The sequence below is a fragment of the Sitophilus oryzae genome, unplaced genomic scaffold, assembly GCF_002938485.1.
Source record: "Sitophilus oryzae breed Bouriz unplaced genomic scaffold, Soryzae_2.0 scaffold_484_pilon_pilon, whole genome shotgun sequence".
NCBI lineage: Eukaryota > Metazoa > Arthropoda > Insecta > Coleoptera > Curculionidae > Sitophilus > Sitophilus oryzae.
Window position 1 is genome coordinate 31,901 of NW_022147067.1, and position 284,171 is coordinate 316,071.

The window sequence follows — 284,171 nt, forward strand, 5'->3', positions numbered from 1 at the left end:
GTATGTTTCGTATGTTAATTGCATTAGCTTTAAGTATCTATTCAGTTAGCAATGTCCTTTTAAAGACCTATTACAGTTTTGATACTTTTCCTGTCTGCTTATCAAGTCTTCAATACATCCTGCAATATTTTTGGTAATGGATTATAATATGGTTAGAAATGGATAAAACATGCATTCAAGGAGTAACAGCAGAAGAAAATACTAATTCACCACAATACACCCAAACACTTTTTACTTTTGTACTCGACACGCATTTTGCTAACCATGATAGCATGGTTAGCGAAACGCGCGTCCAGTGTAAAAGTAAAAAGTGTTTTGGTGTACTGCGGTAAATTAGTGTTTTATTTTCCTGTTATAAACACCAAATGTTTCAACCCCCAACTGTAATATTCCAGAAGTTTTCGATTATAGAAAAGAAACGATTTTGTAACAGACAAATTTCCATTGAGTAATAATGAATAATTGTTTTAATACAATTTAATGATGGTTTTGCGAAAGCAATTTCTGCCGCAGTGAGACAGGTTGTCAGGCACTCGACCGGCTAATTGAAAAATTACACAGGTCCAAATCGGGCAGGTCGGACGTACGGGCGGTATCACTATTGCTAGTACTACTGCGGTGGGTTTTCGTAAACGATTATCAGGTAATTGGGCACCGGCTGCGACTGCTCATTTCGTTTGGATTTGATTAGGAACGTGACAATATTCGTGTCATTCTGGTCTAATTGATGGGTTGTTTTGATTTCTATTGAAGTTATATAAAGAGGTCAGAAGAAATAGTAGGTACCATACCTCGTTTCAAATTGAATACAATTATTAATATTATAATGTTTTGATTTCCTTTTCCAATTCTATTCTTGTTCTATATTTGTAACTGTAAAAATACGAAAGCTTTGGTTTCCTACACAGCTTTGTAAACTGGTAGTACGGTCTCTTTGACGGTGAATATTATTGCAAAGAAACATTAAATACGGTGCGTTAATGTCAGTTCATATCAAATCGTCACCCGTCAAAAACGTGCTTGCAATATCCCGCCGTACAGAGGAGCCGCTTTAGAAAAAAAAGGGTGCCGTTTTTTCGGGCAGAATGCCCTTGGATTGGGGCAAAAATTTGGGGCCCCTTTTGTGGGAAACAAGCTTTTTAGTTCGCCGTCAAATTATGGCCGCTCTTTAGACTTAGGCGTGGACCATTTTCGACGTTTTTACGTAAGAAAGGTCTCTTGGTAAAAATCGCCACGAGTAATGGTTTTCGAGATATTTAGAATTGAAATTATCAATACCTGTCGTCATTGACATAAATTAAATATGTTGACTAAATAGTTATTAGACTGAAATCATTTTGAAATGTTTTTTGTGCAAAGAGTTCAGCAGAAACTGTTGTTTATCATTTTATCATCGCAGAAAAATTTATGATTAATTTAAAAAACAATTTCCCAAATTTATTATATCAGTCAACTAACTATCTGCTCCAGGTGTTTATTTTTTGTCAATAATGACATGTATTGATACATGTATTACCATTCTAAATATCTTGAGTAAACGTCGTGAATATATATTTTTACACAATAATTTCATACAGGTACGGACGTAAAAGTTATTACTCTTCAAACCAATTAAAAAATATGTTGGTGGCGCCCCTCTACAAGTAGGGAGTCATATTGATATGAAAATCAAATTTCTCGTGTCAAAAAAAACCAGAGACACGGGGTTTTGCTCTATCTAGTCAGGATAGGTTTTCTGTTAAAACAGACCAATTTCGACCCCCTGTACAGTTAATCAATTTTTAAGTAAATATAATAAATAAAAAGAAGTTAAATCAATTTGTCTGTTGATAACTATTAAATTATTAATTTAAAAAAATTATACTTAAATCATTAAATTCCACGTAAAAAGGCGCTTTGGAAACGTTTTCATAGAAATACAAAATTTTCCATAGTAAAAATGTTACAACGATTTGTTAAAATGCACATTTTTGAAAACACCCCTGTAACTCCAGAAACGGTAACAGATATTGATGTGTGGTTTTCACCATCGTGTTTTTGATGAAAATTGAGCTCCACACACCGGTATTAGTTTTCGTCTATCTCCTATAGAAAAGGGTGTTTCTATTTAAAAGCGTCGAATTTGACCCACCCTGTACATATAAAAGATACATCTAAATAATATTAAAGAAAAACAAGTTGTTGCATATTCTTTATTATATATTCCGTTCAAAAAATAATTACCTTTCTGTCTGTTTTATCTCTCAATCCGCAATCCTAGCTGGGGAGGTTTTGCTGTTCAAATTGTTCGTTTTGGTCGGCGAGACTAGACTCTCTTTATAAAAGCAATTTCAGGCCTAATTGAAGGCAGAATTGCATTTATTCCACTCTAGGCCGACCCATTAGACCTAGGAGAACATCGTCGTTCATTGTCAAGAAACGAGATGGTAGATTAGAAGTTATTAATTACTGGGCTTTGTCGCGGGTTTTCTATACTTGTATAAGGAGTTCGCAAAAGTCGAGAACGGATAAATAAATTCATGGGATGCCAGATTTACAGTTATTTCACTACTTAAGAAAATGATGTATTATCTTAGCAATTAATTTTAAACTGTACTTTATTTTATCTTACACTGAATTGAAAATCTTCTTTTGTACAGATATTTTTATTGGTCTTTAAAAATTCCGCGCAGAAACGGACAGCTTAAAAGTTTAATGTATTTTAGAGTGAGATATATTTTGTTTTAATGGGTTGATTTAGGTAATTTTTGAAGCGATTTGTAGCTAAATTATTAGAAGTTAGAAGTCTGAGCCACTTTTAAATTAAAAATTAATGTTTTCATGACTATTATACGAGAGAAAACAAAATGTTATTTTGGCGAATGTTTGAAACACCCGAGGAAATCGTTAGGCTTTTTGGTACTTGTGGTATTCTTTAAAATCGGTACTATTCTAATTTGATAGAAAATGACACTCTGAATAGAATGACATAATATCATATGTCAACTTTTGACATTTTCGCATATGGTTTATTTGAAATTGTAACATGCAGTTTATTACGACAATTTGTCTCGAAATACTAAGTATGTGGTACCAAATTATTCGTAAAAAACGCCTTTTTCAAATATGATAATGAGCCACTATTTTTCCATTTGAAAAAAAATGTAATATGAATAAAAATACGATTTGGGCATCTTTTAACCGGCCAGAACAATACACGAAAAATATTACACGGCCAAATCTATTTTTCCGCTCCTTGATTAAAAATTAGTATTTTTAACACGGCCATGGCAAACTACATTGAAATTTAAAATACGATTTTTCTTTAAACGCAAATGTCAAACGTTGACATATGATATGTCATTTTATTCAGATAGAAATGACACATCATATGTCACTTTATTCGAAAGAAAATGTCATTCTATCGAATAAAGTAGAAATATACCGAGGGTGCCATTTAAAAATTAAAAGTTGTAGACATTTCCGGTGAAACAGGAAGCGACCAAAAACAATTACTGAATACGTCAATCGATGAAAATATATGATGAAAAATATTCCTAGCGCATTTTCTACGAATTTTTCAAATTCACGCAGCCTCAATCCTAAAAGAAAGTTTCAGCCTGAGAGTAAATTTACATTTATCGGTTTTTCATTTTTTTTCTCTCGTATATCGACGCAGTTACACGTTACTATGCAAATAAACTCTCTGTGTCAAGGTTGGCGCACGGATAAAACTGCACAAGTATAATTTACCGTGTCGTATCATTAATTAACTTTTAAATGACCATAATATAGAGAGAAGAGAAAATTTGTTCTTTTTAATGACTTTTTTAATTGAACGCATTTTTAAAATGCAAAATGCCAGTAATGTTTTTGCGTAACGATTAAGTACACCGGGACCGTTTAAGCGCAGCTTATTAAATTAAATACAAGATGGTCATCTTGCTTGATTTTGTATGATCTTTTTTTATTAGGAGTAGCAAGTAATTTGAAAACTGCATCTTTGTATCCTCTACTCATAAACGAGAAACCCTGTGAAACACTGCACATGGAATAAATTATTGGTTTCTAATATTTATTCATTGATAAGTATATATCTATAAGTCAGGGTTGGCAAAAAATCATGATTTAAAAACATCATATTTTTATTTAAATCAGATTTTTAGGGTTCCGTACCCAAAGGGTAAAACAGGAACCTTATTACTAAGACTTCGCTCTCCATCCAAATCTGTCACAAAGGTCTATCTTATGAACCGTTATAGCTAGACAGTTGAAATTTTCACAGATAATGTATCTATGTTGCCGCTATGAGAACAAATACTAAAAACATAATTAAATAAATGTTTATAAATAAAAAAGTACTTTCACTAAACATTATCTTTTAAGTAAGAATTTTACATAGAATCTTTCAGGTCCTCGGTGGCCGCGTGGTTAAAGCGTTAGGACTTTACGCTGTTATGACGTTGGAGCCGTATTAAGGAAGGTTCGAATCCTAGTCATATGACTTTTTTTAATCGTTTTTTTTAATTGTTACATATTTTTACATATTTATTTTTACTTTTTACATTTATTATTGAATAATACAAATTTTAGTAATGTGTTTCTTCATTTTTTTAAAATTACTTATACGCGCATTCAAAATTTCAGCTAAATCGGAAAAAAGTTTATAATAATATAGTGTCTAATGTTATATAGATAATGCATGGTACGGAACCCTTCGTGTCCGAGTCCGACTCGCACTTAACCAATTTTTTTTTTTTTGATTTTTATAGAAACCACTATTTAAATCGCATTTCCAAATAATTAGGACTTATTCCCAATTAAAGTACTCTCCTAAATCACAGCCACAATGTGCCCTCGCGGCCGCAGTGGAGGGTCCCACGTGGGACCCACTCTTTGTCAAATACAATATAATACTATCCTAAATGGCTATATAATCATCGTAACTTCGCCCGATACCGGTAACATTAACAATTATTACGGCACACGTCATTTTTCCACATCGGTCACCAATACCGGGTGCGTCTCAAAAGTGGCTCACCCCTATAACTTTTTTATTTTTTCATATAGGTTTGGTGTGTTAGTATATGACATAAATTAGGATTGATATTAATTTCTTTTCGGTCGCTTCCTGTTTAACCGGAAATGACTACAACTTTTGATTTTTAAATGACACCCTCGGTATTTTTTACTTTATTTGATAGAAAATTACACTCTGCATAGAATGACGTATCATATTATATATATTATAACTTTAGACATTTTCGCATATGATTTTTAAAGCGAAAATGTCAAAAGTTGACATATGATATGTTATTATATTCAGAGTGTCATTTTCTATCGAATAAAGTAAAAAAAAGCCGAGGGTGCCAAAAGTCAAAGGTTGTAGTCATTTCCGGTGAAATAGTAAGTGACAAAAAACAATTGAATACATCAATCAGTTCTAATTTATTTCATATACTAGCCTAACCAAACCTCGTTTTTTATATGAAAAAATAAACAAATTATAGGGGTGAGCCACTTTTGAGACGCACTCGGTATTGGTGAACTATAACATTTACAATTATTTTTCGATTTATTAAACGTATAGGTATGTAAGTGTTATATTTTATTTGATGAGTAGATATAGGGTATATCTGTTATAAAAAAATCATAATTTGCTAGGACACATTTTTATAAATTTTGCAGTTATTTTTCGATTTATTATAAAGTTGATATTTTTTATTTAAATCACATGAACATTGGCGTAACTACAGGGGTGCCGCCCCCCCAGGTACTGCTGGGCACCCCCTAGAGAAATTCTGAATTATGACTATTGGTTACGTATTAATTTTTATTTGCTTGTGATGCAGTAAAAATTACGTTTTCTAGTTTTATTTAGTTAATATTATTTTGTTGTATTCAAGAAATGTGTTAATTTTTATTTTTTTAGAAAATTTGTAGGTATTTAAGTAATCTACGGGAACACGGTTTGAAACCAAGTCTATGAAATTTATTGAAAGAGAAATTCATGTAAACGTTTTATTCAAAAAATGTGTTTTTTAAAATTATTTTTCATTTTTAAAAAAACAAAAGCCTTAGGCCCCCCTAAGCCCAACCCCAGCCCCCCTCAGGGCCACCCAAAGATGAATTGCTAGTTACGCTAATGCACATGAATCAATGAACCTGCACTCGAAATTATTAATTCCCGGTTCTTTCGGGACTCGGTAACAATAATTAAAAAATATTTTTTGTTATCATGCGAAAGTCCATTCCTTTCTAGCGGTCGAAATCAAACTCTTCTCAATAAGTATTAAATGATACTATCTCTTATTGTTCTTAATTCTGAAGTTCTTCTGAAGTTCCTGTAATATTTTTTAGCATTTATTATTAGCTTAATAGCTATATTTTATGGTATGTTTTTTATAAGCATTTGCAGCACATTGACTGCCAAGCACGAGTTAACTATATCGTATAGCAATAGACTGGTAAAATACACCGGTAGTGTTTTTTGGGAAAATAAAAACATGTTATATGGAATATTAAAAATCCTGATTTTTAATACATTTTGGCTAATTAGAATTTTTACACCATGGCGTCCTGGAAGATGCAACAAATAAACATAGGTAAACAAACGTAGATAAAAAAAAATCCGGTTCCGGATTAATGCCAACCCTGCTATAAATATAATCTATTAATTTAGTTGCTTTAAATCATTTATTCTGGGTTTAATTAAATATTTTTACAAAAAAATGGAATCTTAGGATTAAGGTAATTGATACTGTTAGGAATATTTTCACAGGTTTAAATTTGCAGATGACTAGCATAAAATTAATAGAACCGTAAAAAACGAGCATATATATTCATTAGACATTTATTTAATATTCATATTATTTAAAAGTACAGTACTTTCTTAGATATATTCCCAAAATAAAAAGAAAATGTTTTAAAAGGAAAAAAGCTTGCACCGCCTTCAATTCCAGTCTTAAATCTCCAATTAGGCATCTGAACTGATTGAAAATCGATGTTGCCGTCGAAAGAAAGAAACTCGATAAGCTAGCTTACAGAGTATTTTCATTAACTTTCTATGCATGCGCGTCGTGTTTCTTTTTACTTAAGTAATAACCTGTTTGGAAATAATTTAAAGATTATAGTTAAGATTTTTGCTATTTACATAATATATTAGGCATATCCCGATTGATTTGCTAGATTAGAGGGAAATAGTGTAAATACTTTTATCTAGAATGTATTTCTTTTTAGAAAGCACAAGGACTAAATCTGGGACATACACCTTTCCATCATAAGTGATTTTATTTATTAATTAGTTATTCATTCATATTTTTTTTGTAGTTGGGAGTTTTGCAGATTAGCTGGCCATCAGCCTAATTTCGAATTAATGACCGAAGTTTGCTTGGGATTTGAATGAATATATGTGAATATCAGCAACTATAGGTTTGTACCTACTGGAAGCGAGAAGTGGGGCGCAAATCCATCTTCTGTCTTAAAAACAACTGCACGGGCTCTATGTTTTTCGACGGGAGAATATGCCTTCCTGTATGGTATAGGTCGAGCCACGCGAAACAAGTTGACGTTGCTTTAAATGAAACGTGCCGAATAACAACAGGGTATAACAAGCTTATCTCAACTTTACAGAGCCTCCGAATTTGCAGCTCCCTCACAGCGTGCAGCGCCGCAAAGCGGCTGAACACACTGAAAAATTTAAACAGACGTTCGACGAGCGCCATCCGCTTTTTGGCGAGTTCTAAGGATCAAGCAGACTCCGATCTCGGAAAAACTTTTTAAAAACTGTTCAAGAAGATACACCGCTTGATTATCCTCTTAAAAAAGAATATTCTGCAGGCCAATATCTTGACTGGGTCACGTGGAAGTCCCTAATTCGCATCAGCACAGAAATAGGCCTGTTAAAACCAACAAAGCGAAATGGGGACTTATCGCTAACGAGGACACAAAATGTGAATGTGGCGAAATCCAAAATATGGAGCACCTGCTGTCATGCATAAGATGCCCTCATACATGTACCTTTGAAAATTTATGGAACGCCGATGAAAATGCTCTAGACGAATTTTAAATTATAATTGTACATTATGTACCTATATGGTCCGGATACCAAAATGTAAAAGTAAGCAACAATAGGGTGGCCAGTGGAAAGATAAGACATTCTAATAAATAATACATCACAGGAAATAGTAGAAGAATATATATATATATATATATATATATATATATATATATATATATATATATATATATATATATATATATATATATATATATATATATATATATATATATATATATATATATATATATATATATATATATATATATATATATATATATATATATATATATATATATATATATATATATATATATATATATATATATATATATATATATATATATATATAATAATATTTTCTTGCCTTTAGCTGTGTATTTTTCTAATTTCGAAAAATCGAAAGTAGAGAAAAATTAAAAAAAAATAAAAAAGTAAAAAGAAAATTGTTTTGCTTGTCGTCAAAGGGGAACCAAGCTCCACTCCCACAACCGGTTTCTGGGCCTACCCTTCATCAGGTGGGCTGTCCAGGGGCTGGTTCTCACCGATACGGCAAGCAAAACTTCTTCTATCTTATATATATATATATATATATATATATATATATATATATATATATATATATATATATATATATTATTTATTAATATACACTAAAGCTGTAAGAATTTTGTTCATTTCATATATTTGAGCAGGGCCGAAAAACGCTCTTTACCATCTTTTGACGAGAGATGCACTAATATCTCACCGACACTTTACGACATCGTCTGCAGATATAGAAGAAGTTTTGCTTGCCGTATCGGTGAGGAACCAGCCCCTGGACAGCCCACCTGATGAAGGGTAGGCCCAGAAACCGGTTGTGGGGTGGAGCTTGGTTCCCCCTTTACGACAAGCAAAACAATTTTCTTTTTTACTTTTTTTTTTTTTTAATTTTCTCTACTTTCGATTTTTCGAAATTAGAAAAAATACACAGCTAAAGGCAAGAAAATATTATTTATTAATATACACTAAAGCTGTAAGAATTTTGTTCATTTCATATATTTGAGCGGGCCGAAAAACGCTCTTTACCATCTTTTGACGAGAGATGCACTAATATCTCACCGACACTTTACGACATCGTCTGCAGATATAGAAGAAGTTTTGCTTGCCGTATCGGTGAGAACCAGCCCCTGGACAGCCCACCTGATGAAGGGTAGGCCCAGAAACCGGTTGTGGGAGTGGAGCTTGGTTCCCCCTTTACGACAAGCAAAACAATTTTCTTTTACTTTATTTTTTTTAATTTTTTCTCTACTTTCGATTTTTCGAAATTAGAAAAAAAATACACAGCTAAAGGCAAGAAAATATTATTTATTAATATACACTAAAGCTGTAAGAATTTTGTTCATTTCATATATTTGAGCGGGCCGAAAAACGCTCTTACCATCTTTTGACGAGAGATGCACTAATATCTCACCGACACTTTACGACATCGTCTGCAGATAGAAGAAGTTTTGCTTGCCGTATCGGTGAGAACCAGCCCCTGGCACAGCCCACCTGATGAAGGGTAGGCCCAGAAACCGGTTGTGGGAGTGGAGCTTGGTTCCCCCCTTTACGACAAGCAAAACAATTTTCTTTACTTTTTATTTTTTTTTAATTTTTCTCTACTTTCGATTTTTTCGAAATTAGAAAAAATACACAGCTAAAGGCAAGAAAATATTATTTATTAATATACACTAAAGCTGTAAGAATTTTGTTCATTTCATATATATATATATATATATATATATATATATATATATATATATATATATATATATATATATATATATATATATATATATTTGGGACAACTAATATACCCAGCTCGGGATCTCTAATTCCAGAAATCAACAGAATAATTAAGTTAGCATGGAGTACTTATGGAAGAAACTCAATCATATTAAAAAAAAATTGGTGCCGGGAGGCACATATACAGGGTTGTTCACCACATACGACACGGAATTTTGTAGCTAAACGATTAGATTTTTACAAATTGTAATTTTTGGGTTCGTTGAAGGACTATTAGAGCTACAATTTAAATATATTTTTACAAGATACAGAGTGTCCCAAATAAATAAAAAATATCAAAGTTGTATTTTTTTAAATGGAACACCCTGTATATTATTACATTTTTAGTTTCTACGATTAAAATAAAGGTAAATTTAATTAAGGTTTATTGCACTTAAAACTTACCGTTTTTGAAATATTTGCAATTTTGTGAAATTGCAGTATAAATTTTAAGGCTTCATTTCTCCGAGGGTATCAAAGTTTTTAATACTAAATATTTACTGAAGTTTATTTATTGATCAGTTATTGTGTTGCAATAATAAAAATTTTACTACCTTATACAGAGTGTCTAAATACTTATTTTAAATAATTATTAGCTATAAACGGCAATAACCTGTTTAATTTAAATGGAACACCCTGTATATTTTATAAGAATCAGATGCACAATTTAATTGACTATCAAATTGTGTTATACCATTTTTACCTGTCTCTTCAAGTTTCCGTAGAAAATGCATTTTATTGTAATTTAGAACTCATTTATCAATATACCCATGGAATACTGACATTTTAAATTATTTTTAAAGATGTACCAAATTTTTAAAGAGTACAGATACTGATATTGTCGATATAGTTCGTTTATTTCATTAAAAAATAAAAAAACTGTTTAAATATTTGTTAAAGAGGACCAATTAATATCTTTCCAGTATTCAAACTACATTAATTGACTGTTTGCGTTGATTAATAATAGTTGCTTCAAATATTAAAAACTGAATTGTATGTGTATTAGATAGTGTAGTAAAAAAAACTAACACCTTAAAAATGTTATTTCACTTTTTGACAAATGCTTATTTATAACAACAGAGACGTTCATTTTCATAACATTATTATATTGATTTCTGATTCAAATCCACATTTATTTAGAATAATTTATTAACGAACACAATTAAGTATGTAATTAATTAGTATTTGGGCAGAAATACTGGTGCTATATTTAATTAAATGTATACACTTTTATAAAGTTTAAACAGTTTTCTTTTTGCATACAAATGGGCTAGTAATATTATCGTTTTACTAAAAACGATAATATGACTAGCCTGTACATTTTGTAGATTTGTTGTTTTAAAAACAATCTAAAATGTCAATATTCCATGGGTATATTGATAAATGAGGTCTAAATTATAAGAAAATGCATTTTCTATGAAAATTTGAAGGGATAGGTAAAAAACGGTATAATGCAATTTGATAGACAATTAAATTGTGCATCTGATTCTCATAAAATATACAGGGTGTTCCATTTAGATTAAACAAGTTATTGCCGTTTAAAGCTAGTCATTATTTAAAATAAATTTTTAGACACTCTGTATAAGGTAGTATAATTTTTATTAATGCAACACAATAACTGATCAATAAATAAACTTCAGTAAATATTTAGTATGAAAAATTTTGATACCCTCGGGGAAATGAAGCCTTAAAATTTATACTGCAATTTCACAAAATTGAAAATATTTCAAAAACGGTAAGGTTTAAATGTAATAAACCTTAATCAAATTTACCTTTATTTTAATCGTAGAAACTAAAAATGCAATAATATACAGGGTGTTCCATTTAAAAAAATACAACTTTGATATTTTTTATTTATTTGGGACACTCTGTATCTTGTAAAAATATTTTTAAATTGTAGCTCTAATAGTCCTTCGACGAACTCAAAACTTACAATTTGTAAAAATCTAATCGTTTAGCTACAATACTCCGTGTCGTATGTGGTGAACAACCCTGTATAAAAAAATATGTTAATAAAAAGTTGGTAGGCAGTTCTTTTAGTTTCAAAGTAAAGGAATTTTTCCAATTTTTTTTTATCTCAAAAACTGCAACTTTGACTGATTTTGATGTTATTACAAATTTTGTTGCAAATATTATTCCTAATCCTAAATTGAAAACCGCGTTTCGCTAGCTACTGTAATTTTGGAGTTACGATTTTTTAAAATTTTTAACCCTCTCCCATACCCCCTTACCAACCCCCCACCCCCACCAAAAACTAATGGCCAGATTCTCGGGTGCCACAGTATTTTTGTGCCAAATTTGGTTAAAATCGGTTTAGCTGTTTTTGAGTTATCGTGTTACAGACGGACAGACAGACAGACGCCATGAAAACATTTTGTATTTAGGTCATTTATGACCCAAATAACTCATTTTGAGTGAAATTAAAAAAAAAAATTTTTGCCGATCTTGATAGCCTACCATACCTATTGGTATGGTCGGCTAAAAATTATATAAATAAACTCAATCTAGAATGCCACTTTATCTAAAGAAGAAAATATTTGACCAATGTGTACTACCAGTCATGACCTATCCATGCGAAACTTGGACACTTAAAGGTCGATTCTCACTATACCTTCCGTTTCCATTCCATATCCATTCCATATCCGTTCCATATTTTTTATTGTATTGACGCTATCCGTAAGCTTCCGTTCCGTATCAGTTCCATACTTTTATTGTACAATTTACATCATTACGAAAGTTTTATTTTAAAAATTTGTATCTTTTGAAAAAGATAGGGGAAAGTGGGGATCATCCGGCATATTTACTTAAATTTCACTAACTTTTGAAAACCTCTAAAAAAAAGAATTATAAGTGTCTCGATGAATTTGTGGTAGTATTGTGTATTGATAAGGCGCACAGGCAGATTTCTGCTTAACCAAGTTCCAAGTATTTTTTCAGTTTTTACTTTTAATGTAAATAGCCGAATCTTGCCCACCGGTGGTGATCATTCATCTAGGACTCTGGGATGTTTCGGCTACTTTCAAGCTTAAACTCAAAACTAACTCAAATAAGTTACAAACATCAGTAAAATAAGTGTTTAATGCATAGTAACAAATGAACAAAACTAATTCAAAATATTTTGAACAAAAACAGGACATAGGTACTACGAGTATAGGTAATACATCTATTAGAACTTAGACACTAATTTTAACGTACATTCAAAGAGTAAAAATTTACGTTAAACTTATAGGCACTAGATGTTCTTGATGTTCCTTGGACGGTAGAATGTGGTAAAACTGCCATAATATCATTAAAAGATATTAGTGTAAAATCGTCTACATCAGGAAAGAGGAAGCAGTTGGATTTTCCTTTTCTTCTTAAAAATTTCACTTCGAATTCTTCGTTATCCATATAGTCTGTCCAACGAGAAGATCCTTGACAGTGATAGATGTGTCTGTCATTTTAATTTCAAAGTAGTTTATTTTATTTTACAAAGAAATAAGTTGGTACAACTGGAACGCATAGCAGGAAATTAATATATTTAAACTGACTTTTGATATTTGACCATTTGACTGACAAGTGATTACTTCAATATATTGTGAAAAAAAAACTGTATAAAACTGAAAAAATGTAATCGAGTTATTTTATTTAATAAAAAATGGTATGTGTTAATACAAAACAAACAGGAACAAGATACCACATACCAAAATATATAAAAAAAATATTTCTTACTTTCAAGCTTTATGAAACTTCCCGCATTTACGATTATATTATTTATCAATATAACTTATGTACAAATACAAATTTGTAATATTCCACAGGAATAAATAAAACAACATAAATAAAACAAACTATTTTATTAATAATAACACTTACCACATGTTATACCTTAAAGGTTGATTAATTAATTTTAATTTTAATTTTTTTAAATCAGTACCTTTTTGACATTATTTTTCTGCAGTACTAAAATCCATTATTTACCTATCGTGTGATGTCGATATTTTACAGCTACTCCAGTTTTTAGTATGTCTTTAGTATGGTCCTTTTACCATATTCGAGATGCACTTATCTACGACGAGATGGTATACGAACTTTATTGATGGTAACTTTATTGGTGTATAAGACTTTCTGTCTGGGCAGCGAGTATTAACCATAAACTGTGCTCTGGGTGTACAATTAATTTTCACTCGATTTTTCCTCTACTTGACTTCAAAAGACACAAAACACGTAATAACACGAATCAAAATGCATCATCTTCAAAACGCAGGGTATTTAACAAAAGTTGACACAAAATTATAACCTATAATTTGACAAGACTTTGACAAGTGTCAAAAATCTAAAAAATCTAAAGGCGAGTTCATACGCATCGGCGTCCGTTTGTCGTTCATCGTTCCGTCAAACCAATAAAATTGAAATACGATCTGTCATTTTTGAAATAAACCAATAAAACTGGTTAAAAACAACAATAGACGACGCATGACGGATTTATATTTAAACCCATCCATAGTTAACTTAAAAATAATTAGAAACTTTTTTTAGTAAAATAAATAGATTGGTATGGGATGTCATCTGCTTTTCTTCTGTCATCGTCTGTCGAAATCTTACCTGAGAAAAAAAACAGAGTATAGAAATGATTTGACCAACATAATGAATTTCGGTTTTATTGGTAATAAATTTGACCAAAACAAAATTCCAAGAACAACCTTGTCTTCTTTGTTACGAGCAATTAAATTCTCCCAAAAATCTTCTTCGCCTGATGAGTCTCCAGATGACATACAAACACTAGACTCACTAGAGCTTGAATCATTGCGCTTTTTATTAGTTTTCACTAAACTTCTTTTTGCCGACTTTAATGAGGATTTGTTTTCTTTTAGTGACCGTTTCCTTTTGCGTTCTTCTTCTATTCGTTGTCTATTTTCATACTCTGGTGTGTCAGTATAAACTGATGACTTAGATTTCTTTCTACCTTTCTTGACTTCCTGCACTACTGGTGCTTTTGGATAAGGTCTGATTTCACATAGAGAAGCTCCAGAGGATGTAGTAGCTAATAATGGAGGAGTTGTGTTACCCTGTGATGTAAGATTATCACTTGTTATCTGCTTAACTTCATTTTCATTACTGCTACTAACTGTGACATTTTGCTCACCTTTTGATATGGAAGGTATCGGAGATAGTGAAACTGTGACCTGCTGTGAGGGAATATTATCGTGAATACTTTCTAGCGACGGATAATTTTCCTTTAGTGGTTTATCAGTCACCTCGCTAGCTATAAAATCAGCATCACCAAATATTAGACGATTCAATGGATAATGGCCCGTGTGTTTAAAGGCGCTCACAATATTTTTGATTGTAAATGCATTCTCATAAGCTTTTTTAGAGTTTTATAAGCCAGAGTCCTGATTTGTTTGTAATTTAAACCATAGTTTAAATCAGAACACCTCTTGATATAAGTGACAAGCTCTGCCTCTTGACTAGTAGTGAATACTTGCTGGGATGTGTATTTACTAGAAAATACAAAATCTTCCTCGCTTTCATGGCCAATGGAGTCCTTCAATTCTTGTAATAGTTGTTCTTTTGATTTATTTTCCGTAAGTTTTTTAATTCGAGATTGAATCGTTTGACGCTTTATTTGATACTCTTCTGCTGCTTTATATTGGCTTAAGCGCTTAGACAAAACCGCTTTAATGGCCAATTTTAATCTTGTTTTGCTTACATTACAACGGTTTGTCTTTTTTACGAACTTCTTTGGCATCTATAACAAAATTTGAACAAAAATTAACACCAAAGGGAACATTCGGCCGCCAGCCGAAACATCACTAGATTTGCCAGCCGAATATGTTACCCACCAAGAAATAAAATATCTTTATTGCGACCAGCAAAACGCACACAATATTTGAGGTTATGTTGATTCACTTGTAATAAAGACACGTAATATACGACTTAAAAACCATAATTAAACTTTTTTAAGTTAATAACCAACGTCGCCTAATTTACTATTTTCAAGATGTAAAAACTTACCTTAAAAACGCTATAATATTTGATGATGTCCAAAATGAAAACAGATAAAACAATTAACACAATATACACCTGCCACAACTTCAAAGTAATACTTTTGACAGCTGACGACAAAATCCGCGCCAAATTTAAACATATTCGTGATTTATTGAGGGTAGCCGAATGTTCCCTATAGCCGAATGTATACCACTTTCCCCTAATAGATTTAATGAAGAGGTGAAAGAGGTGAACAGAGCTGGCACAAATTTAAGAACTTGACAACACTGTTTCCGATACGTTTCAGTTCTTCCGCCAAAAAAGTGTATGGAAGGAAAGGATATGGAACGGAAGGGAAACGGAACGGATATTGTGCATTGCCCTATTCATTTACATGATATAATATTTTATGTAAGCGGAAGGGAAATGGAAGGGAGCTGATGCGGAAGGTATAGTGAGAATCAACCTTAAAACGGACAACGTAATGAAACTGCAGGTCGCACAATGCCCAATGGCACAAAATATGCTGGTACTAACCAAGAGAGACCGTAAAAGAATAGAGTGGATACGACAAAAGGCCCATGTAATAGATGTCATCCACAGAAACAAATCCCTCAAGTAGTAATGGGCAGGACACCTGGTAAGAAGAACGGACAACAGATGGACCACAAAAATTCCAGCATGCTACCCACAAGGAATTAAGAGACCTAGGGGAAGACCGAATCTGAGATGGGACCATGATATTAGAAAATTAGCAGGGATAACTTGAGCCCGCATAGCCAAAAATAGACAAAAATGAGCCAACTAGAAAGAGAATATGTAAAATATGTGAGGGAGGCTATACCATAATTGGAAATGGTTGAATAAGCTGAGAATGGCGATGATGATGATGATGACTTAAAAGTAGATATCCAGAAACCAAACTTTAAGTAACTCAATTTAATTTAAAGTTCACCGTTTTTTCTTCCACTTTCAATCAACCATTAATCGCTCTTATTTTTTCTTATTTGTTATTCTCAACACCTAAAGGAAATCACTTGCTCGAACCCAGTTTACGTCATCCTCCAATAAATCTCCTCCGTTTTCACCTGCGCTACTTACACCCGTGGCTCGTCGATCAGCCCCCAGATAGCCATCTACATGTCGCTAAGTCGGCCAATGTTCGGTGGTGGTGCTGCCGCAGCAATCGAAAGCATTTTTCCGCATAGTCGCCGACGACGACGTCGCTCCACCTGTCGCGGCAGGCCTGGCAGGTAACAACAAAAGAGCATCGACGAGAAAGAGCGGAAGAAAGGTAGATACGGCTCGTGTGCCTAAGAACAAACGAACATCACCTGGTGAACAGTACGTGGCTGACTTGGCGGATGACGGTCGCGCTTACTATCGTAGTAAGCCAACGGAATCGCGGCGGGCAGTGAATTTTTGTTTGGCGCGAACATTTGAAAGCTCGCGTATATTTTTTTTTCTTTTGTTGTTTCGTGATTACTGAAAAAAATGAACGAGATTTTTATACGAGGGTTTGTGGAAGGTGTTTGATGACTTTTGAAGATGAAGTTTGGATTTTTGAGGTTTGAATAGTGTGACATTTTGGATTTTCTCGTGCGAAAAGTTATATTTCGATTTGTTAGTCAAGATGTGTAGTAAAGAACAGATTAGTGACTTGATGGATAAAATACACTCGGTAGGTTATATGTTATTTTTAAAGTTAATTGATTGCATTTTTTTATTTTATTAAATATATTAATAATAGGTAATCTATTTCCAGTTCCATGGTTTCTCAAAAAAAATCAATAATATAAATTATAGAAAGGTTGTTCTATAATTTATTTATATATTCTAACTAGCTGACCCGGCATACGTTGTTTTGCTATATAAATATTTTTTTTTTGGGACAACAGTAATTTTTATTCACGAGGTTTAAAATTTTTGAATTACTAATATCGCTATTAATAAATAGGGGTTAGTGGTAGAAGGGTGAAAATTTAGAGTTGTATGTATTTTTAAATAAAAATAAATAATTTTGTCCAAAAAATAAAAAAAATCGGGTAGACCACCCTTTGCACTTAGGGGAATAAAAAATATATAACAATCTCTTCTTAGACCTCCAAATATGCATATAAAGTTATTTTTGAAAATTGCTTAGATTTTGAAAACCACTGGATCTTTTCTGGATTTTCTTTTTGGTAAATTTAATGTACTACCAATGTTGCCATATTATCACGAAATTATGGTTTTTTAACTAAAAACAATGGAAATTTTGAAAAAAAATGTCGCGAAAAAAAACTCATAATCATCGTGTTTCTGGGGTCGATATATACTATCCCTAAAAATATTTGCACTTCAATTAGCGTAGAAGTTTGTTCCTTTAATTTCAATGTAAGCATTCAGAACGTCAAAATTAGTGGTAGACATTTTCAATTAATAGAAAAAACAAACCAAATTTTTTCTCTAATGATCGAGAAATGTCATTTTGGCCTTTGATTATCTTCCGTTAAGAAAAAATGTTAGTAATCAAAAGTTGATTGTTTTATAAGCTAAATATTAGGCTTTCTCTATGGATGCAACTGTCTAATGCAAGCTGTTGCTAGGATATTCTATTAATTTTAATTGTGTTTTCTAAACATTGTGAATGATCGTAAACTAAAAAGTATAAAGTGTAATTGAAACTAGTAATTTATTTCACTAATTGCGAGGTTCCGAATGAAGCTTTATGCAATCGGTGCAAATTTTGAACTGTCCAAATATTGGCTCCCCTGTTGATTTTACAGCGAAGTCATTGAAGGTTTTTTAAAGGTCCCCGTATGTTGAATACACATGACAAATTTGATCAATTTTGAATAAGCCTTTTTTATCTAAATTATGAAGAACTGCATCGATTTTTAAATTAACATTGAATAAGGTAAAAATACAAAACCAGACAAATATCAACATAGTCCTCAACATATGATTTTGTCAGTTTGTTGTGGTGTTTACGCTACTACGTTTAACTGCAGTTAGTGTGCCTGAAATGCATTTTTGTAATTTAAAACTTGTTACAAACATGCAAGAGCCTAACGTTTAAGAAATACTATTTGACATTTACAAAATCATAGGTTGACAACTTAAGGTATGTTGGCATTTGCCCGGGTTTTCATTGTTACCTGTTCAGTTTTAATTTAAAAATATTCTCAGTTGTTTTTAGGTTACTTAAAATCGGCTTTTCCAAAAATTTTGAAAGCTGGCAAGTGTATTCATCAGCATACGCAGACCTTTAAAAAACCTATTCACGACTCCGCTATAAAATTAATAGGAGTGTCAATATCTGGACAGTTCAAAAGTTGCATGGGATTTCCTGTGCATGGGATCTGTCTCATTTTCATTAATAAAAATATAAAAGCATATATTTTGAAAATGTTGATAATTATTAATAAAAGGAATAATTATTTAGGACTGTACAAATAATATTAAATGAACACTCAGATTGTTTGATAATTTATGTTAAAGAATGGCATATTTGTTGACATGCATTTATTTATAGCTATGTTAATTACAAAGGGTGTGAAATATAATATTGCTTCGTGAAAGTTGCTTATAGAAACCTTTTGATATGTTTTCATATTCACTACATATATTTTATATTTTTTATACTATATATTTTTTCATATTTATATGGTAATTTATTTTCTAATCTTAACTAAATTATTTTTTATGGAAATACATAATAAAAAAATATTTTTTTATGTTTCATTTCCAAATTTATGGATGCATAACATTAAAAACGTTTATGGTTTTTTTATATTTCTTATACAAAAATGAAAGTAACTTATTACATAAATTATAATCTATATTAGATTACTGTTAATCCTGCTTCAAATACCGGTTAGTGCCATTTTCCTTGCTATTAAAATCTGATTTTTGAGCAAGCGAGTATATCTATCATATCAACTATCAGTAATATGATAACGTATAGTAGTTTGTTGTTTGAGTATTATGGATTGTTTGCTATATAGATTGTGTATATTGGCTATACCAAAAGATATTAAAGTGTGTTTAATATCTTTGACTATTCCGTATTCAGAAAGGTCGATTAAGATTTTATAGATTTATATATGCTTTAATGGTAGATGTTTATAATGGATTTTTGAAAAAGATTGACTTAAAAAAAATAATTTAAAACAAAGAAGGTCAAAAACACAATAAGTAATAACACCCAAAAATATTATGCAAATACAAAAGCGACATAAAAACTTTAATAGATTTTTATTTGATGATGATAGTGATGATGATATAAGAAGAATTAATACCTTAAATAAGAGATGTATTTGGAATATATTTATTTTATATCTTTTTAATCTAACATATTGATTATGCATTAGGTATATAAAAAATTATATGTACTTATAATCAGACTTTAAGACCAAGACAAAAAGACAAGGTTGAATTTTTAATGTTTTGAAAATAATGTTAAGAACTAAGTGGGTAATTATTTAGAAAATTAGTTAAGAACATTATTGACAAATAAATTTATTATTTTTAATGAAATGATTAACATAATATATTACAAAGCTTATTTCGATAATCCTTTTGATAATGTTTTATTAAAATTGAGTATTAAAGACAGCTAATAAAAACAATAAATATTTCTCTATATTTAAATAATCCTTATTACCACAAAATCATCAAGGATTTTTTGATATGGAAAAAATAAAATTTATGAGGATTTTTTTCTGAAAATTATAGTGTACATTATTAGAGCAAAATAAAACACTATTTCACCACAATACACCGACAGATGACAAACTCAAAGTTTTAATCATAACAGTATATTATCAGTGATGGCGAACCTATAATACGCGTGGCAGTGCTGACACACGAGCTCATTTTTGGTGACACGTATCTTCAAAGATAAAAAATATCATAATTCACATATTCAGTCTCTCATAAGGGCCAGAGAAGTTATTAATAATAATACTAGCTTTTTCCCGCGACTACGTTCGCGTTACATCTCGAATCGTTCATGCATTGATTTAATGCCAACTATACTGCTAGTTACAGTAATGCATTTTCGTACAGCTAAACTTTCATTCCCTATTCTAGTCCCTAAGGGTATACATTTCATAAAATATAGCTTTATCCAAATAATTAACTCATGTCTTTTAAATGATTCTTTATGCCAATTTTTATGTGTATAATCCAAAGGTCACCAAGTTTTATATAAACTTTTACTAACTTTACCCATTTGGTTGATGAATTTCAAAAATCTCTTCTAATTCTTTTTGTAGGATTTCATTCTTCTAGACCTTCTAGATGGATATGGACTATTGTTTACATTAATAAAATAATTAATAATTTAATTCTGAAACCAGACGTACCGATACATTTTTAGTCTTTACTTTTGAGATTGTCTGACACGTCTCGAAAATTAAGTTTTGACACACTGAGCTCAAAAGTTCAAAAGGTTCGCCATCACTGGTATAGAGTAACAACAAAAGTTCTAGCGCTCAACTCACCCAACTTTAGTCTCAATTATTAATTACAAAGTTGGGTATGCATAAAAATAAAAATTCAGTAGGTACTATCTAATTACAGCCTTGAGTAAGTAAAACAAATTCAATTTCATAAAATTGTTGGATTGCTGTATCACTTCTATAAAATTTCGCAAAATTAAGACGATTTCACTTTTTTTTCTTCTATCGAAATGCACGTATCAAATAGAACGAAACCTATCGATGATGATTTTAATACGAAATGTGGGCAAATCTCGTAAAGTGATTAGTTGCAGATTAAAAAAGAAGCCCTATTGAGACAGAATAGAGAATAGAGGTGTTTGAACGAACCTTAAAACCGCACGAGGTAGATTTATCATAAATTGATTCGTATCAAATTTCTTTCTACCTTAGAGGGATTCATTTTCCATGACGAGTATTAATTTCACAAGAAAAATGATTAGCAAGATGCATTTATATATTATTTTAGGTTTCATAAGGTTACGGTTTTTATCTAGATTTTATTTTTTATAAAGAGCTAAAAAATAACGAAATTTTTATTTACTTACTCCACACGCCTATAATTTATTAAATTAAAAATAATTAACAATAAAAAATAATAAATAAAAAATTTATTTCTCCGAAACTATTGCCAGCTAATATGTGATTTATGGTTAGGGTTGTTCTATCTAAGATATTGTAAACTATTGAGAAAAATAAACAGATGTTTATGAATAATACTATACCTACCACAAGTTAAATTAACTAATTAAGAACTTTAAAAGTGTACCAAGGAAGTTAGCTGAAAAAAAGTTAGGTTAGAACCTTGAAAGTAACGATTTATTTTAAAATTAATTGTTGAAAATACATAAAATTTTAATGGCGCATAATTTTTTAGGGCCTATCATATTTACATCTCACAGAAAAATTTTCTCCGCAGACATAATTATCTTGCGAATCCAGTAATCCACTTCTTACCAATAACTTATTTACATTTACTAGGAAGTGCATATATGTAGGTATTTCATCCATATTGGATTAATGTTCAAACGGCCATGCCATCAGTTATTACTACACTTGTTGGTTTTCCTGGTTCATTATTGGGAAATTCATTTACATACACATATTAAAAAGAAAAATACTTTGCCTTATTCTTTCTCTTTCTTTCCCACGTTAAAATGTAGGTAGTATAAATTAGGACTATTTTTAGTAAAATTTACCTCTATTTTACCATGTTATGACCTCAGGTCGGTTATTTTTGACTTCATATCCCATATTTCATACAAGACATTATAACCTGTTAACCTGTTTTTAACTTCCAAATTACTTTAGTTTTATTCCCCACTTTGGGAATTTTAACGTCAATTCTTGGAAATTTCGACCAATTTCCAGTTGGTCAATAATAGTCCAGGTGGTTAATTTAACGTAATTTTAACTTCAAATGTTTGTTGGGATCTGTCTGACCAAAACCGTTTAGCTTCCAAAAAATCCTCTCTCAGCACTTCTAGGGAATATAAATTCAAATATTGGCCTTCTCCAAAACTGTATGCATTACAGAAGTAGATGTTTGTAGACAGTAGTTTGGTAAACACCGAGTCTTCAGCTAGAATTTTGAAAACCCGGGTTAAACAATTGTCACAACAAAAATGTCACCTCTGCTATTGGTGATAATGCGGCTCCTCGTGGTTCACCACTCTCATTAAAAATAATTTGCTACCACTCAATACTTTCGCCAGCAAATCATATGGATTTCCGAAATCACCATCTCTGTAATCTTTGTGTACGCTGTATATTTTTCTGTTGTACAAATTCATATATTCAGCCATAACAGAAAAGCTCAAACAATTAGTAATAAAAATAAAACAGAGTCCAATGACTCAAGTAAATGATGTACCTACTATCATTAGCAATTGCTGAAGGCAAAAAACAATTACTAAAGATTTTTAGTGAGTCAGTTTCAAGCAAATGTTAGCAATTTTGAAAAAAAGCAATTACTAAAGATTTTAGTGAGTTAGTTTCAAGCAATTACTTGGATTTTGAAAAAAAAAACAATTTTTATTCATTAGGGTCCATGTCTTGCATTTGCCCATCACTACCATTCACCACACATAGAAATTCATTTTTATCCTTCAAACTTTGAGAGAGTTTATGGACAAAAAATTGGAGATAATAATAATAACTGTAGTTTTTTCTTGTGGAGAGTGCGCACGCTCTCTTCCAGAACTCACAGGTCGCCACTGCTTATCTTTTAAAATATATGTTGAAGACAGATGCCGAATTCGGTCTATGTCCGAAATAATTAGACACTTGCCAGATGCGTGCAACTTCGTGGTTATAAATAGTCTTTATATAACTTCTTTGCGGAGTGGGTTAATCTTTTTTTTGGTATAATATATCAACAAAAGATTAACACCCTCCGCATAGAAGTTGAAACCAATGCAATCAAAACTCTTCCACGTAACTTTGTGGATAGAGGATATAGGTAGGTATATTTAATTATAATCGCCATATGTCTAATTATTTCGGACATAGGCCGAAATTCGGCATCTGCCCTCCAACATATATAATATAATCATATACACCCTCTGCGTTCTTCAAATTTATTAAAATATATTCTAAATTATGAATATGTTAACTAAAGTATTTTAAATACATTACAACAGAATGCTATTTTATATTAATGCATACAAAATTTATATTTATTTTTATGTTTTTGGTATAAATTCTAAATTTTTTGCGTAAATTCATATCTGTATTTAAATATCTCCCTTATCAGCTAAACTCCAGTCAGTTTTAGTTCGTATGCGATCACGTCCATTTTAGAAAACAGTATCGGTACCTATGTACATAATATCGTTGAATTTTTTATATAAAATGTCAGGTTTTATTAATTTTATTGTACGAATTTATATATAAACGAAATAGTGCAGTGCTGAGACTACTGAGTGATAAATATATTATGTATAATGGTATTTTACTAGACCGAGACCCTAGATTTATAGCGAATTAACGGTTGGTTTTAAAGTGTACTTATTTGCGGAAAAGTTTCAAAGTGAATACATTTATTAATCATGAAATATTGCGACTGGGTAAGTGAATAGCATACTAAACATAGACCTTATCATGCTGTAAATAATCACGATGTGAGATTAATATTCGAGAAAAAATGATAACCTCCAGGCAGTAAGTCATTTTTTCATATATAGCTATTTGACATTTTTATCAATCATTTTTCTATTGTCTGTAAGTCCTGACACAAAAACAGAGAAATGGTGACTTTATAACAAGACATCAAAAGTCAAAATACCCGTTCTTAATACCTAAAATATATTTACTTCACATAAACAGGTTTATAAAAAAGGACTTAACAGTGGACTTGGAAAAAAGTCGACTTCTGTGTTCGATAGTTTATTTTGAGGTTTGGTTGTTCTATTTTAGTGTTGACGAAAAAAACGGAAAAATGGGTAAAGGTGGCCTGAAAGTATTCTTTTACATTTGTTTAGATTTATATCAACAGCATGTTTCAACAGACTCATAATTTTATGGAATAGCGAACTCGGGTGCTATTGAAATAAAGATGCTCAAAAAAACGCTTTAGCCATCATCGTAACAGAAATGGAGAAAGCAGAAGAATTTTTCTTCAAACACTCTCAAATAATTTTTGTAGGCATCCATGTTCCGTAAAGTCTGTTTCTTGAGCAGGGTTCCTAAAACACCTAGTTTATTTCTTCGCTGTATTAATTTTCTGATCCAACACCAACATTTTCTAGAAATTCTGCGAGATTTTGACAATATCTCTCTGATTTCTCCGTTAAATAATTCGCAAATAGCTGCAATGTCTGATTGAATAACTTCACTGGTAGCCATTTTAAAAACCACTACCGAATAAATTTTTGTTTATATGTGTGGTTGATCAACAATATTTTTTAAAAAAAAATTCAACTCATAATCCACAAAAGCATCTACCTAACTCAGTTAGAAATAATAAAAACAACATATATTCTATATGTATTATTCTATGTTACAACTCGGAGAAGTACCATAATAAGTTCTCGAAAGGCCCCCACAGACACCAAGATTTATCGTTCAGTCCGCCTGTGCGAACCTGGTTTGTGCTAGTGATGGGTTGTTATTTAACTATCTGTTATTTTATAACAATTATTTATAAATAACATAACGCAACCGTTACTACTTCTAAAAAATAACAGATATAAAATAACGACACGTAGAGATCGGCCGCTCGTGAAACGAAAAACGAAGTCGGCGCTCTGCATCACCACGAAATCTATGCTGCTCGAAGCAATTCCAAAAACAACTAGTATGGATGGAAACATGTTATTTCGTCAACCATCGATACAGGCGGCGAGACAACGGACAACGGAGTGGGGAAAGCGCTACGGCGAACGTAGCTGCTTCGGTCGATACCGTCGATAGTCGTATTTACAACAGCTTAAAAATAATAGGATATAAAAGAAGCAGGTTTTTTGAAACAGTTGCGGGCATAACGCCTGGGCGGTGGAGATAACAGGTGTGGGAAAGGAACGCTGCTGCATCGGTCGATTGTCGATGGAGGCTCGCAACGGGTTGGAGAAGCAGTCATTTTAGATATGTTGTTTTTCAACCTGTTACGAGCATAACAGGGCGGTGGTCGAGATAATCGGTGTGGGAAATGAACGCTGCTGCATCGGTCGATTGTCGATGGAGGTTCGAAACAGGTTGGGGAATAACGCCATCAGTTGTTTTAGATACATTCTGTTTCAACCTGTTACGAGCATAACGGACGGAGGTCGAGATATTATGGCGCTGTATGTTTCAGTACTTACTTATTAAGTTTCAATATTTAGGTATTTATTTATTCTGAAAAATTTTCGGAATATTTTAAGATTTTTTAAAAATGTATAGAGGGTGTTTTGAAAAATCTGGTCATTGATTAATCACGATCCTGCTTAAAGCCCTTGACGTAAAAAGCTGATTTTTGGAAAACGGATTGACTTTAGTGTGTAGAGGTTCGATAAGAAGGATTTTTTTCGAAACTCGAATTCTAAGGGGGGTGAAACTACTCTGAAATATTAGAATACTTTTTATTTAAAAACCGGTGAGTTTTTCGGAAAACTCTTAAAACACGTATATTTTATTATGTTGTTTTACATATTTTAAGATTTTTTAAAAATATATACAGGGTGTTTCATAAAATATGACCATTGAGTAATATTCTGCTTAAACTGCTGGGCGTTTAAAGCTGATTTTTTGCAAACGAATTGACTGTGGGGTTGAGGTTCGATATGGAGGGGTTTCTCGAATCTCAAATTCCAACAGGGTGAAAACGCCCCTCAAATATTACAATATTTGTTATTTAAAAAACGGTTAGTCTTTTCGGGAAAACGCCTGACACGCATAATTTATTTTGTTTTTTTTTACATATTTTGAATTTTTTAAAAATCATACAGGGTGTTCCAAAAGTTGAGTAATTGATTAACCACGATTCTGCTTAAAACTGCTCGGACGTTAGAAAGCTTATTTTGGCAAATGTGAGAAAATTTTATCCAGTTTGTATGTTAATGGAAATTCTTGTTTTGCTTTTATCATCACCATTTGAAATTATTAATTCGACGCGAACAAAGTCGCGGGTACACGCTAGTTTAAGTGTAAAATTAATTCGAACTGTGTGTAGTTGGTTTACTTATGAAGAATATACTCACACATTTTCTTATATTGCTATTTTTACCGCAAATGGTAAAATCATAACTAAGAGCTTCTCGCCCGTCGAGTGATATGCACCCTGTACACTGCTACGCAATTCAGGATCTACGCGGATCGAGGGGCAGGGCGTAGGTAGATCGCAATGTTTAGGTATAGACGTGTGGCGGAATTTTGGCTTTTTTTATATCGCAATTTGTAAACAGCGCTTATTTGTAAACAACGAACGTTTTTAGAGAGGTATTTTAGATAACAATCGATATTTAGAAATGTTTTGACACCCTGGAAATACTACCACCGAGCACGTCATTGTTGCAACTTGCAACTGCCTTAATACGCCTGGCGGTGACCGTCTCATACTCTTTCAGATATTTAGCAGTAAAATAAAGAAACCTGTTATTTTTAAGCTGTTATTTTAAGCTGTTTTTTATAAATAACTATAACAGTTTCAACTGTTATCTAAAAATAACAGTTTTGCCCATCACTAGTAGTTGGTTTACTTATGAAGAATATACTACACATTTTCTTATATTGCTATTTTTTTACCGCAAATGGTAAAATCATAACTAAGAGCTTGTCGCCCGTCGAGTGATATGCACCCTGTACACTGCTACGCAATTCAGGATCTACGCGGATCGAGGCAGGGCGTAGGTAGATCGCAATGTTTAGGTATAGACGTGTGGCGGAATTTTGGCTTTTTTTATATCGCAATTTGTAAACAGCGCTTATTTGTAAACAACGAACGTTTTTAGAGAGGTATTTTAGATAACAATCGATATTTAGAAATGTTTTGACACCTGGAAATACTACCACCGAGCACGTCATTGTTGCAACTTGCAACTGCCTTAATACGCCTGGCGGTGACCGTCTCATACTCTTTCAGATATTTAGCAGTAAAATAAAGAAACCTGTTATTTTTAAGCTGTTATTTTAAGCTGTTTTTTATAAATAACTATAACAGTTTCAACTGTTATCTAAAAATAACAGTTTTGCCCATCACTACATTTTTTTAATTTTCTCTAAAACGGTATGGAAATTTATCAGTGGTGTGATGTCATACAATTGCTTACCAACTAATGTAAAACGTTCCGCTAATGTAAAAGAATTTAAATATAATATAAGACTTTACCTTAAGAATCACATAATATTGTAATAATTATAAGTTATAAGTTTTTTGTAATAGCTTTTAGCTAAATAAAGATTTATTTATTTATTTATTTATTTATTTTTGTTGAAGTCCTAAAAATCAAAACGCGTTTTTATGGTAATGTAACTTCGTTTTCATTCTTTGGTAGATTGTTATTTGTAGAATTTTAATTAACGTCATATTTTTTGTTGTTTTAAAATGTTAAAGAAGCACAAAATATATTTAGTTCAATGCTGTGGAAAGGGTGATTCGGAAAATGTGATACTTTAACAACAGCCAAGAATATGACGTTAATCAAAATTAATAATAACCATCTATCAAAGAATGAAATCGGATTTTTATAAAGAAACGCCTTTTGATTTTTAGGACTTCAAAAATTCAACTTCAACAATATTTACATTTTTTTAATTTTCTCTAAAACGGTATGGAAATTTGGAAAAGTATAAACGTGATAACAATTTTAGAACAAGCAAAAATGCATTTTTCTCAAAATGTAAATAATAAAAAAGTTTTTCCTCTTGTAAGGCAATCCAGGGACATACTCATACTCTATGTATTGTTTATTAACAGTTAATTATCAAGATAAGTAGGACTATTTTAAGTAATGTCATTAATTATTCTGTTATCGAATGCGTGTAAGACAAAATGCAATCTGAATATTGCAACTTTGAATTTAATTTCTTTCTGTTGTCCAAGTAGGTACGTTAAAAGTATGCTAAAGAAATTAACTTCTCGTTAATTTATAGAAACGCTTTAAATATGCCCCTAAAACAAAAATACAAAAAAAGTTAAATAAACCACAATCTTAATTCCTTCAACAAAAGAAAATATGAACAAAAATTCTAGATAGCTCAATAACTAATAATAATAGACACATTAAATGCATAGGAATATTTAACCTTCTGCTACATTAACTAATTTTCCCAGCTTAGATTACTTACTTGTTTCAGCATATTACTTTTAAATATATATGTATTATTTATCAACATTTATTTATCAAAATAAGTAAAACCAGTTCAAGTACACATTAATCTCATTAATTATTATCTTATCGAATGCATATAAGACGAAATGCATTATTTCTGTTTTTTGCAACTTTGAATTTAAATTCTCTCTGTTGGCCAAGTACGTTAAAAGTGTGCTAAAGAAATTAATTTCTCGATAATTTATAGAACCGAATTTAAATATGCCCCTGAAATAAAAATACAAAAAGTAAAGTAAAACACAATCTTGATTCCTTCAACAAAAGAAAATATGAACAAAAATTCTAGAGAGCTGAATAACTAATAATAATAGACATATTAAATGCATAGAAATATTTAACCTTCGGCTATATTCACTAATTTTCCCAGCTTGAATTACCTACTTGTCTCAGAATATTATTTTTTAATATATGTATTGTTTATCAACACTTATTTATCAAAATAAGTAGGTAAAACTAGTTCAAGTACACACTAATGTCATTAATTATTATCTTATCGAATGCATATGAGATGAAATGCATTATTTCTGTTTTTGCTACTTTGAATGTAAATTCATTTTGTTGTTCAAGTACATACGCTAAAAATGTGCTAAAGAAATTAACTTCGCGATAATTTATAGAAACGCTTTTAATATAAAAAAATGTTAAGTAAAACACAATCTTAATTCCTTCAACAAAAGAAAATATGAACAAAATTCTAAAGAGCTGAATAACTAATAATAATAGACACATTAAATGCATAGAAATATTTAACCTTCTGCTATATTAACTAATTTTTCCAGCTTAAATTACCTACTTGTTTTAGCATATTACTTTTAAATATGTATTGTTTATCAACACTCAATTATCAAAATAAGTAAAACTAGTTCAAGTACACACTAATGTCATTAATTATTATCTTATCGAATGCATATGAGATGAAATGCATTATTTCTGTTTTTGCAACTTTGAATTTAAATTCATTTTGTTGTTCAAGTACATACGCTAAAAATGTGCTAAAGAAATTAACTTCGCGATAATTTATAGAAACGCTTTTAATATAAAAAAATGTTAAGTAAAACACAATCTTAATTCCTTCAACAAAAGAAAATATGAACAAAATTCTAAAGAGCTGAATAACTAATAATACTAGACACATTAAATGCATAGAAATATTTCACCTTCTGCTATATTAACTAATTTTTCCAGCTTAAATTACCTACTTGTTTTAGCATATTACTTTTAAATATGTATTGTTTATCAACACTCAATTATCAAAATAAGTAAAACTAGTTCAAGTACACACTAATGTCATTAATTATTATCTTATCGAATGCATATGAGATGAAATGAATTATTTCTCTTTTTGCAACTTTGAATTTAAATTCATTTTGTTGTTCAAGTGCATACGTTAAAAGTGTGCTAAAGAAATTAACTTCGCGATAATTTATAGAAACGCTTTTAATATAAAAAAATGTTAAGTAAAATACAATCTTAATTCCTTGAACAAAAGAAAATATGAACAAAAATTCTAGAGAGCTTAATAACTAATAATAATAGACACATAAATGCATAGAAATGTTTAACCTTCTGCTATATTAACTAATTTTTCCAGCTTAAATTACCTACTTGTTTCAGCATATTAGTTTTAAATATATGTATTGTTTATCAACACTTAATTATCAAAATAAGTAAAACTAGTTCAAGTACACACTAATGTCATTAATTATTATCTTATCGAATGCATATGAGATGAAATGCATTATTTCTGTTTTTGCAACTTTGAATTTAAATTCATTTTGTTGTTCAAGTACGTTAAAAGTGTGCTAAAGAAATTAACTTCTCGATAATTTATAGAAACGCTTTAAATATGCCCCTGAGCTGTGTAAATCGTGAAAGTGTTGAAAAACTATGCTTGATACTGTAATTGCTATAGGAGGAGCGTAGAATTTATTAAAGTGTTATTTTGTTTTTTATAGTTACAGGTTGTTTAATCTTATATTATATAAATTTTGTTAAAGGAAAGTAACTAACAACAAAAATAAATGCTAGATATTCTATTTGTTTTTTACAGTGTGGTACAAACTTTATTAGTATAACTTTAATATCGACAATATACTATATACTGCCATTACTCGCTGACGAGTATTCGACATACATCAGAAGATGGTCACGCAAGGCGTTTTCTTTCATGAGCTTTTCTGTGACTGAAAAGCCCAATACGTGATGTTATCTGCCTACCGCACTCAGGACATTCAAAAATCTCATTGCTTTGTTGCCTCTTTACTTTTTGGTTGACGCTGTTAACTGAGTTTACAATTCTTCTCCATTGAGTTCTATTCTGAGCTGCTTCTTCCCCCTCATTCTGCATGTTAATCCCCTTTAAGTTTTCGTGGAAAATGTCCTTGTACCTTTTCAGTTGTCCACCCGGCCTCCTCTTACAGTCTACAAGCTCACTGTAAAGCAGATATTTTGGTATGCGGTTTTCTTGCATTCTGCATACGTGACCAGCCCATCTTAAGCGGGATTTTGTAACCATGACTCCAATATACCCTCGCAGTTAGCTTTTTCAACGACCGATACGTTTGAGACATTATGGAACCACCGGATTCTTAAGAGTTGTCTAAGGTGTCTCTGTTGCAACTTGTTTAATACGTTCATGTGTCGGCGGTACGGCACCCAGATTTCGCTCCCATATAACATTGTGGGGATTATATCTCCTCGGTACACTGCAAGTTTGGTTTTTGTACTCAAGTCATGATTGTAGAAAACCCTGTATTTTAATTTCCAGAATGCTCTTGAGGCTCTGCTAATTGTGTGCTGAATTTCAGAGTCAATATTGGCCTTTTCCGAAATCAAACTGCCGAGGTAATTGAATTACGCTACATATTCAAATAGTTCTTCTCCGATTTTTATAGCATTGTTGCGATCTTCCGGGGGAGTGCACATGATTTTAGTTTTGTCGATGTTTATGTATTGAAGTTGTGTGATGAATTGTGTACGTGCTTTTGCCCTGAGTCTTTTTATGTTGAACAGACCGCCGTCGTATCTGTATCTAATGCCCAATCCTCTCTCCTGCAGTTTTCTGTCCACTATAATGGAGAGCGCTGCCATGAATATGTTGAATAGGAGAGGCGCTAAGATCATCCCTGCCTAACTCATGTATTTGTTAGAAATGGATCGCTGAGTGATCCATGATGCACTGAATAAAAGGATCTCTCAGTCGAAATGAATATGACTTTGACCCAAAAGATTGGCGCTTTTCAATAGGGCCAAGAACGACGTTTCTTTGCCCAAAGCATTAACTATCTTTTCATAAGCTTTAAAAAATTACTTTAGAGAATAGAAGAATCTATCAGTCCAAAGTATTTCACTCTTGACCCAAAATGAATATGCAAAGAAGTTCTTGCTATAAGAACAATAGTCTCTTTGATTCATGCAAAAATTCTTGATTGAAAAGGGACCATTTCTTGATTAAAGAGACACTTTTCTTAAACCAATAGCGAATACTATTGACTCAACTAAAATTTATTTTGATCTAAGAGAAGTCTATACAGGCATATACAGGCATATTATGAGGTATATTATTTTCTGATAAATTTAGGTTTTCCTGGTCTGTAGTAAGTAAAGTGATATTATTTTCCTCGATATATATCATTTCTGCTTCTTCACTCCTTGGTATTTTTTGGGGTGGTTCATCACTCTACAAATTACAAAAAAATGTCACATCACGATTAATCAAAGCTTTGGTCACATTTTGATTTTTTTAATACGACGGCTTGAAATTCTAAAATTTTTGTAATTATTTGCATAAAAAAAATCGATACCTATATTCTAATTCTATCTATAGTCATGCATGCATTATCTAAACAGGTGCATAGGTAAATGTCTCTTACCAAATATAGCAAATAAATGCTCTAATTTCCATTTTTTCAGAAACTCCTTTAAAGAATCCATATCCTAAAATTTGTCCATAAAAAATGACAAATGCATGTTAATAACGATCACTAATTTGTTATACGATATGCGTTTAAAAAGCAAATTGTGCAAAATTCCAAATGGAAAATTCCAAGCAACAAAACACATGCGTACTATGATGTGCGACCTATGAAATGCGACGTACGACTGATCGAACTGCCGACTGATTGTATATACCGTCCTTCGTCATCGTCTTTGCGTCTCGTTATTATTTTTCATCAAAAGAGTGTTTAGCTATTGGAAAAATGGCCATGTTTCTTGAATGAAGTACTTCCTAGAGTATTTTTCTTATTATCTTAAAACAAAATAACTTGCACTTGGTTGAATGAAAATAGATTCAAGAGAAATTTTCGAATTTTTCAAGAGAACCAGTTTTCTTGATTTAAGAGAGTTTTTCTTCGGGTAAAATATTTTCTTTTTGGCTAAAATAAATTCTCTTGCCACTATTTTTTTTTCAAGAACGATGACGACTTTAGTTCAAGTCTATCTTTTTTATCAGTGTGGTGACACTCTTGACTTGTTGTTGTTATGGAGGCTTTTACAAACTGTAAGAAGTAATGTTGATAATATCATTTGAAAAACCGACATAAAAGATGTTAAAACTAAATTTGGCATACAAAAAAAAATATTTTAAGTCCTCCCCTTTTGGCTGCTAAGTTCCCTACTAAATCATACTTGACAAATTATTATTATTATTTTACAAATTATTATTATATAAATTGAAAGAGCCTGTCGACATAAATTAGTAACTCAAACATATATGATGAAGCAGCTGTGATGGTTGAAGAACATAACGGTGTGCAGCCTAAACCTCAAGAGCATTGTTAATCCGCTCTATTTATTCACTGATATGCCCATAAGTTTACCTTAGGAACCAACGGACATTGTGCAACACCACTGCACATTGTCGTCGATAGTTATGCCAATAATACGACAATTATTAGAATGGTCACTGACGGAAACAGTACTGGGAGAATTTTCAGGTCAGGGACTTGGAACACCCTCAAAAAGAAAATTCCACTTCTCCAACACCCAATGGGATGACATACCAAAAATTTACAACTTTCGGAAACATCTTACTCTAGTATTGAGTATAAAAAAAGGATTGGAAGGGGAAAACGTTTGCTCAGCATGTAAGAGACCATACCATAACGTGGTATACTGATGCTTCCAAAACCAAAGTAAATACTCCGAATGAATGGACGCCAGCATCTTTCAGGCATAAATCTACGCTATCGAATGATACGAACAATTTATCTTAGATAGAGATTATCGAAAACAGGAAATTAACCATCTTATCCTATAGTCAATCAGCACTTAACGCGATCAACTCAGTAACCATCGAGGTAACCATCAATTCGAAGTTGGTCAAAGAATACCTAGAGAAGCTGAACAAATTAGGCAAAGAAAATAGAGTTCTCCTACTCTGGGTGCCCGCTCATTGAGGGAGGAAGCGGAACTGAAGAACCTGGAAGTCTTCATCCATAACCTGGAATGGGAGTCCTCCAACGGTCTCCAACGGACACTCGAAAAAGTTCCTCAGAACTTACGACCAAGAAAAATAAAAGATTTTCCTTGATTTTTTTTTAAACAATCTTCGGATTGTCACGGGATTTCTAACAGGACATTGTCTCTTCAACGAACACTTCACTAGGCTAAAGCTGAGAAAGTACGGCGAATGCAGATTCTGTGGGGAAAATAGGGAAACACCAGAACCCCTTATCACCGAGTACCAAACTATCTTAAACACCAGGCACCGATTTAGCGAAATATAAGTTAAAGTTTCTAAATCTTCTTGCCTCGGCATAGTTTACTACTTTCAAAAAAGTGTTTCCCCAAGAGTTATTTTCGAGAGGTTTTTAAGACGTGATAAAAGTTTTCGCAAATATGCATACGAGAACAATTGATCTTTATTTCAAAATTTAAAATCTAACATATACGTTCACAGCTTTGTTTTTTTTACCTTAATTTAGTCCTTTTTTAAATCGATTTGAATATTTTTTTAACCTGTTACATTTTGTGTATATTTAATTTTTATAACTTCAAAATTAAAGACTAATAAGACTATTAATTATATATTAATTAAAGAACCATCAAGAGAAATATGCCCATTAGATATCAGTTCACTATGTTAATTACTTAGTTATGCAAATATTTTATGTTTTGTTAGATTATTTTTTTGTCAAGCTTTTATATTGAAACTAAATATATAATTATATCCACTTTCAATTTAATTTCTGAAATATTTCCTACCTACTTTCTTTGCTTTAATGAAAGTTTAACAACAGTGGAACAATAGATAAATAATTCGACTAAAACACTGTTTACTTGCTAAGAAAATACTAAAACAATATAGTTGTATTTCCTACATTACGGGGAACATCATAAAATACTTAAATATAACATGAAGTAAGAGTTTCTGTTCCATATGTTAATAGTATGATTGCGATATAGGAGGCGTTTCAACATTTCACTAAAGCGCATTATGTTGTAGAAAAATCTAGCTAATTTAGTGGAAATTTAATGGAATTTTCGCAAGGCATGAGTGATAAAAAGAGTTTCTTTGCAAATCTATTAGCACAATTCAAAAATAAAGAAATAAAAACAAAATTATTAGAAATTTTGAGAATAAAAACATTATTAAATGGTAAATTACACCAACTATAAACATGAAAATAATTAGAAGAATCTGTATCTGAGAGCTGGGCAAGCTTAATAGTATTTTGAATATTGGAATAACATACTATAATAATATTTAAAAAAAAAAAATAACTTGTTTTTAAAAAATATAATAATTGTGAACCAAAATGAAATCTTAAAAATATTTCATCCAAGAATATCTAAATAAGATTGTTAAGATATTATTGATTTGATTGTTAAGATTATTACCTTGATTAGATCATTTGTGATGATGTTGTCATGATATCATTTTTCACGAGTAATGGTTCTCGAAATATTTGGAATCGAAATTATCAATACCTGTCATCATTGACATAAATTAAACATGTTGACTAAATAGTTATTAGACTGAAATCATAAATTTGAAATCTTTTTGTATCAAAAGTTCAAAAGAAACTATTTAATCATAATTTTACGCAGAAAAACTTATGATTAATTTAAAAAAATAAAAATTTATTATTTCAGTCAAATAACTATATCAACGTGTGCTATCTTTTGTCAATAATGACATGTATTGACTATTTCCATTCTAAATATCTTGAGAACGGTTGCTCGTAGCGATTTTTACCAAGAGACATTTTTTACATAAAAAGTCATGGAAATGTATATTTTTTGTGTTTTTTTTTAATGTGGTTTTATACAGGTACGGTGTCGAAAAGTTATTACTCTTCAAAACAGTTAAAACACATGTAGGCGCCCCCTACAAATAGTAGTAATTTTGACATCAAAATCAAATTTTTCGTGTCATAAAACTCCCAGATACCAATTTTCATCCAAATATTGACGTTACTTCAGAAATTAATTGGAAAAAATCGAAATAAAAATGAAACTTCTACACCCTGTATTTCTGTAACTAAGTATTTTAGGACATACATTTATACGAACTTTTTTACTTATTTTGATCTGTAGAATATGCTGCCGGAGTTTCCGGAATACAGTTCGGACCACCCTGTATAATGGTCTACGTTTTCAATAATAAAGCAAGTAATATCCATAACATTACCGTAGACCATTATATTAATATATATAATAGTCTACGGTAATGTTATTAATATTGTTGCTCATTATCTTGCTCTTCTTCATGTTCATTTTAAGGCCAATTTTCTGGGATTGGTCATTTAGCTCCTTTAGCATGGTGTTCAGTTCTTGAATGTCGGTGGTCAGCAAGACAATATCGTCTGAGAATTTAAGATGGCTAAGGTGTACCCCATCGATATTTAGACCTCTATTTTCCCATTCTAATTTCTTGAAGACATTTTCCAGTGCCAGTGTAAATAACTTGGGAGAGATGGTATCTCCTTGTCTCACGCCCTTGTCGAGTGGTATTTTTTCTATTTTGAGGTCATCATCTAGTTTAACTTGGAAGGTTGCACTATCATAGATATTTTTAATAATGAAATAATATCTGGAATCAATTCTCGCGTCCTCCATTGCAGCTAGAAATGACCAGGTTTCGATGGTGTCAAAGGCTTTTTGGTAGTCTACAAAGGCCAAATATAGCGGTATATTGTATTCAGTTGTTTTTTGAATGACTGTTTTAATTGTTTGTAGATGATCGATGGTACTAAAACCTTTTCGAAAGCCCGCCTGTTCTATTGGCTGATAGGAATCTAGTTTCGTTCGACCTTTTAATTTACCAAATATACCGGAACTCAATTTTCATCTTTTCCATAAGTTATAAGATAACCAAGCTAGGAAGAGTTAAAATGTAACACAACATTTTAAAATTCGCCCTGCATTTAAAAAACCAAGAGTGCCGTTACAAATCTGTCAAATCTGTGTGTAGCAATTTGTTAAAATAGAACTGAATTAAATATCGTTCTGTTTAATGTATCAAATTTAATATTATTGATTTGCGTTAAAGAAAATCCGATCTAAAATTATTTTAGATGCATTCCAATATAAATACCTAAACATAATATATTATTTTTTACACAATACCTCAAACAAGCAGAGAACAACCCTGTAATGCTATTGCTGATATGATTTATAAACTTCTACACTTACTGATAGTTCCTAACATAAATGTAATAACTGGAAGGTAAAAATAAATCACAAAGAAATTAAAAAGTCGTCTATACATTGGGTTCGCTGCGCATTTTACCATTGAAGATAATATTTAAAATACGGCTTACTTGTTCTACCTCTAGCTATAACCATAAGTTATCTGGTGCGTTCATGCTCGAGTAATTCTCAAGATTCAAAAAGATTTCCTAACAAGAATAGGCTCTTACAAAAATGTATCGCTTCTTGTAGATATAATTAGGGTAATATTGCGACGTAAAAATTGCAGCAAGCTTTGAAAATTAAAAATATATGTTGTATAATTCTTTATTCAAAATCATCATCATCATCATCATCGTCATTTAACTTATTCCGTTCACTGCTGAACCAAAGCCTCCCTCAACTCTAACCATTTCTTTCTGTTTTGTGCCAGTTGAATCCAGTTTCCAGCCACTCTCTTAATATCATCTGTTCATCGACTAGGAGGTCTTTCTCTGCTTCATATGCCTCGTGTTAGTGTTCAGACATTAGCGGTAAAATCTGCCTCTTTGCGGACGATACTAGTTTCACTTGGAGCGGCACAGAGGTTGCGGCACTATAATATGATACTATATCCAGTGACTTATACGCACCATTAAGTCTTGGTGCGATTCTAATCTCCTATGCCTCAACCTATCAAAAACTAAAGTTTTGTCATATAAAAGTACTATACAACCTTTTGTACTTAATAACACCACTATTGACGTCGTGGACTCTGTGAAATTCTTAGGACTTATTGTAGACAACTCGTTAAAATGGGACTTTCACATCGAAGCTCTATCAAAGAAACTAAGCGCTGCCTGTTTTGCGCTAAGATCAGTTTCTAAGGAACTTAACTTCTCAACCTCTAGAATAGCCTATTATGCCCTTTTTGAGTCACATCTTCGTTATGCCTTTCCATTCTGGGGTACTTGCTGCGCAACAAAATTTGATCGTGTTTTCAGGCTTCAAAAGAGAGCAGTTCGATATTTATTGGGACTGAACAGTAGAACTCACTGCCAGAATTTCTTTAAAAAATTGAAAATACTGACTCTTCCTTCTTTATTCATTTTTGAATCCGTTTGCTTAATCCGCAAGCACATATCTGCTATTCCCGAAATGCTATCTCATAACTATCCACTTAGGAATGCAGAGCACGATCTTTATCTGCCAACTCCGAGCTCAGAACTAGTTAAGGGTTCAATACAGTACAATGCCAAAAAAATGTACAATCATCTGCCTTTGAATATCAAGTCGCTTTCATTTTTTCCCGCATTTCGCAAAGCTCTAAAATCATACTTACTGGAGAGTTTAATTATGAACACACACACAATTGTGAATTTTAAAATTTTGATCATCTCACACACTGGTCAAAGGTCAAATATTTAATATTTTATAACTCTAAAATTATATCTATTTACTGCGTACTGTTCTAAAATTGTCTATGTATATTCTTTTTCTAATTTTAAAGACTTAAATTTTTTTGAATTGTATTATTTGTATTGTGTATTTTTTGTTGTTGTATTTTTGTTGGATTTTGTTGTTTGTGAGTGCTTTGTCGATGAAGCTGTTTTGGCTTTTTGTACAATAAAGCGTTGTTTGTTGTTGTTGTTGTTTGTGTCTTGGTCTCCAATCCGCTAGTATATTTGTCCACCGTCCATCTGTCATCCGAGCCACATGTCCTGCCCAATTCCATTTAAGATGTAAAACATATTACTGCATCCCTTACTCTTGTTCGATTTCGTATTGTATTATTGGGTATTTTATCCTATTAAGGGTAATTCCTAACATGGACCTTTCCATTTTCCGTTGCATGACCTGTATTCTAAATATGTATGTTATTTTTTGTCAAAGTAAGTGTTTCAGCTCCAGACAGCTCCAGATCATATACTAAATGTGGTTAGAATTTCTTGTAGAATGCAAAAATCAAAAAGATACCATATGTTTTCTCTGTCTGTGGTTTTACAAGAGGAAAAGGTTTTTATTTTTATTATTTTGAGAAGAATTCATTCTTTTTTGCTTTAAAATGGCTCAAAAAATCGTTTGGTTTTCATTTATGATAGGTGGTTATTATTAATTTTCCGCAATTTTGAAGTAGGTATAATAAAATTAGTGGCTAAAGTTAAAAGTTTGTTGACTTTTTGTACTAACTGAAAAAATGTGTCTTTTCCCCAAATATTAATGAAAATATTTTTTCTCTTGTAAAGACGATCTGGTATACAGGGTACATGGTGATTCACGGCGATGGCGCGTTAGACGTCTATGGGGAATCGGTGATAAAATGTTTTTGAAAATTTGGATTTTTACATAAAGGCACCTGCTCCATCTTTCTAAAATGTTCTTAGCATATTATTGTTGCCGCATCTTTGAAAAGTGGTAGCATCTTTCTTATTTTAAATGGAACACTCAGAATATTAATACATTTTTGGAAACTACTTTCATATCTCATAATTTTTATGTTATAACCTGTACCTACCTCTAAGAGTTTTTGAGATAAAAAAATAAAACTTATGTAAAATTGATAAAAACATGATCGTGACTAAAGCATTGGTAAAATCATGAATTAAACATTTTTTAAGTTGAAATTTAGGTTTTATTATAAGTTAACGAAAATCGATATATTCGATCTGTCTAAATAAACCCCCCCATATTGGATATTACCTAAGAATATTACAGAGGGAGAGCAAAAATATTATTTATTTTCGTTTTTATACAAAATTGTCATAACGATATCTCATGTTTCTATACCTAAACCTTCCGGATTCTTAAGTAGAGCTACTTTTTTTAAAGAAATAATTAAATTTTATATTAAATATAATAATATAATTATTAAAAAATTTAATAATACTATTATTATAGTTTCCTTTCAATAATTTTGTTACCATGAAATTTAGCACTTAAACTCTAATTGATACTTATAAAGTTTGAATATTTGTCATTAGTAACGATTTTCTTTAAACGGGACAATTATAATAGAATTATTATCTTCTAAATGGCTTTACTGAAGAAACCATAAGGTTTAGGTATAAGAACATGATATATGGTTGAAATACAATTTTATTTGCGTTTGTATTTTTTAAATAATATACATAGGCTTGAATTTAAAATAACAATAATTTGAACAATTTTATAACAAACGGAAATTACTATTTTTTCTGACCTCCCTGTTTGATATCCATTTAGTTGATTTAGAGAGATGGGATATGTTGACTTTCTTTAACCTATATAATAATAATAGCTCTCGTATATAGCGTTTAACGCCTTGGGAGTAGCAAGGTACAGCTTGCCATACTAGAGCCGTTCGGTATACAAGGAAGGTAATGTGGCTAGCACTACGCTTCAACCGCCTATTTATTACCTCAGGATTGTGAATCCCAAGTACTCATTTAAGGCTGAGTCGACCTAGGTACCAAAACTATTTTTATTTTAATAAAAATAGTCGGCTGATGCAATGCCGGGTGTGGGAATCGAACCCACTACTTGAGATTGGTAGACGAGAGCCTGTACCTCTACGCCACCGGGCCTTTCTTTAACCTACAAACCAAATTTCAGCTGCAATATGCCGAATTTATGATTTAACCATCATGTTTTTGTCAATTTTACACAAGTTATATTTTAATCTCAAAAACTATTAGAGATAGGTATAGGCTAGTATAACAGAAAAATTATGTCAGAATATACCCGGATTTCCATTTAAAATAACAAAGATGCTACCACATTTAAGCCGGGACCCCATTAAGCCACACGCCACGCTATTCCACGTAAGCCCAGGTGGGCCCACGTGTTGCGACGTGGGAAAGAGTGTACACATGAGATCTGGGACAGACGATACACGTGTGATAGCGTGGGGTGGCGTGTTGCCTAGTGTGTACGCAATACGTGTAATTAAATGGAAAAACATAGGCACATATTCTTCATGACGTGGGATGGCATGGCGTAGCGTGGCGTGGCGTCACGTGTTGCATTGGCTAATGGGGTCCTGGCATTAGGATGAAGAGGCAACACTGTAGTGCTGAAAATAATTGAGACAGATTGAGCAGATACCTTTATAAAAAAATCCAAATTTTTACAAACATCCTATAACTGACTCTCCATAAACGTTTATCGTATCATGGTCTTGAATAACACTGTATACTATGCAGTGCAGTTTTTCTCAGACTTTATAAAGTTAAAAGCCGGAAATAGGCGGTAAATATCTTTACCTGGCAGTTTTTCTGCAAGAGATAAACTCATACTATTGGTTCGGGGTCAATCTAATTCAGCCAGATAACCTCGCGAAGTTAGCTGGCGTACTTAAATTACACGGGATATGAAATAATATCCAGGGAGAACGCCAGATCTAGAGAAGTAATAACGTAAAATAATAGCTAATATCGGCACAGTTAAGCCGTTTCGGTTAAGGATAGTAATTTGAGAAAGAGGAAACTTTAGAAGTAGACAGCGTTAATTTACTGCAGAACAATAAAAACCATTTCTAAGGTAATCTTCTCGTATAAAGTGAGTCTTGAATAAATGCAAATATTTTCAGGGCTGGTAAAATTAGTTTTTAAACAGTAATTTTTTATATAAACCATCTAATGATTTTTTTCTGATATTTTATGGTCGAAAGAGCCATGCATATGTCATAAAAATGTGAATATTTGCGAAACCGCTAAAAATTTTAAAATATGTTAAATACAAAAAATGTTCAATTTAATTTTACATCTAACAAAGGTATAATATACAGGGTGTAAAAAAAATCAAAAAAAAAATATTTTCTATTTTAAAAAAATTTGGCATAGAATTTTGAACACTTGTATGGTTTAAGATTACGATATTTGTAGTAAAGTAAGTACAGACTAACTACAGTAAATTCCTAGTATAGTTTTGATTTCAGGACAGTTTTTGTATTTTTTTTTATTTATTTATTAATATTTCTGAAAGTATCAAAACATATTAAATTCTATTACAGTTTTGGGTTGGAACCTTTGTTACACAGCAAAATCAAACACTAAATCACCACAATACACCAAAACAATTTTACTTAACGAAAGCGAAACGCGCGTCCAGTGTAAAAGTAAAAGTGTTTTGGTGTATTGTGGTTATTTAGTGTTTGATTTTGCTATTTAATACTATCTGAGGATTATTTAAAGTAATCAGAGCCTAATGTTTTTCGAGTCTTGTCCTGGCTGATTAAAAGATGTCCAAATCGTATCTTTAGTCTAAATTTTTCAAATGGAACAAAGGTGGCTCATTAGCATATTAAGAAATCGCATTTTTTTACGAAAAATTTGACACCACACACTTGGTATTTCGAGTCAAATTGTCACAAATGTTACAATTTCAAATAAACCATATGCGAAAACATTTAAAGTTGACATATTATGATAATATGACATTCTATTCAGAGTATCATTTTCTATCGAATAAAATAAAAAAATACCGAAGGTATGATTTAAAAATCCGAAGTTCTATTAATTTCCCGTTAAACAGGAATTGACCAAAAACAATTGAATACGTCAAACAATCCTAATTTATGTCCTACGTCTTTTATACTAACATACGAAATCTCGTTTTTTTATCTGAAAAAAAATGGAAAACTTATAGGGGTGAGCCACATTTGCGACGCATGCGGTATAGAGATATAAATTGCTTAAAAAATCACTAAAATCGGCCTACTGGAATAAAAAAATAATTAAACTTAAATATTATCACCTAATAATATTGCACTGTAAATGCATAATACTAATAATAATAATAGCTCCCGTATATATCGTTTAACGCCTTGGGAGTAGCAAGGTACAGCTTGCCATGCTAGAGCCGTTCGGTATACAAGGATTACAAACCGCCTATTATTACCTCAGGATTGTGAATTCCAAGTACTCCTTTAAGGCTGAGTCGACCTAGGTACCCAAACTATTTTTATTTTAATAAAAATAGTCGGCTTATGAAATGCCGGTTATAGCCCATATAGCACGTTCAAATGAAATTACGTTTCTACAAGGAAGACACATGAGAAACAACATATGTTAAAGTGCACCTAAGTGTTCATCTAGTTCTAACATATACATATGAGATACACGCAGGTTTATTTTGATAGAATTGTGTGATACAGTGTTTACTAGTTGTATACCGTATGCACTCATGATTCTAAAGAGTTTTTTGTAACGTAACAAATAATTATTAAAATGATGAAATCTGACGTCGGTATATGAGACATACAATGTATAAGTCATATGTATGTGTGATACTTCGTATCATAGTTGTGCCTATAGTACACACCTTGTAAAAATGTGACGTATACACATAACATAAATATCTATATAGACACTTTGTAATAGTGTACTGTTGTGTCTACATTCTAGCATGAAATGAAGGTGTGCGCATGCGCGGATAGCCTCAGCGTAGATACACGGACCAAGTGTATCTTATGTGTCCCTCTCCTTTCTCCTTTCTAGGAGTGGTATGTGTTAGCAGCCATTATAGTTTTATCATTCGGAAGCTCTATATAAATGTTCTGCTTGTGTGTAGTTTAAAAGAGACTTTAAGGTAAGTACAAGTTTTTAATTAGCTTGTTATACCTTCCTAACAGTATTATTAATATTATAGCAGCGACTCTTCCCTTACTCGATACCCAATTTACCAAATTTTGACTCTAATGAATGAAAACTCCAAATATTCTCGTATAATGATAAAGAGGTTAGCTGAGTTAGCTCTGCAATATAATTTTTTATAATTTGGAAATTATAAAAATCTAAATGGACCAGAGAAAGAAAGATTTAAACACTTCAAAGAACTTCTTACACTGATATTCGGTAAGTTATTGATGGATCGATATACAGATATGTTTAATATTCAATAATCAGTTTCATATAAAATTTAAGGGTGAGATTGTTAATCTGGAAATAAAATACAACAAAGTCCAACAGAGTGCTCGATGAATGAGTATGCTAATAAACCAACTGTTTGGAGGGAAAAGAGGAGAAAAAATGACTAAACGAGGTCCACCAAATCGTGGCGATATACCAGTGTTTACCATTTTAGTATGTTGTTATTCTAGGTACTTATATTTTTTTAATACATTTTGATGCAAATTCTGTTGTTTTAAAGTGTTTTCTTACTTCTGGTTTCTGCAGTGTAAATAATTATTATTATTGTGTTATTTGCGCTATTGCGTTCCACGATATAAAGAAATATAAGAATTTTATTTTTTAACCACTTAATCCATTTTATGAAAGAAAAATGGTATATTTATTACAAAACAAAAATGGAACAATTTTAAGGCTACTTCTCTTGAACTTACGATCGAGATACTTTTGGAAAATACAAAGTTTTGCATTCCTAATTTTCGTTCTATAAAGATATAATTGGTATCATTGAATAAATATTTCTTAAAAAGAACGAAAAGTTAGGCATCAAAACTTGTATTATTTCCTAAATTCGTTCATAAGAAGTAGTTTTATCTAGCACAAGATGTACAGGGTCCGGCAATAGTACGTCGGGCATCTGTAGCTCCGAGAATAAAAAACTAGAGAATGTTGTTTAAGTGCAGACCTAAAGTATGTATCAGGATGTATTTCAGGAAAATATTTTAACAATTGGAACACCCTGTATATTATTGCATTTTTGGATTCCTTTCAGATCACTTTACATAACCCTAAGATATGAATAAATATATTTCGATAGTTTCAGAGATATTAAAAAATAAATCAAAAATATATATTTTTCAGCTCTTCTTAAAAAAAATTATTAACAATACAAGAACTGTTCTGAAATCAAAACTATATTAGATATTTACTTTAGATGGTCTGTACTTACTTTGCTATAAATATGGTAATCGTAAATCATACAGGATGTTCAATATTCTACGGCAAACTTTCTAAAATATAAATATTTTTTCTTTTTTTTATTAGATGGAGATTAAAAACTGAACATTTTTTGTATTTAGAGTATTTCAAATTTTTTAACGGTTTCGCAGATATACGCAATATTAATTCATATGGCGCTTTCAATGGTAAAATACGAGAAAAAATCATTAGGTGGCTTTGATAAAAATTTACTGTGGAAAATGCCATATGAAATATAAAACCGCAAATATCTGCGAAAGCGTTAAAATTTTTGAAATACTCTAAATACAAAAAAAGTTAATTTTCTAATTTTTCATCTATTGAAAAAATAATATACAGGGTGTTCCATTTAAAAAAACAAAGAAAAATTATTTTATATCTTAGAAAGTTTTGCGTAGAATTTTGTACATCCTGTATGATTTACGATTTTCATATTTATAGCAAAGTAAGTACAGACCATCTAAAGTAAATATCTAATATAGTTTTGATTTCAGAACAGTTCTTGTATTTTTAACAATTTTTTTTTAAGAACGGCTGAAAAATATATATTTTTGATTTATTTTTTAATATCTCTGAAACTATGGAAATATATTTATTCATATCTTAGGGTTATGTAAAGTGATCTGAAAGGAATCCAAAATGCAATAATATACATGGTGTTCCATTTAAAAAAATCATCCAGGTCCACTCACACTTTTTGAGCCACCCTATAGAAGTTAAAAATATTTTCCTGAAATACATCCTGGTACATACTTTAGGTTTGCACTTAAACAAAATTCTTAAGTTTTTTATTCTTGGCGCTACAGATGCCCGACGCACTATTGCCGGACCCTGTATATACGAAGCAAAATACATACGTATACACGCGGTAGTCACAACTGCAATGTGTAAACATAGTTTAAACGTAATACACAAGCACTGTGTATCCTACGACACACTGTGTATCCCTTACTTTGTGTATACGTAAATGCTATACTGTGGCTACATTGTGATGCGGACGTTTAACCTTTGTGCATACGTGTTTAACTACAATGTGTAAATGTAGCATATTTACATCGGGGTAATTGTGTCACCCTGTGTCTACATCTAATAATGTAAACACATCGTAAATGTGATTTGATGTGCTGTATGGGAGGATTCAAACCCACAACTTTTAGATTGGTAGACGAGAGCTGTATCTCTACGCCCGCGCCATCGGGCACTGTAAATACTGTAAATACATGAAATTTTTAATTTAATTTTAAGGTATAAGAGACATTTTTTTAAGACACAGTTGCAAATATAATATAAAATCAAAAAATCATTGTAGAATTCGTCATTCAATAGAGCTGTATCCTTGTCAGGTCCAGGTGGTGACAGTTTTCGTTAAATATTGTTTTCTAACCTGCACGTCTCGTTCGAGAGCAAGCATCTATATGAAACGAAAACGTGCCCGTTGGAAACGTCTTCGCCGTTTTAAATATCTTTTAGTGGCGTAGATAAATGCCAGACGAGCAGTAATTAATAATGGTAGAAAGATCTTCGACTTACCTTGAGCTATGAATTTCATATCGTAAACAGTTAACATTTAATTGCGATGCCATTGCCTTAAAACGCTTGTTCAATCTCTAATAGTAGTACCACAGGTAGTACATTAAAGCGGGAAATCTATTTTATAAAGGATGGTTTTAGAAATTGAAAAGTTTTACTTCCTGAAATTATTTATAGCAAGTTATTTAATAGAATAACTTTTATTTATGCTATTAAACATAAGTATATGATAGCTGACCCGGCAATTTCGTATCGCTTAACAGTGAAGTGAAGTGAGTGTTTTTTTATGAAACTTGTGGCACAAATAACTGATTGGTCAAATGCTCTGAAATTATTTAAACCAGTAGTCCAGTAGAGCTACCAAAATCCGTGTGTTTTTAGAAGGGGACCTATTTAAAATGATTCTAAATAATTTTTAAGGTGTTAACGTTGAAATTAAGCGCGGAATCACTTCGACCAGTGAGATACATATCTACGGATAGAACTAGTGGAGCTCTATATTCGCTCTATATAATTTTGATTGTCGATTTTCTTCGACAATAATCGATTTTTTTTATTTATTGATTTTTTCAACTTTTCTCACCTCGTACGGTTGGAAGACGTTAATATAAAAATTCTAAATACATTTTGATCCCCTTTTAGGTTATGTTGTATTTAAAAAAATACCGAAAGTGAAAAAAATCGGTCTTATTTTTTTCTCATCGTGTATGTACAGGGTGGGTAAAATTGGATGCTTTTAAAGGAAAACGCCCTTTCCTATAGGAGATAGACGAAAACTAATATCGGTGTCTGGAGCTCAATTTTTATCAAAAACATGATGGTGAAATCCGCATATCGATATCTGTTACCATTTCGGAATTACTATATTTGGAGTAAAAAATATGCATTTTTAATAAATCGCTGTAACTTTTTTGCTATGGAAAATTTTGTATTTTTATAAAAACATTTCCAAAGCATCTTTTTACGTAGAATTTAATGGTTTAAGTATATTTTTTTTTTTAAATTAATAATTTAAGAATTATCAACAGAGAATTTGATTTTTTATATGGGACACCCTGCATAATTTTAATTTATTGAAAATAATATAAAATTATCTTTCCAAAAATATGTATAGCATACTTGATCCAATTTTTATAAACTCTATAACTCGAAGAGGAATCAAGAAAAATATCAAGTGTGCTATATTTTTGGAAAGGTAACTTTAAATTCTTTTCAATAAATTAAATTTATACAGGGTGTCCCATATAAAAATCAAATTTTCTGTTGATAATTCTTAAATTATTAATTTTAAAAAAATTATACTTAAACCATTAAATTCTACGTAAAAAGGTGCTTTGGAAATGTTTTTATAAAAATACAAAATTTTACATAGCAAAAAAGTTACAGCGATTTGTTAAAAAAGGATATTTTTGAAAAACATCTGGTAACTCCGAAACGGTAACAGATCTACCCCGCTGGCAAGCGAACCTTTGGGTCGGCGATTACATGTATAGGAGTGAGTCGTTAATCTAGTAAGTCGGAGTGAGCAAAAAAATACGAAGTATTTAATACATAACTACTTATTCTGACGCTAGATTTCATGCACTTGGGAAAATACTCGCCTTCTGTACTCTTCGTACACATGAAATCCGGCACCCAAGACCAGGAATACCGACTCTTAGTATATGCGGTTTTAACCATCATGTTTTTGACAAAAATTGAGCTTCAGACAGCGATATTAGTTTTCATCTATCTCGTATAGAAAAGGGCCTTTAAAAGGGTCCAATTTGACCCAACCTGTACTTTTTTGACAAACTGTGCCTACTAAAAAATTTAATTAATCCTACATCGATTCACGCCCAAAAATCTTTCAAGTCGGAATAAGTGAAAAAAGCTCGATTTTGGGCGGAACATTTTTAGGAAATTTTCGAAACACAGTTTAAATGGAGCGTTAAATTCCTTATTAAAATCTAAGAAACGAAAAATGGGCTATGGGAGAGCGCCATCAGTCGTCTATCCGACTGTTAAGTGTTAAATGGTTTCTTAGTATTGAAGGGTTTGGTAGATATTCTAAAAAATGTAAGTAATTCCCAAGCCGCCTTTGACGCCCTTTTTTTCGATCATACGATATTTTAAATTGATAAAACCTAGAAGTAAAACTAAAATACATCATGCGTATTTAAAATAGCCGCCGTACACATACGGGAATATTCATATCTAAGCAGAATACTTGTGCTCTTTGACATCCACTATTTATTTTGCATATACGTATGGCGGTATTTATAGGCAATCATCTTGCGACTTTACACCAGCTCTGGATTTCAATAATTTATTTAGCGAAACGCAGGAAAATACCCATACATACCCATTTGTGTTCGTAGGACGAGGAAAAACATGCCTGAATTTTATCTTTCACTTCCCCAAGCTATAATGTTTCGCAATCGCTAATGTTAAATGTCTAAGAAGCAGCGTCGCACCATAAGAAAAAAATAAGAGATAGATTGAACAATAAAGAGAAGTGATATGGGGAAGTAATCACTAATTTTTGTAAATTATTATTTATTTATTATTATTTTTATATTAATTTTAGTTTTGTTAGCATATTTCTTAAGAAAGGTAGAAAAAAAAACGTAAAACTGCACAGTTAAGTCGATAAGTTTTGTCGATTTTCTGATGCGATACGGACGTGTTTTTTGATCGCTCTTTAATATCGTGTAGTATAAAAAGCGTTATAATTATTAATAAGTATGCAAGTAGAGAGTGGTGGTGATAAGTGTAAAACTGCAAAAGATAAAAATAAAAACGAAGAAAGAATAATTAGGAAAACAAGAAGCCATTCGGCAAGTATACTACCAGCAAAATTGAAAACATTTACAGCCGACATAAAAACGAACCAAGAGGAATGCAGTACAGCTGATAAAAACAAAGCGGCAAAAAGTACTCTTGATAAACTTGAACGGGAGATACAAGGTGATACAATTATAAACAGCGATATTGAAATGGATGAAGTTTTTAAACCCCGACATTCTGTATGCAGAAGTCCTATAAAGGATATTTCCGAAAAAGAACAACCGATTACAAAAATACAGAGATCTGAATCCAGTCCCGACATACAAATAAACAAGAAGAGACAATTTGGCGAATCTATAGTGTATTCCACTGATTCCTGTAATATCTATAATGAAAATTTTTTGATGCAAATTTTTGTGGAAATGGACAAAATATATGATGCCGTTAAAAAGCCTCCGTCCAACTTAGAATCGGTGGAAAACTGTTACTCCTCCATTAAAGAGGCTCACAATAATTTACACAAATACATAACTCTCCTCGCCGTTAGGTATGGAACACTGGAAAACAAGAATATTTTAAATCAACAAGAAATTAAAAACTTAAAAACTGCATACACAGGAAATACAACAAAGGTCGATCGAGAAATTAACTTAAATGGAGGGAACTATGTCAATAAAAAGAAAAATAAGGATACATATGCTAGCATTTTGAATACAAATCAAGAATCAAATCAATCAAAGTCAACCAGTAATGAAATCCAAGATATCCCATGGAAAACCCCAGAAACTAAAAAAAGACACGAAATTGTTATCCAAATAGATGACATAAAAGACTCCAAAGAAGCCATAAAGATTTTAAAGTCAGAGTTAAAACCGGATGACTTAAATGAGGGTTTTAAAAGAGTACAGAAAACTAAAAGTGGAGCTGTGATAGTTGAAAGCTTTAATGAAAACCAGCAAGAACAATTAAAACTGGCAATACGGGAAAATAAAAAAATTAAATATAGGGATACACAAACAACTGATCCCATGTTTGTAATAACCGGTATAGAGAAGGGCATTCAGAATGAAGAATTTATTGAAGAACTACAGAAATACAACAGTGAACTTTCAATCACAGATGTAGCACAAGAAATAAAAATTGTAGCTAAAAGAACCTGCAGAAATCCAGTAAAAGAAAATTGGATAATCCAAGCATCACCACACATTGCAAAGTGGTTTCTGAAAAAAGGGAAAATTAATTTTGACTTGACTACTGTGTATATACAAGAGCATTTCTACCTCGCTATGTGCTTTAGCTGTTGTGGCTTTGGCCACGTGGCAAAATATTGCAGTCAAAAGGAATGTTGCCATAAATGTGGGGGTTGTCATTCATTTAAAAACTGTAATGTAGTCGAATACAATTGTGGAAATTGTGAGAAATTTAATTTGAGTGACTTCAATCATTCAGCACGAGACAAGAACTGCCCTGTGTACCAACGAAGGCTAACAAGATTTAAAGAGAGTATTAATTACCAAGATTTTTTATAAAGCAAAACTAACAAATATAGAAAAGTACACAACGAACACAAACGAGACTACGATTCCCCAATCTCTTGAAACAGAGAAATCTTACGAAATCTTTGAAGAAGCAGAATTTGACGTGAAATGTAAATTAAGGGTGATGAATTTGAACATAGCTGGTATGCAGGGAAAAAAAGTGCGCTAAATATAACACTCAATCAAGAGGACCCAGATATTGTGTCACTCGTAGAACACTGGTGTAAAGATAGTGAACTTGACTTTGTATGTCCAGAGAGGTATAAAATTGTATCTGCTTTCTGTCGGCAAAATAATCGCGGTGGTGTTTGTTTAATTGTTAAATCAAATATTCAAGCTCATAAAATAGTGTACACAAAATCTATTGAAAAAGAATTTGAGGCATGTGCTTTGGTACTAAAAAATGAAATATTGAAATCCAATTTGTATGTACTGTCTGTCTACAGAACCCCTGACAGTCCTGTGGCTGAATTTTTAAAAAAATTAAATGACCTTTTAGGATCCATTTATAATAGTAATGATCAGTATATAATGTGTGGTGATGTAAACATCAATTTATTTGGGGAGTCAGGTAATAAAAAGATTTATTAAATTTATTATTAGAATATGATATATCATCCCATATTAATGAAGCTACTAGAGTACAGGGCTCGAGCTCAACTTGTTTTTTGTTGACAATATATTTTCTAATGTGCTGGACTGTGAAGTGTTAGCTGTATCGTCAGTTTTTTATTCAGATCATAGATATCAGTTATGTAAATTTAATTTTAAATATCAAACATTAAGGACAGATTCATATATTTATTGTAGAAAATTAAATAAGACAAATATGAATATTTTTTATAATGTTATTGAAAATGAGCAATGGGCAGATACATATATCGCTGAAACTTTTCAGGGTGGGTTTGCTGCATTTTATAATACTTTGCTCTTTCATTATAATTGTACTTTTCCAATAATGAGAAATAACATAAAAAGAAAGAGAAAGAACTGGTTATCCCCTGAAATTAAGGAGTTACATAGCATGTTATGTGAAATGAAAGAACTTGAAAAAAACTTAAACAATGAATTCTATACATTGAAATATAAACAATTATTACAAATTTATAAAAATAAAGTACAATACGCTAAATCCCAAAATAATAATTTGAGGATACAAAATGCAGCAAATTTACCTAAGGAGTGCTGGAAAATTATAAATGAATCTAGATGTAAGAATGGTTTTACTAGGCATCCCTTAATATTAATTAATGATGATCATGGTAATTTAATTACCAATGATAATATTCATACATGTAACAGTTTTAACACTCATTTTTTGGAAGTCGTAAAAAATTGTCCTGATCCAAATTTTAAAGATATATTTTTTGAATTTGTGGGCCCATCTAGTTTGTTTATTAAGGACATAGACGTACAAGAAACAAGAGAAATCTTAATAAAAACGACAAAAAAATGTTCAGCAGGGATCGACGAAATTCATGGGAAAGCTCTCAGATATGTCACCGACATAATATGTTGGCCTCTTTCGTATTTGATAAATGAATCATTTAAATGTGGGGAATTTCCACAACTCATAAAAGAATCTAAATGTATACCACTTTATAAAGGCAAGGGTGATAATAGAGATAGAAACAATTATCGTTCGATTTGTTTCAGAGTCAAATATCAAAAGTTTTTGAAGAAGCATATTCTAGAAGACTTGTAAATTTTTTAAATAAATATAAGATATTAAATGAAAACCAACATGGCTTCAGGCAGAATAGATCGACACAAACTGCAATTTATGATTGTCTGGAATATATTTACAAATCACTGAATAATCGTGAACATACTGTTGGTTTGTTTTACGACCTAAGCCGAGCTTTCGATAGTATTGATCATAAGCTTTTGCTAGAGAAGTTATATTCTGTGGGAGTACGGGGTATACCATTGAACTGGGCTGCCTCATATTTATCAAATAGAACACAGACCGTTACAGTTAATGGCGCTAAATCTAGTAGAGCAAATATTAACAAGGGCGTTCCTCAAGGCTCTATATTGGGACCTTTGTTTTTTATTATATTTACAAATGATGTACATAAGTGTTTTAATGGTACAGGATATTCTCTTTTATATGCGGATGACACAAATACACTAGTAAGTGATATAGATTTATATAAAATGATTGATAAATGTAATAAGATTTCTAATAATTTTAATAAATATTGCACTAATAACGGCCTTATATTAAATTCTCAAAAGACAGCTCTTATACGATTTCTTCCAAAAAATGTTAGTGTGGACTACAGCCTATATGTAGCAGTTGAAGGACAGTCAATAAGAAATGATAACGTAGTGAAATTTCTGGGTCTTAATTTGGACCAAAAACTAACATGGTCTATTCACATAGATATTTTATGTACAAAACTTAGCAGTGTTTGCTTCTTAATTAGAACGCTACGTACAAATGTTAGTATGGATATACTGAGACTTGTTTACTTTGGCCTAGTACAGTCGATCCTACAGTATGGTCTGATATCCTGGGGATCCTCCTCTCACTTTCAAAAAACTTTCAACATGCAAAAAAAGGTTTTAAGGTATATGCTTAATGTATCACCTGACACAACTTGCAGACCACTATTTAGAATGCATAACATAATGTCACTTCCCAACATGTACATTTATCAATTAATTTTGAATATATATACTAACAGCAATAAGTTTCAATTAAACAGTGATTATCATTCTCATGAGACTAGATTTGCCAGTGATCTACATCTACCATACTCAAGGCTGACTGTGAGTCGGAATGCACCGTCATACTTAGGCATAAAATGTTTTAATAAGATTTCTAAAATTGTGCCCAATTTGGATCAGGATAATTACAAAAACAAACTGCGGAGTTTCTTATTGAATAATGTATTCTATTCGGTAAAGGAATTTTTAGATTTTTAGGTGTAATTTAAGTACTTTTTCTCTTTTTTTTTTCTACTTTTTCTCTGACTTGTCTTATGAGTTGCAGAAGTATATATTTATATTTATATCTGTTTGTATACTCCAACGATGAATAAAGATTTATTTTATTTATTTAAATACAAGTTAGAGTAAAAATTGATTATATTTTATTCCAGATGAGTTATCGTAAAAATTGCGAATACGTCCCGAGATATTAGACTTAGCTATACCCAGAACTTATAATTCTAGTTAATTTTTTTTGGCAAAATGGCAGCAACACAAAAATTACATTCCTTGTTTTTCACACCCTGTATATCATAGAAAACTAAATCTCATACAAAATTTAGAAAAATCGGATCAATCTACGGAAAACGGTCTTTAATATTCTAACAAAATCAACAAAATCGGTCCATTTTTTTCAAAGTTAAAACTCGTTGAAAATGAGTAAAAAAATCGCTGTGGTATTTAATTTGACGGGCAGTTTAGTTGGTTAGCGCGACACTGCGTTATAGTTTTCATGTGGTTTTCATTATCTATTCAGTAACTAAACTTTTACGATACCACTTACTACCATTTACTTGCGTTGGTTGCTCAGGTTGCCGGTACACGTGAGAAAAGAAAACCAACACAGTTAATAAAGAGGAACCGTTATCACGTGCTTTTGACGTTTATTATGCGTGTTTTTTGCCGGAATTCGCCTACAGGCAAGGAAAACGTATATCAGACTTTAATTTAATTTCGCTCTAAATGCATTAAATAGCCCAGAGCGTGCTATTCTGTAATGTAATATTTTAACTTTTTTTTTCATATTATAACTTGGAATTTATTAATTAAAAAGGGAAATGGAAACAAAAGAAAGGTAAGAGTAATGTCGGTGAACGTTGTCATATACAGCTATGCTACTTTATTTTCATGTTATTTAAACATGAAAATAACAGGACAGGCCATAATGTTAGTGTGGCCTGTGAGGCCGGGTTCATAACATATAGCCGAACTGCAAAATATAAATTGGGAATATTGTTGTTATGGGTCGATTTCAAAAAAATATGGAGGCTGCGAGATATATTGCTGCAAATTTTGAAGGGCACGTGTGCAGATACGCATAATACATAAACATTTAGCATAATAAGACTGAAGTACCTGAGAGGATATGAATGTAGAATGTTTAGGAGGAGAGTTAATCACCGCGACTTACACATCTATTGTGTGTTCCCCTTTCTTGAGTTATAACGAGTTATAACTCATTATACAGTCTCAGGGCTAAAAAAAAAACAATATCTGAGACGGCTCCACAGAGGCCAGCTCTCCATCCTTGACATCAGCCGTACCAAAGTGCATGTCACGAATGGTCGTCGTCTCGACACACTCAGTGATAAAGTGTTCTGGTGTTTCCCCATTTTCCCAACAGAATCTGCATTCGCCATTGTTTCTTGGCTTCAGCCTACTGAGGTGTTCGTTGAGGAGACAGTGTCCTGTTAGAAACCCCGTGATAATCCGAAGATTGTTTTTACTTAAATCAAGGAAAACCTTTGATTTTTCTCGGCCGTAAGTTCTGAGGAACTTTTTCGAGTGTCTTAGACCTTAGTGTTGGAGGACACCCATTCCAAGTTACGGATGGAGTCTTCCAGATTCTTCAGATCCGCTTTCAGTTGGTTCCAGTTTGGAAAACAGAACGGTTCTGATCAAATTAGTGGAGTGTTCTCTCCTTTCCTAGCTAGATCATTTGCTTTTTCATTGCCTTCTATCCCTTGGTGAGCAGACACCCAGAGTAGGAGGACTTTATTTTCTTTGCCTAATTTGTTGAGCTTCTCTCGGAATTCTTTGACCATCTTCGAATTGATGGTTACTGAGTTGATCGCGTTTAGTGCTGCTTTTAAACTGAGTGGATATAAAAACTGTACTCTGTTCTGCGATATAAATAAAAAAATTTAATTGTTTTCAAATGCATTTTTTTTATTTTAAATTTGTAGTATGAAGTCGTTATTAGGTTATTAAGTTATTAAATTCCCGTTGCTTTTTTCTCTTCTTAAATATTTTAGAAGTTCCAGTTTATCAATATTTTTAATTTTTATTTTTAAAATAAATAAGCAGAAATAACTCTTCTACGCCAAAATTAATTTTAACCTATGACCATTACAACAAATTATATAAAAATGTACCATTCTAGCATAAGGAAACACAAAAATTAATAATTTTTCACTTAAGTGACATTTCTAATATGTGTTATAATCACAAATATCTCTAGAATTCATTACGAATTTTCTCCACCATAACTACATAAATAGAAGACGATTTTATTTAGAGATACTCGCTTCCGCATTTCGTAATTCGCTTCTATATGAACTTATAATAAATAGGTTTAGATACAGTATCGTGATAATAACATTGATAATATATTTAAAAAATTAAAACCCTATTAATAGTGTTGTTCATAAAGCCAGTATTCCAGAGGAATGTAACTACCTTTTATTATTTCTTCTTTAAATTATTAATATTTATATACATATACAGGGTGCTACAAATTCGAGGTATGAGCATTGGTATCTCGGTAACCGTAATAGATACGAAGATGATTAAATTGGGACAAAGTTGCGCTGTGGTATGTCCATCTTGATGCCATCAAAAAAGTTTAAAAAATTTCAAGGATTGCTGATTTGTTTGCAAAAAACGGATCTTTTTGAAAACCAATTTTATTTTGTCCTGTCGTTACCATTTAGAAAATCAAAAAAAACTAATTGCACATTCTCATAGCCACTTTATTAGGGTTATCTAATAGTATTTTTAAATTTTCAAATTAGCTGATAATTTGTGAGATACAGAGGCCAACTTACTTTTTTTAAATACGGACCTGCATTTTTTATTTCAGGTTTTGAAAGAACCCGGTCTCCAGAGTACAATGATATGCCACACTTAATATTTTTTTTTGTATTGGGCATTTTAACACGATTTATTTAAACTAATTTCAAGTTCGGCTCTGATTTTTTAAATATTTATCCTATTCATCGTTAGAATATTGATTAGCTTTCAAACTTAACAACGATGTGGGGTGAAACTAATATAAGATATATTTATATTATTTATTTTGTATAAAATAAATAATATAAATATAATATAATATAAACAATAAAATAATTTCCCCGGAAGATTAATGGGAAATGGTAGAGCAGTATAATGGCCAGCGAGGTTCCTGGACCTGTCGCCAAGGGACAGGAGGCATTTATTTGGCGTTATTTGTAAAAGTGAAATCGATACATCTCAACATTTACACACAGTGAATTATACAAAATGCAGGAAGTATAAGAAGAAGATCTGTTCAAAGAGCTATAAATAAAATTGAACGAAATATAAATTTGTGCAATAGGGAGGGTGGTAACCTTTTCGAACATGTAGAGCATTAGAAACTAATTTGGGGAAGTTGATTTATTTATATTAACTATATTAACTGCGATTAATATGATGCATATTATTAGATCGTATACTGATATTTCAAAATGACAATAAAAAAATTAAAGGTAATATTTTTAAATTGCTGACCTGGATATTATTTATTTGAATCTTTCAATTGGCTATTTTCCTTATTCGATGTTAATTAGCGCTGATCAAAATATTGTTGCGATGAATATAATCAGATTAAACCATTTTAAAAACCAGGGTCTCGGACTCGAAATTACACACACCGGAAAAGTCTAGGGATATTAAAATTTTATCCAGCCATCGTCAGTAATTTTATTATTTGCATTTCTGATATAATAAAATTAAAATAAACAAATAGTTTACAGGACGTATTGGAAATCAAAATGGGAAATTTACCGAATTTTTCAAATTTACCTTGATTTTTATTGAACTCAAAAAAATACACACATTTTTTTTTATTCTAAACTATGAATTAAAAAAAAAGATAAAACCATTTTTACTTAATAAAGGGCATGGCCTCCTCTACTGTTCATTACAGCCCTACATCGTCTCCATGCTCCTCATCAGGTTGTCGATCTCTTCTTAAGGTACAGCCTGACACGCTGCATTCACGGCCCGAACCAGATCCCTACGAGTTTCACGAGGCATACCCATTCTCAAAATTCTTCTTTGGACCGCGTCCCATACGAGCTCGATGGGGTTGAGGTCAGGAGATTGTGCCGGCCAGGGTAAGATGTTTAATTGATGGGCATTGATAAACTCACTTACCACTCTGGCTGTATGAGGCCGTGCATTGTCATGCATGAGAATGAAGTTTCTCCCAAAATCACTGGCATATGGTAACACGACAGGCTCAAGAATGAAATCACGATATGTGATTCCTGTTAGAAACCTTTCAAGAAAAACGAGATCGGTTTTTCGGCCTAACTGGACTCCTCCCCAGACCATAACTGTTCCACCTTGATAAGGGTGCACTTCCTGAACATGATCCAACCGAATAAGATTTAGCGGTTCTCTCCATACCCTAAGCCTTCTCGAATCCGGATGAATTCCAAAGCGTGACTCATCTGTGAAGAGAACATTGACCCATTGTTTATTCGACCACTTAACATGATCTTGAGCCCACAAATATCGTACCTCTCGATTTCCTCTCGTTAAGGGTTGAGCTCTCCAGGGGCGTCTGCTTCTTAAGTTGACCTCTCTTAATCTATTGCGAACAGTGTCAAGACTAACGGTTACATTATGTGTTTCCTGGAGAATTAAACTAAGCTCTGGTGCTGTAAGAGTCGGTCGGCGTCGAGCATTTAATTGTAAAAAATGATCTTGCTGAGGGGTAGTAATGCAATGTCGCCCTGTGTGCCTTTCAGCAACATCACCACTTTCACGGTAGCGTGCACTTAATCGCGATATTACACTTTGCGTTCTATTTAATGCTCTAGCTACATCGATTTGGCGCATTCCAGCTTCGAGCATACCCATGGCCCTTAGCATTTCGTCTCTGTTAAGATGTCTACGCTCCATAATGTCGTTTAATACTAAACAGAGTTATTTGAATGAATTCTGGCCAGTTATCATAGAAACAAAACCTGAAATAAAAAATGCTGGTCCAATAAAATGAAGTTGGCCTCTGCAGCTGGTCTCTGGTAAAAAAATGAAGTTGGCCTCTGCAACTCTCAAAGTATCAGCTAATCAAGTTAGCTAAATCTAAAAGTATTATCAGATAGCCCTAATAAAGTGGTTATGAGTAATAGCCCTAATATGAGTATGAATGGGCAATTAGTTTTTTGATTTTCTAAAAAGTAACTACAGGAAAAAATAAAATTGATTTAAACAAAATCCGTTTTTTCCAAAAAATTCAGCAATCCTTGAAATTTTTAAAACTTTCTTGATGGCATCTTGGTGAACATCCGAAGGCGCAACTTTCACCAATTTAACCATCTTCGTATCTATTACGGTTTCCGAGATACCAGTGGTCGTACCTCGTTTTTGTAGCACCCTGTATATAAATTATTATTTTTGTATATAAATTATTATTACTAATAATTAATCTAAATGAATACAACAAAGTCGGGTTAGTTAGACCATTTATAACTGAAGAAGATCTGCATCGATTTTAATAGTCATTAATTTGTTCGATTTGTCTCATCCTCGAATAGCAGAATATCTATTAAAGTATGGGTAAAATAATTATACAGAAGGTTAATTTTTAAATAAATTAGGTTTGTTACAAGATTGACAACTACAGTTTGTATATTCTTGTAAATCTCTATAAGTTCTATCAAGATGAAATCATGTAAACTTTATTCCTTTTTCATTTGACTTTGAAGTCTATAATTTTCCTCCCTCGCTTACCTAATCGTGACTCTTTAACTAAATCAGTCAGTTTTCCTATGAAATTGAGATTTTCATAGTACGAAAGTAATAATAGACACGGTTATCCGTCTTATAGGCCGTTTTTTCTGCATTAAAATGGCAAGGTGGCATCAGTATCGCCTTGCAGCGGGGAACTTTAACAAGTTAATAACAATCACGTCACACTAACGTCTAACACTACACGTGACTTTACGTTCTATGATTATTTATCGTGCTGGAATTTCACAGGTTTGGAAAATATCAAATATATCGCGGATCGTTGATTACGCAAACAATAATTTCTAACAGTATGTTAATAATTAATAATAATATTAATTATAATATCAGTACAATTGGTTAAATTAATTCCAGACGATGACAGGTGAGTTGAATTTTTAGAAAGTAAATTTATTTCCTGAGTGCTTGAACTTGTTGAAGACCCATCATTGCCAGAAATGTTACCCAAAATATTACATGACACTTTTTTTATTTTCTTTGGAATTTTCTATATAGCTCTCTGCCACTGTGATATAGCGCCAACCACCATGTCTTTTAACAGTTAATAAATCCACTCCTGAAACTGCAAGCAACGACGCAGACGATCTACGGAAACAATGTCCAGTGTATTGTTGTGGATTTGGAAGACTTAGGAACAATGTTATTTTATACGGCATTTTTCCTAAAGTATTAATTCCAACGGGTTGATTAATACAGTTTCCATTTCTGTACCCCACAAAAAATCGAGTATGCTCTGTGTTGCTTGGCCGCATAGCTATATATCTTCGAACCATTTCCACCATATTTATTCCTTCAACATTCCCTTTCGTTATAAACAAATCTCGTGCTATCTTTGTTTTCGTAAATGAAATAATGACATGAATGCATTATGTTAACGAGTTATGTCTTCTTTACTTAAAATTCTCGATTTTTTTACCGAAATCCTTCCGATTTTCTTTTTAGAAATACAATTAAATGGACGTACTTACTAATATCTGTATTTTTCTTCACTGATAGAACTGAACGTAGCATGGAATAATATACCCAAAGTGATGAAGCCTTCCTATGTTTTGAAAGATGTTCAAAATATGCTAGGAGAACCTTTTCGTTACTACTATTCTTGATTTCTTTCCCTTTACACCAATCTTCAAGTTTTACATAGGCTTGCTCGTACGTTTGTCTCGACTTTTTTGCTAAACTGAACGTTTGCTTTTTGCTAAACTGCTTTTTGCTAAACTGAACGTTTAACATATATAATTAACATCAATAATTGAGTTGTCAAAGTCAAAATGGAAACAATCAACAAGCACGATTACCACGGCTTCGACTAATATGGGCACCTGATAATTTTGAATTTTAATTTTTATGAGGGTATCTCTGATATTTTAAATTAAATCAAATCTCTTTGGATCGTCCCTCTCGTGTCGCGCCATAGATTAAATTTTGAATGATACACGTTCGATACGAACTTTTTAATCAAACTTGTGTAACTACGCGTTTCATTATGATGTTCGTATCGAACTTGTATCATTAATAACTATTAAACCTGCAGGATACTTAAATATAATTTAGTTAATCTGTGTTGCGCCACTAATTCAATTTTTTTATTCTACTTTCGCACGGAACCTTAAACTAAAACCTAATTGGTTTTTCATGTATTCGTTAAAAGGAAATACACAATCCTTGTTAAGATAATTTCCCGGATTTTCTCTATTTTTTTCCCGGAGAAGTAAACAGCGGTGTGTAATTTAACTTGAAAACATGTGTTTGATAAGTTTAATGTTAGATAATATTTCTCAGGCATTTCCACTTGTCTCTCTTCAGCCCATTTGCTTTCTGGTTCAACGATTCTTTCTTCTATTTACTGCATGCTTCCTGTTTGGATGACTTTGAATTACTTTATTTTATACACTCTAAATACCATTAAAAATTAACTTTTATGGTGCAAGTTTGATTTTAAAAAGTAATATTTTTAACCCTATGAAAAACTTTGAGGAGAACTTATTTTATATTTAATATTTATTCTAAGATTGATTTTGATCTGAGGTAATTTAGAAGGCTATTGTGTTAGAACTTAAATAAATAGTGGCATTATTATGAAATCCAGAAAATGTCTTTCTGAAGCCACCACAAAGTTAATATAGTTAGTTGTGTATAGTGAGGCAGATCTCGAGGTAAAATCTAAAGAAATAAGTCAAATAAGGGAATAAGTTTTCACTGGTAAGTTGCTATAAAATTTACATAAAGTGTGGAAAACCATTCAATTAAGAAATTTACACTTAGAATTATTATTTACACTTAATCAAATAAACTTTTAGACGTGTGATGAAGCTTGACTGGCACAGCGTTGTCCACTTTTACATATTTTCTTTTATTCTAAATATTTTAGGAAATAGAAATAAATAAATTTTAAATATATAAACAGTTATTATTTACATAAACAAAACTCACCTTCTTAACAGGAACATTTAAGGGACATAAAGTGTCATTACTACCGCTTTCCCGTTCAAAATATTCTAATAAAGTTGCGATGACTTTTTACGTCTATTAAGATATCTTGAACAGGGTGGGTCAAATTCGACGCTTTTAAATGGAGACACCCTTTTCTATAGCAGATAGACGAAAACTAATATCGGTGTCTGGAGCTCAATTTTCATCAAAAACATGATGGTGAAAACCATCTTAGGAGTTACGGGGTGTTATTCAAAAATGTGCATTTTTAACAAATCGCTGTAACTTTTTTGCTACGGAAAATTTTTCATTTCTATGAAAACATTTCCAAAGCACCTTTTTACGTAAAATTTAATGGCATAAGTATATTTTTTTTAAAATTAATAATTCAAGAGTTATCAACAGAAAAATTAATTTTTTATTTGCGACCTATATATTTTTAATTAACCGAAAAGAATTTAAAATTACCTTTCCAAAAATATAGCACACTTGATATTTTGTTATATTCCCCTTCGAAATACAGAATTTTTAAAAGTTCGCCACTTTTAACTAGTAGGCTTTGGACCCCTTATTGATGATATGCCCTTAATGGAACTCGAAAACATATTTTTCCAGCCTCAGAACGCTGAAGTTATCAGCAAATTTTTGCAGCCAATTTCAAGAATAATTGAATAGCTAATCAAGATCCCGGCCATTGGCCGTCGAGGCCACCTGACTTAGTACCTATGGATCTAATCCTATGGATATATTTGCGGAAGAATAAAGGTTTCTTATTCTTCCGTATAATCTAGACAAGAATTAGAAATACTTAGCAGTTATGAGAGGGTATCTTTCACCCCTACTGAGTTAATTTATTCCGCGAGAAATGTTCAGAAACGGCCTCGTCTGTCCATAACAGAAGATGGTCGATATAACAGAAGACGGTCGAACACCTGCAGCAAAATCTCATGTCTTGGATTGCTATTTATTTTTATTGTTATCAGATATAGTTTAAATGTGTTGATTTTGGTTAAATATATTTTATATTGTTATAAAATTATGCATCTCTCATAGCAAATATTATTTTCGTTTTAATTGATGCTCACAGTTAGAATTTTTTTGCATTACAGCGGGTGCCATTCAAGCCTACTTATTTAAAGCGGGCTTTTTTTTGTATACTCTATATCTCGAAGAGGAATCCAGAAAAATATCAAGTGTGTTATATTTTTGGAAAGGTAATTTTAAATTCCTTTCAATAAATTAAAGATATACAGGGTGTTTCATATAAAAAATCAAATTTTCTGTTGATAGTTCTTAAATTATTAATTTTAAAAAAAAATATACTTAAACCATTAAATTCTACGTAAAAAGGTGCTTTGGAAATGTTTTCCTAAAAATACAAAATTTTCCATAGCAAAAAATTTTCAGCGATTTGTTAAAAATGCATATTTTTGAAAAACACCCCGTAACTCCGAAACGGTAACAGATATCGATATGCGGTTTTCACCATCATATTTTTGACAAAAATTGAGCTCCAGATACCGATATTAGTTTTTATCTATCTCCTATAGAAAAGGGTGTTTCCATTTAAAAGCGTCGAATTTGACCCACCCTGTACACTTCGCATTAAAAGAGGTTCTAAAAAGAACAACGTTCGACTGCAATGTCTGCTAGTAAAAAAAATAAACTTTAAATAACACAACACAATTCATTTAAACCAAAAACTCGTAATACAAAACTAAAGTGTCAAAACGTTCGACAATGTCAGGAAATAAATAAATAAATGTAGCAACTTGACATTTTTTACGGCAATGCTACCACCTGAATCACCAGCGGGAAATTTAAATTCCAGTTAGTCAACCCGGCACCCAATATGTCCATGATTGGCAACAATGAAGTTAAAAATCGCCCCCTCGATTACGTAAGTGTAAATTTAATTGGCATCGAATATATATTTTTTCTTGTATCTTTGCTCCCTATTTACTACTTTTCAAAAATTAATTTGTCATTAAATAATTACTATAACTTTTCTATTTTTATTAGAAATATAATTTTAAAGAATGTTAAAAACTAATAAATATCGACAACGTTCAACAAAACCAAAAGATTAGAGTCTACCCTACATTAAGTTTTTATAGGTTCTAAATAAAATTAGAACTACACTGAGAAGAGGAATCAACCATATTAATCCTCTGTTACGTTCTATCTAAGTTGTTTGATATGCTGCTTCCAGTTGGGAGTTGGAAACTTTGGTTTTTACAACAGTAAAATAAAATACTAATTGACCACAATACACCAAACCACTTTACTTAGAGACAATAGTTTTAATCATTTGCTGATAATGCTAACATGGTTAGCGAATCGCGCGTCCAGTGCAAAAGTAAGGTGTTTTGGTGTATTGTGATTGGTATTTTATACAGGGTGTTTCAAAAAACATGTGCCATCTCTCGTGGGGAGATTCCTCACGTAAAAATAAGATTTATTTTTCATATCAACCTAGGTCCAATTTTGCTTTGTTTCGTAACTACACTGTGTTAAAGTCTTAATATTTTTTTGGATTTATTATAATTTTCTTCCAAGTACTTTTAGCAATTCTAATGAAATTTTTGAGGTAAAAGTTACTATAAATGCGACATATTTTAAAGCTAAAAAAGTGTCGACACTTTAACCAGCATATGGGTTATCACTGGAATATTTTTCTAAAAAAAGCATTTTTTTCTTCTGTTAGCAAAATATTCTAAGCAGTTTAATTCCCATTAAATGTTGTCTCTTGATATTTTGTCGATTTCGGCCTCCTTGATGAGATAAACGCAATTTTATTAAATTGCCTTGATCCAAATAGCAACCTTTAAAAAAATTTAATATCATTAACTTGCGAAAGTTTCAAATAAGTGCTCATTGATTCATCATTACAAAATATGAAAAAAAGTTCCTAAAACATGGGTATGGAAATGCATAGTTTTAGAGTTGTTTTGTTTGATAAAATTTTTCTTTAAATTTCGTTAACAAGTATGATAGGGGTAGTTTATTTCAACCCCTTCCACTCGTTTTAAAAAAGTGAGAAAATTACCAGAAAGTGTGTTTTCATAACAGTAATGCTTCCATAAAATTTCATTAGTCTATCTCTTTTCGTTTTCAAGATAAAAAATAAAAACATTATTTTTCCGCCATCTTGTATCGCGATATCTCCCTAATGGTTGACTTTTGACCCAACGTTTATGAAGCAAACTACCCTTTATTTTGAACAAGGAATCACCCCCTGAAGTTTTTCGCATTTGTTTTGAAACACCCTGTATATAGTCAAGGTATGCGCGAAATAATATTTCTTTGAAACGGACGTCTATTGGAGAACCTGTAGATATTGTGGGTCTTTAGTGGGTTTCTATGGTAGTTTACGTCCCCAGGCAGTGAGAACTAATGAGATGCATTGCAGCCGATGTGGTACTCGTATTTGATATTTAAGACCTTAAGGTGTCGATAGTACAAGAGCAGGTGGATAATATTTCAGGCTCTAAATTTAAAAAAAAATTCTAACATTTTTGTCGGTAAACTATGTACTGATTGTAGATTGTAAGGAAGGGGGGAAGTTAATCTCCTCGGCTTTATAGATCTATTCTGTCCCCATTTGTTGAGTTATAACTCATACAGTCTCAGGGCTTTGACAAATACCAGTATCTGAGACGGTTTTACAGAGGTTATTTCTCCGATATAAGTCGTACCAAAGTTCCTGGCCCTGGCACGAATGGTTCTCGTCTCGGCACACGGTTTCCTCATTTTCCTCACAGAATCTGCACTCGAAGGGCTTTGCTTTTCTTAGCTTCAATCTAGAGGTGTTTATTGAAAGGACAGTCCAACCCTGTTAAAAATCCCGTGAAAATCCGAAGATTGTTCTTGTATCAAAGAAATTATTTCTTGGATTTTTCTCCATCGTCAGTCACGAAAAATGTTTTCGAGTGTCCGTTGGAAGCCCATTTTAGGTTACAGATAGGGTCTTCCAGGTCTTCAGTTCCGTTTTAAGTTGGTTTCCCCTTCTCGTCCAGTTTGGCATGGAAAGTGTCCATAAGGAAAAAAATATATAGGGATAACATAAATAAAATTCTTCTCTCCCTATTTACAGCTAGGGGTATAGGATCCTACCCCTAGGATCCGCTAGTTTTAAAGATTTCGGACCGGTTAGAACCAAATATGTTTTATTCAATTATTGGACAATCTTCTTTATTTTTATAAAACTTTCTCCTTTATAAGAATATGTATAAAATATCTAAAATAAAATGTAAAAAAAGTAAAGCTAGGTTACAGTTAACAACTCACGTTCCCCAGGCTTATAATATTAATTTAACATTGGAAAATATATGGATAGTTATTTGGAACCCGATATTTTTATGCTACCTTGGCTTTTCCAGCTTTTTACTCAGAATTTTTCAAACTTTTTAGTATTACCAATTTTTCAGAATTAGGTATCACGGGTTTAGAATTTTTTAGAATTTAGAATGAGTGGGAGGGGGGTTAATCACTTCGACCTTACAGATCCATTGTGTCCCCCTTTCTTGAATCATAACTCATCATACAGTCCCAGGGCTTTGACAAAAGCCAGTTTCTGGGACGGTTTTATAGAGGGTAGTTCTCCATCTCCAATATCAGTCGTACCAAAATTCATGGCACGAATGGTTGTCGTCTCGGCGCACTCAGTGATGAGGTGTACTGGTGTTTCCCCATCTTCCCCACAGAGTCTGCATTCGCCGTTTCTTCTTAGTTTCAATCTACTGAGGTGTTCATTGAGGAGACAGTGTCCTGTTAAAAACCCCGTGACAATCCGAAGATTGTTCTTACTCAGACCCAGGAAGATCTGTGATTTTTCTTGATCATAAGCCCTCAGAAACTTCTTCGAGTGTCTTAGACCATTGCAAGATTTCCATTCCAGGTTGCGGATGGAATCTTCCAAGTTCTTGAGTTCCGCCTTGAGTTGGTTACCACTTGGAAAGCAGAACGGTTCTGGTCCAGTTAGTGGAGTGTTCGCTCCTTTCCTAGCTAGATTATTTGCTTTTTCATTGCCTTCTATCCCTTGGTGAGCAGGCACCCAGTGTAGGAGGACTTTGTTTTCTTTGCCTAATTTATTCAGCTTCTCTATGCATTCTTTGACGGGTCTATCACGGGTTTGTCTAACTAAAATTTGAATTAAACTCACAAGATAGCACTAATTATTTTGAAAAAGAACACTTTTTTGAACTATATATATATATATATATATATATATATATATATATATATATATATATATATATATATATATATATATATATATATATATATATATATATAGAGGACTATTTTAAAATTTGGGAATTTCCTTAATTTTTGAAAATTATGACTTTGACAAGGGGAAAATGCTGTCTTTCCTTGTTTACGATTGTTCTTAGCAACTTAGCAGTGCCCTAGACTGTCATCAATGAACTCGTCAAATCTGTCAATCTTATAACATATTTTTATGTTATGTTGACAAATAACTTGTATTTTAATTTGACAATTTTACCATTTTATTAATCATAAAATTTTAAGGAAATAATATAGTATTTCTTGAAGAATACAGAAAGTGTCATTATGAACAGAATAATTACTCAGGTAAAATTATTATCCTTCCAATATTTAGATTCGGACCTAACAATAACGTGTATTTAAGACCTTTTTTGTTTACTTCATAATATCTTATCAATATTATTACATATAGAGTGAATGTAGAATGTTTAGAAGGGGAGTTAACCACCGCGACCTTACAGATCTATTGTGTGTTCCCCTTTCTTGAGTTATAACGAGTTATAACTCATCATACAGTCTCAGGGCCTTAACAAAAGCCAGTATCTGAGAGGGCTCTACAGAAGTCAGCTCTACATCCTCGACATCAACAGTACCAAAGTTCATGGCACGAACGGTCGTCGTCTCTGTTATAAAGTGTTCTGGTGTTTCTCAATTTTCCCAACAGAATCTGCATTCGCCGTTGTTCCTCAGCTTCAGCCTACTGAGGTGTTCGTTGAGGAGACAGTGTCCTGTTAGATACCCCGTGACAATCGGAAGATTGTTTTTGCTTAAATCAAGAAAAACATTCGATTTTTATGGGTGGTAACTTCTGAGGAACTTTTTGGAGTGTCTTAGACCGTTGGAGCACACTCATTCCAGGGTACGGATGGAGTCTTCCAGATTCTTGAGTTCCGCTTTTAATTGGTTCCCGCTTGGAAAACAAAACGGTTCTGGTCCAGTTAGTGAAGCGTTCGCCCCTTTTCTTGCTAGATCATTTGCTTTTTCATTGCCTTCTCTCCCTGGATGAGCAGGCACCCAGAGTAGGAGGACTTGATTTTTCTTTGACTCTTTGACCAGCTTCGAATTGATGGTTACTAAATCGATTGCGTTTATCGCGATGATTTCATAATAATCCATATACACTTAAAAATTAAAAACGTTTGCACCTGTACTACAATCGCAATCTCTAGATTTACCAACTTAAATAGGACTGACCTTTGCAGTGAAACAACAATAATTTAACCGTTTTTAAAACAAAAAGGTACATTTTCATTGACAGTCACCCGCATAGTTAATCGGATACTTTTTCTTTATGGTGGGCAAATTGAGCAGAAAATGTAAATATTTTTCTAGAAAATTGCAATTTTCATTGTAAACTTATAAACGGTATTCCAATAAGACGTTTCGGATGTTGATAACGAATAAAATAAAAGTTTCCTAACATACCTAAAAGTTATTTATGCCAGTGTGTAGCTGGATAGTGTACAATTATATGTGGAACACAATATCTACAAAATGGCTACAAGAACTTCTCGGGCAACACACAATTATTTTGTTGAAATTTTCCATTACTGCTGAACACATTTCTGGAGTTATGTCACAAATTATTCGCCTAATTTTTTCTTTCGACTGTTGAATGGTTTGCGGATTGTTTCCGCAACCTTTGCTTTTCATATAGCTCCACAAAAAACAATCTAGCGACGTCAAGTCATCAAGAAGATGAAAACGAACAAGCTGTTGCAGTAAACGGTGTAATCTAACCAAACCAAACTATATCGAACTATGATTGGTGTTTTTTATAGGATCAAATAATGGACATGGATATACCGGGTGTTGCATAGTCGAGCGGGATATAGGAAATCCCATGTAAATTTTAATGGGGTCAATTATTTACTTCCCTAATTATTTTAGAGAATAATTCTGTTTATGTTTATTGAAGAGCACTAAAACCCACATTAAAAAGAATAACTTTAGATATTTTTGATAAGCCCGTTTACGAGTTATCGCCGATTTCTTTTTAAATATTTCTCCTTTCTTATAGCCCTGTATTTACTTATGAACACCAGTCAAGGTAAAAGATAACTGTCAAATGAAGTTGTCATTTCAGAAATTTATCTATTTAGTGCTTTATTATTATTATCAAAAACTCATACCTACATCGAAAATATTAGCCATGAATTACCGAAGAAAAAGTATTGATGATTAAATGGTATTATCAAGGAAATAGTTATCAAAAGGTGTCGGACATGTTTGCTGCTCTGTATCCGAATAGACCGATACCTAGAAAATCTACAATCGCAATTAATATCCAGAGATTTGAAATTAAAGGTACCCTAATAAATAACTGCAGATGTGAAGCAAGGCAGGAACAAAGAGAAGATGTAAGAAATGATACCGACTTGAAAGTTTTATTGTGCGTGGAAGAGAACGATGGAAAGATCAGCACAAGGAAACTTGAGGATAGATCACACTACAGCGTTTCGAATTTTGAAACGACATAAATACTATTCCTTCAAATATGAAAAGCACGAAGAGCTACGAGATGGGGACGAAATACGGCGGCAGGCGTTTTGTTTTGGTATGATGGAAAGAACAAACACGGATAGGGAATTTTAAAAAAAAACATATGTTTCACTGACGAATGCACGTTTACCTTAAATAATGAACCCAATGTTCAAAATTATCGATATTGGAACAAAGAAAACCAATACGGGTTTGTCGAAACAAGGACGCAATATCCACAGAAAGTAAATGTTTGGGCAGGGATATTCGGACACAATATTATCGGGCCATTATTTCTTACGCGAAATTTAAATGCAGAATATTATTTGGAACTACTCGAAAATCATATTTTACCTGCTTTACATGATGCCGCTAGGGAAAATCAGGAAGTTTGGTACCAAATGGATGGCTGCTCGGCACATAGTGCCCTGGCTGTTCGGGAATATTTAGACAATAGTTTTAACGGAAACGTTATTGGCCTAAATCATACAGGAAATTGGCCAGCAAGGTCTTCTGATATTTCGCCAAATGATTTCTTTCTCTGGGCCATTTAAAAACAGGATATACAAGGATAAAAAATACCCAAATCTAGACGAGTTAAAAAATGCTATTTCTGCCGAATGCAATAGAATTTCAGTTTACCAACTATAGCGAATGTAAGAAGAGAATTTTATGATCGTCTGTACGTTTTATGTAATAGTACCTAAATTAATAAGTTATTGAATATTGTAATAATACTATAATTAACCTTTTAATTGATTACTTTATTTTACTTTAATTCATATTAATTTGTATTTATAAATATATCTTTAAGATTTCCGATGTAGGAATGAGTTTTCAATAATAATAAAGCACTAAATAGGTAAATTTCTGAAATGACAACTTCATTTGACAGTTATCTTTTACCTTGAGTGATGCTCATAAGTAAATACAGGGCCATAAGAAAGGAGAAATATTTAAAAAGAAATCGTAGACGAGCTAATCAAAAATATCTAAAGTTATTCTTTTGAATGTGGGTTTTAGTGCTCTTCAATAAACCTAAATAGAATTATTCTCTAAAATAATTAGGGAAGTCAATAATTGACCCCATTAAAATTTACATGGGATTTCCTATGTCCCGTCCGACGATGCAACACCCGGTAGAGAATATTATGTTGTTCCAACTAGATGGTGCAACATGTCATAGAGCAGGTGAAACATTGAATTTATTGAGTGCACAGTTTGGAGGGAGGCTTTATCTCCAGGAATGGAGACGTAAATTTGCCACCAAGGTCATGCGACTTGATGCTGCTAGATTATTTTTTGTGGGGCTATGTGAAAAGCAAAATTTACGAAAACAATCCGCAAACCATTTCACCAGTAATGGAACATTGCAACAAAAAATGGTCTGCTGCCAGAGAAACCACGACTTCTCTGGCTGGAAGAATATGGTGTTTCATTCTGCCCAGCTTAGTACTGCCATAAATAACTTGTAGGTATATTATGAAACTTTAATTTTATTTGTTATCAAGATTCGAAACATCTTATTGGAATATTCTTTAGATATATTTAATGAGATCGCTCTTGGTGTATTATATTGGCTTCTTTCCTGATCTTTAGAATACATTCACCAGCTCCAGTTCTATCATTTTCAAAAAGTTTAATTACTACTGGGGAGACCGAATCTGGCATATGGCTTTTTGCCAATGAATTATGATGGTTTAATTCTGATGATAAAGAATGTACTTTGTTGAATGCCTTCTTCTTATTGGCAGAATTTTTTCGTGGCTTTGTCTCTTAATCCAATTGACTTAAAATGTCTATTGAACTTGAAAAAATACTGTGCTCGATACTGTGTTAGTAGACCACTAAAATTTTGATAGTCTTTCGGTCTTTGCTCTTCAGGTCTATCGCAAATTTTGGCGAGTGTTCTATTATGAACTGTTATATACTAAGCCTGATTTTGTCATGGTGAATTTTAGATTTCTTGTTTATTCATTCTTTGCATAGCCACTCTTGTTTCAGTGGTATAGAATATAATGACACTGTAGTATTTGTGGAATAAAAGTCACAAGAGGTGCGAATCTCTTAGATTAATAATATATTATATGTTAATTACCATTGAAAAAAGTATTTCTTTTAGCACTTACGTCATCATTAACAATATTTTAATCAAGTAATAATATAATACATACTAATTTAATTGAAACCTTGGCTTTACTAGTCAATTAAGCGTTGTACCTAAATTATCTATACAATTAGACGATAGAGGTGTTACCCGAATAGTGACATTCGATAACAATATTTTGGTTAATTACTGATTAAATTAGATAATTACACAGGCCGACAAAAAAAAATTTTTTCGATGTAACACAAAGCTCAATAGGATATTGTGGTAGAATGAACCTATCTAATCACGAAAGTGGCAAAAAAAAAGTCGTAACACGTAAGGTTTTTTGTTACATTAATAAAACATCATTCAATATTACAATATTCAATATATTAAGATAGCTATTCAAAACATGATTTAAGAACTTCTTAAGCCTATATACCGATTATATTTTATAGTTTACACTCCTCAAACATTACTTATACCTAAAAAGTACAAAAACAATCGAAACGAGATCAAAACATAAACAAAAACTTTTACTTTTTCCTTTTATGAGGGACCGCGTCTTCTCTCTTCAAAAACCAACAGTAATCACCCATCATGGCTGGATCCCATCGTCCTTGATAACGAATTTCCATTGTCCTTATGTCTTGATGGAATCTCTCACCTTGCTCATCACTGACAGCACCCATATTTTCAGGGAAAAATGACAAATGAGAATGGAGAAAGTGAATTTTTAAAGACATTCGGGCACCAAGCGATTTATAAGCATCTAAAAGCTCATTAACCAATTGTTCGTAGTTCGCATCCTTATTGTTTCCCAAAATCCCCTCACTACACTAACAAATGAGGTCCATGCTCTGAGTTCCTGCCTGGTAAGCGTGTCTGTGAAATTTGTGTCGTCCAACAATTTCCTGATTTGTGGTCCAATAAAAATACCCTCTTTCAATTTGGCATCACTCAACTGGGGAAAGACTTGCCTTAGGTATTTAAATCCATCACCTTCTTTATTCATAGCTTTCACGAAGTTTTTCATGAGGCCAAGTTTGATATGAAGAGGAGGCAGGAGGACGTCTTTGGGGTCTACAAGAGGGATATACTTGACATTTTGGGAACCCGGTTGAAATTCACTTCTTTCTGGCCAAATTTTCTGTACATAATGATGATTTACTGCACGACTGTCCCACAAACAAAGAAAACAGCAATATTTTGTAAATCCTCCCTGAAGTCCCACTAAAATTCCTATAACTTTCAAGTCCCCACATATCTGCCATTTATACCTGTTGTAGTTGATTCTATCTAAAAGCATGCGCATATTTTCATAAGTTTCCTTCATTGTCACTGAATGGGCAACTGGTATAGAGGGTTTTAAATTTCCGTTATGCAATAACACAGCTTTTAGGCTATATTTCGACGAATCTATGAATAAGCGCCACTCACAGGGGAGAATGTTCTATAGAAAGTTCCTGCATTAAGCCATCGATATCAGTACATGCACACAACGAATCCTCCATACTGTAGAATGCAGAGAACGGAGCATTTCTTTTTCTAAAAGTGGTGATTTTTGTTTCATTGGCTAACAGATTCCATTCCTTAAGCCGGGATCCAAGAAGTTCTGACTGCTGCTTTGATAACCCCAAGTCACGCACTAAGTCATTCAACTCGCTTTGAACAATCAAATGTGGCTTGTCGGAACCGCCCTCTGGGGTAAAGGTAGGATCAGTACACTGGTCTCCAGAGCTGTTTGATTCAATATCTTCCTTATCTTCCAAAACAATACCTTGCCAGTCTAAGGGCGCGATCGGCACTGGGAGATCTGCACCATGAAGAACAGGTCGTATGGCAGACGGCAAATTGGGATACTCGATCTTGTGCTTTTTGTTTTTTGAAAAACCTTCCAGTTTTCGTCAGGCAAAAATAGCAATCGTCAAAATGGTTAGTTGGTTCTCGCCATACCATTGGAACCGCAAATGGCATTTTTTCCTCTTCCTTTCATCCACTGCACAAGCGACACGCTACAAGTAACGCAGCACACATGAGGAGCCAACTGCTTGTCTTGATCTCCAACCAAAACTCCAAAATACTTGAAGTAGGCTTTCTTCACATTTTTAGAAAATGGTCTGGCTTGTGATTGCACCATAAATTCTCCACAAATGTAACAAAATCGATCAGGAGACACTTTACAACTGCGGCGCGTTTGACTTGACATTTTCGTACTATTTATCTACACGCATAGAACAACTCACGTCGAAAATCAACTGAAAACTGAACTCTCTTATGTTTTCACAATATATTATAGTGCACAAAATGCGTCCCTTTCAATCATCCCATCATAAAATTTACCTGTATGTAAACGAATCTACCTAGACTTAATACCTGACATCTATAAAATTGACTACCTGCAAAAAAGAGGCGTAATTAGGCAACTGAAAAGTGGTACGTGTAGGAGCTTCAGGAGTATTTTTTCTGTTATTAGAAGCATATTTTTATGAAGAAATTCTGCAACTGACTCGTGTTACAAAAATCATGTCGGCCTGTGTTAGTTATGGTGATGTGGGACCAGAGTATAGGCCAAGGGTATTCAAATTAATTTAGTAATAGTAATAGATTTTCTTTAATATATATTTGTTTTATTAAAAATGTTTTTTTTTAAGTTAAGGTTTAAAATATGTTTTGAAAGTATTAAATAATAATTATATTCTCTCTCATTTAATCATTGAACTCTTTTGTTTGAGTTGAGATTGTATAATAATATTAAATCCAAGGATTTAATTACATAATAATCCTTTGTAAATGAATAAAACAGGTTACATAGGTATACAGCAACATAGATATTTTTGCGAAAAAAAAATTTTTGAAAATTTTCAATTTTTTGAAAAAAAAAACATAATATCTTCATAATATGGCAATATAGATATTAGATTAAATTTACAAAAAAGAAAACTCCGAAAGGATTCAGTGGTTCTCAAAATTTAACTGAAAAATGTATTTTTTTTTAATTTTCAGAGTAAAATATCTCAGTTCTTTTGAACTTATTTAAAAAACGGTAAAGAGATGATATGTTTCCTTTATCGATATCTACCAGCCTTGAAAATATTTGGAGTCATTTAAGACTCACCCTGTATACAAAAGCCAGAAAATTGTGGGAACTATTAAAATATTTATAATAGTATTTTTGCTTATATAGTTTTTATTAAGTTTCGTTTATATTTCAAGTTCATTATTTTAAACTGATAACTTTGTATGTATATCTGAAGTACCGTATGATCGAAAAAAAACGGTGTCAGCAATGGCTATGAAATGAAGATCGCTGTCATTTTATATGTAAAATTAGATGGGGATGTCATTGGTGTTCATTTTTAAGCCAACTGGACGCCGTTTTTTTTTTTCGATTATTACTACAGTATTACAATTAATTATTCTATTTTTTATTTTCAACAATCAGAAACCTCTACTAATATACAACTATCCGACAACAAACACAATATTTTGGTGAAATTATATGTTTATATACATAGAAACTTAATCAATATAAACTAATCAGACAGAACATGTCAATATACATACTACTAGGGTTCAGAACCGGGAAATCCTGGTACCGAAAGAACCGGAAATTCCCGGTTCTTTCGGTACTTTCGGGACTCGGTAAAAATAATTAAAAACATATTTTTTGTTACGTGCGAAAGACTTTTGTTACTTTCTAGCGGTTGAAATCAAACTCTTCTAAATAAGTGGTGATCTCTTACTGTTCTTACTTCAGAAGTTATTTTGAAGTTTCTATGTTTATTACTTTATTAGCAATTACTGAAGTTTAAATATGTTATTTTATTATTTAGTATAATATTGCTGAATGTATTAGTTACATTTTTTTGTGTTATGTTTTATAGACATTTGCATCTTTAATTGAAAATGTTAAGTTTTTTTTCAAATTTAGTTAAGTTTGTTGATATAATTTAAGCTATGTATTTTCTTTTTTTTTATCGCTTGTGTTCATTATTTGTGTTTATGTTTACTTTCTTATGATTTAATAATTTGATATTATTTTCATTTGAAGCTCAATTTTTATCGGTTTTTCTTTTGAGAATCATCCCTTGCTTGCTAATTAACGACCTCCACAATCATTGAACGAAAATATTTTAGTACGGTTCCAGAATCTCTAATTAATACTACCAATCAGGGTTCAGATCTTTTTGGCCATTACAGCAGAACCAGGCCTCGGTAACAATAATTAAAAAATTATTTTTTTTATACGTTAGAAAGTTCTTTGATACTTTCTAGCGTACCTTCTTACCTATACTTTTTTCTTTACTTGTGTTAGTGTTTGTGTTCATGTTAATTTTTTCATGACTGATTGCTTAATAATTTGATATTATTTTAATTAAAAATCTCAATTTTTTAACCATTTTACTTTGAAAAGCCATCCCCTACTTTCTGATTGATGAACTGCACCACCATTGAACAAAAATTAGTCAGTACCGAAAAAAACGAGAAATCGCGGTTTCAAAAAACAGATCCGGTTCCGGAAACCCTAATACATACCTATAATACCTATGCATTTGATTTATTCTGGCCACTTTTACAAATATTTGGTACAAGCAACCCAAGTAGCATCTATCTGACTTCGAACTAAATCTGACCTGAAGCGACGTCAGACTTGTGCAAATTTAGGTCGGGTGCTGGTGATACGACCTGTGACGTCGCTTTCCTATTAAAAGCGACGTCGTTGGATCCGAGTCGGTAAATCCAACGATCTGTCGACGTACAAAATAACAACGTACCATTTTTATTAATTTCTCAACGTCGTTCCCACGTTGGCTTGCACGACATACATATACTTGAACTAGCCCGACGTCTACCCGTTGTCCGAATAGGATACGTCTCACTGATAATCCCTAAAGTAACGTCCAATTATATTTTGTTGTATTTTATGTTCATATTTATAACCTAATTTACGTATCTCTATTTACGTCCGTAAATACAACCCATTAAGTAGCATTTGCGACCTAATAGACATCATGAACATAACCTAATAAAAAGTTTTTGTAAACAAACTTATGCCTAAAAAAACACTAAAAAGGCATTTAGAGATTCATCTACATTTTTCAGAAAGAGGTCGAGGCTTTTGCAAAATAATAGTAGTAGTAGTGATGTCTTGCCTCCACTCATAAATGATTTTTATCCGGAAGAGATGCTGCATTACACTGGTGCATCTTAATTTCATTTTTTAGCTTAGGAAACCAGCAGACCCCATCCTCCTCCCACATGTGAGGTTAGGCTTAAAAAAGTGGCTGCCCATTTTTTTAAGGAGAAAACAAAAACTAAAATATACTTGCACAAATCCACAAATCACTGATACGCAAAGTGAGGTTACGTGGCGTACGTTGGAATTATATACGTCATAATACGATTGCGGGTCGTCCGGTTTGATGACTTCGGTCGTGTGAGACGACTAATGTTGGAGACCCGGTCGGAATTGGTATATTGGTAGTTCATATTAAGTCGGACACAGAAATCCGCCATTCTTAACACGTATCCGATTGTCAGCCATTTTAAAATGGTTTTTTGTTTTTAAAATGTATATTCACATTCCGATTTCTAGTAGAATAATATTGATAAGGTTGAATTTGGGGGGAACCACAGTACAGTTTTATGATTAAACCAGCTAGAAAATTAAAAAAAATATTTTGCGAGTAACTTTTTTATAGATATTTTTATTTCATAATTCTTTCATTTCATTTCTACCTAATTTTGAAGGCGCTCGTTGTTTTCCGGAGTATTTTAATCAGATATATCAAAAAAGTGACTTCCGTTGAAAAAACTGAAGTCTGGATTAATGATTCAGAATTATTATAATATGAAATTAAATAGGCACTTATAGTTATATTCGAGGAGTGATTATGAATCCATTTGTAATTAGGTAGTTTGGTTATGTTTTTATGTATTCTTTGTAGCGAATATGAAACCAAACGTAACGTAAGTGCTTAGCCACGAATTTTAAGTAACTAAAATCCAACGTAATATGACGTTGGTAATTGGTAGAATTACATTCCCTATTAGGTCAGATACCGACGTCGAGGCGACCCGAATCTGTATTCCCCATTTAGGTGCAAATAAGGGTCGTCAGACGGGCGAACCGACGTTGGTACCCGACGTCGGGTTTATTGAACGCGACGTATACCCGACGTTAGATAACATCCAAATGCTACTTAGGAAATTTTTCGAATTCTGATCTAATGAAACTGATGCGTTTTAAGAAATATTTAATTGCTTTTATTTTTATGTCCTATTTGTTCTATTTGTATCTATATTAAGTTCTATTTGTTCTTTCCAGGGTCTGCCGAAGTGTACGATCAAGCTTCCTGCCTGGAACGACATAACCTCCGCGCTGCCTCGGCTCCATATTCCAGCCATGCCGGCCGTGCACTCCAAGCGCGGCTGGTGCGGCTGTTTACAGGTAAATCCACAATAATTCATACTATTCCACCTACGCATAAGCCCAAAAATTATTGCTATCGATAAATATAGCATCTTTGTATTTTTAGAATTAAATATTCGGTATTAAGGTATGGTTCACATGTTTTTTGCAAAAACTTTGACAAAATAAAAAGTAAGATAAGAAATATTTATTTATATTTGATAATAACGATTGTATGGGGGTTAAACCAAATTAAAATTTGACTCGAAAAGTTATACAGAGTGAGACAAAATTAATATGGAACATTGGTCACTTGTAAAAGCAAGTTACTCCTTTATTTTAAATGGAACACCCAGTATATTATTCCGGTGTTCAATGGGGAATTCAGATATCTTCAAAATATTATTAAGGTTGCCTACCTCTCAGACAAAGATTCTCATAGATATTTTAATAGTTATGATTTTGCGTCAGTAGATCTTTATTACTTGAAAAAATCTAGTGCGGCTGTAATAATATACCTTTTGTTAATTTGACAAAATTTAAAGGATCTAGAGTAAAATACTCAACAGTAATAAAAAATACACGTTTAAAAAAATATTTTAATTATTATAGAATTAAAACTAGATATAAACCTATAATTATGTGACAAAAATTAGCTACGTGAAATCAAATGCTCAAAATGCTTCCTTTCCTGGTAACTGCATAAAATGATTCTCTTTTTAAAAGATCCTTTTATTTTAAAAGGCATATGTGGAGTGTGGAGTTCTACTTCGAAAAGCAGCTACAATTATTTCTCTCATGTTGTCGACAATAATTAATCAAGTTTTGTAAACACTGTCTTTAACATATCCCGATAAAAAACCCAGACTAAATAAAATCAGGAGCATTAAGTAGTCTATTAATTGGTGAATGCACACTGCATTCACCAACTAATAGAATCATATGAATTCTCTCTGATGTAGGATAAGTTTCCATATTCGGCAAATTTCTGAGATTTTTTTCTTTTATAACTGACACAAAATGATATCTAGTTGTAAAAGTTAAAGACTAATTAGACAGCTATGTTGAAGGAACGTCAGACATATCACAGCCACCTAGATTTTATCAAATAGTAAAGATCTACTGACACTAAATCGTAAAAATGAAAATATCTAGGAAAACCTTTATTTGAGGGGTGACAACCTTAATAGTATTTTGAAGAGACATTAATTCCCCATTGAATATCGAAATAATATACTCATAAAATAAAAGAGTAACTTGCTTTTAGAGGTGACCAATGTTCAATATTAATTTTGTCTCACCCTGTATCAGTTTTAAATAATGTTAAAATGTGTGACATACTCAGCTAATCTCGAAGAATTTTAAAAACCATCAGAAACAAATTAGTCTAATGCTCTATTTATATTCAAATAATCCTTTTACAGAAGTCAAGCGTCTGTAAAATTAAATATTAATAATATGGTCGGCCAAGGTAGTAATTACATCGTTAATTCTAATCAAACAAGATCCCCGAGGCGGATTCAAGTATCCACAGACAAATTCCATCGAGATTTTTTCACGCCCATATTTCAGTGACTGAAGTATTTTTATTAGAATGCAAAGTGTTATTGCCAAACCTTAATATTTGTCAGTGGCGGCTGATTATAGGGGGATAAAATTTCGTTTAGCTGAAATCAGTTTAAAAAAATTTGTTTTATGTATTTTCATTTGGAAGCGTTTCTAAACACAAATTTGCACAATTTTTTCTGCAGAAATGTGCGCCATGTTCATTTCCTCGACTTTAGAATAACCGCCATTTTGTTTAAATATATAATAAAAGTTACATGAAAACTTCTTTAAAACATTACAGTTGGAGGTTTGGAACCTTTCATCTTTCAACAGCAAAATAAAGTAGGTATGAAAAATATGCAAGTGCGCTTAATGATACTAAAACTACAAAGAAAAAAAAATTTCACTATTTACATTTTCATTTCAGTTAAATAAAGCATTGAAATTGTGATTTAGGTGATTGTGAATTAATCTATTTCTATTTTCACTATCTATTATTTTTTGTGCCAACAATAAAAAAATTACGTTCTGCCGTCACTGGTTTCTGGTTGTCGAAACAAGAACATTAAAAGAAAAAGAAACGAGAACAATAAAATCGAACAAATTAGCTTTTAATATAGAATTAAAGACAATATATTTTTCTGCATTCTTTTTCGATGACTAATTGGAGAAATTTCATCGGTACGTACTATAAATGTGTACGTGCCCTAAAGGTGTTCTTATTCGTTCTTTTGTGGCCAATTTTATTGATGTTTTTCTTGTGCGGTTTCTTTACAGTGTGGTTCATAAGTTTGCTTGAACAGGATGATTTCTCATTTATTTAATTGGTTTAATTATGTTCCATATCAAGACTGATAACTAGCAATCTAATAAGTAGTTTTGGCTTTTGCAGCAAGACCAAGAATGAAAATAGTCAATACATGTCATTATTGACAAAAATAGATAAGTTAAGTAGATAGTTATTTAACTGTAATGATAAATTGGGGAACTTTTTTTTTAATTAATCATAAAGCTGGGACCCCATTAGCCAACACCCGACGCGATGCCACGCTATCCCACGTGTTGCGAAGTGGGAATGGGTGTACCCATTAGGTAACACGTGTTAACACGCCTGAAATTTTTATTAGAGTTAAAAAAGTTATCGGTAGGGTTACGAAAATACTAGAAGTATCAATACCCATACCGATATTAGATTATAATCATAGACTTAAAATAAAATATAGACTGAGCATCTCATTCATAAATAGCTGGAACATGCGGTCAGACACTGTCTTGTTATTGTTGTGTTATTGTTTTAGGTTATAACGAGTGCGACACGAGCGATAGATAGGTTGTCTCTGTCGTAACGGTCGTTCCCTGACGACTCTGCCGAGAAACACAACACTGTCTTTCGTTTCTCAAGTACACCTGAACTCTCCGTATCATAGCCGGGTAATTTTTTATTTTAATGAAGCTATAATTAAATTAAAAATATATCGTATTTAAACTTTTTATATTTTATTAAGATTTAAGACAGGTTTTTAAATAAAAGTTTAGAAAAAGCAATTTAAAGTCCAAAAAGGATAAAAATAATAAAATACACGTTATAGAAGAAATTTTATAATCGAAATTAGGTAATTTTGAAATTAATAATAAATTATAATTTTAGTCAAACATTTACAACCCCTAATATTAATCAAAACAGGATCTATTCCACAGATATAATAGAATCGGCGACAGGGAGAGAAAAAAAAATATGATTTTTGTAATTTTTTTTTTTTGGTTAAGTGACGTCTTATTATGTAAATTAGAGAAAACATAAATCTGTTCCATTAAAGCAAGGAAGGTGATAGGAAGTGGATAAAATGAAAACTACATTTATTTAACTCGGTACTGTCTTTATTATACCAGGTGCGTCTCAAAAGTGGCTCATCCCATAATTTTTTATATTTTCAAATAAAAAAACAAGATTTAGTATGTTAGTATATGAAATAAATTAGGATTGATTGACACATTCAATTGTTTTTGGTCACTTCCTGTTTCACCGGAAATGACTATAACTTTTAATTTTTAAACGGCACCCTCGGTATATTTCTACTTTATTCGATAGAAAATGACACTCTGAATAGAATGACATATCATATGTCAACTTTTGACATTTTCGCATATGGTTTAATTGTAATTGTAACACGCGGTTCATAACGACAATTTGACTCGAAATACCAAGTGTGTGGTATCAATATATTCATAAAAAAATGCTTTTTCCAAATATGCTAATGAGTCACCCTTGTTCCATTTGAAAAAAATTGACATATGTATGATTAAAAATACGATTTGTACATCTTTTAACCGGCCTAGACAAGACACGAAACCTATTAGACGATCAAAACTATTTTTCCAAGGCTCCTTGATTAAAACTTAGTGGATTGAAAAAAACTTGATTGAAATTTAAAATAGGATATGTTTTTAAGCGACAATGTCAAAAGTTGACATATGATATGTCATTCTATTCAGAGTGTCATTTTTTATCGAATAAAGTAGCAATATACCGAGGGTGCCTTTAAAAATCAAAAGATGTAATCATTTCTGGTGAAACAGGAAGTGACTGAAAACAATTGAATACGTCAATCAATCCTAATTTATGTCATATACCTACTAACATACAAATCTGTTTTTTATCTGAAAAAATAAAAAGTTTTAGGTTTGAGCCACTTTTGAGACGACCCGGTATATTAAAAATATTGTTTCATAATGTAATATCATTTTAAAATTCTTGTATGTTATTTTAGATTCTGAAGATAATTTTAGAATAAACCGGAATATATTTTTATAAAAAACATTATTAATTATTAACAGGGTTATAATTATGATTTTGTTACAATGTAAGTAAGTAAATAATGTAATGTAAAAGAAAAAATTCAGATTTTACATTTTACTAAAATATTATCTAAATAAGCGCCTTTCTACAACAACGCCACTGACTGCCAATGGGTAAATTGAGAGTTGCCTACCGGTCAAAAGTCGTTTCAAGACTTAAATGGATTATTTAAGTCAAATATCTTGCAAATTTGGCACTGGCGAACCATATTTTATAGTTTTTGAACAGAAAAAGTCAATAAAATAAACACTTAAGGACTACAAGCTAAGAAAATGCGTTAATACAGCCGGGGAGATAGCGGCAACAATAAATGAATGAATAGGCTCCCTCGCCTCTAATCGGTGTTGTCATATTGTAAAGAACTTATCCTTATTAAACAGTATCCGACTTATAATTTAGTAGTATAAGGACTATTTAATACATCTATGGAATATTAAAACCTACTTTATTAAACTGTAGTATTAATATCTCAATATATATGTATAACAAGAAAAAAAATATTGATAATATTAAAGACGTGACAACATAGGCTGGATGAGGAAGGCTCGGTCGACTGTACCCAGAAGTAAACATGTGTACAAAAAAGGTTGTTTGTCCGCGTTGAGATGTAAATAGTGTAGTCTATATTTTATTTTAAGTCTATGATTATAATCATAATACCAGTACACCAATATATTCAGAATCGAATATCGATATTATTAAACCAATCTTTTGGGGATAAATCTTTTGTTGCCGATTTTTTCTGGATCTATCTTGTTATACCGATGTTGAATCGATTCAAAATATCGATTTATTTTATTTTTGGGGCATCCCTACATAAACTACAAAAGTAGATAGCTGCGGGACTAGAGAGGCAAGCGGGGAACAACACGCCGTAACACACGTCGCGTCGGTGAGATCTGGGACCGAGGAATCAACCATCACACGTGTCATAGCGTGTTATAGCGTCGGATGGCGTCGCGTGTTGCCTAGTGTGCTCGCAATACATGTAATTAAATGGAAAAACATACGCACTGATGCTCGTAGCGATTTTTACCAAGAGAACTTTTTTACGTAATAACCATCGTAAATGTATATTTTTTAGTCAGTAGTTTTATACAGGGTGGTCCAAACTGTATTCCGGAAAATTCGGCAGCATATTCTGCAGTTAAAAATAAGAAAAAAAGTTCGTATAAATGTGTGTTCTAAAATTTTTAGTTTCGTAGATACAAGGTGTAGAAGTTTCATTTTTATTTCGATTTTTTCCAGATAATTTCTGAAGTAACGTCAATATTTGGATGAAAATTGGTGTCTAGGAGTATTTTGACATGAGAAATTTGACTTTAATGTCAATATGACTCCTATCTGTCGGGGGCGCCACTTACATATGTTTTAACTGTTTTGAAGAGTTTTAATTTATGTCAATGATGACAAGTTTTGATAATTTTGTCTCGTGTTTCAAATGTCTCGAGAACCGTGACTCGTAACGATTTTTACTAAGAGACCTTTTTTACGTAAAAAACGTCGTAAATGTATATTTTTTACTCAGTAGTTTACGTAAGTTTTAAGTTAAGCAGTTTAAGTACAGACGTTTAAGCAGTTTTAAGTACAGACTTTGCAAACCAGTTAAAAACTATGTAGGTGGCGCCCTCTACAAGTAGGAGTCATATTGGCATCAAAATCAAATTGCTCATGTCAAAAAAGATACAAATTTTCACCTAAATATCGTTCTTAGTATCCAAGGGTGGTTCATTAGCATATTTGGAAAAAGCATTTTTTACGAATAATTTGGTACCACATCCGTGGTATTTCGAATCAAATTGTCTTTATGAACCGCATGTTACAATTTCAAATAAACCTTAGCGAAAATTTTAAAAGTTGACATATGATATTATGTCATTCTATTCATAGTGTCATTTTCTATCGAATAAGGTAAAACTATAGCGAGGGTGCCATTTAAAAAAAACAAAAATTGTAGTCATTTCCGGTGAAACAGGAAGTGGCCAAAAACAATAATTGAACATTTCAATCAATCCTAATTTATGTCATATACTAACATATCAAATCTCGTTTTTTCATCTGAAAAAATAAAAAAGTTATAGGGGTCAGCCACTTTCGAGACGCACCCGGTATATGTATGTGTGTTATTATAACATCACGTCGAATCAAGTGAATTACTTTTTATAGGCCCGCTTTTAATTATAGTAAAAGTGAAAATAGCTTGGCGGTTGTTAAACTTGTTCGGAGGGAAAAATTGGCATTTCTTTTTATGTCCTATTCCGTTACGGTTACTTGCTTCACATCTTATTACACACTAACCGAGCAATTCATTGTTTTATGTTTATCGCTGCTTTTTAACCTTAACATTCACTGTGTAGATTTCGTCTCAGTTAGATTTATTATGTATCAATTAAATTCCGTATTAATTTATTATTGAAAATGGTATTGAAAAGTAATTTAATGAAGTATTCTAATTTAAATTTCTCATTTTTATACCATACTATGTACCTAGTATGATTTTGTACCATATGTACCAATACAGAGTGTCTAACCAAGGGGGTCATTCGAAATTCAGATTAATTAACTACTATAGGTACTCATTATACTCTTGCTTTGGTGAGATATCCACTCTAAATATATACAGTTCATACGAAATAAACTTTTAGTCGCGTGATTAAGCTTGGCCGACGCAGCGTTTCCCACTTTTATGTATTTTCTTTTAATCAAAATGTTTTAGGAAACAATAATAATTTAATTATAAATATATAAACATTTATTATTTACATCAACAAAACTCACCTTCTTAACAGCACGTAAAGGAACATAAAAGGCCTAGTAATTGCCTCTTTACCGTTAAAATATTCTATTAAAGTTGAGATGAGTTTTTTACGGCTATTAAGTTATCTTGTTCATTTCGCAACTAAAAGAGGTGCTAAAATGAACAATATTCGACTGTACGGCCTGCTGGTAAACATTGTCAGGAAATAAATGCGGCAACTTGGCATTTTTTACAGCAGAGCTAACCACCTGAATCTCCAGCGGGAAATTTAAATTCTCGTTAGTCAGCCCGGCGCCGGCGCGCGGCGCGGCGCGAAATATGTCCATGGTTAGCAACAATGAATTCAAAGATTGCGCCCTAGATTATGTAACTTTATTTTTAAATTTAACCGTATAAACTTACGACAGAGAAAAATCACAGATTTTTCTTGATTTAAGTAAGAACATTCTTCGGATTGTCACGGGGTTACCAAGAGGACACTGTCTCCTCAACGAACACCTCAGTAGATTAAATCTAAGAAACAACGACGAATGCAGATTCTATGGGGAAAATGGGGAAACACTAGAACTGAGTGCGCCGAGACGACAACCGTTCGTGTTATTAACTTTGGTACGGCTGATGTCGAAGATGAAGAGCTGGGCTTTGTGGAGCCGTCTCAGATCCTGGGTTTTATCAAAGCCCTGAGACTGTATGATGAGTTATAACTCATTGTAACTCAATAAAGGAGAACAAACAATAGATCTCTGAGGTTGTGGTGATCCCCCCCCCTACTAAACTTACTACATTCTAAGCATAAATTACGAGCCCTAACAACTAAATGTTCGGACAAACAAAAATTTATTAAAAACTTTTATTTTCAATAACTGAATTATTTACATTTAAGAAATACATTAAAAATATATTAAAATAGTTTAGTTTCTACAAACATTAAAATAAATTGTAGGCCAATAAATAAACAAAAAGATTGCACAGTATCGCGACAACTTAATATTCGGACATTTAAAAAATAACTATTCTAATATGGCGTTACATCGGCATGAACTTTTGCAACTGCAAGCCTGTTTTGCATTGTTTTTATTAATGATTGACATACGCCAGAATAAACATTTTGCCATAATTCACTTAATATCATCGTCAAATGGGCAACGGTTTCTTGGGATCGTAGCACAAATTTTGTTTTGTTTTATGCCACATGTCTCGATAACATTAAGGTCCGGACTATGCGAAGGCCATGAGGGAACTTTGATGTACATGTCCCTAAACCATTTTTAGTAGTTTTAGCTGTATGGTATGCCCCGCCATCCTGTTGAAATATAAAATTATTGTCCTGGTCTTTACCAGAACAATTGGTTACAAGGACCTTTGTCCTTCCCACTTAACACAAGAATCAATTATGCCTTCTACCACCTCTTACTTTTCTGGGCCCCTATTTTGGACATAAACTTTCAAATCATAATGCCTTTAGGAAATTTCACAGTCCTTTTGAGGCAATCTTTATCAAATAGACACTCTAGCGGTGTTCGATTATATTATTATATCGATATTAAGGTGTGGCTCATGTGCACATGTAATCCGTGCACTTGTCATTTGCGATTGGATTTATTAGCGTTGGATTGGAAAATAATTAAATTTTTTACCTTAATGTCATTTTTATAGTTTGTGACATCAGAAGTTCCAATCCGACGCTGATAATTCTAATCGCAAACTGCAGGTTCAAGGATTACATCTGCACGCATGCATGATCTTTATGAAAGATGGACAGTGGAATTTCCTAAAGATATTATGCTTTTAGAGTTTATGTCCGCAATGGGTCTAGGAAGGTATGAGGTGGTAAAAAGGCACAACTAATGTGTCAAAATAACAAGAAATTTTGAAAAACAGTTTTGTGCCAAGTGCGAGAGACCTTTACAAGGATATGAATTTTATATTTCAACAGGATGACGGGGCATGGCATACGGCTTAAACTACTAAAAAATGGTTTAGGGACATGCACATCAAGGTCCCCTCATGGTCTTCGTACAGTCCGGACCTTAATGTTATCGAGATATGTAGCATAAAACAAAACAAAAATTGGTGCCACGATCCCCAAGAAACCGTTGCCCATTTGACGATAATATTACGTAAATTATGGCAAAATTTTTACTCTGGCGTATGTCAATCATTAATAAAAACAATGCCAAAGAGGCTTGCAGTGGTTGAAAAAGTACATGCCGATGTAACGCCATATTAGAACAGTTTTTTTTTAAAGTGTCCGAACATTTAGTTGTCACGATATTGTGCAATATTTTTGTTTATTTATTGGCCTACAGTTTATTTTAATGTTTATAGAAACTAAACTATTTAAATACTCATTAGAAATGTTAGATTTTAATATATTTTTAATGTATTTCTTAAATGTAAATAATTCAGCTAATAAAAATAAAAGTATTTAATAAATTTTTGTTTGTCCGAACATTTAGTTGTTAGGGCTCGTATATAGTTCTTTTCCAAAAAGTATTCTGTTCGATGGTCGTTGAAAATTACTGCTCACAATAATATTTCTATGTCTATGTCTAACTGCCATGTTATTTCTATTTGGTGATATTATAACAACAACAACAAACAACGCTTTATTGTGCAAAAAGCCAAAACAGCTTCATCGACAAAGCACTAAAAAAACAAACAAAAGCACAAAATAAATATACAAACAACAAAACAAAAAAAATTAAGTCACTAAAATTACAAATAGAACATACATGGACAATTGCAGAACAGTTAAGAGATATAAAATACTAAATACTTGACCTTTGACCAGTATGTCAGATGATCAAAATTTTAAAATTCAAAATTGTTCATAATTAAACTTCAACAAAAAGTCGTTTACCGCATATAGGGCTCTCTCCAGTAAGTATGATTTCAGAGCTTTGCGAAATGCGGGAAAAAATGAAAGCGACTTCATATTCAAAGGCAGATGATTGTACATTTTTTTGGCATTGTACACTATTAACTAATTTAATTAACTAATTTAATTAACCAAACCAAACCTTTACCTAGTTCTGAGCGCGGGGTTGGCAAATAAAGATCGTGCTCCGCATTCCTAAGTGGATAGTTATGAGATGGCCTTTCGGGAATAGCAGATATGTGCTGGCGGATTAAGCAAACGGATTCAAAAATGAATAAAGAAGGAAGAGTCAGTGTTTTGAAATTTTCAAAGAAATTCTGACAGTGAGTTCTACTGTTCAGTCCCAATAAATATCGAACTGCTCTATTTTGAAGTCTGAAAATACGATTATAGCAACAATGCATATAAAACTTACATTAACGGTTATAACCGAAGCTACTGCATAATACACATTATTATTCAAACAATTCATTGGTTATCGATCGTTCCATCGTTGTTCTGATTTTTCTCTAAATCCCAGAATAAGCGATCTAATTTAGATAGATCGATGGCAGCTTGTCAGACTATAGTGCTAGTGTTGTAAATATAAGGATTATCTCAAAATCCTATATTGTCTGAATTTAATTAAAATGATATCCGTATTAATATCCGAATATCATGATTAACTTTACGTATCCTTAATGAGATTGTTATACTTTACTAGCAATATTGGCTATGTAGGCTTATCGAGTTTGCCAGGTTTAATATGGAAAATAACATCAGCGTAAATCATGACTTTAGCCCATATAGAATTTTATTATTCTGGGCAAAATAAAACATTAATTCACGACAATACAATAATAGTTATTTACAGTACAAGTGTGTTTATGAACATGATTACAACAACGAGTGTGAACGATTAGATTCTAATTGTGAACGATTAGGTTCTAATCACAAGAGTGTGTTGCAATCATGTTTAAACGCACGTGTCATGTACAACGTTTTATCTACAACCGAAAAATAAGAAAGTGCTGTTTTAATTTTGTTTATTAGTCGCCCAACTTTAACAATATTATAATCAAAAAAAATGTGACAAATGTCATACAACTATGACATTTGTCACATTTTTTTTATTATAATTGTGGGGAATTGTTACCTACTTCAGATTATAGTTACAAACGTTGTTTATCAAGTAGAGAGTTTTTTTTCCTGAAAAGACAGTTTGCCCTGTCAAGTAAACGCGAGCACTTATTGCATAGAAAAATCATTTTAAAAATTACGATGAGCGATTCCGAAAGTAGTGAAACTTCTTACTTTAAATTGAAGGATTTGAAGGACACGTTTGAAAAAGTGTAGTTTGAAATGTTGAAAAAGCAATAAATTAAAATTAATAAATAATTTGATTCACTTTCCAAAAATTTGTATTAAAATGACCGTCTATCCACCTGTCTGTCCGTCAGTCTGAGGACTATATTTGGGTACCTCTATCCACGTGCCGAGTTGGTTCCAATCTACCCATAATCAAGAAAAGTCCTGATAATTTCATCCATTTAGAGGCAACGGTTTGAAACGTCCAGGGCGTCATCCTGTAACCGTCTCTAACTATGCCGAAATCGACCCACATTTTTCTTTAATATCAAATCCTTCCTTAGTCCCATCTTGATGAAGATGTAAATGAAACGTCGTATCCAACTTTGCAGGATGGGAGCGTATGCATCTTCGCCCACACAACCTACCCACCTAATTTGGTCGTGATCGGACGACATCAAATTTTGACTTTGACTTTTGACTTTCCGATTTTTTGTGTCAAATTTGTGACAGTGACACGTATGTAAATATCTTTCTTTTTTAGATACAGGGTGGTAAAATTTTGTAAAAAAAACTTTTTTTTATAATAACTCCGATGTTATTAAAGATATCATCAAAGCGGAAAAAGAGCGTCACATCTCAAAAATGTGCATTTTTGAGATTTATTTCTGTACCAACTAAAAATAATTCAAATTTTATTCTGGAAAAGTGTTATAAACGTAGTGCCCATAGAGATCACTAGAGTATGCTGTGATAAAATGTCACTTCTTAGTTTAATGCATACTTTAGTTGGTACTCTAGAGTTGTATCCTGGACGCCTGCGCGTTGTGAGAAAGAGTATCACATTTTAAAATAAACCACAGGTGAATTATATTAAAGACGGTTTAGTGTATGTGGACTGAGAAAGAGTGTCACATCTGAAAATAAAACTGGTTTTTATAGTTTAAAAGAACATTATTACGGAATTAAGCTATTTTTATAATAGTTCGTTTTATTGTTGCATCGCAAAAAAAAAATTAGCAAATGAACAATACAGCCATATCTCAAATGGGGGGACAAAAAAATATATATAGGGGGAATAGATGGGAATTTTTTTTTTATGTTAGCAGCAAGGCAGAATAAAAAGGTACCTCTTAGTTTAGTTTGGTGGCATGGCAAAAATGCTAAGTGATAATATTATGACAATTATCATTTCAGTCAATGTTAAATTGGCTCTCCTGAAAATTGTGGGTTTTGAGATGTGACGATCTGCTTTCGCTTTGACGATATGTTTATCAAATTTGATACCCGTCTTCTTTGCATAAAAATGAACTATTTCATGCACAAAAAGACTTTTTGTTTTCCATCCAGCCGATGCAGAAACGATAGATTTCCACACAATAGTTACCGCATCAGATTTTTAGCGATTTGACCTGGAAGTGACGTACCATTTTTTTCTTCAAAATATTCGATATAAAACCCGTATGGACAGATTTGGATGAAACTAACAAACTAATTTATACATCTAAAAGGGCATTTTAATGCATAGACTAAGTGTATCAAGTTTCATAAATATATTATAACAGCAGAGTTATTACAAAAAAAAAGTTTTTTTTTTAAATTTTACCCACTCTGTATTACCAAAAGTTAAGATGTTTAGGACATACATTTATATGATTTTTTTCTTCGTAGAATATGTCCAAAAATCACTTCCTTAAATATTAGCATGTCATTAAGGAACACCCTGTATATTATCGGTAAGGTATTATTTGCCTAAATAGTTTATCATTATATCCTTGGAAGTTCAGATATTTATTTCAGCTATTCTCTACAAATTTAAAATATTTATTGATGGTTAATTATAAATTAACTCTTTATATATGCTACTTAAAGCATAGAGATTATCAGTTGCTAGAAAAACAAAGTAAAAGTGGCAATTATATCGAGAGAAAGTGCCACAGCACTATCAGATAAAGTATTTAACGATATACCTTTAGATAAGAGTTTTTAAAAAACGAAGTAGGTAAATGAATTAATTATTATTACCTATGCATGCGAAACCTGGACACTGGACAAAACGGACATCAAAAGGAAACTACAGGTCCCACAACGCTCAATGGAACGAAATATGCTTGGAACAACCAAAAAGACCGTAAAAGAATACAGTGGATATGAAAAAAGCACCCGGGTAATAGATGTTATCCGCAGAGTCAATTTCCTCAAATGGCATTGGGCAGGACACCTGGCAAGAAGAATGGATAACAGATGGACCACAAAAATTACAGCATGGTAGCTACTCACGTGGAATTAGGAGACCTAGAAGAAGACCGAACTTGAGATGGGACCATGATATTAGGAAATTAGCAGGGATAACTTGGACTCTTAAGCATAGCCAATAATAGACAACAATCGACCCAACTACAAAGAGACTATTTAAATATGTGAGGGAAGCTACACCATAATTGGAAATTGTTGAATAAGCGGCAAATGATGATGATGATGAGACGTATTTAAAAAAAAATTAGTTTCATTTTGTATTTATGATATAATGATTATTTTCGATTATTTTCCAATATTATTGTCATTGTATAAATCTACAATAATAGTTGAGGTTAGAAGATGAGCGATATTTTTTACAAAGATAAGTTGAGCTCAGGTTGTACGGATATAAACAATCTGACGAAAAATTTATAAAATATGGAAGAGATATTTTCATGTATTAGATGTAGATATTTATATGTATTCTTTATATTTCTTCTGTCTAAATAAAAAAGTATTACAATATTTCCGTTTACATTTTCCTAATAGTAGAAAATACTTATTTACATTGCTAAATACCTAAAAGCTGTATACAAATTTAGCCCAATAAAATATTAACGACTTTGTATTTTCATATTTTCAGCGAAAGTATCTAAAATGCAAATTGCTCTTAGTTATTGGGTGTTTTGACAAAGTATGCGGTCTTTTAATATTTATACAGCCATCACAGGAGGTGCAGATGTCTGAAAAAGTGGAAAAACTTAAAATATATATAGTTCCGAAATAGCCACAAAATTTATGACCATGATAATAGTGGCTATTTTCTAATAATAAATATTTACATGTATTAAGAAACTATTTCAAATGAGATGTTAATAAATGTAGTTTAGTTTGTATTTGATTTGGGTAATATTACAAGCCCCAACAACAGTTATAATTTTGAGTTAAACTAGTAATGCCTGTGGTTGGTCAGTTTTTGTAGGTCGAGTATGTTATTAGCGATAAAAGACCGTATATCGTCAGCGTAACCGGATATTGTTAATACACACTCCATTAACCTTGATTCGCATTTCCATGCCCTCCTGAGCCTATTGGAAAATGCTTGGAAAAGCTTCGGAAAAGAAATTGAATGGGTGTGGAGACAGCACGCATCCCTGTCGCACACCAAATACTCTATTATTATTTTTTGAATACATTGTTGATAGTTTTCCTGTCTTGTCAGGTTTTTGTAAATTTTGGCGAGTGTTCTATGGACTGGCCTATTGAATTTTTCTACCATTCTACTGATTGGTTGGTCACCAACTGTTTTGTGGCCTTTTGTAAAGAGTTCTGATTGTCCATTTTATCTATCTTAGTTGTTATATCTTATGATTCTCCTTCCAGGGGACCACAGCAGCAGCTAACGGAACATTTTTAGTGGACATTATAAAGAATTCATATTATTTTATTTTATTTTTTTAGTAAAATACTTCTGTTATTTTGGCCTTATTTGAAAAATGATAAAGAGAAAATATGAGATTTTATCGAGATCTACCACCCCTTAATATACTTGCATTTCTTTCTGAGACACCCTGTATAGGAATTTTTTGGAGAGATGAATCCACCACATAGGTATAGACATTTTTTATAAATAATATATTTTTTTATTTTAGTTACCGTGAAAATATCGTTCACAATGATAAAATCTATCTGGTAAAGTTTGGGCTATTAAGAGTCTATTACATTGTACTGTTCGGGTCGCCCTCAGAGACGGATAAAGGATGATTCATGGTACACCGGGCCGTACCCGAGCCGGGCACGTTCCGTAAAGTAGACACCGAGCCACGTCCGGGCCTTCAATATATGCTACACCGAGTGGACAACTAGTGGTCGAGAACTATCGATAGCCTATCGAAAACTATCAATATTATATTTGTGACCATCGATAGTTTTCGATAATTATGTCTTTATTACTATTTACCAGTTTCAATAAAGTAAAGACATTCAGGTTTAATTTTTTTTATCACAACCAATCGGTTCTTTAACATAGGCTGAAAATAAATAAGAATCTTCTTTTAAACGAGTTTTCGGAGCAGTTAGTCAATCCAAAATATGTCATTATTGTCAAAATTATCAAATGTCGTGTCAACACTGTCAACGTTAACTGTCAACAGTGTCAACTTTAACGTCAAATGTCAACTTCAAGCTTACGGCCAACTGATTTTTGGATCTAATCTGGCATTTTTGCTTTACATTTTGCAATTTAATTTATGTGATAAACAATAATAAACATAAATCAAAATATAAAAAAAACGTATGTGATTTGTGATGTGTTCATTCCATTGGCAGGCGGTGATTTAATATAAAAATGTTATTTAAAGAGTCTGGGTTAGTTTTTTACGTCAATGATCTCTCACAAAACATAATTTATTTAAAAAATAACCTAAAAACTGGTAAACTCACTAATTATTATGACTATCGAACACTATCGATAATAATCATGGTCAAAGGACCGACTATCGATAATTATCGATGGTGGGGACTATCGATAGTTCTCGACCACTATGGACAACGGAGATCATGTCCGTTCCGATTATATTCTAGAAAACAGTGTTGCCGCAGTGGTACATTTGTACCAAATTTGATACTTTTAATTCTATTTGGTACAGTGGTACTACATTTTCAAATTCAGGATGATTTGGTACAATAATGATTTCCCACGCGCACCGAAAATGAATAGATATTTAATAATTATTGTCGTTGATATTGCATTAAACGCGCTTACCGATACCATTCGGAGACAATCCGCATTAATTAACGACGTATTATAAACGTTGTAATGTCTATAGCGTTGCCTATATTAAATAACCCGAAGAAAAAACTTGAAAATTTACTGTTTCTAACATGCTTCTATATTTGCGTTTTTTTTAATAAAATTTAAGTTTTCCAAGTATTGTGTGTAGTATTAGAATTACTTAGATTTCTTCAACCTATACATACTTATAATTGGGTTTTCTGAATTTCTATTTCATGTTTTTCGTCTCGATTTGTGTCTTTCTCCAGGAAGTTTTTTTATGTAGAAATTTATGAAGAAATTCACAACGACCAAACCGGTTAAAGTCATTTGCAGATGTATTTTGTTGTGCTTTAAAAAATTGTACCAAAGTGGTACATTTTTAGTTTATAATGTGGTACGCGCTAAAAGTTGGGTGCGGCAACACTGCTAGAAAACAGTCGCTATAGGCCCGTAGCCGAACGAAGTATTTAGCCGCGGCGGCTCATTTATGTTTGCCGCAACGGGGCCGGACCGTAGTGGATTTGAGGAAAAATGTACACCGACATTTCTTGGACGGGGCACGGACGGGTTCCGGCGAAGCTCGGACCGTGCTCGGCTTAGCATTAATGTATAAGTATAAATAACATTTGACAATGTTTGGCCGTGCCTTCACCGCCGCACGGCCCCGGCCCGTCACGGTGTACCGTGAATCATCCTTAAAGCGGGTGTGTGGCCGAAGGAAATATATTTCAGAAATCTGCCTAAGGCTTAGCCCGATCCTGTCGTGTTAAGCCACACCCGAAATTCTAAACACACGTGCTTTGATTAAGGCTTAATTAAGGTTTGCAGAGCTTCAGAATTTGCCATAAAATAGCGAGCAATTTGTTACAAAACCATATAAATTATATTATCACTGTAATGACAAAACTTCAATATATTTCCGCATTGGAACGGAATTTCAAATTTTTTCTTTATTTTCGAGAAAATTTAGTCCAAACATTAGAAATATTTTGTTGATGTTTGACCATCATAATCTTAAAAATAATCTTTTTTTATAAAAATATGTTACAATACGGATATAGTATGATTCTTTATCTTTAATTTTCTTCTTCACTTGTGTAAAAATATCTAGCCAGTTTTACATAAAACGTTAAATGCCGAACGCTTATTTTACTACTTTTTCCCATTAGTGAAATTGACTCTTAATATTTACCTATTAAGTGGTGTCTCATCGTAATTTTTTGTTTCCCATTTTAATAATACGGTGATTTTTTTGTAATTTTATTGCTTTCTAAAAAATCAGCGTATTGTTGTAAACATCAAAACACATTCTTGTAGGAAATTAAACGATCTTTAAAAAAGGTCTGATATGATTTTTCATTTAATCGACGAAAATTATTGAAGGTGTAGCAGATTTAGTTAATAAAAATATTTATTATTTAAAAAGTTATGTTGTCCCTTGCGTACGGCATATTTTCATCAATAGAGCAGTCACAACCAAATTACCTTAAAACTAAAAGTATAAAGGTACGCCCACACCGACCAGAGCCGCACGCGCCTCATCGACCGAAGAAAAATATTGTTTGTGCTTTTTCTATGAAGGTGCGCACACTTGCCAGAGCCACACGAATCGCATCGACGAAAATGCGGCCAGCATTGCTGGGCCAGAATGATTTTCGGTAAATGCGGCTAGTGCTGCTGACGTCACGCGCAATTCCTTCCACTCTACATAGCGTAGGTAGCCGAAGAGGAGATTATAAATTCAATATGCTAAGAAAGCTCGCAAATTTTTCATGGCTCATATTGAAATTGGCAAATACGGCTGTAGTAGGGGCAAAAAGAAACAAAATAGCGAATAATGCGGCGCGTGCGGGGCGTTCGGTATGGATCAGTGTGCGCGACAAGAAAAAAAAGTGCGATTCGTGCGGCGAGTGCGGCTCTGGTCAATGTGCGCGTACCTTTAGGCGCCAGGCAAGATACAAAAAAATACTACGTGAAAATATCGTGAACGATATTTTCACGATGATATTTCCAGTCCTAATCATCATATAGTACTTTCAAAATCAACCGAGCGTGATTTCGAATGTCTGTCAAAATCTGTGACTTAATAAGGTTAATGTGCGGCCTTAATCCGATCGATTAAGCTGTTGCGTTCAACTTAGAACTAAATTTGTTAGCTTGTAACCGTCTAGTAAAGATTATGTTAAACATTTATTTGGAAACGGTTTTCGAGAGCATCTTTAGGAAACCTGTTATTTTTTTCTTTCGAATGGGCAATTAGCATAATGTATTTAAATGATTCTTAAAATAGTTTCGTGTTAATGGGTTAATTTACACGCGTGCTTAAAAGGTATGGCTATGTTTAAAAATAACATTTGCACCAAATATTTTTGTAAATATTTTTATTCTCAATTTAGTTTGTTATGATTTTTATTTATTTTTATTATTATTTGTACCAAAAATTGATTTAAGGTATTTACTGCTTTAGGTTATATGTTTTAGTTTCTATACTTCTTTATTGATATTATACGAGGGTTGACTAATTTCAATCAACGATACGAGTCTAAAAGAGGTGGCACAGTAGTTTTTGAAATGACAGTCATTGGTAATTTCTGTGATAATCTCTCTATTACTAATCATTAATATACCGGGTGCATCATAAGCGTGGTTCACCCGTATAACTTTTTTATTTTTTCAGATAAAAAAAACAAGATTTGGTATGTTGGTTAGTATATGACAAATTAGAATTGATTGACGTGTTCAATTATTTTTGGTTACTTCCTGTTTCACCCGAAATGACTACAACTTTTGATTTTTAAATGGCACCCTCACCCTCGGTATATATTTTGTTACTTTATTCGATAGAAAAGGACACTCTGAATACAATGACAAATCATATGTCAACCTTTGACATTTTCGAATATGGTTTATTTATCCTAACCGACTCGAAATACCATGACTGTGGTACAAAATTATTCGTAAAAAATGATTTTTCGAAATATGCTAATGAACCACCATCGTCCCGTTTGAAAAATGAGATATGATTAAAAATACGATTTGGACATCTTTTAACTGGTCAGGACAAGGCACTAAAAACATTAGACAATCAAATATATTTTTCCAAGGCTCCTTGATTAAAAATTAGTGTTTTTAACACAGCCTTGGCACCCTAGAATGAAACTTAAAATACAATTTTGTTTTAAGCAAAAATGTCAAAAGTTAAAATATGATATGTCATTCTATTCAAGTGTTATTTTTTATCGAATAAAGTAAAAAATACCGAAGGTGCCAACAGAAAGTGACCAAAAACAATTGCTAATATAGCAAATATCGTTTTTGCATCTGTAAAAATAAAGTTATAGGGATGAGCCACTTTTGAGACGCACACGGTATGCGTACAAACTTGCACGCTTAATTTGTTACCACAGAGTTCAGAATGTAAAGACGAGACAGTCAGACAAAGCAAGTAAATTAGACAAAGACAGAAAAAAACACCGAGTTAAAGGGATACGATTTAATGTCATTTTAAGAAGATTACAAGATTGCCCACGTTTATTCTGATGATATTGTTCTGATATTAAAACACCAAATATTTTGTAAAACAAATTTGTATCATCTGCTTAAAATGTACACTGTGATTTTACTACACTTAGGTAAATTATATCTAGTAAATAATCCTTTTTAGACATATATACATATGTAGATTTGTTTCTCGAAGCGTTTTAATTTTTTTGTATTATATCTTTTAAGAAATTAGTATGTCAATTATTCATAAATAATATGTAGTCTAAAAGATGACATTATGAATGGTCATTTCAAAGGGCGCTGCTATGCTGTTTTTTTTTAATCATACTAGGTATATTTTTTATTCCTATATACCAGTATAATAAAATAACAATAATTTAAAGTAGGTCTTTACTAATACATTCAGTTTTGAGGGAAAAAATATAGCATTAAATTGGTACCTAGTATTTATAAAATGTTATCACTAATAAACTTAGAATAGAATGTCCCTGTTAAAAAATAATATTATGCACATCAAAGAACCAGGTGTTTAATATACGGGAAATACCATGATGCAGGTATGCCAGTAACAGATAATTTGAAACAGTTTCTCTTATTTTTCTGAATAATGATTGGATACCGTTTTAGTATTATAGCGGCTTGTATTATATTTTATGAATAAATACACTAACTGATCTATAGTTCCTTCACTAAGATGCTAACGAAATGAACTCTAGAAGATATATTAGTTTCAATCTATGAGGATAAAACAAGTATAAACATAGAAAAATATAAACACAAGTAGAAAAAAGTTTGTATTGCCCCTAAAACTCAGTTTTGGAGATATTTTACTAATAATAATATGACTAAATAATTTCTGAATGATATTGGAGAGATTTAAGTAGCCTTAAATAATAATAAAAGACTTAAGAAGGTATTTTTTTACTTTATTCGATAGAAAATGGCACTCTGAATAGAACGACATCTCATATGTCAACTTTCGACATTTTCGCATATTGTTTATTTGGAATTGTAAAATAAATTGTGTGTGGTACCAAATTATTCGTAAAAATACTTCTTCCAAATATACCAATGAGCCACTCTCTGTTCCATTTGAAAAAATTGAGAAATTATTAAAAATATGATTTGGGCATCATTTAACCGGCCAGGACAAGACACGAAAAACATTAGACAATCAAATCTATTTTTCCAAGGCTCCTTGACTAAAAATTAGTGTTTTTAACACAGCCATTGCACTCTAGATTGGTTTTAACCAATCTTTAACAGGAAGTGACCGAAAACAATTGAATACGTCAATCAATCCCTAATTTATGTTCTATACTACATACCAAATCTCGTTTTTTTACCTGAAAAAAATTAGACGCACCCGGTATATAAGCACTTGTTTATCTAACAATTAACATAAAATTTGGTCATTAGATAAAGTAAAATTTGTCAATACCTAATATTTGTGTTTTGGTGGCTGTTACCTAATTAACTAAAAAATAAATAATAAAGGATTAAGTATAGTGAAGACATAGTAAGAGATTACTAAAGTGCTTCTAATGACAGATTATCATAGCACGTGGAGGTGATGGCAGAATATATAATTTACCTGTGAATTAAATTGGCAGACACAACTATCACTATCATGGATCCCCTTGTTGTCCAGACCTCAGCCAAAAACACTTAAATTGGTATTTAAAGTAGATTTTAAAATACTTTCAGCCATTTAAAAATGCTTGGGTATTATATATAAAAAAATATTTAGAGTCTTAAATATCTCTTTTCCATTTAAATCTCTGGTAAAACGTGTCCTTGAGATAAACTTAAAATGTTACATCGAGATCTTAGTATTAGCGAAATGCGGCACAATGGTTTCATGAACTAAATATTTCACGAAGCGCTCAAGGTCTCTTTCCTTCGTTTTTGCTATTGTTTAAGACATCCTGTATTACTTCTTTCTTATCGTTTTTGTTTTCCGCTGAATATTTTTCTTCTATATTAAACTAGCTGACCTAACAATGTTATTCTTTCCAAATTTCCTTTTTGTAATTATTTTGTGAATTTTGAAAAATGCCTTTTGGAGATTTATTATCTACGCAAACATCAAATAAAAACGTATCTCTGTGTAGAATTCCAAAACCAGCTTTTCAGTGGAGTTTTTACTTTAATTTTAGTTTTTGATACTCACTTCTATGCCGGAGACACTGTCACCTGTAGGGACTATAATAGTCTCCTATATTTGTATCTCGTTCCAGTTTGCATAGGTTCATGTCAGGATGGGAGGATAGTTCCTCCAATTCTAGTCATGCTTTCCCAAACAGAAAGGATAGCTTTCGATCCAGGGTCTCGCAGATTATATGTTCTGCTGTTTCAGATGGTACACGATCACCATTTGTCTTGTCGAGATACTTGTCGGTAATCCACACTTTATTCGTTATGAGCATTAGCAGTTCCTTTTTTAGTTTTAGCAGTTTTAGAATTAGGTCCTTGGATAAAAGTCTTATACTACGGTATCCAGTTTAATGTAATTAACTCTTACATTTGAGTATTCTCAGTACTGGTTCTGAACTACGATAGGGTTTTGATGACCTTTACCTTGATAGTTCCAGAATAATTTATTTACTTCAGTGGCAGATTCATTATTCAAACATTATTAACGTTTCAGGAGGTAAGTATATATTCTTATTATATTTTGAGACAAAAACTTCTTTTGACAAAGAAAACCGTTTTAATTTTCACTTCTGAGATGCCCGGTGGCGTAAAGGTACACCTCTCGTCTACCAATCTGTAGGTTGTGGGTTCGAATCCTACAGCTGACATTTCATTGGCTGGTTCGAATCCTACATCAGCTGACTATTTTTATTAAAATAAAAATAGTTTGGGTACCTAGGTCGACTCAGCCTGGGGATTCACAATCCTGAGGTAATAATAGGCGGTTGAAGCGTAGTGCTAGCCACATTACCTTCCTTGTATACTGAACGGCTCTAGCATGGCCAGCTGTACCTTGCTACTCCCAAGGCGTAAATTATTATAATTTATATTTCTACAAAAACCGCATACAAGACAATGATTCCTCTTAATGGGCACGTTTTTTATGTTCGTTTCGTTTTGCGGATTTTGCTACAGCAAGATATTTGCATCCTAACTTGAAATTATTATTACAGTTGAGGGTTGGAACCTTTGGTGTTACACAGCAAAATAAAAACACTAAATCACCACAATACATCAAAACACTTTTACTTTTACACTGGACGCGCGTTTCGCTAACCATGTTAGCATCATCAGCAGATGATTATATCACATTAAACTCAAACAACAGTTTATAATCATCTGGTGATGATGCTAACATGGTTAGCGAAACGCGCGTCCAGTGTAAAAGTAAAAGTGTTTTGGTGTATTGTGGTGAGATGGTGTTTTTATTTTGTTGAAATTATTAGGTGTGCTATTTTATTAAAATTGGGTAAGGATTTGACATGGATAAGACGTCAGTTGTAATACTACTGTGTACTACTTTTTACACTACTTGTGTAAAAAGCCTATGAAAAAATGCGGGAGTTGCAACCATAATGACAATAAAAAGCAAGTATAAATGGATAAGACGGATTTTGCTGCAGTAACGTAATTTGTAGTGAATTTTATATAGGAATAGGCGACTTTTGCTGCAATTTGGGAGACTATGTTTATGTAGATTTTAGGGTCCACCATTAATGTATATCATTAGGTCATTTTTTTAAAAAAATAGTTAAGCCGGGTTTTGCAACTTGTCGCCTCGTATCATAGTTGAGGTATAACTCAAGAAAGAGGGAGGCAATAGATGTATAAGATCGCGGTGATTAACTTCTCCCCTCCCATACTATTTACAATTTTAAAATTGACTATGATTTACGTTATGATATTTTTTAGAAAAGGTAAAGAAGCAATAACCATCATGCATAACTATCAATTTCAGATGCCTCACCAATACATTATTAACTATTATGAAAACTTTCTTTTGAGATAATTTGAAAGAGTAAATGAAAGGAAATATTTATCAACATGAACTAAAAAATTAAATCATCCAATTTATATCGAAACACTACCGTCCCTAATAATAGAACCGGCTTATTAATTCACGCTTGATTTTCCTCTCTTGATTAGGCAAATCCTCTTAACCATAATCTTAAAGTGCCTGTCAAAACTACAATACAAATGAAGACATTTATCCAAATATAATCTTCGCAATTTTTTTGCCATCAGCCTAAAAATGTGTTGACAACTTCAATTTCAAACCATTCATAAATTATTTAGCAGATTTTCTATGGTATGCTTTCTCTTGTTAGCTTCGTCTTCGATAGACAGAAAACAGTATCTGAGAGAAGATTGGTCGATAAGTCAGCAAATTGCATATTTAAAATCGCCAGATCTATTAGAATAAATACAGTATGGTATTTTCTTTACACTATGGCTTGTTTAAATTTACCGTATACCATTTGTTTCGTTTTCTAGGTGCTTTACAATTATTTAAACAAATTTGTTGTAGATATTGTAGAAAGTACGGTAATTTTATGGTATTCTTATATGATTACAATTTATTTTCATAATTATACCGGGTCCGTTCCAAAAGTGGCTCACCCCTATAACTTTTTTATTTTTTTCAGAAAAAAAAAACATATTTGTATCTTAGTATATGACATAAATTAGGATTGATAGACGTATTCAGTAGTTTTGGTCACTTCCTGTTTCACTGGAAATTGCTATCTACAAATTTTGATTTTTAAAAGGCACCCTCGGTAGATATCTACTTCATTCGACAGAAAATGACACTCAAAATAGAATGACATATCATAAGTCAACTTTTGACATTTTCGCATATGGTTTATTTGAAGTTGTAACATACGTTAGGACCATAGATAAAAGAAACTAATCTTCTATTAAGATAGATATGAAACTTAATAGTAAAATTTTGGGTCAAAGCGCCCCTCCGTGTTCTTAGTAGAGACTACGTTTAACCCAGCGCCTTCGCCTTTTCTGCTGTAAATATTTTTTATGTTTATATTTGATTTCAGAGGATTTAGTTTTAAAGTTACACTGATATATTAGTATATCAGAGTAACTTTAATAAAACATAAGAATATATACATTTTACAGTTTATTAAATATAAATTTTGACTACAAGGTAGAAAGTAAATCACAATATTTGACAAAACTTATAAGTATACCATTTTTACAGTTAATAAATAATAAAACTATTTCTGACTATGATATTTAAAATTTAGATAGATAGAATATTAAAAAACATACCGGTATTTGCAGACGAAAATCGGGCTTTTTTCACAGAAAAGGTATTTTTAGATGTATCAACAATAATTGTCAAGTTGACAATATACAGGGCTTTTTCTAATTAGTCTAAAAAACTGTGGTGTGATTCCTCATGTCTTCTTAAAACAATTTTTATATAACCATTGGGTCTAAAGTACTTCCTTTCTGATCTACAGGGTGTTAAAAATTAAAAAAAAATCGATATTTTGCTTAACATAAATGGTACACTACTGCTTTTTTAAAGAAAATATATTTTTTCTTGACTGGCCATCCTTTTTCAACAAAATTGATCTTTTGAGTTTTTCTTGTTCATCAAACGGTTGCCGAGAAAAAAATAAATATACTTATTAAGAGCCCGCCTTAAGCCGTTTTCTAACGATTTTTTATTTTTTAGATTAATTAGGAAACACCATATATATGCATATCACAGACAACCAAATAAACTAGTAACCTCTAAAAATGATTTTTCCTACCACTGGCGACGTACCGTGTTTTTAGTGAGTACTAAATTATTTTATCAAAATTTCACCATATAAGTTTCCAGGCAATGGTTAGGACAATATGAATCGAAATACCTACTAAGGTATTAAGGTACCTACTACAATCAATGTATGTGATTGTGTACAAAATTAATACTCTGCCCAAGCAGCATTTGGATGTAGGAACAACGTTGTGTCACGCGACCAAACGTCGGGGCGCAACGTCGGCACAACCTCGTGCCAACCCTAGTCTACACTGGTTTGGAGAATAATTTTTGGGTCGAAACGACGTTGGATACCGACGTTGGCTAGAAGCCTAATTTAGTACAAACTGCAACTTGTTTAAAATCCTAATTCACAGAAATACAAAACTAATATGGCGTCTAAGTCGCGTTTTATCCTAAATTGGGATAATTATAGTAAAAATATTATTTTTATAATTTAGTTAGAGACATATGTCAGATGGCAGTGAAGGAAAACAAAACAAAAGTATTTAAGTGTGGAGGATGTTTGAAGATCATAATTATTGAAACACTTTAACCGACTCTGTAACTCGTTACCCAAGGTAAAAAAGTTAAACGCAAACAACTTTATTGATAAATGTATTGTTTCTACTTTGAAAAATACTAATGGGCCTTAAAATTAAAGAAGTTTTAAAAATTTTCTTGAATTTTTTTTTTATTTTTAGTAAAATGAGAATAATTTATTCGCAGTCGAAAAAATTGCTTCCGCGTGTTTTTTAGGGTCAAATATTTCAAGTTAATGTATTCAAAAAGCAGGAATTGCTATTTTAGGAACGAAACATTTTCTTATTTAACAACATGGCGGCTTTCACTTTGTTGTTTTGGAGATTAAGATGGAGTAGTTCGAGTAGTCGCATACTGGACTAATAAAGTCGCAGTTCGGCCTTAACAGGTAGTATACTAGTCGCAAGATTGCCTAATTTAGTCATCCTAGAGTCTAGCTTGTGCCGCCGTCTATAATCTAAATAAACGAGGGAGTGGATAAACTATCGGTAATATATGTCGATGTATATTTAAATTTAGTTTTATATGTACCTTTCTTATGTCCCATTTTAATTAAGTTTTTGTTTATAAAAACAAACACAGTACTGCCTGACTGAACAGAACAATGAAGTGAAAATTTAAGATTTAAGGTTATGGTTCAATACAGTTGCAAAAAGGTAGTGACTCGACGTCCTACCAACGTAAGAATAAGGAAATCTAAACAACGTTGGAATTAGTAAAACAGACGACGTTTGCATAACGTTGGAATAGGTCCTGAAACTGACGTCGGAAAACTCTATATTGTCCAACGTTGTAACTACGTTGTCCGAATTACCTAAAGATCACTTAAGTAAAAAAGGTTACAAGACAACGTTTATTCGACGCCGCAGAAGCTTCTACTTTGCTGTAGCACTAGTCCAACGTCGGCACAACGTTATAAAAACGTTTAAATTTATTTTAATACCATGGTAGGGAGCTAACTATTTTTTGTAACTAATCCAACGTTGTGTTTAGTAAACATGTGGTCGCAAGTCGTGAAAATGCTACTTGGGTGTTTAGGTATCCGATGATGATACTAATATGGTTCAATTTTCTTTCAGGATGACGAACCACCCGAAATAACATACTGTGTAGTAGAAAATACTGGAACGTTAACACTTCAAGCCATTACCCCCACTCAACCGATGCCATGCCAAGAAGAATTAGATGCCAAATTTGCAGAATTGGTGGTAAGTTTCTTTTAACTAAAGTAATAGGGGAGCTCAAGATGGCTAAAAAGGGGTCCCATTGTATTTGAAAATTTGGAATGTACTCATCCCAAAATCCCCCCCTTGAGCTCCGCTACTAAATATGTAATATGAAATACTAAAAACAGGAGTATGTATCTATACAGTTTTTTAACATTTTAAAACAAATATTTTATTCGGACTAAAACAAGTTTTTATATTTGAACAACTAGAAATAGAAACCAAATATCTATACCTATGTACAGAGATTTTTTTTTAAATTAAAGCAAATTGATATAAGGAAAATGAAATCTGAGAGATATTCTTATATATCCATATAATTTCAAGCTATTCTTGAGCAATAAAATCTACATTATTTTTTCCCACGAATATTGCTCAGAGTAAAATCTATGTAAAAAATAATACTTTCTTTAATCAACGTAGAAAAAACAATAAAGTCGTGTGATTTATGCATTGTATTTCTTGTCATTAAACTATTCGATGATGAATAATGTTTATATGCCAATGTGAAAGTATTAGAAACTGGAACCTTTGTTATTGACTATTATATTTTATAGATTGGTATTTTTCGTTACCCCGTCATCTTCTCCAAACGCGAATGTCTCCAATAAAAAGATAAATTAAAAATAAACTATCTAGAAAATATGCACTTGATGATAAAATGTTTTTTTTTAAATCGTCACTTTGATGAACCATACCACAGAGTCTTCAAAATTCTACACCAAGCTTTCTAAAATAGAAAATAAGTTTATTATAAAAATATTACTTTTTTCTACAAACGTCAAAAAATGACAAGGTTGGCGAATTGATAGCAATGTGCGAAGTGACACTTTTTTTCATTATTATGTTGGATTTATAATTAATTATATTGGATTTTGGAATTTTGATTTTTGGAAGAATAAACAAATAACAAATATCAAACTTAGCACTATAATGCATATTCTAGTTATTATTTACAATATTAACATTAATAGAACAACCATAGTACAAACAAACAAACAAACAAACAACGCTTTATTGTGCAAAAAGCCAAAACAGCTTCATCGACAAAGCACTCACAAACAACAAAATCACAAAAAAATACAAACAACAAAAAATACACAATACAAATAGTACAATTCAAAAAAAATTAAGTCTTTAAAATTACAAAAAGAATATACATGGACAATTTTAGAACAGTACGCAGTAAATAGATATAATTTTAAAGTTATAAAATATTAAATACTTGACCTTTGACCAGTGTGTGAGATGATCAAAATTTTAAAATTCAAAATTGTTCATAATTAAACATCAACAAAAAAGTCGTTTACCGCATATAGGGCTCTCTCAGTAGGTATGATTTTAGAGCTTGCGAAATGCGGGAAAGAATGAAAGCGACTTGATATTCAAAGGCAGATGATTGTACATTTTTTGGCATTGTACAGTATTGAACCTTTAACTAGTTCTGAGCTCGGGGTTGGCAGATAAAGATCGTGCTCTGCATTCCTAAGTGGATAGTTATGAGATGGCCTTTCGGGAATAGCAGATATGTGCTTGTAGATTAAGCAAACGGATTCAAGAATGAATAAAGAAGGAAGAGTCAGTATTTTCAATATTTTAAAGAAATTCTGGCAGTGAGTTCTACTGTTCAGTTCCAATAAATATCGAACTGCTCTCTTTTGAAGTCTGAAAACACGATCAAATTTTGTTGCGCAGCAAGTACCCCAGAATGGAAGGGCATAACGAAGATGTGACTCCAAAAAGGGCATAATAGGCTATTCTAGAGGTTGAGAAGTTAAGTTCCTTAGAAACTGATCTTAGCGCAAAACAGGCAGCGCTTAGTTTCTTTGATAGAGCTTCAACGCGAAAGTCCCATTTTAACGAGTTGTCTACAACAAGTCCTACGAATTTCACAGAGTCCACGACGTCAATAGTGGTATTATTAAGTACAAAATGTTGTATAGTACTTTTATATGAAAAAAGTTTAGTTTTTGATGGGTTGAGGCATAGGAGATTAGAATCGCACCAAGACTTAATGGTGCGTAAGTCACTGGATATAGTATCATATAGTGCCGCAACATCTGGGCCGCTCCAAGTGAAACTAGTATCGTCCGCAAAGAGGCAGATTTTACCGCTAATGTCTAGATTTGCAATGTCGTTGATAAACACCAGAAACAAAATAGGGCCAAGTACTGAACCCTGAGGGACTCCACATTCTATAGGCTTACAAGAAGACATAGACGTATCAATCCTCACAAGCTGCCTTCTTCGAACCAATATTTAATCCCAAACTAGATAGTCCTGATTTTGCTTGAGATATGGGGGTTTTGGGACTTGAGACACTATCCAATTTTGATGTAGAGGTACTTGATCCCAGTATTTGACACTCTAAAATTTTATTAAGGTGCTACGTATTCTCCACGCTCGTATATGGAATGGAAGCTTGGACCCTGACAGATGCTACATCTAAACGCTTGGAAGCCTTTGAAATGTGGTGCTATCGCCGCCGCATGCTCAGGATCTCATACACTTACCATCTCACAAACAACTCCGTGATCCAGAGAATGCAAAAGGAACTAGAAATAGTACATAGTGTGAAAGTGAGAAAAATGGCATACCTTGGGCATGTGATGCGTAATGATAAATACCAACTTATCCAACTGATACTGTAGGGCAAAACAGATAGTAGAAGAGGTCGCCGGGGAACATCATGGCTGAAAAATATTAGACAGTGGACGGGAATGACGACTGTACATTTATTCAGGGCGGCTGTCAATAGGATTATGTGGACCAACATGATTGCCAATATCCATAGAGGATAGGCACTGAAAGAAGAAGAAGAAAATTTTATTTGATATTTGAATTTTATTGTTGATAGAATCCTTGACGTATCCCTCGGTCACTGTCGAAGATTTCCATCCTCCGTGGCGCTTCAAACTAAATATATCACCCCCTGCTTTAGCAAGGAGTGTGGCTGAAGTTCTCCGGAAACAATGCCCAGTGTTTGTAGGCCTCATAATCTGGCAGCTTCAAGTGTTTTGCTATCATGCTAGGCATCTTACCAATAGAATTTATGCCGACCACTTGGTTATCCCATCTCTTATTTTGATATTTTAAAAACAATCTGCGACTGGTAGCATCATTTCTTGGACGAAGAGCTGCGTATTTTCCGTTAATCTCAATATAATGCAAATTTGACACTGTAAAGACTCGGTCTATGTTTGTTTTTGTATCCTACTTTAACAATCAAAATTGAATCTTTATCTTCTATGTTATCAACCGTCATTTTAGTAAGTTCCTCACGGCGGCAAGCACCAGAAATACCAAGTATTAAAACGACCTAATTAAAACGCCCTAAAAGGAAATCGATGACGATGTTCAGTAATAAAAAAACATAAATTCTAAGCTCACACTTTTTTTTTCGAAGCAATAATATAATAATAATAATTTTTAAGGATATCCAGATTTTAATGTGGTTTGCAACTCGTGCGCGACCTACTGACTAATTTTTCATTCAAGGATCGATCACCAAAGTAGCACTTCGCGTACTAGATACAAAAATAACTATTTTATTAGATGGGGACTTAAAAAGTGAACATTTTTTGTATTTAAAGTATTTCAAAAATTTTAATGGTTTTGCTGATACACGCTGTTATTTCATACGATGTACTTAAACAGCCGTTAAACGGTAGCCTACTAAAATGCCGTTAATAGATATTGTGACGTCGTTCATGTCGGCGGAAAGTAATGCCTAACTTTAAGCATTTTGCAAGAGCACCTGTGGGTCAGTGGCTGAGGCTATCGCTTCGTAAGCGAATGGTCCGTGGTTCAAATCTCACGCCGACCAAGACTTTTTTATATTTTTTTTGCTTATAGCGTGCCCAAGTAGCAAAAAGAAATTCTAAAAGGATTGAATTATTTCAAAAAAAACAGTCGAATAGCGTTGTCTTAAGGACTGCTTGATTTTATTAAGCGTTTGGTTTCGACCATTCTGTTTTTAATGAAAGTTGTCATATTAAACTATTTTCTAGTGGTTTTTACAACGTATCCTATAACGCATTAAACGATAATTTCTTTTAGTATGATATAACTCTTAATAAGACAATGCTATATGATAACAAACATATTATTTTATTAGACTCTTATACCCACCATGTAAGAGTTCTATAATATTCATATAACTAGTAGTCACAAGATCATATAATAGTTACTTAAACTTGTCTTATTAAAGTTGTATTACGTTGTATGATATTAATACGTTGTATTACGTTGTATGAGAACGTTTTATTGCGTTAAACTACGGTGCTGTATACAACACAGTTATATAGCCTTATATGATAAGATTGTGATTAACAAAATAAATTCGCTGTAATATCTGCATTATAAAACTGGTAATGTATAATATAACCTCATTTTAATTTAAATGGTATACCTAGTTATTTATTTTGTTATTGTTGTTGTTGCAAAAGTAATATCTACGCATGAGTATAATCAATCACAGCTATTATGAATTCTGGACAAAGTTGGAAAAAACTTAACAAACGCAGTGGTAGTTATAAAGAGCATGTAAGAAAAAACTCCTCGAAATTATGGTAAATAATCCCGAGAATTCCCTAGGTTCTCAAAAGCCAAAATCTCTCGGGTTGTCTGGCTTCTTCAAAGCATTGTTGCCACGTTGGTGTAAAAGTTTTACTGTAGTAATGTTTGTATTGTTTTATTGTTGTTTTTCCAAGTCCTTAGGTTGCCGCTCACTCGTCGGGCACGCATGAAATGCATTGCGTGCATGAATCCATAAAAATCTGATCATGTTTGTTAGTTTAAATACTAATCAAATGAGATTTGGCAACATCTATTTGTCACAAATCTCAATATGTCCAAAATAGTTCTACAGTGCCTGGAAATTCTGCGTAATGATAGATATATCCTATACCGTTTTATTTTACAACAAAGACTTATTTAAGGGATTCATTTATAATAAAATGGTTGCATTATAATTCGCCATGTTTAAGGCAGAATTTTTGTATGGCCTATGGCCGCCATTATATGAAGCAAAATTAAAAAACATCAAAATACATTGTAAAATGTTATTTTTGAGAACTATTTTGTGATAAGATTCCCACATACAGTAATAAAGTGTTTAATTAAATTAAAAACAAGAATTTTTGAAAATTTTATTTTATTTTATTGTTTTAATTTATATGTAAACCTTAATCGAAATTAAAACGCTTTAATTTTTTGCCAAATACATACCTATAATCTACCAGTAAAATTTTCGGCGCAACAAAAATTGTCCCTACTTTTCAAACCCTATTAATGATTTTTTATATTACATATTTGTTGTACCTTCTGGCTCTACCCGCCATTTTCATTGTCGAGTAAGTCTCCTTTTTAACAATCCACATCCTCACAGATTCATTTTACGACATGCTTAAAATATAATTTGCTCCTAATATTCTTCGGTAAAAAATAAAATACTCTTGTACCTCGCTAAATGATCAACTGTGTTTATTGTTCTGTTTCTTAGATAATACACAATAAAACTAGTTATATAATAGTCATATAATGCTGTGTAAAATAGTTGCATAAGAGTTGTATACCTTTTTTATAAAACTTCTATACTACTAAACGGTTGTATAAAAATGGGCCTTTTTTGGTTGTAAAGCTATCATATTACGGTCATGTAGCACGTTATATGAATTGAGGTATCCTATAAAAATTATCACATAGCTGTTTATACAACCTTTATAAAATAAAATTTGCGTGATCTTATTGCATTGGTTTCACTCTTTTTGGTTGGATTGGTTTAGTTATTTGGCGGGTTGGTTAGCGTGATTATTTGGAGGGTGTTAATTCATTGGTTAGTTGGTTATTTGGTGGGGTTGGTTGATTTTTACTAATTTATATGTTTTTTTATATTTTTTATCAGTGTCGAGGTTAGTTGCGTTGGTTAAGTTGATTATTTGGAGGGGTGGATAGCGTTGGTTAGTCCTTATAAAATTCCTATATTTCATAACATCAACGACGTCATACCTATTAACGGCAGTTTAAGTACAGCCTATTTCATATGGCTCTTTCAATATATAGTAAAATACGAAAGAAAAACTAATGAGTGGCTTTGATAAGAATTGACTATTGAAAATGCCATATGAAATATAAAACCGCGAATACAGTATATCTGCTGGATCTGTGTCTATGAAAGGAATGCGGACAAAAAACATTTAAATAAACAGCAAGATATTTTATACGTCGACTTGACGAGTACGTCACCGCAAATCGCTCCGCCCACTCATTTTATTGGCCACTTGCAAATTTGTCGTATTTTTATTGATGGGGCGCGTCGTCTAATTTTTTACGAAAAACATCGAGAGAATATCGTTTCCCCATCATTTCCCCTCTCACGGATACCGCCTAGCTACAGAACGGACAGACGTACTGTATCTGCGAAACCGTTAAAAATTTTGAAAAACTGTAAATATAAAAAATGTTCATTTTTTAATTCTCCATCTATTGAAAAAAAATATACAGACATGCGTACATAAATTACACATTATTAAAATTAAAAATTTCCTGGTAACATAATTATCTAACGTCCTAATATTTCAGAAATGTCATTAATTATTATTACAAATCTGTTCGGTAACCCGTCGATAAATTAACGAACGGCTGTTTGATATATTAAACGCTCATGGAAATTATTTCCGCTGTAACAAATTTATTAAATACCGATTGAAAACTATGCGAAATATTATAGTTTATGTTTAAAATAATTTAATAGCGAGTGGCATATGTTACAGAAAAAATTACGTATTACACAATTTCCTAGTTTCGGTTTTGTATGTCACTTTAATTTAAGATGGCGCAATGCAATTTATGAAGTTAGCAAACTGCAACAGCTGGCCGGTTGAGTTAGTTTTCACCTTAGCAATATTTTTTTGTATACCAAGAACTAATTCTCACACTCAAGAGTACTTATTAATGTATTGCAACAATTATAATTATTGTACTTTGATAATAATTAGTGATTTTAGTGTATTTAGTAGGAAATGCCTAGATGTTTAAATTTCCTGCTACAATACTAGGTACTTTATAATATACAGGATGAGTGTTAAACAAGTGCAATTATTTTTACGGGGAGTATATTTTAACGATATGAGTATCTGAAATACGATTATAAGATTTTTTGCATTTTTTTTTAATTTGCAATTTTTTGAAAAAAAAATGGATTTTTTTTGTTTTTAGTTAGTTAGACATATTCAATAATTATTCTTTTAGGTCACTTTCGGTTTCACCGGAAATTACTACAACTTTTGAGTTTTAAGTAACACCCCTGGTATTTTTTACTTTATTCGATAGAAAATATCACTCTGAATAAAATGACATATCATATGTCAACCTTTGACATTTTCGCATATGGTTTATTTGAAATTATAAAATGCGGTTCATAACGACAATTTGACTCGAAATACCAAGTGTGTGGTATCAAATTATTCGTAAAAATGCTTTTTCCAAATATGCTAACGAGCCACCCTCGTTCCGTTTAAAAAAATTGAGATATGATTAAAAATATGATTTGGGTAACTTTTAACCAGCCAGGACAAAACATTGAAAACATTAGACGCTCAAATATATTTTTCCAAAGCTCCTTGATTAAAAATTAGCGTTTTTAATATAGCCATTGAACTCTAGATTGAAATTTAAAATACAATTTGTTTTTGAGCGAATATGCCAAAAGGTGACATATGATATGTCATTCGATCGAGTGTCATTTTCCATCGAATAAAGTAAAAAAAAATACCGAGGGTGCCATTTAAAAATCAAAAGTTGTAATAATTTCCGGTGAAACAGGAAGTGACCGAAAACAATAATTGAATACGTCAATCAATCCTAATTTATGTCATATACTAGCATACCAAATCTCGTTTTCATAGCATACCTAGCATACCATATCTCTTTCTTATATGAAAAAATTAAAAAAAAAGTTATAGGGGTGAGCCACTTTTGAAACGCACCCGGTATACTAATATAATAATATAAATTCTCAAAATAGTTTGTTGTAACGAGGGTGTCAGACACAAAAAAAATAATAATAAAGTTTTAATTTCTTTTTCGCATTTCACCCTTCCCCTCCATTTTTCTATGGATAATTGGATTCAGGATAAAATACTGTGTATAGTATATTTTATTTTAAAGAACTATGCGATGTTGCCATTCTATTTCTTTTACTAAAATTTTGGTTAAAATCATTATATCCGAAAAGTGGTTAAATAACTGGAGCGAATATAACTTTATTAAAACTTAGGTATCTATATTTTCCTTAATACCAAGGATAACAGAATAAATCCTGGATGAAAAATTTACATGTCCTCTAGAGAACATTTTTATGGCGTCAGTAAAATCGGAATATTTAAAAAATGCTATATCTTTATTTTTATAAATGTAACTCCCTGTATATTATTTTCAGTTTAGATGCACACTTAAATAACGAACATTTTTTGTATTTAAAGTGTTCCTGAATTTCTAGCCGTTTTGCAGATATTCGCTGTATTACATTACATATCGATTGTCACAGTCAGTACCACATATGATTTTGATACGATTTTTCAGAATATATATAATTATTATCTTATAGGCGATATATCAATGCTTTATTACCAAATAAAATATTTTGAATTATTTTTGTGAAAATATTGTAAAAATGCTTTAAAACATAACAATATAATTTTATTAAAAAAATCATACCAGGGCGTGCCTTATGACCCTCGATATGGGGTTTTTAACGAGAAAATACCACACAAAGGATTAGGCGTCTTCTATAAAAAATTACTGTTGAAAGAGCCATATGTAATAAAAACGCAAATATGCGAAACTGTTAAAAATTTAGGACACTCTAAATACAAAAGATGAAAAGAAAGAAAACAGGAAATTGCATTTGAAAAAATTGAGATATAGCATTTTAAATTTTGCGATGTTAGCGACACCAATCAATAAATTTAAACGACTCAGTCAGGATTTTAATATTATTTCCATGTGATCAACACAACGGGTAACATGAACTGCGTGAAATACAGAACCCGAAAGTTCTGATTTCTGCCGTATCGAGCGCTGCTGTCGAAATTTTAAAAATCTACGGACAAGCCAATAAAACAGAATGCAACTTATTTATTAACTCAAAATCTCTAAATAATAACTACGTACATGTTCACCCCATTGTTGTAGAAATTATAATTACCTCTATACTAGTGTATTATATTTGTAATTTCAACGGAGATAAGGGAATAATTGTTTTAAACTGATTTACTTACAAGTGCTAATACAAATTGTAATATCGCGTATCGTTAACAGCATACTGCATTAAATCGGTAATATCTAAAAAATGCTTCGGAGAAAAGAAGTTTCGGAGATACAGGATGTAGAAGTTTTATTTTTATTTCGGTTTTTCCAAATAATTTCTGATGTAACATCAATATTTGGATGAAAATTGGTGTCTGGGAGTTTTTTGACATGAGAAATTGGATTTGGATGTCAATATGACTCCTACTTGTAGAGGGCGCCAGCTACATATTTTTTAATTGGTTTGAAGGGTAATAACTTTTTTGTCTGTACCTGTATAAAACTACTGAATAAAACATATACTTTTACGACGTCTTTTTCTTAAAAAAGGAGTAATAGTTTTCGAGATATTTGGAATCGAAATTATCAACCTGTCATCATTGACATAAATTGAATATGTTGAATAAATAGTTATTAGACTGAAATCATAAATTTGTAATATTTTTGTGCCAAAAGTTCAACAGAAACTGTTTTATCGTTTTTTCGAAGAAAAATGTATGATTAATTTAAAAAAATAAGTTTCCAAATTTATAATTTCAGTCAAATAATATCTACTCAACATGTTAATTTTTGCCAATAATGACATGTATTGACATTTCCATTCTAAATATCTTGATGACGCGACGGTTGCTCGTATCGATTTTTACCAAGATATATTGTTTGTAAAAATTGTAAAAATAACCAAGCCAAGAAAACACAACGCAACTTATTTAACTCACAATCTCTAAATCATAACTACGTACATGTTCACTCCATTGGTGTAGAAATTATAATTACCTTTATACTAGTGTAATATATGTGTAATTTCAACAGAGACAAGGGTAGAATTGTTTTAAACTGATTTACTTACAAGCGTATACAAACTGTAATCTCGCCTAACGTTAATAGCATAGTGCATTAAATCTGCAATATCTACATATAAATATCTCCATTTAATATTAAACGGATATTAACTTTCAGTAATAAGTTAATTCAACGCTTTGTAATTATTTGTTAGAGTTCCCTTATTTAATGGAGTCCGATGTAGAATAAAAGTTCAGAAACAAGTTGTGAGGGGAAGACTTGTTTACATTTTCAGCCACAAAAATATAAAATTAAATCGAGACCAGTTTCGGAATTGCAACTAAGAACGGAAATATTTATCTTTTTTTATGAGTCGGTCACACTGGTTTTCAAAACAAAATTTGAATACGAATTCCATAAAATGGCACTCTCAGAGGATTATTGCTTGGGAATGGCGTTAAACAAAATATTTAAAATACAATTCAGAACGTTTTCAAGAATTTTATGAATTATTTATCAAAATTTATCTATTATACTATTACTTTGTGGAACACTATTAATGCTCAATTTTAAATTCTAAAAAGTTTTTACGGAAAAACTTTTTTACCCGCGCTGGGAGTAAAAATTCATTCTGGCGAGCTAGCCAGACGACCGTGACACACGAGCTACAGTACGTCTGTCCGTTCTGTAGCTACGGGGTATCCGTGAGAGGGGAAACGATATTATCTCGATGTTTTTCGTAAAAAAATAGATAAAATCAAATCCATCAATAAAAATTCAACAAATTTGCAAGTAGCCAATAAAATGAGTGGGCGGAACGATTTGCGGTGACGCACTCGTCAAATCGACGTATAAAATATATTGCTGTTTATTTAAATGTTTTTTCTCCGCATTCCTTTCATAGACACAGATCCAGCAGATGTACTGTAGTGGTAACAAAAAGTGAAGTTGAGACGGGTCTTGGGAGCGTCGTAACTAGGGCCCTTTGTAATCTAGGGTGCTGAAACTCGGAATGTAGAGGGGACTCTCCGAGTTTTCATGATAGTTTGACGACGTTTCGTGCACTGTGAAATTAACGGCGATAAAATCATTCAATTTAAATAAAATTTGGTATGTTAATAGATTGGACCAAGGCCAACTTGACCGCGTATGACACGTGTCACTGTGACAGTTATTTTTGACGTGGATAGGTCATTAATTTAAGCGACGCGACGGTGCACACCATCCCACCCAGCAAAGTTGGGTACGACGCGACGTTTCGTTTGCATATTTACCAGGGTGGGATTAAGGATTTGATATTGAAGAAAATGGTGGATCGATTTTGGCATAATTGGGAACGGGCTACAGGATGACGCCCTGAACGTTTCGAATTGATGCCTCTAAATGAACGAAATCATCAGGATTTTTGTTAATTATTGGTGTATTGGAACCAAACTCGGCACATGGATAGAGGGACTCCACTAGAGTCCTTAGATGGCCAGACGGTCATTTTAGTACAAATTTTTTGAAAATGGATCAAATTATTTATTAATTTTTAATTTTTTACTTTTTCAAAATTTCAAACTACCTTTTCAATCATGTCTTTCAAATCCTTCAATTTAACAGCTGTGAGTAAGAAATTTCACTACAAATATGCGCACATAATGCTCAAACATTTTGTTTATTTTGTAGGTTTCATTTCCAGTGGCGAAAAACCCAGACATTAAAAAATTGTTATATTTTAAATAGTATATTATTCAACGAGCATTATAATGGTGGCTGTTATTCACGCGGATGGAGTTTATGTAATAATAAATCATCCAATTGAATAACAGCCACCATTATAATGCTCGTTGAATAATATACTATTTCAAATATAACAATTTTTTAATGTCTGGGTTTTTCGCCCAAAAAATTTAGATAATATTAATGACGTTTTGAATTAAACTAGGAATTAAAGCAACCACAACAGCGATACAACGCAACGTGACGTGGCATTTCAATGCTTTCATAGCCACCTTTGTTTTTTATTTTGTGCATACAATCGCATTCCAAGTCCGTTTGGATCGAGCACAGCTCTTGTTTGGAGTTTGGATCAAGATATCCATGGAAACGGTGAATAATGAAACCATTATTCACTAATGAATATTATTATTATTTCATAAACTCATGTATAATAATCAAATTATAGACGAGTCGTGGATAAAGAATTTAAAAAAAATATCTGGATACAAAAATTACTTATATTTTTCTTATATTTTTTGCCATTCTTTTATAATTATTCTTAGGAATATATGTACATTCAGATGCAAAAAAATGCAACAGAGAAATTTTTGGTCATATTTAAAGTGTTATATTTTTATTATTTTTAGCTCTATTTTCATGATTTTTTAACAACCTGTATATAATTATATTAACTTTAATTCGTAAACTTAGTTTTTTATAAACTTTTTTTTACCATAACATTAAAACACACTGTGCAATAATTTCGACTGTAAATTTTAATAAAATATAATTTTATGGTCAGAACCATGATTCCTGAGCATTTTGTTTTTGATTCATAATTCATGTCAATACACTGGGTTAATTTTTAAGAGCGAAATGAGCTTGCCACCAACAATTTGCAATTTTTTTCAATTATCATTATTTCTTTTTCAATGTGACGAGAACTGTCCATCATGTTCAACGTTTCGCAAATGCTTGGTAGGAGGGTAAGAGGTCGCAAAGCAGTACCAGCTTTTAGCCATTAAATGAGCTTCTCTTGGTCCTTAAATAAGAATGGGAAAACATAACGCAATATGATATATCCACCCTCAATGACAGTTTGAACGGATGTATACAGGCAGTTATAGCAGCCAAGGGCGGCAATACAAAGTATTAGGGTATTTTTCACAATATTATTTTTGTTTCAATACTTGACTTGAGTATTACAGATGTTTTCATTATTATCGTTAGTTCTGTTATCGTTAGTAATGTTTATTAAACCCCGGATTGTATAGTTAGTCTTTAACGTTTTATTTTTAAATTTAGTATAGAGTATTCAATGCAGTGTAATATGACGTTACGACAATAGTCACCAAACCCATCTCGTCATATTAAAAAATTACATTAAAAGAAATTGCAAAAAAGAGTGTAGTCTGAGTGTAGATTAATAAATAATTTATAAAAGTCTATTAAATTTAATTTATTCTTCAAATTATGATATTTTTGTTCATGATATTTTTCATCGCCGATTTATATTTCCTTTTCAATTCTACTTGAATTTTCTTTGAATATAGTTGATAGAGTCTTAATTAAATTTAGAGAAAATTCCTTTATCTTCATAAACAATACAGCCTTTATTTCACTGAAACAAAAAATCTAAACGCTGAATGTTAAAGGCTGCCGAAGCCGAAGAGGCAACGTGGGAATAAAACAGGGCCGCTTTATCTTCCTCCGATTATAATCTATCAACGGCGGGCGCCATTAGAGAAAACTATTTCTAAATTAGCCTCATCTACAAATAAATCAGTACCTATCGGACTATCGGCATTCGAATCGAGATAGTCGATAAATTGTTTTGTTTAACAGTGGATAGAGAAGAAACAAGAGAGAAAATAAAAGATTATACGGCCAATGGATATCAAGCATCTGCGCTTTTCCGCCAGTTAATAATCACAATTAAGTTGTATAACTACGGCAACGTCTAAGAATAATATCGCTAACGGTTCGGAAGATTTGATGCTGGATGCATTTTGTTTCGCTCGGTTTGGCTTCTTCAGTCAATAACCTGTCGCAGTGGAAAAACTCTGACTGAAGTGACACTATCGCATAATATCAAGAAAGTTCCTTAAAAAAATTTTTCAGAATTTCAAAACTGTTGAAATTCTGCCTTATGGAAGATCTACAAAATAAAATAGTATAGATCATACCAAATAAACTTTTAGTCACGTCATTAAGCTTGATCGGCACAGCGTTGCCCACTTTTACATATTTTCTTTTAATCAAAATATTTTAGGGATCAAAAATAAATTAGTTATAAATATGCAGGGTGAGTTTTCTAAGATGTTCTCTATAGGTAGTCTCGGAAACTACTGGAGATAGAGAGTCGGTTAAATGGGGAAAGAATTACAGTTTTGTGGGGTCATAAATATGCGCCTTTCAGGTTTTTGAAAAAGTTAATGGCTTAGGTACTAGATATTAAAAAAAAACAAATTTCGGCTATTTTAAACATGGCAATTCCATTATAATCTATTTTAGACAAAAAGTTTTCAGACAAAAGTTATTTGTAGATAATCACATCCTTAATGAAATAGTGTTCTCCGTTTCTTTCTAAAACCTGTCATTTTAAGACAAACACAAACTTATGTTTTTTTTTAAATGGAAACCATAGTTGCCCATGACTTCATAAAAAGCGCCATTTTTTAAGCTTTTCAGCGATATAAGCTATAATATGTTTTTTTGAAAAATTACTGAGTTATAGCCAATTCTTATCTTTCTTGACTAATTTCACTTAGTTGGTATGGTATTCTTATTATGTTATTTATTTAATTATTATAAACTTATGATATATAAGAGACAGAATATTTTATTATACAGTTCTTTACAATTTACATTACACATACTTAAACCTAAACAAAAAATAATATCACTACATACAGTATGAGTTATTTTAGAAAATATTCAAAAAATATACTGCATAAAAAAATCTAAAATAGATAGGTCAGGTGATCGAGGAGGCCCATGCAATTGGTCCACCTCTTCCTATCCTTGAGTTTAAATAATTATGATATAAATAATTTTCAACATTTTCATCATTATGGGGGGATGAGTGTCATAATGAAAGTCATGTTGGAACCACTCTATTGATGCGCGAGTCTCTAAATTTAACTTTTCTAAAATGTCTCGAAAATGTATGGCCAAGAAAAGTTGAACTATTAATCCTACACGCTTTTCTTCATTTCAAAAATTCATATTTACAATCGTTGGTTATTTTAATTTACAAAGTTTGGATGTGACAGTTTACATTTCTGAGAGCAACGACGATTGAACTTGTTTTCATGGCTAACTAAGTGAAATTGTTTAAAAATGATAAGAATTGGTTATAACTCAGTATTTTTTCGAAAAAAAAACATATTATAGTTTATATCACTGAAAATCTTAAAAAATGGCGCTTTTTATGAAGTCATGGCCAACTATGGTTTCCATTTAAAAAAAACATAAGTTTGTGTTATATGTCAAAAATGACAGACTTTAGAAAACAAAGTAGAACACAATCTCATTATGGATGTGATTATCTACAACTTTTATCCGAAAACTTTTTGTGTAAAATAGATTATAATGGAATTAGGGATCATTTTTAAAATAGCCAAAATTTGTTTTTTTTCGAAATATCTAGAAAGCCATGAACTTTCTCAAAAATCTGAAAGGCGCATATTTATAACCTGACAAAACTGCAATTCTTTCCCCGACTCTCTATGTCCAGTAGTTTCCGAGATACCCATAGAGAACATCGTAGGAAACTCACCCTGTATATACAGTTATCATTTACATCAATAAAACTCATCTCCTTAACCCTTTCGGGACAGCTGTCGGTGACAGAAAAAAAAGTGCGTAGGGGACGGCTTTCGTGTATAGGTATATTGCGGTTAAGTTCCGATATTCGGTTATAATATCGACACTACCCGGTTCATCTCGAGAATAATACAAAACAAAACAACCAAAAACAAAACCAAACCAAACTTTAACTTGTTAATGTCGACATTAACTGCACCTCGGACTTTAACCGTAACATATACACATCAACTCAATGCTTCCTTATGACCATTGCAAATATTCTACCCGGCGGCAATTTTTTTCTAAAACTCGAAAGAGTTAGAAGCATTTATGGGATATAAAGAGCCATTACTACTGCTTTCCCGTTCAAAATATTCTAATAAGGTTGCGATGAGTTTTTCACAACGGCCTAAAAAAACAATGTTCGACTGCGAGGTCTGTTATTAAAAAATTTTACTCCATTTTTACTCCGAATAGAACATGCTATTTTTTTCCCACAAATAATTTTTTACAATTTTAAACGTTCCAAATAAAAAAAGATTTAAAGGTAATACCACAGATTAGGTATCCTATAAATATACAGATAAAAATCTTGTCCCTAATTCGTGGTACGAAAATTGTTTTTTATGACGATGTGCAAACGAGTCAAATTTCCTGTGCGCAAAAATAAACTCGCGTAAAATAGCAATAAACAGTGTAATAGAGAGATATCGCTAAACCGAATAGCGTGCATGGACGTTAATAAGGCCAGGTGTTATTTACTTTATGTGAGGTGGTATTAGAGAACAACGGCATACGGTCGAGTCGGCCGCTCCTGGCACGTATACGTAGACGCAAAGAATCTTTTACGTGTATAAAAAATAGAAAATATAAGAAATGCGCATGCGTACGTAAACGTTTACGTGTTTGTAGGCCGATTCGACCGTATGCCCTTGTTCTCTATTAACTCTCTTCATTTATAGTTATCGGATCGGAAAGAATTCTGATCGCGTCGCGTTCGCTATTTAAACTTAACCTAACTTTGAATTTAAAACTTTGAAATTGTTTTGTTTAATAGGTATTTTAAAACTAAAGGGCTAAAGTGCTTATTTCCAGTGCTTTATTGTTCAACGTCTGCCAATGGGTTTAGGACAACAAGCAACAAATTCTCTTAGAAGGGCTAAATCGTCATCTGCTGTAAACCTAAAACTCTTTATAGGTTCTTTACTATTGGAAGAGGTGGAATCCATATTTTGGGCCATATTTATTTAACTAAAGCTAATCCCAGCTACTTAAATATCAAATTACCCAATAAAACTAAAGCAATAATTCAAAACAATTCAAACATAACCTAAAATAAAAGATCTCGCTGGCCGGCTCCGGTTGTCAAATACCCGCACATGCCCATTTAAGCAATTTTTAAACGTTATCAGAAGTTATTTAGAAAGAGCGCTTGGTGTAATTGATCCGCAAATTACGTCAGGCGGTAACGTTAATAGCAGGTAACGTTATTGACTCGCGCATATCGTAACCATGATAAGGTACGCGTAAATACTGGATGACGCTATTCGGTTTTCCGATATCTCTCTAATAACTGTGCCGGTCAGGCGCTGTGCACAATTTTAGAGGCCATAAGTGGGCATGCTATGTGCACGGGCACTAGTCACCTAGTGCCCGATTCCGAAAATTGGAACCACGAAAAACAATAAAGAAAAAACAAAGATTATAATCTGTATACTCTGGTAATACCTTGTATGTAATTATACCGGGTGCGTCTCAAAAGTGGCTCAACCCCTATAACTTTTTTATTTTTTCAAATAAAAAATCGAGATTTGGTATATTAATATATGAAATAAATTAGGAATTAGGACTTTTCGGCCATTTCCTGTTTCACCGGAAATTACTACAACTTTTGATTTTTAAATGTCATCCTCGGTGTATATTTTTACTTTAGTCGATAGAAAATGACACTTTGAATAGAATGATATGTCATACGTCAACTTTTGACATTTTTGCTTAAAACAAAATTGAATTTTAAATTTCAATCTAGAGTGCCATGGCTCATTTTTAATCAAGGAGCCTTGGAAAAATAGATTTGATCTTCTAATGTTATTCGTGTCTTGTCCTGGGCGGTTAAAAGATTCCCACATCGTATTTTTAATCATTTCTCATTTTTTTTTTCAAATGGAACGAGGGTGGCTCTTTAGCATATTTGGAAAAGACATTTTTTACGAATAATTTGGTACCACACAATTGGTATTTCGGGTCAAATTGTCGTTATGAATCGCATGTTGCAATTTCAAGTAAACCATATTTGAAAATGTCAAAAGTTGACATATGATATGTCATTCCATTCAGAGTGTCATTTTCTATCGAATTAAGTAAAAAAAATCGAAGGTGCCATAAAAATCAAAAGTTGTAGTCATTTCCGGTGAAACAGGAAGTGACAGAAAACAATTGAATACGTCAATCAATCCTAATTTATGTCATATATTAATATACCAAATCTGGATTTTTTATCTGAAAAAATTAAAAATCTAGAGGTTAGACACTTTTTAGACGCACCCAGTATAATTACATACAAGGTATCACCATTAAATCTTTTTATACTATTTGGAACGTTCAAAATTTTTAATAAAATTATATGTGGGATTTTGAAAAAAATAGCTTATTCTATTCGGAGTAAAAATGACTTTTTGTGCCTCGCCTGTATGTCAAACGTACAGTCTCGCCGCGAAAAGTGTCATTTTTACTCCTAAGGAAACAATATACCTACTATTTCTACTCCGAATAGAACATGCTATTTTTTCAAACGTCACAACTAATTTTTTAAACAATTTAAATATCGCAAATAATATAAAAAATAACATCTTGTAAGTAATTATATATCAACCATCGGCTTCACTCGTTGAATTTGACACTTAAACTCAGTTAATTAATATGTTTTAGTACTTTTTTTGTACTTAGGCGTTAAAAGTATCTTTTTATATTGTCATTCATTAATTTCTCTGTGAACATTGAATACAGACTGAACTATTAGAACGTATTTTTTTCGTTCAATTTACAATTTTTGAGGAGATATAATTGCTTTCCAGACTAATTATTTCAATATAGATTCACTGTTTAACCTACCATCTACGCCATTTTCGTTCTTTTTTTTTGATACATCAGAAAATTTTGTAACTCATATGCTAATAAAATTTCAAACACACCATTCGAGTTGAACTGGTTGTAATTTTGTAAATATTTGTGTCTGCTAGACAAACTGAATGTATTCATAGTTCAAAGAGATAATAGATTAAGTAGATAACAGATTTACTAGATAGGTAAGTCTTTTTCTGGTTGTGCTATGTTCTTAGCTTCAACTTGATTCCTTTCTCTTATATTTAGTTTAGAAGTTTAGGTATTTCTGTTTCTTTTAGATATTCACATAGTGGAGAACATTATCTTTCACATAGAATATGTTACCAATTATATATGACTAGCTAGCAAGTTACAATGAGAGAATATACATATAATTCCTGGATCCTTTTGTTGTCTTTCTACCAGAGTCATTGCTGACTTTCAGGCAGTGTATGTCTATGCTTTTATCTCACATCAATTAATAGTTAAGAGTTGTTGTGGAGTTGTAGTTTTTGATGTGTTGCTATTACTATTGTTATTACATTCAACTTCAATATAGTTATTGGTTATTGCATACCTTATTTATTAACTAATAAGGGGTATCTCTATAAAAAAAAATAATTGCATTTTGTTCGGTCAAACCTTTAGTATAAAAAATATAAACTAGAAATATCCCGAAAATTAGCAGTTAGTTAAAATATATAAATAATAACACCAGCACGCACTGATGAATTCGTAAATTTTATTATTTTAATGACTACCATTATTCCTTATGAATATTCATTTCTAATAAATATTATAATATTATGTATTCCTATAAATAATTAAAGATTATTATTAATAAGTCAATTTTATTGACTAACATTTTGATTTTCCATTTCAACTCGTTTATAATTTAACAATGAAATTTTGTTTTCGCCTGTGATACTCTAATCCAACTGTGATACTGTGATGTAAATAATTACCTATTCTTCTGTTTGTTGTTTTTTTTTGTTTCTCTATTTTTGTGCTTAGTTATTTTGATCTTTTTGTCACTCAACTTGAAATATTTATGTCAATGTAGATTTTTAAATTTTGAATTGTCCTTGTAAGAGTGAACCCCTTGAGGATATTGAGATAGATCCCTGTAATTGCATCGTTAACAATAACGAGTTGTATATGGCTAATGATCCTGGTGATCGAGGCCTAGGGAAAAAAACAATGAAGTTTTAGATTATATCGGAATTAAAATCTACCTTTGTATTTTCAAAAATAATAGAAAATATTGATAGCGATTTAGTGATCTTACATGATCTTACTTTGATTGGTCATATTTCCGTGCCATACAACAGGACGGGCCATACATAGCACATGATCACTGGTCTCTAAGAGGTCTAATGGTAAGCGTTGTTGTAGGAGGATATTCTGAAGCTTTCGAAACCTTTTAAGAAAATTTAAAAAATCCCTAAAAGAAAAGACTTAACTGCTCTTTCCCTCTGACTCTTAATTTGTTCTTCTTCTTAAAGTGCCTATCCTCTTTGGATGTTGGCTATCACATTGATCCATATTACTTTGTTCACTGCCGTTCTGAACAAAGCTGTTGACGTCAATCCGGTCCATGTTCGTAGATTTCGCAGCCACGATATTCGTCTGCGTCCCGCTGATCTTCTGCCTTCTATTTTCACCTGCAGTATGAGTTGGAGTAGGCGGTATTTCTCATTCCGCATAATGTGTCCGAAGTATTCTAGTTTTCTTCATTTGACATTTACCAGAAACTCCAACTCCTTATTGATGCGATGTAGTACAGTCTCATTTGACATGCGATGCACCCACGAAATCCTAAGCATGCGCCGATAGCACCACATCTCAAATGCCTCTACACGCTTGCATGATGCGTCTGTAAGGGTCCACGCCTCTGCCCCATATAGAAGGGTTGAGAGCACGTAGCATCTCAGGATTCTGATTCTAGTGCGGACGTTATACTTGTTACTTGTATACTTGTTACTTCATTTGTTACGGTCCAATATATAGACAAAGAGAGACATTAACTTTAAAATATATTCACTGGCAAAAAAAACGGCCACTAAAAACTAGTCCCACTTTGGTTGGACAAAGTTGGATTTCTCGCGAACCACTCATTAGATTTTGATGATTTTTTTTTTAAATTGTAAATTAATTCCTTCTTAACGGATGATACGTCAGAAATTTTTATTCCGAACGAACATCTCGGAAAAATGCTTCGCAGGCAAAACCGCGATTCATCCGTGAAAAGGATCATTGCTCAATATCGCAATTCACATGTAAACGCGCAAACTGAAGACGTGTTCGATGATGTCTTGGAAGTAGCTGGGGTCCTGTGGCAGGCCTCCTTGCAGACAAGTTGTTTTCTTTTAGTCTTCGTTGGATTGTTCTCTCACTGACTTGAGTTCTACACACAGCTTGTAGCAGATGTTGATTCTGAACCGCTGCAATTCTACGATTTCGTTAAGTATTCAGGACAATAAAGCGATCGTCAATTGCATTTGTCTTCAGTTTTCTTCCGGAACCCACTCGCTTGGTGAAATTTTCCGTTTCCATATACCGATTCCAGGCATCCTGGACTGTTGTTCGTAGTATACCCAGGGTATCGGACACATAACGTTGACTTCGGCCATCCTCAATTAAAGCCACAATACAAGCAACGTCCGTCACAGATAATGGCATTTTTTAATTTGACAATGATTACATTGATTAATTTGACAATGACGCTTTAATTATTTACACATAAAACTTTCTGCCTGCGAAGCATTTTTCCGAGACGATCGTTTTAAAGCAGCGTATCTCCAATACAAACAGAGATAATGTCGTGATTAAAAAAACAAAATGCTCACAAAAGATGAAACTACAATGTGATTTGATTTAGCAATAGCCAGAGAGAACAGTAATAACTAAAGTGAGAGAGACTGATCAACGTTAATTTTTGAAGACTGTGTTAGTGGCGCGGCTTTTGGCGTCTAACCCGAACTATGAGCGCATTATTGATATAGTAGGTTGCATTCATACCTATATACTGGCGCCAAAAATTTAAAATTTGTATATTTGAACCGAATCTTAATCTTTCAAGTTTATAATAAGAAATCTTCGTAGTTTTTTAGATTATTTTGTTGACAACGAAAATTTATTATTAGACTTTAAAGCATTAAAACCTATAAATAAAATACTGTTTAGGAACATAAGAATTTATTTAACTCCATACTCCTTGCCATACTCCAACTCAAGGCTGCAATCTTCAAAATCTTTTTATCTAACTTGGTTGAGAGTGAACAGGTGATTATTATGTGCATTCACTATTACTATTAGGTATGTTAAAATAATTACCGAGATAAAACTTACCTTTAACGAAACGTTTTGTCTGGATCTCAACCACAAAACGAAAATGCCGAATAATCGGAATCTGAAATAATCAATAATGACAATAATCTTCTCTTCTGACAAGCTAAAAAAACAGGCACATCCAGTCAAAAACAATTTATTACTCCGATTATCAACAGATTTTAGTTATCTGCTTCTAGAGCTAAGAAATAGAAAAAGCTACTGACAATCTAATTAATCCTGTCAAATGTTTAACTTGCAAAGTTGAAAACATCCTCTTTTGACCGCCTAAACGCTATGCGCATCTGGGATGCGCGGTGACAAAATAAACTTGTCTACGAAATGCCCTATTCCACAAGCCCTCTCACTTTAGTTATTAGTTTCTCTCTGGCAATAGCTACTACAGCTGCTGCACCATACAAGGTGTTACAAAGTTTGGGCAAAACACTTCGTTTTATTGTTGTGCCCTGTATATGCTCAAAATAAATTCGGAATAAAAATTTCTGACGTAGCATCCGTTAAGAAGGAATTAATTTACAATTTAAAAAAAAATCATCAAAATCTAATGAGTGGTTCGCGAGAAATCCAACTTTGAAATTGGGACTAGTTTTTAGTAGCCGGTTTTTTTTTGCCGGTGAGTTTATTTTATTTTTACTGTTTTTTCTCTTTCAATGGCGAAATACCTAGCCATTTTATCAGTATCTTTTAATTTGTAGTCAACACGCTACTAACAAAGTTTACAGAATAAACTTCTATACTTTGTTGTTATTTCGATATGCCAACAAAAATGTATTACCCAAACTTTCCATTGTACTGCTTCGATCTGCGGACAATCAACTTTATAGCACTTAATAAATTCGAACGCAAGAGAGACTGAATGAAACTCTTTATTATAAAAATTTCATCGATTCCTTATTCGGGTTCTTCATACCTTGCCTACGTATATCATTTAGAATCTCTATGAAAACTCTCACAATATCTCATATCAATCTGTGTCGAGAATTATTTGATGCATAACATTCAGAAAAATCATCGGAAATATGGCCAGCAGCGTGAAAGTGAACTTCGAATACGTTTCATTACGTTTCTTTTTTCTTTTCGGCTTATGGTTTCATATCTTTCGTGAACGAATATGAGTGGCATGGAAATTATGTTAGTGGCGTCACGTCGATTACAATAAAAGATTAAGTTAAGTGCCTGTCCGCATCGCTGTCCTGCATTAAATACTTTGTTGTCGTTTTTTTGCTTCTTTTTTCTGTTTGTCCGGTAGTAAAAGTATCAGTTTTGGAACTGCTACTTTTACTAGCATGATATCTATTTTGATTGAGCGATAGGTCTATAATTACAAATAAATATTTTTAAATAAAAAAAACTACGATTTTCCACTATTTAACTGTTTAATAGTAGGTACTAAGTAACCAAGTAAAATGTACAGGGTGTCCCACTCAGAATAGCTCTCGGCTGTATCTCGGAAAATATTATATAGTCGTAAGGCTTGTATTGTATTTGACTAAGAGTGGGTCCCATAGGGGACCCTCCACTGAGGCCGCGAGGGCCTATTGTGGCTCAGTTTCTACAAGCTCTAATTTACAAGAGCGTCAAAGTTCATCCTCAAGACCCAGCCTCTTAATATAGGCCGTTATGTCTGAGGGCGATATGCCTCCTAGGTCTGATAGGTCTAGCATGGGTTTGCCAAACATCTCAAACCTGGTCCTGCTCCCAGCGGGGCAGGTACACATAACGTGCTTCATTGTTTCATCATCTTCCATACAGAGTCGGCATTCGGCGTCTTCCACCAGTCCCGTCCTCTGTAGGTGAGATCTCAGCCGGCAGTGGCCCGATAATTTTTTTAAAATTAATAATTTAAGAGTTATCAACAGAAAAATTGATTTTTATTTGGGACACCCTCTATATTTTTAATTAACTGTAAAGAATTTAAAATTACCATTCCAAAAATATAGCACACCTGATATTTTGTTATAATCCCCTTCGAAATACAGAATTTTTTAAAAGTTCGCCACGTTTAACTAGTAGGCTTTGGATCCTTTAGTGCTGTTATGCCCTTAATGGAACTCGAAAACATATTTTTCCAGCATGACGACGCATCGCCTCTGAACGCTGAAGTTATCACCAAATTTTGCAGCCAATTTCAAGAATAATTGAATAGCTAATCAAGATCCCAGCCGTTGGCCGTCGAGGCCGCCTGACTTAGTGCCCATGGATCTAATCCTATGGATATATTTGCTGAAGAATAAACGTTCCTTATTCCGTATAATCTAGACAAGAATTAGAAATACTTAGCAGTTATGAGAGGGTATCTTTCACCCCCACTGAGTTAACGAATTCCGCGAGAAATGTTCAAAAATGCCCCTGACTGTCCATAACAGAAGACGGTTGATATGTCGAACACCTGTAGCAAAATCTCATGTCTTGGTTTTCTATTTATTTTTATTGTTATTAGACATAGTTTAAATGTGTTGATGTTGGTTAAATATATTTTAAATTGTTATAAAATTCTGCATCTCTCATAACAAATATTATTTTCGTTTTAATTGATGCTCACAGCTTGAATTTTTGTCAATTTTTTGAAATCATAGACGGTGCCGTTCAAAGCCTACTTATTTAAAGCGGGCAAATTTTATATACTCTATATCTCGAAGAGGAATCGAGCAAAATATCAAGTGTATTATATTTTTTGAAAGGTAATTTTAAATTCTTTTCAATAAACTAAAAATATACAGGGTGTCCCATATAAAAAATCAAATTTTCTCTTGATAATTCTTAAATTATTAATTTTACAAAATTATACTTAAACCATTAAATTCTACGTAAAAGGTGCTTTGGAAATGTTTTCATAAAAATACAACATATTCAATAGCAAAAAAGTTACATCGATTTATTAAAAATGCATATTTTTGAAAACACCCCTGTAACTCCGAAACGGTAACAGATATCGGTATGCGGTTTTCACCATCATGTTTTTGACAAAATTGTGCTCCAGACACCGATATTAGTTTTGTCTATCTCCTACAGAAAAGGGTGTTTCCATTTAAAAGCGTCGAATTTAACTCCACCCTGTACAGGGTGTCCCACTAAGAATAGCTCTCTCGGCTGTATCTCGGAAAATATTATATAGTCGTAAGGCTTGCGGAAAAAAATATTTATAACTAAAGAGACTATGAGAAATTGCTGGAAATTATTTTCAAATTTGTAGAACGGCGGAACTGCTATGGAAAATAACAAAATGGTATTTTTAAAAAAAAATCGCCTAGATACGATGTACTTTAAATAATTGCTTCATAATCTTCAGTAAATTTAGGATCTTTTTTGTTGAAATCATTTTCCCCTCTCTGCTAAAATAAAGTGGTGGAGGAAGGTTAGATCTCTTTCTATTTAAATATTAATATTAATAACTCCGGACTGGATGATCGGAATCCAACAAGTGAGAGCTCGTTTTAAAGAGCGTTTCTTACTCTATATTATACCATATAAACAATAAGCTTTTGAACGTAGAGGCTAGGGGGCGCTGTCTTATAATTTAACAAACATTACGCGTTTTTTTTTCAAAAAAATTAAATGCGACAGTATATGAAATTTTAGCTGATACTATAGAGTAATAAAAGCTTAAAATGCGCATCTTGATATCTTATTTCAAACCAAAGTTATTAGCAAAATTATAATAAATACGGAAAACAAGCCCTTTATTTCTTTGTTTTTTTTCACGGTATCACTACCCCTCTTGCTAATGACCATTCTAATAAAAAATAAGATAAAAAAATAATATTTTATTAAAAAAAATCGACAATGTACCAGACTCGGTACCAGAAAACCATAATACTAGGTGTATTAATATCTAAGAATTAAGATATCAATGACAATGAACAACAAACGAAGCCTCAATGAATTCATGGTAGGCTTTGGAAAAAAGTTGCTTTTAAAGGGATAGTTTAATCGTCCAAATATTATTATATCAACATTTTGATAGTCTCAGCAGCGTTTCTATTTTTTCATTGCTTTCTTCAAAAGAGGAAAAACGCTGCTAAGACTATCAAAATGTTGATCTAATAACACTTTGACGTTTATACTATTACTTCAAAAGCAATTTTTTCCAAAGCCTACCATGACTTCACCGAGGCGTCGTTTCTTTTTCACTGTCATTGATATCTTAATTATTAGATATTAATTCATCTGGCATTATGGTATTCTGGTATATTGTCGATTTTAGAATAAACTAATGGTTTCTATCTTATTTTTTATTAGAATGGTCACAACCAATAGAGCTACTGTAACCGTGTTATAAGAATAAGGTAATTAAGGGCTTATTTTTCGTATTTGTTATAATTTTAGTAATATCGTCGGTTTGAAAGAGGTTATCAAGATTCGGTTTTCGCTGACATTTGAAGCTTTATTACTCTTACTATCAGCTAAAAATTTATATACTCTTGTTTTTAAATAGCTTCTTTTCAAAATCTGCCATAAATATTTCTGCGAATAACGGTGAAATTGGGGAACCCATCGGTAACCCATCTTTCTGTTTAAATATTTCATTGTTATACTGAAAATAGTTTTGTTCTAAACAAGTTTCAATTATTGTTATTAAATCTGATTTTACTATTATATTAAGATCTTAATGACTGATGCTGACATTTGAAGCTTTTATCAACAAATCCAGTCCGGAGTTATTACCATTTAAATAAAGATAGATCTAACGTTCCCCCACTTTATTTTAACAGATACTGGAAAATGGTTCTAACAAAAAATGTTCAAAATTTACTGAAGATTATGAAGCTATTATTTATAGTACCCGTTATCTAGGCAAAATTTCCACCCTCGTTCCATTTGAAAAAAATGAGATATTATAAATATACGATTTATGCAATTTCAAATTGGCCAGGACAAGACACTAAAATACTAGACGATCAAATTTATTTTTCCAAGGCTTCTTGATTAAGAATTAGTATTTTTAACATAGCCATGACATAACACTCTAGATTGAATTTTAAAATACAATTTTTTATTAAGCGAGAAGTTTCTATCAAATAAAGTAAAAAAATACCGAGGGTGCTATTTAAAAATCAAAAGTTGTAGTAATTTCCGGTGAAACAGGAAGTGGCCAAAAACAATTGAATACGTCAACCAAGCATAATTTATGTCATATACGAAATCTCGTAAATATACCAAACGTAACATACCAAATATCGTTTTTTTTATCTGAAAAAATAAAAAGTTATAGGGGTGAGCCACTTTTGAGACGCACCCGGTATTTTAAAATTGTCACTCCAAATAAAGTAAATAAGAGTCGGAATTCTCGAGCGGCAAATAAAGATTTGTTTGGAGATCTTTTTCGGGGGCCTTGTAGAAAGCGCAATCGAAAATATTTACTTAAATCTCGAAGCCGATCGATTTGAATGTCGATTCAAACATCGAATAAGCGCCGCCGTTTATCGCGTACCAGTGCAATTTCACCGTTCGTTTAACTACTTCAACCAAAGAAATAAAATATCTCGCATAGGATACATGGCGTAGAGTAGAAAAGTTACGAATAACGTTTATTTACTGTCCAAACCTAACGTCGCGTTAATAGGAGACAGGTAAAAGGCGCTTAGTAGTTCGTAAAGATATATCAGCTCAATCGGAATCGTTTAAGACTTGACACGAAACATTACTAGGAAAGGTGCTTTGCATCTTTTTGTTAGATGCTATTTTAATGACTTGATAAAACTAATGGAAAGATATAAACGTAAAACCAAGCTCTAATTTCACTATTTCGCTCAATTGATAAAACAAAATCGTCACTAGAAGATGGTATTTCGTGAAGGAATAATAGAATATTAAAAGTATTTAACGTCTAGCCTATATACCTGGGCACGAGAGTCACACGAGTAAAATGAGGATATGAAATGGTTAAAAAAGGCTCACCAATGCCATTTATCACCAGGGTATGCGAAAAATTAAAAATGATTAAGGGCAGGAAGACTGTCAAAGTCGCTGGTCTCGCGCTCGTCTCGCTCTCGCGTCGCTTTCCTATCGCACTTGTCTCGTCAGGTCTGTACGCACCTTAACAGGAACCAACTTCTCGGTGTCTTTTACTAAGAAATTTGCCAACAAAAGACAACCTATAAGGATATAACTCCTCCCGTCGTCAGAAGCAGAAAGATAGTTATTTTTTATCGCCAGTGAATTAATTTCGGGAGACGATAATGCAATTTTATCGTCGTGTGTATAAAGCAGTATTTTTTCCATAGCGAGTTACATTTTAAAAAATATTCAGAAATTATTATTTCAAGGAATTTATTACGAGTAGAAAAAATATTGGGCTGGGTGGGCGTTGGTTTCTATGTAATTTGACAAATAAATAAAGCTGTCTCATTAGTTGTCAGTTTTGAGTAAATATTTTTTTAATTCTCTTTCGTATCGATTGCTGATTGAATTAGAGCCAGAAATGGCTCAAAACGAAATAAGTAAACTACCAACAGATATTCAGGCTGAGGCGACAAACACTATATCCAAATTACTATCATTTAAATCCCGAATAACTTATGAAAAGGAATACAAAATTTTTCAAAAATGGAAGCAATTAAAAAAAGTGCGAAAAGAATTAAAGTTTTTAATTTATCCTCGCTGTCAAAATATCATTTAATCTACCCTTGTGGTTAAAGTACTATTTTATCTACTATTTTTGATAGATATAAGGCAATTGTAACAGTTGCTCTGGAAAAAAATAGACAAAACCCTTTATTAATTGATAAATCTAACTATTTTCAGAACACTTTAATCATCTCGTATATTCTCTAGTAACAAATCTGGTTGTACAGTACGATCGACAAATAAACTGCGATTGAGTTAGCTTGGAAATGAGCATTGCTTTTATCTTATGTATACAATTTTATGGTAAATATGGATCGTCACTTCCAAGCTACGTCAATGACGTCACCACGACATTTGACGTCAATTTTTTTTCGATCACATTGATACAAATAAAATTTTTGTCAAGCTTGACCGGCACAGCGTTGCCCACTTTTGCAAATTTTCTTTTAATACAAATATTTTAGGAAAGAAAAATAAATTAATTATAATTATATAAGCAGTTATTATTTACATCAACAAAACTCATTTTCTTAACAGCACTTAAGCGGCATAAAGGGCCATTACTACCGCTTTCCCATTCTCAATATTTTTTGCAATGAGTCTTATGCAACGGCTATTAAGTTGTCTTGTACACTTCGCTTTAAAGGAAGTTCTAATTAGTTCTAACATTTTTAAGCTTAAATTATCACAACGCAATTCATTTAAATGACAACCTCATAATACAAAACTGAAGTGTTAAAACGAATGACAAAATCTCTTAAGTTAAATATACAGGGTGTCCCAGAAATAAGTGCAAATATTTTAAGGGGTGATAGATCTCGATAAAAGAAACATATTTTCTCTTTATTGTTTTTCAAATAAGTCCAAAATAACGGAGTTATTTTACTTTGAAAATTTAAAAGAAATGATTTTTTGCTAAAATTTTGAGAACCACTGGATCTTTTCTGGATTTTCTTTCTTGTAAATTTAATCTAATACCTATGTTGCCATATTATCAAGAAATTATGTTTTTTAACTAAAAACTAAAAAAAATCCAAAAAATTTTTCAAAAAATTTCCATTTTTCAATTTTTTTTTGCGAAAAATACCTCATAGGCGTGTTTCTGGGGTTGAACTATACTACCAGTTAAAATATTAGCACTTATTTCTGGGATACCCTGTATATTTTAATTTCTGAGCTTTAGATACTTGATGGGAATGAATTTTAAATTTATTTAAAACGTAGACTTCGTTGTCTAAATTTCCATTTTATTAAACTGTATTAGCAATTGTCACGCGCTTCGACACTTTTACAAATATGACATTTTTTTTCCATAACAAGGGGCCGTCCTCCGCCGGAAACACTGCGACCTGTGAGGCCTATTGTGTTTGTCCCCGTTCTATATCTGTACCCATTCTTCTATCCCTGTGCTCTGCACTAGCTTATGCAGGTCCTTGATAGGATGGGACCATAGTCCCTCCGGTTCTAGCCTAGCTTTCCCGCAAATAAAAAGTATCGCTTGCGATCCAGAGCCTCGCAATGACATATATTATTATGTGCTCCGCTGTTTCAAGATCTTTATCGCAGAATCTGTAGCAAAGACTTCCTTGATATAGGTTGAGCTTGTTCAGGTAACACTTGACAGCCATGTGTCCTGTCAAGAGGCCTGTTGTAATCCCCACTTTATTCCTGCTAAGCATTAGAATATGACATTTTAGAGGTAAACATCATTTAACAACCATTTTTTATATTTATTTTAGAATTTTATTTAAGTTGGGGAAATCTACACAGATGGTTTTAGGACTGAAATAAATTTAGCAATGCAAAGTTGTTTAGGTTCATTTGATCGTTAAGAAGAATACCGTAATTTTTCAATCGATTTATTTCCAAACTTTGGAAATTATTGAGTTTCTGTTATTGCTTATCTATCTTTTATTTACAGGAAGAATTAGATCTGTCAAGCGACAAAAAAGCTACTATGTTAAGCCTGGAACCACACAAGAAATGGCAGATCTACTGTTCAAGGAAAGGTGGCGAAGACACTTTGGACGAAGCACATATGCCAGAACACTACATTGAAAGACTGAAAACACTAGCCACGGTAAGAATATATGTACCTATAAAATACAATTAAGTTTAGTAGATGTAACTGTCGAACGGTTATATAGGGTGTTCCTGAATAAGTGTCCTATATTTCACAAGTTGATTTTTCATGTATTTTTAAGGTAAAAAGTTCATATTAACATGTGTTTTAAAAATATTTTTTCATAATATCTTCGGAACCACTCTACATATTTTTATGAAATGTGGTACAAGCCTGGGTACAAGCCTTCTCTTCAGATTTAGGAAAGCCTTAATGTTTTAATCAACTGCAGTGAAGAAAGTAATATTTCGCAACTGTAAATCTGTAAGGATAATGTCAAAGACAGCCATGTACTAATGTATTTCAAATTCTGAAATTACCGGAAGACGATGAAAAACGATAATTTAGTTTTCAAGTGTAAGTTGATGATATGTAGTATCGAATTTTTCTTAATGAGAGGAAGTATATTTTATTATTTACTTAAGTGTCTCGTAGAAATTTTATTTTACGTAAATTTTTATAAAACGATTTTTTTTAAAACAAATACTCTTTGACGAGATTGCATTATATATTTTAAAAGATTTAATATTTTAGTTGCATTAAAATATGTCAAATCATTTAAAATTACTGCATATCGGTACCTTATTTTTGAAACTTGGTTTCACTTTTAAATACTTGTTGCACGAAAATATATATTACAACGCCTTAATATTTTATTATTTTTGTTTTAAAAATAAATTTAAGAGCATTATTTGCTATACAAGGTGAGTCTTAAATAAGAGCAAATATTTTCAGGGCTGATGATAGATCTCGATAAAAGAAACATATATTTGGTCTTTACTCTTTACCGTTATTTAAATATGTAACTCCAAAATAACCGAGTTATTATAATTTGAAAATTTAAGAAAAAAATATTTTTTGTTTAAATTTAGAAAACCTTTGCTTCTTTTCTGGGGTTTCTTTCTTGTAAATTTAATCTGTTACACCTGTGTTGTCATATTATAAAGATATTATGTTTATTAACCTAAAATTAAAAAAAATCCTAATTTTCAATTTTTTTTCGCGGAAAAAAACCTCATAGACGGGTTTCTGGGGTCGAAATATACTACCCTTAAAAACTTTACTTTGCACTTATTTATGACTCACCCTGTATAAACCACGGATTTGAGTTTAGCGAGTTAAATTTAGCGAGTTTTAAGCCCTCATTGCACGCAACTGGTTTATTCAAATCAGGAAATTATATATACTATTCTGTAGGTATCTTTCTAAACAATAATTTTGAGAACTAGAATTTCTTAATAGAGTTAACTATATCGAAGATGCAAAAACTAAAAAGTTGTACCCTTAGGGGTGGTTTTGGGGTGGTTCGTGCTGTCTCGGTCGGAGTAACTAACTACAAAAAATCAGCTTTAGGGGATTTTGTTCTACGGGGCACTCTTATTGCCCTGGACTATTAGACTCAGCCAAAGTCCTAGAGGAAATTCCCCCTAGCACCTGATTAGGAGCTTCCCCGCCAACGGCAATGTCTCTCATCCTCTATGGGAAGAACTTTTTTCCTTAAAAATACTTGAAAAATCACCCTGTAAAGTATTGGACACTTAAGGTTGATTCTCACTATACCTTTCGTTTCCATTCCATATCCGTTTCGTATTTTTTATTGTATTGACGCTATACGTAAGCTTCCGTTCTGTATCAGTTCCACACTTTTTATTGTACAATTTATATCATTACGAAAGTTTTATTTTAAAAATTTGTATCTTTTGAAAATGGTAATAGATTTATTTAAGAGGTGAAAAAATGAATAAATATCAGCAAAGTATTAGCAGAGCTGTTACAAATATAAGAACTTGACAATACTGTTTCCGATACACTTCAGTTCGTCCGCCAAAAAAATGTGCGAAAGGAAGGGATATGGAACGAAAGGGAAATGAAACGGGCATTGTCTTATCCATTTACATGATATAATATTTTATGTAAACGGAAGGGAAACGAAAAGGAGCTGATATGGAAGGTAGAGTGAAAATCAACCTTTATTCAGAAACACCCTTTATATTACACTGCCCTAATAGGCAAATCTTGAATACAACTAATAATATATTTTTTCCAGTTGCAATATCCTGAAAGTAATATAGATGATGAAGTGAGAAACCGATCAAAACAAATAGACGCTCTAAAAACAGCCCTAAGAACATCTACGCACAGCTTTGTCATAAAATTTATCGAATTGGATGGCTTGCAAGCTCTTCTGGACTGCCTGGAGCGAATGGATTATTCCACATCCCAAAGTTCCATTCACACAGGCATAATTGGTTGTGTGAAGGCCTTGATGAATAATTCTGTAAGATATTTTCAATGTTATATTTCAGTTTGTTTTAAAGTATTCTTTTAGATTGGAAGGGCACACGTCTTGGCACATCCTACCAGTATCAACATCATAGCCCAGTCCCTGAGCACAGATAATATCAAGACCAAGATAGCCGTCCTGGAAATTTTGGGAGCAGTGTGTTTGGTTTCGGGCGGACACAAGAAAGTTCTGGATGCCATGCTACATTATCAGAAGTACGCTTTCGAGCGTACCCGCTTCCAGGGAATTATTAACGATCTGGACCGGTCCACTGGGATCTACATGGACGAGGTTAATTTGAAAACGGCCATAATGTCTTTTGTAAATGCTGTATTGAATTACGGACTTGGACAAGAAAACCTCGAATTTAGGTAGGCATTGTTCAATTTTTCAAAATTACTTTTTTATCAAGTGATGCAAATACAAGTCCAAGCTAAAGCCCTCTTTGCTGTGGTCTTATGCTTTTAAGCAGAACCTCGAAATTAATGGAATAAATTACTTAGTGGTTTCAATTAGCGTAGAAGTTTCTCTCTAATTTCAATGTAAGCATTCAAAACATCAAAATTAGGAGGAGTAATTTTCAATTAGTAGAAAAAGTTTACAAACTCTCTTCTCCTTACCTATCTTCTACTTAAACGTGGTACTTAATGACATGCTAATATTTAAGGATATGATCTTGGACCTATCGTAAGAAACGCTAATTGAAACCACTAATTTATTGCACTAATTGCGAGGTTCTTAATGAAGCTTAACTGCCGAACTTTGCGGAGTCAGAACCTGCTTTGGGCTCATTTGTTGATGGATTTTACGTATCCATTAAGTTGCATTTGGGGCAGCTAACTGAGTTTTCCTGCCATACTCTCTAGGATGTAAATTACATCTTGCTTTGCCATTTTTTGACATTTTCTTTCATATGTAATTTTCAAGATCATGTACTTTAGTAGAACTTGCTGGTTCCTCAACATCTACAAAAGGATGTTGAGTAAAGTATTTCCTAAATGCAGATGACGTGATTGCCGACTCTCTTTTAGCACACACACCTACACAATATCGTTAAAAAATTCATGGGGTACTAAAATACCCCACATGTAATTTGTGGGGTATTAAAATACCCCATATGAAATATGTGGGGTATATTAATTAGAATATTGAAGAGTTACCGTATTATTTAATTTTCAGGTTACATTTGCGATATGAGTTCCTATTATTGGGCATTCAGCCGATTATCGACAAGTTGAGACGCCACGAAAACGAGACTTTGGACAGACATTTGGATTTTTTCGAAATGGTACGAAACGAAGACGAAAAGGAATTGGCGAAGAAGTTTCAACAAGAACATGTCGATACAAAAAGTGCCACCGCCATGTTTGATCTGATCAGGCGGAAACTCAGTCATACCGCCGCCTATCCCCATCTATTATCCTTGCTAGAACACTGTTTACTTCTTCCTTTAGATTATGGCTCGCATCCTCAGCATTGGTTGTTGTTCGACAGGATAGTGCAACAGATTATTTTGCAACAATCTGACGAGACAGGTATATTTATGAATTTTTGTTATTAGGAATTAAAGAGAAATACTTTTTTTTAAATATTTGCTTTTCAAAACAGCTAGTAAATCTATACAGGCATAATACCGGGTGTTTTTCAAAAGTGATTCACCCTCTTAACTTTTTTATTTTTTCAGATAAAAACAAGATTTTGTATGACATAAATCAGGATTGATTAACCTAGTGTTCAATTAGTTTCGTTGGCTTCCTGTTTCACAGGAAATGACTACAACTTTTGATTTTTAAATGGCACCCTCAGTATTTTTCTACCTTATTTGATAGAAAATGAAATTCTAAATAGAATGGCATATCATATGCTTTTTTTTGACATTTTCAATTAAAAAAAATATCCTTTTAAATTTCAATCTAGAGTGCCATGGCCATAAATATTGCAACAATTTGACTAGAAATACTAGGTATGTGGTACCAAGTTATTCGTAAAAAATGCTTTTTCCAAATATGCTACTGAGCCAACGTCGTTTCATTTGAAAAAAAAATGAGTTATGATTAACAATACGATTTGGGCATCTTTTAACCAGCCAGGAAAACACAAAAAATATTAGACGATCAAGTCTATTTTCCAAAGAATTTTGGTTAATTTTTTTTTAAATCCTGCCACTCTAGATTGAAATATAAAATGCTAATTTTTTAATTAAAAATCAGAATGTCATTTTCTATAATACAAAGTAAAAATATACCGAGGGTACCATTTAAAAATCAAAGTTGTATTCGTTTGAACTGAAAAAAAAAAGTTATAGGGTAAGCCACTTTTGAGAAACACCCGGTATACTATCATAATGAAATGCCTTTCAATGTTTAGAGATATCGTCTGTCTATTGGAGTTTATCGAAGTAGTTTCTCGTTGTGCTGTGTTTAAGTGGGTTTTCCGTTTGTCTAATTAAAAAAACAGCTAACTTAAGTTAAGGTCTAGACGTATTAAGGAAGCCATCCTTTGCTTCAATAATAATACTATCTACTGCAATATATAAGCACCTTCCAAAAAAATCACTAAAATAAACCCGCTAAAAAGGATACTAAATGAAATAACTAAATAAATTAATAAATTGTTTTTTCTCTAGGAAAAAAAGATGCCGATGTGTCTCCTATTAACATAAACGTAAAGGAAATAGTCCATTTGTTAGCCAAGGAGGAAGAACTGGTTGCGGCCAGAAAAAAGGCAGAAGAACTCGAAAAAGAGAATTTGGATATGTCAAATCGTTTAGCTAAAAAGGAACAGGAGTTGGATCAAAGAACGCAGGAAAAAGAAGACATTGAATCAAGTTTAGTGAGGTAAATAATTGAAAATATCGTTGATTGAAAATTTCCTTCTTGGACTGACATTATCATCATTTGCTGAAATGTCATACGCTATTATGATTTGTATGTATGATTATTATCTGACAAACAGATCTGAAGCAGCGAAAGGAGCAATAAAATCGATGTTGTCAAGTATAACTATACAAAAGGAAAATTGCTTTATATTACCTATAATACTTGTTTTACAAGGTGACAATTTGAAAAAAAAATAATGCAGTTTATGTAGAATTCCATAAGAAACACAAAAATGGTAAAATAAATAGGGGTTGCTATTTAAAATTTTAGGGGTAGGTAGCCTGGGTGTCAAGGGGTTGAAAGTAACACGACAACAAATGCCTCAAAAATTGTCCCCCTTGATATATAAATTGACGTGTTTCGCCAAATTTTCATACTATCATCGGTAGAGGCAATATTAAATACTGTTCGATTTCAAATTGTCACCCTGTATAATATTTACCGTCATTTTTCCTTGACAAAATTTTCTCTTATAGAAACTCATACTTAGACCAAAGTAAGTTAGCAATAAGCCTAGTTAGGCGTGATTGTCCCTATAGGATTGTTACATTTCAGTTGATTTTAATAATTTCGATTGTAGCGCTCAATACGGTAGAAATTAGAAGTTTTCGGCTCTGCATTTCACGCAGATCCGATGTTGATCGCATTGAAATAATATTAAAATCCTGGCTTTATCGTACATGTAAATAATATTAGATTTTACTAGTGTAGTTATCGAAACCGTAAAACTCTCACATAAGAAGTTTGTGTGATATAACGCTATTTCGGGTAATAAAAACCAAGTGAAAAAGAACCTAAACTGGGTGAGGCATTATGTTTTGACAATTTCAAATGAGAATAAAATTGACGAAAAAATGTTAACACGTAAAGAAAAGCGTAGTTACGTGGTTACTGGGTGCAATAACATTCAATAAGTCCACTCTTCCGGATATTCTCATACCGATTTCATCAAAAGCGAAAATGGAGTCAATCAGTTCAACGAAACAAGTGGGAAGGTGAATAAATAAAGTGCAAAGTTACATAATCAAAAAATTAAATAGACATACACTATGGGAGTACCTTTAAAACAATTTGTTATAGCCCAAATAGCCCCAGTTATACACTAATAGCAAAACCCTTGATTATGAATAGACAATAGTAAAACAATGCTAGCTACCGTAGCTGAACTCATCTAAAAAGCTTTATTAGCTTGAATAATAAATTATAATACAAGTAAGATCTTCCGAAGATATCAAAATATTTACTTTTTTATTTATGCAATTTTAAACATTTTAACATACAATGTTTAAGACAATGACAGTCCAAGAAGATACTTTATTTCAATTAGAAACGTTATTAATATAAAAATAAACTAACGATATTTTTATTTCATCAGGGTTAAAGAAAGGCTAGAAAAAGAAACGGCAGCTCATATAGAAACTCGACAAAAACTAAACGAAGTTGAATATAAAGCAGCGGAGTTAGACAGACAAGTCAATTGTGAAAGAGGAGAACGATTTAGATTAGGTATGTATGAATTAACTCATTATTATTTTATAAAATTGAAATATATATTTTCTCGCATTTTTTTAGAACGATTAGTTAACTCTGGCAGTATACCTGACGACACCAAAGCTATAGGACTTAATAAGACTATCATCGATATTAATGGATCGGGTGATTCTAAAATGGAACTGTCTACGCCACCTCCACCACCTCCTTTAGCACCACCGCCACCTCCTCCTGGCCCTCCTGGACCTCCACCGCCTCCGTGTGCTCCAATGGCACCTCCAGTTGAACCACTAAAGGTATAATCCAATTATAGTTTGTCCATGGTCTAATGCAACCCTAGGTGGATATCTCTTCATCATCACGACAGACCATTTTCATTCCTTCTTTATTACATTTATGAAACGAACAATATAGTCTAAAGCTTTATGCAGAACCTCGCAATTAGTGGAATAAATTAGTGGTTTCAATTAGCGTGAGAAGTTTGTTCCTTTAATTTCAATGTAAGCATTCAGAACTCCAAAATTGTGGTAAACATTTTCAGTTAGTAGAAAAAATTATAAAACATTTCCACTAATTATAGATACCTCAAGAAGGCGAGAAATGTAATTTTGGCCTTTGATTATCTTCCGTCAAGAGAAATTGTGGTTAGAAATCAATGATTGTTTTATAGGCTAACTATTAGCCTTGTTTATATATTCTTAAAGTTGGTCAACCTTAGGGGCGGAGTCAAAAATATCGATTATTTGCGGTATTTCCCTCAGAGTAATGTAATAATATAGCTCGGATTTTTGCGAACTATAATAGAGCTCAGCTGATTAAGAAATTTAAACAAAACTATTATTTCATTGTTGATTTTCGATTATTTTTTGCCGTTATTTTAAGGATTCTAAACCGTATTAACATAGAAATTATTATTTCAATATGTTGGTACATTTGCTAATTACTGGTAATTATTAATATTTAAAAAAAGTTACATACACTTACTTTATTTCGATTTGACACAGGGCTATAAAATTTTATTTCATTCTTAGAACATTTTATTCTAAATTGAGGTTTTACGAATTTACGATAATTTTTTTTTTTTGAAAACAAAACTTTTATACATTCTTGATTAAATTTTTTCTTAATTAAAAATAAAACTTGGCACTTGCTTCAATAATATTATTTGACATTTAAATAAATATTGTGTAGATACTTAATATACCATTCAAATCTTTATTACACGAAATAAAACTTTCTTAGCGTAAAACATGATCAGTCAAGTTTGCTTTAACTTTGTACCATATGAAAAAAAAACGGCGTCCAGTTGGCTGGGAAATGACGATCGACGACATTTCCCATATAAATTTACATATAAAATGACAGCGATCTTCATTTCATAGCCATCGCTGACGCCGTTTATTTTCGATCAAGAATTATAGAAACTGAAAATATCATTATGTTTTAACTCACAAAGCCCGTTAAACCATAAAACTTTCTAGTATATTGTTTTATTGATAAAATAGGAGTAAAATGACATTTTTCGTGCATGCATGGCGAGACTGTACGTTTGGCATACAGCCGAAGCACAAAAAGTCATTTTTACTCCGAATAGAGCTTGCTATTTTTTTCAAACGCCACAAATAATTTTTAAACAATTTCAACCGTTCCAAATAATATAAAAGATTTAAAACTCATACCTTGTAAGTAATTATTATGATACAGAGAAAACAAGGTATGATATTGCGCAGGTTGGTCACCACGTCACAGGTGATAAACGGCACTATTGGTCGTCAATTTCAAATTTTCAAACATATGACACATAATAAATGTGTATAATGTGTCATAACTTTTCAAATGTCAAGCTCGATGATTTTACATAACTTTAGGGGTTATATCATTATTCTCACTTATTTTAGGTCTTTTTTATTAGTGGCGTTTGAACAATATGGATATTTTTTGTATGGCATATGACGTCACAGGCGATATGCGCAAACTGAACGAAATTGGAGCCGCTATCGATCATACCTTGTTTTCAAGTTTTACCATGAGTAATTATATATCGAGAAACTATGGTTACGGCTCGTTGAATTTGAGACTTATGTCATTTTAATAATATATTTTCATACTTTTATGCTTAGGTGTAAAACTGTACTTTTATGCCTAGGCGATAAAATGACTTTTTTATATTGTCAATCACGTCGCAAAAATTAATACTTTTATGACGTTTAAAAAAATAATATTTTGAAACTAACTGGTATATTTTTCTGCCACAACAAAGTTATTATACAGTGATAAATGATAAGATAAGAAAAAATTTGGCTAAATTTTATCAATAATACTCCATTTCAAAATTTATTTTCCAAAATAATAAATATTTTTTAATAATTGATTGCAATTAATATTATTTGACTAGTTTAATTTGATTAATAAGACTATATTAATTTAATTTAAAATTTGATCAGATTTTTTTTCGTATATATTCAGCTACCAGAGAACCAAAATTATATGATAACGCACTTTAAACGAAGTTGAAGGAAGATTATAATGTATCTCAATATATATATCACAATATTTAAAAAGAACTACTACAATTATTTAGAAGAAAAACAAAAAGAAAAAAATACCCAAATACCTTCACCTTCTACTCAACACTCAACTCGAAAATAAATGAATATAATCTCTTACAAGAACACTACACAAACTACTTCTTGTATTCTACACTAAACAAATTATCAAACTTATTAATTAATCAAACATAAAGAAAAAATAACCAAATTACCCCTTCACCTATACTACTTAAATTCAAAATAAAATATAAAAACACTACTAAATTACTTCTGGTAGTCTACACTAAACATTATAATCAAATTTAATAAATTAATCTAATTTTACTAAAACTACAAAGAAACAAGAAAATGTTTTAAAACTACAAGAAACAAAACTTCGATACGTGCAACCAGTATGTAGATCAAGCGGTCAAAGAATATAAAATATTTTAAAATGTGCATTCAGAAAGAAAAAATATCTCGAAAATTATCTAAACAAACATTTTATTTCTTATCAGTGAAAAACATCGGCCTCGTCGGCCTTGCGGAATTTGTCGTGTATTTACAATGGTCGAATTGTATAATTACCTGCTTTTATAGCATATCTAATAGACAAAAAGTATCTGGTCGATTAGCAACCAATTGGCACAGTCCGAAAATTATCGATTTTTATTTTCTCTGTTTTTATTGGCCGCTTCAAAATTGAGAGTAACAAAAAATATTTTTCTGTAGTAAAAGACTGTGAAGCCCCGCCATCTGGTGCTTTACATCCATAAACGTCTTAGGTTGAGCTACTATAAAAATTCATATACAAGGCTATTAGGCTTTCTCTATGGATACAACTCACTAATGCAAGCTGTTGCTAGGATATTATATTAATTTTAATTGTGTTGTGAACAGAGAGAACACTAATAACTAAAGTGAGAGGGCTTGTGGAATAGGGCATTTCGTAGACAAGTTTATTTTGTCACCGCGCATCCCAGACGCGCATAGCGTTTACGCGGTCAAAAAAGGAAGTTTTCAACTTTGCAAGTTAAACATTTGACAGGATTAATTAGATTGTCAGTAGCTTTTTCTATTTCTTAGTTCTAGAAGGAGATAACTAAAATCTGTTGATAATCGAAGCAAGTCGGAGTAATAAGTTGTTTTTGACTGAATGTGCCTGTTCTTTTAGCTTGTCAGAAGAGAAGATTATTGTCATTATTGATTATTTCAGATTCCACGATTATTCAGCATTTTTGTAATTTTTGTTTTGTGATTGAGACCCAGACAAAACGTTTCCTTTAAAGGTAAGTTTTATCTCGGTAATTATTTTAACATACCTAATAGTAATATTGAGTGCACATAATAATCGTACATTTTGCTAATTTAATTTTTTTTTAATTTAAAACATCACAATCTTTTCTGATACCTATGGAACGACTAGGTATTATACCTGGTATTATTTCCAGCAATACAAATTATTTTCTTCAACTTCTAGGTTCTTGTTATAGAATAAAGACTATCAAAAACATTGAATACCTACGGGATACCTACTGATACTCTGTGCGAGCTCCCAACCGTGCTTCCCTGTTCACTCCCAACCAATTTACATAAAAAAGATACTGAAGATTGCAGCCTTGAGTTGGAGTATGGCAAGGAGTATGGCAAGGAGTATTGAGTTAAATAAATTATTATGTTCCGACACAGTATTTTATTTATAGGTTTTATTGCTTTAAAGTCTAATAATAAATTTTCGTTGTCAACAAAATAATCTAAAAAAACTACGAAGATTTCTTATTATAAACTTGAAAGATATTCGGTTCAAATATACGAATTTTAAATTTTTGGCGCCAGTATATAGGTATGAATGCAACCTACTATATCGATAATGCGCTCATAGTTCGTGTTAGACACCAAAGGCCGCGCCACTAACACAGTCTTCAAAAATTAACGTTGATCGGTCTCTCTCACTTTAGTTATTAGTTTCTCTCTGGTTGTGAATGATCGTAAACTAAAAAGTAAAGTGTAATTAAAACCACTAATTTATTTGACTAATTGCGAGGTTCTGAATGAAGCTTACGAGCTAGAAAGTATCTCAAGAAAGTATTTTAAGAAAGCTGGCTCTTTGATATATCTTTTACTATGCTCTCTGGAACAGCATGCGGGCCGTTTGGCTGTATATAATAATGTTCTTAGAGTTTTAGAATCATTATATTATAAAGTATTATTTTTAACATTTTGCATGTGTTTATTTAGGTTGAAATTATCAAGAAAAATATACCACAACCGTCCAATCCTCTGAAGTCCTTCAATTGGTCAAAAATACCCGAAACAAAATTGAGCGGGACAATTTGGAATGAATTGGACGATACTAAATTGTATAATGCTATGGAATTCGATAGTATCGATAAGTTGTTTTGCGCTTACCAGAAGAATGGAGTAGCCGTAAGATATTTTTAACAGTTTTAGAAAAATAAAGTACTACAAGAATTACTATTTCAGAATGACGGGTCCGTAGAAGATCTTCGAACTTTGGGTAAGAACAAAACCAAGGTTCTCTCCGTTATCGATAGCAGAAGGGCCCAAAACTGCACCATTCTCTTATCCAAACTAAAAATGTCCGACGAGGACATTACCAAAGCGATCCTCAGCATGGACAGTAAAGAAAATTTACCCATCGATATGGTCGAGCAACTTCTTAAGTTTACGCCCAGTCCAGAAGAATGTGCTTTGCTTGAAGAGCACAGCGATGAAATCGATTCACTCGCCAGAGCAGATAGATTTTTATATGAAATATCAAAGTAATGAAATGAAAAGATTCTTTCTACGTCTGTTCAGCGATCGTTCAACATTACGTCATCATTGTTTGTCAAATATGCGTTTTAGGGTGTGTCTGAGATCAGTTCATATTATTTGTGAAATTTCAAGTACGTTCTGAAATTAATGAGTTTCGTTTTTATTATTAAATTAATGTAGGCATCCTAGGCCTTTATTTATTATATTTATATAATTTGGCAAGAGTTTGACAACTCTCAAAAGTCCCAGTCCAGTTCATACGTATCGACGTCCGTTTGACGTTCATCGTTCCGTCAAACCAATAATATTGAAATATGATCTGTAATTTTTGAAATAAACCAATAAGACTGGTTAAAAACAACGCATGACGGATTTACCGTGTTTGCAAAAATTTTAATTATTTTAGACAAAATTACTCTATGTGGTACCTCAATCAAATTTTTGTAGGCATCGAATTTGACAATGGCACAATCACATTTTTGCTGGTACTTTAATTGTAGCTTTCTCTGCATGGTCCGTATTATACATTTTACTAATTTGGAGGTAGATTTTTGCAAATAACTTTTAAATGACTATTCCAAATGAAAGACAATTCGAAACGAAATTCTAAGACCGAAATTCTAGACAAAAGTACTAAACTTTAACGCCTCTTCAAAAATGTCATCTGACGTCATCCTGTACATATACAGAATATCCTGTACATAATACCCTGTACATATACAGGGTGGTCCGAACTGTATTCCGGAAACTTTGGCAGCATATTCTGCAGATAAAAATAAGGTAAAACGTTCGTATAAATATATGTCTTAAAATGCTTAGTTTGGAATATACAGGGTGTAGAAGTTGCATTTTTATGTGGATTTTTTCCAAATAATTTCTGAAATAACGTCAACATTTTGATGAAAATTGTTGTCTGGGAGTTTTTTGCCATGAGAAATTTGATTTTGATGTCAATATCACTTCTATTTGTAGGGGACGCGACCTACATGTGTTTTAACTGTTTTGAAGGGTAATAACTTTTTGTCCGTACCTGTATAAAACTATTTAGTGAAAAAATGTACATTTCCGTGATTTTTCACGTAAAAAATGTCTCTTGGTAAAAATCGCTACGAGCAACCGTTCTCAAGATATTTAGAATGGAAATAGTCAATACATGTCATTAATGACAAAAAATAAACATGTTGAGTAGATAGTTATTTGACTAAAATAATAAATTTGGGAAATTTTAATTGTATAATAAATTTGCTGTATAATGAAATGACAATGACAATTACTAAAAACGATGTTCAGTGATTTACGAAATGCCATAATGACGTCACCAATCTATTTCATCTGGTTGTCAATCAGATCAAATGAAACAGGGGGTTCAACAATATATGACGTGAACAATATATGACGTTGAACGATAGCTTAACAAATAGTAATGTATACTTTGGTTTATAATATAAAACGTTTCAGAGTTCCTCATTACGAGCAGCGTCTTCGTAGTTTACATTACAAGAAACGTTTTCAAGTTACCCTCAACGAGATTCTCCCAAGGATAACCAGCGTTATGGAAGCGTCCAGAGAAGTGTCGAGGTCGAGACGTCTAAGGAGATTGTTAGAAATCGTTTTGGCGCTAGGAAATTACATGAATAAGGGCGCTAGAGGCAACGCTTCCGGATTCAGGTTGGCCTCGTTGAATAGGCTGGCCGATACTAAGTCTAGTTTATCCAAAGGAACTACGCTTTTACACTATTTAGTACAAATTTTGGAAAAGAAGGTAAGACAATCGAGTTTTTTTTATATTTGCAATGGATATTACAAGGATATTATGAAAAATTCGAATTTACGAAAATTATACATTTTCGCAGAAAAAATTTCGTGACTCTATTCAAAAAGGCTTCCAAATACTAAATAAAGAAATATTTCTTACGAAACTGATTAAAGCTATACTAAAGTAGTCTTAATTTCAGCAGTTCCAAAGTTGAAAAACTGAAAATTATGCATTTCCCGAGAAAAATTTTTGTGACATACTACATTCAAATGCAAAAAAAATTTTGGTCAAATTTAAAGTGTTATATTTTTGTTATTTTTGGCCCTATTTTCGTGAATTTTTTAGCAAGCTGTATATAATTATATCAGAGTCTATTTCACCAGTCCGAAAACGTAGCAAAATAAGCGTTCGGCATTTAACGTTTTAGGTAAAACTGGCTAGGCCGGTATTTTTTTTATATAATTATTTTTATTCTTATTCTTCCTCTTTATTAACACAGCGCCGGTAGCTCTTGCAAAAAAGCCGCATAATTCAAGTTTTTTTTAAGCTAAAACAATGCAATATTTAAAAAAAAGAACTACATTATAACCAGGAGATATCGGCAATGATAATGTTCTTGTCATTTGATCAAAGTTCAGAATTTATTTTCTGTAAAAATAGCGCTAAATCTAAAACCAAAAAATATTAGACGATCAAATCTATTTTTCCAAGGTTCCTTGATTAAAAATTAGTGTTTTTAACATAGCCATTCTAGATTGAAATTTAAAATTCAATTTTGTTTTAAGCAAGAATGTCAAAAATTGACATATGATATATCGTTTGATTTAGAATGTCATGTTCTACCGAATAAAGTAAAAAAATACCGAGGGTGCCATTTAAAAATCTAAAGTTGTAGTCGTCTCCGGTAAAACAGGAAGTGGCCAAAAAGAATTAAATACGTCAATCAATCCTAATTTATATCATATGCTAACATACTAAATCTCGTTTTTTTATCTAATAAAATAAAAAAGTTATAGGGGTGAGCCACTTTTGAGACGCACTCCGTATACAGCTTGCTAAAAAATTCATGAAAATAGGGCTAAAAATAACAAAAAAATGAGACTTTAAATTTGACATAAAATTTCACCGTTGCGTTTTTTTGCATCTGGGTGTATTAAAAAAGGCTTTCAAATATTAAATAAACAAATATTTCTTACATACCTGATTTCAGCTAAACAAATGTTAAGCCAAATTTTATTATAGTTGTTAATCCATAGATTTTCAACTCAACACCGATTTTTTTTATAAAAGCAGATATTCCGATTTAAGATAATCTATAGAAAATTACCATGACGCAATTTTTTATTATAATATCTTGTTTAGTTTAAAGATATTTTACGACTGGACGAAGATCTACCGCACGTTCGTGTCGCAGCCAAAGTTTCCTTAGGAGAATTGAGCAAGGACATGGCTCAACTTAGAGCCGGATTAAAAGACGTAGCTAGAGAAATAGAGTTCCACAGAAGCCAAAGTCCGTTAGCCAACGATAAGTTTGTTCCTGTAATGAGAGAATTCCAAGCTACTGCCACCTGTCGTCTGGCTGAAATCGAAGACCAATATCAAGATATGAAGGTATCTATGCTTATTCTTACAAATAATGTTTTTTATATTTTTTCCATAGCAACTGTTAAAATTGCCTTACATCTATCAAAAATAGTAGATAAAATAGTACCGTATGATCGAGAAAAAACGGCGTCAGCGATGGCTATGGAATGAAGATCGCTGTCATTTTATATGTAAATTTTATATGGGAAATGTCATCGACGTTCATTTCCCAGCCAACTGAACGCCGTTTTTTTTCGATCATACGGTACTTTAACCGCAAGGGTAGATTAAATGATACTTTAACAGCAAGGATAGATTAAAAACTTTATTTCTTCTCTCACGTTTTATAATTGCTTCCATCATTTTTGAAAATTTTTGTATTCCTTTTCATAAGTTATTCTGGATTTAAGTGGAAGTACTTTGGATATGGCGTTTGTCGTCTCAGCCTGAATATTTATTGGTAATTTACTTATTTTTAGTTTTGCGCCATTTCTGGCTCCAATTCAATCAGCAGTCGACACGAAAGAGAATTAAAAAATGTTGACTCAAAACTGAGAACTAAAGAGACAGCTTTATTTCGTCCTATTGCTGTCAAAAGTCATTAACTAACATTTTTCCGAACAACCAAATTCAATCACTATGTTTTGAAGCGGAGAATCGATTGCAAAAGTCATTAACTACGATTTCTGGCTATTTATGTTTTATTTTAATACCGTATAGTTACTAACTATAACATCTTTATGCAATGCAATTCATCTTTAGGCGCATTTTTCTCGAAAGTAATAAAAAGTAAGTTAGTGACTTTTGGCAGCAATGGGACGATTTATTTGTCAAATTACATAGAAACCAAAGCCAACCCAGCACAATATTTTTTCTACTCATAATAAATTCCTTGAAATAATAATTTCTGAATATTTTTTAAAACGTAACTCGCTATGGAAAAAATATTGTTTTATACACGATTCCCGAAATTAATTCATCAATCTTTTCGATTAATTAATAAATTAATTAATCTTTTCGGTCGACGTATAAAAAATAATTATTAAATATATTTTTTTAGACGAGATTTGAACGCGCTGTGAGATTATTTGGAGAAGAACCATCTAATACTCAACCGGATGAATTTTTCGGTGTGTTTGACGCTTTTTTGATAGCTTTTATGGAAGCCCGGCAGGATAACGAAAATATGAAGAGGAAGCAAGAAGAAGATGAAAAACGTGCAAAGCAAGAAGAACAATTGAAGAAACTGACTTTGGAAAGAAAACATAGTCGAGGTATTAATCATATGGACATGAATGTTTACATCTATCTTATACTTAACTTCGGCAGTATAATCTGCAGTTAAAAATAAGTATAAATGTATGTCCTAAAATGCTCAGTTTTGGAGATACAGGGTGTAGAAGTTTCCTTTTTATTTCGATTTTTTCCGAATAATTTCTGAAGTAACGTCAATATTTGGATAAAAATTGGTGTCTGGGACTTTTTTTGACATGAGAAATTTGATTATGATGTCAGTATGACTCCTACTTGTAGGGGGCGCCATCTACTAATATTTAACCGGTTTGAAGAGTAATAACTCTTCATCCGTACCTGTATAAAAATACCACATAAAAAAAGATACATATACGACGTTTTTATATAAAAAAAACCCTTGCGCCCTCTACTAGTAAGAGATATATTGACATCAAAATCAAATTTCTCATGTGAAAAAACTTCCAGACACCAATTTTCATCCAAATATTGACGTTACTTCAGAAATTATTTAGAAAACATCGAAATAAAAATGAAACTTCTACACCCTGTATCTCCGAAACTAAGCATTTTAGGAAGTACATTTATACGAACTTTTTCACTTATTTTTATGTGAAGATTATGCTGCCGAAGTTTCCGGAATACAGTTCGGACAACCCTGTATACAGGGTGTCCCAGAAATAAGCAAATATTTTAAGGGGTGGTAGATCTCGATAAAAGAAACATATTTTCTCTTTGTCGTTTTTCAAATAAGTCCAAAATAACTGAGTTATTTTACTTTGAAAATTTCCAAACAAAATTATTTTTAGCTAAAATTTTGAGAACCACTGGATCTTTTCTGGATTTTCTTTCTTGTAAATTTAATCTACTACCAATGTTGCCATATTATCAAGAAATTATTTTCTTTAAATAAAAAATAAAAAAATGTCCAAAAAAGTTTTCAAAAAATTCCGAATTTTCAAAAAAAAATTTTTTTGCGAAAAAAACCACATAGGCGTGTTTCTGGGGTTGAACTATACTACCAGTTGCACTTATTTCTGGGACACCCTGTATATTGTGTACTGTAATAATTCCATTATTATATCACTCTATCGTTTATTTTAGAAGGCATATTATCAGCTATCAACAAAAACATCAACCTGAAGAACGGAGATAATACGAAGGCTGGCGAATTTGATGATCTCATTTCGGCATTAAGAACTGGTGACGTGTTCGGTGAGGATGTTGCCAAATTTAAGAGAAGTAGGAAAAGCAGGGTACACCCTGGCAGTTCGCCGCCCAGAAGGAACGGAGTTAGTAGAGAGGATAGTCGTGAAAGAGTAGTTATCAACGTGAGCACCGGTAGAATACAATAAATCTTGACAGGCAAAGTTGTAATAGTGAAAGTTTTTGCATTTCTTTGTCATTTATAACTATCGTGGTATCTCATGTCGAGAATGGAATCTCAGCGTTTGACTTAATGTATATTCGTGATATACAAGTAATTATGTTGTGTATAAGGACAAAAAAAGATGTAACTACTTTCCGTCATTGTGAGAAGGCCTAGAGAAAAAGAGATTAGTCGAAACATTTGATGTAAAATAGATATTAGCATTTTTACTTTTGCTAAGTGAATAACCAAAATCATAAACGTATAATAATATATTAAATTAACTACTGTACTTAAAGAATATAGTGCTTCATAAAAAAACTGAGTATCTTAATTTGTGTTTATGTAGAAATTTATTTATATAAAGTGTTTATTATTTGTCTAAGTTAAGATTTTTAACGTAAAGATATTTCGTGTGATTATTAATTTAGGTTTCACCTTTGTAATATATTTTTGCATAATATTAATATTTACGGACCAAACTGACTAGATATATTTATATTTCACGATTTAGTTCAAATATTTTATTAGTACTATAATAACATAACTAATCGTTTATGGCAATATGTAATTCTAGACACCAAACACCAATTTACGTCACCAAAGGTGAACTTTGATACAGAAAATTGTCTCCAATAATTTAGTAATACAATACAATTAAGTATTTTACAATAATTGGTAAATGTATATGGTAGTGCATTTTATAAATTTTTACAAACAGAAAGATTTGTTATACGCAATGTTTTATTTACTTTTTTATTTTTTTATTAAACAATTTCAATTTGATGTCTATATTTGAAGTAAAAATAGTAAACTTGTTAATTTATTTTAACAGTTTGTTTTATTTTACACTATCCTTTATATTTTACATATTACGAGTTTTAAGATGTAGTTAAATTTTTAAAATCACATTGTTTTAGATAAATCCAGTTTTAAGAAAGTGTTTATGATAAAAATTTGTGATGCAATGTCATTTAAGTATACATAACAAATGCGAAAGCTCCATAACATGAATGTTCCATAACATGAAGCTCCATAACAAATGCGAAAAACTTTAAAACACGCTCTACACTATGCGGAGGACTTTTCGAAGCAGGTCAAGGTCGCGTTTCGTCGCCCAACTTTGTCGCATTTCGGTTTATTTCCAGTTGTGTTGACCTATTTTGGTTCTTGGCCTACTTTCGTTTCTTAAAAGCGCCTAAAAACTACTCGTGAAATTGCGGAGAAGAGCGTGGGGGAATTTTTAGCGTTTCCTGTTTTCTGGGTCAATTTCGTTTCGTTTCGAACTGTTTTGAAAACGTGGCGATATCTGTGCCCGAGTCAAAGGATTTTTTTTTCATCATAAATCTCAGAAATAAGGAGAAATAGGCGTTTCTAAAATAGCTGTTGTTACGATATTTCCTTAATTACATCAGATGTATTGTGTTGATATATATTCCACAAAATTAATATTTGAACACGCGTTTATACTATGTTTAGTAGATATTTAAGAACAAAACTTTTCATTTAAACTGCAGGAATAAAATTACAATATTTTTCACTTATTTTTTTTTCTGAAGCCACCACAACGTTTGACCTCGATTGCTTCGCGAAATAGTACAAAATAGCACGATAAATATAAGCCCGTGTCTCACGGGCTTATGTTTATAAGGCGTGTCTCGGTCTATTTCGTGTTCTATTTCGATATGTTTTGGGAGTTTGCGACCGAGATTCCCCGCAACATAAGAAAAGCATTGAGTTTACTTCTGAAAGTATTTCCAGAAATGTTTCGCGAAATGTTTCTCGAAATATTTCTGAAAATATTTCGGGCATAGTGTAGAGGGTGCTTAAGAGTGTGTTATATGTATTGGTGTGAAGTGTGAGGAGTGTGGGAAAAATCAAGATAGGTTGTGTTATATAAAAATGTTGTGCGAAAATAAATCATTAGGGGAATATTGCTATACAAATATTGCGGAAAAATAATGTTTCTATTTTTAAAATTATTAAAATTTAAAACAACGAGAAATGATATTTTATGGGAATATTGCTACTGTAGAAACATACTACCTGCACTTTTTTTCATATTTCTAAAATCAGTAAGGGTTGAAACGAACTCCAATCATTCTCATTTTTGTACAATGTTTTGAAACACTTTTAGGAGTAACAAAATTAATAAAGGTAAGGACATAAATATATACATATTCAAATTTTTAGTGTTATATTAAGTATAAATGTTTTATTCATATATTTCTTACGTTATTTAGGTACCTACTAATCTGAGAAAATACAAAAAAATATCGTCTTTAATCTGTTCTGTGATTCTAACATACAAATATCACATATTATACATAATTGTATATTTAAGTATTTTACATATTATGTATATTTAAGTACCTACTCTTCTTTTACTACTCTAAGTACCTACTGAGCCACCTTCTTTGATCAAAATACTTTATAACCATAGGACCTTTGACTAAAAACAGTTAAAAAATCTAGCGTAATTTTTCAGACTAAGCCCGTTAAATCATAAAAATTGTTGATCAAAATGTACTACAATCTTCTCAAAGTGATTACTCAATAGAATATAGTTTATAGTATATATGATTTTTATGAATTTTAGCATATATATGAGGGCAGAGGCGGATACAGAAATTCATTTTAGGGGGGCTCAAATAAAAAAATTATGTAGAATATGCTTTTTAGGGTGCCATTTTTAACACAAAAGGCTAATATTATTTAACCCAATTTACAGATTTTAGGGGGGCCCAGGCTCCATGGGCTCCCCTCTGTATCCGCCACTGTATGAGGGAACGTTTTAGCTGCATAGATATAAAAAAAGTTTACAGAATGTACCCTGTTCAGTAAATTTTGTTATTAATTAAGTTAAGAAAAGTGAAGGTTCTATAATCACAATGAGCGGTTAACATTTAAGTATAGAATATATTATATAAAATTTTAAATATTCAATGTATTGAACTATGATGGTGTACGTAAATTTTTATGATTTATAGAAATTTTGAAACTTAAAAACGGCATGAACCTTTTATTTCTGGTATGGTAATATGGAATTCCTAATAACATACAGGGTGGCCCATTAATGCGAGGAATTCCAATATCGTCGTTGTTGTCAAAGATATGAAAAAAAGTTTCATATATAGATGTTGCATGGTTTGTAATGATGCATATCCTAAAAATAGTTTGTTATATACAGGGTGTCACAAAAAAAACTTATGATAATTTTTTTATTTTTTTTTAAATGGGACCCCCTTTTTCTCTTCAGATAATTGGATTCAGCATCAAATTCTGCATATAGTACATTATTTTTATCGATAACACTATGCTGTGTTACCATTCTATTTCTTATTTACTAAAACTTTGGTTAAAAACATAATGTCTATATTAAAAGTCTTTCTATATTAAAACTTTTTGCTATATTTTCCTAAACACCCAGGATAGCAGAATAAATTCGTGAAAGAAAATGTTCATACTCCTCTACAGGATGTTTTTTATAGAGTCACCAAAATCAGAATATTTAACACATGCTATAGGTATCTCAATTTTTAGCCGACCATACCAATAGGTATGGTAGCCTATTAAGATCGGCAAAAGAAAAGTTTCTTTAATTTCACTCAAAATGAGTTACTTGGGTCATAAATGACCTTAATACAAAATATTTTCATGCTGTCTGTCTGTCCGTCTGTCCGTCTGTAACACGATAACTCAAAAACCGCTAAACCGATTTTAACCAAATTTGGCAGAAAAATACTGTGGCACCCGAGAATCTGGCCATTAGTTTTTGATGGGGGTGGGGGGTTGGTAAGGGGGTAAGGGAGAGGGTTAAAAACTTTAAAAAATTGTAACTCCAAAATTACAGTAGCTAGCGAAACGCGGTTTTCAATTTAAGGTTAGGAATAATATTTGCAACAAAATTTGTAATAACATCAAAATCAGTCAAAGTCGCAGTTTTTGAGATAAAAAAATTGGAAAAATTTTCTTACTTTGAATCTAAAAGAACTGCGTACCAACTTTTTATTAACATATTTTAGTATGGGCGGCTATACGTGCCTCCCGGCGCCATTTTTTTTTAAATGCAATAATACCCTGTATATTATTTTACGTAAAAATAATATACAAAGTATTACATTTAAAAAAAGTGAGATATAGCATTTTAAATATTGCGATGAAGATAATGTAAATTATCCTTTGCAATTTTATTTTGTTGTCCTTCTTGTTTAAGAAAACATGGCTAAGTAATAATAAATGTATATTAACTGTAGTTTTCATATATAGTGTTTTTAACCAAAGTTTTAGTAAATAAGAAATATAATGGCAACACAGCATAGTGCTTTAAATAAAATAGCGTTCTATATGCAGTTTTATAGTGAATCCGATTATTATGTACAGAAAAATGGGGATGCAATTTAAAAACACTTTATTATAACTTTTTTGTGACACCCTGTATACAACAAAATATTTTTAGGATATGCCAAGGATATGCCCCCTTGTAAACTATGCAGCATCTGTAAAAAACTTGTTATTATTATTATTATATCTTTGACAACGACGAAGATATTGCAATTCCTTGCACTAATGGGCCACCTTGTATATGAAGTACAAATTTTATTATTTATTTAAAGGATACATCTCATGCTCAAATCTTTCACTTTCAACTGCTTTTCGACTTTTTCTTAGCTCATGTTGGATCATTTCTAAAGTTTTCCCTTTAGTTTCAGGAATAACAAAATAAATATATGCAATTCCACCAACAGTCGATCCAGCAAATATATAAAATGGCACTGACGCCCCTATGTAATCGGTAGTATACTGATACAACTTCGTGCTAGTTGTAAGAGTAATCGCATATACTATACTTGCAATCGCCAGACCTTTTGCTTTAATATTACTGGGATATACTTCAGCAATGTATATGTTAACCCCTATTCCCAAACCACCCAAATAAAAAATGTTATAAGCTATTACAAATACCAATGGCATAAATGAAACGGATGATAAATCTGCAGTAGTATAATCGCGTACAGATAAAAATACCGCCATGGAAATAAGGGCGCAAAAGCACAAGATCATGGAAACAAGAAATATAGTTCTTCTTCCAGTCTTGTCTATGTAGAACAGGGCTAAGATCATAGTAATAATTCCAGTTACAATTAATAAAGATGAACCAAAAACTGGACTTAAGTTTGTTGTTTGAACTATCAATAGTTGAATATAAGATGTTAGAGCCATATAGCCAGTAAAAAATTGGAACACTCTTAACAATGTGACCAATATTAAAATCTGTCGGTTTATTGGAACGCAGAATAAGTCTCTAAATGTGCCTCTTTCCGCCATTTGTTTTTGGACAAATATGGATAATTGATCGAACTCTGCTTCGACGTCAAATTTTCTTCTTAAGATCTGAAAAGAACACAGAAGTTTTATTTTACATTTTAACACTAGGTATTTTTCTTCTAAGTTAAATACAAAAAAACAAAAAAAAGGCTAACAAACAAAAAATAGATTATAAAAAAAACATTCTACAATCATCAAGATATCATACTGTGTGCGTTTCGAAAGTGGTTCACCCCTATAACTTTTTTATTGTTTCAGATAAAAAAACAAGATTTGATATGTTAGTTTATGACATAAATTAGAATTGATAGACGTATTCAATTGTTTTTAGTCACTTCCTATTTCACCGGAAATGATACTGATTGACTAACATTTGATTTTTAAATGGCACCCTCGGTATATTTCTGCTGTATTCGATAGAATGACACTATGAAAGAATGACATTAGAATGAATTGACATAGAGTGTCATGGCTGAATTTAAAACACTAATTTTTAGTAAAGGAGCCTTAAAAAATATATTTGATCGTCTAATGTTTTTCGTGTCTTGTCCTGGCCGGTTAAAAGATGCCCAAATCATATTTTTAATAATATCTCTTTTTTTAATGGAACAAGGGTGGCTCATTAGCATATTTGGAAAAAGTTTTTTTTTTTGAATAAAATTTGATACCACACACTTGGTATTTCGAGTCAAATTGTCGTTATGAAGAGCGTGTTACAATTTCAAATAAACCATATGCGAAAATGTCAAAAGTTGACATATGATATGTCATTCTATTCAGAGTGTCATTTGCTTTCGAATAAAGAGAAATATACCGAGGGTGCCATATAAAAATCAAAACTTGTAGTCATTTCCGGTGAAACAGGAAGTGACTGAATGCCACTTTTGGGACGCGCCCTGTATAGTAAAAAAAAGAACAAAATATCAATTACAATCGGAATTGTAGTAATTTTAAGTAATATCAAATAAAATTGTATAATATTATTTTACAGTTTAGCATACCTTTAGTGAATGTTTGGCCTTTTCATCCTTGTTCTTCATCAAGTAATAATACGGACTTTCAGGCATAAACATAAAGCAAATCCAAAATATAATGGTAAACACAGCCATTAATAAAGCAGTATCTTTTATCGACATATAAGACCCTAAAATATAATTGTGATTGTTTAAAAATTATACGGGTTCAAATAGACATCACTAAAGTTTATAAAATCGATAGTTTGAAAATTGTAATTTAATATAAGTACTCAAATTTGGCAGAACAATATTTTTTTTTCTTGCGCTCTAGTTGCAAAAACGTTACAGCAATTACAAGAAATGCTGAACACATATCCCTGGGCATACGAGGTTTTGGTCTTAAGTTGAACACCAATAAAACTAAAATCATGTGTACTCCCCCGGAAAATCATAACAATGCTGTAAAAATCGGAAAAGAACTACTAGAATATGTAGCGGAATTCAATTACCTTGGCTACCTGATTTCGGAAAAGGCCAATATCGACTCTGAAATTCAGCACAGAATTAGTAACGCCTCAAGAGCATTCTGGAAATTAAGACAGGGATTTCTACAATCATGACTTGAGCACAAAAGCGAAACTTGCAGTGTACCAAGCAATAATAATCCCCACCATGTTATATATGGAAGCGAAACCTGGGTGCCTTACCGCCGGTAAATGAACGCATTAAGCAAGTTGCAACAGAGACACCTTAGTCAACTGTTAAGAATTAAATGGTATCACCATGCCTCAAACGTATCGGCCCTTGAAAAAGGTAGCTGCGAGAGCGCTGAAATCATGATTACTAAACCCCGCTTAAGATGTGCTGGCCACGTATGCAAGAAAACCGCCTACCGAAACCTCTTCTTTACGGTGAGCTTGTAGACGGTAAGAGGAAACCGGGTGGACAACTCAAGAGATACAAGGATATTTTCCATAAAAACTTAAAGGGGATAACCATGCAAAATCAGTGGGAGGAATCAGCACACAACAGGAACGCAATGGAGAAGAATTGTAAACTCAGTTAACAACGACAACCAAAAAGTAAAGAGACCCCAAAGTAATGAGCTTTATGTATGTCCGAAGTGCGGAAGAGAGACAACATCACGTATCGGGCTTTTCAGTCACAGAAAAGCTCATGAAAGATAAGGCCTTGCGTAACCATCTTCTGATGCGAGTCAGATACTCGTCAGCGAGTAATGGCTCTGATGATGGTGATGATATTTTTTTTCTGTAAAATGAGTGCTAAAGAAAATGTTCTTGTGATGCAAAACTCACACTTCGTTTAGCGTTTAAAACTATTATTATGTTATAATTTTCCATTCGATTGTCTTTCTATCATCATAAAAAACATGCACGATCATAAAAGTTTTTATGATGAATTTTTCCATGGTTTTAACAGTTCCAACTATGTGTTTCTGTTTTTATAATTTTATAATGATGGGTCTTAATGCTTAAATTATCTGTAACTAAATATTCTTATACAGTAATAAAACAAATAATCTTACCAACTACGTTAGTTGTCAGCATTCCGATACAAATGAGAATAATCGCTGAACCTCCTAAGACCCCGCGTACTTTTGGTACTGCAATTTCAGCAATGTAAGTTCCTACAATAGCTATACTAGATCCTTCTCCGATACCACCCATAATTCTTGCTATATACAATAAATATTTAGAGTAGTCAGAAAAGTATACAAATATTGGCGACAAAATCTAAAACAGTACAGTCAAAGGTAGAGTTAGGTTGGTTTATTAAGAACATACAGGGTGGTACCTCTCATACGCCGCGGAAGCTCCAAGGAGAACGGTAGTTTATATCGAACTTAAATTTTGGCAGCATATGTAGGTTAACTGAAAGCATTTTATAAAAATATATAGAATTATACAGGATGTCCCCCAAAAAAGTTACACATCAAAGTTGTGTTTTTTCTAATGGAACACCCTATATATTAATTGATTTTCGGATTCTAGGAAAAAATAAAGGTGAGTAAAGAAACATATACCTAAAATCCAAGGATTTTGACATATTTCACATTTTGTGAAAATGAAGAGTAAATTTTAAATTTCGATAACAACCTGATATTTAATTACAGTAACCATTGTATGTTAAACCAAAGTGAAATTTGACTTGGAAAGATATACAAGGTAAGACAAAATTAATATGGAACATTAGTTACCTTTAAAAGCAAGTTTCTTCTTTATCTTATTAGTCTTTATTTCCTTTATTTTAAATGGAACACCCAGTATATTGTTCCGGTGTTCAATGGGGAATTTATATATCTTCAAAATATTATTAAGGTTATCTACCCCTCAAACAAAGATTTTCCTAGATATTTTAATTTTTGTGATTTTGCGTCAGTAGATCTTTATTTTTATTTTTATCTAGACAATTATTTGAGAAAATCTAGGGTGGCTGTGATATACCTTTTGTTAATTTAACAAAAATTAAAGATTGTAGAGTAAAATACTCAACAGTAATAAAAAGATACACGTTAAAAACATATTTTAATTATTATAGAATTAAAAATAGATTTAAACCTATAATTATATGTAACAAAAATTAGCTAGATGAAATCAAATGCTCAAAATGCTTCCTTTCTTGTTAACTGCATAAAATGATTGTCTTTTCAAAAGGATCTTTTCATTTTAAAAGGCATATGTGTTATAACACCTTGAAAAGCAGCTATAATAATTTGTCTCATGTTGTCGACAATAGTTGATCGAGTTTTGAAAACACGGTCTTTAACATATCCCCATAAAAAAACAGACTAGATAAAATCAGGAGCATTTAAGTATTCTATTAATTGGTGAATGCGCACTGCATTCACCAATCATATCAATTCTCTCTGATGTAGGATTAGTTTGCATTTTCGGCAAATTTCTGAGATTTTTTTTTGTTTTAACTGACACAAAATGATATATATATAGTTGTTAAAGTTAGACTAATTAGACAGCTATGTTGAAATAACGTCAGACATATCACAGCCACCCGTGATTTTATCAAATAATAAAGATTTACTCAGATCAAATCATGTAAATGAAAATATCTAAGAAAATCTTTGTTTGAAGGGTAGACAACCTTAATAGTATTTTGAAAAGACATTAATTCTTCATTGAATATCGGAATAATAACCTGGATGTTGTTCCATTTAAAATAAAAGAGTAAAATACTTTTGAAGGTGACCAATGTTCAATATTAATTTTGTCTCAGCCTGTATAACTTTTTGGATAAAGCTTTAATTTGATTTAAAGTACAACAGTTAATTTAACTACATATTATGTTATACTGGGTATATTTCAATTTGGGTAGCTTTTATTGTAATAAAATTGTTCTTTATTTCTAGAAAATCTTAAATATGTCAAAAATCTTACATTTTAGTCATATGGTACTTCTCTTATAAAACTCACCTTTATTTTTCTCCCAAAATCCAAAAATCAGTTAATTTATAGGGTGTTCCATTGCAAAAAACACAACTTTCATATGTAACTTTTTTGTACACCCTGTAGAACTCTCTATATTTTTAAAAGTGCTCTGAATTAACCTACATAATATACTCACAAAATTTAATTTCAATACAAACTCTCGTTCTCCTTAGAGCCTCCGCAGCGTATGAGAGGCGCCACCCTGTATACCAGGGATTTTCAAACAACTCGCCCATTCAATTGATGGTCTAGATTTAAATGCAAATCTTTTAGTATGAGCATATTTCAACGTTTAATTACATTTTAAGATATTCATCATTCCCTGGCATTTCCAGTTTAACCAAGAGGTGCCAAGAGTTCCTATTAATTTGCTTGTTTTATACAGAATTAGCAAAAAATTGTATGCACTTAAAATTCCACAAGTAAGTCTAAACACATTGTGTACAATGTTCTATATCTAATACTAAATGGTATTATTTATTAGTAGTAGTAGTTATTAGTAGTTATTATTTATTTTAAATAACTTTTTCTTTGTTCTTCGTATTTTTTTTTTGTTTCAGGCAAAGGGAAGACCGAAGATCTTCCCGAAACGTTAAGAATATTTTTGTCCGCTTCGCAAATTTGTTTATTAGTAAATCACTGCTGACAAATTGGTCTCCGTTGGATTAACATAGCAGTGTTTACAAAAAAAAACAACTATTTTATTTTGTAGATTTTCTTATAGTGGCGAAATACCCTTTCAACCTCACTTTCTTGAATAAAATTACAAATGTTTCAAAAACCTGTACACAAAAATTACACTAAACACTAAGTATGTTTAGAATTTAATTTGCATAAAATATTAGCATTTCTATTAAAAATAAGCATCCTAGTACCCACTTGTCAGAAAACGAAATGCCAGAAAGTGCAACTTTATTTTAATGCTAACTCGTGCTACACGTGGAAGTATTTTTAACTTGGATTTATATTTAAATTGATTACACTAGAACTAGATATTTAAAACTTACTTGCGGTATGCCGATACACATAATGCAGGTCTTTCTGCCAATCAAATCTGCCAAATATGCACCCACAAAGCCACCTACCACATCACCTGCAGACCCTATGGTTGCTACGACAGACGCCTCGTCTTGAGTAATTGGTATAGGATATTCATCAGAAAGAAGCTTTATCAGAGAAGGCGCAGTCCATCCTTGGTATGCACCAAAGATATAAAATGTCAGCGAAGCTAAAATATATTTTCTGTGAATTATGTCTACAGGGTGTTTTAAATTTGGCTCTCACGATTGGGATATCGAAAACGATAAGAAATACACAGTAGATTAAATTGGAACAAATTTGCCTGTTGTGACCCTCTTGATAATCTTTGTGATTTCCGGAAATATGACAGATAAAGTTTAATTTTGTTTTCTTCTTTTCTTTATTTATTTTGACAGGTAGAAAAAATCTACACATATAGGGTGTTTCAAAAAACACGTGCTATCTCTCGTGAGGAGATTCCTCATGTAAAAATAAGATTTATATACCTTAAATCAACATAGGTCCGATTCTGCTTTGTTTCGCGGCCACAGGAAGTTAGAGTCTTTATTTTTTAAACGGTTTTATTTAGCTCGGCCCGTACGGTATTTATTTATTTGTTTGTTTATTTGGGTCAAAATTAGAAATTGAAATTTAAGTACCTTCCTGTTGTCAGATTGATCTGAAATTTGGTACACCTTTAGTTCCGATGACAATACAATATAGTAATATCAATAACATTGTAAATCTAAAATGGCCGCCGGTACAAAATGGCGGATTTCATATTTTTCCACAACTCCCTCAATATGGGTATCAAATGAAAGGGCTACACTAGTAGAATACTGTGATTATGACAAAATTTTAAATCCAAGATGGATGTCGTTACAAAATGGCGTATTAGGTGAGGGCATGAGTAGTCGTGTCCAGAACAGTTGTGTCCAAGATTGTGTGACGTTAGAAGGACAGATAAAAAAAATAGGTGATTAGATGTATCTACGTAGTTAGCGGTAGCTCACCGAAGTTAAGGTAATAGGTTAAAACGTGCTGAGGACTGTATGGCATTAGGGTGGCTCAGGGCCGATCCTAGTAGGTGTGCAGCGCGTGCACCGCACGCGGGCGGCCAAAAAAAGGGGCGGCCGCAGACCGCATCTACCTTTATACTTTTATTAATCAAGCAAAATTTTTCAATTATTTTATTTCTCAAGCTTACCTATTTTGAAAGGGTTTACAAATTTAGTGAATATGCACTTAGGATATTATTATGTTATTTAAATAAACTAAAAATAGGTTAAGTAGTTGTTATTCATTTTTTTGATACAGAAAACATTTTTATTTTACAAAATATATGTTAAAAAATCCCTGAAATGTAACGCTACTGGAAAAAAATCTGACCTGAGGGAATTTCGAAATGTCCTTGAAGAGGAAGAAAACTCTGCTCGCCCCGCTATATTTCCCCTACATGCTTGCGTAGAATTTGATTGTAAATCGTAGTAAACTGATTCGCTCTGGCGATGGCGTGCCGATTGTAACCGAATATAACCGAACGTAATGAATCTCTCCGTGATCTGTCCCGATACTCAAATCGAAGATCTCCATGGCAGAATATCAAAACTATATAGTGTATTATGGTAAGTATAAAACTTTATTTTATTAATTTGATGTAATTTACACTAACTCTCCTGTCCCCTGTTCCTGTTTTACATTTTAGAGAAAAATGTTTTGTATAAAAGCTGATGAAAAGTGATTTAATTTACTTTCTTACAAAATTCTGTAACCGACTGGTTTTTTTTTGAGGAGAGTAATTATAAATTGGTATTCGATTTTACCTAGACGTTAAAGAGCGCTACGAATACAAATCATTATTTATACCTAATTATAATTTTCTCTAATTTTTTTAACAAGAATGGGGATAAACCATATTCTTACAGTTTTTCTAACCAAAAAAAGTAATGATATTTATATACTTCTTTAACATCGCTAGGAGTAACCCTTTCCGAGAAATCTCAATATTTCTGAAAAAGTTTTGGTTTTATTGCATCTCTGAGTCATGATGGTATACTTACGTATTTCTTGTCTTTTTAACACATTTTTATATTCTTCACTTGTAAGTTTGTAAGTATAGGGTGGCCATTTGAAAACGAAACAGAGCTAATTTTGGGCACCCCAATGCATTTTCGAAAAAACTCTCGGACAAGTCGATTTTTGATAAAGAATCGACGTGTCCGAGGGTTTTTTCGTAAATGCCTTGGGGTGCCCAAAATTAACGCTGCTTCGTTTTCAAATGGCCGCATAAGTAAATGTAAGTAATAAATCTTGTAACTTGAATTAGAACCACTTCCGCTTATCAAAGGAAATTGAAATTTGGCATGTTGGTTCAGTTCCGATGACAATGCAATGTGAAATATAAAGATAATTTGCTAAAAAATAATCCCTTAAGAGGGTGAAAGGGGTAGTTTTCTGTATATATCGAGAACAGTGATATCTAGAGATATGTGGTTTTCACTTTTGGATAGATTACGATAAATTAAGATGACTTGCGAAAAAAAGTTGTTATTTCATCCCCTAAAGGGTGAAAGGGGAAAAAATTAAAAAAAATAAAAAATAAATAAAAAGTTGTTTATTCCAAAACTAAAAACATGAAAAATAGATTATAGTGTAAAAAACTAAAAAAACACGCTTTTACTGTACTAAAATGTATAAAATAATACAATTTACCTAAAATGTTTAATAAAAAAATGAGGCGCTTTAAAGTGCGTTTCCTTGAAAGGCATACACCTACTTACGCTTTTTTATTAAACATTTTAGGTAAATTATATTATTTTATACTAAACGGTAAAAGCGTTTTTTTTTTGTTTTTTTAAACTACTTATAATTTTTTCTAGATGTCTTCCAGAAAGACTAAAAGACAGTCGGGTGCCTTCTATAGAAAAGAGAAGAATAAAAGAATAGAAGAAATCTCTAAACAAGCGGGAGCATTGAGAAAATATTTCAGAGAACCGGAAAAAACTGAACCTGAACCTGAACAAAAAGATTTGATTCAAAATGCGGTGTTTGATTATTCACAACCATCCACCAGTACTTATGACGATAAAAACACCAAATCCAAGGACCTCACACCTGATGAAGGCGATGAAATGGCAAGTTCATCATCAACATCATCAAACAGTTTCATTCCCAGTGAGCCCGAATGTGAAGATGAGACTGAAAAGGAAGAGGATTCTGCTCAAATAGCCCTAGATGATCCAGGTACTTGGCCTAACATTTTAACGAAAACATATATTGATTTATTGGTAGAACATGGTCCCAAACAAGTAACAAATTTTAAATTTCCGGTGGATGAGGATGGCAGAAAATTTAGCAGTTCATATTATATCAAAACTTTAGTGAACGGGGAGAAAATAAATCGCGCGTGGCTCTCCTATTCCATAAAACTTAATCGTATTTTTTGTTTTGCATGTAAATTGTTTAGCAAAGTTAGTTCAACACAACTTGTAAATACTGGCTTTTCTGATTGGCGTCATTGTTCGGACTACCTCAATAAGCACGAAAATACTCTAAAACACGTAAATTCTATTAGATCGTGATGCGAGTTAAAGATAAGGCTGGAAAAAAAAATTACTATTGACGCGGAACAACAAAATGTTTACAACAGGGAGAAAAAGCGATGGCGCGCCATCATTGAAAGACTGATTGCTGTAGTACAATTTTTAGCGAGTCAAAACTTGGCATTCAGAGGAACTAGTACGAAGTTGTATCATAAAGATAATGGTAATTTTTTAAAGGCAGTAGAGATGTTGGCCAAATTTGATCCAGTTATTTCAGAACACCTTAATAATATCAGTAAATGTAAAGATAACAAAACCCGTATTCCACACTACTTAGGGCAGCATTTTCAAAATGAGATAATCAATATTTTAGCAGACTCTATCCGTAATGAGATAACACGAATTGTCAAGAACGCCAAATATTATGCTATTATTCTCGACTCTACACCAGACATTAGTCACACAGAACAAATAACGTTTGTAATTAGGTGTGTGAATACTACTGATGGTAAGGTAGATATTTTAGAATTTTTTCTAGGATTTTTTCCAATAACTAATACCACCGGAGAAGGCCTGTGCAATTTTCTATTAGAAAAGCTATTACCTAGTCTGCAACTTGAAGTTAAAGATATAAGGGGTCAGGGCTACGACAATGGATCGAACATGAAAGGGAAAAATATAGGGCTTCAGAAACGGATTCTGGATATAAATCCTAGAGCATTATACGTGCCGTGTGCGGCTCATACATTAAATCTCGTCGTTAATGACGCTGCCAGCTCTAGTGGTGAAATTTCTGGCTTTTTTGATATAGTACAAGAGGTTTATAATTACTTTTCTGCGTCCCCATATCGATGGGATATACTAAAAAAGCACGTAAAAAGTCTAACTTTAAAACCGTTAAGTGAAACAAGGTGGGAAAGCCGTATCAATGCTATTAGACCTCTAAAACAAGACCTAAAGAACATTATTACTGCATTAAATGTCTTAATTGAAGATCCTACCAGAGACACGAAAACAAAAATGGGTGCTAAATCAATTATTAAAAGTCTACAAACATTTAAATTTTTGTGTTCAGTTTTAATTTGGCATGATTTATTATCAAGAATTGATGTCTTAAGTAAAATGCTTCAAAATCCTAAATTGAATATCGCGGAATGCATTCAAGGCTTAGACAATCTTAAAAAATATTTGGAATTTCAAAGATCTGACGATAATTTTAAAATATTTGTCGAATCAGCAACAACTCTTGTTAGAGATTTAGGTACTGATCCTGAATTTCCCATCTCAAAGCTTAGGAAAAAGGCCCGTTTATTTGATTACGAGGGTAGTGATGAACCAATTTCAAATCCCGTCCAACAGTTCAAAACTGCTTTCTATTTTACAATTCTTGATCACGCGATCTCCTCGGTAAATGAAAGATTTACCTTGTTATCTGAGTGCTATTCAATATTCTGCTTTCTGTATGAGTTTCATAAAATTTCTAATGAAAACCTTATGAAAGCCTGCATGGACTTAGATATTAAGTTACAGGTACGGGAGGAAGAAAATATCGTGAAAGATATAGACGGTATACAACTCTTTAATGAACTAACTTCATTCAAAGATATTTTTCCAGGTGAAAAACAGCCAACTGAAATATTAGAGATAATAGTCAAAAATGATCTCATTCCCTGTTTTCCGAATTTTGCTCTGGCATTAAGAATATTTTTAACCTTACCTGTTTCTGTGGCTTCAGGCGAAAGAAGTTTTAGTAAATTAAAAATTATTAAAAATTACTTAAGAAATAATATGACACAAGAAAGGCTTACAGATTTGGCCATCATTTCTATCGAATCCGCATTCTCTGAAAAAATTGATTTGACCGAAATTATTGACAAATTTGCTTCTCAGAAAGCCAGAAAAGTTAGTTTATAGTTAATTATTAGGTAACCTTTGTAGAAGGACTGATTACATACCTTTCACGAGATTTATGATGTTTAAGTACTTTTTGTTATAAGATTGTATTTTCTGAGTGAATATACTGTTGTTTTGTATTTGTAATTATAAAATGTCTATTTATACTTATAAGGATTTATTTTTGTTTTTTAGTATCTTGGTAAAGTATTTTTTCACTATTATAACCTGGCTGGCCATAAAATAAAATTTTGCGTTTCAAATTTTATTTGCATTTTTATTAATTTTTTACTTTTCTAAAGGGGGGGGCGGCACATTAGGTCTTTGCACGCGGGCGGCCGACACCCTAGGATCGGCCCTGGGGTGGCCGACATTACATTTTTAGCCACCCGGTGGCTAAAAATGTAATGTCGCAAGCGTTTTCCCCTCAAGATTGGGCGCCTCTTGTTGTATATTATAGCCTTGCCCCTCTACTGGACCTCTGGGGGGGTCGACCGTTAAAATGTCCATTACTCGTGGGAACAACATGGAAACAATAAATAAAAAACAAACAAAAAATAAAAACGAAACTGCTACACAACGAAAAGAAGGCTCAAAAAAGGCAGAAAGAAAAGTATAGAACAGAAACGTGCAAAGAAAGTGAAAATGAAACCTATAGTCGACTACAGAAACGAAGAGAATGGTTAGCAACAGAAACACCTGAGCAACATGATGCCAGGTTAATAGCACAACGTGAGAGACAAAGACAGCTGGTAGAGTCAGAAACACCTGAGCGTCATGAGTCCAGGCTAGCATCACAACGTGACAGACAGAGAGTTGTTAGCGGCAGAAACACCTGAAGCGTCATGAGTCTAGGCTGGCATCACAACGAGAGAGACAAAGAGAGTTGTTAGCGTCAGAAACACCTGAGCGTCATGAGTCTAGGCTAGCATCAGAACGCGACAGACAGAAAGAGTTGTTAGCGTCAGAAACACCTGAGCGTTAGCTTGTAATAAATTATCAGGTAAAAAACCATGTAATAATGATGCACTAAATGAATTAAATTGAATGAGGAATATTCGGTAGGCATTTCCGTTAAATACTAAAAACTAGAAAATAAACAATCGGTAAAAAACTTTTTAGTTAAACGGTTTTATCTTATGTGCACTGAAAACTAGAAAATAATAATAACAATTAGGTATTTTGAACTTCTAGTTCAGAAATATTTTAGTACTAGGCAGAATAGCTTTTAGGCATATTAGACTAAAATAAAAACGTGGGGCCCATTAACTATTGCTGTAATACTTTCTTCTATACTAAGTGTGGATTGCATCGACTTACTATAATCGTAACTGGAGATTTTGACAATCAATAACCAGCCGTGGCGGCTTCACCAGCGAACGCCGAGCTCATGATCTACCAAAGTATAAATATATGCTTTGCCATAGGTAGGATTTCAGAGGAGCCCCACGTTTTTATTTTAGTCTAATATGCCTAAAAGCTATTCTGCCTAGTACTAAAATATTTCTGAACTAGAAGTTCAAAATACCTAATTGTTATTATTATTTTCTAGTTTTCAGTGCACATAAGATAAAACCGTTTAACTTAAAAGTTTTTTTACCGATTTTTTATTTTATTTATTATAATTTTCTACCAACTGCTTTTTTAACAATTCTAATGAAATCTTTAGGATAAAAGTTACTATAAGTGTTACATATTTTAATGCTAAAAATATGTCAACAGATTCACCAGGGACGTGCATATGGGTTATTACTGTAATATTTTTCTAAAAAAAAACTGTGCGCAATTAACATTTTTTTCTCGCTTTTTTATATTTGAGATCAATTAACATTGGGCTCAGTAATAGACAACTTTGCTCCAATGTAAGCCAACCCGTATCTCTTAGAGCGCTTTTAGATGGCGCGGAGCGTCCGCGACGGACCGTCCGCGTGTTTTTATATTAAGCCCATGGTTACATTGGATGCGTGTCCGTGCGTTTTTTTGGCCGTACGTGCTCGGACGTGCACGCAGCAAAAAACAAATAAATAGTATCTACGCAGGCGGTTACATTGCATCGGAGTTTGCGCGTCCGTGCACGTACGTCAATTCCCGTTGGTCGGATGAAATCAAACTGGTTTGTTTTTTTAATACGTGCACGTCCGAGCGTTAGAATTTTTATAGCTCTGGGCCCAATACATTCCCGAAAATTATGAATATTTTTGAATACCAGGTTTATATTAATTTAGGATATATTAATGTTGATGGAAACATTCTAAAATATTCAAAAAATTTGACCGGTTGCTGTTTTAATTCACCAAATATTTTACATATTCATTTTCTTCTCCTTTTCTTGCATATTATTTTATATGCAATTATATATACATATATATATATATATATATATATATATATATATATATATATATATATATATATATATATATATATATATATATATATATATATATATATATATATATATATATATATATATATATATATATATATACGTATACAATAAGTTAAGTAGTTGTTTTAACATTAAATCTTCAGACAGTATCAAAGTAGTGGCGGTATATATATATATATATATACGTAAGTTAAGAAGTAGTTGTTTTAACATTAAATCTTCAGACAGTATCAAAGTAGTGGCGGTATCCGTTTTGACAAACTCGACACACAGGACACCCTGAACGCGCATCTAATGTAACTACTAAAATAAAATAGTCGTGCGAGTAAATTCCGTCAGAGCTCGCACGTTTAAAAAAACGCACGGACCCGCGTCCAATGTAACCGCGGGCTAATGTGTTTATGTATATGGCCGTCATCCGGACAGAGCATACGCGACCCATGAGAAACTGTTCATATAAACTCATGTTACTTGCTCGAAGTCGCGGACGGTCCATCGCGGACGCTCCGCTTCATCTGAAAGCGCTGTTGCCATTTGCTAGATTCCAATTACAGGGCGTTCAAAATACCACGGCCAAATTTGAGAAGTCAATTCCTTATCAAAAAATGTGAAATAAAAATCATGTAAACATAGGTTCGCAGATGCATAACTAGTTCCTAGTTTTAAACTAAACATACAAGATGTTAAATTTTTTTCTTAAATACCGTTTTTTTAATTAGCTCGCATGTAGGTGCCAGTAAACATCAATGTTATAATTTATAATTTGTTAACAAGATTTTTAAAATATTTTATTCATTGTTACAAATTGAAAGTTATTTTTTTTTAATTTTGAAGTGAAACCAATGTGACCGTGACACATGAGCGGAACGAAAAACTCGGTAACGAAAAGCGGTAACGAAGAAATACGTATTCGACGAGTGTATTTGTAAGCAGTCCAAGTGTTTATCAAAAATATTTATATTTTAATACAAATTTTGTGAAAGTGAATCAAATTATTACGTGAAAAAAACAATTTGTTACACGTAAAAAACTTTTTTAAGCGTAAAATATATTTGCTTCGCGTAAAAAACTATCAAGGTGTAAAAAATATTTTTTATGTGTAACAAACTATTTGTTACACTTAAGAAAAACTATTTTTACGTGTAAAAAACTATTTGTTACGCGTAAAAACTATTTTTTACGCGTATTTCTTTTTTATTTATTACTTTTTCAACATTTCAAACTACACTTTTTGAAACATGTCCTCCAAATTCTTCAATTTAGTAATAGCTGTTGCAAACTGTTATAGTCTGTGAAACGAATAACTTTGAATTTGACAGTTCCCGCGGTCTTTTCTAGTGTTAATTTTATTAGGTTAGCAGCTTGCGGCCATGCTGAAGCAATGCTGTCTCTAATAGAACAGCCACGGAGCGAGATTTATGACGTTACACTAGTTAGATATTACGGATTAATAAATATGTTGTAGAATACATGGAAAACATAATTATTCCTCGTATTTTTGTTTGTATTTTAAAAATGATATAGTTTACATGAAATATACATAATTTACAGTTAATAAATACAATATATATACCTATTTATAGTAATAAATACTTTGGCAAATAAACTATAAATCATATAAATACAACAAATACACACAAAAATCACAACCTACCAAAATAATAATAATATTATTAAATAATTAATAATAAATACATCACTAGTAGGTATTGAATGTGTTTTGTTAAATTAGATCGATTTTCAAACCTCAAAATTTAAAATATATTTTACATTTTACCCATTATCTTATGTCCCTATTTATTATTTGTATATTGTAAAACATTTGCTGCATTTGTATGGTTCATAGTTTATTTGCCAAAGTATTTATTAATATAATGGTATATATATGGTATTTATTAACTGTATATTATGTATATTTCATGTAAACTATATCATTTTTAAAATACAAACCAACAATAAGAGGAATAATTATGTTTTCCATGTAGTCTACAACATATTTATTAATCCGCAGTATCTAACCAAGAACAGTTAACCTAATAGGACTGCTCATTCAGCCAAAAGTGTCCGCCAGGTGCATGCGAAAACTACTCGCTTTGTGACGTCATTGTAGCCCTTGTCATGGTTATTAGTCCTTATCCGGCAACCAATAATACACACACGTGCATTATTGGTTACCGAATGCAAAACGTTCATTATTTAGTTTATTTATTTAAACACCTTATATGTATGCAGTATAGAAAATTAACTGTATAAATCGTATTAAATACTCGGATAATGCATTTTTAAGAACAGCAGTTCCCAGTGTATCACCTTTTGCAAGCATTCTTTTTAGAGTACTTCCATATTTTGCTTTAAAATAATTAATAAACAAAATCGTGGGCACTTAGTATGCACTTTGTCACAATCCACAACACAAAATGAACGTATTTATACACTCTATAGCTCTAAAAACTTTAAAGACACCTTTTTCACATTTAAAATTGACAAAATAATTAACTCAAAATTTCTCAGCTGTTATTTTTATAAGTTTACCATAGGCAACTAATAATACACACTATCATGACAAGGCCTTGAAGGCTTTGACAAGGGCTACAATGACGTCACAACTGTCAGCTGAAGCGCGGGAAGAGGCGAACGTACGTCTTATGAGGATGAGCAATCCTATTAGTTTACCGTTCTTGGTATCTAACTAGCGCGACGTCATAAATCTAGCTCCGAGGCTGTTCTATTAGAGACGAAATTGGTCTGATATTTTGAAATGTCAAAAGCTGATATGACATTTTACTTTTGACAATTATGAGATTTCGTGTTGATTTTTGGAAGAAGAGGAAGAACTGTCACTTGTTCTATTATCTTCCTTTTCTATTTCACGAAAGTAAAAAGAGTTACCTATCTGATTCGTTCAGGTACTCAATTTAAAGAATATCAGTAACTTTTTTGGTAGAGGGATTTTATATTTACCATGTTGGTAAAAAATAACGGTCAAAATTCAAAGTTATTCATTTTATAGACTATAGTAAGAAGTTTCGCTTCAAATATACGCATACAGGGTGTTATTGAAATAGTGTAAAAAAATCAGGGGGTGATAGTACTCCTAAAAATAGTAAAAAAAGTTCCTATAAGTATAGGGCGGAAAATGCATATTAAGGGAGTTAGGGGCACTAAAAGGATGAATTTAAAAAAAGGTTGTTTTGAAATTGTAGGCTTAAAAAACGAGATAAAATTTCGAAAAAAAAATGCTTTGCCATAAATTTTGACCCTAAATCAAATGGTGATACTAAAAAATTATTTGGAAAAGCGGCAAGAGTAGTTTTTGCAGGGGTAGGGGGTTGTTTCGTGAATAACTTCTTAGAAGTTATTTTTTTTTTGCAACGCGGGTTCATTTCTTGAAAACTACATACTTTTTCCTACAAAAAAGGTACTCTTGTTGCATATCGCCCAGAGCGATGGTTTTCGAGAAAATTGAAGGCAAAGAGTTTGCTCTGATGGGTTGGTATCAACATAAACTTATGAAAATTATGGCGGTTCAAAAGTAACCAAGTAATTATCAAATAATTAATTGAACAATCAAAATTTTATGATTTTTAAAATATCTCATTGCTTTAAAAACGAAATAATCCACTAGATTTCTACTTCTGGGGCCACTTTGAAAGCTTTGGTTTACTCAGTGCAACGCATTATTGACTGTTCCAATCAAATTCGGACAAACACCAAGAATATTCCACAGGGTACACAGATCTTGGAAAAGAAGAGCAGATGTCTGCATCGAAATGAATGGTGGTCACTTTAAACATTTACTATGAATGAATTAATGAATGCATTATTTTAATAAGGAATTTTGGTAATTGGTTTATTTCGTTTTTAAAGCAATAAGATGTTCTAAAAATTATGAAACTTTGATTTTCCAAATAATTATTTAATAACTACTTGATTACTTTTGAACCGCCATAACTTTCATAAGTTTTTGTTGAGCTAACAACCCATCAGAGCAAACTTTTTGCCTTAATTTTCTCGAAAACCATCACTCTGGGCGATGTGCAACAAGAGTACCTTTTTGTAGGAAAAAGTATGTAGTTTTCAAAAAATGAACCCACGTTGCATAAAAAATAACCTCAAAAAAGTTATTCACGAAACAACCCCCTACACTTGCAAAAACTACCCTTTCCGCTTTTCCAAATAATTTTTCAGTATCATTATTTGATTTAGGGTCAAAATTTATGGCAGAGCTTAAAGCTTAATAATCTTTAAGACTACAATTTTAAAAATGTATTTTAAGGGAATTCAAAGATCTACGGGAGGGATCTATTTTCTCGAAAACAAGTGGCATATATTTGTTCCAATTTTTTTGCGATAAGTTGTGCCTAAGAAGGTACTAAACTTAATTATTTTCATATAATTAAGCCCAAATTACATCATTATTACTAGAAGTAACACTGACAAGCGTCAAGAAAGTCGACTACAGGGTATTTACGATAATTACAGAATAATTAATTTGTATTTTGAAAACTACGAGAACCCATCTTTATAGTAGGTATAACAACTATTTACTATTTTCCATATTTTTTGACGAGGACTCGTCAAAATATTTTTACTCGACGTACATTTTTCGAACACCATGTATGTAATTTAAAGTCGAACCAAATATAAATTAAAAACTTACCTGAAATAGCAGCTAGATACTGAGTTTTGTGACTTTCATCATGTTTTAATAACATTTTTTGAACACATAATGTTGTCATGTTTGTTAAATTTTCATAAATTTAAAAGTGTAATAAGTTAGTCGAACTAAACGGGTCTAGTTTATAATTTTAACTCAATGATTTGTTAAAATTATGCTAATAAACTTTTAATACTAGTTCATTAATAAATCAATTTATTTTTCCATTTTTCTAAGATCGTTAAATGTGCTATAGCTCGGCACGATATACCGAACGAAACTACTATTTTAAGATCTGTCAATTTACATATAAAAAAGTCAAGGCAACACTTTCAGCGCGGCAACCTTATTTAAATGCCTTTGTTTAAAAAATAAACGTAAAATTCCCTGTTAACATCTATCTAGGAGTATGGTGAATAAATTGTAAGTGTCAGCGGTTCTACAAAAATGTCTATTAAGTTATTTTTATTACCTTAATGAGAATGCAGTTGATAGAGCTGAAATGTAATAAATAAAAAATGTACTAAGGAATTTTTCATGAATTTATTACACCATTAGGATATGACACGAATTGCTTCCACGTTTAAATTTGGCATTGAAGAGAGCAGATGTTCGAGAGACAGATTATCGTTTAATAGATTTTTTTAACCAAAAAAATCCTTGAACCTAAGTCTGATACTCTTAATTTATACGATAATTAATATTATTATGACGTAGTAACAAAACAAAAACAACGTTCTACACGCATAGTACAATCAGCCGATCCAAATTTCATTGAAAAATTTGACATGGTCTGGTATATTTATAGCAGGAGAATATTTTTGAAACCTACACAACACGTGTAGCGCATTTTAACTATAAATTGTAGGTGAAATAATAAAAATAGATAAATTAAAAATACAAAATAACAATAAATAAATATTAAGTTTTTTATGAACAAAATATCGATCAATCGTGATAGTAAGAAAATATGGAGAACATATAATATATTAAATATTGTTTTTGAAAAAGTTGTAGGAGGTACTGAATAGGGTTCAGAACCGGGACTCGAAATTATTTATTCCCGGTTCTTTCTGTACTTTTGGGACTCGGTAATAATAATTAAAACCATATTTTTTGTTATGTGCAAAAGACTTTTGATACTTTCGAGCGTTCGAAATCAAACTCTTCTAAATAAGCAGTATTTTTTGTGTTATGTTTTTATAGGCATTTGCATCTTTAATTGAAAATGTTAAGTTTTCTTTTTAAATTTAATTAAGTTGGTTTCGAGGTTGGTTGATGTTGTTTGATATAATTTTTAAGCCATCTATGTGTTTTCTATTTTTTTTTGCTTGTTTTTATTATTTGTGTTCATGTTTACTTTCTCATGACTTAATAATTTGATATTATTTTCATTTGAAAATCAATTTTTTATCGGTTTTACTTTTGAGAACTATCCCTTGCTTGCTAATTGACGAACTCCACAATCATTGAACGAAAATATTTTAGTACGGTTCCGGAAACTCTAATTAATAGGTACTACCAATTAGGGTTCAAATCTTTTGGGCCATCACAGAACCGTGCCTTGGTAACAATAGGTAATTATAAATTATTTTTTGTTACGTTAGACTTTTCTGAATAAGTAATGAAGCTATTTCTTATTGTTTTTGCATCTTTTCTCTTTTGAAGCTCCTATAATATTTATTATGTTATGTTTTAAAAGTTATTTGCATTTTTAATTCAATATTTTAGGGCTTATGTCTCAAATTCAGTTAAGTCGGTTTATGTTGTTTGATGTGAAATTTAAGTTACCTATACTTTTTTCTTTGTAGAATGTAGAATGGGTAAGAGGGGGGGGGGGTTAGGTTCCTTGGGTCATCACACAGTCTATAACCCATCATACCCCTCTTGTAGAGGGGACAGGGTATTTCCCATCCTCCTCTGACAACAGTTCTTCCTCCGAGGGTACACACCCTTCCACGGTTGGAGTTTGGCGCTCCGTGCCGCCCTTCACAGTCGAGGAACTTGCCTCCGGCTGAGAAACTCTTGAGGTGGAGCCTGGAGGATCTGTCTCCATTTTCTCCACCTCTTTAAATTGGTCTCTCCTTAGACCTGATACCGGTGTTGTCCCGTATCTATAATAGAAGATATGTCCCTCTTTCTCTATTGCCTCCTTGGATTTGAGGTCAATTCCTATTGTGAGGACCTGACCATGATCCTCCTCCCTCGAGTTGATGACTCGCCAACTCGATGTCCGTAAATTGAAGTTGTGAACCTGGATAAGGCTCAGCAGGTAGGTGGTGAGTCTTTCCCCTTGCTCCTCGGCAGAAAGACCGTGATGGCCGCCCCTTTAGGGAGGTTTTCTCCCTTCACTGTAACCAGCTCCGGCCCCTGCCAATTTTTAAGCTTAGGTGCGATTTCCACCGACCGATTCGCCGATTCTTGAGATACACAATCTATGAGGATCATGCCCACCCGAAAGTATCCCCGCAAAACGCAGCTGACCCACATTTTGTATATCGTTGTGTTGTGATCCGATCACCACTACTTCGTCCAGTATAGCCTCTTCTAGAGACGTTTGCTGGTCGGTGGTCAGAGCAACCTCTGGGAAATCCTTTGGCAGCTCGGCCGTTTTCACTTGTCCAGCAATAGCGGCAAAGCTGGTGATACGTCTCTGTTTGCCTCCCGGTGTTGGACGGCTTTCCATCCTGGCTTTTTTCTTTCCCTGCCGGAGAAGAGGTGAGAGGTTCTCGCTCCCTCTCTTTCCCTTTGATGGAAATGAGTCAGGTTGTTACTTGGTTTCTTTACAAACTCCCCCCTTTTCGGAGGAGTGTTTTCGCTTTTGCTTCCTCTGGGGCAAGTCCTTCGTGGAGCAGTCGGAGGTATCTCCGTGCTTCTGCTCTGCTAAGACCTAATCTCAGAGGATCGTCTAGCCCGCCTGGTTGACCCCGGCCGGTTAGACGAAAAGGTAGCTTGTGTCGCTTAGGTAGGTTGTGTTCTAGAGGTAGGCTCCCGACCCGTGCTGGAGAAGGTTGTAGCTTGTGTGCCACTTGTGGAGGATGATCCCAAGCAAGTGTCAGCCGCCCCTCTTGTAGTTTCCTTCGGATTTGGTCCCTTGGAACTTTTATTTGTAATGTTTCCAGTGTCGCTAGGGGCTTCCCCACAGCTTCACCGACGGTGTTTTTAATGCTAGATATCATAGTGTTCCCACGAGTCGCTAGGGATAGTCGGTTCACTTCTACAGAGCCCCGCATGTAGAAGTAAGGGGTAAATACAATGGAGTGCCCCCTGATGCCCCAAGATTGAGGCCAGTAACGACTAGTCCTCTATCTAGTCACGCATCTCTTTGACCTGGTCCCGCCATCGTAGGATTTAGGTTTTTGGTGAGGTTGTCTCCTCTTGGTCCAGGCAGTTAAGATCTCCCCCCCCCCCACACACCCTCTACCCGCGAGACATGACCACAGTTAGTAGAGGGTATGAGGGTAGATGGTATGATGGACAGGGGTAACCTCGTCCAGCATCGTTATATGTCTTGGTGCAATTCCCTGACCACGACATTACAGCCAGGGACAAGACGATGAATGAGATGCCTGTTAGAACAAGCCAGGCGCTAGGGGGATTCCTCCCAGCACCTGACCAGGAACTTCCACACCAACGATAAGGTCTTGCATCTCCTAGGGGAAGTACTTTTTTCTTTACTTGTGTTCATGTTAATTTTTCATGACTGATTACTTAATAATTTGATATTATTTTCTTGAAAAATCTCAATTTTTTATCCATTTTACTTTGAAAAACCATCCCTTGCTTTCTGATTGATGAACTGCACCACCATTGAACAAAAAGTAGTCAGTACCGAAATTACGAAAAAAAACGGGTAAACCCGGTTCCTAAGAGACGCAGTACCGAAATTTCCGGTTCCGAAAAACAGCTCCGGAAACCCTAGTACTGAAGATAATTTTAATGTTTTTTATTCAGACACTATAAAGGACATAGCTCTAGTATACCAAATGTACCAGAATGTTTTGTAGAACATTTAATTCACATACAGCTGATGAACTTGCCAGTTTTAAGAAATTAAATATCCGAGACTTAAAAAATTAATATAGTTATGAAGTTTTATTTCATTTAATTTTTAGAACTTCACCCATGTTGTCATGTTTTCTCTTTTAATTCTCTCTAAAACGATATGGAAATTTGGACAAGTATAATCAGTGTAACATTTTAGAACAAGCGAAATTATTTATGACGAATGTCAAAATGCCAATAATAAAAAAGGTTTTACTCTTGTAAAGACAAATCCGGGGACATACTGTAGTAATACATTCTACACATCAACAGATCTACTATAGAATTTTTGCGTCTCGCATTTTGACATGTAATTGAGTACATAAACAAATAGTTGCTATCTAATAAAGTGTCAATTGCATTTATAGTCATCATATTATGTATTTTTTACTGTAGGTATGTTGTTCATAATTTTTAACTCCTAGAGATACATGTGATTTTTCTGTTTAAGATGGCATTATGTACAAATAAAATGTTGCCAAATAAAAAAGAATACTTACCCAGCAGTTTTAATGAAAAAGAACAAATATAAAATTTTCATTTTTCGTCTGTTTATTTAAAACTGGAATTCCACTATAATATTGATATTAGGATAATACACGTGGGAGGCTTTATATTTATTTAACGTAATATTAAATATTACACTGAAAAAACAACTCTTTTGTAAAATCGCTGTACCTATTGCTAATCTGTGGCATGTATATTATATACAAATATGTTATATAATATTCTTCTCTTTTTATTCTTTATTATTTTTTATTCTTTATTTTCACCAATTATTCTTTGTGAATTTATTTAGAAAATGTGTATCTCATAGTAAAGTTATCTTTGTAAAAAAAAAATCTTGTATTTTTTTTACAAGATTTTTTTTCAAACATCTTAAGCCGCGTCCAAGCTACTCGAACAAAACATTCGCGAACATATATAATTCACACTATATACTCGTAGCAGCAGGTCGTAAACGACGGCACAGCCCATCGCATCGGTCCCGAGGACTGGGGTGCGGGGAAGAATGCGACAACCAGTTTGCTCTATAGATCTAGGATACGTTTAGGTAGTCGCCATTTTTTCGAGTGCCCGGATTTCGAGTGCAAGCATTTTATTAAATAAATTAACCGGTTAGCAGTTTAAGAACTTTTGTCGTTGGAAGAATCAATATTTAGCATGCGGAGGGTCACAGGGGTCTTTTGGTAGATTATTTGTTATAATGTATTTTTAAGACCTGTATTCATTTTCAGCCGATTCTACCAGGTGTTTCTCAAAAGGGGCTCACTTTGTTACTTTTTTATTTTTTCAGATAATACAACAAAATTTAGTTTGTTTGTATATAACATAAATCGGGATTGATTGACGTATTCAATTACCTTCGGTCGCTTCCTGTTTCACCGGAAATGACTACAACTTTGTATTTTTAGATTGTATCCTAAGTACTTTTTTACTTTATTTGATAGAAAATGACATTGTGAATAGAATGACATACCATACGTCAATTTTGAGTGCCAAGACTGAGGTAAAACTATTAATTTGTAATCAAAGAATTTTGGAAACATATATTTGATCGTGTAATTTTTTTTGGTAAATATGGTAAAATTACATTTCCGGTGTCAAACTTCCTATTAAGTAGTAATTTTTAATTTCAGAATCCCATAATAATGCCGGTTTTTAATAAAAATAATGATAAAGGACTTATCAACAAAAATGAAATTATATGGACGAAGTCTAGCTACATAGCTATTCACACTCAAACCACAATAAAATCAAAATTATAAAATCTTTTCTTTGTGTAAACAAATTAGTTGTAAATGTTTTTCACGATCCGAGTCAATAACTGCGTCTCCCATTGTCGAATACTCGGTAAAAAATAAAAATCACAGATGGACGCCCGAAATTAAATGAGACCCTTCCAAGTGTCCGGTACAATGTCCGCCGAAATGCACGCCGTTCGCTCCTTTTGATTTACCGACACCCGTCGGAAAAAGAACGCGCGCGCTCTAGCATAGGCAGACGCACGCTCTGGCGTACAAGCTAGCCGTTCGGCGCTCCGCGCTACGCGCTCCTTCATAGGCCTAGGCTAGCTGTACTTGTTGGCTTTATTATTTATAAATCTACCTATCTCACAATTTTCACTTAGTATCTGTTTAATTATATATGTTCACGAACATTTTAACGCCATTTTAACGCCTAAGCATAAAAGTAAAGCACTGTTACCCCTAAGCACAAAAGTACAAAAATATATATTATTAACCTGATATTAAGTGTCAAATTCAACGAGTGTAAAAAGTTGTTGCTCGATTACTGTTTATATTATTTGCAATATTTGAAATTGATTAAAAAATTATTTGTAACGTTTTAAAAGAAATAGTATGTTCTATTCCGAGTAAAAATGTACTTTTTGTGCCTCCCTGTAAAGTCGGAATAGCTTTACCATGATCCTTTAAAGGTAGAGACAGCATCGTCAAAAAATGTATAATTTTTACTCCTAATAAAACAATACACTATTGCTCGGGAATAGTCTTAAGTCGAGAACGAAGTCGAGAATGAAATTAATATGTATTATCTAATATCAAAGTGTAAAGTACTTACTGCAGATCAAAATGTCGGTAGGAATTTGGAAACATACAACCGTTTCAAAAAAAAATAAAACATTTCGTTTTCTGACAACGATTATAGATTCTCGTGTAAGATTTTTTTTTGTTTACTTTCTTTATAAAATAATAAACAATCTAAACAACTAACAAAACCATAACTCGTGACAGGATAATTAAAATGTTTCAAAGTATTATATTGTCAGGAAAACAAATATATAATAAATCACAGACTCACCAAATAATCCCTGAAGCATTGACCCTGAGCGGAGGCGTACTTTAATACCTGTCACAATTAAAAGTAAGGATAAGTGTCCAGTTTATAATTCCGACCTACTTAACTGCTATGTGCCGATATTGTTTTGCCCTAACTACCTATTATTTATTTTCTATTTATCTTGCTAGATGGACTAATTTATCTCTGTCTCTCTCAATACAAGATTTACAAACATATCTATGCAAATGCACTGCTTGGCCTTCCGCCCACGCACCCCCTGATGGCGCGGACTCCAGAGTAATCAGCCGCACGGGCAACAGAATAAACACAACATATCGATCCCGAGATTCGAGGACCCTGGGGGCCTGTTCCCGCCGCTGAAGACCCGGAGGTACCGTCCCAGACATAATAATAATGTCCGTTGTCACACGGCGTACGGAATCCCAGATCCCTGCCGTGTGCGACGTTGCGACATTACGAGGATTCGCGTCCCTGCTACTATGACATTACGGGATCCCAGATCCTGCCAAGCAACATTAACGGGCCTATCCTTGCGCTTCCTCAAGCTAAGCAGTACTAACTCTACTGAGAACAGAAATTCACTAATCCACCTAAAGCTTACGTGGCTATCATATTAACTAATTAGGTACTTTATAAAAGAACTATCCAATCTCTCTCTCTCTCTTGATTACAAATTTACTTATCTCATCAAATACTAACGTACTGTCTTGCCCCCGTCCACGCCCCCCCGTGGCACGGTCTAGACGAACCAGAAGACCCGGATACAGCGGCTGAATCTCTCGGGGTCCCGCTCCCGCATCTGGTTACGCCCAGAGGCACAATATAAAAACCGGTGATAACCAGGATTTTACTCCCTACACCGTTGCGACATTACGAGGAATCGCGTCCCTGCTACTATGACATTACGGGATCCCAGATCCTGCCAAGCAACATTAACGGGCCTATCCTTGCGCTCCTCCTGACTAGACAGCACCGACTCTACAGAGTAAAGAGATTCAATAGCCTATCTAAACAAAGCTCACGTAGCTGCCGCATCGGCATACCGCCGCATTACTTAATAGCTAACCCTATCTAACTTTCATGTTCTATATTTTGACCTAGCATGTATACGGCGCAGTTATTTAATGTAATATTTATTAATATGTGTACGCAAATGATATCTATCTAAAACGTATCAATATATTTATCAAAATATGCATGATCTAATTAATTAATAAACTACGACACTTGGTGAGATGTACTCACCCTGCTTTCTGCTTATATCACTGCACTAACTAACTAATTAACTTTACTTTAACTGACACACTATTCACGCCACCGCACTCAAAACTGTACTGTGCGTCGGAATACGTGTATTTTTCTGCATTAGGTAATATTCTCAAACTTTCTTTTTTCGAAACAGAATTGTTTCGACCAATCATCGTTCGATTTTGGACGCTTTTCTAGGAATACTTTTACCCCTAAATCGGAGCGCAAGACGCCCATAAATCAGATATGGCGTGACATGCTTGAGACGCAGAAATACTTAGCAGGCACAAACTTTTAATATGTGTCGTTTTAAAACCTATGTTAAAAGAAATATTATTGGGAAAATAAACTCACGTTATACTCGGGAATGAAGATATAGTCTCTATATCAGAAGAACCTAGTTCTGACTCGTGTGAAGTTGGCACCCTTTTTTCAAAAAATGAACTGGAATTTGAGAGTTCTGGATAGATTTACAATAGTTCTATAGTTCTTGATAAGTTAGAAAAATAGTTCTGGTTAATTTCGGGAGATATGACAGAGGGGTGCCAACTTCACGTAGCACCCTTTTTTTATTCTGGAACAGTTCTGATAGTGGAAATATATTCTAGAACAAGAGTTCTATAGTTCCTGACTATTGATCAAAATAGTTCTATTGTATTAACCAAGTTATGAACAAAAATAAAACGGCAGCCTGCGCAGTTTAAATCGATTTTCTAGGTAAAAAATGATTTAAAAAATAGTTCTGAATAGAGTTCTGAATAGCACCCCAAAAGTTCTATAAGATGTACTATTTGATTTTTAAAAAATACCAATAATTAAAAATTTCATTGATGCACGACTCTATAGATAGACATAAAAATCGACTTTACGAAGGAAATGCAATGTTGAAAAACAGTTCTGGTTAGAGTTCTGAATAGCACCCCAAAAGTTCTATAAGATGTACTATTTGATTTTTAAAAAATACCAATAATTAAAAATTTCATTGATGCACGACTCTATAGATAGACACAAAAATCGACTCTACGAAGGAAATACAATGTTGAAAAACAGTTCTGGTTAGAGTTCTGAATAGCACCCCAAAAGTTCTATAAGATGTATTATTTGATTTTTTAAAAATACCAATAATTAAAAATTTCATAATACCTTTCTATACTTTATATTCTATTTATAACAACTCAATATTTTATAAACCCATGGTATTTTTTAGACGCAGCCTTTCTGTAATAAATTCTCTGGCTTTGTTTATATTAGGACGAATCGGCCAGTTCTTGAACAACTAGCGCTTGTATTTTATTTGGGTGTCGAGTTACACATACATCATATAACGATATCCAGTGTGACAAACCTAACCTAACTATTACCAAAACTATTACGGAGGAAAAAATTAATATATCATGTTACATAAATATTCATTTAATCAGTTTTATTGCCACGTAATTTAGAATCAATCAGAGCCAACCAAATTTTCGATATCATAGTAAGTTTTATAGATGCAAAGTAATTCCATCTTTTTATAAAATTTCTGTTATTAAAAACTCTAGTCTGACTATTACTTTGCTATTACTCAATATTATTTTTTGCTCTTAAAGTCAACCTCCATGAGACCTATTTTGAGAAAAAAGTAAAATGCATTCTTCATAAAAATATTGGCTTGTTCTAAAATGGTTAATTCTGTTTATAATTTTGCTAATTTCCATACCGTTTTAAAGAAATTTAAAGAAAACATGAAAATATGGTTGAAAAATCCTAAAAATCAAAACGCGTTTCTGTGGTAATATAATTTCATCTTCATTCTTTGATTGTTATTGATAGAATTTTAATTAAAGCCATATTTTTTGCTGTTTTGAAATCTTAAAGAAGCACAAATCTTTTTTAGTACAATACTACGAAAAGTGTAATATTTTACAAGAGCAAAAAATATGACGTTAATCAAAATTTACAATAACCATCCATCAAAGAATTTAGTCGAAGTTATAGTATTTATCATAGAAATTCCTTTTGATTTTTAGGACTTAGATAAAATTAAATAATATTTCCATGTTTTTTCTATATTTTTTCTAAAACTGTATGGAAATTTGGAAAAGTATGAACGGGATTAACCATTTAAGAACAAGTAAAACTTTTTATGAAAAATGCATTTTCCTCAAATCCGGGGACATACTGCATAACGTCGGGAGTCAATGAAATTTTTAAATATTAATATTTAAAAAAAATCAATTGGCACAACTTATAGAACTTTTGGGGTGCTATTCAGAACTATAGCCAGAACTGTTTTTCAACATTGCATTTCCTTCGTAAAGTAGATTTTTATGTCTATCTGTAGGGTCGGGCATCAATGAAATTTTTAATTATGGGTATTTTAAAAAAATCAAATAGTACATCTTATAGAACTTTTGGGGTGCTATTCAGAACTCTAACCAGAACTGTTTTTCAACATTGCATTTCCTTCGTAAAGTAGATTTTTATGCCTATCTATAGAGTCGTGCATCAATGAAATTTTTAATTATTGGGATTTTTAAAAAATCAAATAGTACATCGTATAGAACTTTTGGGGTGCTATTCAGAATTCTAACCAGAACTATTTTTCAACATTGCATTTCCTCCGTAAAGTCGATTTTTATGTCTATCTATAGAGTCGTGCATCAATGAAATTTTTAATTATTGATATTTTTTAAAAATCAAATAGTACATCTTATAGAATTTTTGGGGTGCTATTCAGAACTCTATTCAGAACTATTCTTTAAATCGTTTTTTACCTAGAAAATCGATTTAAACTGCGCAGGCTGCCATTTTATTTTTGTTCATAACTTGGTTAATACAATAGAACTATTTTGATCAATAGTCAGGAACTATAGAACTCTTGTTCTAGAATATATTTCCACTATCAGAAATGTTCTAGAATAAAAAAGGGTGCTACGTGAAGTTGGCACCCCCCTGTCATATCTCCCGAAATTAACCAAAACTATTTTTCTAACTTATCAAGAACTATAGAACTATTGTAAATCTATCCAGAACTCTCAAATTCCAGTTCATTTTTTGAAAAAAGGGTGCCAACTTCACACGAGTCTAGTTCTGGCCCTAGACTTTGCGAATAATATGTATTCGAACAGCGAATTTTTGTCACTTATACATAAATTTTAAAATAAATCCCTGCGTTTAGCGGTCTAACAGATTCACACAAAATTACTTGAAAAATCGGTTCAACATTTAAATTGATGAATAGATACCGTATGATAAAAAAAACGGCGTCCTGTCGGCTTGGAAATGACAATCGATGACATTACCCATATAATTTTACATATAAAATAGGATTTTCATTTATATTCATTTTTGATAGGCGATTTTCATTTCATAGCCATCGCTGACGCCGTTTTTATTCGATCATACATTTTATATAGTTTTATAACATTTACAATTATTTCTCGATTTATTATCTGTTATAGAAAATAGAAATCTTTTTTCTAGTTTTCTAGGACACAGTTTTATAACTTTTACAGTCATTTTTTGATTTATTTTTTAAGTTTCAATAAATTTTTTGTTTTTGATTTAAATCACATGATTAAAATTAAAAAAATCACTTGATTTAAATCACGAATCAAGATTTAAATGATGATTTAAATTATTTGATTTAAATCATGCCAACCCTGCTATCTAATAAAGTGTCAATTGCATTTATAGTCATCATATTATGTATTTTTTACTGTAGGTATGTCGTTCATAATTTTTAACTCCTAGAGATACATGTGATTTTTCTGTTTAAGATGGCATTACGTACAAATAACAGAGCTCCATGAGAGAGCTCCATACAAGACCAATATTATGAATCAGTCGTTCAAGTTAAAACTGAGTTGTAATAATCAAAATATCCGCTTTTACTAAAACTACATAAAAAGCTCTTTCATTTAAACAAAAATTAAATGCTTAACATATTATAATCTTCTTTAAAAAACTTAACGAACATTCCTTCTACATAATCGTATAACTAAGAATATATTAATGAAAATTATTTAAAAATTATAGTAATGAGTATTATATCGACAACAAATAGGTTGCCAATACGTTTTAGAAGGAAATTACAAAGATAAAAACTATAATGGCCTTCTTATGGGTTTGATCTTTGTAAAGCCAAAATGTTCTTTTAGCTAAAAAGTTGAATAACCTTAATTAATAATAATTATTATAAACATAATACATTGTTTCAACTTTCCTGGTACCTACCTTTACCGGTTTTATAACTAAAAACTAAGTTTTCTATTTTCATGATTTTTAAAGGTTCCTAGTAAGGCCCATGTCCCATGTACCCTAGCAAGGCCAACCGTCAAATTTTTGATAGGCCTTATAAGGAACCACCAGCTTTCATAGGAACACTACTGATATTTTAACTTAAATCAAAGCAAAATTATTATTATATTAATTATAATTTTTATATTTTCCCTAGTACCATAACAAATTCTTATATGACAATTTTTTGTGAAACTATACAGAACTATTTTAGTTTTACAAGTTTTTTTATCAAAAATACTATAATGCATCTATTTTTTTGTAAAATTAGTTTTTTCAGTGTAGATCTATGTGTAAATATAGCTATCTGCAATTAACCTGCAGAAATGTTTATATTGTATAAATAGCTTAACTAAATACATAAACGCACGTTCAAACTTAAATAGAATCTTTTTTGTCATAAGTTTTATCTCTCAATAAGTACCCTAATTAGAATTAATTGATACAGGGTCATTATTTTTAAGTCTATTTGCAACATCTCAGTTCTATTTGCAACATCTCTATTATGAAAACGTTAGATTAAAATTTGTACATCATGATACGGCATCTTTCTTAATCACTGTAAGTAAATCAGCAAACATATTGCTTTGACAATAAACTAGTAATAAAAGTTCTCCAGCGTTGTTTTAATAGGCCAGTCAATTAAAGTTACGCTCAAGGCACGTGTAGTATTTTAAATTTCTTTTAGAAATAGTTCGTTCTCTTAACTAACATGAAATTATTAATTAAAAAAATGTTAGAAAAAAATGACGAGAGCCACAAAACTCAATATATAGCTGCTTTATCAGGTATTTTTTAAGTTATTTTATTTTACTTGAGAATTTATAAAAAAAACTCTTCACTTCTTTTAGCGTCGCTGACGTTTTTCATTTTTGGTACGTATCAAGGATGGACTGCACCATCGTTGATTAAGATTCTCTCGGATGAATATCCAATCCCAGTTAGTCAAGAAGACGCATCTATTGTGGCAACGATTGGATCTGTAGGTGATGTTGTGGGTGGATTTATTGGTGCATATTTGTCAGATCTCATTGGTAGAAAGACATGTATTATGTGCATAGGAATACCTCAAGTATGTATACCTCAAGAGATTTCAGTATGTTAAATGAATTTAAGATAAGCTGGCTGTGCACAAATAGAGCAAAACATTTTTACTTTACATTAAACATTATCTTCAAAAAAGATTTCTGGGTTTTGCACCACTAGAAGGAAATCAACATAAAAAAGAATTATTTGCACTATGTGCGCATAATTAAAGTGTAACTTCTTACTAACAGCTAGGTTAGGTTAGGTTGCTGGGGTTTGATCCCTCACTCGGAGGCCTTGGGCCCATTGCGATACCCCTGCTATTGTTGTACTAAACCTTCCTCTCATTCTCTCTTTGCGTTAAAGCACTTCTAGCTCTTTGCAAATGTCCCGATGTCGCTGATGTTGACTTCTGCTGCTTCCCCTAGTCTAGTCTAAAAAACCTTGCCTTAAATTTTTAAAGCGTCGGTATTCCAGTGCCGGACAGTGTGTAGTTGTCGTCGGAAACTTTCCATCTCACGAGGTTTACCCCCGCGGGACAGTTTCCAGTGACGACACCTACAATTATGTGAACTAGATCCTTTTTGTACTCTAGTAGTTGTTTTGTCTTTTGCTATCTACCTTTGGCCATATTCTTCGAATGCCAGGACCGTCTTGAGGGGTGGAGCAGAGGAGCAGTTGCTTCGGGCGGCCAAATTTGAGGGCGGCTGTTTCGGTACAATTATACTGAATTTGGTACATTTTGACCAAATTCGGTATGTCATTTACGGTACGAAATTTCCAACAGTATAAATGCAACCAGTAAACTGCTTCAGAATGAGAAACTTGACCTCATTGAGTCCGCAAAAGCTCTAAAAGATATCGACGACTATTTTGTCAGCAAAATAAAAACACTAAATCAGAACAATTTTACGCATTTACACATTATTTTGTCAAAATAAGCACTGACGACCATTTTAGAGAAATATTAGTGGATGCTGCAGGGCTGGCAGAAGAGCTGGAAATTGAAGCAGTTTTTACTAATGATATTAAAGCTCATCCCAGAAATAAAAACTAGACAGTTTTTGTATGAATCAGTGGATGAGCCAGTATGAATCAGTGGATGAGCCAGTTTTAGAAAAGTTTAAAATCGGATTTTTCTTTGTTGTCCTGGATACAATCCATGAAGCTCTCCAGGAAAGGTTTGACCTGTTAAAAGCTCACTCGGACTATTTTTCGTTTTTATACGACTTCAAAGTTCTCAGGAATGTCAACAGAGAGGACATAACAAATCATTGTATGGATCTTCATCTCTATTTAACGGACGGAGACAAACATGATATTAATGGCCTAGAGCTTCGGGACGAGATTTTAGCTCTAATTGCTCTAATATCACCAGATAATGCCGAAAACTGCAGTTGTCCAAAACAAACACTAAAATATTTAAAAATTCACGATCTGATTGGAAACTTTCCAAATATTTACATCACAATAAGAATCTTATTAACGATGCCGGTTTCAGTGTCCACCGGAGAGAGAAGTTTTTCTAAACTCTTTACAAATTTCTAAACACTAATAAAAAACCGATTGTCTGTAGGGGGGGGCGCATTTTTTCGGGCTTGCTCCAAGCGGCCAATATTCTAAGGACGGCCATGCTGTAGCGCAGTCCTCACGGTGTTGCCACGTCTCTTGCTACTTGGCCTTGATGGCAATTCCTATAGCTTCCTTCAGTGTTTTGATCGTCACAAGTGGTGGGCCATCTGCCACGGCCTCTTCCCTGGCCCCGTCTTTGGCAAGTCTATCTGCTTCCTGATTGCCCACCACATTGCTGTGGCCTGGCACCCAGCATAGAGTAGCCTCGCCCTGACGCAGCCAGAACAGTGCTTCTCGACATTCCATCACAGTTTTCGATCTCACTGATTGCATGATGATGCTTCTTAAAGCGGTCAATCTGTCGGAGTACATCACTATATCCCCTATTAGTCTATCAGCAATTTTCTCTCGTATACAACTAGCCGCTTCCTTTATGGCGTAAATCTCTGCTTGTAGAACATTACAGCCACCCGATAATCTTAAAGATCGTCGGATGTCTAGTTCCTCTGAGAAGATGCGTATACCTGTGCCTCCTGAAGTTGCGGAAGCATCTCTGTAGACTGCTATCTCTTGAGTGTTTATTACTCGGTTGCTTTCCCATTCTACTCTTATCGGGATGCGAATCCTTATCTTTTCTCCAAAATCATGTTTGGTGAGCATATAGTCCGTTTTCTCGTTTAGCAAATGTGGACTCGTGTTCACCATGATTTTCTCTATCACTGGCAATTTCCTTGAGTGACCGTAGTTGGTCTGGTTCCACAGATTGGATTTCCTTAATCATAGAGCACCCTTAGCGGCCAGATCCTTCACGAGCCAGTCGATTGATTGCAAGTCCAGGATTGCTTTTAGCGCAGCTTGCGCTGCGTTGTTCCTTGCTCCAGTTGTACCTAGAGCTAATGTATGTGTAGCTAATCGCTGTACTTTTGTGAGGCTTTTTCTATTAGTCTCTTTAAGTACCGCTTCCCACCATACTAGTGCTCCATAAGTGATGATTGGTCTAACTATTGCATTGTATATCCAGTGTATAATGTACGGTTGCAGACCTCATCTCTTTATACTTGCCCCAATCGACCCATAATAAAGACAAATCCTGATAATTTCGTCCATTTAGGGGCATCGGTACAAAACGTCGAGAGCGCTATCTTGTAGCCCGTCCCTAATTATGCCAAAATCGACCCACTTTTTTCTTCAATGTCAAATCCTTATTTCCACCCTGATGAAGATGTAAACGAAACGTCACGTCGTATCCAACTTTGCAGAGTGGGACCCTGTGCACCTTCGCACACACCAAATTTGGTCGCGATCGGACGAGATCAACTTTTGACGTTCCTTACAACAAAACTATCACAGTGACATGTGTCATACACGGTCAAGTTGGCCTAAGTCCAATCTATTGACATAATATCAAATATCATATAAGTCGGACGATAAATATTAAAATAATAATTCTCATGTAAATACCTTGAAGCCGCCTTGCTAGCACCAGTCTGTATGGTGTATAATAACGCGGTCATATGTATTTTTTTGATTATTTCCTAACAAGATTAGTAATCACAGATATACTCATCCGGTCAATAGACGGCACTTTATCATAGGGTAATATCCCACTTCTGATGTAAAAAATTAGAAATATAAAACAATGCGTTAATCTACTTCAAATGTAAAGGAATATTGCATAAAATTAAATATAAGGGTAATTGTCAAGAGAATTATATTATTAGTACAGTTCTCTCGACATCTATCTATATTTGTTATTGTGATTGACAACTATTAAACATAATTTTTATTCTCTTTTAGGATCTTATTTGTCAATAAAAAATACTGCTTTATTAATGGCTGTGTTTCCCATAATTTTTTGGATCTGCTCTATGTTTATGCCCGAAAGTCCATATTATTACTTGATGAAAAACAAGGAAGAAAAGGCAAAACATTCATTAAAAGTAAGTTAAATATTAATTTAAATAGAGTTAAATTTTTAATAATTAACAAGTTTACTGGTTTCGACTGTATATTAGGGGCACTTGATTCTAGATAAAACTATATAAAGTTATTCATTACTAGCAGCAGGACATCAATTTACTAGCAGGAAATCTATTATTTTCCTCTAGGAGTTGCGAGACCTTGACCATGAAGGGCACGGAGAGCTAAACCTCAACCGTGGAAGGGTGTATCCATAGGAGGTAGATGTCCACTCCTCGGAAGATGAACAACTGTTGTTAGAAGACTAGCTTGCAAAGAATTGCTGAACACATATACCTGGGCATACGAGGCTTTGGGCCTTAAGCTGAACATCGATAAAACTAAAATCATGTACACTCCCCCAGAAAATCAAAACAGTGCTATAAAAATCTGAGAAGAACTACTGGAATAAGTAACGGAACTCAATTACCTCGGCAGTTTGATTTCGCAAAAGGCAAATATCGACTCTGAAATTCAGCACAGAATTAGCAACTAGAAGTTGCAACCCAGAGACAGCCTACCGAAATCTCTTCTTTACGGTGAGCTTGTAGAGGGTAAGAGAAAACCGGGAGGAAGCAGCGCACAATAGAACGCAATGGAGAACAATTATTATTGTAAACTCAGTTAACAACAACAACCAAAAAGTAAATAGGCAACAAAGTAATGAGATTTTTGAATGTCCGGAGTGTGGAAGAGAGATAACATCACGTATCGGGCTTTTCCGTCACAGAAAAGTTCATGAAAGAAAACGCTCTCGTTTTTTAAATACATCAAGGGCTACGTCGAAACACCGGCACAGACACCGGTTCCCATTAGAACACCAAATTTAACCGACGTATGGCGATACTAGTGGATGGACGGGTGACCGGTTCGAAACTCTGTATCGTGCTGTTGTCCAAAAAAAAAGGCAAAAGTGTAAAATCTATTGACACACACTGCTCATTCACGCCGCGCCGGTTCGTGGCCGGATGAGATCGGATATCTCGTGAGTAAGAGTCGATTTAAACACTTGCCAAGTCGGTAGGCCATTGACCATGATATGGCCGAGGACCGCGGTTCGGATTCCGCGTAAACAACGGGCCGCGTATGCTCCGTCCAGATTAGCCCTGGCAGTAAAAAGAAGACATTAACTGAAATATTTACTTTACTTTTTTAAATACATCAAGCATCCAAAACCTGTGTTTCCATCGTAATTTCAGTGCCTAACCGAGTCGGGCGTTCATAGTGGATTTCCTGCTCAACTGATACGCTCTTCATTTTTCTTTTTTCTTTAAATGTTCTACAGAAAAAAAAATATTGCGTCAATGTTGAAACAAACTTACTCTAGTTTCTTTTTTCTTTTTAGATTTTAAGAAGAAAAAAAGATGTTGAGACGGAGTTTGACCAATTAAACATATTCCTTCAAAAACAGATGTCCGAAAGAGGTACTTTTAGAGACCTATTCTGCATTCCATTAAACCGAAAAATTTTAATACTGGTGACCCTATTAAGAGCCTTCCAGTTTTTCACTGGCTACATGGCTTTTACATCCTATATTCAACTATTAATTGTACAAACTACGAACTTTAGCCCAGTTTTTGGTTCTTCTTTACTAATTGTATCTGGAATTATCATTATGACCCTGGGCTTGTTCTATATAGACAAAATTGGAAGAAGAACTTTATTTCTTGTTTCGATGGTTTTGTGTTTCTGCGCGCTTATTTCGATGGCGGTATTTTTATCCATCCACGACTATACTAGTATAGATGTATCATCCGTATCAATTTTGCCTTTGGTGTTTGTGATAGCTTACAATGTTTTTTATTGCGGTGGGCTAGGAATTGGTGTTAATATTTACATTGCGGAGGTGTATCCTAGTAACATCAAAGCAAAGGGTCTTGCGATAGCAAGTTTAGTATATGCTGTTACTCTGATAAGTAGTACCAAAGTTTATCAGTTTACGACGGATTATATAGGAGCATCAGTTCCATTCTATATATTTGCTGGAACGACTATAGTTGGAATCGCTTATATTTATTTCTTTATTCCTGAAACGAAAGGGAAAACATTAGAACTAATCCAACAGGAGCTGAGAAAGGGGAAAAAGTCGTCTATTATATGAAAATTCACCGCAAAATAAACTGTGCTAAACCTAATGTATCTTTTAAGGATACAAAGAGATTTATATTTGATGTATATACTGCATTTGATAATGCAAATACTGATAATAATTCGTTAATTTATTATCAGATTTATTGTCTGGTATCTTGGACTCTGGTCCCGATGATTTATTAAAGCAAAATAAGGCTTTGATTTTTATAATTATAATAATATTTAAACTTATATATACTTCAGAATGTGTAATAAGACTATAATTACTCATTTAAAGGTATGTTAATTTAGAAAATTGTACATTTCAGCATTTCAACCTAAACAAAACCATCGAATCAAAAATTAGTTCAATTTACAATTTACTATTGTTAAGTTTGTTGTTAAGTTTTTTCTTGTTAATGCTGCTTCTAATAATTAGTTAGTGTTATTAGTAATTTAGATCAATTTTAGAATTCTGTAGCAAACCAGTAAATATAATTTTCTTGTTTTGTATACGATTTAGAATGCAAATATTAAAAACATGTATTTGACGGTTTAACAATGTGATTAGTATTAAAAATTGTATAGAATTGGAAGAGAAAAAGAACTATTGTTGTATATAGATATATGTATATAATTATACAACTGTTCCGTGATATAATGAAATCAATGCAAATATATTATATTTTTTATATACGTGTAGTTTTTGAACCACTACCTGAAATAAAATACAAGATAAATTATTTAGATAATAAAAACATTACTAGAGATAATTTTATAAAATATGCACACATGGGGACCAAAATTATTGCATATAACGATATTTTTATTTTATTTTGGACCTAATATGATTCTTTTTACATTTTTGGACATATTGGTTTACTACACGACTAACTAATATAAAATTAAAAATCTAAGTGCAACTAGGCTGTTATCATAATTTTATTTCATAATGAGTGAAAATCAACAAAAACAAATTTCATTTTAAACAGAAAATATTGATTTGATGACAATTTAAATTGTTTCTCACGACTAATAGTCTGTATTGCCTCCTCGAGCCTCAACGTAAGCTGTGAGATGACGTGGTATGCTCTCAATTAAGTTGTCCAGAAGATGTTGAGGAATGGCTTCCCATATTTCGCGCGCAGCAATTTTCAATTCATTTAAGGTACGGGGGCGATTATTCCTTTTGGCAATATGGCGGTTTGGCATGTCCCAAGCATGCTCGATAACATTCATATCTGGAGACATCGGTGGCCACCACAGTTTACTTATACCCTTGCTCACAAAATTCGCAAACCGCTAAAGTGCGATGGGGAGGAGCATTATCGTCCAGTAAACAAATTCATCCCCCACTGCCCCTCGAAATGGACGCACAATAGATTCTAAAACATCTCTAAGATATGAGGCACCTGTCATTGCGCCATCAATAAAAACAAAACCTTCATGTTCGAACTTCATGCGTTATACCTGCCCATACCATACCTTGAAACGGGACACGGGGTTGAGCTGTATTCAAGCGTGCGCGTCTTCCAGACGCTCTCCAGACCAAAATTCGTCGCGAGTCTGACCCTAAGCCTATTCTTGTTTCATCGCTAAACATGACGAAATTCCAAATAGGTCCATTTGCTCTCATCTCCTCAGCCCATTGTAGTCGCGTAATTTTGTGCTGTAAATTAATGAGGCCTCCTTAAATGTAATCCTTTGTCATGGAGTCTTCTTGCTCTGGTCTTTCTTGAAACATTTACTCCCTCAAGGCGAGCTAACTCATTTTTAATAGCAGTACTAAAAAGCAGGGGATTGCGTCGTGCAATTATGGATATTTGACGGTCTTGCACAGCAGTAGTAACTCTCTTTCTACCTCTTCCAGGCCGGTCTGTACTCTCATTTGTTTCCTTAAATTATTTTAATATTTGCAAAACATCGCTTTGGTTAACTCTTACAATTTCAGCTATTGCAACTTGCCGGTAGCCGTGTTGAGACAGTGTTGCTATTCTGACTCTATTAAACTGTGAAATAATGTTTCTAGGCATTTTAAGGCCAAAACAATAGTTCTTCTGAACAAACAAATTTCTTCAGAAAACCAAGACACCACAAATAGAAATATCCAAGAATTTGTAATAATATTGGGTTTGAACGATAAACATTGTTTACCATATCTATTTTAACAAAAAAATGTTTATTACAGATTACCAAAGCTATGTATAAAAAAAGATTCTTTAAATTCCTTTCCGTATATTTTTAAACGATATATGCAATAATTTTATTTTGGCCATGTGTGTAGTTTTTTACTCTCAGGCTCAGCAGTGATGATCATGCATTGCAAGGAAACTGCAATATTAAAAAAGATAAAGATGTATAATTGTGCCTAAGAGTTAATATGTCTGTAAATATGCATATGTATAATACCAAATTTACCCTATATAAATCAGCTTATCTAATTATTCTCGAGTAAATAGAATCTCCATTGTCGTAGTATTTGTGGATATACAAAGTAAATTGGATACAAATTATTTATAAAAATATATAATACGTATTTGCACTGAAGCTAAATTCTTACCAAAATTCCAATATACTTGTACATTTTATTTGTCCTAAATTACAGTTATAGTTTTCTGCACATATACAGGGTGCTACAAATTCGAGATACGAACATTGGTATCTGGGAAACCGTAATAGATACGAAGATGGTTAAATTGGGGCAAAGTTGCTCCTTGGGATGTTCACGAAGATTCCATCAAAAAAGTTTTAAACGTTTTAAAAGGATTGCTGAGTTTTTTGGAAAAAAAGATTTTTTTGAAAATTTAATTTATTTTTTCTTCTAGTTAGTTTTTAGAAAATCAAAAAACTAATTGCGCATTCTCATAGCCGCACTTTATTAGGGCTCTCTGATAGTTATTTAGATTTTTAAATTAGCTGATAATTTGTGAGATACGAAGGTCAACTTAATTTTTTTTTAAATACGGACCTGCATTTTTATTACAAGTTTTGAAGGAACACGGTCTCCTGAGTACAATGATATGCCCCACTTGATACTTTTTTATTTTTGGTACCTTAACAATAATAAAACTATTTAATTATTATTTAAAATAATTGCAAGTCCAACTCTGTTTTTTTTTTTAATTATTTAATCTGATTATATTCATGGCAACAATATGATCAACCTTTATTAACATTGAATAAGGAAAATCGAGCAAAAAATGACATAAATTAAAATTGGTTGACGTATTCAATTGCTTTCGGCCACTTCCAGTTTAAGCGGAAATTACTACAACTTTTGATTTTTAAAATGACAATCAAAATCAAGATGGCTGGTGTCGTCATGGCAATTTGCTAGTGACAGTAGCTATTTTCAAAACCGACATTAGTTTATGTATTTTATTTACATTTATAACAGTTTACTTTTATTTAATTAACCTACTTTTATTTTATTTAATAGTTTAATAAGTAAGTATTTATTATTTTATCAAGAAAAATAAAGAAGTAGTTCTTTTTGATTTATATTACGATGACTTAGATATATTGGATTTTCTATAAGAGAACCAATTAAGGCAAATTCATTTTATTCACTTCCAATGACAGGTTTCTGCCTAATATGTTTTTGATATACCACCATCAGCTCTGCGAAATACGAAAACTAGTTTTTCAAAGGAACGCTTGTGAAGAAAACTTTTATATTTATTCCTTCCACCAGCAGATACTAATTCATTTTTCTTGATAAAATAATAAATACTTACTCTTTAACCTTATTGTAGGTAAATTAAATAAAAATAACCTGTTATGAATTTAAATAAAGTCCATAATCTAATGTCGATTTTGAAAATAGCTACTAAGTGTCACTAGAAAATTGCCATGGCGACACCAGCCATCTTGATTACAATTTTATTGAAAAATCGCTTTTTATTCAAAATTTGAGCCAGATAGGTATAGGAAACCCTAATATAGTTTGAAAGAGCATTGAAGTCTGCTTCAACTTATTTAAAAAAATATATAGTGTTGCATTTGAAATAACAAAGTTTTTATGTAAAATAGATATTTAAAATAGACCAGCAATTTTCGATACCCCTGTATACATTTAGGGAAGCAATCAAATTTTTTAGTAAAGTTTATTTCTCTGGCTTGAAAGTCAGCGCAAGAATTAATTCTGAAAAGTAATGTACAAGGTGTTGACAAACTTTTTTATTATAGCATGCATATTTAAATATCTTTAAATATCTCAAAAACCAAAGCTTTTAAACATATTAAACCCTTATAGTAAAAGCCTTATTTTATGTCCAAGAATCCAAAAATGAAATAAAATACCGGGTGTTCCATAAAAAAAATAAAACTTTGGTATGGATCTTAGTTCTGACACACCCTGTACATTTCAAAATCATTTTAAATTATGTACATTGCCTTCCCACATATACCCATAATATATTTTATTTCTTTTATTTCTACATCTTTCCGTTTTCGTATAATCACCCGAGGCGAATGAGGTGCGCCACCCTGTATATACCAACATACCAAATCTTATACCAATCAAAAAGTTATTGGGGTGAGCCACTTTTGAGACACACCCGATATAATGTATATTTAGCAGATAAGATATCAAAATATATAAAATAATTTGAATATTTGATGTTTCATCAAGGTTTCGTCCTTGAATGCAGATAGGAGATATTATGTATTTTACAGATAATACGTTCAAATAAAAATTACATAATACAATAGTCCCCAATGAGTCTAAAACACCCTTTCCACTTTGCTCGAAATGTTTCACGAAATATATCCAGAAATATTTGCTGGAAAATTTGCCAAACCTGCTGTGCTACTGCCCGGCACTGGAATACCGACGCTTTAAAACTTTAGGGCAAGGTTTTTTTAGAGGGACTAGAGGAAGCAGCCGATTCGCAAGGGATGCTCCACCGTGGAGGCTGTTAAGAGAATTTTGCAGCTCGCTGAGAGTGCAAAGGCTGGTGGATACAGGCACAGGGAGACCTGCCTGATGGTAGCCAGTGTTGTTACAATAGGTACAATTGTACTATTTTGGGTACATTTGATAGTCAAGGAGTACATAGGTACAATTGCAAGAAAAAATATACAATTCTTACTTCTCAAACCAAAACTAACCCAAACTTAAACCCACGTATACATATGCATTTTTAGACGAACGGTGATACGCGATGCGTGGATTTGAAATGCAGGTCGCTAGGAACAGAGGGTTTAATTCAGATCATACTCCTATGAGGTTGCATCCTCCTATCAGGTGGCATGCTCCTATGCGACCTGCATTTCAAATAATGCCAACGTGTCGGCGGCTATTAGTTTCGAATACCTTACTTAATCCTACCTGAACTCTGACTTCTGTCTTTAGACGTTAGACGTACCAAAACTTGGTAAATAAAGAGGGTAAGAGCACATGACACACATTTTTCCACTCAAAAATGTACAATTTCGACACCATTTATAGTACAAAAATTTCTGCCCTTGTAACAACACTGATGGTAGCTTTGGACGTGAAAAATGCGTTTAACACGGCCAGGTGGGACATAATTATAGAAGAGCTAGGAGAGAAGGAGAATACAGAAATATTTACTCAACATCGTTATTTAAGAGTTATTTCTCCAAACGGGTGGTTCTTACTGGGAGTGGTTACAGTAAGATAGTTAGTATGGGAGTTCCACAGGGGTCAGTTTTGGGACCTTTTTTGTGGAACATCATGTATGATCCGGTTCTCGCCATCGATCAACCCAGTGGCGTCTACACGATAGCCTTTGCGGACGACTTAGCCGTTGTGTCTATAGGTAAAGGTCTGGATGAAGCCAAGAGACTTGCAACGATACCCGCTGAAAATATAAGGCAGTGGATAGAAAGCAGAAGGCTAGAACTAGCTCCTGAAAAGACCTGTGTTTGCAGACTGACCGGCAGAGCAAAACTGGTAGGGGCTTTGGAGGTCAACATTCTGGGAGTACAAGTGCCAATTAAGGACGAGATTAAATACTTGGGCGTCTGGCTAGACAAAAATGGCACCTTTGTCTACCACACTCAGACAAAGGCAAAGAATGCAGCGGAGAGTGCAAGAGCCCTAACAAGACTCATGCCGCGCGATGGTGGCGCCGGCGATTGGGCACGCAGGATGCTGGCAACTGCACACGCGTCGGCTGTGCTGTATGCTGCACCCACATGGGTAGAAACCGCTCTATAGCTGGCAAAGAATGTTGACGCTCTAAACCGGGTACAGAGGACGGTGCTCCTGTATGTAAGTAGGGCAAACATGACAGTGTCCACAGAAGCACTACAAGTGCTCGCTGGAATAATGCCTTTAGACCTACAAGCAAGATATAGGAGCGAATCTTACGGGCTAGAAAAAGGTGCCATCAAGGCAAAAAAAGAAAAATTCCTGGAGCTGTGGAATAGAAGATGGCAAAGAGCGATCGGGGCGGATGGATTCGGCGCTGGATGAGCGGACATGGTACGTTCGCTGCCTACAGGCATCGCATCGAAAAAGCTGCCTCTCCTCACTGCGGAGCTTGTGGCGATGTAGAGAATGCCGGGCACGTACTATTGGAATGCGATCGACATGCGGCACTGAGAACTGAGACGGAAGCCATCACAGGATCTCTGACTGAGGGAAGCCTCATCACGGTTATGCTGCGTGATGAGCACTGCTGGAAGGCTGTTGACCAGCTGTGTCTCGATATTCTTTTTGAAGTCGACGAGGTAGTGGCCGCAAGACGTAATAGAACTATGTAAATTGTCCTGCATGGGCCCCTGTCAGTGATAATCGATTCTGTGATAATAAAGATTAAGTTTAAGCGAGCTACTAGAGCGATTCAACGTCGACGGAGTGACTAGTAAAGGTAGGAGTGGATGCATCCGTATGCTTCACGGCGATCGACATCCACTCCTAGCATAGGAGAGGGGTTTAGTGGGTATTATGCGGCTAATATCGCATTGTCGCATCGAGCCCCACACTACGGCGGTAAATCGCTTCCCCTCTTCTCTAACAAAAAAAAAAAAAAAGAGGAAGCAGCCGAAGCCAACATCAGCGACATTGGGAACCTTGCAAAGAGCTGGAAGTGCTTTAACGCAAAGAAAGAATGAGAGGAAGGTTTGGTAGAACAATAACATGGGTATCGCAATAGGCCCAAGGCCTCCGAGTGACGAATCAAACATGATCCCAAACCCCAGCAACCCAACCTAACCTAACTTATGGCTTATCTTTCATTTGATCGTCCTTTGTCTTATTATGTAAATATAAATTATTTCTTTCTGTAGTTTTCCGGAATAAGTGGAAAGTTGTGTATTAATATATAGATAACCGAAGTATATATGCACTGATCTACTAAAAAAGCTGAAAACAGCTGTCATGTTTATTTCCTGTTAAATTATATTTCCGGTCATTTGTATACGTGTAGCCTGTCGATATTCCCTGAGAGTTTCAAAAATTCAGCTGTAAAAAATTTCAACCAATAGAATTGCTGATGATCGAGCGATGCTGCTGATCGGCTTAGACCGTTGGAGGTGGGATAGGTATTATCATAGTGTATCGACGTATATTAGGTACTAAAATATTACAATATACCTACACAAAATATTCATTTGGATCGAATTTTTGGAATAATGAAGAAATAAATAAAAATGCAATAACTATTGTTAAAATAACTGTATTCTTTTATATATTTGACTTAGAAGTGGTAATAAGATTTACAAATATCTTGTGTGGAAAATAAAAGATATTGTCTATCAATATATTGTGTGCCATCTATAAAATAAATTCCATTATTAACTCGAGAAGACCAAAAGTATAAAATTCTTTTTTATTTAAATTTATGCACCATAACAAACGATGTCCAAATAATAATGCATACAGTAACATTTTTTTTGTATCTTTAAGTTAGTATTCGGCAACATTAAATCAGTTTTCTCTGCCAAAGTGAATATTGTGACATCGTCGATTTTTTTCCTTATCTTTCATATTACAATAAATATAATACGTGATTAGCATTATATTTTGGGTAATTATTACTACTACATATTAATTTTTTATTACTTATATTCTACTACTACATATTCGTTTTTTGTTATAAAATGATAATTTTGTCAAGATTCTGAGTTGGCATTTGTTAGCACTAATGCTTTGAGCTTATAATATGCAGTACATAATTATTTAGTTTTTTACTGTATATTTTGTTTAGATTCGAGTTATGAATAAAATAGGACTTGAAAACCTGAACTTTATTGGAGTAAAATAAAGTAATTGAATTTCCTGTTGGTTTATGTGATTCTCGTTAAATGATTTACCCCCCGCCCCCAATTGCTACTTAATTTACAAACAGAGATTTACACAGATATCAAAAAAGATTGCATACGATTATGTAGTAATATTTAGATCTATTAAGATTTAGATTATGTTGAATCCAATAATAATATTAATAAAAGTATATTGACAGTGAATAAGTAAATTTTACTAAATCAATGTCATAGACGTAGACATTTATGATTAAGAGTGATGTGATGAAGGTACATTATACAGGGTGGGTCTTAAATAAGTACAAATATTTGCAGGGCTGGTAGATCTCCATAAAAGAAACATATTTTCTTTTTTCCGTTTTTCAAATAAGTCCAAAATAACGAGTTATCTTACTTTGAAAATTTACAAAAAAAATGATTTTTTGCTTAAATTTTGAGAACCACTGTATCTTTTCTGGGTTTTATTTCTTGTAAATTTAATCTACTATTATGTTTTTTAACTAAAAACTAAAAAAAGATTTAAAAAAAAGTTTTGCCAAAAAAACTAATAATCTTGATCTGGGGTCGAAATATACAAGGTACCCTTAAAAATATTTGTGAGGTGCTCGGTGGTGTAGAGGTACAGGCTCTCGTCTACCAATCTCAAGGTGTGGGTTCGATTCCCACACCCGGCATTTCATCAGCCGACTATTTTTATTACAATAAAAATAGTTTGGGTACCTAGGTCGACTCAGCCTTAAATGAGTACTTGGGATTCACAATCCTAAGGTAATAATAGGCGGTTGAAGCATAGTGCTAGCATACGCTTAGCTACATTACCTTCCTTGTATACCGAACGGCTCTAGTATGGCAAGCTGTACCTTGCTACTCCCAAGGCGTTAAACGCTATATACGGGAGCTATTATTATTTAAAAATATTTGTACTTATTTAAGACTCACCCTGTATAACAGTCAAATATTTAAAAAAAATCTAACTTCTTTCCATAATCTAAAGTTATGTTTTGAGATCTGTATTATTATCCATACCCATCATTTCTCAAAATTTTGCATCTGTCATCACATTTTAATATTCGTTCTCTTTTTATAACTAAAATTAAAAGATGTAGTCAATGCATGTATCACAGACTTCTTATTTTTTTTTTTCAAATAAATATCTTAAACTAAAAGTTTCTTTACATTCACACTACAGATCACTTTCGTCTATTTCTCAGTTCATTTTGTATCATTCCTAAAGTTTTTCCTTTTGTCTCAGGGACAAAACAATAAATGTATATAACTCCAAGAACAGTAGTACCAGCAAAGATATAAAATGGTACTGATGCACCTACATAATCGGCAGTGAACTGATATATTTTAGTGCTGCTCGTGACAGTGAAAGCATACACTATGCTTGCAATTGCCAGACCACTTGCCTTGATGTTTGCAGGATATACCTCTGCAATATAAATGTTAACGCCTAATCCTAAACCACCACAGAAGAATATGTTGTACAATGTAACAAATATCAATGGCATATATGACACAGATGACAAATCTATAGTACTGTAGTCTCGAATAGTTAAAAATACAGCCATTGAAATCAGAGCTGCAAAACACAATACCATCGATATAAGAAATAGTGTTCTTCTTCCGATTTTGTCGATATAAAATAAGCCTGGGATCATGACAAGAATTCCAGCTAAAAAAAGCAAAGAGGATCCAAATACAGGGCTTAAGTTTGTGGTCTGGACTATCATTAGTTGCATGTAGGCTGTGAAAGCCATATAGCCAGTATAGAATTGAAAGAATCTTAGCAGTGTGACCAATATTAAAACTTGTCGATTTATAGGAATACAGAACAAATCTCTGAAACCACCTCTTGCCAACATCTGTCTTTGAACATCTAACGTTAATTGGTCAAATTCTTTTTCAATGTCGTGCTTTCTCCTTAAAATCTAGAAAAGAAAATATATAAATAAAAGGAAGGAAAAAGTATCCATTTTTTAATTATTTATAAAATTGCATGATGTAATTTTTTATGAACATATTTATTAAAATAGTTAGTTTTCAAAAGAAAGGAGGAAAAAAGTATTTATTTAGTACCATACGATTGAAAAATAACGATAAACAATCGATGATAATTTTGTCGTTAATATAGACGTTATTTACTTGGCCCATACTGCCAGATGGCCTTAAGAAGGTTCGAATAATTTATTTTTGTATTGAGTAAAAATTATTTATCTACAACCGTTTAATTATAACGTTTTTACATCACTAATTTTTTAGTATTTCAGTTACGTTATGAGATTAATAACACAACTAGTTTTTATAATAATGAAAAACAACTACGAACCTCTAAATATATTAATTTTTTATACAAATTCCTACTACTAATTATTATTATAAATATTAATAACATATTTTTAACACTTCTTCAAAATAATTCCTGCTGCTGATGATGATGATGATAATAGTGAAGGTCTAACTGAAAGGTCTAAGGTCTGTCTGGACTAAAGGTGTTAAAGGTAGGCGACTAACAAACGAAAATTAAAACAGCATTTTCTTATTTTTCGGTTGTAGATAAAACGTTGTACATGACACGTGCGTTTAAACATGATTACAATACTCGCTTAATCGTTCACACTCGTTGTTGTAATCATGTTCATAAACACACTTGCACTGTATATATATATAGTCTGTGAAACGAATAACTTTGAATTTGACAGTTCCTGCGGGCTTTTCTAGTGTTAATTTTATTAGGTTAGCAACTTGCGGCCATGCTAGGCCATGCTGATGCCATCTAATAGAACAGCCCCGGAGCGAGATTTATGACGTCACGCTATTTAGATACTACGGATTAACTATGTTGTAGAATGATGGAAAACATAATTATTCCTCGTATATGTAATTTTTAGGATTATATTCGACACTATTTTTTTCATATGACATAACACTGATGAAGGCTATAAACGTTAGCTATAACAAAAAATTTTAGAATAATTTTACATATAAAATGACAGCGATCTTTATTTTATAGCCATCGCTGACGCCTTTTTTTCTATGATATTGTATTATTTGCAAATATAATTTTTCGAACATTGATGCTTGCAAAATATACATATAAATTTTGTGAATGCAAATAATAATACATCACTATTAGTAGATATTGAATATTTTTGTTAAATTAGATCGATTTTCAAAAACCAAAATTTAAAATATATTTTACATATTACCCATTATCTTATGTACCTATTCATTATTTGTATATTGTAAAACATTTGATGCATTTGTATGGTTCATAGTTTATTTGTCAAAGTATTTATTACTATAAATAGGTATATATATTATATTTATTAACTGTATATTATGTATATTTCATGTAAACTATATCATTCTTAAAATACAAACCAAAAGTACGAGGAATAATTATGTTTTCCGTGTATTCTACAACATATTTATTAATCCGTGGTATCTAACTAGCGTGACGTCATAAATCTCGCTCCGAGGCTGTTCTATTAGAGACAGCATTGGTCTGATATTTAGAAATGTCAAAGGCTGATGACATTTTACTTTTGTCAATTATGACATTTTGCGTTAATTTTTGCAAGAAGAGGAAGAACTGTCACCTGTTTTATTATTTTCCTTTTCTATTTTACGAATTTAGAGTTACCTATCTGATTCGATCAGGCACTTATTTTAAAGAATATCAGTAACTTTTTGGATAGAGGGCTTTTATATTTGCCATGTTGGTAAAAAATAACGGTCAAAATTCAAAGTTATTCATTTTATAGACTATAACTATTTTATATGGCGTAGTTTAAAATTCGAAAAAAAAATTTTTATAAACATATTTTTGTGTCAGGAAACGTTCTATCCTGCTCTTTTAATATTTCTATAATTGTGTTAATTTGATTACTAAGTGACGTTACGGTGAGATCGGCATCCGCAAAATAATCATCGCTTGTCATTCACAGCCGTCTTTGACGCAGTTTTTTTTATCGTGTGGTACTAGTACGTATTTATACAAACCTTTAACGATTCCTTAGCTTTTTCAGGTTTATTCTTCATCAAGTAATAATATGGACTTTCGGGCATAAACATAAAGCATATCCAGAATATTACCGGAAATAAAGCCATTACTAAAGATGTTTCTTTTATTGTCAAATATGATCCTACAAAATATTTTAATGTTTCACTAATAAAATGTAGCTAACAAATTTTCACTATACCTGTACAGGGTGTCCCACAAATAAGTGCAAGTATTTTCACTGGTAGCTCGACTGGTAGTATATTCGCTCGTGAGATTTTTTGCAAAAAAAATATTGAAAATTTTATATTTTTCTGGACATTTTCCGGAAAATATTGAAAAACTTTTGAGTGTCGCTTGTTCAGTTTGGGGTAATTGTTATCTTCGAAGAAATGCAATGTTGCCACCTTTGTTAAGTGTAAAGTTATGGTTCTAGGTAAAGTGATAAACCGATGTAATCGAAGTCTCGTTTTTTCATATTAGGTAAGTTTTTTACTTTTAATCTGAATTTTTCAAGTCGTTTTTAAATCTTTCTAGTCAATGTGTCAACATTGGACGTAGAACAAACTGAGATTCTGGTAATTGTTTGGTATTTGCGACTTATATCGATTGCTGCCGGCGGCTCTCAAAATGTTACCATTATTTTTTTAAATTTTCGAAGTTAAATAACCCGGTTATTATCAATTTATTTTTAAAATGATAAAGAGAAAATATATTTATTTTAGCCAGATCTACCATCTTAAAAAAATAATACTTGCACTTGTTTCTGGGACAACATGTATAACAATTCGGAAACCTAGCTATTATCCTTATTATTATCCTCAGTACTTGTTAAAATGATTAATATAATTATCACAAGTTTACAAATCCAGGTCAACTTTTGGACCCGAGCAGATGAGAACGCAATTCTTAACGTTATTTGATGCCCTGAACTCAGATCTTCAATCCGTTTGTCAAGATTGGCTCTAGTTTTCGAGTTCGCGCATGGCAGTAGCACTACGCTCTTATAACGGCCCGGGTAGTTGACGCACGGTCAGTTAACGACGTTGATACCACTTGTAAACCCATAGAACGTTTTACTGCCACCTCTTCACATTAAACTTGGCCTTATTGAGAACTTTGTCAAAGCGCTCAATCGCGAAGGACCGGCTTTCCAGTACTTAACCAAGTTGTTTCCAAAACTGTCATACGCAAAAATCAAAGAAGGAATATTTGTCAGACATGATATTCGAAAACTAATGGCTGACGCAACGTTTACAAAATGTTTAACGCTTGATGAGGCAGCAGCATGGGCATCGTTTCAAAGTGTTGTTCACAACTTTCTCGGTAATCATAAATCACCGGATTACAAGCAAGTAATCGACAATTTGTTTCAAAATTACCACAAGATTAGAGCTCGAATGTCTCTCAAGACACATCTTCTGCATTCACATCTTAATTTTTTTCCACAAAACTTGGGCGACACGAGCGACAAGCAAGAAGAGCGGGTACACCAAGATATAGCGAAAATCGAAAGGCGATACCAAGGATTTTGGGACGAAGGCATGATGAGCGATTACTGTTCGACCCTAATCCGTGAAACAGATCCCAAGCAGTATAAAACTCAGAAAAACTTAAACTCAGTTCAACCTCTGTTCATTTCTGATTTATATTGTTTAATTCAATAAATGACCGTTAACGGTCAAAAATAGTAAAGTAAAGAATTTATTGAATATTTCGAAAACTATTACCGATCTTAAAAAATGGACTGCTGATTTGGATTCAGCTCCAAAAATTATCTTAGAAATTGCTTTTAGTTGCTCAGGTCCAAAACCGTGTATACTTGTGATTAGTAGCACAATATTTTCGTCTTAATATATTCGGAAAATAATATTGTATCTTAAATAACAAATGTAAAATTTATCTAGTAATTTTTTAATTAAAATATATTACCATATATTACCATTTATTAAAATATATTACCATATATTAAAATAATTACTATTGTTTCTTACCAGTGACGTTAACTGTGAGCATTCCTAAACAAATAAAAATTGTAGTAAAGCCTCCTAATATGCCGCGTACTTTTGGCACCACTATTTCAGCTATGTAGCTTCCTACAATTGCTATATTAGCTCCTTCTCCTATTCCACCAACTATTCTTGCAGCGTACAACATATATTTGGATGAATCGGAAAAATATACTAAAGTCGGTGAAATGATCTAAAAATAATAGTGTGAGACTCATTTCCATGATATATATTTATAAGAAAAAAAAATCCAGCTGCACTCTTCAGGCACAGTGAACTGTATAATATGTACTTGAGGTATACCAATACTCATAATAGTAGTTTTTCTACCAATTAAATCTGACAAAGATGAACCTAGGAAGCCACCAATTACATGGCCTAGACAACCAATGGTCGCTACGATAGATGCATCTTCTTGGCTAATTGGTATGGGATATTCGTCAGAGAGAAGTTTAACTAAGGAGGGGGCAGTCCATCCTTGGTATCCACCAAACATAAAAAATGTCAAAGAAGCTAAAACATGTTTTGGTTATTTATCCTATGGCATAAATCACAACTTATAAAGTATATAATATGCACAAAGAAATAGTCTGATCGACCATCAAGCATCTGTTAAATTAAAAAAACGTTTCTTGAAAAAATGTTGGGTTATAGGCCATTGGAAGAAAATTTTACAAAATAAAAAAGTATTTTATTTTGTAAACACCACTACGTTGAATCCAGCTTGTCGCCAGCTTGGAAGTGGCATTTTACAAAGTAAATAAATTTGCCTAACTGACAGAAAATGCTTTGCAAGAGGTTTCAAGAACCTTTTACCTTTCGCAGCAGATATACATTTATCATTAACCGTTGACATTTGAATTTAACATATTTTTTAATTTTGTAGATTTCTCTGTCAGAGGCCTTTTTCAAGAAATGTCGCTACAAAGGTACAGACATTATTTTTAATAAATTGTTTCTTGATGATTTCAAAAATAATAGTGATCGAGAATATCAAGAGATTTTATAAAAAACTGTCTAATAAAAAGTAAGAATTAAGTAATTTCGATTTTTTTACTTTTTGAAAACGTTGCTTACTTGTTAAAAACAGATCTTTTTTAAAAATTCAATATATGGGCGAGTCTTAAATAAGTGCAAATATTTTTGACTTGTCCTAATTGATCACATAGTCCTAATTGCCAATAGTACTGAAGAACTAGAAGCACAAATTGATAAAATAAATACAGCCAGCAATAAAGTGAGTCTCAAAATGAATTTAGCAAAAAGTAAAGTAATGTACAACGAACTAGGGGAAGGAAAAGACATTCTAATAAATATATAGTAATAACACAACACTGGAAATAGTAGAAGAATATATGTATTTGGGATAAATAATACATAGTTCGGGATCTCTCCTACCAGAAATCAACAGAAGAATTAAGTTGACATGAACTCAATCATATTCAATTCTAGAATGCCACTTTATTTAAAGAAGAAAACATTCGACCAATGTGTACTACCAGTCACAACCTATGCATGCAAAATCTGGATACTTCAAACGGATATCATAAGGAAACTGCAGGTCGCACAACGCTCAATGAAACGAAATATGCTGGAAATAACCCAGAGAGACCGTAAAAGAATAGAGTGGATACGACAAAAGACCTAGGTAATAGATGTCATCCCCACAGAGTCAAATACCTAATGGCAATGGGCAGGACTCCAGATGGCCCACAAAAATGACTGCATAATACCCACGAAGAATTAAGCGACCTAGAGGAAGACCGAACCTAAGATCGGATAATTTATTGACGCATCGCTAACAATAGACAACAATGGGCCCAACTACAAAGAGAGTATGTGAGGGAAGCTACACCATAATTGATATGGTTGAATAACCTCAAAAAGATGATGATGATTTTTAGGGGTGGAATATTTCGACCCCTGAACTGTTTTTTAGTTTTTAGTTAAAAAACATAATTTCTTGATAATATGGGAATATAGGTAGAAGATTAAATTTACAAGAAAGAAAACCCAGAAAAGATCAAGTGGTTCTCAAAATTGAAGCAAAAAATTTTTTTTTTAATTTTCGAAGTAAAATAACTCAGCTATTTTGGACTTATTTGAAAAACAGTAAAGAGAAAATATGTTTCTTCTATCGATATCTATCAGCCTTGACAATATTTGCAAATATTTCTGACTCACCTTGTAGAGACAGCAATGAACTTTTCAGCGATATACAATTGTTTGTTTGGTATTTTACCCTATAAAAGGCCAGTCAAAAAGTACGTAAATTTTTGATTTCCATTAAAATTTCCCTCTCAAACTGCTCCTTTCACATTGCCACTCTCTATATTATAAAAATTAAAAACTACTTACCTGAAATAGCTGCTAGATATTGCGTCAAGTGGCTGCCGTCATTTTTTTGTAATGATTTTTCTATAAATAATTTCATATTTGTTGTGAAAAATGATGAAACAATTCGAGTAGATGTATAAATTATTACACTCAACAGTTCTAAACTGTAGGTTAAAAAGAGAACGATACTGAATGAAGCACTACTAAAATACACTGACAAAAATTTATTGCTGGCATATAATTAAAAAAAAGATATTTGCCAATTTACTTAGCGCGATTAACAAATTTGCTTTATCATGATTTACTCTACTGGCAGACTGTCTGTTTCAAACTATTACATATTTTATATTATGGAAAAAAACAAGAAACAATTTGTACAGTGCTAGTTGGAATTTTCTAGAGTTTCCTTGAGCGTACTTGTCGTTATTTCTAAATATATAAATGATTAACATCGCAGAAATAGATAGAATAATATAATATTGTGTAATATTCTCTTAAAAAACAGCATTTAGTTAAATAAAACTGGGTTTAGAGTCCACTAAGACCAGTATTTTCAAGCGAATTCCTTTAGCGGGGCCTTAAAAATCCTTCATATTTCTTCAACTTCACAAAAAAATCCAGATCTTGTGAAAAATCCAGTATATGACCAATTTCTGTACACCAAAAGGTTATGAATGCCTCAATTACTCGAATATTGCCCCGTAATGCCCCTTTCCTACTCAACCATGCCCAACAATGCCCCGTATTGCCCAATAATGTCTCGTATTGTCCAACAATGCCACGTATTGCCCAACATTGCCTGGCAATGCCCCATAATGCAATATATATCTACCACTTTTCATTGCATGTGGTGAAAAGAGACAAATAATATTAAAAAGGGTAAACACTTTTTTATAGTTCCTACATAGTTCTTATGTATTTTATTGTCATAACAAATTACCTAAAGGCACAAAAACCATAATATTTATATTTTTTATTAAAAAACTACACATAACAGAAATATAAAAAATAAACTCGCTTTCGCAAAAACAACTTAGGACTAATAACACACGAATAGTTCATATTTATAGGTAGGTATAGAAACTGCAGACAGGCAACTTTTCCCTAATTTAACCGACCGTATAGCTCTTTCCATTTTGGAGATAGCAATAGTGGTATCGCTTAAAATGAACTCCCATATACATACTGCGATAATAACTACATACTCCGAAACAATAAACAAGCTGGCTGGAGCTAGAGCGTTGACCCGTTGCGCTGACGACTGCAAGCCGTTTGAGTGTTGGTCACGTAATGACGTAATCAAAGTGAAGGTGGGAGGAGTATGCGCGCGCAATATATTTAGCTTAAATATTGTACCACATTGCCCTTTCAATGCCTCATATTGCCCAACAATGCCTCATAATACCCCCGCAATGCCCCGCAATGCCCCACAATGCCCCGCAACACCCGACAATGCCCAATGCCCCGCAATGCCTGGCATTGCCCCGCACTGCCCGACAATGCCCCTAGGTTGTACACCACATTGCCCCATGTACTTACCCCCTGGAAAAATCACTAAAATTCTGTATTTTATCTATTTTACAATTGGGAGAAAATTTTTAAATACTTATTTCTGGTAATTTTTGGGCACAGATGTATTTCAATAAACTTTTTATTAAAAGAAAATAACACGATGAGAAATGCTGCGATAGATAATTATCAGCAATAAAGTATGTTTCAAAAAATTCATTGCTTACAATGACTGGTTCAATAATTAATCGTACGAGACGCCATGATTTGTGCCATGATCAGCTGAATAAATTTCAGCTGTCCAAAATTGTTCAAATTTGGCACGTGTATTCAGAGAATGTAGAATGTTTAGGAGGTTAAGTTAATCACCGGGACCTTACAGATCATTTGTGTGTTCCCCTTTCTTGAGTTATAACGATTTATAACTCATCATATAGTCTCAGGGCTTTAACAAAAGCAGTATCTGAGATGGCTCCATAGAGACCAGCTCTACGTCCTCAACATCAGCCGTACCAAAGTTCATGGCACGAATGGTCGTCGTCTCGGCGCACTCAGTGATAAGGTGTTCTGGTGTTTTCCCATTTTCCCCACAGAATCTGCATTTAAATTGCATCATATTATAAAAGTCTAAAAATAAAAAAATATATTATAAAAATATTAATATTATTAATATATATATATATATATATATATATATATATATATATATATATATATATATATATATATATATATATATATATATATATATATATATATATATATATATATATATATATATATATTAAATTGCTTGAAATTACTTAAACTAATAATGAATTTATTTCTATTCCCTCTTAACTCGTCTTGAATCACACCGAAGGTTTTACCCTTAGTTTCCGGAAAATAAAAGTAAATAAAAATAAACCCGAACACCGATATTACAGAGAATAAGTAAAATGGAACTGAAGCACCGACATAATCAGCAGTATACTGGTACAACTTTGTAGTACTAATAAGGGCAACAGCAAAAGTTATACTGCCTATTGACAGTCCTTTGGCTCTAATATTGGCAGAGTATATTTCAGCAATATAAATATTAACTGCCAATCCTAAACCGCCGCAAAATACAATGTTGTAGAAAATGATAAAAACCAAGGGCATGAAGGAGACAGACGATAAATCGACTGATGTGTAATCACGCAAACTTAAAAATAATGCCATTGATATGAAAGCAGTGAAGCAGAGAACTATAGAAGATAAAAACAAAGTACTTCGTCCGATCTCGCTAAAATCCGATCATAGCTAAAATCCCTCCCAGACTTATCAATGAAGAGCCGAAAACTTACTGGTGATAAGTTTGTCGTTTGAACTATCATAAGTTGACTGTAGGAGACGAATGCGGAAAATCCGGTGAACATTTGAAATAATCTCAGTAGAGTTACAAAAATCAGCACTATTCTGTTGATGGGTATGAACAAAAGCCAGTATCTGAGACGGCTCCACAGAGGCCAGCTCTCTGTTCTCGACATCAGACGTACCAAAATTCATGGCACGAATGGTCGTCGTCTCGGTGCACTCAGTGATAAGGTGTTCTGGTGTTTCCCAATTTTTCCCACAGAATCTGCATTCGCCATTGTTTCTCAGGTTCAGCCTACACAGGTGTTCGTTAAGGAGACAATGTCCTGTAAGAAACCCCATGACAATCCGCAGATTGTTTTTACTTAAATCAAGGAAAACCTTTGATTTTTCTCGGTCGTAAGTCCTGAGGACTTTTTCGAGTGTCTTAGACCGTTGGAGGACACCCATTCCAAGTTACGGATGGAGTCTTCCAGATTCTACAGTTCCAGTTTCAGTTGGTTCCCGCTTGGAAAACAGAACGGTTCTGGTCCAGTTAGTGAAGTGTTCTCTCCTTTTCTAGCTAGATCATTTGCTTTCTATCCCTTGGTGAGCAGGTACCCAGAGTAGGAGGACTATAGAAGGAAGTGTATTCAGTATACTTGGACCTTTAAAAAACCTATTTACGACTTTGCTGTAAAATTAACAAGGGAACCAATACTTGGACTATTCAAAATTTGCATTTCATTTCCTATGTTTCCGACGACGATGCACCACCCGGTATACTAAACCTGGTGGTGTTAAATTTAAACGTTATGGTTAATTCTAGTTATTATTTAATACAGATAACAATAAGGAGCTATTAATAAATAAAACACTGTTTAAAAGTTAATTATCTATAATTTGCAATACCTTAAAAATAAATTTAATAAAATATCTCAGACTTTTCAGTGGCTTTTCTTATTTGAGTTGTAGTCTTATAAAAATTATTGCTTGAAATTACTTAAACTAATAATGGATTTATTTCTTTTCCCTCTTAACTCGTCTTGAATCACACCCAATGTTTTACCCTTAGTTTCCGGTAAATAAAAGTAAATAAAAATAAACCCGAACACCGATACCACAGAGAATAAGTAAAAGGGAACTGAAGCACCGACATAATCAGCAGTATACTGGTACAACTTTGTAGTACTAATAATAGCAACAGCAAAAGTTATACTGCCTATTGACAGTCCTTTGGCTCTAATATTGGCAGAGTATATTTCAGCAATGTAAATATTGACTGCCAATCCTAAACCGCCGCAAAATACAATGTTGTAGAAAATTATTAACACCAAGGGCATGAACGAGACTGACGATAAATCAACTGATGTGTAATCACGCAAACTTAAAAATAACGCCATTGATATCAAAGCAGTGAAGCAGAGAACTATAGAAGAAAAAAACAGAGTTCTTCGTCCGATCTTGTCTATAAAAGTTGATGCTATAATCATAGCTAAAATCCCGCCTAGGCTGATCAATGAAGAGCCGAGTACTGGTGATAAGTTTGTCGTTTGAACTATCATATGTTGACTGTAGGAGACCAATGCGGAATATCCGGTGAACATTTGAAATAATCTCAGTAGAGTTACAAAAATCAGTACTTTTCTGTTGATGGGTATGAAAAAAAGGTCTTTGAAACTACCTCTTTCCGACATTTGGTTTTGTACGTCTATCGTGAGTTGGGCAAATTCCTTTTCTACGTCATACTTTCTTCTTAATATCTGAAACAGGATCAAAAATTACTTCGAATGCAGTCAAAATTTTTTGTGCAAAAATTATTTCGTTTTTTTTAGCTGGATCATTTACTTTTTCATTGCCTTCTATACCTTGGTGAGCAGGCACATAGAGTAGGAGGACTATAGAAGGAGGTGTATTCAGTACACTTGGACCTTTAAAAACCTATTTACGACTTCGCTGTAAAATTAACAGGGGAACCAATATTTGGACTATTCAAAATTTGCATTTGATTTCGTATGTTTCCAACGACGATGCACCACCCGGTATACTAAACCTGGTGGTGTTAAATTTAAACGTTATAATTTCTTCTAGTTATTATTTAATACAGGTAATAATAAGGAGCTATAAATAAATAAAACACGGTTTAAAATTTAATTATCTATAATTTGCAATACCTTAAAAATAAATTTAATAAAATATCACAGACTTTTCAGTTGCTTTTCTTATTTGAGTTGAAGTCTTATAATAATTATTATTGCTTGAAATTACTTAAACTAATAATGGATTTATTTCTTTTCCCTCTTAACTCGTCTTGAATCACACCCAGTGTTTTACCCTTAGTTTCCGGTAAATAAAAGTAAATAAAAATAAACCCGAACACCGATACCACAGAGAATAAGTAAAAGGGAACTGAAGCGCCGACATAATCAGCAGTATACTGGTACAATTTTGTAGTACTAATAATAGCAATAGCAAAAGTTATACTGCCTATTGACAGTCCTTTGGCTCTAATATTGGCAGAATATATTTCAGCAATGTAAATATTAACTGCCAATCCTAAACCGCCGCAAAATACAATGTTGTAGAAAATTATAAACACCAAGGGCATGAACGAGACTGACGATAAATCAACTGATGTGTAATCACGCAAACTTAAAAATAACGCCATTGATATCAAAGCAGTGAAGCAGAGAACTATAGAAGATAAAAACAGAGTTCTTCGTCCGATCTTGTCTATAAAAGTTGATGCTATAATCATAGCTAAAATCCCTCCTAGGCTGATCAACGAAGAGCCGAGTACTGGTGATAAGTTTGTCGTTTGAACTATCATAAGTTGACTGTAGGAGACGAATGCGGAATATCCGGTGAACATTTGAAATAATCTCAGTAGTGTTACAAAAATCAGCACTTTTCTGTTGATGGGTATGAAAAAAAGGTCTTTGAAACTGCCTCTTTCCGACATTTGGTTTTGTACGTCTATCGTAAGTTGGGCAAATTCCTTTTCGACGTCATACTTTCTTCTTAATATCTGAAACAGGATATAAATTACTTCGAATGTAGTCAAAATTTTTTGTGCAAAAATTATTTTCTTTAACTGCCACTATACTACTCGAGAAATAGACCGAAGTAGGTCAAAGTCGATTAGGCGAGGAAATAAGAAATATACCTCTTCACTATACGCCCTGACCTACTTCGGGTTATTTTGCGAAAGTGTAGAGGCAGTTTTAAAGTTATAAACAGATAGAGAAAAAAACAATTACATAAATAAAATTTGTACGTAATATACAGAGTATATCTTTACTACGGTCTAAAAGTTTAAAATACCACCTATCTTCGGGATAATTGAACATTTTGTAATAAATTTGCGTTAACTTGCTTTCATCAGAGGTTTTAATGTGTCTTTTAATAATAATAATAGCACCCGTATATAGCGTTTAACGCCTTGGGAGTAGCAAGGTTAGGTTGCCATGCTAGAGACGTTCGATATACACGGAAGGTAATGTGGCTAGCACTACGCTTCAACCGCTTATTATTACCTCAGGATTGTGAATCCCCAGTACTCATTTAAGGCTGAGTCGACCTAGGTACCCAAACTATCGGATGATGAAATGTCGGGTGTGGGGTCATTTAATTAATAATTTAATAAGTATACATGGTGTCACAGGCCGAACGTGCATTAGATTTTTCTAGAGAATTGAGCTCTCTATAGAAGTTCATATCTTGGTCGGATATTTTTTACACATCATTGTTTTACAGTTAGACCTATCGATTAAAAATATTTTCAATATGGCGCCACTTCCGGAAATACCGGAAGTTGACAGAGCTTAGTTTGAAAACGTAATTTTTTTTTATTTTATATCTAGCTTCCTTTGACATTAAGTTTCAAACAGTCAGACAATTTATTTCCATCTGTCAGAAAACAAATTATTTGAATTTCCTACATTATAAATAATGCTGCTTAAGAGTTTAAAAAGTGTATTTATAAAAATATATTTCGTATTTTCGCTCTTTAGTGATATCTAATAGTTGATATTATTAATAATATACTGTATGATCGAAAAAAAAACAGCGCAAAGTTGGCTTGGAAATGATGATCGGTAACATACTGCTTTTTGAACAAAGTGTCACAATATGGCATGGCCAGATCTATATATTGTTTTACATCACTCGACGTTTAAAGTCATAGGCTACTGGTTAAAATCAAGAAAAATATACGCGTTAAAACTAAATCTTAAATAACTTAACAACTAATTATTTTAGGTATAGGAATATGTGTAGTCAAAAGGTAACAAATTGAAAAGTTTTTTCTCTAGTGAAATAAAAAAGTGGGTTTTCATCGAAAAAAAAATGATTTATGTTAATTTTTTAATCGCTCAATTCCATGACAGCAGCGGCCATTATTATATGACATTCGAACAATTTAATTTTTGAAATAGATAGCCACATGTCTTCTCTTTATGGCACAGTGGCTGTGGTAATAACTAAATTTAACCTTTAGGCTATACACATATTTTTGACAGGCAGTTTTTTTTTCTTCAAAAATTTTACATAATTTTTTCTCAATAACGGTTAATGTTAAATATAGAGTGTTATATCAAAATTTATAAAATTTTACAGAGAATTTAAGTATGTAATAAAAAATGGGGGCACCCGTTTAAAATAAGAAAGTTGCTGCCAACTTCCGGTTTTTCCGGAATTGCCACCATATTGAAAATATTTTTAATCGATAGATCTCATTGAGAAACTAATAATAGTATATAATAATAAATGATATTATTAATCAAGAAATCTCCTATCTAGATGTTGTAGTTCTCTAGAAACTTCTAATGCACACTCAGCTTGGGACACCCTGTATTACAGGGTGTTTATCGAAATAAGATAAATAGGAGATTTAATTTAATATTCAATTTTTTAATAAATCAACAATTGTTTTCAAATAATATTTTGGCGGATCTGTGTATCTGTGATCTATTACCTATTTTTGTATATTTTTCAAGATTTAGTTTAATTATTTTATATTTTTGACATATTTATTGTTCAGGTATCTATTTATTTTTATAGCTCCTCTTATACAGGGTATTCGAAAAATGCAATACCGAATTTCAATTTCATAAAGTATATAAAAAAAAGTCCCTATAAACAAAGTTATAGGATATTAAAAAATAAATCTTTTGTAATTTTCTTTGGATGGCACTGAACATCAGCGTTATACATTTTAATGAAATTTAAGAATAAATTAGATTAAGTAAATTGTTAATTATTTATATTTTTACTATAATTTTATTAATTGTGATTACTAAAATTATTGTATTTATCTCACCAAGGAGGCCGAAGTCGACAAAATATCAAGACAAGTACGGCCTACACAATTTTGCTATCAAGAGAAAAAAGTCAGTGACGCATATGTTTTTTTGAAAAATATTTTAGTGATAACTCAGATTCACGTCTCTGATGAAACTGGCGACACTTTTTTAACATTAAAATATGTAACACTAGTAAATTTACTCCCCAACTTCAAGGATTCAATTCCTTAAAATCAGTTAGAAGAAAATTATTATTAAGACTTCAACCCCCTGTAGCTACTAAACAAAACAGAATCGGACCTATCTTGATATAAAAAATGAAAAAAAGGCAAATGTTTTTTAAAAGACCCTGTATGCCTAATTGACTTTTAGTTACCTTTAGTGAGTCCTTAGCTTTCTCTGGTTTATTTCTAATTAAGTAATAATATGGACTCTCTGGCATAAACATGAATGAAATACCAAAAAATTACTGGAAATACTGACATCACTATAGCACTCTCTTTTAAGGTCAAGAAGGAACCTGAAAAATAATTGCAAAGTAATAATTTTAATATGCACAAATGGACGTAGAGATCAAACCATACATTTTTTCAAACTTGTTGAAAAAAACTGATTTAAAAAACTTGTGTTGATCTCAAATAGTCTAAAAAAATAACAACGTAATTTAATTATCTATATGTCTTCTGGTTTAAGAGGATTTCTTATACGGCACCGTTTGTACTTAAAATACAACTAGAAAGTGTATTTTATGTATTAGTTACTCACCAGCTATATTAATAATAAATACGCCAAGTCCAACGCAAACAGTTGTGAACCCTCCTAATACACCCCTTACTGTTGGTACTACCGTCTCAGCTATATAAGTACCTACAACAGCAATACTAGCACCTTCTCCAATACCACCTACAATCCTCGCGATATACAAAAGGTACTTAGAATAATAGGACCAATAGATTAGCATTGGCCATAAAATCTGAAAATTTAAGTGAATACATTGGATCACATAAAAGCCATTGATATATGTAGATAAATACCTGAGGTAGTCCAATGCCCATGATGGTAGTTTTTCGTCCGATATGATCTGCTAAATATGAAGCTGTGAATCCACCAATAACATGGCCCACTGTACCAATAGTGGCTACAATGGAAGCTTCTTCCTGGTCCACCGATATTGGATATTCATCTGATAAGATTTTAACAAGGGCAGGTCCGGGCCATCCTTGGTAAATGCCAAAGTTAAGAAAGGTAAGTGAAGCTGAAAGTTAAAGAATGATTAGTGTGTTTTATATGTAACTAGCGTGTACCAGCGACTTCGTTCGCGTCGAATTAATCATTTGTAATGGTGATGATAAAGCAAAGCACGAATTTCCATTAACATACAAACTGGATAAAATTTTCTCACATTTATGTCAGCATAAGAAAAAACAATATGGCGATATTATTATATAACTTGATAATATTTGAGAGGTAGTTTCATCTCGTTGGAATTTGACCTTCGAAAAATCCGTTTGCCAAAAATAAGCTTTTTACGTCAAGCAGTTTAAGCAGAATTCTGGTTAAGAAATTACCCAACTTTTGGAACACCCTGTATGATTTTTTAAAAAATTTCAAAATATGTAAAATAACCAAATAAATTATGCTTGTCCAAGCGTTTTCCCGAAAAACTAACCGTTTTTTAAATAACAAATATTGTAATAATTGAGGGGCGTTTTCACCCTCTTGGAATTTGAGATTCGAGAAACCCCTCCTTATCGAACCTCTACACCCCAGAGTCAATCCGTTTGCCAAAAATCAGCTTTAAACGTCAAGCAGTTTAAGTAGAATCGTGATTACTCAATGGTCATATTATATGAAACACCTTGTATAAATTTATAAAAAATCTTAAAATATGTAAAACAACAAAATAAAATACACAATACGTGTTTAAGAGTTTTTCCGAAAAACTGACCGGTTTTTAAATAAAAAATATTTTAATATTTGAGGGATAGTTTCACCCCCTTAGAATTCGAGTTTCGAAAAGTCCCTTCTTATCGAACCTCTACACCCTAAAGTCAATATGTTTTCCAAAAATCAGGTTTTTACGTCAAGCGCTTTAAGCAGGATCGTGATTAATCAATGACCAGATTTTTCAAAACACCCTGTATACGTTTTTAAAAAATCTTAAAATATGTAAAAAAACAAAATAAAATATACGTGTTTAAGCGTTTTTTCGGAAACTTGACCGTTTTTTAAATAAAAAATATTGTAATATTTGAGGGGTGGTTTAACCCTCTTGGAATTTGAATTTCGAAAAATCCCTTCTTATCGAACCTCTACACCCTAGAATCAACCTGTATGTCAAAATTGAGCTTCTTACGTTGAGTGGTTTGAGCAGGATCGTGATTAATCAGTATGTCAGTCACTTAAGGATTTTATATATTAGTACAGATAATAATACCAAGTGTGTGGTGCCAAATCATTCGTAAAAAATGCGTTTTCCAAATAATATGCTAATGAGCCACCCTCGTTCCATTTGAAAAAATTGAGATATGATTAAAAATACGGTTCGGGCATTTTTTAACCGGCCAAAATAAGACACGAAAAACATTAGACGATCAAATTTATTTTTTCAAGGTTCTTTGATTAAAAATTAGCGTTTTTAACACAGCCCTGGCACTCTAGATTGAAATTTAAACTGCAACTTTTTAAAAGCGAAAATGTAAAAAGTTGACATATGATATGTAATTCTATTCAGGGTGCCATTTTCTATCGAATAAAGTAGAAAAATAACCAGGATGCCATTTAAAAATCAAAAGTGGTAGTCTTTTCCGGTGAAACAGGAAGTGGCCAAAAATAATTGAATACGTCAATCAATCCTAATTTATGTCATATACTAAAATACCAAATCTCCTTTTTATATAAAATATTATGTAATATAACCAGGGGTGGATGGGGAAGTGGAAACCGGCCCGGGAAAAACAGGCAACCGGCCCAAATCCACAAAAACAAAATGGCCATAACGAAGAAACATATTCTATTTATCAATATGTAAGTAAGAGTGTTTTTCGCTCGTGCCAAAAAGCTCTTTTGCCTCCGGTTTAAAAAAAATTGTCTTGATCAAAATTTTCGTAAATATCAATATTGGGTCGGACATCTGAATTTTTACTACAAAATGGCTCAAATTTACAGGGTTCTACTGCTTTATTTCCATTGTCGATAACGGTATATAATTTGATCTTGAATAGGCTACGATTTTGAGTCACGATTTTGAGAAACTTTAAGACTTCCTGATTTATTCAGTTCAGCTGACCCAATCCTCTGTAAAATACATGACTTTTAGCTTTTCGGGTATATACTTTCTTACGCATTCATGGGCGCCGGAAGAATGAAATTTAGGGGGGGGCAAGGTAAAAATGAATAAAAAATTGACATTTTTGGTAATTATTGGGAAAACTGGAAATCGTCCGATTTTCATCAAAATTGGTATACACCCTATTTTGAAGTTGTAGATTACGAATCTGAACTTTTTTTCTTGGCGGTCTCTTACCGTTTTTCAGAAAAACGGAAAATAATTTCAATATCGAATTTTTCTTAATTTTTGATATTTTTAAGGTTTTCTAGCACATATTTTGTTAGGTATTCAATAATCAATAATGTTTTTGCTATTTTCTGTTACTTTTTTAACCAATTCTATGCATAATAGAGGAAAATTTGCTAAAATAAATTTGTAAACAATCTGAAAATGTTAGATTATAGCTTTGTTCGGGTTCTTGTTATTACCGATTCTGAACCGTCCAAGAACTCTGCTACGCATGCGCAAATGAAATAATGTCTTCATATTTCCTTCTGCGCATACGCATCACAGTTCTAGGACGGTTCAGAATCGGTAATAAGAGAAACCCGAAGTAAGTTTATGTGTTTCTGGCATTTAAAGCAACGTTGCCAATGCTAAACCTAAATTTTTTTTAATAAAAAAAAAACCAAAACAAAAATAAATTAATTATAAATATAAAAACAGTTATTTTTTACATCAAAAAACCTCTTAAACAGCACTAGAGGACATAAAGGGTCATTACTACCGCTTTCCCGTTCAAAATATTCTAATAAACTTGCGATGAGTTTTTTACGGCTATTAAGCTATCTTGTACACTTCGCACTTAAAGAGGTTCTAAAAAGAACATTGTTCGACTACAAGGTCTGCTAGTAAACATTTTTAAGCTTAAAGTATCACAACACTATTTATTTAAACCAAAAACTCGCATAATACGAAAATAAAGTGTCAAAACTAATGACAATGTCAGGAATAAATAAAAGTGGCAACTCGACATTTTTTACAGCAGAGCTACCACCTGAATCTCCATCGGGAAATTTAAATTCCAGTTAGTCAGCCCGGCGCCGAATATGTCCATGGTTGACAACAATGAATTAACAATCAATTACCCTCGATTACGTAACTAAAAGTTTAATTGGGTTCAAATACCGGGTGCGTCTCAAAAGTTGCTCACCACTATAACTTTTTTATAAAGTTGACATTAGTGAGTTTTATAAATTTGTTTAAAGTTGACATATGATATGTCATTCTATTCAGAGTGTCATTTTCTATCAAATAAAGTCAAAAAATACCGAGGGTGTGATTTAAAAATCAAAAGTTGTAGTCATTTCCGGTGAAACAGGAAGTGACCGAAAACAATTGTATACGTCAATCAATCCTAATTTACGTCTTACTAGTTGAAGCCTGGCGCATCCGTCACGATATCGGGGGAAAAATTGGTCCTTTTTATTTTTTTTAATTAAATGAAAAACAAAAAATCCGGCGACGACAGTTTTTAGAAGAGCCAATTAGCTATCTTTTACTAAAAAAAGCACCTTTCTAGAGCAAGTCGTTACTTCAGTAGAGACGACACAGATAAACATTAGCATTTTATATAGGTATAATATGTAGATATTAACATACCAAATATCGTTTTTTTAACTAAAAAAATAAAAAAGTTATAGGGGTGAGCCATTTTTGAGACGCACCCGGTATATTTTAGAATTGTTGTCTGAATGTTTTGTTTGAATGTCAGTAAATCAAAATTCTAAATTTTCTTTTTAAGCTCAATTCTCTTGGATAATGATAATATTACTAATATTATTTAAAATTTAAAATTAATGTAGGCTTTTCTTATTAAAAAAATATATGTAATTATTTATATTGAACTTCTATGTTAAAGTTCAGATATGTTTTACAGATGAACGCTTATCATTCGATATATTATTTTAAAATTTTATTGAATACTAAGTAGTAATTTATTCGTTTATAAATGTGTTACACTTTATTAAAGGTTTTTCAATTAAGGTTTATTAATTAAATAAAAATACTATAAATTTTAAATTAATATTATTATAAAAACCCACCTGTTACAGCTGCCAAATATTGAGTGATATGACTTTCATCGTTTTTCTTCAAATTTTTCTGTACGTACGAATTCATATTTAAATTTCACTTATACCATAATTAATGATATTATAATGTTTTAGTACGGAACAATCACTGTGTTAATACCATTCAAGTAACCTTAAACGTCATATAATTTTTTGGCAAAAAATCAAGAGCTCGTTATATTTAAAGCGGGACGCTGTTTAAATAATTTGATGATAAAATACTATTATTTGTTATCACAGAACACGAGATTTGCACGTTACCGCTCTGAAGCTAACTGAGCGAAACATCTATTCCCAATATCTGCTATTCTACCAGAGTAGAATTTTATAAAATAATATTTTATTATCTATTATTGCATAAGATTTTAAATTTATAAATTAAATGTTATGCGGAATATCTTTTCCTTAAATATACAGGGTGTTTCAAAAAACATGTGCCATCTCTCGTGGGGCGATCCCTCACTTAAAAATAAGATTAATTTTTCATATCAACATGGGTCCGATTCTGCGTTGTTTCGTTTCTATAGGGTGTCTTAATATTTTTTCGATTTATTATAATTTTCTTCCAAAGTACTTTTAGCGTTTCGAATGAAATTTTGCGAAAAAGTTACTATAATTGCGACATATTTTAAAGCTAAAATAGTGTCGACATATTCAGCAGGGACGTGCTTATGGGTTATCACTGGAATATTTTTTCTAAAAAAAAGCATGGACGCCACTGACTTTTTTTCTCGTTATCGAAATAGTGTAAGCAGTTTAATGCCGATTAAAAATTGTCTCTTGATATTTCGTCGATTTCGGCCTTCTTGATGAGATAAACGCCATTTTATCAATTTGCCTTGATCTAAGTCTATAATATCCTTGTATATGGATACAAGGATAATATACATATAGCAACCTTTAAAAAAATTTAATATAATTAATTTGCGAAAGTTTTAAATAAGTAGGTAGTCATCGATTCCTCATCAAAAAATATGAAAAAAAGTTCCTATAAACATGGTGTGGAAATGCATAGTTTTAGAGTTATAGGACGTTAAAACTTTTTAAAATTAGTTTTTTTTGTAATTATCTTAAATACCACTATTTCTTTTATTTAAAATTGCTGTATGTTGGACTAATAGTAATAGTAATAATATTATATATATAATAGTAATAATATTTAATAATAAATTAGGTAAAATATATAATTTATTAATTTTATTTTTATTTTTATTTTATTAATTATTGTGATTAATAAAATAGCGTTTATCTCATCAAAAAGGCCGAATTCGACAAAATATCAAGAGATAACTTTTAATTGGCCTTAAACGGCCTACGCAATTTGGTATCAAAGAAAAAAAAGTCAGTGGCGCACATGTTTATTTTTGAAAAATATTCCAGTGTTAACCCATATGCACGTCCCTGATGAATTTATTGACACTTTTTTAGCATTAAAATATATAGCAGTTATTAACTTCAAAATTTCATTCGAATCACTAAAAGTACTTGGAAGAAAATTATAATAAATCAAAAGATTATTAAGACTTTAACACCCTGTAGCTACGAAACGAAGCAGAATCGGACCTATGTTGATATGAAAAATAAATCTTATTTTTACGTGAGGAATCTCCCCACGAGAGATGGCACATGTTTTTTGAAACACCCTGTATACGAATGGCCGTTAAATTTTACTATTTCGAATCACGTAGAATTGTAGAAAGCATGTACCTATGATTTTGCCCATCTCGCACAATAATTTATATTTATCAAACTATACAGGGTGATACGTCAAACAGTGCTATCAAACTATACAGGGTGATACGTTAAACAGTGATACGTCAAAAAAGTGCTCTGTCAAACTTACAGCCACAGACCGTAAGTTTGACAGACGAGCGTTACCGAGTCCGACATTACAGGCGAGGCACAAAAAATCATTTTACTCCGAATAGAACATGCTAATTTTTTAAATGTCACATAAACAATAATTTATATTTATCAAACTATACAGGGTGATACTTAAATAAGTGCTCATATTTTTAGAGGTGGTTTATTTTGATCCTAAAAACACGTCTATAAGCTTTTTTGCAAAAAAAATGGTGAAAACTTTGTATTTTTCAAAAATATCTAATATTGTTTTATTAGGAGTAAAAATGATACTTACAAAGTAAGTACTCTGTCAAACTTACAACCACAGACCGTAAGTTTGACAGACGAGCGTTATTATTGCATATTTCAATTCTTCCTCCAATTTTAAACAATAATCGTAATACATATAATGCACCTAAATTGAACAATTTCCGAATTATGAAAAAAAATATTTTTTTTTTCAAATTTTAGCTAAAAATATAATAAGTAGGTATCTTTATAGTATGATTTTTTTTTTCACTATAAGGGGCCGTCCTCTGCCGGAAACACTGCGACCAGTGATGCCTATTGTGTTTAGTAGTATGATAACATAAGTGGTAGCTTAAATTTAGAGGAATAAAAACCCAGAAAATATCCTGTGGTTCTGCAAATTTAAAAAAATATATATTTTTAATTTTCAAAGTAAAATGACTCGGCAATTTTGGACTTATTTGAGAGCTAAATTATGTTTTTTTTTATCTACATCAATCTACCAGCCCAGAAAATATGTACATTTATTGATATTCACCCTGTATATACATCAATAGTATAAGCCTATTTAGCATAATATACACAACCAAACTTATATGGAATCACCTATTATTTTCCACAATTTTTGAGATGTATGAAAATTTTCTGTTTATGAATAAAACTCACTCCTTACCAATGACTTTTAATGAAAAATAATCCATATAGCAATAAAAAAAAATAATCAGTTCCCAAAATAAACAAAATGGTATTTATTTGGTTTCTGAAACGAAATTAAGATTTAAATTTTTAATTGCCAAAAAGCTTAAACAAAAAGAAAATTGATAATTTTAATATTCTTTGTTGCCACCTCTAGCCCTTATGCAAGCTTCTATCCGCGCCGGCATGCTTTTTGTTAAATTATCCACGTTGTCTTGGGGTATGTTTTCCCATTATGCTAATGCTGCATCAATAAGCTGTGCGAGATTTCCTGGATTGTTTCGACGAGCTCTAGCCCTTCTTTTGAGCTAGTCCTACAAGTGTTCGATAGGGTTTAGATCTGGTAAATAGGCAGGCTAGTCCAAAACTATGACACCTTCCGTTTCAAGACGTTCTTTAGTCACTCTGCTGGTATGGGGAGGTGCACTATCGCGCATTAAATTAAAATTATCCCCAATTGCAGCTCTCCAAAGACTGACGATTGGTTCTAGCACCAAACCAACATATCTCCGACCCGTTAAAATTTGTTGAAGTGGTAACAATGGAGTTTTTGCTCCTAGTATAATACCTTCCCAGAACATTACAGTTCCTCCTTTATATCTTGGTACAAATTTGGCAGCCTGAAGTCTCGCTCATCTTCCTGGGGCTCTAAGAACCCGAATTTGATGGTTATCTGATCTTAGGCCAATTCTGCTCTCATCCGAAAAAAAGAACATTTTACCAGTTCTCAGTTGTCCAGTTTTGATGTTGAAGGCATCAATTTAGCCGGTCATTTTTATTTTGCCGAGATAGCTATGGGATCCGTAACTCTCTCCTACTGTAAAACCCTCGTGCACGAAGACTTTTTCTTATGGTTTCAACTGAAATGTTCACACTTGTAGCTGCCAGAAGTTGTCTTTGTAGCTCTGGATGAGAAACATTGGTATTTATTCTACTAATTTGGCACACAAGGCGGTCTTGTTGTTTAGTTGTGACTCTTTGGCGAATTTGTATGGGCCTATCCTTGTGTGTTCCTAATTCCAAGTATCTTACATGTGTTTTCGATACAACACCCTGGGTAACGCCTACTATCTCTGCTACGTCTCTCTGGAGCATTCCTTGTTCGGTGAGAGCAATAATTCTTCCCCTCTATACATCTGTTAATCCAACATAAGGCATTTTTTAATTTTATTGGATTGAATGAAATTTACCGGACAATCGTGATTTTTACTACTGAACACAAAATTCAAAAGAAAATAAATCGCAGCAGTCGTTTATTCTTTATTATCATGTTTATTTACAACAAAAAGCCTTATCTTAAAGTTGTATACCAATTTTTATCCTTGCAAGAAATTTAGTCAGAAATAAAGAGTGATTCCATATAAGTTTGGTTGTGTATATACAAATTAACTTTACATAGATTAAAAATGTGCCATTTTAGTAGCTTTATGAAGCAAATTTTTGGGAAAATTGTTATTTTCATACTACATTATACTATTATACAGTGGTCACAGTAGGCGTAGAGGTATAACATTTCAATTGGATACTTATCTTTATCGTAGAAGTTTTTGACATTTGATTATTTAATGTCCCAATTTTAAATACCAAAATTGCTATACAGTAATATTTTTTGTTTATATTTTTATTCAATATTTCAAAATCTCTTGATGTTTGAATATAGTATTTTCCAATTATATTACGTTGATTTTTTTATATAGTTCATATCAAATAAACTTTTAGTCACCTGATTAAGCTTGACAAGCATTGCGTTGCCCACTTTTACATATTTTCTTTTAATCACAATATTTTAAAAAACAAAAATAAATTAATTATAAATATATAAACAGTTATTATTTACATCAGCAAAACTCACATCCTTAACAGCACTTAAGGGACATAAAGACCCATTACTACCGCTTTCCCGTTCAAAATATTCTAACAGCGCTTTCAGATGGAGCGGAGAGTCCGCGACGGACCGTCCGTCGTGTTTTTTCAAGATAGCCGTCGGAGCAACTCTATCGGACGGACCATACGCGCCCATGTGAAATTGTTCATATAAACTCATGGTACTTGCTCGAAGTTGCGGACGCTCCGTCGCGGACGGTCCGCTCCATCTGAAAGCGCTGTAAAGTTGCGATGATTTTTTACGGCTATTTTGCTATCTCGTACACTTCGTACTAAAACAGACTCTAAAAAGAACAATGTTCGACTGCAAGGTCTGCTAGCGATATTTTTTAAATTTAAAGTATCACAACAAATTTATTTAAACCAAAAACTCGTAATACAAAACTAAATTGTCAAACGAACTTGACATTTTTTATAGCAGAGCTACCACTTATACTGCGGAAATAACCATATATACCAGCGGAAAATTTAAATTCCACTTAGTCAGCCCAGCGGCGAATATGCCCATGGTTGACACGAAGAAGAATGAAATTATTGGGCAAACCTACAGTAAGATTAGCCATGAAACATGGCTAAAATACGACTGCCTGTAGACAAAAAAAGGCGAAAGGGCAGGGAAGGAAAGAGGGAAGAAATGATGAAGCCGGAAGGCAGAAACACTAAGTGTCTACGGGTAGTCGTATTTTACCATGTTTCATGAAAAAAAAACAACGCTTTATTGTATAAAAAGCCAAAACAGCTTCATCGACAAAGCAAAACAAAAAAAGCACAAAAACAAATATACAAATAATAAAAAAAATGTCATACAATACAAATCAATTAAAAAAAAAATTTACGTCATAAAATTATAAATAAAACATATATGGACATTGCAGAACACAGGCATATCTAGAAAATTTTACAAAAGGAAAACTGTAAATGGATAAAATCATGTTATAATAACATAAAATCAAGAGTTATAAAATATTAAATACTAGACCTTTAACCAGTGTGTGAGATGATCAAAATATTAAAATTAAAATTCTAAATTGTTCATGATTAAACATCAACAAAAAAGTCGTTTACCGCATATAGGGCTCTCTCCAGTAAGTATGATTTCAGAGCTTTGCGAAATGCGGGAAAGAATGAAAGTGACTTGATATTCGAAGGCAAATGATTGTACATTTTCTTGGCATTGTACAGTATTGAGCCCTTAACTAGTTCTGAGCTCGGGGTTGGCAGATAAATATCGTGCTCCGCATTCCTAAGTGGATAGTTGTGAGAAGGCCTTTCCGGAATAGAGAATATGTGCTTGCGGATTAAGCAAACGGATTCAAAAATGAATAAGGAAGGAAGAGTCAGTATTTTGAAATTTTTAAAGAAATTCTGGCAGTGAGTTCTACTGTTTAGTCCCAATAAGTATCGAACTGCTCTCTTTTGAAGTTTGAAAATACGATCAAATTTTGTCGCGCAGCAAGTACCCCAGAATGGAAGGGCATAACGAAGATGCGACTCAAAAAGGGCATAATAGACCATTCTAGAGGTTGATGAGTTAAGTTCCTTAGACACTGATCTTAGCGCAAAACAGTCAGAGCTTAGTTTCTTTGATAAGGCTTCGATGTGCAAGTCCCATTTTAACGAGTTGTCCACAACAAGTCCTAAGAATCTCACAGAGTCCACGACGTCAATAGTGGTGTTATTAAGTACAAAAGGTTGTATAGTACTTTTATATGACAAAACTTTAGTTTTTGAAAGGTTGAGGCATAGGAGATTAGAATCGCACCAAGATTTAATGATGCGTAAGTCACTGGATATAGTACCATATAGTGCCGTAACATCTGGGCCGCTCCAAATGAAACTAGTATCGTCCGCAAAGAGGCATATTTTACCGCTAATGTCTAGATTTGCAACGTCGTTGATAAACACCAGAAATAAAATAGGGTCAAGTACTGAACCCTGAGGGACACCACATTCTATAGGCTTACAAGAAGACATAGACGTATCTTCCTGTAGGTTTGCCCAATAATTTCATTCTTCTTTTTTATTATAATCCGCACGATAACATCTTTTGTTTATTGTTTTCTCTGGGCCAAGGTGATAGCGGCGAGGTATGTTGAAGAACCTCCGCAGCGGTTTTTTGGTAGTAACGATTGCGAATTTTGAGCTACTGCTTAACCAGGTTGCAAATGGTGTCTAGTGCCTCGTTTGCTTCCCTTTTTCTTTTTTCAGGATCGCTAGTTCGTCGTTGCTGATTCCTCTCGTATTGATGAAGCCGGAAGGTAGAAACACTAAGTGTCTACGGGTAGTCGTATTTTAGCCATGTTTCTTGGTTAATCTTACTGTAGGTTTGCCCAATAATTTCATTCTTCTTTTTTATTATAGTCCCCACAATAACATTTTTGTTTGTAATTTATATATCTAATTGATCCGTAATTTGTATTAAAGGTACTTACATACATACTTTTTAAAATGATTTTTTCATTTCAAATTTCAATTAATTTTAATTAGGCATCTTGCAACCGCACGAAGAATACGTGTCTATAAATATGATATCGAATTGGAAGGTTCATAGATATAAGTTCATTCATTTAGCTTATCGTATTACTAAATACAATTTTTAAATTTCAAATCATCTTTTTTAATATACGAAACTTAATCATGTTAGATAATTGCTTTGAAACTATTTTAAATTACTTTCTGATTCTTCATAAAAAAGTTATGCAAATATATATATCTAAATTCTTTATGAATATTTGCTACATCTGAGATAAAATTTACCACACACTTATAGTTTAACATTTTTATAGTTTTATTACAAACACTGATAACGTTATGTTAACAATTGTATATTCTATTTAAAACTGTATAGAAAATATAATTAGAACTATTTTTTTTACATTCTTAATTTTTTGTCGATTTACTGTTGATGAGTATAAGATATGTTCCTAAAAAGGGACCCTTTAGAGTTTCTCAAGTAAATCTATGACTAATCTGTACGCTGTACATTAGTACATTCTGTGCGGCAAACAGCGCTTTCAGATGGAGCGGAGCGTCCGCGACTTCGAGCAAGTACCAGGAATTTATATGAACAATTTCACATGGCTCGCGTATGCTCCGTCCGGATGAGTTCGTCGACGGCTATCTTGAAAAAACGTTCCGCTCCGTCTGAAAGCGCTGAAACAGAAAAAAATAAAAGATCTAACAGCGCTTTCAGATGGAGCGGAGCGTCCACGCTGTTTTTGTGCTGCTTTTTTTTCAAGACAGCCGTCAAACCAAATCATCTGGACGGAGAATACGCGACCCATGTGAAATTATTCATTTAAACTCATGGAACTCGCGGACGCTTCGCGACTTCGAGCAAGTACCATGAGTTTATATGAACGATTTCACATGGGTTGCTTATGCTCCGTCCGGATGAGTTCGTCAACGGATATCTTGAAAAAACGTTCCGCTCCGTCTGAAAGCGCTGAAATAGAAAAAAAAAGATCTAACAGCGCTTTCAGATGGAGTAGAGCGTCCGCGCTGTTTTTGTGCTGCTTTTTTTTTCAAGATAGCCGTCAAACCAAATCATCCGGACGGAGCATACGCGACCCATGTGAAATTGTTCATTTAAACTCATAGAACTCGCGAACGCTTCGCGACTTCGAGCAAGTGCCATGAGTTTATATGAACAATTTCACATGGGTCGCGTATGCTCCGTCCGGATGAGTTCGTCGACGGCTATCTTGAAACAACGTTCCGCTCCGTCTGAAAGCGCTGAAATAGAAAAAAAAAGATCTAACAGCGCTTTCAGATGGAGCGGAGCGTCCACGCTGTTTTTGTGCTGCTTTTTTTCAAGATCGCCGTCAAACCAAATCATCCGGACGGAGCATACGCGACCCATGTGAAATTGTTCATTTAAACTCATGGAACTCGCGGACACTTCGCGACTTCGAGTAAGTACCATGAGTTTATATGAACAATTTTACATAGGTCGCGTATGCTCCGTCCGGATGAGTTCGTCGACGGCTATCTTGAAAAAACGTTCCGCTCCGTCTGAAAGCGCTGAAATAGAAAAAAATAAAAGATCTAACAGCGCTTTCAGATGGAGCGGAGCGTCCACGCTGTTTTTGTGCTGCTTTTTTTTTCAAGACAGCCGTCAAACCAAATCATCCGGACAGAGCATACGCGACCCATGTGAAATTGTTTATTTAAACTCATGGAACCCGCGGACGCTTCGCGACTTCGAGTAAGTACCATGAGTTTATATGAACAATTTCACATAGGTCGCGTATGCTCCGTCCGGATGAGTTCGTCGACGGCTATCTTGAAAAAACGTTCCGCTCCGTCTGAAAGCGCTGAAATAGAAAAAAAAAGATCTAACAGCGCTTTCAGATGGAGCGGAGCGTCCACGCTGTTTTTGTGCTGCTTTTTTTCAAGATCGCCGTCAAACCAAATCATCCGGACGGAGCATACGCGACCCATGTGAAATTGTTCATTTAAACTCATGGAACTCGCGGACACTTCGCGACTTCGAGTAAGTACCATGAGTTTATATGAACAATTTCACATAGGTCGCGTATGCTCCGTCCGGATGAGTTCGTCGACGGCTATCTTGAAAAAACGTTCCGCTCCGTCTGAAAGCGCTGAAATAGAAAAAAATAAAAGATCTAACAGCGCTTTCAGATGGAGCGGAGCGTCCACGCTGTTTTTGTGCTACTTTTTTTTTCAAGACAGCCGTCAAACCAAATCATCCGGACAGAGCATACGCGACCCATGTGAAATTGTTTATTTAAACTCATGGAACCCGCGGACGCTTCGCGACTTCGAGTAAGTACCATGAGTTTATATGAACAACTTCACATTGGTCGCTTATGCTTTATCCGGATGATTTCGTCCGACGACGGCTATCTTAAAAAGACACGCGGACGAACAAAGCGGACGGTTTGCGTGGACACCGGACGCTCCGCTCCATCGGAAAGCGCTGTAAAGCAGCCAAGAGATTTTTTCAAACCATAATGTTTATTGAAATAAGCATAAAAAGTTTCGAACCAGATTAGAATTAAAGAAAAGAAAAAAAACTGAAAAAAATGTGCTTTTCGAAACTTAAAAATAGTTTTTCTTCCGTTTTTCAAATAAGTGCAAAATAACTTATAAAGTTATGTGAGTTATTTACTTTAAAAACTTCCAAAAAAAATGATCTTTTGCTTAAATTTTGAGAAACACTGGATCTCTTCTGAGCTTTCTTTCTTGTAAATTTAATCGACTACCTACGTTGATATATATCAAGATCGTATATTATCAAGAAATTCTGTTTTTTAACGTAAAAAATACAAAAATTTTTTCAAAAAAATTCCAATTTTTTTTGGTAAAAAAAAACTCATAATGGTGTTTCTGGGATCGAAATATACTGCCCCTAAAAATATATTAAGACTAATTAAGCACTTATTTAAAACTCATCCTGTATACAGATAGACGATGGGTTACACAAGTAATTTTATTTTTCGGGTAAATTATACAAAAATACAATTCTATTTTTTCTCAATAATATATTTGAAAAAATTATCAACAAAAAACTTATTTTTAGCTTTACAATAAATATCACAGACTCGTAATATCTTGCTCAATCCAGAGTAGAAATCTTTAAGAAACTTTGATTAAATTTGGTTTGGGTATTTCTTTGAATCCTCATACTCAGATTCTTTGTTTCTTCTGAGTTCATTTTGTATCGTTCCTAGTGTTTTTCCTTTTGTTTCTGGTACTAAGAAATATATAAAGAAAATTCCAAGAATAGACACTCCGGCGAAAATGAAAAACGGTACTGAAGCTCCAATATAATCCGCAGTGTACTGATACAATTTTGTAGTTCCGGTAACCGTGCAGGCAAAAACTATACTTGCAATGGATAGCCCTTTCGCTCTTATGTTGCCAGGAAGAATTTCAGCTATTAAGAAGTTAATTCCTATTCCCAAAGCTCCACAAAACACTACGTTGTAGAAAAATATAAAAACAAACGGCATAAATGAGACACCTGATAGGTCTATTGGTGTATAGTCTCGTACAGCTAAAACACAGCCATGGATATAAGCGCTATAAATGACAAAACCATGGAAATTAAGAACAGAGGCCTCCTTCCAATTTTATCAATATACAGTGTTCCTATTAGCAGTATTATTACACCACCTAGTAATAAAAGTGACGAGCCCATCACTAGCGATAAATTAGTAGTTTGTGATATCATAATCTGACTGTAGAAAGTGAAGACGTTATAACCCGTGAAGAGCTGAAAAACTCTCATGGCAGTTACTAAAAACATTATGTATCTGTTAAGGGGTACGTAGATTAGGTCTTTGAAGGTACCCCTGTCCGCCATCTGTTTTTGTATATCGATTGTCAATTGGCTCTATTATCCCTAAAAATATTTGTATTTAATTAAGACTCACCCTTTATAGAGAAACACACATGTAATTTTATTTTTCGGGTAAATTAAATAAAAGTAGAGTTATATTTTATCTTAATAATATATTTAAAAATTTATCAAACAAAAATCTTATTTTTAGCATTACAATAAATATCACAGACTCGTAATATCTTGCTCAATCCAGAGTAGAAATCTTTAAGAAACTTTGATTAAATTTGGTTTGGGTATTTGTTTGAATCCTTATACTCAGATTCTTTGTTTCCTCTGAGTTCATTTTGTATCGTTCCTAGTGTTTTTCCTTTTGTTTCTGGTACTAAGAAATATATAAAGAAAATTCCAAGAATAGACACTCCGGCGAAAATTAAAAACGGTACTGAAGCTCCAATATAATCCGCAGTGTACTGATACAATTTTGTAGTTCCGGTAACCGTGCAGGCAAAAACTATACTTGCAATGGATAACCCTTTCGCCCTTATATTACTAGGAAGAATTTCAGCTATGAAGATGTTAACTCCTATTCCCAAACCTCCACAAAACACTACGTTGTAGAAAACTATAAAAACCAACGGCATAAATGAGACACCCGATAGGTCTATTGGTGTATAGTCTCGTACAGCTAAAACACAGCCATGGATATAAGCGCTATAAATGACAAAACCATGGAAATTAAGAACAGAGGCCTCCTTCCAATTTTATCAATATACAGTGTTCCTATTAGCAGTATTATCACATCACCTAGTAATAAAAATGACGAGCCCATCACTAGCGATAAATTAGTAGTTTGTGATATCATGATCTGACTGTAGAAAGTGAAGACGTTATAACCCGTGAAGAGCTGAAAAACTCTCATGGCAGTTACTAAAAACATTATGTATCTGTTAAGGGGTACGTAGATTAGGTCTTTGAAGGTACCCCTGTCCGCCATCTGTTTTTGTATATCGATTGTCAATTGGCTCTACTACCCCTAAAAATATTTGTATTTAATTAAGACTCACCCTTTATAGAGAAACACACATGTAATTTTATTTTTCGGGTAAATTAAATAAAAGTAGAGTTATATTTTATCTTAATAATATATTTAAAAATTTATCAAACAAAAATCTTATTTTTAGCATTACAATAAATATCACAGACTCGTAATATCTTGCTCAATCCAGAGTAGAAATCTTTAAGAAACTTTGATTAAATTTGGTTTGGGTATTTCTTTGAATCCTTATACTCAGATTCTTTGTTTCCTCTGAGTTCATTTTGTATCGTTCCTAGTGTTTTTCCTTTTGTTTCTGGTACTAAGAAATATATAAAGAAAATTCCAAGAATAGACACTCCGGCGAAAATGAAAAACGGTACTGAAGCTCCAATATAATCCGCAGTGTACTGATACAATTTTGTAGTTCCGGTAACCGTGCAGGCAAAAACTATACTTGCAATGGATAGCCCTTTCGCTCTTATGTTGCTAGGAAGAATTTCAGCTATGAAGATGTTAACTCCTATTCCCAAACCTCCACAAAACACTACGTTGTAGAAAACTATAAAAACCAACGGCATAAATGAGACACCCGATAGGTCTATTGGTGTATAGTCACGTACAGCTAAAAACACAGCCATGGATATAAGGGCTATAAATGACAAAACCATGGAAATTAAGAACAGAGGCCTCCGACCAATTTTATCAACATACAGTGTTCCTATTAGCAGTATTATCACACCACCTAATAATAACAGTGACGAGCCCATCACTGGTGATAAATTAGTAGTTTGTGATATCATGATCTGACTGTAGAAAGTGAAAGCATTATAACCCGTGAAAAGCTGAAAAACTCTCATGGCAGTTACTAAAAACATTATGTATCTGTTAAGGGGTACGTAGATCAGGTCTCTGAAGGTACCCCTTTCCGCCATTTGTTTTTGTATGTCGATTGTCAATTGGCTCAGTTCTTTTTCAACGTCAAATTTTCTTCTTAATATCTGAAAAAAGATAACAATATTGTCAGAAAAATTAAGTTTTCAAAATCTAATATTAAGATAGTGTAAAAGTAATAAGTTTAGTAATATTTGTAGTAAGTTAGTAATTTAGTGTATGCAAACTTAAGTGGGTGATACTATAGAAAAATATATAAGAAAATGTTTCTATAAACATGTGCCCTAAGATGGTTCTTGAAGAAGTTGAAACCCTCTTGAAAGGATAGATAAAAATAATATCTAATATACAGGGTGGTCAGAATTGTATTCCGGAAACTTCGGCAGCATATTCTGCATATAAAAATAAGTAAAAAAGTTCCTATAATGTATGTCTAAAAATGCTTAGTTTCGGAGATACAGGGTGTAGAAATTTCATTTTTATTATTATTTTTTCCAAAAAATTTCTGTAATAAAGTAATGTCAATATTTGGATGAAAATTGGTGTCTGGGAGTTTTTTGACATGAGAAATTTGATTTTGATATGTCATAACCAATATTTATATATAATTAACAATGTAGTTACATATCGGATATGCCCTAAAACTTGGCAAGAAATAGTCCAAATGAGAACTGTAAAGGTGTAAAGGATTTGAAAAGCTAGTAAATAACTTCCTCAGGAAGCATCTTAGAGGAGATATGTTTATAGGAACTTTTTCTTTTATTTTCGTCTATTGTATCACCTACTGACTACTGTTTGTATACTATTTATTACACCCTGTATATTATTAGTCCAAATATTTTGAAGCTTTAATATTCAGACTAATTAATAAATGTAGTTAATTTAAATAGTTACCTTCAAACTCTCCCTTGCTTTGTCAGGCTTGTTTTTTATTATATAATAATAAGGACTTTCAGGCATAAAAATGAAGCAGATCCAGAAAATCACAGGAATTAGTAGCATGAAAATTGCACCTTCTTTTAGAGATAAATATGAACCTAAAATAAGATTATTTCGCATTACAGATCTTAAACAACATAAAATTGCATTTACGATTACATTGGTTACCTATACATATTTAATGATAATGAGTTTACGACAATTTTAATAATAAAAAAATAGAGAACTATTATAAGCATAGTCTATAAGAAAATATGCGTGATATTTGAAAATGTGTGTTTCTGATAGACTGAAAATAATTTGAAAAATTATTTCCTACTTATCACAAATTATACCAACGTAACTTTCTTACCAGCAATGTTCATTGTCAATGTGCCAAATCCAACCAAGGCAATAGTAAAACCTCCTATGCTACCTCTTACTTGTGGTACAGCAATTTCAGCTATGTAGGTACTTACTACAGCTATACTAGCGCCTTCTCCCATACCCCCAGTTATTCTGCCAAAATATAGAAGGTATTTGGTATAATGTGAGAAGTAAATTAAGATTGGAAATATGATCTGAAAAGAAGAAAAATTATCATAAGTAAAGCAATAAGTAAGCAAAACAATTTCCGATGCACGTGATCAACTTTGAGTGACAAGCGATGGCGACAGCGCTGCCAGATTGTAATAGATTTATGAGATGGATCTTAATGTAAAATTGGTAAACAATATATTTCTTATATCATTTTTTAAAGAGTTTTACGTTTTATTTTTAATTTAATAACTAATATTCTAGTAATTAATTGATTTATTTGTTTTATAGCTTATTTTACTTATTACATATTGGCAAAAACTAGTCCATTATGAAGATTATTCTAAGCCTTATTATGGGGTTATTTATTTATTTATTTATTTATCGATGCACATCTTCCAACGCCATAAGTGATAATAACAAGTAAAAGAGAGTTATTAATCCACAAACTAATAATCACAGAATTTAATAAAACTAACTTTCAAAGTGGTATAATGTGCTTATCAATCAAACTTACTTCTTTGACTGCAGTCAAAGGTAATAAAGGACCTTTATTGTCACGTTCTCGTTATTAAAATTGTTTATCAGGGAAGCTACAAGCTCTTTGCTTCGACTGTTTAAATGCTTCGGCATATTTTCAACACACAATTTCAAGAAATTCAATATAAAAACCCTAAAATTTAGTTCTTAAAAGAACTGTTTGTGCTTATAAGTGCAATTTTTAAACAAGACTGCGAAAATAAGATCGAAAATTCAACAACAACACGATATCATACAAAATAATGACTGACATTAGGATAATTGTCAAATAATAAAGGACAACATTGCTGAACTCGGCGCAATGTGACCAATATAGCAATAATAAAATTCGGTTTGAACTAATTTTTGAAGCTTTAATCTAAATAAAATATCTGTTACAATCATTTGCTCTATAAAGTAAAATGAAGAGCTGCTCGGTATCTTAAATAATACAACAAATTTAAACATTTTTGCCAAAATTTCGGTTAGTCAGGTTTATAGACTTTAATGTCAATGACAATGTTAATGTCAATGTCATATGATTGATGACGTACATCGGAAAATGTTTTGCGATTACAATAGGTATGTAACATCTAATAATATCTAATATAAAGAGAATGTGCTAATTTTCTAAGTCAATTTAATAAAACATTGTATTCAATATTACTGATCCTAGTATTTTACCAAGCAAAAATTTACATCTGTTATCGTGTTGTTGTTGATATATACTGTCCTCCATTCACGCAGTTGTGCAGCTCTGAACTGTTCAAGAACGCGATACTCTCACTCCATTCAATTGAGTCATAAAGTTCAGAAATTTTGTGGTTCAGAACTATTCCGCGCCATATGGAGGCACCAGGCTATCGCGCAAAGCTCCTTTCAGAACCGTTCTCGAGTAACCCCAGGGCGTAAAGCCCGGAACTCGAAGTTCGCGAATGGAGGACAGCAATTGGAAGGTTGTCACTAAGAATTTTAAAAAAATAATAATTTATTTACTAACATAAAACTTTGACACAAAACTATTACTTACTATTGAAAAAAAACTTAAAAGCCCTGTTGACCGGTACAAGTATACTTGAATCAGATTCACTTGGATGTTGCACTAATTGACATATAAATATACCTACATGGATGTTGCGCGCGTCTCACTTGTACGGTGTCTGTATGGTATAAAATGTTTCATCCAAGTTGAGTTGCTCAGCTTCATAACATCCAAGCATGTAGACTTACTGCCAACTTACTTGGATGTTACTCACAAGCGTACAAATGAGACGCGGGCACCATCCGAATAAGTATACTTACATATGCTTACATGGCAGCATCGAAGTGTACTTGAACCAGTTTGAAAAAATCTAATAATTCACAACCTTATGTATATTTATTTTAATTCTATCTGATACTCTTATTTTGATTAACATTTTTTTTATATTATTTATTTTTTTTATCTATTTCCTATAATTATTGTGGTTTTATATTCCGTTAGAGGTAAACATAGTAAGTAACCTTTGAGTAAACAAAGGTTACTTACCTTAATTATACATATAGGTATAGTCAAGGTAAATGTCTATACATTTGTGGTCTTTGTCCAAGGTCTTTGTCAACATCTATCTCATCGCACTCGCTGCTCATTCATGGCGGTTAGAGGCCGGATCAGATCAGATAGAAAACAGCGATACAGATTCGGCGTAGATAATGTAGGGCCTATCCAGATTAGCACTAGTAGCAAAAAGGAGACATACTAGCAAAAAGGAGACGCACTAATAGCAAGAAAGAGACCAAACTTAAAACTTTTATCAAATCATAATTTCATTCATTAATCATTTTTTTTATACTGCAGATTATAAAAGAAGTTAAATAATTTTACGTTGGTAATGCCTTTGGTAATGCCTAATTTCAGACTCTCCACCAACCAAAATGTGTTTTTGGTTAACCTTAAATTTCAAATTTAAATTCTAGCATACCTCTTAAAAAAACACTTTCCTGTATAATCTTAGATGAATTCCAAACATTTTATTTTTTGAATATTATCCTATTATCTCTATTCTTTTATGAGTTACACACAAAGGCGTCTTTTATTTACATAGTTCATATAATAATGAAATTGGCAATGAAATCTAGGGATATTTATGTTTTTAAACACATGTTGAAATATGTCACCTGGTGATGAAATATCAAACTTAGTCAAATTTTTAGAGTGCCGGAATTTTGTGTCGCAGAGTAAACCGGGTGCATACATAAATTGGGATTGATTAACGTATTTAACTGTTTTCGATCACTTCCTGTTTCACCGGAAATGACTTCAACTTTTAATTTTTAAATGACTCCCTCGGTATATTTTTACTTTATTGGATAGAAAATGACACTCTGAATAGAATGACATATCATATGTCAACTTTTGACATTTTCGCTTAAAAACAAATCGTATTTTAAATTTCAATCTAGAGTACCATGGCTGTGTTAATAATACTAATTTTTAATCAAGGAGCCTTGGAAAAATAGATTTGATCGTTTTGTGTTTTTCATGTCTTGTCCTGAACGCCTAAATCGTATTTTTAATCATATTTCAATTATTTCAAATAGAATAAGGGTCGCTCATTAGCATATTTGGAAAAAGCATTTGTTTACGAATAATTTGGTACCACACACTTGGTATTTCGAGTCAAATTGTCATTATGTATCACTTGTTACAATTTCAAATAAACCAAAAATAAACCATATGCGAAAATGTCAAAAATTGACATATTATATGTCATTCTATTCAGAGTGCCATTTTCTATCGAATAAAGCAAAAAAATACCGAGGGTAAAATCAAAAATTGTAGTAATTTCCGGTGAAACAGGAAGTGATCAGAGACTCTAATCAGAATTCTAATTTATGTCATATACATATACTAACATACCAAATCTCATTTTTTATCTGGAAAAATAAAAAAGTTATAGAGGTGAGCCACTTTTGAGACGCACCCGGTATAAATTAGAACAATTTTGAAAGAATCCAGCGGTATAGTTAATTTTCTACTTATCGGGCTAAAAGTCAAACTACCTACTTTTTGTTATTCAATTTTATCCCAAGTTTAACATTCGGAGGACTAACACTGAAAAGCTTCAACAACTCTTTAATACTTATAAAGTAGTGAAGTCAATGATTATAATAATTTTTTTCTAATATTACCTGTGGTATACCAATGGACATTATGGTTGATTTTCGTCCAATTACATCTAGTAAATAAGATGCCAAAAATCCTCCCATGATGTGGCCTACTGAACCAATAGTAGCCACTATTGAAGCTTCTTCCTGATTGACATCTAAGGGATATTCATCTGACAGAATTTTGATAAGAGAGGGTGATGTCCAACCTTGATACGCGCCGACAGTGAAATATGTCATGGATGCTGAAACGATTCGAAATAATCAAAATAAAATTGAAAAATATCAATACCTAATACTTGATATTAAGTATAGAGCTTAAAAGAAATTTTAAAATAAATAAAATTCTGAATGTTAATATGTATGTAAATAGAATGGGTAGACGATATGACGCCTTATTATGTTTTATTTATACAAACAAAGTTTATTGTAGTTTAAGTTTGTCTACCTTCATTTTGTCTAACAGAAATTGTATACTTGAATATGGGTGATTCTAGATCATAGTGATACAAACTTTTACAATTCCAGAAAAAAAATTGTTAATAGTTATAGTACTGGAAATTGGTTGACAAATATTAACTTGACTAATGATTAATTATATTAGTTAATAAAATTATTGAGAATAGAATTAAATATGTCAATCACTGTATTAGTAATACACGTATTATCACAGATAACATTATTACTATTTTTTATCTGTGGTATTATTTAGGTTCTATCAGTGACAAACACCACAAATGAATATGAAGAGAAATAATTTGTAAAATGTTACCTATACAAATTATTTAACTAAGTTGAAACGGATTTAAAACAGAGTTATACAGGGTGAGTCTTAATAAGTGCAAATATTTTAGGGGTGGTATATTTCGACCAGAGAAACATGTTTACAGGTTTTTTTAATTTTCACAATAAAATAATTTGGTAATTTTGGACTTATTTGAAAAACGGTAATCTTTCTTTTATCGAGATCTTCCAGCTCTAAAATATTTGCACCTAATTAAGACTCACTCTGTATATAAATTTATTTTTGTTAAAAATCCTAAAAAATGTTTAACTGACCTGTTAGAGCAGCTAAATACTGGGTCATGTATTTTTCATCATTCTTGCGTAGACATTTATCCACAAATGATTTCATTTTATCTTCTTGGAAAACGAATTTTTGTAAAATATGTAACAACTTGGCTTTAAAAATCCCGAATTTAGTTAATGTGCAATTACGACTTGTTAATAGTTAGTTTGCCAAGATGTAATTAACCATTTTTATACATTTCATGATCATATAAGGAGAAATTTTGTTTAATCATCCAAACATAAACCTTTGTTATCGAGTCACTGTACCACGTTGTTTTCACGTAATAACACTGAACTCAAGTTATCTTTTTCTTTATTATCTTCTTAAACAGAATTATAATCGAGATTGTGCATCCTTCCAGAAGAAATACATCATATAGTCTTTTTAATATAGGGTGTAAACAACAGTTCAAAGAATTTAGGAAATTATTTTTCGTAATTTTATTCTGTTTGGATAATTAAAACTGTTCTTGGTTTGGGTTTGGTTTTGGACTTACAGAGAAAGCAAGATCAAGACTAGGGTTTGATTTGCAAGAGAAAGGTCAAGCTCAAGCACGCAATATCTGTTCAAAAGCTAGACCAAGGCTAAGACCAAGACTGGGCCTTGTAAGACCAAGACCAAACCTATACTTATTAGCTGCATGACCAAGACCGAGAGAGCCTTCGTCTTGTTCTTGCATTTGTTTATCTCTACTGGCACTAACCTAAGAAGCATCTTAACAAAAACAAAACCAGAATCATCATAGCTAGAGAAAGTGCATCTACAAGGTGCCTTGTAAGTGCGGTGAGTCGCACATTGGATAAACAAAACGTCCTCCAAATGTAGGAGGTAATGAACATAAAATACACACGTAAAAATATGAGATAATTAAGACGGGTATTGCAGACCATGTGCGGTCCAAGCTACTCAACATAAAAAGGTAGGATGCTCAGGTTCTTTACATGAAGCCTAATTTAAAAAAGCGTAAATTAAAAAAAGCATTATTGATATCTAGGAATAATAACAAGTTTAGCAATCCAAGTATAGAAATTTTCAAAACAAGGCAACCACTTATAAAATGCTCCAATGTGGGCGTTATCATTGTTGTAAACTCTTAATTCTCTTTAAGTACGTTTCTGCAACTCGCTATATTATTTAAAAACGCTAGCTGTTTGTATTTTACACAGGAATATTACACCTTCGCATTTGTTCTTCATTTATAGAACTACAAATATAGTTTCTTCCGCAACCCCATACGGCCCAAAAGACTTTAAAGTACAGGTTTCTAATTTATATATATATGAAGATGGCATGACAGTCTCTATACTGCCTATGGCAGAGTTTATGGTCTAGTTTTTGTCTAGTTGACAAAATGTTGGTGATCCAGATATTCCTGATTTGTCGGAAAGTTCGGGGATTTCAGTGATTTGTATTTATAGTTTGTGTTTTTATTAGTTTGTGCATTCTGATATTTACAGTCGATCATCATTTTTGTGTTAGATACTATTTTTTTTATTAAAGTCATTCTGACATTTTAGAAATTATAAATTTATGAAGAAACTAAAAAAATAATTTAATCCTATGTCATAAATAAATAAGTACATATTTGGTAATATATAGTATTTCTAGTAATAGCTAATTATTAGTCTACAATATTTTTACTATAGTATAATTTATTTGTTAAATCAAAAAAATAGGCGCTATGTGTTCTATTGTTGGTATTTAAAATGCATGTATTCATAATTTTAATTTTGTTTTGACTATGTTATACACTTCTAATGATCTAATAAAAAATAAAATGGCAGTAAAAAAGTCCATATTTATTATTTTATAAGGATTTTTTTTATTTTACAAGGAATAATTTTGCGCTTGAATAACGTTACCGTTTTAGTTAGCGTTAATAGGTAACGGAGCGTTAAAAATATGTTATGCCAAAACTCTTCATTAGTTTCTTCCGCATCACCAGGTGGCTCTAAATGACGGACCCATTTGTTTTATATCAGTGTCCAATCTATTTATGTCGGTCAATACAATTATAATCCGAAAGCAAATAACAATTATTATAAGGAAATTATGACATTGATCGATGTCTGTCAATAAAATTATAATCTCAAATCTTGATAAACTTGATAAGCGCCAATTTTTTAATTTTAGGGTTTTACCGAGGGTTTTAGAATATTAGGTCTGTTCTCAGAAGAATCCCTGACTAGTCAGCACGTTTTTTAATGGTTACAATTAGTAGTGGGAACTATCGAATGAATACTATCGAAACATTCGAGAGTTGGAATTCATTCAAATAATTTGATAGTTAGAAAACATTCGTTGAAAACTATTCGAATAAAAATTATCGAATAGATCCGTCATCTGCTTTGCAACATTGTATTGTAGTAATTCGGCAGCAAAAACCATTCATTTATAAAATTCATTCATTTATGAAATTCATTTAATCGTCAGGATCGATTATAATAAAATATTAACTGAATTTTACTTGTCGCCCGGCGACGTAGGTTTCTTTCCGAGAAACCCGACAGCGGTCGGTGGCAATGCTATGAAAGAAGCCGGCATCTTTGATTTTTTGCGGAGTCAGATAAAAATAAGGACACATTATTTTTTTATTGAGGTGCTAGTATTTACACAGGAAATACATAATGAAGGGCGCTGTTGCCATATTTTGGTATTAGTTGATATTAGCAAAGAATATTATTGTTTGGCTTTAGTTAGTTAGGGATAGTATGTCTATATATTCTGCATTTTTTTTATTAATATTCTGTTGTTACACTGCAATAATACTTATTATTTTGGATGTAGGAAAATGATTTTTAATGTTTTTAAGCAAAGACTGGTTTAATAAATAATAATAACAGTAATAATTTGTTATACCTATTAACAACAAAATTTAAAATCATTTAATATAAACATTATTTTAAGTAGTAGCAAAATATAAACAACAAATTAGATGTCAAAATAATTTATATTAGATCCTATTTAAATATTTAAAAATAATATAGTCTCTAAATTTTTTGGCAACGTTGGTTTATTAAATAATAATAATTACAGAACTAATTTGTTATATTAACAACAAATTTTAAAATCATGAAATATAAACATTTATTAATTTTCTACATAGCAATGTAATGGAAGGAAAATATAAATAAAAAATTAGAAATCAAAATTATTTATATTAGGTGCCTTATATTACTATTTAAAAATTATATTTACTTTTACTGGCATTTACTTTAAAAAATAAATGAAATATTTCTTCGCAAAAAACTACATGTAAGAGAATTAGCATAAACAAAATACAAACATTGTTAACCTTTTTTTTAAATTGGCAGGTGTAAAACTTTTATTTTAATTTTCTCACCCCATAGTTTGAGTTCGATAACCATTACCACATTACTTAAATATGATTATTATTAAGTTCAACTAATTCATATTATTAAAACATCTCAAATACAAATATGTATTTTTAAAATTAATTGTAAGTTCATCTCATCTCTCTTAAAAATTACTACTTCTCAAAATTTCCCATTAAAAAATAGACCATATACCATATAAAATTAAATAATTGAAAGATCGGACTACGGAAAACCACACAAATTTTCGGAAAAATTTTGACCACCTGCATACATACATACATACATACATAGTGTATTTTACCACCTGCACATGCACACAATCGTCAATAAATAAAATTTAAAAAAAAATACCATTTTAGTATTTTAAATATTTTAATAAACGCAAGAATAGCACAGTATTTATACGGCGAAGTTATAAAAATTTGGAAGAACTAATAATGCACTGACGCACACAAAAATCAAACGAATACTAAATTTCATTTACCAAAAGCATTCGATAGTCGTGGCTCAACGATAACCATTTAGTCGCACGGCGAGGTTGTCACATATGCTTTAGTATACAAATGAATGAATGATTTTATTCGAATAAAACCATTCGATAGTTGAAATCATTCATTCAGAAACCATTCGATAGTCTAATTCATTCGATAGTTCCCATCGCTAGTTACAATGCGTAGAAACCTGATTGTTAGTCTGGTTTCTACACATTTCAACAAATAAAAAACGCGCTGACTAGTCAGGGATTCTTCTGAGAACACACCTATTATATAGAAAGTCTAACTGGTCCCTACAAAATGTATAAATCCTACATGGTAATAAGTTGTTAAATCTTATTATACAGGGTTGTCGGAACTGTATTCCGAAAACCTTGCTAGCGTATTCAGCAGATAAAAATAAGTAAAAAAGATTGTATAAATGTATGTTCTAAAATGCTTATTTTCTGAGATACAGGGTGTATAGAAAGTCAATTTTATTTCGATTTTTTACAAATAATTCCTGAAATAACATCAATATTTGGATGAAAATTGGTGTCTGAGACTTTTTGGCATGAGAAATTTGATTTTGAGGCTAATGTGACTCCTACTTGTAGAGGGCGCCACCTACATATTTTTTAACTAAATTTTAACTGATTTGAAGAGTAATAACTTTTCGTCCGTACCTGTATAAAGCTACTGAGCAAAAAAAATATACATTTACGACGTTTTTTACGTAGAAAAGGTATCAGGGTAAAAAATAATCACTAAATCGAAATTTTCAATACCTGTCAGCATTGACATAAACTATGTTGACTTAACGAGTTATTCGACTGAAATCAAAAATTTGTAATATTTTTGTGCCAAAAGTTCAACAGAAACTGTTTTATCATCATTTTGCGAGGAAAAATTTATGATTAATTTAAAAAAATAAAAAGTTCACAAATTTATCATTTCAGTCAAATAACTATCAACTCAATATGTTTATTTTTTGTCAATAATGACATATATTGACTATTTCGATCTTAAATATCTTGAGAACCGTTGCTCGTAGCGATTTTTACCAAGAGACATTTTTTACCTAAAAAATCAGGAAACTGTATATTTTTTAATCAGTAATTTTATACAGGTACAGACGAAAAGCTATTACTTTTCAAAACAGTGAAAACAAGGTGAAAACTCTTATTGATTGAGAATAGAATTAAATATGTCAATCACTGTATTAGTAATACACGTATTATCACAGATAACATTATTACTATGTTTTATCTGTGGTATTATTTAGGTTCTATCAGTGACAAACACCACAAATGAATATGAAGAGAAATAATTTGTAAAATGTTACCTGTACAAGTTATTTAACTAAGTTGAAACGGATTTAAAACAAAGTTATACAGGGTGAGTCTTAATAAGTGCAAATATTTTAGGGGTGGTATATTTCGACCAGAGAAACATGTCTACAGGTTTTTTTAATTTTCACAATAAAATAATTTGGTAATTTTGGACTTATTTGAAAAACGGTAATCTTTCTTTTATCGAGATCTTCCAGCTCTAAAATATTTGCACCTAAATAAGACTCACTCTGTATATAAATTTATTTTTGTTAAAAATCCTAAAAAATGTTTAACTGACCTGTTAGAGCAGCTAAATACTGGGTCATGTATTTTTCATCATTCTTGCGTAGACATTTATCCACAAATGATTTCATGTTATCTTCTTGGAAAACGAATTTTTGTAAAATATGTAACAACTTGGCTTTAAAAATCCCGAATTTAGTTAATGTGCAATTACGACTTGTTAATAGTTAGTTTGCCAAGATGTAATTAACCATTTTTATACATTTCATGATCATATAAGGAGAAATTTTGTTTAATCATCCAAACATAAACCTTTGTTATCGAGTCACTGTACCACGTTGTTTTCACGTAATAACACTGAACTCAAGTTATCTTTTTCTTTATTATCTTCTTAAACAGAATTATAATCGAGATTGTGCATCCTTCCAGAAGAAATACATCATATAATCTTTTTAATATAGGGTGTAAACAACAGTTCAAAGAATTTAGGAAATTATTTTTCGTAATTTTATTCTGTTTGGATAATTAAAACTGTTCTTGGTTTGGGTTTGGTTTGGGACTTGCAGAGAAAGCAAGATCAAGACTAGGGTTTGATTTGCAAAAGAAAGGTCAAGAACAAGCACGCAATATTTATTTAAAAGCTAGACCAAGGCTAAGACCAATACTGGGCCTGGTAAGACCAAGACCAAACCTATACTTATTAGCTGCATGACCAAGACCGAGAGAGCCTTCGTCTTGTACTTGCATTTGTTTATCTCTGCTGGCACTAGCCTAAGAAGCATCTTAACAAAAACAAAACCAGAATCATCAAAGCTAGAGAAAGTGCATCTACGAGGTGCCTTGTAAGTGCGGTGAGTCGTACATTGGATAGACAAAACATCCTCCAAATGTAGGAGGTAATGAACATAAAATACACACGTAAAAAGATGAAACAATGAAGACAGGTATCGCAGACCATGTGCGGTCCAAGCTGCTGAACATAAAAAGGTAGGAAGCTTAGGTTCTTTACAAGGAGCCTGATTTAAAAAAGCGTAAATTAAAAAAAGCATTATTTATATCTAGCAATAATAACATCTTTAGCAATCTAAGTATAGAAATTTTCGCAACAAGGCAACCATTTATAAAACGCTCCAATGTGGGCATTATCATTGTTGTAAATTCTTAATTCTCTTTAAGTACGTTTCTGCAACTCCCTATATTATTTAAAAACGCTAGAAATTTGTATTTTACACAGGAATATTACACCTTCGCATTTGTACTTACTTCATATACTGCGTCTACGGGCAAGACCCTAGACACTCAATGGTAATTTTAAAGAACTACAAATTTAGTTTCTTCCGCATCGCCAGACGGCGCAGAAGACATTAAAGTACAGGTTTCTAATGTATATATGAAAATGGCATGACAGTCTCTATGCTGACTACTGTCTATGGCCTAGTTTTTGTATGTCTAGTTGACAAAATGTTGGTGATCGAGATATTCCTGATTTGTGTTTATAGTTTGTGTTTTTATTAGTTTGTGCATTCTGATATTTACAGTCGATCATTTTCGTGTTAGATACTAAACTTTTTTATTAAAGTCATTTTGACATATTAGAAATGATAAATTTATGAAATTATGAACAAATTTTGTTGATAATATATAGTATTTTTAGTAACAGTTAATTAGTAGTCTACAATATTTTTACTATATGTTAATTAGTAGTCTACAATATTTTTACTATATTATAATTTATTTGTAAGGTGCTCGGTGGCGTAGAGGTACAGGCTCTCGTCTACCAATCTCAAGGTAGTTGGTTCGAATCCCACACTCGCCACAGTTTGGGTAGGTACCTAGGTCGACTCAGCCTTAAATGAGTACTTGGGATTCACAATCCTGAGGTAATAATAGGGGGTTGAAACGTAGTGCTAGCCACATTACCTTCCTTGTATACCGAACGGCTCTAGTATGGCAAGCTGTACCTTGCTACTCCCAAGGCGTTAAACGCTATATTCGGGAGCTATTATTATTATATAATTTATTTGTTAAATCAAAAAAATAGGCGCTATGTGCTCTATTGTTGGTGTTTAAAATATATTCATAATTTTATTTTGATTATGTTACACTTCTAATGATCTAATAAAAAATAAAATGCAGTAGAAAAGTCCATATTTATTATTTTATATTTTACAAGAAATAATTTTGCGCTTGATTAACGTTACCATTTTAGTTAGCGTTAATAAGGAACACTAAAATTATGTTATGCCAAAACTCTCCAATAGTTTCTTCCTGATCACCAGGTGGCTCTAAATGACAGACCCATTTGTTTTATATCAGTGTCCAATCTATCTCTAGCACATGACATTAGTCTATGATTTCGGTCAATAAAATTTTAATCCGAAAGCAAATGACAATTATTAAAAGGAAATTGTGACATTGATCGATGTCTGTCAATAAAATTATAATCTCAAATCATAAATGATAATGACAATTGAAGAGTCGAGGGTGAAAACCTGATAAGGGCCATTTCTTAATTTTAGGGTTTTACAATAATATTATAGAAGGTCTAACTGGTCAAACTAATAAGTTGTTAAATCCTATTATACAGGGTTGTACGCTGTATTCCGGAAACTTCGCCAGCGTATTCAGCAGATAAAAATAAGGAAAAAAGATCGTATAAATGTATGTCCTAAAATGCTTATTTTCTGAGATACAGAGGGTAGAAAGTCAATTTGATTTTGATTTTTTACAAATAATTTCTGAAATAACATCAATATTTGAGATTTTTAAAACCAAATATTGAGATTTTTTATTTTGATTGAGAGTCTGAGAGTTTTTTGGCTTGAGAAATTTGATTTTAATGTCAATATGACTCCTACTTGTAGAGGGCACCACCTACATAGTTTTTAACTAAAATTTTAACTGGTTTGAAGAGTAATAACTTTTCGTCCGTACCTGTATAAAGCTACTGAGTAAAAAAATATACATTTACAACGTTTTTTTACGTAAAAAAGGTATCTTCGTAAAAATAATCACTAAATCAAAATTTTCAATACCTGTCAGCATTGACATAAATTAAACATGTCGACTCGTTAAGTTATTAGACTGAAATCAAAAATTTGATTTAATTTGGCACAAAAAATATTTTTGTGCCAATAGTTCAACATAAACTGTTTTTATCATCATTTTTCGAAGAAAAATTTATGATTAATTTAAAAAAATAAAAATATACCAAATTTATCATTTCAGTCAAATAACTATCAACTCAATATGTTTATTTTTTGTCAATAATTAATCATTAATTAATTATTAATTTTTTGTCAATAATGACATGTATTGATTATTTCGATCCTAAATATCTTGAGAACCTTTGCTCGTAGCGATTTTTACCAAGAGACATTTTTTACGTTAAAAAACACGGAAATGTATATTTTTTAATCAGTAATTTTATACAAGTACGGACGAAAAGTTATTACATTTCAAAACAGTGTAAACAAGGTAAAAACAAGGTGAAAACAAGGTGAAAACAAGGTGAAAACAAGGTGAAAACTCATGAAAGTGGCGCCCTGTATAATAGGAGTTATATTGACATCAAAATCAAATTTCTCATGTCAAAAAAGTCCCAGACGCCAATTTTCATCCAAATATTGATGTTACTTCAGAAATTATTTGGATAAAATTGAAACTTCTACACCCGGTATCTCCGAAACTAAGCATTTTCGGACATATATTTATACGAACTTTTTTACTTATTTTTATCTGCAGAATATGCTGCCGAAGTTTCCGAAATACAGTTCGGACCACCCTGTATGTGCCTAATAAAAATATACAGGGTGACAATTTAAAAACGAACAGTATTTAATATTGCCTCTACCGATGATAGTATGAAAATTTGGCGAGAAACATGTTAATTTACTTATATTTCTAGCCGTTATATTCCAGCCCCTATATTTCTTTTAACATTTTTGTGTTTCTTATAGAATTCTACATAAACTGCATTATGTTTTTGAGAATTTTATAATGAACACAAAAATGGTAAAAGAAATAGGGCTTGCCATTTAAAATTTTAGGGTTAGGTGCCCTGGGGGTCAAAGGGTTGAAAGTAACACGACAACAAATGCCTCAAAAATTGTCCCCCTTGATATGTAAATTGACGTATTTCGCCAAATTTTCATACTACCATAGGTAGAGGTAATATTAAATACTGTTCGTTTTCAAAATGTCACCCTGTACGTCCAGTGCTCTCCTGTAAAATTAGTAAAATGGCGCTTATCATGTTTTGCCCCTGGACCAACCTAACAAACTAAGAAGAAATATGCAGTAATTTACGAAATTCCATAATAACGTCACTAATCTCTTTCATCTGGTGATCAAGTGATTAAGAGAGTTAGACAATATATGACGCAAATGACGTGACGGTGAACAAGCGGTGAACGATGGCTGAACATTCTATAATGAATATTTGTCTACCACATTCGAAAAACGCGTTTCCTTACTAAATATGTAGGTATATATTATTTAATTAAAGATAAATTTACACTAATATTAGTTTGTAAAAACAACAAACGAATTTTAGAGCTTGTAGATTTATTAAGATTATGTTGAATATACGGTAAACATGTTTAACAAATTTCGTATTTTTTAGTCTAGCCAATTTTCATATAATCGATATCAAAATTATCTTTAAAATTTTGTATATTAATTGTACAGAATGACAAGGTAAGAGCATATCTTAATATTTTTATATTTACAAAGCAATGATATTTTTAATACCTAAATAGTAAAGATGTTAAATATTTAAAGAAATAAAGATATGTCACTACTTTACAGTATCTTTACCTTATTTGGTAATTTTTCTATCTTTAAAATGAGTCAGCACATTTCTCGTGGTTTAACAGTAGCTATGCTTTACTTGTTATTCTAGTGATAATGTATAATATACAGGGTGATTCACGGTCATGGTAGGTTAGATGTTTATATAGAACCAGTGATTTGTATCTTGTGACAATATCGATCTGGTATCTATTTAATCGAAAGTTGAAATTTAAATTTAGTTGAAAGAGCCATATATAAAAACGCGAATATTTGCGAAACCGTTAAAAATTTTGAAATAATTTAAATATGAAAAATATTGATTTTTTAATTCTCCATCTAACTATACAGGGTTATTCACCACAAACGACAAGGGGTATTGTAATTAGATTTTTACAAATTGTAAGTTTTGGGTTCGTTGAAGGACTATTAGAGTTACAACTCTAAAATAATTTTACAAGATACAGAGTGTCCCAAATAAGTCAAAAATATTATAGTTATATTTTTTTAAATGGAACACTCTGTATATTATTCTATTTTTAGTTTCTACGATTGAAATAAAGGTAAATTTGATTAAGGTTTATCATAATTAAACCTTACCGTTTTTTAAATACCTATTTTCAGTTTTGTGAAATTGCAGTAAAAAAATTAAGGCTTCATTTCTCCAAGGGTATTAAAGATTTTAATACAAAATATTTACTGAAGATTATTTATTGATCACATATTGGTGTTGCAATAATAAAACGTATACTACTTTATACAGAGTGTCCAAAAATTTATATTAAATAATTACTAGCTTTAAACGGCAATAACTTGTTTAATTTAAATGGAACACCCTGTATATTTTACGTGAATCAGATGCACAGTTTAATTGTCTATCAAATTGTAACCATCTCTTACCTATTTCTTCAAGTTTTCGTAGAAAATGCATTTTCTTATAATCTAGACCTCATTTATCACCATTTTAGACCCATGGAATAGAGAGGAGAGCCGTAGAGGAAATCGGTCGGTTTTCTACCAAAATTATCCAGGTAAACTGAGGCTATCACTACCATCATCTGTGATCAAAACCGTGAAACAGGTGATAAGTTTGTGGCTAGAGACATTAATGGAATACCACACAAGCAATACTTTCTTTTTTTAATTATTTTTTTTCGCATTTTCTTCTCTAATTTATAATTTTACACAATAAAAATAAACTAATTTTTATATAAATATTTATTTTACATAAAAAACTATACTTAATGCAAAGTCAATACTAAAAGAAACACATACATACTAAAAGAAACATTACTATCACAGTTGACAAGAGATTACTTATTATTAATTAATTATTGATTATTATTAAATATTAATATACCTCATTAATACTTATAAAAGCAAATAATAAATAAATTACGCAAATATATTTATTTCATTCGCTATTTTTGATATGTCGATGGCACACTGACTTTAGTCTAAAAAATACTATTATCAAAAAATTATTATATAGGGTCTGTATTTTCCGTTTTAGTTTCATTTGTTACATTCCCTTTTAACTCCTGTTGTATTGTTTCCAGTGTTTTACCTTTAGTTTCTGGTAGAACAAAATAGAAAAATACACTGCCTATAAACGTAGTAATAGCAAATATGTAAAAAGGTACTGCCAATCCGACATAATCAGCTGTCAATTGATACAATTTCGTACTGATAATCATGACAATTGCAAAATTAAGACTGCCCAGACTCATGGCTTTGGCTTTAATACTTGTCGAATAAATTTCACTGATAAAAATGTTAGTTACCACTCCTAACCCGCCTCTAAAAGCCAAGTTGTTGAAGGTCATTATTAAAAGGGGTAGCCAAGAGAGTGATGAAACATCTATGTCAGTGTAGTCGCGTATAGACAGAAATACAGCTTGAGCTAGGAGGGTTAGAGCAGTAAATAAGGAGGAAATTGCTAGTGTCGGTTTTCTACCAAACTTATCTACGTAAACTGAGGCTATCACTACCATCACCACCCCGGCTATAATCAAGACAGTGGAGCCCATAACAGGTGATAGGTCTGTGGCGTCAGAAATCATTATTTGAACATAGGACATTAATGCAATACTTCCGGTAAAAACCTGGAAATTTCGTGTAGCGCAAACTAGTAAGAAAGCCTTCCTGTTCGATTTGATGCAAAACAAGTCTTTGTAAGATCCTTTCTCGGACATCTGGCGGTCAACGTCTGAAGACAACTGTAACACTTCTTTATCCACGTTCTTCTTTCTCCTCAATACTTGTAACGCCTTCCTGGCACCTTCGAGATCTTTATTCATTAAACAGTAGTAAGGACTTTCGGGCATGTGTATGAATAAAGTCCAAAATATCACAGGAAATATTAAACAAATGATAGCGGTCTCGTGAATGGTGAGAAAAGAGCCCACTGTGTTGATGAATAGCTGACCAAAGAGCAAAAGCAAGTTGACAAAGGTGCCTAATGTTCCTCGCACTGACGGTTCAGCTACCTCGGCTATGTAGCATGGGAGTAAGGCTAGAGCACCACCTTCCCCCATGCCTCCAAGGATTCTTGAAATGTACAGGAGGTATTTGCTGTGGTACGAGAAGTATATCAAGAAGAAAGACAGTACCTGAAAAAATAAGTAAAATAATTAGAATTTTAGCAACACCGTGTTACAAATAGCAGATTATCAAAACTTATTCGTGCAACTTTGTGTCGACTGGATAGTCAGTTGCAAATAGCGGATAGATGCTTGGATTTTGATAATCATTTTTTTTTATTATTTAATAATTTTCATAGCGTTCCGTTTTTCATATTCTTAAGGACGGTCCACACTTGCTATATAACACTGCTATATAGCAAAGTTATATAACATGTTACATATTTTTTAGTTATATTTAGCAAATTTCGATGCTATATAACTTGCTAGATGTTATCCATTTGTAGTCGGTAAAGATCAAAAGATGTTGTGCAACATTGCTATTGTAACATGAAACAACGCGTCCACACTTGCTAAATTTCTAGTTTAGCCGCTCATATTTTCAGGGACGTGCGCGACAGAATCTTAGTGTGGTGAGCTGATATTGGTTTGTTTATTTACTGGTCAATAATACCATATGATCGAAAAAAAACTGCTCCCGTCGGCCTCCCGTCCAGTTGGCTTGGACATGACGATCGATGACATTCCCCATATAATTTTCCATATAAAATGACAGCGATTTTCATTTCATAGTATGGATTTGGAAACAGAAAAAGTTGAGAAAAAATGCGTAATCTAATAGGCCAGTTCCAGCGGGAACAAAAGAAATGCAAATAAGGAACTGCATGGTTTAGATGAAGTGGATAATTCAAAATGGTTTGCTTTTGCTTTTACAGTACCTCTGTTCGTTCTGTAGCTACGGGGTATCCGTGAGAGGGGAAACGATATTCTCTCGATGTTTTTCGTAAAAAATAGACGACGCGTCCCATCAATAAAAATTCGACAAATTTGCAAGTAGCCAATAAAATGAGTGGGCGGAGCGATTTGCGGTGACGCACTCGTCAAATCGACGTATAGAATATATTGCTGTTTATTTAAATGTTTTTTGTCCGCATTCCTTTCATAGACACAGATCCAGGAGACGAGACGTACTGTAAATTATTAATGTTTTTAAAAGACAGACGACACCACGAGAAACAGCCGAGGCAAGTATTGAAAAGATATGCTAATTGAGTTCAACTGTATATCTAGATCTTGCTGGTAGGCTATGGCGGACTCAAACCCTCTTTTTTTCTCGACTTTCTTTCCCTTAGTTCAAAAATAATTACGCACGCCGCTGCTGCGAGCTGAACCTCTTTCTCGCCAAAACGATTCATGACTACGAAAACTATAATGTGGACGGCTCCCGGTTTTTTAACATGTTACATGTAGCTTGTTAAATAGCAATGTTATATAACATGTTACTAAATGTGGACCCTCCTTTATACAACCATGAGTTTTAGTCATTAGTTTCCTTTAGGGTTCTTTGCAAAAAAAAGTTTTACAAATTTTTAACTAGCTTTACAACTAACTTTAGAACATTAAACATTAAAATATTAACTTGTATAGCAAAAATTATTCTATTTTAACCACTATTTTTAATAAACGAGATTAACATTGGAAATACTTTATCAATGCGACCAAAAGGGACTATTGTGACCTAAATAATTAAACAAGATCAAAAAGTAATATAGAATATAAATCCTTAATCTTTGACATTATTATGTATCAAACTCGTATACTTGGCAAGTATACTATCTTTAGCCGGGCTCTGACAACTCTTGTACTTGGCAAATATTTGTTACTGTCCTACAGGGTCCAGCGATAATGCATTGAGCATCTGTGGCTCCTATATACAGGGTGAGTCTTAAATAAGTGTAAATATTTTTAGGGCTGGTAGATCTCGATAAAAGAAACATATTTTCTCTTTACCGTTTTTCAAATAAATCTAAAATAACCGAGATAATTCACTTTGTTCGCCTGTGTTCTGCAATGTCCATATATGTTTTATTTTTTATGACGTAAATTTTTTTGAACAGATTTGTATTTATGACATTTATTTTTATTATTTGTATATTTGTTTTTGTGCTTTTTTGTTTTGTGAATGCTTTGTCGATGAAGCTGTTTTGGCTTTTTGTACAATAAAGCGTAGTTTTTTTTGAAAATTTCCAAAAAAAATGATTTTTTGCTAAAATTTTGAGAACCACTGGATCTTTTCTGAATTTTCTTCCTTGTAAAATTAATCTACTACCTTTTGTTGCCATATTATCAACAAATTATGTTTATTAACAAAAAACTAAAAAAAAATCAAATTTTTTTTTCAAAAAATTCCAAATTTTAAATTTTTTTTTTGCGAAAAAACCTCATAATCGTGTTTCTGAGAACAAAATTGACTACCCCTAAAAATATTTGCACTGATTTAAGACTCACCCTGTATAATAAACAACTTAGAAATTTTGTATAAGTACAAATCTAAAGTATCTAACGTATAGTATGTAATTTATAGTTTCCATTTCAGGACATTTCTTGTATTTTTAATAATTTTTTAAAGTCTCAAATTTTTTTAATTATTTATTAGTATCCCCCTGAAACTATCAAAATATATTTAATAATACCTCAGGATTATGTAAAGTGATCAGAAAAGAAGCCAAAAATGCTAAAAATCATCCCAATCCACTCACAAATTTTTGACACACCTTGTAGAAGTTAAAATATTTTCCTGAAATACATTCTAATATATACTTTAGGTTTGCAGCATGGCAAGTATATGCCAAATCAATAAAAAAATGTTTGCCACGTACACCAGCCGTTTGAGCACTGCTTTATAACTATATTATTACCTGAGGTATGCCAATTGCCAACACTGTATTTTTTCTTCCCACATAATCAGCTAAATACGAAGCAGAAAATCCTCCAATTACATGACCAACAGGGCCCACTATTGTTACATACGAGGCTTCTTCGACTGTTACTTTAATTGGATATTCGTCGGAGAGGATTTTCATTAAGGAGGGACCTGCCCATCCTTGGTATATACCAGCTGTAAACAATGTTATAGTAGCTGAAAAAGTATATAAAATAATACTACGAAGATATACATACAATAACATTTAATGTTTATTAAGTTAAATGTTTATTAACAGTTATTAAATTTAAAAAAAGTGTCCCACAAAACAATTATAAAAATGCGATATGCAATCAAAAAAAATTCCTTGCTTATTAAGACTGTGTGTCAGCTGATTATTGTTTTTCTTATATTTCTTTGACTATTTCTTAATTTGCTGATTCCTCAAGTTTTATTTGGTATTTATTCATAAAAAATGATGATAGAACACTTCATCATCATTGTTCAAGACATTTCAAATTTATGATTTCAATCTAATAGCACAGATTATACAGATTATAATCTTTGTTTTTTCTTTATTGTTTTTCGTGGTTCCAATTTTCGGAATCGGGTACTAGTTAGGTTACTAGTTTGCGCACATAGCACGCCCACTTATGGCCTCTAAAATTGTGGCACAGCGCCTGACCGGCACAGTTATTAGAGAGATATCGGAAAACCAAATAGCGTTCATCCAGTATTTACGCGTACCTTATCATGGTTACGATATGCGCGAGTCAATTTTTAACGCAACACCCGCTAATAACGTTACCGCCTGACGTAATTTGCGGATCAATTACACCAAGCGCTCTTTCTAAATAACCTCTGATAACGTTTAAAAACTGCTTAAATGGGCATCTGCGGGTATTTGACAACCGGAGCCGGCCGGCGAGATCTTTTATTTTAGGTTATGTTTGAATTGTTTTGAATTATTGCTTTAGTTTTATTAGGTAATTTGATATTTAAGTAGCTGGGATTAGTTTTAATTAAATAAATATGGCCCAAAATATGGATTCCGCCTCTTCCCATACTAAAGAACCTATAAAGAGTCTTAGGTTTACAGCAGATGACGACTTAGCCCTTCTAATCGTCATCATTTTTTCGAAGAAAATTTTATGATTAATTTAAAAAAAAAAATTCAAATTTATCTTTTTAGTCCAATAACTACCTACTCAACATATTTTTTGTCAATAATGACATGTATTGACTATTCCCATTCTAAATATTTCGAGAAGGGTTGCTTGTAACGATTTTTACCAAGAGACATTTTTTACTTAAAAAAATACGAAAATGCATATTTTTTCACTCAGCAGTTCTATACAGGTACGGACAAAAAGTTATTACTCTTCAAAACAGTTAAAACACATGTGGGTGGCGCCCTCTAGAAATATGAGTCACAATGACATCAAAATCAAATTTCTCATGTCAAAAAACTATCAGAGACCAATTTTCATCCAAATATTGACGTTACTTCAGAAATTATTCGTAGTCAGTTATTATTTGTCAGATGTTGTTTATATTATAATTACAGCTGCAAATATAGTCTAGTTAATGTGGAACATCCCGAAAGTCTTGCTAAACTCGCTAGACTAATCCCTACATATTTTTACTTTTCAAAATTTATAATAAGAAAAGTATTAGTTTAGGGCGAAATTTGACTATCGCTGAAAACACTTTTTTTTCAACGTTTTGAGAACCCAGGAGGCTAAAAAACACGGTTTTAGTAAAATGTCAATACATCCGTCCCTCATAAAAAAATTATTCGCCAATAACTTTATAACCATCAAAGATACGAGAAAATTGTCAGTTGTTTATTGTAGGAAACTTAATACCTACTCTACAAAATCGACCTTTGATTTATTTTGTATCTCCCTTAGTTTTTGAGTTCTAATAAAACAATCTGGTCAAGGCGACTTGTCCTAAACTTCTCATTACATGAATGTGTTTTTTGAAATAAAGAGTAATGTTTCTCGATTTTGCTGTATTGAAAATCACGAAATTGCTGAGTATCAAAAAATTCCCCATCTAAAAATACGAGCGTGTATACATAGGTAAATACGCACGTGCCGCTTCGTCTCCTCATTTAACTTACCTAACTTGTAAGTCTGGCATGGGTTTTTGTGATTGTAAATGACAGCCAGACGTGTATTTTCTATGAAATTATAAATTATAGTAGGTATTATTTATCAGTTGTCAAATTTTCAAATCGGAGAAAATGAGAGCAAAAATTTTGTAATTTTTGCAATTTTCAAAAGATGCCGTCAGACTCGTTTGGCAACTTCGTAAATCAGAAAGACTTACTTTTGATTATCAAATGATACGTTAAGTTTGAGACATGTGAAAATAAGAGTTACGGATTTCAAAAATCTATAAAAAATTTTCAGCCAGACTGACTTCCAGTCACTTTGGACGTGCCAGACTGTTATGTCCAATAATAAAATGATTCACTTTAATAAATGTTAAATAGTTATGATTGGGAAAATAGATGGACTTTTTTATTTTTATTTAGTGAACCCAACCGAAAATTTTAGTCGCAGACTCACAAAAATAGTCATTGACTTAAGGCCACCACAGATTAGGTATCCTATAAGTATACAGATAAAAATCTTGTCCCTAATTCGTGGTACGAAAATTGTTTATTATGACGATGTGCAAACGAGTCAAATTTCCTGTGCGCAAAAATAAACTCGCGTAAAATAACAATAAACAGCGTAATAGAGAGATATCGCTAAACCGAATAGCGTGCATGGACGTTAATAAGACCAGGTGTTATTTCCTTTAAGTGAGGTGGTATTAACTCTCTTCATTTATAGTTATCGGATCGGAAAGAATTCTGATCGCGTCGCGTTCGCTATTTAAATTTAACCTAACTTTGAATTTAAAACTTTGAAATTGTTTTGTTTACTAGGTATTTTAAAACTAAAGGGCTAAAGTACTTATTTCCAGTGCTTTATTGTTCAACGTCTGCCAGTGGGTTTAGGGCAACAAGCAACAAATTCTCTTAGAAGGGCTAAGTCGTCATCTGCTGTAAACCTAAGACTCTTTATAGGTTCTTTAGTATTGGAAGAGGTGGAATCCATATTTTGGGCCATATTTATTTAATTAAAACTAATCCCAGCTACTTAAATATCAAATTACCTAATAAAACTAAAGCAATAATTCAAAACAATTCAAACATAACCTAAAATAAAAGATCTCGCCGGCCGGCTCCGGTTGTCAAATACCCGCACATGCCCATTTAAGCAATTTTTTAAACGTTATCAGAGGTTATTTAGAAAGAGCGCCTGGTGTAATTGATCCGCAGATTACGTCAGGCGATAACGTTATTAGCGGGTGTTGCGTTAAAAATTGACTCGCGCACATCGTAACCATGATAAGGTACGCATAAATACTGGATGACGCTATTCGGTTTTTCGTTATCTCTCTAATAACTGTGCCGGTCAGGCGCTGTGCACAATTTTAGAGGCCATAAGTGGGCGTGCTATGTGCGCAAACTAGTCACCTAACTAGGGCCCGATTCCGAAAATTGGAACCACGAAAAACAATAAAGAAAAAAGAAAGATTATAATCTGTATAATCTGTGATATAATATTATATTATCACCCACTGGGAAAATAAAAACAAAATAATTCACCGTCTCCTGGACTATTAGTCCTAGAAGTTAACTAGGAGTTATTTTAGCACTGCACCGCTTTTACACTGGGTAATATTCTTTTAAGACATATCTCCTATAGATTGACATATTATGTTTTATTAGATATTGTGGCTTACAAAACTCACCAGTAAAAACTACCATGTACTGTGTCAATTTAGTCTCATCCTCTTTATCCAGTAACTTCTTAAATATGTTCTTCATCACTGTATCTACTTTACTATTTTAGTCAATTTTCACTTTCATTTACCTAGTATTCCAACATTTTATTGGCATCCATAACTGTAAAGCACTTGTTTTATAAACGGTTTTCTTCCATTTCCTGTTTAACGGTTAGAAAAAAAAATGTTTATTGATTTGTTAAAAATAAACGAGATAGAAGATTTCAGCTGTTCTCTTCTTCCGTTATTGTGGTTTATGCTTGTGGTTTTTAGTATTTGACTAGTTTTTTGTGCAAGTCCGATTCGATATACCGATGGGACGCAGGCACGTTTTATTGCAAATAACTTTATTTTATCATATTGCAATACAAATAGGCAATGTTTATTTTCATAGATTTTGAATCATACATATACAGGGTGACCCATTTGTTCGAGAAAGTACAATATGCCACGTTGTTTACGAGGATATAAATAAGTTTTTTTATAAATGCTGCCTATAGTTTATTAAGATACATATCCCCAAAAAATGTAATGATAATAGCATATGATAAAAAAACCGCATCAAACACAGCTAGGGACTGATGTTCCGATCTTAGATGTTCCGATCACTATAACAACCGTTTACTGTGTTACTCGGCGCGGCCTACTATCTACTAAGTGGATATTTTAAGAAAAATTTGAAATGTTGAAGTTAATAGTTAAAATAAATATAGAGTGTTATATATTTTCGAGAAGCCCATGCCAAGCTGAATAAGAAAATTTAAAAATATAGAGGGGGTTCTAATTATAGTTAATATCTCAAAAAATATTTTTTTTTGAAAAAGTCTGACTACGCCACTGCATTCTACACAGAAAAGTGCCTTTAGAATGTATAATTCATTTTTCCGCGGTTGCAGAAATAAACAAACTATCGAACATCTTCAAAAAGTACAAAATCTGAGAATCCCCCTGTAGCTTCGAAACCGATCAAGATAGCCACGATCCGTTTGCGCCATTGTATTTTTTTTTCAAAAAAAGAACCCGAGACTGCAGTATCAAAATTTGAATATTTCTCACGGTTTCCTAGATACCCTATAGAAACAACCAAAATGGTCCACCCTGTACAATTAGAAAATTAATAACAGAAATACTTTAATTACATTTTAATTATAGTTAGATTTATACTAATTACATTTTAAGTAAATAAAAGGACAACATCTAAATGTTTATTAAAAAATACGATTTGAATATATAAAAAAATTAAATAAAAATAAATAATTAATAAAAATTATATAAATAATTAAAAAAATAATAAAAATAGAATATTAAATTTAATATATAAAAATTAATAGATAATAATTAAATAAAAATAAAAAGACATAAAACTGAATAAAAATAAAAAGAACTCCCCCCCCCCATGTTCTTATTTTTAGTTTTCTTCTTCTTCTTCATCATCGTCATCTGGTCGTTGTGGAATTTCAAATTCTTCTTCATTTTCATCTTCAACGACATTTGTCTCCAAGTCTTCTAGGATTTCGGGGTCAAATGTACCATCTTCATTGACATCACTCTGATAGGGTGAAGCATTATTGAGACAAGCTTGCCCATTACACTGGCCACAAGCTAAAGAGCACGGCAACCCTGATTTCCTGCATCCACATCGCGAACCACAACCATTCTTACAGTTGCAGAATATTGTGTTCAGCAAATTTTCTGGAGCTGGAGGTAATTAGTATAAATCTGACTATAATTAAAATGTAATTAAAGTATTTCTGTTAATAATTTTCTAATTGTACAAGGAGGTAAGTGTTATTTAATGAAGATATACTTAATAAAAGTTATTATATTCAATATGATCTTTTATGAGAAAATGTAAATTATTTATAATTATATATTTTTCAATAATTAAAGGACTTTATACGGCGTGTTTTTGACCGAGACTACTATGAAAGACTGCGCGCTCATCGCCCTCTATCTCAAAAACAGTTTGAGGTACAAAAAAATTTTTGAAACAAAATTTGTAGAGAATTTTATACTCTACAATATTTGTAATAAATACAAATAGCGTAAATGTAAAAGGGGACGAAATATTTGCACAAAATGCGAAAAAAATCGATTTTTTGACCTTTGACGTCAGTTATCTACAAGTCGCGCACACGCTATCATATCGTCGGCTTTATGACGAAAAGGCGTATCTTGATTTTTGGCGATTTTGAGATATCAAAGTCATGAGATGCACATCGGGTCATATTTTAACATAGCGAATTTGCGCATCTCAATATTATGCCTTTTTCATTTTATATTCGTTTAAAAATTTGCCCCATCTCAAATACTACAATTCTTTGTTATGACGAAGAGACGTATGTTGAGATAGGGCTCTTTGTTACATCAATTATTATACTAATTGTTATGCTACATACAAGACAGATGGAATTTGAGATAGGTCCTTTTGTTTTAAGTTACGAAAATGCATGCGAGAGAAAATAACACCATTCTGCCTAATTATTTTCCGATGGTTGCTTGGGACAAAATAAAACTTCTATCATGGCAGCAGCTCTTTTACAGTGTGATTTTCTCTGTTTTTTTTGCCAAAAATCATTGTTAGAATCTTTTAGACTCTGCACATAGCTGTATTGAGTATCCAAAAAACTGTCCAAGAATAAATGGCCGAAGGAAAATTTCCAGAAATCATAATTTCCCTGAGAACATTTTAGCGAACCAAAAAGTTGCCCGAAAAATACTATAATTTTCATCTCATTATCATTGTCAGGCCATTGCCGTTGTCATCCCTGCCAATTTTTCGAAAATTTTATTTATTGTGCCTATCATCATCCAGCATAAACACGTAGAATGAAATTCGAATTTGTTATCGGTGAACAGGGAAAACAGAAACTGTTACTCCACAGTTATTTCTATCAAAAAGGCACTGATGAAGAAACATGTTTTGTTTTTGTTTAGTTTGGTTTTTATTAAATGGGCCGTGTGTTTAAATGCCCTGTATTAGAACAATCTTTTGCAAAAAATCGACATTTTTGGTAATTTTTATTTCTGTTCTGCAATTCGATGATTTTTCTACTCGGGCAAATATCTTTTTGGTTAACTTTGTTTTCGATCAGTTGATCTCGGGCAATGTTACTAAATCCGTTATATTGCTCATGCAATGAAAAAACAGGCGAGTTATTTATGCCCAACCAGCTGTTACCGGTAACTCATGAAAGTTATAGAACAGCAACCTTAAAACTTTAGCTGATTTTTCAACATCACATTCTAAACAAAATTCAGAGCCAAAACCTATAGTATTACGAAAATATCAAGACCTACGACCCCTTTACACTAGTGATAAACCTGTTATTCAACTCAATTAACTAAATAATTACTAAAAATACATTAGTTAAAAAATGCATTTTTGTATAAAAAACAATATTATTAAACTAAACTGGATAAGAGTATTTTACTTGCTTCTGGAATGAACATTGCCTTTGTTTTCAGTTGATCTAATCCAACGCGAATAAAAGTATTTAAAAATGTTTGTTTCTGATTTTTTTGGTGATTTCCAGATTTTTTCTTGTATGTATTCCATAATGTGAATATTGTATTATTTTTTTTTCCTTATTAAGAACACTTTACCATCATTTTTAAATTTATTTTACATGGGCGTATGTATACTATTCGTTCGGAAATAAATTGATTATTGTTATAACAAAAAGGCCTATCTCTGTTAAACAACTAAAAATAAATTATTGTTACGTTTTTCGTCGGTTCCGTGTGGATAGAAAGTCACAATTTATTTAAACACTATTTATTTAACACTAATTAACAAAAACAATAACGATAAAAGACTTATAGAACTATTTACAAACGATTTATAACTAAGAATTTATTTTGAATTTTAGCGCGTCAACTGCACTGGTATATTTATAACTGCCCTCTCCACAGCCGCCGGCTTTTATACCGACAGGTAAAGAACACTAGAATAGTCCATAGATCGTTAGGTGCGTAGAGAAGGTTTTCGAATGTTCTCGTATGTACTAGTCCATTCCAGTGGAACTCGATTCTTCTCGAACGAACGAATCATTACCGTGTCTATTCTTTAATGCGATATTAAGGTCATCTGAGGGCGGGACATATAGTTAGGTTAGGTCGAGTTCACACGGGTCCACAACACTGCCCCCTTCTTAGGCACATGCTCGTCCCGAGATGTACACGGTGAATGAAGGTATTTGCAAAGCTGGCCCCTGGTACATTGCGAAGTCTGGTAGAAATAGCAGTCTACAGTTTTCTCTCCCGATCTCAGCTTTGGGTTGTAGCAGCAAACGAGGATCTCGATTCCCGTAAATCTGAACAAGACTTCAATCATGTTCCGGATTGTACGCCAACTCAAACCATCGAGTCCACACGCCAGCTTCGGAATGGCTAATCGTGCAATGTTGTTGTTTAGCAGGGCTTCTCTCAGTTCAATCAGGGTCTTCCATAGATTGAGATAAGTCGGCTTACTCGGGGACCATTCCTTGGTGACCAGGTAGAAGATGTGCCTTGCTTGACCATGTGCATTGTCGGTTAGCCTCAAGACGCTTCCAACCTCTGGATCCTGTCGGCGTAGTTCTCCGACACGCCCAAACTTCTCATTGAACGTCGCAGCGATTCCTCTGGACATCCGCAAATCTCGAGCCACACAATGAGCGAGCGAATAATCAGGAGGCACGGAAAAGAGGTCTCGTTGATCTTCTTTGGTTACACCATAGCGAGCCTTCTCACTGCTGTTGTATCGGGCCATGAAATCGTCAAAGGACATCTCCGAATCAGGGGGATCAAAGCTGCAGGTTCTCACGGTCCCAGCACGATCTTCTATTTCGCCTTGGTAGGGGCTCAAACGGTTGAAATGGACTACCCTCGGTTTTCCTTTTGGCAATTTTCTGATACGGTATACGACGTCATTAATTCTATCCATGACTTCGTATGGCCCTTCCCACGAGGATTGTAGCTTCGGAGATAACCCACGACGTCTCTGCGGGTTATATAGCCACACCAACTTCCCTGGTTGGTATCCTCCATGCTCAGCTTGAATGTCGTAGTGTTCCTTCATTCGGTCACTAGCACTTTGAATATTTAGGCGGACTCTCTGATGAATGTCGTCCATCCTTTGACGTAGTGTGTGGACATAATCTTCTCCGGCGACTTCTTCTCCCGGTCGGCAACCAAATTTCAGATCACAGGGTAGGCGCACTTCCCGTCCCATAACGATGCTGGCTGGAGTTTGCCCTGTAGATTCTTGGACGGATGAACGGTAGGCCAACAGGAACAGGTGAAGAAATTTGTCCCAGTCTCTTTGGTGGTCAGAGACTACTTTGGCCAGATAACGGTTGATAGTTCTGTTCATGCGTTCAACCATCCCATCGGATTGTGGATGTAGAGCAGTCGTCCTGGTCTTGCGGATGTTCAGGACTTCACAGACGCCTTGGAACAGATTGGACTCAAAGTTTCTTCCCTGATCTGAATGAAGCTCCATGGGAACACCAAACCTGCAGATCCATTCTTTAACAAGGGCATCAGCAATCGTGGACGCTTCTTGATTTGGCAACGCGTAGGCCTCGACCCATTTGCTGAAGTAATCCATTACTACCACAATGTATTTGTTGCCATCGTTCGTCTCCGGGAAAGGACCAGCCACGTCGATCGCTATTCGTTCGAAGGGACTACCAACATTGTACTGGCGCATAGGGGCTTTACCACGCTTTTGTGGCCCATTGATGGCTGCGCAAATGTCACATTTCTTACACCAGGCCCTCACGTCTTCTTTGCAGTTCACCCAGTAGAACCGTTCACGCAGCTTGCCAAGTGTCTTGGTAACACCAAGATGTCCACCGCTGGTTCCATTGTGAACTTCCTCCAAGACTTCTGGGACCCTCTTCTTTGGAATGACGGTCTGCCTTCTCTCTTCTTGTCCCTCCGGTCTCTCGATCACACGGCGAAGTAGTCCGTTATCTATTACCAAAGAATTCCACTGAGCCCAGTATGACTTTACGTTCGGCGAATATCTGCAAACTTCTTCCCACGTTGGTCTTTGGCCTGCGTTTTTCCAGTTAATTACTAAACCTAATTCTGGGTCACTGGTTTGGTCATTTGCAAGATCTTCGGGTTGCCAACTATCATTAACCACAGTTGTTCTTAGGAGTTTCACTTCTTTCTCTTCTGCTCGGGAACAATGCTTACAGTCCTTAGCGCAAGGTCTTCTGGAAAGTGCGTCGGCATTTCGATGGATTGCCCCAGCTCGATGTTCTGTGTCGAAGTCAAATTCTTGTAATCGTTCAATCCATCTAGCTACCTGCCCTTCAGGATTCTTAAACTGCAACAGCCATTTCAAAGCAGCATGGTCTGTTCTTAACAAGAACTTTCTTCCATAGAGATATTTGTAGAAGTGTTCCCCTGCTTTAACTACTGCTAGTAATTCTCGTCTGGTTACACAGTAGTTCCTTTCCGGTTTTGACAAGGTCTTACTAAAATAACCAATGACTTTTCTTGACCATCCTGGATCTGAGACAGAACAGCGCCTAACGCAACATTGCTAGCGTCGGTATCCAATATAAAGTTTCCGTTGCCAAGAGGGTAGCTAAGTATGGGCGCACTAGTCAGGGCCTTCTTCAATTTTCGGAATTCCTCATCAGAATCTGAGTCCCAAGAGAAACGCCTCTCGCCTTCGGTAAGTCTGGTCAATGGTTTTGCGATGGTGGCGAAACCCTGTACATAGCGGCGATAGTATGTGCATAGTCCCAAAAAGCTTCGTAGTTCATGTTTATCTTTAGGTATTGGCCACTCTTCCACTGTCTTGGTCTTCTGTGGATCTACCGCAACTCCTTGGGAGGAGACTACATGGCCCAAGTAGTGTACCTTTTCTTGACACAGATGACATTTCTTTGGGCTAAGTTTCAAACCAGAGGTCCCTAGTCGCTTGAAAACTTCTTCCAAATTCTTCAGATGGTCGTCAAAGGATTTCCCAACCACTATGATGTCATCCAGGTACACCAAACAGGTAGTCCAGGATAGTCCCTTTAACACAGACTCCATTAGTCTTTCAAAGGTAGCTGGCGCGTTGCACAATCCAAAAGGCATGACGGCAAATTGCCACAGTCCGGAGCCCACCGAGAACGCTGTCTTCTCTCTATCTTTCGGCGCCATGTCGACTTGCCAAAATCTACTCTTCAGATCTAACGTAGAGAATATCGTTGACCCCCCCAGCGTGTCTAGAGTATCGTCTATCCTCGGCAGGGGATAACTATCCTTCTTGGTAACATTATTGAGCTGCCGATAATCAACACAGAACCTGGTGGTACCGTCTTTCTTCTTTACTAGTACTACCGGCGATGTCCACGGGCTGTTAGATGGTTCGATGACACCCTCTTCTTTCATTTCTCGAAGGATTTTATCAGCTTCTTCACGTTTGGCGAGCGGAAGTCTTCTCGGATTTTGTTTGATTGGTCGCGCATCTCCTGTATCAATTTTATGTTGTACTAAATTGGTACGACCTCTCTGTCCTGCTTTTCCTTTATCAAACACATCTTGATACTTGATTATCAGGTTTCTCAATTTTCTACTATTTTCGGGAGATAATCCCTTAACGTTTACTAACTCCTTCACCATTTTGTCCGGAATTTTTGAAGTCGAAATTTTGAAGGCTTCCACGCTTCGAATGACTGAGGAGACCGAACAACAGTACCCTAAAAGGGTTCCCTTCTTCAAGGATACAGAATAATAATTCGTGTTCATTACTCTCACCGGTACAGTTTTCTTCGCTCGCAGCATGGCTTTTTCAACAGCGATCCCTCGTCCTATTTCGCTGTCATGGTTCCTTGGCTCCAACAGAATAATACTCCCATTATTCATTTTACCTTCCAGGCAACCATCCAAAAATATCTCACAGCGCTCAGGGATCGAAACATCTTCTGCTACCACCACGCGAAGCGTCTCCTCACATTTTCGATATAGAACCACTTCTTCTTCATTTATTTTCAAAATTCCCTGTTTGAAGTTTAGTTCAAAACCTTTAGTGGTCATGATGTCCATTCCGAGAATAAGTTCATCTTCGATATCTGCTACTAACACTGGATGTTCAAAACTGGTGCTCCCAATAACAAAATTAAGGTTTACTTCTCCATGGACAGCAGCGGAGCCCCCCGTAGCAGTACGTAGTCGCCATTGTGTTGTTTTAACCTTCTTCGATGTTTTAAGAATGTCCGGTCTGATGATAGTTTTCGTCGCACCTGTATCCAACAGCATGGTCCGGAACTCTCCATCAACAAAACCATCCACAAAAATGCTGTTGAATTTGTGTTGTAGCGAGGCGACTTGAGCAGTTTTCGTTGGGGCATGTTGGGTACAGGTCGACGTGTGCCCCTTCATTTCGACCCTTAGTAGTTTTCCGACCTCGACGAAGCCGGTTCTTCGTTCTTCTCCTTACAACGGCTTCGCACGTGTCCCACCTGTCCGCAGTTCCAGCAACGAATCGGTCCCTTCTTGCCAATGTACTGGTCCATTACTTTCCGAACAATCCCTTCCACGGATTCGTCGGAACATTCGTCGATGGCCCGTACTTTTCCTAAAGACCGAGAACTTTGTTTCGCGGCCTCGAATTCTAGGGCACGTGCTAAAGCGTCCACCAAGTGCGTTGGGTGAGCTAGGAGAAGTGCTTGTCTTGTCTCGTTGTCACGTAAGCCATCGGAGAATGCCTGTACTGCCAACCGCTCCATAACATTCTCGGGCCTAGCAGGGTACGCAAGGCGAACGAGGCGGGCTACGTCGGCTTCAAACTCCTGCAGAGACTCATTTGACTTTTGAATGCGATTTTTTTAGCTGGGAATGATAGACATGTTCCAAATGAGCCTGGCCGTACCTTATTTCTAAATGTCGTACCAATTGCTGATAATCTCCCTGTTCCGATGGTGACAGTGTCTGCAGGATGTCAGTCGCATCTGCTCGCAGTGCGACAGTCAAAGCGGTAGCCTTTTCAGCGATTGTCCACCCGTTCGCTCTCGCAGCGGCCTCAAACTGGCAAAAATAATTGGCCCAAGCGGTTTTTCCGTCAAACTGTGGAGGCTTAATAACTGACTTTGAGACATACTTATTTTCAACCAGTGTCGGGTTCTCCGATGTTTCTTGACATTTTGGTGAATTTGCCTTTGCTATTTGTTCTTTCAAAATTTCGATTTTTCTATTTACATCGTCCTCAATTTGTGTTATTTTGTCTTGTAGTTCTGTAGAATTATCTATAATCTTTTCTTCTAATTCCCTGGAAGATTCCTGGATTTCTGTTATCTTTTCTTCTAAATTAAGTATTTTATTATTAAAGTTGGCCTGTATGTCTTTAGAATTTTGCGCGATCTTATCTTCTAAAGAATTAATTAAATCCTGGGAATTTTTTATAATTTTATCACTGATTTTATCTTCTAAAATATTCATTTTATCATTTAAAGTTTCTTGCAAATTGTCGTTTAAATTGTCTTGCAAGTTTTTTAATGACGAGTCAAGGTCACCTTCCAACTCGAAGTAAAATGTGTCAGGATCCTCACCTTCCTCCACCAAAACGTCTCTCAGTCTAGCTTGCAAAATGCCTTTTTTCCATCTGTCTCGCACTCTCTCTCTTCCAAGATGCATTTCAGTTCAGACACTTTCAAGTCTTTCAACAATTTTTTCAGAGCCATGGTCAGTCTTTTTATTCTTCTAGTCTATCACACACGCCACACTTGACACCAATTGTTACGTTTTTCGTCGGTTCCGTGTGGATAGAAAGTCACAATTTATTTAAACACTATTTATTTAACACTAATTAACAAAAACAATAACGATAAAAGACTTATAGAACTATTTACAAACGATTTATAACTAAGAATTTATTTTGAATTTTAGCGCGTCAACTGCACTGGTATATTTATAACTGCCCTCTGTAGGCCACAGCCGCCGGCTTTTATACCGACAGGTAAAGAACACTAGAATAGTCCATAGATCGTTAGGTGCGTAGAGAAGGTTTTCGAATGTTCTCGTATGTACTAGTCCATTCTAGTGGAACTCGATTCTTCTCGAACGAATGAATCATTACCGTGTCTATTCTTTAATGCGATGTTAAGGTCATCTGAGGGCGGGACATATAGTTAGGTTAGGTCGAGTTCACACGGGTCCGCAACATTATTTATTAAAATTTACGCTCAATTTATCTTCAGCACGTTTCCTCGAGGTCTCCGTTTAACTATTAATACAAAAACGCTATTAAAAAATTAAAGATTTTACATTTAATGGCCAAATAAAGTAAGTGATTTTCTTTAAATTGCTCTCCTGAAAAGTAGCAAAAATCGAGATACGCCTTTTCGTCATAAAGCCGACGATATGTAGGTTTTGGGACATGTTTTCGGATGTTAAAATAAAGGTTTATACAAGTTACAGCCGGTTATCTCGAATTCCGAGGTGAAACCCCTAAGATGACTGGACTATATGTCAATCTTTAGTAAATAGCGTTTAGAGCTTGACCTCGCCAAAATTATAATGTCATTTCCCAGCCGTTTTTGACGCCGTTTTTTTATTTTATTTTTTTATATATATTATATTTTCTTAAATATACATATAAGGTAACAGAACCTTTAGAGAATACTGACATTATCTTATACAGAGTATTTTTAATGCAAACGGCCAACATCGCCATATTTAAAGTGCTCTCTCATTTTTTTGAATGCACCACCCTGTATATTATTTTTATTTTAGATGCAGAATTATAAAACGATCGTTTTTTGTATTTAAAGTATTCCTATTTTTTAATGTATCCGTTGTAATAATTCAAGTATTGATATGGTACATTCATATTTTAATATTTTTTGTAAAATTAGTAGATAACTTAATTTTCGCCCTGTTTAAAATGTAACTAAATGTCACGCATTGTAGCAATGACCGCACAATTTCTTTTATCAAGAGCGATACAAAATATCGAAAACCTTTGTTGGTGAATGTCATTTAATTTTATAGGAATACAATATGGTGAAAAAAATAGCGTCAGCGATGGCTATGACAAATGTATATAATAATATATAATAAATGCCATCGATCATAATTTCCAAGCTAACTGGACGCCGTTTATTTTTTCGATATACGGTATAATACATATTATGATGGAGAATGCCTTAACCATCTGAGATTCGCTAATGACATAGTCCTAATTGCCAATAGTCCTGAAGAACTACAATCACAATTTAATGAACTAAATACAGCCAGCAATAAAGTGGATCTCAAAATGAATTTAGCAAAAATTAAAATAATGTACAACGAACTAGTGGAAAGAAAAGACGTTCTAATAAATAACACAACACTGGTAATAGTAGAATAATATACAGGGTGTCCTAGGCTGAGCTTGTATTCGAATTTTCTAGAGAACTATAACATCGAGCTCGGAGATTTTTTGCACATCATAGTTTTACAACGAGATCTATCGATTAAAAATACTTTCAATATGGCGGAACTTTCGGAAATACCGGAAGTTGACAACAACTTTCTTATTTTAAATGTGTGCCCCCATTTTTTACTACATACTTAAATTCTCTGTAAAATTTTATGAATTTTGATATTAAATACTCTATATCTAATATTGACCGTTTTTGAGAAAAAAAAATTCAACGAAAAAAACTGCCTGTCAAAAATATGATATGGGTATAGGCTAAACGTCAAATTTAGTGATTACCACCAGGGGGGTGACAGTGAAATAGGAAAATTGGAAACAGTCATTAGTGTCAATCCTGTCATCTCCTGACGACAAGTATGGCCGCCTAGATAAGGACAGCAATGTTTCTGTCTAACTATTGTCTAACTTCACAGTTTAGAATTGACAGATTTCAGAGACAACTTCAGATTTGTTCTAGAACAAATTTCGACGCCATTTTAATTCTCTCCGGTTAGTTTTGTTTTGTAAATTCAATTTGATATTTCGGCAGAAATTTATAAATATAAAGGTAGTAAAGCATATAAAATATATTATTACATGAACAATCCTGGAGAAAAAGACGTTTCTGCAGTACTAGGTATGTCCCATGTATATTAAAAATAGGTAGTGAATAAACACTATTTCTGTATTTTTTAGATGCAAGAAAATTTTGTTATGTTTATGATCGGCGATTTTTTTGAAAATGGAAACAATTTACAGCAAGGTAAGATCATTTTTTAACTATAGCCAACATTAGTTATCTCCAGTATGTGCGATTTATTGTCAATAATGCAGTAAATCTGACTGATACAATCTGATTGTTATCCGACTAAAAGTCTCTTTTGCTTCTTTTGATTTACAAACCAGGTCTCTTTGGGAATAATGGACGCTTTTTTTAAACAGTATATTTATATTTTATACCTTGATATTTTTACATTGTTAATTTTAGTATAAAAAAAATTGTTTTTCTGTTTTCAGATTTTTGTATAAGGCTCCCGTTTTCATGTCTGCCCCCGTTTTCTATCCTTGATGGCTGTGAATACGCGTATTTATTTACAAATTACTGTAAGTCATGCTTATACCTTACTATTTTACTATTTTACCATTCAATTCTTTATTTTTTATATTTATTTAGTCCCGTTGTCTCATATTTCAAATAAATATGTTTGAATAAAATTTTGTTTTGTTTTATTTATGATAAGAAAGAATACAAAATACATTTAAACTGAAAGAGGGCCCGCCATTGAATAACCGGAAACGGAAATAAAAATGAAGCCATCATGTCAACCTGTCAATTGGAAAATTAGTTCTCCAGACGACAACGAAGGCTTTCGGTGGCGTATCGTGTTTCCACGATTTAACACAGAGTTGACACTTCTTTCTAGTTAATTATTTTATGATTACCACAGCCACTGTACTATAAAGAGAATACATTTGGCTATCTATTTCAAAAATTATGTTGTTCGAATGTCATATAATCATGGCCACAGCTGTCATAGAATTGAGCGATTAAAAAATTAGGCTGTACTTAAACTGCCGTTAAACGGTACCTTACTAAAATACCGTTAATAGGTATGACATCGTTGATGTGACGCACTTGACGGCTTTATGAAATATAGGAATTTTATAAGGACTAACCAACGCTATCCACCTCACCAAATAACCAACTTAACCAACGCAACTAACCTCGACACTGATAAAAAATATATAAAACAAATATAAATTAGTAAAAATCAACCAACCCCACCAAATAACCAACTAACCAATGAATTAACACCCTCCAAATAACCAACGCAACTAACCTCGACACTGATAAAAAATATATAAAACAAATATAAATTAGTAAAAATCAACCAACCCCACCAAATAACCAACTAACCAATGAATTAACACCCTCCAAATAACCACGCTAACCAACCCGCCAAATAACTAAACCAATCCAACTAAAAAGAGTGAAACCAATGCAATAAAATCACGCTATAAGCAAAAAAAATATAAAAAGTCTTGGTCGGCGTGAGATTTGAACCACGGACCATTCGCTTACGAAGCGATAGCCTCTGCCACTGAACAGGTGCTTTTGCAGAATGCTTAAGACCAGGCATTACTTTCCGCCGACATGAACGACGTCACAATATCTACTAACGGCATTTTAGTAGGCTACCGTTTAACGGCTGTTTAAGTACATCGAAAAAATTATTATAAATCATTTTTTTAAATGGAAACCCACTTTTTTTATTACACTAGTAAAAAGGTTTTTTAATTCGTTACTTTTTGATTATACATGCTCCTATACCTAAAATAAATGTTTTTTTAAGTTACTTAAGATTTAGTTTTAAAGGGTATATTTTTTTGTTTTTTTTAACCAGTAGCCTAAGCTTTTAAACATCACGCGATGTAAAACTATATCTGGCCATGTCATATTGCCACTAGTTATCACTAAAATACGAGATATATTTTTATAAATACACTTTATAAAGTTTCACCAGCAGTATTTATAATACTATACGAAATTCAAATAATTAGTTTTTTGACAGAAGGAAATAAATTGTCTGATGATTTGACACTTAATGTCATATTGGAAAGCCCATAAAAATTTTGGGTCGCGAGATTATTTTGGGTCGCGACCATTATACGCGATCTGGCGCTGCTATAGCGGTCGCTAAGAACAACGGCAAACAAAAACAGAAATAATTTTCTCTTGTCAAAGTCAGAATCTTTAAAAATCATAATAATCTTTCAAAATCTAAACCGCTCTCATTAAAGAAATTTCGAAAAGTGTTTATAGCGTCCATTTTCAAAGTTTTTATTGCTATCTTGTGAGTTTAATTCAAGTTTTATTTACTCCAACCGGTGATAATTTTGAAAAAGTGGCATTAAAAACATAAATAGCTGTGCTGTGAACTGTGAACTGCAAAAACCATCGTGGATCGTGGCATAACGTCGGTTTCCAATGTTTCATAGGTATTTCATACATGCGTCCTTATATAAAATAAAATTTATTGTATGCAACACACTGTATTTTATTTATAAAATTAAAAGAAAATAATAATAAATTTGAATAAACAATATTTGGCGATATAATTCCGGAAAAAGCCGAACCGCTCCGAAATTTTCAAAAGTTTTGGGTCGCGACCGTTGCAAGAATAGCGCCAAATAGTGTTTACATTGTCCTTATGGGCACTTTCCAATCTAAACTTGTTTCATTTATCTATGCTTAATGTCTAGCTAAAATCAAGAAAAAATTACGCTATAAAACTAAATCTTAAATAACTTAAAAACCATTTATTTTAGGTATAGCAATATGTATAATCAAAAAGTAAAGAATTAAAAAACCTTTTCATTAGTGAAATAAAAAAAGTGGGTTTCCATTTAAAAAAAAATGATTTATGATAATTTTTTAATCGTTCAATTCTATGGCAGCTACGGCCAATACTATATGACATTCGAACATTTTAATTTTTGAAATAGATAGCCACATGTCTTCTCTTTATGTCCCAGTGGCTGTGGTAATCGCTAAATTTGACGTTTAGGTTATACAATTTTTTTTGACAGGCAGTTTTTTTTCTCCAAAAATATTAATTTTTTTTCTCAAAAAAAAACGGTTAAAGTTAGGTATAGAGTGTTTGAGATCAACATTCGCAAACTTTTACAGAGAATATATATAGTATATAATAAAAAATGGGGGGTACCAATTTAAAATAAGAAAGTTGCTGTCAATTTCCGGTCTTTCTAAAATATTTTTAATCGATAGATCTCTTTAGGAAACAGTAATGTGCAAAAAATCTCCGATCTAGATATTATGGTTCTCCAAAAACTTCTAATGCACGCTCAGCCTGGGACACCCTGTATATATTTGGCACAACTAATACACAGTTCGGGATCTCTAATTCCATAAATCAACAGAAGAATTAAGTTAGAATGGAGTACTTATGGAAGAAATTCGATCATATTCAAATCTAGAACACCACTCTATCTAAAAAAGAAAACATTCGATCAATGTGTACTACCAGTCATGACCTATGCATGCAAAACCTAGACATTTAAAACGGACATCATAAGGAAACTGGATGTCGCACAACTCTCAATGGAACGAAATATGCAGAGAATAACCAAGAGAGACAGTAATAGAAGAGTGGACACAACAAAAGACCCAAGTAACAGATGCCATCCACATAGTAAAATCCTTCAAATGGCAATGGGCAGGACACCTGGCAAGAAGAACGGACAACAGATGGACCAAAAAAATTATAACATGGTACTCACGAGACAGAAACAGACCTAGAAGTTCTTACCAGACCTAGAAGAAGACCGAACCTGAGATGGGACCACGATATTAGCAGGAATAACTTGGGCCCGCATAGCCAACAATAGACAACAATAGGCCCATCTACAAAGGGAGGCTGTGAGGGAGACTACACCATAAAAGGAAATGGTTGAATAAGCTGAAAATGATGATTATGATGACATATTATGTAGGCATAAAATTATTTCATATGCGGTATTTAGAAAAATCACAGAGGAAAATTACTCTCTCTGTAGTCCTTTTACTTATCAATGACACTTGAATTTTTGAAATGTTCTAATTTCAATTTGTTGCGGTTTCTAAACCAGGAAAGAATTGAACTGCACTATAAAAAATGTAAATAATAATTATAAATCCATTGCAACTCACCTGTTTACGGCAATTAATTCACGAACTGAAATTGTCAATGGAAAAGTAACTGAAATTTTTCTCGAATAAAAATCGTTGTTGCACTGTCGAACACAATATCATACGTTTGTTTTATACAATATTTCGGAACCTTGTAAAAACCATAACATGTTCGCTATGTGGCTCACGTGACCACCTGTATATTAATTTTGATTCTTATTCATACTTCCTGCTTTTCCGGTAAAATTAAAGACCATTTTAGAGGTTAAGGAATAACATTGGCCACATTTGCAATAAACAGTTCATATTTTAACATAAAATGTAGGCCGCTAGTTAACCGCCAAGAAAAGCATAAAATAAATATAATATTAACACAGATTTATTTATTATATATTCCTTTAATACTCATATTTCTTTTAGTAATACGGTTTAGCAGGCAGCAGTTCAACAAACGAAAAAAAGTCTATTTTAGTGTATCGTCTATTAGGCCGGAAAGAATTTTATATTTATAACAAGAAAATCTAATCGTTGATTGAGGGAATACCAACGATTTAGTTGAGCAACCCGGTTGCCGACGTCCACTGATTGGGCGATCCTCGTACAACCTCTATAAATTACTGGCAATCGCAACCCGATTCACCTTCCGCACTGTAAATCAAAAGATTGCTTGGCAACCACAATATCGCTTTCAATTTGATGACGCACTAACCTGGAGATCTTCCGACAATTTGATCGAAAGCAACTAGATCGCCCAATCGGATTGCTCGTTTAACGCCTATAGTGAATGGCAGCTTTAATGAAAAACATAAAATGTGAAAAAAACGTCAAATATCACAATACAATTCTAAAGGTACGTCCATAGTGCACCGTCTTTCCGGTGGCCGACTTATTTCCCGACAGGTCTTATTGCTTTGTTGTTTGCTTGCTTATACGCCATTGAAGCAGGTATTGACCATTACAACCGCTTGTAGGCAGCGGGAATGTCATTTGGCATCGTGAAGCTATCCCATGGGGATCTCTTCTTTATCTTAAATCGATCACTTGTTTAATAATTTTATAAGTAAATAGCTTGCATTGTGCTAAAGCATAATTTTATTGGTTGCCAGTTTGGAAATGAGCTGAGCAAGGTAGACTGAGTTTGGGGGAGGGAGGGAGTTGAGAATTGTTTTCAAAAGGGGGTATCGATGATAGAACTGTTGAACTGGTGAAACGGGCAAGCGACAAAAAGAAAAAATAATTCATTCCGGTAGAAGCAATTTAATTCGGTTGTAGTCCTAGCTGACTGGCGCCTTATGGACACTAGGGTTCAGAACCGGGAAATCCCGGTACCGAAAGTACCGGGTATTCCCGGTTCTTTTGAAACATCAAAGAACCGGGACTCGAAATTATTAATTCCCGATTCTTTCGGTACTTTCGGGACTCGTTAATAATAATTAAAAACATATTTTTGTTACGTACGAAAAACTTTTGATACTTTCTAGCGGTCAAAATCAAACTCTTCTAAATAAGTAGGTAGTGATGATATCTCTTAATGTTCTTACTTTTGAAGTTTCTATAATGTTTATTAGCAATTATTGAAGTTTAAATATATTATTTTATTATTTAGTGTAATATTGCTGAATGTATTAGTTATATTTTTTTCGAATTTAGTTAAGTTGGTTTGGAGGTTTATCGATGTTGTTTCACCTATGTGTTCTTTTTGTTTCGCTTATGTTCATTATTCATATGTTTACTTTCTCATGACTTAATAATTTGATATTATTTTCATTTGAAACTCAATTTTTTATCGGTTTTACTTTTGAAAACCATCCCTTGCTTGTTAATTGACGAACTCTCAATCGTTGAACGAAAATATTTTAGTACGGTTCTAAAAACTCTAATTAATACTACCAATTAGAGTTCAGATCTTTTTGGCCATCACAGAACAGGGCCTCGGTAAATTAAAAAAAATATTTTTTTGTTAAGTGAGAAAGTCCTTTGATACTTTTTAGCGGTCGAAATCAAACTCTTCTAAATAAGTAATGATGCTATTTCTTATTGTTCTTGCTATTTGCTCTTTTGAAGTTCCTATAATATTTACTATGTTATGCTTTAATAGATATTTGCATTTTTAATTCAATATTTTAACGCTTTCGTCTCAAATTCAGTCAAGTTGGTTTATGTTGTTTGATGTGAAATTTAAGTTACCTATACTTTTTCCTTTACTTGTGTTCATGTTAATTTTTTCATGACTGATTACTTAATAATTTTATATTATTTTCATTAAAAATCACAATTTTTAACCATTTTACTTTGAAAAACCATCCCTTACTTTCTAATTGATGAACTGCACTACCATTA

General features: G+C 32.8%; 10 protein-coding genes and 1 long non-coding RNA gene across 19 annotated transcripts; 5 read left to right on the top strand and 6 right to left on the bottom strand.

Annotated features, from left to right (window-relative positions):
- Positions 1-14,526: 14,526 nt before the first annotated feature.
- On the bottom strand, positions 14,527-17,253 carry LOC115886339 (uncharacterized protein DDB_G0280579-like; the record flags this gene model as incomplete). The annotated part of the gene is made up of 2 exons (XM_030905436.1): positions 17,196-17,253; positions 14,527-15,089 (listed from the first exon to the last, which is right to left on the bottom strand). Coding segments are annotated over exons 1-2 (621 nt in total), but the record flags the coding sequence as incomplete, so codon positions are not given.
- On the top strand, positions 17,028-155,717 carry LOC115886372 (disheveled-associated activator of morphogenesis 1). Of its 3 annotated transcripts, none has more exons than XM_030905474.1 (16): positions 17,028-17,495; positions 78,768-78,890; positions 106,069-106,197; positions 136,763-136,921; positions 139,011-139,241; positions 139,293-139,618; positions 140,427-140,782; positions 141,874-142,084; positions 143,502-143,632; positions 143,699-143,913; positions 148,384-148,572; positions 148,630-148,928; positions 150,382-150,685; positions 152,042-152,290; positions 153,324-153,537; positions 154,619-155,717. In XM_030905474.1, exons 1-16 carry the CDS (start codon positions 17,448-17,450, stop codon positions 154,867-154,869), a joined length of 3,435 nt encoding a protein of 1,144 aa, XP_030761334.1. In that variant the 5' UTR covers positions 17,028-17,447; the 3' UTR covers positions 154,870-155,717. The 3 variants fall into 3 exon arrangements, with proteins under 3 accessions (XP_030761334.1, XP_030761337.1, XP_030761336.1); XM_030905477.1 differs by lacking the exon at positions 17,028-17,495 and adding an exon at positions 24,082-24,368 and having other exon boundaries at positions 154,619-154,965; XM_030905476.1 differs by lacking the exon at positions 17,028-17,495 and adding an exon at positions 68,073-68,172 and having other exon boundaries at positions 154,619-154,965.
- A 3,032-nt stretch (positions 155,718-158,749) lies between these two features.
- Positions 158,750-178,432, bottom strand: LOC115886335 (facilitated trehalose transporter Tret1-like). Its single transcript, XM_030905430.1, has 5 exons — positions 178,136-178,432; positions 165,639-165,859; positions 162,714-162,921; positions 161,213-161,355; positions 158,750-160,277 (listed from the first exon to the last, which is right to left on the bottom strand). Exons 1-5 carry the CDS (start codon positions 178,212-178,214, stop codon positions 159,486-159,488), a joined length of 1,443 nt encoding a protein of 480 aa, XP_030761290.1. The 5' UTR covers positions 178,215-178,432; the 3' UTR covers positions 158,750-159,485.
- Positions 166,878-171,352, top strand: LOC115886334 (zinc finger MYM-type protein 5-like). Of its 2 annotated transcripts, none has more exons than XM_030905428.1 (2): positions 166,878-167,276; positions 168,531-171,352. In XM_030905428.1, the coding sequence occupies exon 2, from the start codon at positions 169,440-169,442 to the stop codon at positions 171,105-171,107; it is 1,668 nt and encodes a 555-aa protein (XP_030761288.1). In that variant the 5' UTR covers positions 166,878-167,276; positions 168,531-169,439; the 3' UTR covers positions 171,108-171,352. Both variants share the same exon structure in this region, with proteins under 2 accessions (XP_030761288.1, XP_030761289.1).
- A 16,496-nt stretch (positions 178,433-194,928) lies between the features above and the next one.
- On the top strand, positions 194,929-197,802 carry LOC115886338 (facilitated trehalose transporter Tret1-like). The gene is made up of 2 exons (XM_030905435.1): positions 194,929-195,066; positions 196,431-197,802. Exons 1-2 carry the CDS (start codon positions 194,959-194,961, stop codon positions 197,184-197,186), a joined length of 864 nt encoding a protein of 287 aa, XP_030761295.1. The 5' UTR covers positions 194,929-194,958; the 3' UTR covers positions 197,187-197,802.
- A 5,755-nt stretch (positions 197,803-203,557) lies between these two features.
- Positions 203,558-203,890, top strand: LOC115886364. The gene has a single exon (XM_030905465.1). The coding sequence runs from the start codon at positions 203,558-203,560 to the stop codon at positions 203,888-203,890; it is 333 nt and encodes a 110-aa protein (XP_030761325.1).
- Positions 203,891-206,066: 2,176 nt separating this feature from the next.
- Positions 206,067-214,059, bottom strand: LOC115886337 (facilitated trehalose transporter Tret1-like). Of its 3 annotated transcripts, none has more exons than XM_030905431.1 (5): positions 213,764-214,059; positions 211,698-211,918; positions 211,391-211,598; positions 209,399-209,541; positions 206,067-207,324 (listed from the first exon to the last, which is right to left on the bottom strand). In XM_030905431.1, the coding sequence occupies exons 1-5, from the start codon at positions 213,837-213,839 to the stop codon at positions 206,581-206,583; spliced, it is 1,392 nt and encodes a 463-aa protein (XP_030761291.1). In that variant the 5' UTR covers positions 213,840-214,059; the 3' UTR covers positions 206,067-206,580. The 3 variants fall into 3 exon arrangements, with proteins under 3 accessions (XP_030761291.1, XP_030761292.1, XP_030761293.1); XM_030905432.1 differs by lacking the exon at positions 213,764-214,059 and adding an exon at positions 213,590-213,744; XM_030905433.1 differs by lacking the exon at positions 213,764-214,059 and adding an exon at positions 213,648-213,740.
- Positions 214,060-218,754: 4,695 nt separating this feature from the next.
- LOC115886344 (facilitated trehalose transporter Tret1-like) lies at positions 218,755-227,550 on the bottom strand. 2 transcript variants are annotated; one of them, XM_030905443.1, is made up of 5 exons: positions 227,248-227,550; positions 222,906-223,126; positions 222,637-222,844; positions 222,248-222,391; positions 219,465-219,596 (listed from the first exon to the last, which is right to left on the bottom strand). In XM_030905443.1, exons 1-4 carry the CDS (start codon positions 227,321-227,323, stop codon positions 222,282-222,284), a joined length of 615 nt encoding a protein of 204 aa, XP_030761303.1. In that variant the 5' UTR covers positions 227,324-227,550; the 3' UTR covers positions 219,465-219,596; positions 222,248-222,281. The 2 variants fall into 2 exon arrangements, with proteins under 2 accessions (XP_030761302.1, XP_030761303.1); XM_030905442.1 differs by lacking the exons at positions 222,637-222,844; positions 222,906-223,126; positions 227,248-227,550 and adding an exon at positions 222,456-222,630 and having other exon boundaries at positions 218,755-219,596.
- Positions 227,551-239,444: 11,894 nt separating this feature from the next.
- LOC115886343 (facilitated trehalose transporter Tret1-like) lies at positions 239,445-246,732 on the bottom strand. Its single transcript, XM_030905441.1, has 5 exons — positions 246,366-246,732; positions 245,331-245,551; positions 241,477-241,684; positions 241,080-241,222; positions 239,445-240,292 (listed from the first exon to the last, which is right to left on the bottom strand). The coding sequence occupies exons 1-5, from the start codon at positions 246,439-246,441 to the stop codon at positions 239,510-239,512; spliced, it is 1,431 nt and encodes a 476-aa protein (XP_030761301.1). The 5' UTR covers positions 246,442-246,732; the 3' UTR covers positions 239,445-239,509.
- Positions 246,733-256,008: 9,276 nt separating this feature from the next.
- Positions 256,009-257,724, top strand: LOC115886350. The gene is made up of 3 exons (XR_004050878.1): positions 256,009-256,248; positions 256,532-256,533; positions 257,526-257,724. It is a non-coding gene; the product is annotated as an uncharacterized LOC115886350 (long non-coding RNA).
- Positions 257,725-257,766: 42 nt separating this feature from the next.
- Positions 257,767-282,555, bottom strand: LOC115886349 (facilitated trehalose transporter Tret1-like). 3 transcript variants are annotated; one of them, XM_030905449.1, is made up of 4 exons: positions 281,853-282,555; positions 265,720-265,873; positions 261,899-262,119; positions 257,767-259,169 (listed from the first exon to the last, which is right to left on the bottom strand). In XM_030905449.1, exons 2-4 carry the CDS (start codon positions 265,793-265,795, stop codon positions 258,042-258,044), a joined length of 1,425 nt encoding a protein of 474 aa, XP_030761309.1. In that variant the 5' UTR covers positions 265,796-265,873; positions 281,853-282,555; the 3' UTR covers positions 257,767-258,041. The 3 variants fall into 3 exon arrangements, with proteins under 3 accessions (XP_030761309.1, XP_030761310.1, XP_030761308.1); XM_030905450.1 differs by having other exon boundaries at positions 261,899-262,098; positions 265,720-265,913; XM_030905448.1 differs by having other exon boundaries at positions 265,720-265,913.
- Positions 282,556-284,171: the final 1,616 nt, after the last annotated feature.

Coding starts and splice junctions, on each gene's coding strand:
- LOC115886337 (XM_030905431.1), bottom strand. CDS start 213,839: ATGAAATTATTTATAGAAAAATCATTACAAAAAAATGACGGCAGCCAC. Junction 209,542..211,390: donor GCTCACAGTTAACGTCACTG/GTAAGAAACAAT, acceptor AATATTTTGTAG/GATCATATTTGACAATAAAA. Junction 207,325..209,398: donor AAGCTAAGGAATCGTTAAAG/GTTTGTATAAAT, acceptor TTTCTTTTCTAG/ATTTTAAGGAGAAAGCACGA.
- LOC115886349 (XM_030905449.1), bottom strand. CDS start 265,795: ATGAAGAACATATTTAAGAAGTTACTGGATAAAGAGGATGAGACTAAA. Junction 262,120..265,719: donor GTACATGGTAGTTTTTACTG/GTGAGTTTTGTA, acceptor ATACTTTTTCAG/CTACTATAACATTGTTTACA. Junction 259,170..261,898: donor TGGCAATTGGCATACCTCAG/GTAATAATATAG, acceptor TTATTTTTTCAG/GTACTGTCTTTCTTCTTGAT.
- LOC115886344 (XM_030905442.1), bottom strand. CDS start 222,319: ATGTTTATGCCAGAGAGTCCATATTATTACTTAATTAGAAATAAACCA. Junction 219,597..222,247: donor AAGCTAAGGACTCACTAAAG/GTAACTAAAAGT, acceptor ATCCTGTTTCAG/ATATTAAGAAGAAAGTATGA.
- LOC115886372 (XM_030905474.1), top strand. CDS start 17,448: ATGTGTAGTAAAGAACAGATTAGTGACTTGATGGATAAAATACACTCG. Junction 136,922..139,010: donor GACTGAAAACACTAGCCACG/GTAAGAATATAT, acceptor TATTTTTTCCAG/TTGCAATATCCTGAAAGTAA. Junction 148,929..150,381: donor TTTTTATATGAAATATCAAA/GTAATGAAATGA, acceptor AAAACGTTTCAG/AGTTCCTCATTACGAGCAGC.
- LOC115886364 (XM_030905465.1), top strand. CDS start 203,558: ATGGCAAAGAGCGATCGGGGCGGATGGATTCGGCGCTGGATGAGCGGA.
- LOC115886343 (XM_030905441.1), bottom strand. CDS start 246,441: ATGAAATCATTTGTGGATAAATGTCTACGCAAGAATGATGAAAAATAC. Junction 245,552..246,365: donor GTATTTAGCTGCTCTAACAG/GTCAGTTAAACA, acceptor GAATCGTTTCAG/CATCCATGACATATTTCACT. Junction 240,293..241,079: donor AAGCAAGGGAGAGTTTGAAG/GTAACTATTTAA, acceptor ATCTTTTTTCAG/ATATTAAGAAGAAAATTTGA.
- LOC115886334 (XM_030905428.1), top strand. CDS start 169,440: ATGTTGGCCAAATTTGATCCAGTTATTTCAGAACACCTTAATAATATC.
- LOC115886338 (XM_030905435.1), top strand. CDS start 194,959: ATGGCTGTGTTTCCCATAATTTTTTGGATCTGCTCTATGTTTATGCCC. Junction 195,067..196,430: donor AGGCAAAACATTCATTAAAA/GTAAGTTAAATA, acceptor TTTTCTTTTTAG/ATTTTAAGAAGAAAAAAAGA.
- LOC115886335 (XM_030905430.1), bottom strand. CDS start 178,214: ATGACAACATTATGTGTTCAAAAAATGTTATTAAAACATGATGAAAGT. Junction 162,922..165,638: donor TGTGTATCGGCATACCGCAA/GTAAGTTTTAAA, acceptor GTACTGTTTTAG/ATTTTGTCGCCAATATTTGT. Junction 161,356..162,713: donor GCTGACAACTAACGTAGTTG/GTAAGATTATTT, acceptor ATTATATTTTAG/GGTCTTATATGTCGATAAAA.